Source organism: Emys orbicularis, chromosome 4 (genome assembly GCF_028017835.1).
Source record: "Emys orbicularis isolate rEmyOrb1 chromosome 4, rEmyOrb1.hap1, whole genome shotgun sequence".
NCBI lineage: Eukaryota > Metazoa > Chordata > Testudines > Emydidae > Emys > Emys orbicularis.
Window position 1 is genome coordinate 135,793,379 of NC_088686.1, and position 288,358 is coordinate 136,081,736.

The 288,358-nt window shown below is 45.4% G+C and overlaps 8 protein-coding genes across 8 annotated transcripts; 5 read left to right on the forward strand and 3 right to left on the reverse strand.

Annotated features, from left to right (window-relative positions):
* Nucleotides 1-2,631: 2,631 nt before the first annotated feature.
* ARMC12 (armadillo repeat containing 12) lies at nt 2,632-8,962 on the forward strand. The gene is made up of 6 exons (XM_065404338.1): nt 2,632-2,770; nt 5,056-5,204; nt 6,367-6,501; nt 6,774-6,947; nt 7,675-7,746; nt 8,624-8,962. Exons 1-6 carry the CDS (start codon nt 2,632-2,634, stop codon nt 8,960-8,962), a joined length of 1,008 nt encoding a protein of 335 aa, XP_065260410.1.
* Nucleotides 8,963-11,779: 2,817 nt separating this feature from the next.
* Nucleotides 11,780-14,664, reverse strand: CLPS (colipase). The gene is made up of 3 exons (XM_065404262.1): nt 14,485-14,664; nt 13,022-13,144; nt 11,780-11,911 (listed from the first exon to the last, which is right to left on the reverse strand). Exons 1-3 carry the CDS (start codon nt 14,662-14,664, stop codon nt 11,780-11,782), a joined length of 435 nt encoding a protein of 144 aa, XP_065260334.1.
* A 5,816-nt stretch (nt 14,665-20,480) lies between these two features.
* LHFPL5 (LHFPL tetraspan subfamily member 5) lies at nt 20,481-33,783 on the forward strand. Its single transcript, XM_065403409.1, has 2 exons — nt 20,481-20,892; nt 33,428-33,783. Exons 1-2 carry the CDS (start codon nt 20,481-20,483, stop codon nt 33,781-33,783), a joined length of 768 nt encoding a protein of 255 aa, XP_065259481.1.
* Nucleotides 33,784-36,508: 2,725 nt separating this feature from the next.
* On the reverse strand, nt 36,509-80,933 carry SRPK1 (SRSF protein kinase 1). Its single transcript, XM_065402343.1, has 16 exons — nt 80,600-80,933; nt 79,938-79,998; nt 61,801-61,919; nt 57,236-57,344; nt 56,710-56,797; nt 55,998-56,085; nt 54,206-54,312; nt 53,245-53,410; nt 51,932-51,957; nt 50,846-51,059; nt 49,492-49,929; nt 47,384-47,484; nt 46,109-46,216; nt 43,607-43,676; nt 40,174-40,266; nt 36,509-39,117 (listed from the first exon to the last, which is right to left on the reverse strand). The coding sequence occupies exons 1-16, from the start codon at nt 80,931-80,933 to the stop codon at nt 38,933-38,935; spliced, it is 2,307 nt and encodes a 768-aa protein (XP_065258415.1). The 3' UTR covers nt 36,509-38,932.
* Nucleotides 80,934-87,543: 6,610 nt separating this feature from the next.
* SLC26A8 (solute carrier family 26 member 8) lies at nt 87,544-126,348 on the reverse strand. The gene is made up of 20 exons (XM_065404143.1): nt 126,146-126,348; nt 124,622-124,870; nt 121,283-121,422; nt 119,994-120,110; nt 118,682-118,857; nt 117,433-117,597; nt 116,791-116,940; nt 115,469-115,551; nt 114,276-114,423; nt 113,508-113,621; nt 112,034-112,111; nt 109,578-109,673; nt 106,494-106,600; nt 104,659-104,728; nt 103,821-103,913; nt 103,596-103,730; nt 101,798-102,181; nt 100,268-100,322; nt 99,942-100,129; nt 87,544-87,765 (listed from the first exon to the last, which is right to left on the reverse strand). The coding sequence occupies exons 1-20, from the start codon at nt 126,346-126,348 to the stop codon at nt 87,544-87,546; spliced, it is 2,973 nt and encodes a 990-aa protein (XP_065260215.1).
* Nucleotides 126,349-127,423: 1,075 nt separating this feature from the next.
* On the forward strand, nt 127,424-180,804 carry MAPK14 (mitogen-activated protein kinase 14). Its single transcript, XM_065402299.1, has 12 exons — nt 127,424-127,539; nt 140,171-140,300; nt 153,938-153,996; nt 159,776-159,887; nt 160,424-160,453; nt 161,167-161,214; nt 161,708-161,822; nt 162,625-162,696; nt 170,467-170,546; nt 176,798-176,876; nt 177,713-177,886; nt 178,402-180,804. Exons 1-12 carry the CDS (start codon nt 127,424-127,426, stop codon nt 178,467-178,469), a joined length of 1,083 nt encoding a protein of 360 aa, XP_065258371.1. The 3' UTR covers nt 178,470-180,804.
* A 10,091-nt stretch (nt 180,805-190,895) lies between these two features.
* MAPK13 (mitogen-activated protein kinase 13) lies at nt 190,896-216,313 on the forward strand. Its single transcript, XM_065404524.1, has 12 exons — nt 190,896-191,014; nt 194,944-195,073; nt 196,769-196,827; nt 198,111-198,219; nt 200,081-200,110; nt 204,512-204,559; nt 205,482-205,596; nt 206,011-206,082; nt 206,630-206,709; nt 207,309-207,387; nt 215,441-215,617; nt 216,011-216,313. Exons 1-12 carry the CDS (start codon nt 190,896-190,898, stop codon nt 216,088-216,090), a joined length of 1,098 nt encoding a protein of 365 aa, XP_065260596.1. The 3' UTR covers nt 216,091-216,313.
* A 21,316-nt stretch (nt 216,314-237,629) lies between these two features.
* Nucleotides 237,630-282,887, forward strand: BRPF3 (bromodomain and PHD finger containing 3). Its single transcript, XM_065403871.1, has 13 exons — nt 237,630-237,690; nt 248,473-249,874; nt 251,900-252,056; nt 253,682-253,813; nt 256,200-256,328; nt 256,711-257,023; nt 258,877-259,146; nt 260,667-261,170; nt 264,668-264,764; nt 271,678-271,775; nt 275,776-275,873; nt 278,389-278,543; nt 280,456-282,887. The coding sequence occupies exons 2-13, from the start codon at nt 248,490-248,492 to the stop codon at nt 280,637-280,639; spliced, it is 3,522 nt and encodes a 1,173-aa protein (XP_065259943.1). The 5' UTR covers nt 237,630-237,690; nt 248,473-248,489; the 3' UTR covers nt 280,640-282,887.
* The last annotated feature ends 5,471 nt before the right edge of the window (nt 282,888-288,358 follow it).

Genomic DNA, 288,358 nt, shown 5'->3' on the forward strand with positions numbered 1-288,358 from the left:
CACTCAGGCCCCCTGCATGCTGGGTGTGACTCGCCTGGGTCCCCGCCCCAGCACCCCGCTCTGCCAGGCTCTGCCCTCCTTGATGCCTGTGTGCCTGCCCCGCCAGGGTGTCCCCCTGCTCTGAGAGCTCCCCAGCACCTCACTCGCCAGGGCCCCTTCCTGCATTTGTTAAGGCTCCCGGAGTCAGGCGACTGGTTTTCGGTTTAAACCAATATTTACCACAGCAGAAGCTGCCAAAATAAAGCTGCAGCCTCACCAGTAAATATAGGTCCGAGCTGTAAAATCCTGAATGTGTTTGGCGCTGGGACCAGATCTCTCAGCGCCCCCATTCCCACATGCTCCCCTGCCCCCCCATACACTCCTGCTGTGCAGGGCTGAGCCCCCAGCCACCGCAGAATCCCCACTAGAGTCTGCAGAACAGGGCCTGTGGCACACAGCTGAGCCGTTCACATTCCAGCCGGCAGCGGGGTGCCAGGGGACCGAGGGACAGCCCTAATATGCCAGCTCACGTCCCCCGCCGCTGAAATGCGGCCACCTCTGGAGTAGGACAGGACAGCCGTTTGACAGGGCACTACCACCTTCCCGAACAGTTTGAGACAGGAAGGGAAGAATCCTGCCCCCAGTTCTCGGGAGAACCTGGAGAGGCCGAGCATGACCCAAGCTGGGGTTTGCTCAGGGCACCGAGATTAACACCCACACCGCTGTTGTGGCACAGAGCAGCCAGGGGTCAAGACGTGGGTGTAACCTCTCACCTGAGGGACCATAGCACCCCCGGGCCACACTGGGGCAGGTGGAGTGGCCCAGCACCGATCCAGGCGGCACCTTCCTGTTTCTGGGAAGCTCCGGGGGTGAGATTGGGGGTAGGGGTGGGGAGAGTGTTTGGAAACACTTGGAGCATCTGCAGTAAGAGGCGGGTTTGGTGGGAGAGTTTGGGTGAGCCGCAGCCTTCTGTGCAGCAGGCAGGGAGCTCGGAGGGAGCACAAAAGGGTGTCTTCTTCCAGCCCACCCGCTTGGTCCAGCACGCTATGGAAATGGTGCCTTTGCCGGGGAGGATCCCTCGGAGGCTGGATGGTGGGGAGGCTGGTGGAAACCGTCTGGCCATCTCCAGGACTTTGCTGCCCTCCAATGGCGTATGCTGGATCTGCCTCAAGGGATCCAGCAGCAAGAGCCGGCTGGGGCCCTTGGGTTCAAGGAGCGCGTCCCAGACGCTCCCAATCCCGCACCCCCTTTAGAGAGATGGAGCTGGGGCAGTAGCAGAGTTACACTCTCATCACACAGGTGCTGGCTCCCAGTGACTGCACTAATACCTTGCTGCAATACGGTGCTTTTCATCTACAGATCTCAAAGCACTCTACAAAGGCGGGCAGTAGCACTATCCCATTTTACAACTGAGGAAACCGAGGCACGGCATGCTGCAATGGGCCAGCGACAGAGTCAGGAACAGAACCCAGCTTTCCTGAGTCCCAGTCCAGTACTCGACGCTCTAGGCAACACTGCCCCCCTTTCATAGATCACACGCACCTTGGCCCCCCAGGCTCTCCAGAAAGAACAGTCTAGAAGGCCTTGCTCTCCTCCCTCCAAGCACTTCTGGCATCCTGTCAGGGGTGCTAGACAGTCACACAGGGGCCAGAGCACCATGCTTTAAAAGACACTGGTGATTGACTCCCACCCCGAAGCAGCAACCCCCCACCCCCTCACTGGCAAACAAACAAACCCCTGCGGCTGCATCCCCAGCAAACAGTGCAAGGTTTCGATCGCACGGGCCGAGCGCTCCATCACCCCGCCCGTGACCGAGGTGGGAAGGGAGGGGGAATGGGAGAACAGTCCACCACTCAGCGACAAGCGTTCAGATCCACAGCTGGATCCAGGGGCCGGTTAGACTCACAACAGAGAAAGTTGATAGCTGCAGAATTTGGATCCTGACCCTGCTGCGGATCTGAACTTCACCAGAGCCTGCAGGTGTTTGGATCTGGGGTGGCTGAGGTGAGAGCCCCTTCCTGCTCCAAACAGTTGACGGGTTCATACATCAGGGAGAGGAGGGATAGTTTAATCCTGGTAAAGGGAGGTGTCTCTAGGAGCGAAGGGACCAACCGAGGCAAGGGACCATTGAGGCTGACATCAGAAAACCTCCTGATGGTGAGAACTGTGGAATAGTCTCCCAAAGGAAGAGATGGGAGCCCTATTGGTTGAGACATTTAAAACTAGACTTGGCCAATTCCTAGTCATTGTACCGTCCCGCGCTGGCCCTTTCCCAGCACTTGTCATGCGTGGATCTCAAAGCACTTTACCAGGGAAAGGGAGTATCATTGTCCCCATTTCACAGATGAGGGGAAGGGATTTGCCCAAGCTGACACCGTCTGAGCTAGGAACAGAACCCAGGAGTCCTTCCTCCCACCTCCTCCCCAAGCCAGTAGGAAACACACCCGGGGCAGATGTGCCACAGATGCCATGATGGAATCTAGTGACATCACAAACCATGTGATGAGCAGCTGAGTATTTCCAGCTGGGGGCCTATCTGAAGCCACTGTTCTGGGCCCCTGGGAGTTCCGGTTCTAGAGCACAGCCCCTTCCGCCCCCCCCAGTGGGTTCTTGGTGTTTCCCTCAGATGCCGGCAGGCAGCGAGGCAAGAAGATGGAGTATTTAGAGATGTGTACCCGTAAAAACATGCTCAGTGTGGCCACGGGAGCCGGGGCCATCTACCTGCTCTACAAGACCATCCGAGCAGGACTGAACAGCCCCCCCTTCAGCCTGGAGCCTGTCAGCATAGCCAGTGAGTAGTGGGAGCAGCCGCCTGCTTCCAGGAGATCTTGGTGCAGCGCCGTTCACAGGCGCCGTTCACAGCAGCTCGCCCCGGCGGGAGGGCTCGGCCCATTGGGCTAGCAGAAGGGATCAGGCCCTCAAGGAGAAGTTACTCTTGTCGCTGATACCCCGTGAGCCTCCTGTAGTGCTTGCTGGTGTGGCCTCGAGGGGAACTTGAGCAAACAGGCGCCCCTGTGTTCTAATCCCAGCTCTGCTGCTGGCCGACCTTGGGCAAGTCACTTCACCTCTCTGTGCCTCAGTTTCCCCATCTATTGGAGATGAGTCAAGCCAAAATCCTGGATTCAAACAACCTCTGGGGAGTTCGGATCCAGAGCTAACTTTGCAGCCCAGGCCCCTCTCTCGTAATGATACACCTCTGACCCGATATAACGCGACCCGATATAATACAAATTCGGATATAACGCGGTAAAGCAGCACTCCGGGGGGGCGGGACTGCGCCCTCCGGCAGATCAAAGCAAGTTCGATATAATGTGGTTTCACCTATAACGCAGTAAGATTTTTTGGTTCCCGAGGACAGCGTTATATAGGGGGAGAGGTGTACTTGCCCCCTCTCATCAGGGGAGCCTGAGGCCCTTAGCGTTAGCTTGCTAGCGAAAGGAGGGCGAATGGAAGTTTTAAAGGGTCAGCTAGCGTCACGATTATGTACAATCAACGTTTTTACTGAAGGCACGCGCCGTGGGAGTGTTGATTAGAACAGTCCGGGCTGCGGAACATTTGTTCTGTCACCTCTGTGTTGTTATTGTCATGATTCTAAATTGCACTGGGTTATTTTGCTTGTCTGGTTTGTTTATTGCCCTAATTTTGAGTGAGGCCTCGTTAAAGGTCAAAGCCCATCTCTCTCTCTCCCCTCCCTGAAAGTGTCATTCCCTCACTGCCAGCAGGGGGACCCCTCTCCCAGGTAACCTAGGTGGCTGGTACAGGATTGCCCGTCTACAGCAGCCTCGCTGGAGTTTTGCCAGTGTGATCCTATGGCCTGATGCCAACCTGCCGCTCTAGGCTATCTGACCAATCTGCAAAACCTGCAGCATGCGGCTATTCCCAAACTGCTGGCCCTCGGGGGTTTGTAGGAGGATCTTTGTGTCATCCCCTTGCAGAGGGCAGTGCCGGTACCGGTGCCAGCGCCGGCTCTCCAGGCTTCGCCGGCTGCTGTGTTAGGCTCTCCTCTCCCTGCCGTAATGCTAAACCTCTGCACTGGGCTGTGGTGAGCTATTGCTGTCCAACTCCCATCCACCGGTGCATGCTCCGACCCATCGCGGCAGGGGTACCCCTAGTGCCGCGACAGGTTAGAACAGCCCCACTCACGGAGAGGCGGTGGGCACAGTGTCTCAGTCTGGGGAGCTGGGATGGAGAACTGGATCAGGGCCCTGGGTCAAGCTCCCCAACAGGACACATGACTGAGTACTGTTCTGAATGGCTGGATTGTTTGCCTTGAACTCATGGTATAAACTCCCCTCACCCCTTCTACATGCCAGCCTGGTGCCCTGCACACGTGGCTCTCTCCTGGAATCCTTCCTTTCCCCGTTAGATGATCAAACTGCTCAGGGGCTTGGTGGAAAAGGGACAAAATCCCCGTTCCCATTGAAAGGGATGGGAGACAGGGATGGTCCAGGTGAACAGGGACGCCTGCTCGCCCTCTCCGCCCAGCTGGGCCCACAGCCTGTGGGACGCTTCAGTTTCAGTTAATTTGGGGTCAGCGAACCTTTGGTTTATTGGGTCTGGCTCGTGTGGTCTTTGCACCCCCAGAGCCAGCCTGAAAACTCAGAGCAAAACTCAGCCGGGAGCACAGCATATTGCAGAGTCTGGGAGAGATGCTAAATCCTGGGGAGCGAGGGGAGTTCATGAGGAACTCAGCTGAAGTTGCCTGAAAGGTCCATGAACCACGGCAAAGCTTCTGGCAAACCAGACCCCTTGGCCTTGTCTGGGTTTGGGCTTTGTCACACGTGGCCCCAGAGCTGAGCAAGGAAATGTCTCTGTCTGTCTCAGAATAATAACACCCTCCTCAGTAGATCTCACAGTGCTTTACAAAGGAGGACAGTATCGTTATCCCCATTTTACAGATGGGGAAACCGAGGCACGCTGCCTTATGTAATTAAAAGCCTCCCCTGGCTGCTCTCCTCTTGGAGCTCAGCTTGCAGGCTGGGTGGCATCACGCCAGCTGCCAGGGGGTGAACTCTGCTCCCTGTGCCGTGCCCTCCGCGCCGCGCTGGTGACTTATTGCCGGGTGATTGTTCCTAGGACTCGCCATAGAGCCTGGGAATTTTGGTGTGAAAGATTCCGGAGAGCTGCGGAGGCTCCTGGTTTCCCTGAACCAGAAGCAGGACGATTACGCCAAGAGCATGATATTACACAGCATCACCCGCTGCGTTTACCTGCTGGAGTCAGAGGTGAGAGCAAAGGCAGGCTGGTCCTTCCAATCAGAACTCCTTCCAAACCTGCTGGGTGCGGGGGGAAGAGAGATTCTGGGGCGGGGGGAAAGGTGGAAGGCAGAGAGAAGGACCGGGGTGCAACTCCCGAGCCAGGCTCTGACCTCAGCTGGCATCACAGGCTCAATGAGTTTTCAGGGGACTCTGCTTGCTGTTCCATGATGCCAAAGAATCTCGCCCTGATGGGGCCAAGCAGGTGAGACGCTGTTTAACGAGAGATGGGCCCAGGCTGTAAAGCCTGGCTCTGGACTGCATGAGTTTGAAGGGGCTGAGGATTTGGTTAGATCCCCGCTCTCATGTTTATTAACAGAGAGAGGCCGGTTTCTTATCACGTCGTTTCTCTAACTCTGGGAAGACCCTGTTGGAAACCAGCACCCCCCCGGTCTGTGCTCAGAATTCCCTCAGCTTCAACGACCTTGTGTCTGTGCATGTACCGAGCCTCCTAGCTATTCCCAGTGGCTGCACTGGCCCAGCTCAGAGAAAAGCCCGGGGCGCCTTCAGACACCTCACTCCCCACTGCAGGCCACAGACAGCAGGTTGAGGTGGAGCGGCTGAAGGGGTGGTGCAGGCCTCTTAATGTAACGCGAGCACCACAGCAGAGCAGAGGGAATGGGACAAGCTAGTGGGGCTGGGCGAAAACGGTTGCTAGATCTGTTGTACAAAATTAAATAGACCAAGTGCCCCAGGAGGGCGGTAGACATGGGACATCGCGCACTGCGGGGGCCTCTGGGTCCTTGCTGGTGTGGTTCAGTGGGAGAGATGGGATGGAACAGACACGGGGGCAGAGTTAATCCTATTCTTGTCCCTCACCCCTGTAAACGGTGGCCCTCACATGGCAGGGTTGGTCCCCTGGCTGGAACATGGCCGGCTTTAAGAGACAGCAACAGGGCTCCAGCCCTGGGCTTGGTGGGGCTCTGCCTGGGCTCAGCAGCTCACTGCCTAGTCACCCCATTGGCAAATTGATTGGAAAGGAAGCTCCGTTGGCTCCCCTCCCCCAGGTACTTATATGGCTCCTGGCCCCCCCAGTACCTACATTTAGGAGCACAAATAATGACTCAGAAGTGAGATGCCCCTGCATGTGTTCTAATTCAGCTCTACCCATGTCTGTATCTTACTTCTCCAGGCCTCAGCCTGTACCTATGAGGACATCAGACAGGTGGCCTCAGCCTTGGACGACAAAGATAAAGGCATCAAAATCCAGGCATTAAATGCCCTCAAGGCGTTTGCTGGTATCCGGAAGTTTAAAATTAAAATCCAGGTATTTGCTCCCCTCTCTGACTCTCACTCAATATGTCTGGACTCCTTTGGCTCCAATGTTACCCCTCAGCCCTTTGCCTCTGGGGTCGGCTGTATCGGTTCCCTGCCTGCCCTGATCTTTCTCTCTGAAGGGAAACGTGTGGGGGTCCTTCTTTCGAGTCACACAAAGTCCAGTAGCAGGCACCCTTGGAGGGCATGGCTAGGGGGCTGCACTTGCCCCAGGCCTTTGGAGTCGGGTGACCTGCCATGGGGCCGCTCTGTCTTTCCGTGCAGGAGTTTGTGCCCAAGATCCTGGAGCTGGTCATCACCATCTGGGACACGGAGCTGCACATTGCTGGCCTGAGGCTGCTGAACGGCTTGCCCTTGCCGGATCACACCCACCCGCTCCTGAGACGGATTATACCCTCCTTGATGGAGATCCTGCAGACGGGGAGCACTTTGACCCAGGTATAGAAATGGGGGCATTCCTTCTCCTTCCAGCCAGGAGCTCCTGCACCATGACGGATGGGGAATCCCTGTCCGGGACAGGAGGCCACGTGAGCTTCTTCCACACCCTGCCCTCGAGCTGTTCCCTAAGGGGGCTGCTGGGCGACTCTGCCACACTCCCAGTAGTACACAGGACTGGTCCTCCATGTGCTTTACAAGCACCAACTAATTAACTCCACTCGCCTCACCCCTCAGACCGGATTTACAGATGGGAAACTGGGACTTGTCTAAACCCACACCGTGTGTCCCTGTCCCAGCTCAGCTTGGACTGCAGGAGACATGGGCTCCCAATCCTGAGCTCAGACCACTAGGCTGGTCTTGTTCTCCTACAGCCAGCGCTCCTGCTCCATGCCCTACAGTGCCCTCTGCTGGGAGAGCTTGGGACTGGAGTAGCCAGGAGCACCCCATAGTCAGTGCTCCTACCCCATTCCCTACAGCGCCTCCTGCTGGGTGAGGCTGGGACTGGAGTAGCTGGGAGCTCCCCCACAGCCACTGATCTTAGGCCCATGCCCTACGGTGCCCCCTGCTGGGTGAGGCTGGGGCTGAAGTGAGCAGCTGTGAGTTCTCCCACCTCATTCCCTTCAGTGGCTTCTGCTGGACACTGACCTTTGCTTCAGCAGCGACGGGGCCTGGAGTGGCGTTCCCCTCCCTGAGTCATGTGCTCAGACACCCTGCCCTGTTTCCTTAGGTGCAGGTGCTCAAGCTCCTGAGCAACCTGGCCCAGAAAGAAGACCTTCTGTATGACATCATGAACTGCCAGGTAAGGGACAGCCTGCTAGCAGGGCTGGGAGTGTCTTGAAGAGCCGGGCCCGGGGCAGAGGAGAGCAGGGAGCACAGAGGAGACAAGGCCGGGGGCATCTGGAGTCCTATATTATAGGTGGCACAGGCTGTGCCTGGCATTTTCCCCTTATAAGACCCAGTTGCTTATGACTTTGCCAAACTTCAGCTGCCCAGGCTGACGTTTCCCCGCTGGGGCTGTGCGCCAGGCTGAATGCCCTTGGAAGTTCTGATTCAAATTGGCACTGGTTTGGATGCAGTTGCTGATTTGGACAAAAACCCAACCCACCGAAAGAAAACACGCTCTCCCTGGTTCCCTGCGCCTGGAAACGCTGAGCGTTAACGTGGGGCGGGGCAGCAAAGTGCTCTCCCCCTGCCCCCCCTTGCGTGCCTGCTCCCCCCCACTCTCTGCTCCAGGCCCTGGAACTGAACCGCTCCCGGTAGCTGAGGTTCATATACGCCTCCTTAACTTTCCTGCCCCATCCTTCTCCATCAAGAGGCTGGTGGGTCTGGGATCCCCCAAGAGGCTGATCTCGAAGCATTTCAGGCCCAGCAGGAGCAGAAAGCCAGCACCTGAGAACGCTCCACACTCATTGGGCAGGGTTCAGGGGTCTGGCTCAAGCGCAGAGAAACTGCTGTTGTTGCTCCTTCTTTCGAGGCTGGCAAGGATGAGCAGAAATCTACGGCCCTGGCTAGATCAGAATCCCCCCCAGATCCTCGGGACCCTGTGCATTGCCTTTGGGGAGGGATCGTCCACCCTCCCTCCCACATTCCCACCTGGCAGAGCCATGGGGGGGAAACATGTATGGGGGAGGCGGAGATGAACTCAGCCCATAGCAGTACCTTCTGTGGGCCCCCAGGTGCACCCCGACTTCCTGAACCTCTTCCACGCCTCGCTGCCCGGCAACCTGCTCTATGAGATGTTGGTGTTCGTGGAGAAGCTGAGCGAGGGGCGCCTGACCCCGCAGTACCAGTCGGTGCACTGGGAGTACAACGAGCTGTCCCTCCACGAGGCGCTGTTCGGAGAGGACTCCCACCTGGCCGACCGCCTGCTCTCCCTCATCATCCACCCGGAGGAGGAGGTGCAGATCCAGGCCTGCAAGGTCATCCTGAGCCTCCAGCTCTGCAAGGAGGAGGAGGCCAAATTCAGCAGGCAGCGCATCGACTGCTCCTACTTCGATGAGGACGACAACCCCTGAGCTGGCTCGCGGCGGGGATGGGGTAGAACCAGATCAGACCAGAAGAATCACCAGAGGCTAATAAAAGAGCTCAGGAGCGAGGGGCCGTTGCCGTCTGTCTCTGTCTTTCCCCAGGAAGAACCCAATGTCACTGGCTCCTGGCACAGCACCGCAGCCCCTGGGAAACATCCCCTGCACCCCTCCTTGGTAACTAAATTCAGGCCTTAGCTAAGCTGGGGATTTGCCCTGATTCCAGCCCTCACTGCAACCCCCCAGTACAGACAGGCAAAGCTGCTATTCGCACCGGGGGGGCTTCACCCCTGCTTGAAACCGGGGTAAGTGTAAACTGCGACAAGGTGACTGGAATCGGGGCAAACCCTCAGGGCAGACAAAGCCTCTATGTCCAGAGTGGTGGGATCTGAGCTTGGGGATATGATGTTTCCAAGTCCACACTTGAGCATCCACACTGCCTTGTAAAACCGGACAGGTCATTGTCCGATCCGGGTCTCGCAGCTTTGCCAACGCGGCCATACTGCACCACGCAGACCTTCTGACTCGGGTCTGTGGCTCGAGCTGTGTCCACGCTGCAGAAGGGGCTTGGGCCTGAGTCATGGTGAGACTTGGGCTCTGACCCATCCCCTAGCTGGGTCCTAGGCGCTGAGGCCTGCATGCTGGCTGACCCAAGTCAGACTGATTGGTGCATGGACGGAAGTGGGGCTTGGGCTCAAAGCGGAGTCACAGCCAGGGCTTAGTATGGGGCGAATGCTGAGCAAAGCAGACTGGGGAGAGGCTGTTATGCCCACATGCCATGCTGCCTGCCCCACAGCTCCTGTGGCAAATGCAAGGTGGTAGGCCCCACCAGCAAAGCTCTAATTGGCCTGGGGCCCAGCTGCCTCCTGGACCCCTTCTCCTATTCCCTGCCAAAGGAAGAGGCCTCAGGGGCGGAGGGTCTCCTGCAGAATTCGCTCCTCTTTCAAGTACACGGAGAGCCAGTCCTGGCTCTGGGCTGCACCCCTCTGTTCCGGTTGCTAGGCATGGACCCAGCTGGCCAATGACAAGTGTCACTGATGCGTCAGGAAGGGCAAAGATGGTCATATGCAGGGCTGTAACTGGCAGCCTAGGGGTGGACAAAACCCAGGAACTCTGCCCGCTATTGGCACCTTATCTATTAAGTATTTACACATAATTACAGATTATATACACATACATAGAGCTCTCTGGTAACACCACTTAGGAGGTGGTGTGAATAGAGCTGGTCAGAAAATGGGGGTTTTCCCTGCTGAAAAATTTGACTTTTGGAGAGAAATAAAAATCAAAGTCTGAAGTATTTTGGCTGAAAACCAAAATGGTTCAATTCTGAAAGGCTGCTGTGGTGCCTCATGGGAATTGTAGTTTGGGTGCCTCATGCTCCCATTCACCTCTGTAGACCAGGCTCCCTGACTGGACTCAGTCTTCCACAATGCACCATGATGTCCTCTTAGGGGGAGGAGAGGCAGTGCATTGTGGGAGTCGCGTGGCCACGGTGCATCCTGGGAGATGAGGTCTGGCTGGAGAGCAAAGAAAGCTGCTAGTTGAATGATTTCAGTGATGGACTCAATCTGAGGAAATTGCAATCTGCCCTGCGTAGTCCACAGGGAGAATGACTGGCTGAGTTAACCAGCTACAGTACTGATCGCAGTTATATGCCCAGCGCTAATACTGAGCAAGCATCAGTCTAGGAGATAAATTCACCCTGGACCAGGGCTTTTGTACCACCTGAAATACTCAATGCGCAGGGGTGGATTTCACCCAGAGAGAGGAAATCCTCTCCAACCTTGTTCTGCCCAAGGCATGAGCCTTCTTTGAGTTGGTCTGAAGTCCCATCTACCCTACCTCCCACCCAGCCTCTCCCTTCCCACCTGCTACAGACCCCTTGCTCCCTGTATCTTGGTCCCTGGAACAGGTCCCGGCCTTGCTACCTCTGCATTAACTGGAGGAGGTGGGGAACGATGCCTGATCTCATGTTACCCCAGGAGAAGAAAAGTTTTACTGGAAAGTCCAACAAGAACTCCTTCCTCCCCCCGCTCCTCCATCCCCAGCTGGATGCGGTTAGGGTGACATGGATGGGCACAGGAATTGCTGCAGCACCATGGAGAAGCCAGTCAGTTATTGCAGAAAGAGAGACAATGATGTAATCAGTGGGAAGTCAGGGCCAAGGCTGGGTGAGGACGGCACGGCTTATGAAGAATGGGATTCAGGAGGGGGCACCAGGAAGGGGACTGCAGCCCCTTTTGCAAATTGTCAGCTGAAGATACAGCACGCGATAGAGGCAGGTAGTTATTTTTGGGGGTTGGGGGAGAGACAATAATGGCTCTTGGAGGGTATTGAACTGATGCGTTCTTGTTTCACCCAGATACGGGAAGGGTGTTCTGAATTGTTAGACCCAGCACAGAGGGACACCCGATAATCAAATGTCATTCAGGATCCCTGTGCGTTACTCCAGCAGAACTGAGTGTAGGTGTGTATGTGTGTGGTGTGGATCGGAGTGGAGGGATGGGTGCAGGTGTTGGTGACAGCAGAAGGGATCAGTGTGTGGGTTGGATAGAAGCGGGTATGGGGATAAGTATGTAACAAGGCAGGTATCTGTATGTGGTGGAGTGAGAGGTGTGGGGAAAGGAGCATGGGAAGAGGTGCCTGGTGTATACAGTAGATATGGTGGAGAGGAGGGGCGCATGAGTGGGAACCGGTGACGGCTGTGGGGCACGTGCGTGGGAAGGGGTACGGCTGTGGGGCGCATGCGTGGGGGGGGGCAGCTGTGGGGCACGTGCATGGGAACATTTCCTATGCTGTTACTCCATTTTACTTGGACGAGCTCCCAGGATCCTGGCAGATGCCGTAGTTGGTGTTGGTGATGGATCCCACGATGCTCTTATCGGCCTCGCAGGTTAAGCCATTCTCACAGGGACACTTGAAGTAAACCCCATAGATGCTCTGCAGGGGACACAAAGGTCTGGGTAATAGTACGGCACATTGCAGCATGCCCAGCACCTCCTCTCGTCTACCAGCAAGGCCTCAGCAAACCAGTCTGCTTCTCCTACAACCAGCTCTCTGCTGTGGGACACCCTTCCTGAGCAGCTCCACAAAGCCCTCCCTGCATTCAAATCCCACCTCCGCCATGATGCCTGCAAACAACCAGCCAGCTCATAACGGCAAGGGGAGTGGCCAATGGGGTGAGACGGTGTCTAGTAACGCACCTCATGCAGTGTGGGTCTTTGTCACCCTCTACTGGCTGGTCCATACAAGAGTTCCAGGTAGGAAATGTGGTCCTTTAGCTCAAGCAGCCAAGTGTCGTGATTTTAGCTGTGAGGGTCCCACATTCTAAATCCGCTGTTGCCCAGCAGGCCCAGTTACACTGATACCTCCATGTATTGACCCGGAGGTGGTATTACCCTGTTCCGTACTCTTTGTCCGTCCAGCCTGAGCTCTCTGGGCAGGGATCGGGCCTTCCTGTGCAATCGTACAGCACAGTCTGGAAACAAATCATCAGACACATCTGGGGCTAGGACACCACTGCCGGAGGCAGTTAAATGGGAAGCCCTAGAGTTGCCCAGGCTTTGAGTGGGGCATTAGGAAGGCCCCGCAGAGGGGCTGCTGGGCGCCATGACCAGGTAAGCGCCTGCCAAGAGGGCAAGGGAGCCAGGCAGCCTTCCTTCAGAAAGCAGCTGTTACTAGAGGGGGAATGGGGGCTACCTTGGAGAAGAGGTGTCCCCAGAGTGGGAGGGACCTGCCTTGAAAATCCAGCCCTGGCTGCACGGAAGGTGTTGAGGGCACCCAAGAACTTTCGAGGGGGTGGCACAAGGAGAAAGAGCACTAGGGACTAGCGGCATGTCACAGAAAAGGGACCACAAAGGTGTTTGGACCGGGATCCTCGAGCTGCTGGAGCTTTGCCTCTTCCCATAGTTGTTACTCACAAACAATTTGCAAACGTGGGTCTCTATCAGCTGCCTGCACATCCGGATCTCAGCTGCTTTACCCGCTGCTTAAGGAGGAAGGACAAGGCACATCTGTGGGAGCATGAGCCAGAGCTAGCGGGCCACGTACCTTGGGGGAACACTCCTGATTCTCGGCTGCTCGGTTCGCACAACGAGCCAGGCTTAACACGCCAGTCTTGTGGCAACAGCTGCTCTTGCACTGAGCACTTTGCAGACACAGCTCCCCGTTGTCCTGGAAGGAACGCACAGTGAGAGCCGACGCATGGACCCCCAAGGATCCTAGAGCTAAGGTCCGTCTCCCTGTGCCTCTTCCTATCACAGACGGGGAGCCACACCTTGCAGCTGCCCTCTGTCACCTGCACGCCGGGCCCTGCCTCCAGCCAGCTCTGCTGTGGCGAGTCTCCGCTGGCAGAGAACATGAGTCCCACTTGGAATGAAATGACTGTGAAAAAAAATTGCTCTGGGTGGTTTCTTATGAGTATATCTCGGTGCGGAGTGTGTATTTATAGGCACGTACACACCAAGTGGACCTTGTCTGAGGTGGCCAGTCACCTATGGCGTGCATGGACACACACACACACACACACACACACACCCCTAAATGAAGTTTTATTTCATCCAATTCGCTGTAGGCCAAATCCTGAAGTTTTTCTTCAGTAAGACTGCCAGGGAGGTGTATAGGAGTTTGCCCTGAATAAATCATGAGTAAGAATAGCAGAATCCACCCCCAAAAGTGAGTCCATTGTGCACACTTCCACACACACGAAATCTGCCATTGCTGGGATGTGCCCAGAAGGCTGCGTGTCCCAGCCCCAGTGTCCTAGTCCGAGAATCTGACGTTCCCCCCTCTTCACCCTGAATCCCACGAAGGCCCTGGCTGTGGTTTCCAGGGCTTGGTTCGAGTTACACATTCTGACTGGCTCCATCACCTTTTATGTCACAATCCCAGTGAATTGGCTTGTGGTTAAGACAATGTGTGGCAACTGACATATGGCTAAAGCCCTGGACCGGGACACCAGAAACCTCCGTTCTGGCTCTGCCATAAGCTTCCTTTCTGGCCATGACACTTAGCAATGGTCTGATTTTCAGAGATGCTGAGCTCCTTCCCCTCCCCTTGGCTTCAATGGGCGATGGGATTGTTTGACACCACTGCAAAGCAGGCCGTTAATCGCTCTGTGCCTCGGTTTCCCCATCCATAAAATTGGGAGAATGATCATTCCCTGCCCCATGGGGAGTGAGGCAGTTAGAATTAATCCATCCGAGGTTGTAAATTATTCCCATACGAGCAGGGGGAGGGGCCACAGAAACGCCCATAAAGTCATTAGAATGAAGGAAATCAATTGAAATGAAGTACTAAGCTGCAACAGATGCCTTTGAAAACCTCTCTCCTCCAGCACAGGAAATTCCCAAGGAATCTGACTGAACACCAAAAGAAAGCAGCGGGATATTCTGAGCCACAGCCTGCAAATCTGCAGGGCAGCTAATTCCCCGCCGCTCAAAGAGATTTTCCCTCCCTGAAGCGCACGTGGGATCGGGCCCAGGCCAACTCTGCATTTCCCAGCCTCCTCTTACCAAATTGAAGATGAGGCCTCGCTGGTGAGAAAACGACCGGGCTGAGGCGAGGGAGAGCAGCAGCAGCAGGAGCAGGGCGCTCGCCATCTGGCCGTAGGGCAGCCAAAGAACCCGTCTGGGGCTTTCAGGGCAGGAACAGGTGCACAGCAGCGTACCAGGGCTATAAAGCAGATCTGCCATCACGTCACCAGCCCTCTCCCAATCACGTAAGCACACCTCTCTCTGTTGATAAGGCCAAACCAGCCCATGAATTCTCTCATGCTCTGAAATATTGAAGGTGGAAATAGAAGAGAAGAATCAAAAGTAACAAAGAAAGGCCCCAGTCCTGCAGTCCTTACACAGGCAATCTCAACCCAAATTTGCCTGTGTAGTTCACCGCCCCGACTTGGTAAAGCCTCCTTATACTGTACAAGGACTTAGAGCCTGTTACTGAAGTCCTTGTTTGGGCACAATACCCACTAAAGTGAATGGGAGTTTTGCCTGAGTGAGGAGTGCAGGATCAGAGCATTTCTCTGCTGTTATCTCCTCCTCGAGGTTCCTGTACCAGCTAAGAAGCACCCAGTTTGTTCTGGGGTCTTTCTGATCATTCTCAAAGGCTCTGGAGATTATTTAGTGCACCTGCATGTCCCTCACAGGCGATGTCAGCAAGCTCATGGAAAGCACAAAGCGGGGAATGATTTCACCCTGTTGGGTTCTGATGAGCCAGCCCTGCTGTCTGGGAGCTGCGAATGCAGAGAACCAATGAAAATCATGGCACTGAACCAGAACCATCAGTACAGACAGGGAGCTGCCCCATGAAAACACATTTTGGTCTATGAACAAAGGGAATTAAGAGAAAGAGTTTGCTAGGGAATTAAGTTGCCTTTTAGTTAAACTCACCATTGTAATTATTTTTGTTTGAATTTGAGCAAGGACCTTCCTCTCTAGCCATGATCCAAATATCAGACTATTTGAGGGAAATTTGGCAATTTTTTCCTATGACAAAGGGAAAATGTTTCATGAACAGAATCAGAAGCTGGTTCTATCTCCATCAAACAGATCTTTGTACAGCTGTTGTTTTTTTTTTTAACAGAGAGATCAAGAAATGAAATCTACTCCATGGAAATAGGAGATCAGATTTTCCAGGATTGGCACCCAAGATCTCCAAAGCCCAGGCTTTTGGGGGAGTCATGGCTTTGATCCAGCCCTTGATGGATATATGGAATTTGGACCCAGAGTTCAGATCAGGGCCCACCTCCATATATTTTCATCCTTTAGGTCATTCACAGGGAGCATTACATTTTCCAATCTTCCACTTTCATATTCACTGGCATGAGAAAGAAGCCAAGTGAGCTAAGCAAAATATACACATGAGCGATCAAGCCACGCTTGCTCCGCAGCCTGAAGAAACAGGCAAAGGGCCCACATGAGCTAATACAAATGGAACCCAAAGGTTTCACCAGAAAAGAGACAATTTCACATCACAGGCTACCATTGCTATCCAATGAGTCCTCCTCTGCAAGGTGGGAATGCTGTCTAGTGGTTATACCACTGGGAGTCATTGCTTGTGGGTTGTATTCCTGGACTCACTGAGTCACCTTGGGCCAGTTGCTTAGGCTTAATTAATATTCGTAAAGAGCTCTGAGACTTATGAGATGGTCTGAGCAGTTTTGCTGCATTGACTCTATTTTGCTCTGCAGTTATATCGCACCTCTCTTCCAAGGACCTTAGCGAGCTTTACCACAGTAGTGAATTCAGGCCAGGGAGTTAGGGAAGCACTGTCCCCCCATTTTACAACGGGGAATCCGAGTCACAAAGAGCTAACGTGACTTGTACAAGGTGACTTTTGTTGGCCAAGCCGGGAATAGAATCCAGAACTCCAGGCGCTCGGTCCCATGATCTAAGCACTGGACAATCCTCTCTCCCTTATTACCTCATTTTAAAGGGATACGATAATAAAATGAAAGTTGATTCTGCTGCTTTGCAAACCCGTATCAGTAAATCTAGTCCACTTAACCACTTCAGTGCCAAAAAATGTGCCACAAGGGGGCTAGGAAACTTATTTCACCAGTATAGCCAGATGGATCTAAAAGAGTCGGCGTTCCACTGAAATGAGCAAATAGTCTAATTAGCACTATTTAGTAGCATCTGAATATAAATTAGCCAGGGCACTGTGACAAAAACCTGTAAACATCCAGCCCACCTTCTCTCCTCAGCCAGTCCAGTTGTACCTTGCACTCCTGAAAAGTGTCTGCTAGAACTCCACAGCGTTACTGAAAAACACTTGGCAGCATTGAGCCTCGAGAAGGATCCGGCAAACAGCACCTGTTCTTGGATATATTTGCTTTAAAAAATATTTCAGTGACGCAGGTTGACTGGATGATAAAAGGAACCCAGCTCTGGGAGCGGGGCAGGTTTCACACCTGTTACACTCCGTCCACTTTTAACAATGATTAACTTGTTTGTACCCTTTCAGTTTGCAGCCTTTTTATTAGCCATCCTGAGCGATAACAGATGGTCAGGAGCAGGTGAGTTTCTCCAGCCCCTCTTTTTATTGTCCTGACCATTGAAACAGATCTTTAATGGCCCACAGCTGGGCAGATTGTACCAGTGAAAATTCAGATACAATTTGCTTAATGCACAGCAATTTATTTGAGAAAGAATCACACAAGCAGTAAAAGGTTATACAATATGTCTTCTTAATAAGCCTCAATTCCCCAAGCATAAACCCTCAGGCCCTACAACGCTGGCCCTACACAGTATCCTGATTGCAAACAAAGCAGGTATAGCTACCAGTCCTGGATGGAGACCTCTTCTCTTCTCTTCTCTTCTCTTCTCAAGTACTTGGTCTGTCAAATGTCCCCCAGAGCAAGGTTTTGGCTACCCTGAGGCCCTCTGGTCCAAAAGTCCCACAAAAATCCCTCATAGCAAGGTGTTGGCTACCCTGAGACCCCATCCTACAGGGTCACAGACTTCTTTAGATATTAATTGGGGAACTGCCACTGCACATATGATGTTATTAGTACGTATACCCCTCACTCTCAAAGGAGTTACATGCCCCTGAAATATGCCCTGTGGCCGGGCAGCCCCTGGGCCAGCAACAGCAGCAATTTGGGTGTGGGAGGGGGCTCAGAGCTGGGGCAGGGGTTTGGGGCAGCGCTTACCTTGGAGGCTGGGGCTCTACAGAAGTGGCCGGTATGTCCCTGCAGCTCCTAGGCAGAGGGACCGGGGGCTCTTCACACTGCCCCTGCCTGCAGGCACTGCCCCTGCAGCTCCCATTGGCTGTGGATCCCAGCCAATGAGAGCTGCGTAGCAGGCGTTTGTGGCGGGAGCAGCGTGTGGAGCCCCCCTGGCATTCCCTCCCACTAGGAGCTGCAGGGACATGTTGGTCAGAGCTGGCTAGGGAGCCTGCTAGCCTTGCCAACCCTCCCCCCCCCCATCATCATCAGGGGTCCCGGGCTGCGCGCTGCCATCGCCCCCCCGCCCTCCAGCACCAGCAGGGGTCCTGGGCTGTGCGCTGCTGCCCGCCTCCCCCCCAGCACCAACAGGGTTCCCGGGACACCCCCTCCAGCACCTGCAGGACCCCTGGACTGCATCCCCCAGAGCACCTGCGCCCCCCCCCCCCCCCGCCCAAGTTTTAGTTAGTGGTATATAGTACAAGTCATGGACAGGTCACGGGCCGTGAATTTTTGTTTACTGCCCGTGACCTGTCTGTGACTTTTACTAAAAATACCCATGACTAAAACGTAGCCTTAGCCATGATAAAAGCGTCACCTAAAATACCCACACACAGAGCCTCTGGTTAACCATTCATAATCCATAGTTATATCAGCATTCAAGTGCAATTTCAGCATACTATCTGATACTAAGAGAACCCTGCTCCCAGAATCCTTTAACAAATTCAGATGTACCAAGCCTCACTACATTCATATCAATCAGTCATTCATAATAATTCAGCACCATCCCAACATTTGCCTTGGCCATCCTGCTCCTGGTAGACGCAGCGCCCTTGGGAAACCAGAAAGGCGATCTCTGTGGGGTCAAATGCATTTCTGGTGTAACTCTCTTCCCCTGTCCTCTGAAAACTCTCCAGATCAGTGCAATCATCTCAGATAACAGTAAAAACAATGAGGAGTCCTTGTGGCACCTTAGAGACTAACACATTTATTTGGGCATAAGCTTTCGTGGGCTAAAACCCACTTCATCAGATGCATGGAGTGGAAAATCCAGTAAGTAGTATATATTACAGGACATGAAATGATCCCTTCTAAATGAGCTAGAATAATAATAAAGTTCTTCCTTTTAAAGGAGTTCAGATAATATTGAAAGCTAACACCGAGGTATCGATTAAATCCCTCCTCCCAGGAAAGCAACGACGTTGTTGGGAAATCTCGCTGTGTGTTGCACTGCACTTAGATTGTAGGTCCTTCGGGGCATGGACTGTCCTTTTGTTTTGGGTTTGTACAGCACCTGATGCAATGGCGTCCTGGTCTAGGACTACGGCTCCTATGTGTATGGCAATACAAATAAACAACAATGCTGCTCTGCCCCTGGAAGCAGCCACAGAGATGGGGCTAAGGTTGCTTTACCACTATGTCAGGGCAGGGTTAGATGCGACAGGCCTAATATCCTGCCTCCACCATTTGCTGTGGCCAGTGCTAGCACTATTGAGGCTAGAGCAATGGGGGAAGATTTCCCCCCAAATTGCCAGCAGAGATACAGCTACGTAAGGAGCAGCTAGGCTGAGTAAGAAGGAGAAAACACACTGGTGTTGTATCTGATCTGCGAATAAACAGGACTTCCCCGTCTGGGATGGTCAATCCAGCACTTTCATCAGCACTAAAACATAAAAACATAGGTGCTGGAACGAGGGGGGGCTGCCGCACACCCTGGCTTGAAGTGGTTTCCATCATATCCAGGGTTGACAGTTTGGTTCAATGGCTCTCAGCACCCCCACTACACAAATTGTTCCAGCTAAATGAACCATTAACTTCAGTGGAGCTGCAGTGATTTCCCCCCAGCTGAAGATCTGGCCCTATAACCATATTGTCCTTCCCCCCTACAAGCCCCGAGAGCCGCTTGGCTGGTTCCCCACCTCTCCTGTCCCTTGTTTTAGGCACAGCCCCCTGCCCCCATTCAGGGGCTAGTCCCTGGTTGGTTGCTTGGACAGGGGCGGGGCCCCCAGCTGGTGTGCAGTGGATGATGGACGGAGGAAGAGCGTGTCTGGGAGGTGGGGGCTTGGCGGGGGGGGGCGCAGGCACCTGGAGGTAGGAGGGGGGCAGGAATATGTGCCATGTCTCCTTGGCTTGTTCTCACTCTAGATCTCGCCATCCAGCCCCCCCACCCGCGGGCTCACAAGGGCGCGATCCCCCCAGGGCAGCCTTCCCCACTCTAGGGCGAGGATCCGCCGCCTCCGGCCCCTTTGCCCAGGCCGGGCCGGGCGGCTCCCCAGCGGGCGCTCTCCGCGGTGCTGAATCGCGCTCCCGGAGCCAGCCGGAGCGCAGCGCGCAGGGAGCTCCGGGCCAGGGGGCGCGCAGGGGCCCCGGGGAGGAGCAGGGGGCCGGGGCCGCTGCCAGAGGCTTGGCTGGGGAACCGAGGGAAGGGGCAGGCGGGGGCGGGCGCGGCGGACGCGGGGGAGGAGACACCGGCGCCGGGAGACACGGGGCTGGGAGGGGCCGGGGCGAAGCGGCTGGTCCCCCAGGAGCGCGGCTGGGAGCCGGGCACCGGAGCGCCTGAGCCGGGCAGCCCATCCCGGCCCGGACCCGGGCACGGGGGCTGGAACCGAGAATCTGGACCCGGAGCTTGATCTCCAGAGCTGGGCCCTGAACACGGGGCTTTGGGCTAGGTCCCAGAGCTGCCCCCTGGGTGGGCAGGGCACCCTCCCACCTCACTAACTTCCCTGGGAGCCCACAGCCTGAGCCCGGTGCTCACAAGGAGGCAGCCCCCCCAGCCAGGGAGCCCCTGGCCCCACATCTCCAGTCCTGGGCCAGCCCAGAAGCAGCCCACCCAGCCGTGCCATGGGGAAGATGCTGCCAGCCCAGGAAGCGGCCCGGATCTACCACACCAACTATGTGCGGAACGCCCGGGCCATGGGGGTGCTGTGGGCGCTCTTCACCCTCTGCTTTGCGGTCATCATGGTGGTGAGCTTCATTCAACCCTACTGGATCGGTGACAGCATCGACACTCCGCAGGCCGGCTACTTCGGCCTCTTCTCCTACTGCATTGGCAACGCCCTGACTGGCGAGCTCATCTGCAAGGGCAGCCCCCTGGACTTTGGCACCATCCCCTCCAGTGCCTTCAAAACGGCCATGTTCTTCGTGGGCATCTCCACCTTCCTCATCATCGGCTGCATCCTCTGCTTCAGCCTGTTCTTCTTCTGCAATTCAGCCACTGTCTACAAAATCTGTGCCTGGATGCAGCTGGCAGCAGGTGAGTAGCTCAGGGGCTCCAGGGGTCCAGCCCAACCCAGTCCCAGGAGCAAAAATGCATCCATGTCCTAGAGTCAACTCATTACTGTTCATGTTACCACAGGCCCTGCAGGGCCCATCTGAGATCAGGACATTCCCAGAGCTGGGGGAAGCAATATAAAGGGCTGGCAACTGCAGACTGAACAGAGAAACTTACTCTGTATTTTTTCCCTACAATTTGGGTCAATTTAATGCTTGTGAAAGGAGCCGGATGGACACAGTTAGAACCTGCTGTCCTCCCCAGCCATAAAACAGGCCCATTCAGGCATTTGAGATCCCCCCATTTACCCTACCTTTGTGCCTCATTTATGCCGTGGCAGGGTGACATCACAGAGGAAGAAGGTAGTTTATAGTCTTCCTGAGCCACACACTCATGGGGGTCTCTGCTGAGACTGCCAGTAATAATACCACCTAGCTCTTCCATGGCACTTTTCATCCATGGATCTCAAAGTGCTTCGCAAAGGAGGTTAGTAGCATCACCCCTATTTTACAGAGGGGGAAACTGGGGCACAGACCAGTGGTGTGACTTGCCCCAAGTCACCCAGCAAGCCAATGGCAGAGCCAGGTCTCCTGAGTCCAAGTTCAGTGCTCCATCTGCTAGGCCACATTACCAATAAAGGTGTCATTTAGGGCCAAGCGTGAGAGTGATTTTGCAACATGGACACCAGGTCCTAGAGAAGTGGGCTGAGACCTGTCAAACTCATTGCACATAGGTAAGCAATGCTCTTGCTGGTGCAGTAGCTGCACTTGCTGAAGCATGAAGGGGAGAACTGCTCAGAACCGTCTCCCATCTAAAGCTTTACTTTAGGCAGCTATAAAGGGCCACACTCTAATACATTACTCATCATGAAAAGCACCATCCTACATGAACTCTCCTATTGATTTCAGTGGGGCCCCTCCTGGAGTGGGCACTTTTCCACTAACCACTTCTGCCCAAAGTTTCATTCTGTAAGGTAGGAGCCAGCTCTGAGCTTGCGAAGCCAGGCCAATTCTGGACGGAAAGAGGCTGGGTGAAGCAAACATGCATGCATGCGGTTCTCCTGCGCTACTTAGAGCAGAAAGACAAAATCCTTTCCAGTTAAAGAAACAGGTGAGAAAGTCAGGAACGAATGTGGGCCTGAGGCACACCCACCTCTCTCTCTGCCTCCTCTGCCGTTGGAGGTGGGGTAGTTCCCTGCCTCTAAAACGCATGTCCTCAAGGGCGGCAGGTTTGTATAATTTTTGGTGGTGCCCAGAACGGGTCCAAGTCCTGCCCCCCCACACTTGCCTTGTAAGCTGATATATATATTTTAAAATAATGTAAAAATGTGAGGGCTTTTGTGGGGGGCTGGTGATGAGAGATTTGGGGTGTGGGGGGGCTCAGGCAGAAGGTTGGGGTGAGGGCTGTGGGGTGCGGCCAGGGATGAGGGGTTCACGATGTAGAAGAGGGCTCAGGACTGGGGCAGAGGGTTAGGGTGTGGGGGGATGAGGGCTCTGGTTGGGGATGAGGGGTTTGGGGTGCAGGCAGGCTGCCGCAGGGCTGGGGCCAGAGAGGAGGACTCCCCCCAGCTGGAAGCAGAAAGCCCCCTCTCCCTCCCAGTAGCACACTCACCTTGCACCACTGTCACTGCATGTGCTCCTAGGGCCCCTCTCAGGTCCAGGAACCCCCTTGCCTCCCCTGTGTTGGGTGCTGGGGGGGGTTGCCATCACATGTGTGCCTCCTCCCCTGCTGTGACCCCTCACTGTAGTCTCAGTGGGGGTGGGGCTGGGGCTGCCCCTTGCCCAGAGTGGGACTGGAGTGGTGACTGCAGGCGGGGGGCCCCCTGTGCTGGTGGAGGGTCCCGCTGGAAAAGGGAAGGGTCTGCGGTAGAAGGGCAGGGGCAGGGGCAGCCTGCCCTGGCACTAGAAGATGGAGGGCTCTAGGACCCAGCGGTGGCAGTTGATGTCGGGAGCCTGCAGAGCCAAGACAGCGGGGAGCTGCAGGGGGCAGCCACCGGCTTGAGGCAAGGATGCTCCCGGGCCGAGGGAAGGCGCGCAGGGGTGGCAGGTGGGGGCCAGCCAGGGGGACAGACCCAGCCCCGAACAGTGGTGGAGTTGGGCCCCTGGGCCCTGAATATTGCTGGAGCCTGGGCACCACGGGCCCATATAACTCGCCGCCCCTGCATGACCTGTAATTCTTTCCTGGCTTGCAGAGAACAAATGAGGAGCATGAGTTAAAATGGGACATGAGGTCGAGATTTGCCCTATTAGCTCAGACGGTTAGTCCACTAAGCCCCTCCCCTCACTGCAGCAGCCAATAGGTGATGCTTTAGAGGAATATGAAGCAAAGCCCTTAGCCACCCAACAAGAGGTGCAATTCTGTACATGGGGGGGGGGGGAGAAATTCCCTCCCAACTCCTATGGCAGTCACCTGATGCTCTGAGGTATGGGACTTGATTGGCTTGCAATAAGGCATTGAACATAAAATTATTCACCTAATGAACTCAGGTTGCAGCAACTACAGGCCAAGCAGATGCCAGGTCAGGGAGCAGATAAGCGTGAGCAGACTAATATGGCGAGGCAATTTACAGCCACTGCTGGCCAGTGCTCCTTTTGTTTACCCAGCACATCAGAAAGTAGAGCATGCATCTTGCCGTAACACTAGGGCCAGAAGGATAACAACTTTCCAGGCGATCCAACCCACTCAGCTTAGCCTGGGGTTTACTGGGTGGAATTACCATTAATTAAACCCTGCCAGCAGTACTAGTCCTCAGAGGCAAGGGGCATGGTGAAGGCCGTGTGCTTTCCCTGTCACAGCGAGAAGCTGCTGAAATCCAATCCCATCCAGCCTCCTGAAATATTGATGTCAAAGAGGAAGGCAGCATCCTGTTACAGTTCCTGCTTGGCTCAGCAGGCAGAGAGCCTTGCTGGTGGTGAAAATGCCACGGAGATAGAGAAAGTCGGGCCAGCTTCAGTGCTGGTGAAAAGCTCCTGCAGGCAATGGAATTGCAGCAGGGCTGACTTTAGCCCTTAAGGTATCAGCTAATTCCAACTGGTCTAAAGGAAACAATCTCAAAGATTAAGATAAGCAGCTTGGAAGCAGTTCAAAAGTCCAAGGAACCTGAACAACCAAAGGTTTGCTGCCCCAGAGGATTTGAGTAGCAATTTCTTATATATTTGCTTCTGCTATTAACATGACACATGGGGAAACAATGCAGCACCTGTGAAGGAGCTTGATTTTCTAAAGAAAGCAGCGAAGTCTTAGTCCCTTCTCACCATCTTTTCCCTTTGGAGGCAGACAGACCGGAGAGGGAAGGGTTAGGAGCTGTGCTGTGTTCAGGTGACACTTGGCTTTTAAACAGATTAATAATAGAGAGAAACATGGTGAGAGAGTTCAATCACCTTAATAAAATAAAGCATTTATCTGATTAGGGTAAAGGAGGGTTTGGGATATGACTGACAGCCAGCCACCTTCCTCTTACATACAATCAAAGATAAAATAGGGAGGCTAAAAGCTATTACCTTCCCATACCAGTTAACGTACAACAAGTAGACAGAGGACAGCCAGGCTGGGATGCCTTGGCTTTTAACTCCCCCCAAGAAGTGCTAGTGCATTAGTGTGCTGGAGCTGGGGGCACTGATGGATGATTTGGGTTTGGACATTGGAAATCCCATGGTGAAGAAAGGGTTTCAGGCTGCACCGGAGCTGGCTGCTAGCAAACGGACAATGCAACCTGCCCCAGAGAGGCAGCAGCCCTGCTGCCAGACCTGTGCTTTCCTAGGGAACACATGTTTCAAACACACCACCAGATTTCCTTCCGGCAGGGGGGCGGGTCTTTAGACAGATGCAACCAAACTCAGCCATGCCAAGGAAGCCATGATATGATCCAGTCCAACCCACACCACCCTCTCCCTGGCGGTGCTGAACTGTTCTTGAGAGTCGATGTTTAGGGCTTTGCCCAGTCTAGTTTTAAATATTGCAAACCATGCGGCTTCCACCAAGCCCCATGGTAGAGTGTTCCGAAGCCTCGTATATTCCTTGTACAAAAGTAGGTCACAGAGGCCCCAACCGCTGTGCAAGCAGACAGCGAGAGAATCCCGGTGCTGAAGAGATCACAACTGAAGTAGACCAGACAAAGGGAGCGTGACTACCCCCATTTTACAGATAGCAAACTGAGGCACACAGAGATTAAGGTCAAGATTTTCAAAAGTGATGAGTGGTTTTGGGTGCCCAACATGAGACACTTTTGGCTCTGCACTCACTGAAAACCAGGGTCTTTTTTAGATGTCTCAGGGTAGGCACCCAAATACACTGGGCAGTTATGAAAATCTTGGCCTAAGTGATTTGCCCAAGGCACATGGGCAATCTTTTGGCAGGATGGGAATTGAACCGAGATCGCCTGAGCGCTTTAACCACACAGACATCCTTCCATTCCTAACTGCTCACACGGTCTTCGTTTTCCTGAGATGTACGCCAGCCTCCAAGCCACCTCAGCCTTTCACCAGCCTCTGTTGTCCCTGCTGACTGAGTCACAATCTGGTTCTAGCAATCAAGTAGCCACCAGTCTAACCGGCAGTCCTAGCTCAGCTCTGGAGGCATTGCTGGATGGCCTCATGTCAGGGGCTCGCCATACCTCCAGCAGTTAGGCAGTTTGTGTTAGCACCATGGACAGAGCCCGTAGCTTCTCTCTGATTTCTCTATCACATCTCAAAGCTGGTGGGGGCATGGAAGGGACACCAGCTGAGATAAAAGGCTCCAGTGGCAACTGATGGGCTGAGAGGAAGGATTGTCTGGGGTTAAGGCTGAGACTCAGGTGATCCAGGTTCAATTCTGTGACTCTGCCACAGTGATTTGTTGTGACACTTTGGGGTTCAACCAGGCCAGTAAGGAGTTGTGTCACCCTTGCCCTGCAACTCTGGGTGCCTTAAATGGTATTCTGCTGTGGCTCACAGCCCTGAGACCATCAGCCAGCCTAGAAGCATGGTCACACCCTGGCTTTTCACAGAGTGACCCCAACATGCCCCCACTCCCAAATTTCCCCCAAACCCACTGCCCTGTAGCATCCAGTCCTCTAGACCTTAAGTTCACTGCTCCTTTAAAGAGACAGTAAACAGCAGCTCGTTAATCCAACTGGGGTTTGTCAAGGACTCGCTGCAGTCACATCTCTGTGTTGGTTATTATTAAAAGTAAAGCAAGTTCACTAATCCAAAAGGCAAACATTTAAGTGATGCCAAGTATAAGGAATAAAGAGAAAAAGGGTTATAAGCAAACAAAAGTAAAAATATGCTTCTAACACTAAAAACTTAATTTCAGCAAGTTACAATCTTCGCCTAAGCAGGTTTCTCACATACACTTGGTTCCCAGAGACTTCAACCCCGTGGTTGAAGTATCCAATGTTCTATGATTTCAAGAGCTCTGGACCCTTTAGTCCCCCAAGGGATGGATGCCAGAATGGCTTTTTCTCTCTCTCCTTATATCTTCCTAAAGTTCACTGACCCCACTTCAAGAGGCAGGAAGGTATCCCAGGGTGCAGTCTCCATCCCCCCAGTGAGACTGTTAAGTCATTATCTTTCCCCACTTGCTTTCCCAATGGCTTTGTTTACCTGGCATGTAAATGGGCTTTTCTTTGCCTTCCATCACACCTGGCTTAATTTACATCAGACACAAGTTCAAGGAGGCGGAACCACATGCCTCTGTCTGGAACAGGCATGGCTTAGGCACTGCTTGACAATCCATATTAAGAATGCATTTGCGGCCCAGCTCTACAAAGTCCTTTGCAGGTTTACCATACATACATCATGCAAGAATATTAATGATCAGAGAGTTCTGAGTTCCAGTGATATGTTACATGCCACCTTTTGGGTAAACATTATGACAACAATGAGTAGGAGTGCAGTGAGTACATTAGGGCTGACATGAGTTGCTGACAGGGTAGCGAACCGCCAATGGGCCACTCTGTCTCACGATCTTTCTGTGCCACCAGTCCCCTCACCTGTAAAAGCAAGGGTAATCTTTTCTCTCTTACCCTCCTAACTTTTTTTTCTTGCCTTGAATTCAGTGAGAAAGAGGGATAGGTTTGTGCCTTGGGCGTGGCTGCAACTTGCGGGAGGTCAGAGTTGATGGTCATGATGGTACCTTCTGGCCTTCAAGTCTATAAGATTTGGGGCCATTAGTCATATAAAAGCCTTTGATGTGAGAACAGCACACACAATAGCAGCTGAACACGGCTCTCTGCACCAATTCCATTAGATTCCATGGTGCCTTATTAACTTAACTTCCTTCCTTTGGCCTTTGTACTGTGCACAGCTGCTAGTCAAAGACGGCCGTAACAGCATAAAAGGCAAGTGGTTGAACCACAATTAGAGAGAGAACCCCTGAGAATATAACAAGATTTTAGGGTGGAATAAACTATTTCCAGTGAGTAAGTCAGAGCAATGAGTTGGTGGACTTGCCTGGTACCACATAAGGCCAGATTGTGGGGCCTCTATTCCCAGGGATGAGCAGTGTCATTGACTTTAATGCATAAGTCCACCAACTGTCCACCAACTTAATGCATAAGTCCACCAATAAGTCCAATGACTGATTGCATAAGTACTCAGAGTGTGAAAAAACTCCATAATGTGGCCCCTTGTGAGAAGCACACCAAACCTCGTGTGTGTGCATCGCTCTTTGAGATCAAGGATAGGTTCGTGTTTATGAGGAGTAAAACAAACTTCACTAATGTAGCAGCAGCTGTTCTTGTTTGAAAGAGATTGCTCTCTGCTACCCAGCCTGGCCGATGCATTAGAAAGGCAGATGGTTTCCTGCACCAGATTGCTTTGCAGAAGCTCAGACCTGAGCCATTCTTTTTAGGGGACAAATCTGAGGCACTGTGCCCAACTGAGGTGTCTGTTGATAGATGAACAAACAAACAATTTTGGAACAAATTGATAAAATTTAACAGTAATAATTGGACCAGAGGGTATTCACCCTAGAGTTCTGAAGGAACTCATGTATGAAATTGCAGAACTAACAACTGTGGTATGTAACCCATCACTTAAATCAGCCTCTGACCCACATGACTCGAGGATAGAATGTAATGCTGATTTTTTAAAAAAGGCTCCAGAGGCAATTCTGGCAATTACAGGCCAGTAAACCTAACTTCAGTACCAGGCTAATTGGTTGAAACTATGGTAAAGAACAGAATTATCAGACAAATAGATGAACACAATACACCTCTATCCTGATATAACGCTGTCCTCATAAGCCAAAAAATCTTACCGCGTTATAGGTAAAACCGCGTTATATCGAACTTGCTTTGATCCGCCGGAGTGCGCAGCCCCCCCGGAGCACTGTTTTACCGCGTTATATCCAAATCCGTGTTATATTGGGTCGCGTTATATCGGGGTAGAGGTGTATGTTGAGGAAGAACCAACAAAGCCTTTGTAGAGGGAAATCATGCCTCACCGATCTATTAGAATTCTTTGAGGGGGTCAACAAACTTGGTCAAGGATGATCCAGTGGATATAGCCCACTTGAACTTTCTGAGAGCCACACCAAAGGCTCTTAAGCAAAGTAAACTGTCATGGGATTAGAGGGATGGTCCTTTTGTGGATCAGTAACTGGTTAAAAGACAGGAAACAAAGGTTTAGAATAAATGGTCAGTTTCCACAGTGGAGAGAGGTAAATAGCAGGTCCCCCAGGGATCTGTACTGGGATCAGTGCTGTTCAACATATTCATAAATTATCTGGAAAAAGGGATAAGGATTGAGATGGCAAAAGTTGCAGATGATACTAAATTGCTTAAGACAGTTGAGTCCAAAGCTGACTGCAAAGAGTTACAAAGGGATCTCACAAAATTAGGTGACTGGGCAACAAAATGGCAGATGAAATTCAATGTTGATAAATGCAAGGTAATGCACATTGGAAAACATAAACCCTACTATACATACAGAACATTGGGGTCTAAATTAGCTGTTACCACTCAAGAAAGAGTTCTTGGAATCATTGTGGATAATTCTCTGAAAACATCTGCTCAATGTGCAGCAGCAGTCAAAAAAGCGGCCAGAATGTTAGAAGACATTAGGAAAGAGATTGATAATAAGACAGTAAATATCATAATGGCACTATATAAATCCACAGTACGGCCACACCTTGAATACTGCATGCAGTTCTGGTCACCCCATCTCAAAAAAGATATATTAGAATTGGAAAAGGTACAGAGCAGGGCAACAAAAATGATTAGGGGTATGGAATAGCTTCTGTATAAGGAGATATTAAAAAGACTGGGACTGTTCAGCTTGGAAAAGAGACAACGGAGGCTGGGGATATGATAGAGGTCTATAAAATCATGAATGGTGTGGAGAAACTAAATAAGGAAGTGTTATTTACCCATTCGCAGAACACAAGAACCAGGAGTTACCCAATGAAATTAATAGGCAACAGGTTTAAAACAAACATAAGGAAGTACTTCATAGAACGCACAATCAACCTGTGGAACTCATTGCCAGGGGACATTGTGACAACCAAAAGTATAATTGGGTTCAAAATAGAATTAGAGAAGTTTATGGAGGATAGGTCAATCAATGGCTATTAGCCAAGATGGTCAGGGATGCAACCTGATGCTCCGGGTGTCCCTAAGCCTCTGACTGACAGAAGCTAGGACTGAACAACGGGGGGTGGATCACTTGCTAATTGCCCTGTTCTGTTCAGGCCCTCTGAAGCATCTGGCATTGGCTGCTGTCAGAGACAGAATACTGGGCCAGATGGACAATTGGTCTGACCTAGTCTGGTCATTCTTATGTTCAGACTGAGCAGACACCAGAAGGCTAGTTATTTTAGGTGCAGGTGGAGCAGGGGCATAAAGGGTGGGGTGGAGCCTCTATTTTATTTGTATCAGGATCACATCTCAGTCCAAGATGTAGGTATTCCTTTAAAGCTTCCCCGCCCATCCCCCTCCTCCTCCATGTTGAGCTGCAGGGGAAGGTAATTAAGTGTACTGGAAGGCACAGCTTCTAAATGGAGAGATGGCTTATGGAAAGCCAGTAAGATGCACAATGCCCTTACTACTGTCCTCCCCGCAAGCCTTTGGAAAAAAAAAAAAACCCTGAGCAAACTGTTGCCAGGCAGCAGCTATTGACAGTCCTGAGAGCATTCTCTGGCCTACAGTGTTCTCAGTGACAGAGAGAAATGGTGGCTGCAGGGAAGGGTGCATGTGTGGGGGGGGCAACCACAGCATCTTTACACCACTGAATAGCAAGAGGGATGGATGGTGCTGCTGCTAACCTGCTGTAACCTGATGCAGCAGAATTTAAACAGCATATCAAAGTACAATAACCACGAGCGTGCAGCGACTTCAGGGAACCATTAGCCGCGTGTCACTGGAGAGAGGGCGTGTGCCACGGAAAGAAATAGTTTCTCATTCCAGAGCTCTCGGCCCAATAACGTTTCTGCAGCGTATGAGGGAAGTGCATATTTCTGGCAGAAGGCTGTGCATTGAAGTTATATAGGATGCGGATTTGCGACGGATATTACATTTGCACTATAGGCTGTCTGCCCCCTTGTGCTAGACACTGAACAAACATAACATTGGCCCCGACCCAGAGAGCTGGGGGTGGGAGGGTGAAGAGCAGTGAAATCTCTTTCAATTGGCTTAGGAAGTTGCTTTGTACAGCCTTTGTGGGGAGCCATAGGTGGACATTTTGAAGAATTCATTGCAGCGGTATTTGTATTAGGGTAGCTTAGGAGCTCCAAATCAATCATCATGCTAAGCACCGGGCACACACATCTGAAAAGAGAATCCCCGCTCGGAATCTGAAATGCTTACAATGCAGCACAGAGGAGGAGAAGCGGAAACAGTTGTATGAGATGGGGACATGGGGGACAGAAAGAGCCCCCAGCAGAGGGAATTGCAGGGAGCCCCTGAAATAAACACAGATAGGAGGGTGGCACACAAGGAGCTTGAGGAGAAGTATACAAGAAGTCCTTTGTGTGGGCACTGAGGTCAGCCTCCCCGCTGCCCTTTCATCTCAAAACATTCATCACTTGATGCCAGGAGCCCACGCACTGTGCTAGGCACCATACAAACATTAGTACAAAAAATTAAATGCTACAACTCCCCACATCTCCTCCCCCCCCCCCCCGACCACTTCTATACAATCAGCCAGAGGCAAACTGGGACTAGGACCCAGGCATCCTCCTCTGAGGGCTAGCACCCTAGCGTGACGCGTCGTGACTCTTCAGAGAGTATAAACAGTACTTAGCAGCCAAAGCACCTTTGTGACTTCGGAAGACAAGCTACCTGGCCGAAAAGGAAAAACTTGAAGCCACTGCTGCATTTGCTCGAATAGCAGTGGGAAAGGCGTTGCATGGGGCAGACATGGTACGTGAGTGAAAGCAGCTCAGGACCAGGAACGGCTCAGACAAGTGGGTTGTGTACACTCCCAGTGGTAGGATATCTAAATGTTTACAAAAGGAGTCAACCACGTGGGATTCCAACTGGAACCACTTCAAAATTAACCTGGGTGTCAATCCCTCGGGCTGCAATAAAATACACCTAGGTAGAGGTTAGCCCAACACTGGTTAAACAAATGGTAATACAAGTTCCTCCAGCTCAAACAAGTCCACTGAAAATCTGTTTTAAGCCATTAGGAGGAGACAGTTCCTAGGGACGGAGATGGTGCCTTTGACAGGATGCGGTTGCATATTCATGCAGAAATGGAAGAGCGTTGCCAAGGTGACCAAGTTAATGGGAGATTTTGCAGCAGCATTTCCCTTCTCAAAGAGTATTGTGCTCCTGGAGACACAGTTTCTCTCCACTACAGATAGTTAGACAGCACAGCCAGGGAGGTTACAACCCCCCTCCCAGCTCATTTATGGCAGTGATGGCAGCTGAAAGCAGCTAGGTGTGTACATGGATAATCAAAGGTTAAACAAGGATAGCAGGCCTATGCTAAGGCCATGCCTATACTAGGACCACTTTGCCAATATAGCTAGACTATCCCGGCAAAGCGCTCCAAGGATGGATGCGGCTCATGGTAACAAAGCCAAGCTTTTGGCACTCTAGCTTATTCCAGCCTCCATGAGTGAAACAAACCATCAGTTAAAGCACACTTTTGCCAGAATAACTAGCTAGCTAGGGGATTCTGCTGGCACAGCGCACCAACCCCCAGTACGCAGCAGCCCCCCCCCCCTCAGCATAGCCATGTTGGCAGTTTCCAGTGCAGACCTGGCCTCACAGTTTTGGTACGAGTATGACTGTGTTGGTGACAGGTGCAATTTTAACCAAAATAGTTACGCTGGTACAACCCCAACTGTGGGTAGTTATACTGCTAGAAGGGTAGCTTATTGGCCTCCCCCTGTGGCAATAAACAACACTGGTATAAGGCACCTTTATATTGCTATAACTTCATCCACACTGGGGTGTGGGGTGGATGTTGTACCACTTTAACTGTACTGTTCTAGAGTAGCAGCTGTGTTAGTCTGTATCCGCAAAAAGAACAGGAATACTTGTGGCACCTTAGAGACTAACAAATTTACCCACGAAAGCTTATGCTCATATAAATTTGTTAGTCTCTAAGGTGCCACAAGTACTCCTGTTCTTTTTGTACTGTTCCAGCTATACTTGAATAACTTTTCTGCTCATACCCGCCCTGGCTCCCATATAACTAGGCTCCAGGAAAGTGAGATCACATCAACACCGCACACTGGCTGCAAAACTACACTTGCTGGGTGTTAACCCAATTGCACCTCACTATGAATTTTAGTCCTAGAGCTCTTCCGACTGGAAGGATAAATACCCGACTGGAAGGATAAATACCCACCTGAGTGGAGCACTTTGAGATTTACAATAGAAAAGTGCACCATGATTATTATTGGAAGATGCTTTGGCGTGAGGAACTAATCAGATTGGTCGGTAAGAGTCTGAACTACCTATAGCTGCGTGAGTTGGAGACCAGAGCTAACCCATTTTAACAAACACATTATTTAGCACAACTCAGCCTTTGAGCGTGGTTCTGATGTTGATGCTCAGATGTAGAAACAGCTTTACAGAGGCAACTTTCCTCTCCATTTCACCAGCTGTGGAGAACTGAGGCACAGCAGTCGAAATGGATGTTCTGCTGTTTATTCATCACTCAGTGAGCTGTTCTGTGATTTTCATTTAGTCCACAGCTTGCTCTTTGAGATGGTGGTTCGTAGTCATGGGCACATAACGGAGACTGTGCTGGTTCTATTCCGAGCCTGATCCAGCACTGTCAACAGCAATAGCTCTGCTGTTAGCTTCCAGGAGCATAGCCTCAGGTGCTGCATGATGCTAACTGATAATAAGGTTCCAGGAGAAGATGCTCACAGAAAATCCACTTCAAGCTGTGAAAGGTTACACTCCAGTTTGCACAAGCACGTGCTGAACCTTTGTGGAAAGGGGAGTGGGCACAATGCCTTCACTAAAAAAGGATGAATTAGGATCTAGGAATCTTTTTGTGTGACGCTTTCCACCCAGCTCCAGTCAAGTGCACTACCACCGTGCAACCTGTGCCCACATGTTTTTTTCTCCCTGCAGCAGCTGGCCTAATGATAGGTTGCCTGATCTACCCGGATGGTTGGGATTCCAATGAAGTGAAGCGCATGTGCGGGGACAAAACTGACAAATACACACTAGGGGCATGCACCGTGCGCTGGGCCTTCATCCTCTGCATCATTGGGATCCTGGATGCCCTCATCCTCTCCTTCCTGGCCTTTGTTCTAGGGAACCGGCAAGATAATCTCCTCCCAGACGATTTCAAAGTAGAAAATAAAGGTAATGGCCCCACTTTGTTCTCTCTTCCTGTGACCCCCACTCACCTGTTAGAGGGTACATCAAAACCCACTGCCACCTATAAAGCCTGCAGCCATGCCCATTGGGCCCAGATACCATGATAGGTGTGAATTATAGTGACCTGGACAGTGCTAGGGATGGGAAATAAAGGGGGAAGGGATATTCGAGAACAAGGAGATCAGGTAGGTTCCTGCAGTACAGGCCTGGTCAGGCTTCTGCCCACTCATTGTGGCTACCTGGCTAATTGCTTTCTAGAAATTAGTACTTTCCCACCATTAACAGCCTCCAGGTCAATCAGGCAGGAGAAGGCAGACATTACCCAGGGAGCTACCCAGGGCAGATGTTACCCAGACATGGCAATCGACACCAGCAAAGAGACTAGACCAGGGATGGCAGAGAAAGTCAGTCCATTTTATCCAGGGAAGAAATTGGTTACAAGGATCCCAAGACTTGTATTTCATCTCAGTAGTGGTGAAATTGCTATCCCATTGCACGCACCAGGTGGCGTGTGTTAAAAGCACTTGGTAATGGATTAGTATCCAGCACTATCCATCCTGCAAACAGCATTTGTTTCTGAAGCACATGGACATTGTGTATTAATTATACAAATGTTAAAGCAAACCTCAGGCAGGGGCTAGTCCATTTCCACACCTATTACTGAGGCAGTCTCCCTGCGTTCATTTAAGTAGACACTGCATGAGGCTGATCCACGATCAGCATGCAGCAGGGCATGAGACACGGCCTTCTCACTCATCTGCCACCTCAATGAGGTCACCTTTTCCCTTAACACATGAAACTGATGCAACTTTTGAAGACAGTTGCTCCTGTTCTTTCCCTCTGTTACACGTCCACTCACCCTAGTATAAAGACAGGTCTTTGTTTTACAGAGGAGGGCCATGAATGAAGAAGCTGAACACCACAGTAAGTAATCCTATTTGAAATTACTTCTAAACTTGTTCCAAGTATATAATCTAAGTATATTTGGGGGGATTCCTGAAAGATCACTGGTAATGTTTGGATTTCAGTACCCTGTATTCCCATTGCTTTTAGTTATATAATCTTCGCTTTTACCTAATGGCACTAAAGGAGCAATAATTTACTGCACAGAATGGGATTAAAAAAAACACCTATTGATCTATTTTAAATTAGTTTTGTCACGTTCTAATCTTTTCCTTCTTTCCAGAGACATCTAGGGCCCCTCCAGGTAATGACCAGAAACTTGATGCTTTTCTTATGGGTCATTTTGAAGGAACTCTATTCTCCCTACAAACTTTTTTGAAAAGATTCCATGCAAGAGGCTGCTGGAGACTCGACCCCCTCATGGAGTTTATTTGGATGGAGGGACTCAATCTGTTATAGAGTGGGAAGGGTAGGGGGAAGAGGAGCCAGTATGTGCTTTAGCTACTTATAGTCACCTTTTGTACTGGCTTGTTGCAAGAAAAAATTGCTGAATAAAAGGCAAAGTTGCAGTGTTTTGATTCTGTGCTAGTGTCCTTGGAAAACTTACTTACCTGGCTTCTTCTCCTGTGATCTTGAGTATTGTTCTACAAGAGAAACCATTTAACACCCAAATGCCAACAAAGCTCAACGGGCTTTTCTATAAAGCTGCCCCTTGAAATTACCCATAAGAGGAGAGAGTGACCAAGCCACAGTCCAGTTGTGGAAATAATTCAGCAAGAAACCGGATTCATGTGCAGTGAAAAGTCAGCCTTAGGACTCAACTGGCTTCACAACCCCTCTCTCACCATACTGAGCAACATTAAAGGCAAAGCATGAAGAAGCTCTTTTCTGAGACAAATCTGCTGGGCTCCAGCATGACATAGCAGGCAATTCAGATCATATTCACTAGAGCAGATGGTGTCACTCAAAATCAGTTCGATTCACACTATTACTGCATTGTTGGAACCACCTGCATAACCTGATTTAGTTACCAGTTCATGTCACACCGTGAACACCCACCTGCAGCAGTCTTCTGCATATTCACATTCTACAGATTGCATGGGAGTGTGATCTCTTCTGATATGGGACTCTTAAAAGCCAGCACTGCCAGCTCTAAATCCAAAATTTACATAGCAAAGTAGAACTTAAGGTGTGTTTCCTTATGGCTGCTAGAAATCAGGTCAGTTCCAGCAAGGCTGCACCCTGATCTTCCAATTTCATGCTTCTTTTACAGCAGGGGTTCTCAAACAGTGGGTCACAACCCCATTTTAGACATGCTGGGGCACAGGACCAAAGCCTGAGCCCCACTGCCCAGGGCCAAAGCCCAACGGCTTCAGCTGTGGGTGGCAGGGCTCAGGTTACAGGCCCCCCTCCTAGGGCTGAAGCCCTTGGGCTTTAGGATACACCCACCCCTGGCGACGGGGCCCGGATTTCGGCCGCCCTAGCCCGGGCTTTGGTCCCCCCTCCTGGGGTCGTGTAGTAATTTTTATTGTCAAAAAGGGGGTCATGGTGCAATGAAGTTTGAGAACCTGTTTTACGGTAAGGAAATCTCTAGATGCCTCAGTCAAGACTCCCTATTAGGGACTGATAAAGGGACTATTAAATGGAAAACTGTGGCAAAGTTTGGCACATGGCTATTTAAAAGGAGACAACTATTATAGCAATGTCTTCATGTTTTCTATTTCAAAAGCTAGCAAAATAAAGATTTTGCAACTAATTTTGTGATTTTATCTACTTAGATCACACAACACTGCATGTGAATGGGGTCTCAAGACTAAACGTGTTAACCCTGGGCTCCCTACTCTAGCAGAATACAAAAATTAATGGACAGACAATGGCTCTGAATGAACAAGTTACCGAGGGAACATATCAGGAATAGAATAGATGTGGGTTATTAAATAATCTGTTTTATTGTACGGCATTTACAAAGAAAAGACAATGCACTCAAGTAGAAAGAATAAAAATGTATTTTCCTTCAGGTTTTAGACGAACACAGCAAGTACAAATCCTTTAGTGAGCACTTTATGGCAATTTGGAAGTTTAGTGAACCCCAAGTGAGCGAGCACAAGGGACAAGACTGAATCCTGACAGCTGCCTCTATGTGTCTTCAACCCACAAGCTGGCTCTTTTACTGAGATAGAGGAAAAAGTCCTCTTCTGGTGGTGATGGGGGAACGGATACCTCAGAACCCAATGTGCAGACCCCTCTATGAGTATCTCATTCCTTTAGGTCAGCCAGGTTGCAGAAGTGCACAGGGCGGAGTGAGCTCTAGTGATGCCACCAGAAGTTCCATTCACCCTGCCAAAAAGTCTTCACAGTATTAAAACAGAAGGTAAGTAATACACAGTCCAGTCCTGTCTGTAATCCCTTTGCAACAGAAAAAGAAGCGACTCTTGGAGCTGGGGGGAAGGAATTCCAGATTCCAGGAAAATCATTCAGCAGTTTTAAACTGTTTTGGTATATTTATTTCCTTTAATCTTAGATTATGCATAGAGAACCTGATTTAAGAACCCCTAAATGGACATGCAGCATGGATTTCATCAATGGCCCAGTCGGTGTTAGACTGGACAAGCAAGAAAATATAGGGCAAGATGGTTATACTTTTAAAGTGGATTAAATAAGGACACCAGCTTTTGTGGATGGAAGGTTGTTATAAACTGAGATTTCAAACACACACACACACGAGTGACATGTAACAGCCTCACTGGCAGCTTTGGTGTTACTGTCTCAAATAGTGCCTTCTTGGCCTTCTGGGAGTTCGAGTCCTGAGGCAGCTTCTGTCCTCTGAGAATTTCTTGATCCCAAAGGCCTGTTTGGTCCATGGTGAGGAAGGGCTGTTCAAGTCCCTACCCTGCCAAAACCTTGCTTTAGAGTAGGACGCAATGAATCTGTAATCACTTAGGAAAGCCTAGGAGAGATGCATCGTAAAACTAGCAAACACTACAATGCTTTAACTTTGAATTAAAATAACTGCCCCCAAAAACCTCTGTTACACCCAGCCCTCTCTGAGAAGTTTAAAAACTTTACATAATATTCTCCTGGGACAACCATATTTGGGGTGATTCTAGGAAACAGAAGCTGACCCTATGTCTACAGGAAAAAGCCAAACCATGTAGTTCACCTGTCCTTGTGTTAATCCCCAAGTACTCAATCGTCTCAGAAAATAAAAGGCAATCCCATTTGGGGAAGTTACTTCTAAAGGCCAGCACCTAAGGCAAGCTAACAGTAGAAATCTTTACACTAAGCTTTGGAAATGTGGTGTTTCGAAGTCAGGGAACAGTGTGGCTGTGACACACAGATACCACCAGCCCCTCTTCGCAACAGAATGATCAAAATAAGAGAAAGTACATCCCATCTTCCAGACTGAATACCAACTGCTTACTGATGCAATGACAACTTCAGGCAAGGCAAAGGAAGTGCCAGTATGGGGGTGGGGGGTGAGGAAATTGTACAGCTCACTCAAATGTCTAGGAAGAGTTGCCTGCAGCCCAACTACCATTCTGCCAGCAAAGCATGTACACATCTATTCTGAAGATTGTGCATTTAACCAGTTCCAGCTTTTGCTTTTTTATTTTCCATGTCACGTTTTAGTCCCAGGGTTCAGGCATTTGAGGGAGCGTAGCAGGTTTCACTGAATTCAGAAACTAATCTGAACACTGGGGAAAAATAATGGTATTAAAAATACTTTTTAAATACAGCTTTTCATAGGATTCAGTGGCTAAAACTAAAGAAATTATTTGACTGGAAAGAACGTGAGAAGTCACCCAAGAAACACAACAGACACCTAGGAATGGGTGGAGGATTTCAAGTTCTGTTCCACATGGAGTTATCACCCAGGTACCAATCTGCCATTTCTCATCCTCCTGCTAGCTACTGGATGTGCAGTGGAAAATTGACTCCCAGGAGTCAGAGAGCTAAGGATGGATTCACAGATCTTCATATCCCTTTCATGGGTGTAATTTAGTTAAGGGAGCACACACTAATGCAGATCAGCTCACGCCTACACTAACAGGTAAGAGACTCAGGGGCAACTTTGTATTCCAGTCAGTCAATTAATCTTTGGCAAAGCCCAATCAAGGCAAATTTCACAGGATGCCCACTGGCTGAGAAGAGTCTCCGCTTAATCAAATAAGCAAACTCAACTGAACAGGTTAAATTTATCTAAAATCTCGGAAGCCTTGAAGGAAGAGCTTCACACTGAAAAGGAACAAGAGGAAAAAAATGGATCTGGGGAGGGGCAGTTGGAACAGCTGGATGTTCGTATGCTATGCTGTAAACCAGAGTGTAGGGCTGTGGTGTTGGGTTGAAGACCTAGGAGTTAAGCCAGGGGTGCCTGAGACACTCAGCTGCTGTAGCCCGTTTCTCTGGAATCAGCTCCAACATAGGTAATAAGAAGTCTGTGAATGCAGCTGCCTCATCTTGGGACCACTCGTATTTCTCCACCAGAACTTCAAAAAGGCCCCAGGGCTTCAGTTTGGTGATGTGTTTCAGATCCCCTGAAAACAAAAACAGACACATCAACAGTACGTCACCAATGGTACCAGAGTGGCTTACCAAGTTACTCCAGGTATGTATCGGGACTCCAGTATTTCTTTGGTAAATGTTGTGTAGGGGCGTAAAGGGTTGAATTTTAACAACCCAAGTTTCCCTCTTTATAAAGCTGCCCTTGGAGGTCAGCCAGTTTTAGAAGAGGTACTTGCAAGAAGGTCCCATCTCCCTCCTCCTACTTCTGCCCCACGGTTTCCATACAACCTGATTAGTCACTATAACCGAAAAATACACACACTAAACACAAGGCCATTCACTACTTGTACTGACTTGCAGACACTCAGAACCCATCTGAGAGGAGAGGTTCTGCATATAGCAGACAGGCGTTTCCTGTTCAGACTGCTAAACGTGAAGGCTGCCTGACAGCACAGAGAACAAAACACTTCAGTCCTCACGCTCTGCCCAAAGGAGAGAAGACTGATGCATTTTAACCAGTAGATAGCTTTAAAAAGCCCTCATCATGCCAGAAAAGTATTACCCTCGTTAAGAGATTCTCGGCCTGGCTAATACAATTCTGCCAGTTTCCTATTGCTCAGCAGAGTATTGCTTCCTCAAATAGTGTTGTATCATTTCAGAAATCCATGGAGGAACAATCTTTGGGGTTTGAAACAGTACCTCTCAATATTCATGACCACAGGGTACTGCTGCTCTGGTAGAATTAGATTAGTAGGCCAGGAGCTGAGCAAAGCTGTCTAGACAAAGAAACTCAAAAGCACGTTAAAGCCATTAGTTGATATAAACTGACTGTAGGATGCCAAATCAGCCCACAAAGCTGACTACAGCAGTGCTCTCCAACCTGCTTATGGCTGAGATGAGGAGCATTGGTATGCACTCAGTAGCCAGATAAGAACACACATACAGAGCAGCACCTTGGTCCTGTGGGAATCTTTGGTGCAGCAGCCAGAAGATTTAAGATTAGGGCTTTGCTGTGATCTATAGTTACCTGGTAGTTCCAGCAACAGGCATTAGGGCACTCCTAGAAAAAACTTGCTGTTTCCTTTTACCTTTTTTGGTGAAAAACTCCTTGGAATATTTTCCTGCCACAATGAGCTTGCGAGGTATTTTCCCCAGAAGTTCTATGATCAATGCAATGTGATCTGCGTGTTCCAAAACATTTCAGAAAGAAGAGAGACATACATAACAGATATCAATACAAGGCACTCCATACAGAGCAACAGCTCTGGACACCGACAGAGAGCAGCATGCACACCTCCATTTGGAAAACTTGTCATTCTTGTTTTCTTCACTAACTGGGAGGGAACCGATGAAGTCCAGAGTTCGATTCCTCCACTAGGAGAATCCTTGGATTGTAGTTCCCAACACTCTAGGAACTCAGGGACCTGGGGAACCCTATTCTCCATTGATAGGTGGGCTGGTGTGGAACAAAAAACTGGTGTGGATGCTCCGTCTCCTGATTGTCTGCATCCCTGGTGCCTGGAGGAGGAAAGGGTAGGGGGAAAATACTACCTCTGTGATCGAAGAGCTCCTGTGAATATTTCCCACATAGGGCAAAGTGCCTTGGAATTCTGCCTAGCAGCTCTACAATATGCGCAATGTGGTCTAAAACAGAAGGGGAAGAAGAATAAAATAAAAGGGACAGAAAGATGGGAGAAAGGACAAGTGGCTGTAAAAGGCTTATTTCAACAACAATCTTGTGGGACAGAGGAGCTGTTTAGAGGTGATCTGCTGAAGGGGAAGGAATTTTAACTTTATGATGTATAAAGGGCAAGTGTTTTACACTTAGAAATATCAGGACTATCAAGTTTGGTCTCTCAGTTATGCTGGAGGATTCCTCAGAGTCCAAAGACTTACACTGGAGGCACTCACCCCTCAGCTGAAGAGACATGGGTGCCTGAAAGGTTGAGAGCTTTTCCTCAAAGTGTTTGAAATTTGAGTTAAAACCAATTTTAAACAGAAACTAAAACACTTTCAGTTCACACTACTCTGATTTCAGTCCTGTGATGGACAGCAGTGTGGGCTAGGATAAGGCACTAGGCGGAGACTGAGAATTAGGTTTGCTCTCAGTTCTGTCACTGAACTGCTTTGCTAATGTCAGAGTTTAAGGGCAGGAGAGATCTAGTCTGGCCTCCTGTACATCACAGGCTACCTACACCCACACACTAAACCCAACAACGTAATTTAGACCAAAGTATTACAGCCCACAGGAGACAAGACAATCATGTGCCACAGGCAAGTTACTTCACATCTCTTCGTTTCCTCTTCCATCCTTGTCTATTCAAGTTGTAAGTGCTTCAGGGACTCTCACCATGCATGCTACGTATATTACGTGGTAGCACAAAGAAGCTGGACCTTTTTTGGAGCCTCTACACTCTACTGTTAATACAACTAATGTAATCTCGCTAGCTTTCTATCTGCCTGAAAAGTCCTGCAGCAAACGAAAAACCCTAACCAACTCTAACCAGGGTAGACAAGACCTGATATTTATAATGTAAAACAAGCAGAATATTTCTAAACACCTTTGAGGCCTTTATACATGATAAAGAATAAAAGAGCAACATGTTTCCCTTTGCAGGTGACTTTTAAACAAGACTATATTCAGGGTGAAAAAAGGGAAAAACTAAGGAGCAGATATAAATTGCTCACTTTATAAACTGCAGTCATTGGATAACCAAAAAACCTGCAGTCCAGATAAAAAGCTTGTGATCTTTGGAGCGCTTATCAGAACCCCTAACTACTGAACTGGGCTCGAAATTTCATGAGAAGAGGCTTGCATGAAATTTCTCAACTTGATCCAAGCAAACTTTCCTCCCTGGAAAATTGTGCTCTGGAATGTTTGGAAGAGGTTCTGTCAATGAAGCAGATTTGGCATTTTTCCAATGCCTACTAAGACTACTCGGAGACTCCTAGATCAGGGGGATTTATATACATTACACACACCAGCTGTGTGATGTGATGGTGCTTTTCCACATACAGACTGCACCCATTAGAAGTATCAAGGGAATTTACTGGTGCAACTGGACCAATTCAGAGACATTCGGACCAACCCAAGAAATGCAGAAAAACAAATCCAACTTGCTACAAGAATGTGAAATGAAGTTTACTTGTTAAACTAAACATGGATTTTAAGAAATTACTACTCCTAGGGAGTCTTACTGATAGGTACTAAAGTGACAGAAATAGCAGCTGCACCATGAATTCTTGACAAGTACATTGAGAGAAAAAGTGACCAAGTTACACAACAACGTGAGTTATTTCTTCCGTGTATGCAGTACAGAGCAAATGGCTACAGAGAGTCGGAACCAAGTGGTAGAGGCACAAGAAATGTTTTTTATGTTTAAGCTACTGGGAAATGGAATGAAATATTAGCTAATTCCACTGCTCATGGAAGGTCTGTCTATTTAAAGTGTGAAACAAAGCCAATGGCTGTCAATGAAACTATCCATGATTAATGGTACAGGTGTGGTGCTGAGCATCTTACTAGACAAAGCTCCATTTTTTAATAAATTGTATTTCTTCTGAACAAAGTCTTATACTGTCTGCTCGAAATTCAGAGCTCTGAAATGGACACCGTACAGTTATAGCTCAGCAGCAAATCCATTACCTGTCTATTTGAAAATGGGCAAGAGAAAGTTACGGTAACACTAGGAAAGGCTACACTCTGATTAGCTATTAGCCAAAGTTCCCATTACACTGCATATTTATATGTAAAATTGTCACTTATTGCTATAGCACATTTCTAACATTTAGACATGGTCACTTGATTTACCTTTCTTTGAGACAACTTGGTCTAGTGGCAAGAGCACTCAGACAACTTGTGTTCTACTCCCTGCTCTACCCCTGGCCTGCTGTGCGCCATTGGGAAAGTCACTTTCCCTCTGTCTCAGTTTCCCCATCAGTGAGGATAAAGGGATTTACACATGAAGATCCACAGATTAAAAGCGCTAATCAAGAGGTATTTATATTATAAATAGTGCAGTGTCATGTGTGTTTGTGGAGGTACTACTAGGTCTTTAATCCATGTCTAATGCTGACTCAGAGGATCAATAGCTTAATTACGCACATTTGGAATACAGAATCTTAAATCAGAGATTATGTATATATTCTACAACAGACACGGTGCAGATCAGGAACAGAGGAAAATGATTAAAGCTGCTTAGATCATATTCACTTTGAGCAGGAAGGTACCCATCTTAAAACAGATGTGAACGAGGCAGCAGTAAAGACAAGGAAGTGTTTGTTAGGTATCAAGTAACAGAAACTAAACCTTTACTGTTTAGTGCCTGAAATTAAAGCCTCAAGTTCCCCTCCAGTACGATTAAGCAGGGGCTTCTTTACTCAAGCAAGTAGACATGTATCCAAGCAAGGAGCCTCGCTTCAGTGACTCATAACAGAAAGCTCTCTCCATCCAGGGGAGACCCAACAACCCCGTCGCTGGTATTCCGTTTTAAAAGGGTAGACACCTAGAGAGACACTCACCTTCATCCCGGGAATAGTCTTCTCCAGAGTGGGGCTCAAACAGGTAGTCTCCTGTGGCTAGTTCAAAGGCCTAAACAAGAAAAATTAATGTGTTGAATCATTTTCAAGTTGTCACTGTTAGACATACGTATGAGTACTGGAGAGTAGGTGTGGCAATTTGGATGCGAGAGGGAAATAATTCCTTGTAAAACCTAGAAAGACATTAAGATCTATTCTGAACTTTTGTGATGAAGGCACTGCACATTGCCAGACATTACGACAGATCCATTAGTGCATCTCATAAGATCATCTCACTAAGCAAATCTGGATCATGGCAAAATGAAGTGTCAATAAGATGAAGTTCAACTATTAAAATACTGTACATAACCAAGAATTCACCAGCTTGACTCCCAGATTAGACTTTGCTTTGGTAGTTAGCTATCAAAAGCACGTAGGATACTTGAGTTCAAAAGCGGTTTTCATGACGCTTCCTCCAAAAAGGCCATTTCCCCCAAGTTCAAGGATCTTTTCAACCACCTTCCAAGCACATTTTCTCCAATTCTCTACTTCTAGATTTGAAGACACAGAATTATGCAGCACTATAACTTTTAAATCTTCCCTATGCAGCCCACAACCTGAGCCAGGGCATGACAGTGTTTCTTGGCTGTCCTGATCACAAATTATATTTGTTTTACGCTGCCTCCAAACTTTAGATTTTTGATGTGCTGCAGATTTTTGCTGATTCAGAATGAAGCTGCATTTTCTACAGTGTTCATATCTTAAGAGCTTATTTAGGGTCTTTAGATAACTGTACTAAGGGCCCTCTATACTCTGATTATGGAACATGCTGCAGAATCCTCTCTTGCCACAGACTGTGCTCTGCCATCTTAGCTTTTATTTACAAATAAAATAAGCTTCTAGTTCTGATGGCTGTAAAGATGCCCAAAAGCGAACAAAGTGTAAACTGACCATTTTCTTCCTGAGCTGGCAGAAAGCCTGAAACAATAGGCTTACTGAACGAAAATTGGGTGTTAAATCTGGAATATGATAATTTAACACATCACCAACAACTGCTTTAAAAGGGGCATCCACATATAGTGAGCTCATCCCACAACCTCAAACTGCTTCAGATGTTCTCTCAATTGCAAAGACCCTAAAGTCCCCTTAGCAAACTGTCTCAGTCTCCAGCTTCTCTTCAACTGTGTGTGTGTCATGTATTATGCCTCAGTACAAGAATTTACAATACACTGAAAGTCTGAAATCTGAAGGCAGTGTAAAATAGAAACCAAAACAAACGAGACACCATACTGAACTGGCTCAGGTTGTGGGCTGTATAGGGAAAATTTAGAAGGGTACTTCTGCAAATTCTGAGGTTCCTGCCACATTTAGGTCTAATGTGCTGCACAGAACATGGGGACTTGGCTATAAACCTTTAGTTTTAAATAGCATGTTGAAAATACAATAGGGGAGTTCTCTCTAGAGATGTCACATCAGTCCCCCCATGAGGAATGAAATCAGATACCAACCAAAATCACATAGTGCCTGGTCAATGTAAGATAGGCAAATAAAAAAGTAGATACCGATGAAGAAGAGAAGAAAAAAATATTCTTTAAAGTGCCATTATAGCTAGAGACTATCAAGTTAGGAACTCTGAGTCACATCTGTGTTGTTTTATTGACCACAAGTACCGTACAGGGAACAAACACATTGCATTCTGTTCTGCCTCATTCATCAGAAGCACAGCTTGCTTTCCAGAAGCAGGGATGAGCTCATGAAATTGTATTTGCTAAGCTTACCAATCAAAACCAAGCTCTGAATAAAAATAAAATACCGAAGGAAGCGAAAAAGATCAAGGAGACATTTGTAGTCAGTAGCTAGACCTCACCAAAGTGGTGGGTTTTTTTTGTTTTTAAAAAAGACAAGTGCTATATTCAACATTCGCCAGTCATCATAAGAACAGACTTTTTGTCACCTCAACCTTACTCACAGAATGTGAGACATTTCATAACAAGACTTGGGATATCTGAGAGTCTCAAATATATAAAATATTGATTGTTAAAGTCAGATGCATTAGAGAAACTTGGAGGCTGAGAAAGGCAGCTGTAAAGCTAGTGTGGGGAGAGAAAACGCTAGGTTGTCTTCCAGAATTATGCATATATATTTGTATGTCATGCAGCATAATCACAAATTAGAGGCAGTATATGCAACACGCCTTTGTCTATCACAGCTACAGGATGCTGGCTTCCAAAGGGCAACAACTATGCTGTGCACAACATAAACAGAAGCAGAGTTGCATAAGCTGCACCACTCCGAGGTGGTTTAAGAAAGTTTGCCTGAGGTATGGGCACATGGGATTTACCAACCCTAGAAACTGGCTGGATGCTTTGCTTTAAGCCCTGGCTATTTTTGCTGGAGCCAGCAAAAATGATTCTGTGGTCCACAAAGTACACAGCATGCTGGAATTTCCAAGAATTCTCTTCAGCCACTGAATGTTGAGGGTCCACCCTGCATGACCAAACTCACCATACAGGCTGTGCTCCAAATATCAGCAGGGGTGTTATACCCAGATCCTATCAGCACCTCCAGGGACCGGTACTGCCTTGTCTGAATGTCCTCAGTGAAGTGCTTGTGCTAAATAAATAAATAAATAAAAGGGTGCTTTATTAACTGGTTGAAATCTCTAAAGGAAGAGATTCCTTCAACTAAGACCAGAGAGGTGCTATTTACAGAGATATCTTGCAGATGAAACATGACAGACTGGTTTTTACATCTCAATTAAACGGTTTCTTAAATTTCAACAAATGATTAAAATGCCCTAACCAGAGGCACTTTTCCTTAGACAAAATAGCCTGACAATTCAGATGACGGCAAACAGTAGCAGCAGCGGGGGAGAATGCCAGTTTTAAAGTTGAACTACAACAGTGTGATGAATGTTACCAAGTGACTTGTGACAGGTAACCTATTTTATGTCTCTCAGCCACCGACAGCTTCTGTCAGACATGAAGATGTGTAGCCTAAACATTAGGAACCATGTTTAAAAATGGGATGTATTGCACAGCTATCAGTTTGTGTGCTGATGCTAGTGGATGGAGGATTCAAGTTGACACTAAATCATGATAATGCGAAGTTAAGGTGAATGACAAAGCTTTTGTAAACAAAGCTAATAACCTACATTAATATACCCAGACAGATACATTTCTATTTTAATCACTACTGAGAAGCAGTTGTTAGTTACTTCAGAAGTCCAACCTTCTCCCTTACTAGAGGGTGTGTGGCAGCACCTACCTAAAGCAGAGCAGCAAAGCTCTTCTAGGATATTGCCTCATCCGCAGTTGCAATTCAAAACAGAGGATCCTGAACTTAGGACTTTTCAAGGGAGTAAAGACAGTTCCAAACTGTTTTGCTATTAAAAATAATTTAAATAGATGTTCTTTCCTGCTTGAGATTTCAAACAGATTTAGAAGTCCTACAGTACCGCCTTTAAAGGCCAAAACTATTTACAGTTTATCTTACATGCTCAGGAATCACAAATGAAATGGTTCCCTCAGGGAGTGTATGATATGACAGGCTGCAAAACTAGCTGCAACAAGGCACAGTAGAGGAACATCAGGAGGACTGTCTAAAAACTTAATACAAGGATTAAGTTATCCCTCATGACACTGCAGGTGAGCTGTAGACATTTTTCATCTTTTATTTTTAAGTAAATAATAGAGATTGTCTTCTTCAGCCTCCCACCCCCAGTCAACTGGAAACAGATTAGTAGCTTTGGTCACTCAACACTGAAAGGTTTACACTTACCACCCAGCAGGCATTTCCTAGGTCAGCTATCTTCACTTTGAGCTTATCTGCATTCCTGGGCTCAAGGGGATTAAGGAGAAAATTCCCAGCGGTGGATTTTCCTAAATGCAATGTGCACAACAGCTGATTAAATCCACATGGACAGGGCCACCATCTGCCACCCAAACCCCACAGGCATCATTCTACGCAGGAAGGATACAGGTCAATGATCAGAACTATCCCCCAGTCTAGCTACTAGCCATCAACTCTAGTCAACATCTGTTAACACCACAGGCACCCCCAGAAGGGCATTAAAATAGTAAATTGATCTAATTAATATATTCTGCCCAGTATACACATGTGCAAAAGCTCCTCCCCCTGTATTGCACAATAAAGACACTGAAATACTAGCGTAACAGAGCATGTGCAAGTGCAGGAAGATGGCTGTTTCTCTGAGCTCTGCTAGCTTGGCTTTTTTTTTTTTTTTTTTTTAAGTTTTTCATTAAGACTGGCTCTTTGACAATGCTGACACCAGCAGAATTTAGAATGCTTCCTGCAGCACTGGTAGGTTCCGATAGTATCTAAAAGAGCCTCAACCTAAGGAAGCCTTCTTTAAAGTTACAAGGGTTACATTCCAAGGATGGCAGCACTGCTTCCCATAGCAGCAATGCCAACGGCTGCAAAATTTAAAGTGTTCTAGCCGTACAAGCAAAGATGGATATACTGGAGAAATAAAATGAGAAAAAAAAAAGTCATTAAACTACATCTAGTAAGGATTCCTAAATGCACTGGGAAAGGCAGTTCTGAGAAATGATGCATGTCTAGTAATCCAGAGAGGCATCAATAGACTGAGTACAGGCTGAGTTCTTATACTTTGTTAAATTTCTTTTTTAGCTCTTACATTCACTTACATTTCCCTGGTAGCATTTTAGTGGGGTAATGCTACAAGATAATTTAGTAGAGAAGTACAAGGATTGTTCTCAATTTCCTATTTTGGGCTGAGATTTTTGACTTGACCCTGACTCAAAGGAGCAATGGTTTAATTGAGGGACCTATGTGATTTAAATTATACCAAGTCACACCTTTGGGTATAGGTTTCAGAGCGGTAACTGTGTTAGTCTGTATCAGCAAAAAGAACGAGGAGTACTTGTGGCACCTTAGAGACTAAAATTTATCTGGGCATAAGCTTTTGTGGGCTAAAACCCACTTCATCAGATGCATCTGATGAAGTGGGTTTTAGCCCACAAAACCTTTGGGTATGTCTCTAAAGAATTTTGTTTCTCCATTATATAGAATCTGCCAACAAACTAGTTTTATAGTATGTTATCTCTGTTGTTATAGCCCTATAACAGACAAAGTCTTTCCTCCTTACAAGTTTAGCAAAACTATCCCTCCCCACTTGCACTTTTGTTGAAATGCATTTATCGTTCTGGAAGGGAATATTACTTAAGGACCTTATGCTAGAAAAATAACACCAAGCTATTCTTTGCAAGGAAAGTTAATTTTGGGCCCTGTCACGGCAAAATCTGAGATGTCAATACAAGCTTTTCTACATACCCTATATTTTGTCAGTCCCCTTCTCTCACTCCAGTTCAGGTATCTGATGCAACTTTGGGTTGAACAGGCAGTGGTGCCTTTGCTGTCACGGATTCCAGAGTGTGTAAACTGTAACCCTGCACGCTTACTCAATTCTTTATGTACAATATGGTTTTATGTACAGATATTTAAAAACAAGAAAGATATCTGAACGAGAGTGAGGGAGCAGAGGGAATGTTCCCATTTAAGGCCTGACTATGATAAACAAACATACTTGGAAAAAAAGTCACTGGGTGCTTTTTAAAGCAGGGAAGGACAGAATGAATCCGATGAGTGTGCAGGGTAGCAGTTTACACACTCTGGAATCCATCATATCAAAAGGCATAACTGCCTGTCAACCCAAGGTTGCAACAGTGGAATCCCCAAAGGTAGATCAGAGTGGAGAGTGCTGTCAGGACAGGGCTCAAAGAGATGTCCTCAGGCAAAGTCAGGTCAGCCAATATAAAGCCCCCTATTAATGCCACATTACAGACTCCAAAGGACAGCTCTCCTAAAAGGGAGGGTTTCTCTCTTGCACAAGGGTCCTCTGGTACCTTTGTTCTCAGATGGGTCATTATTCTCATTCTCATCCTCTGAGGGTATCTCTGCACGTATACTCTCTTGCAACTGGCTGATCTCCTGCTCACTGAACGATTGCTCTTCACTTGAAGTTGGCTGATATACCATGGAATCTAGCACCTCAGAAATTAAGGGCACGCATGAGTCCGACATTACTTCTCGCGACCTGTTCTCTGAGTCTCCGTTACGCTGGCTGTAATTACAGCTATGGAAGCCGTCCTCTTCCTGTGCCAGAGGGTGCTCCTCACAGTCATTGGCATTATGAAGGTCCTCCTCAAGCCTCCCAGACCCTTGGTTGCTGGAGTCTGAGAAGGCAGTCATTTGTACCACGCCATTGCAGTTGATTTCTGGTATGCATTTTTCCATGCTGCCTTCCATTAGGATAGTTTGCTCTTGTACATGGGCAACTTCATCTAAGGAAAGGGAAAAGAAAAAGAATCAGAAGACTCTTAAGGGACAGGGAAACATAACACATGGACTGAGTAACAGCTATAGCAAGACCTTAAGTAAGCCCAAAAAATTAGCACATTCGCACAGAACAGCTGAATGCAATGCTTCTTTAATCCACTTTTACCAGCACAAGACTTCCTAGTCCCTGCTCAGACTCAGGCTTGGTCTACACTTAAGTTAGGTGAACATAGCCACGTCGGTCAGTGGTGTGGAAAAACAAAACAAAAAAACACCTAACTCCTGACTGACGTCGCTACGTCAACGGAAGTGTTCTTTGGCTGACATAGCTACAATATGGGTCAGGTCGGCATAGCGAACGTTGTTTGGGGAGGTGGTGTTTGTACACTGATGGAAAAACCCCTTCTGTCAGCATAGACTGTGTCTACGCTATGGAGTTATACTGGCATGGCTGCACTGACATAGTTATGGTGGAATTGCCTCCACCTGGTCTGCACCTAAAACCTTAGGTAAATCTAGCTACATCGCTCAGGGCTGTGCAAAATGTCATGCGCCATGAGGCGCAGTTAGCTTGACCTAACCCCCATTTTTGACACAGCTAGGTCAATGGAAGAATTCCTGTACTGATCTCGTTACAGTCTTGGGATGGGGTCGGGGGTGGATTTACTAGGAGACAGAAAAATGCCTTCCGTCATTGTAAGTGTCTACGCTACAGCACTTGCAATGTAGACTACTATCCATAGCATGGATACAGTGTTAGTGGAATGCGGTGGCAATTCAACTGCAGAGCAGTGGCCAGCATTCGAGGCCTGATCACCACATGCTGCAGAGATGTACACTGCAATTTTAACAGTGTGGTTGAAGGAACGTTACTGTGCTCTGTTTAAACACACACGCCCATGTGATATTCCGGATCCATACCCAGCTTTCCTGGTACCCCTTCATCAGGTGGGCTCTCTTTTAAGAGCATCTCAAGAGGGTTCCGAGCTTCTTCCTGCTCTTCAGGCTGTGTTTGTACAGGGCTTGCCTCCTTCTCCATCTCCTCTATCTCCTGCATTCGCTTCTCCAGTAGTTCCGCCTGCCGTTTCTGCTTTTTCTTCAATTTTTTTTTCTTATTCTTTGACATTTTGTCAGCCTGCAGGGAAATGGCAGACAACTCTCACACACATCTGGCTTGGTATTTATTCCAATAAAACCCCAAGCTACAGTCAGGTTTTAGTTTTTAGTGAATTCTTTCAGAGCTTGTGTGAAGTCTTCACCTGACAAACCTGGAGACTGAAAAGTCCTGTCTCACCCACAGAACAGATCCCACAGCTGGGAAGGCCTTCACCTACTGCCAAGCCAATGGGCTTCAGCCCTGATCTGAGAAATCCATCCTCATAGGAGGGAAAGGAGTTCAGTCTCCATAACCCATGCAATCCTGGGACCATCCACTGGGAATGCCATGACAGGGGTCAAGCCTGGTGGCATTTTTGAGATGTGTACTCTGATGATGCACTCTCTCTCTCACAGGCCAAATGCCCATTAGATAGCAACAGCTTTGTCACGGTACATGGATCAGATTCAAATCTGCAAAATAGCTGACATTACTGAAGATCACTGATTTTTAAAAGCTCCACCCCACTTGGGCCACTTTAATAGCACAGCGCCTCATTAACCATAGTTAATGATTGATGATGCTCTAAGAGCACTGAACTCTGGAAAATGCTAGTTATCTTGGGAAGCTGCTACTGCACAACTACTGTTATTGGACATCATTCTGTGACTAGCTGTACCTGTAACACAGGAATTTAAACCTTCAGTGTGTTGAGTAAACAGCCATACATTGAACTTGTTCACACTTCTACTTCTTCTATTTGGGTCTCAAAGTAGGATTCCCTACCACTTAGCGTATTATAGAACAAAAGCACAGAACTATTCTAAACAAGCTGTACACCTGAATGTATGTAGACAGCACACATTTACACTTGCTTATAAAGGAAGAAAAAAGTTAGTTACCATACTTACTGGTTTGGGCTGGGGTGCAGTACTCACTGGAAGAGAAAGAGAAATAAGTTAGCATGCTTGTATTACAGATTGCAATCACACTGCAGTAAAAATATCACATGAGCAAAAATAAAAAGGAATGATTGGAAGCCAGGAACATCTTCCATAGAGCCCACTTTGTTTCCCTGTTGATACCAGGTACTGTTGAAATGTAAAGCTGTACCGAAAAGAACAAACAGTGATTGCTTCCTTTTCTCCCTATGTATATAGGGAATACATCAGTGTCTTATTTCTATATGGACTAGTAACAAAACTCAAGTGCATCCTCCAATTCTGAAAGCCTCAATTCTCAAAAGAGGGATAGCAGCAGCCTGCCAGAAAGAATATACTGCAGAACATTTCTGTTAGCCGAGTCAAGCTTCAATTAACCAGACTGGACAGCAGACTCACTTAACTGGTGACAGAAAAAGGGGACTAAAGTATGTAACAGCATGATAGGATATTTGCTTCATGCGTTGTGCACCTTGCTTAAGCCAAGATGTCAACTGGGACCTTGGCAGTCAGAATACCAAAACTGTGAGGGAGCATATTCACCTAGCCAGCCCACGCTGTACTGTGTTGGCCTCAGTCAGAGGCTGCACTTTGCATATCGTAGAGACTGCCAGAGACCAACAGTTCCTGGGGACTGCGCACTGGCACATATCAAAATGCCAAGGAGGAGTGTTGAGAATGTATGTGGAGACTTCAAACAAGAATGAAGCCTGGCCTCTGCCATAAACTAAATATTGCATTCACACAACAGGGAAACCACTTCTATAGGTTTAATCTCCTTTCAGGCCTGCCCTGCAAGATGGTAAATGGGTAGTGCTCATGTCATTTCATCAAGAGAGTTTGCCAAAATACATCCACAGAATTGTATAAGGAAAGGAATTTTCCACTTTATAAAGCACTCAAGGAGGTAAGCTTTTATAGAACACATCCGAGCACTGACCTACCACATGCACTCAAAACAGCGCTTAAGAAAATAACACTTGACATTTATATAGTGCTTTCTGTAGGAGACTGAGAATGCTTTACAAATGACTATTTTACCACCTAATATATGTCAGACCAACATTAAAAGCAGATGTTAATGATCATGTACGCTGTTTTTACACTGGTAAGCTTCTTGTGGGAACACATGACTAGTACTGCAGTTTACGACTGGCTTTATAGAAATGATTTGCAATGCTGTTCCTTTGCTTCACAATGCTGAGACAAGAACTAGAGGATTTTCCCTTGTCAGATCAATTACAATCTCTTTGGACTCTGCAAGTTTTCCATAGAAAAGGCACCTGCAGAGCCAGAAGGAGGGGGCGCCCCAGATCTCTGCCATTCTGTTGCTTCCGCAGCCAGCCTGCGGATGTACTGGTCATTTACACACAGCAGAATGTTCTCGGGTTTAATATCTGTATGGATGATCCGACACTTTGTGTGCAAGTAATCCAGACCCTGCAGAACCTGCACATAGGAGAGAAGAAAATAGATATTCAAGAGATGCACACAATGAGCAACCCGGATGTGAAAGGGTGAGAAAATAATCAAAATTCTATAGTTATCTAGGTAACAAACAAACAGGAAGTTCTTTTAAGTTAAACCTCAGGGCTATTATCCTGGAGTATGGTTACTACGGAGTTAAAAGGAAGTTTGCATACAACTTTAACTAGGCAATTATCATAAAATGCTATCTTCGCCTCTATTCCTCAACCTACAGGTACTTAAGGAATAATTCCCTTGAATTTTAATACTCTAAGCCTTCTCCCTCCCATCTGACCCCCCAGAAACATTTCCCTCTTAGTTATTTACAAGGGTAAGGGGAAAAGTATATGGTCCTCCTCCTCCCCCATAAACAAGTGCTGCAGTCAGTGAAGAGTGAGCTTATAAAACTATAAAGGGAACTACTCATTGTGGAAAAGGGGAGGGGACTTACCTTCCCCCCAGGGGCAACAAGATTTGGAGGGGAAGAGGGGGTGAAAAGCCAAGCCAGCCAGTTTTGTGCTATTAAGTTTAAATGGTTATAGCTAGCATACAGAAATTTATGTTACGCACACTCACTGCTCAAAGCAGACCTCCTCAGCTAAACAGAATGCAGGTACTGACCACTGAAACCACTTATTTTAGTTATTTTATGAGAACATGTACCACTATGAATTTGTCTTCAAGTCTCATTCCCTGCATTTGATGGAAAAGCAATTATAGTCACAAAACAGTTCTCACTGGGGTCAGGGTATTAATTCAGTGAGAGCTGGAACGTGCCTGTTGGATGATTCTTTTGACACAGGGGAGTGGAAGGCCCTGGTAATTTGACTTGATGATCCACTTCAGGAGATGATGCCCTAAAACTTCAAACACCATACAGATATCTGCAGTAGAGTCAAGGAGAAAGAGGGACATCCTGACCCAAGGAGCCCCCAGGATTCTTAGACAGCGCTGAAAATAAATCTAACCCCAAGGAACCGCCTCTGCCACCTGATGTTGCAGCTCCTACCAACTTCCTTTCCTTCCCAGCACAGGTAGCTGTCTAGGTATTTGGAGCAGCAAATGTGAGAGAAAACAATGACCGGCACTGTTAGTGGCAACATAAAACTTAAAATAACTAAGAATGCAGCTCATTTGGAGCAATGGTGGTATAGCAGTAATACCAAATTCTGGGAAGAGGCCATCTGTACAATGGGCTATGTCTGAACTGCTGCTAGCATTTAAACACACTGCCTAGCTGAGCAAATTCCCAAATGATCTTGGCTCTCACCCCAGATCTCTTTATGAACTCTGACCAAAGAACTGAATTCTCAATCCATAGATCAAGCCACGTTATTTCTCTCCCAGCTTTTTTTCTAAAGCTACTTTCACTTTTCACAGGCCCGAACTTCAATACTGTTTGTGTTTCACAGGTAAAAATGGTGTAAACTGATGAGGCCACTTCTGAGACAGGTTCAATATTAAGAATTTGCTGTTCAAAAGCCTAGCTCTTAAAGTTCATGATATTATTTTTCTTCATCTCCTAGGTAGTGTGTATATGCATTCTTCTTGCCTGAATTTAAAGCAACATTGAAGGAGCTGCGTCAAGTCAAAATTAGACTAAGACTCTTCTTTTTACATAAGAAAAGATTAACAGGAATGTTTCCATCACTTTCTTTGCAGCAATGGACTGAGCTGCTCTGATTTTGTGCTCTCTAGAGAATATCCTTTCCCACTGCAGCTAAGCAGCAGAGTTGGACTTTATTCATAGCACTGTCCTGCGTTTTCCTTTAGGTATAAACATTAGAAAACTTACCGTCTAGGGTCAGATTCTCCCTCTGCAATATACTACTGACTCCCAGTGAAGTAAATGAGTCACTCATTCCGCAAAGGAGGGGTGTAGGCTACAAAGGAAAGTTCTGGGGCCAGAAGTCTAGAACACACTTTATGGAGAACCCCAGTAAAGTGTTTCATGTCACAAAGAACACTTGAGAGTCTGCCTTTGTTCTTGATATACAAACATACACAGGATCTTTGACAATCCAATATTAAGAGTTCCCAGTTCCCAAGCAGGTCATAAGGTTGCGTTTTAGAAACTATATTAGGCCTGTAAGGCTGCCAAAGCAGACCCTCTTAGTTAGAAGCTCACCTATGCTGCTAAATTATAAGCAATAATTATATAGTTTGCACTCAGCACCAGCAGATAAATCTCTGATATTGTGCAATGCTTTATTTTTTAGTCAGGGATTTTAATAAAAGGCTGCATGTGGCCTGGTCAAGGATGAAAGAAGAAAACTCCAAGATGCTGTGCCATTCAGCTCTAATCAAGCGCAGTCATGCTGTCTTGCATATTAAATCATGACTCAGCAACATTGTCCTTCACACCATACATGGTGATGGATTATTCTAGGCCTATCCTCTGCAGGGAGCTATAAGGCCCACTGGGAGAGGACTGTTTTATTGGAGATTTGCTTTGGACAGTAAAACGGCTGCATGGACATTGTTCACCTCCCACTGGCAAGAGAGCTGCACAGGAAACTCCCACACTCATTCAATTCTGTGCTCTGTCATTTGTTCTATAAAAGGATACGGGAGCCATTCACTCCTGAGATCTTGAAGTCATCTAATAACTGAACCACCATCTCTCTATTTGGATCATTGGGGTCAGTGTTGCGGACCTGCGTGGAGGAAGATAAGGAACAGGAGATAAATCATTTCATAAAATTATTGGGCTAGACATCACTGGGTGTGTAACATGTTTTCCCCTCTCCTCAGGGGCCCTCAGGAAAGGGGAAAAGTAGGAGCTGAGCTAAGCAGTGCTGGTAGATCCCAGAATGGTGCATACCCTCCTCCAACCTTCCCTACAATCCATTAAACAGCACATAACATTAATATTTTATCATCTGACCAATAAAACTTAAATGAAAAGCAAAGACACCAGCTCTGGGAGGTGCAAAGTGGAGATTATGAGGCACAGAGTTTCAATTATTGTATGACCATCAGGGACTACCATGAATATTGGTTATGACCAGGTCCCATGGAGGAGATAAAGTAGCACCACGTAAAAGAGGTTAAAACCTGGACTGTGTTCCTTAAATAAATCTGTCAGCTTTGCTTACTTTTACCCCTTTATGGATCAAACAAAAATAGGACCCACCAGATTTGTCTGTAACACAACCCTCCCATGTACTGTGGAACCAAGAGATGATCCCTGAGTACAGGATCCATTTTCCAAACTGAGTGGGGTATTAACTCTGAAAATGGACAAAGCTGAACAGAGCTTTCTGCCTTCAGGCACTCACCGATTTCAGCAGTTTGATTTCATCCAGTGCTGTTTCTGTGTAGTGCTCAGCACTCTTCACTACTTTCATCGCCACAAACCTTTTCCCTCTTAAACACAGACATAGCAAGTTAGTGATAAGTGGTCTCCTAAATTCTCTTAATTCACTTGCATGCAAGACCCGGTTATTATGGATTGTTTCTTTAATAACACAGGAAGATAAGCTCCAATTCACTCATGTGAAAACTGTCTGTAGGGCTCTTACAAAACCCAGTTAGTTTTCCTTGCCTTATACATTTAAGGCAAACTATACTTTGACTGGCCTGAAGTGCTGGAACAGAAACAGCTGAACACACAAGCATTCTTTCTACATACATGCATGCAATGTAAATGTTAATACCTGTGCACATGCTAACGCAATCATCTTTTCTGACATTGTAAGCACAGCACATGTAAGATCATAAGAGAAGTATGCTAGTCTTATCTGTGCAAAGATTATCTACTCTGGATTCTTGGCAGAAATGCCAGCAAAAGAACAAAAACCTTACTGAATGTCCCAAGATAGCCACACCGTGGAAAAGTGCCCCCATCCTAGTTTCCGGATCACATGGTATCGCCCATTGAATAGATCTCCTATTTTCACAAGATGATAACCACCTGGAAGAAGTAAATGGGAAGTTATCAGTTCAAACCATCATATGGATGTCAAAGAACAGACAGGTGGAGCACAAACCAAGGCTTAGGAAAAATTCACTCAACACATTTTGATAGGCTAGTTAAACATAATGGGCACATGCGTGTTTTCTCCATGTGAATGCTGCTAGAGTAGCCTCACTGTTTCCTCCTTGGCATTTTGTAAAAAACCCACTAAGTTTATATGAAAATAAATATGCTCTAATTAAAGTTGACCTAGAATGATTTAGTATGAAGGTGCTTTTATAGGCAAAGAAGGAGGTTATGCTGGTGTCAGGGATGAATCTTTTCCTACCCCAGTGGGGAAAAAAATCCCCAAATTAGACCAGACTATAAGCCTCTGAAAACTGTTTACAGATGCTGAGCAGAGATGTGTTAAGAGTTTGGCAGCTAATTTCCCTGAAGGTCTCAGATGCACTGAGCATGAGCCATCCCCACACAGCTCCTGTGTGGGCTGGACTGCACATGTACTATCCACACCAGCAAAATGAGCATGATTCATCCCAGGCTTGAGTAGAACTTTCCCAAAATTGCTCCTCTTGATTGCTAGAGGGAGCTGCGGCATCAGACACCAGAATGGAGAGCAGGGATATTGTCTCTCCTGTATTCCCAATGTCCCCCCTCCTGGTGTCTGGGCAGCATGGGAGAAGAAAGTAGCATCACTGAAATATGCAGAGGGATGAAAAGCCAGGGACAGGGAAACTAAAGGCGGCTGGAGGGGACAGGGGCAGAGGGGTCTCTGTAACCATTACAACACACAACCTTATAGAACTTGGAATTGAACCCTGGATTCCAGAGTCTAACATACCTGCCGATGACAAGTATCTGTGGAAACCCCCTGGAAAAGTGTACATTTCATCTCCCTCTAGTGGCTGATCCACAAAGATGGCAGCCTGCTACTGCTATCAGCTACTCCATTAGCTCAAGTGGCAGAAGTCTGTGCGGTGATCTAAAGGGTCAAACCATTCTCATGACCCATGTAGGAGTCCAGCTCCTTTTCAAAATGATGTTTTTATGCATTTTCCTGTGTTAAAAGAACATTAAATCAAGCACTAAGAATTTAGAAAATGCTATAATTAAGATTTCCTGTGCAACATTTCTTTGGTCCCCTTATGCGTATGCACTGAGAGTCTTTAGTAACATGATCACATAAAAGTGACAGAGTGTCCTGTGGCACCTTATAGACTAACAGACGTTTTGGAGCATAAGCTTTCCTGGGTGAATACTTACTTCATACTATTTTCCCCCCCACAAAATCTCTGCCTCATTCAATGCACAAAATGGATGTTGCTCAGGGATTAAATCACAACTGTGTAGTGAATGAGACTGCTGTCTATAGAATCCCTATCTCATTTTGCTGCAGAATTGGAGTAAGTGTTGTGAAGGAGGCAGGAGACTGCAGGAAGGGAAAGGATAGTTAAGGAATTTGAATGCCACTTTGGAGAAGTGAATTCTCTCTTTGCTTCTGCCATAAGGTTTCAATAATATACTGGGCAAGTCACTTAAAATGAGATCTCTCATAAGTGGCTATTAATTTGTTCTTCATTTTCTGAGTACACAATTAGAGATACCTGGGGCTTGAGCTGCAGAAGTGCTGAGCACACTCTGCTGCAACTGAAGGCAATGGAGATCTATTCTAAATAGATCAAGTGCTATAAACCCCCTAAGCACTCTGGGGAAAAAAAATCAAACCCTAGTGGTCTCAAATTAGGCACTCATATTAGCGGATACTTTTGGCTTAATCTCTGTGCCTCAGTTCCTCAGCCGTAATATGGGGATACCACCACCTTATCTCAAAGGCGCTGTGATGATAAATTATTTGGAAACACTCATTCTATGGTGATGAGTGTCATTAAAAAGCCCACAAGGAAATTAATAAATTCTGTATTCAGGACAGGGTCTGAAGGGTGTGCAGTAAATAAGATACAGACACTGCTGAATAGTAAGAAGACAAAATATTCAATAACTATCCATACAGTGAGCAACATCCAATCCCGTGTACTGAATGAGACATGGGCCTGTGAAAAAAAGTGTGATCATAATTCAAGACTGTCACAATACACATGCACAAGGGGGCTGAATTAATGTTGCATGGACAACCTTATTTCTGGCATTTCCTAACTTTTGAAAGCGTGACTTTTCAATCTTAACATTCCTTTTAAGACAGGTGTTTGTAACTAAGTCTATTTAATAACAGTTTGTCAATGTTTCTACTGTTATTTACCTGGCAAAACTCATCCAGGGCTCGCTCGCTCTTGCTACCGTTTGTGCCAACACCACCAAAAGCAACACACTTTCCTGCACGTACTGTTGATAAGTGCTCCACTGTAACTTGCACTACTGTGATGGACCCAGGGCAGTACACCTATCCCATGTATTTGTTTTAGGTGTATACAGTGTCTATACATAGCCCTCCCTGCTGGTGCTGTAGAACCTATGGATAATGTTTTCACCCCTCAGCTCATAGAGGGGCGAGATACTACACCCATTCCAAAATGTCAGGGACAGCCCCGTGGACAAAGTATATAATACCTACTGTCTACAGTGTAGACTTAACACTTGTTCCCTTTTTTGCTTTTCCCCCCACTGCCTGCATTGAATGGTTCTGACCTGCATGAAGAGCTGTGGGCCCAGAGATCCAGAATATGCTACAGGGAGGGAAGAAGTTTATTTTATTCCTTTCATTCATTTCTTTGATAGTTTTTTCCCCTTTCATTTTGTTTTTATTTTACTTTGTAGCTGAATAAAGTTTTTCATGTTTCTCCCTCAGGATCCAATGACAGGAATGCTCTGGGTCTCTCTGTGTAGGCCAGAGTTCTCCCCATTCCCTTAATTACGCCAGAGGAGCTCTGCAAGGAGAGCATGGTAGAGAAGTGGGTTTACTTGCACAAATATGGTGGGCATAACTGACTCCATTCTATTTTCAGAAATGTGCATGCATTTCCTCTTATCTTTTCAGGAGAATACCAAGGGAAGGGGACAGGGGAAAAAACAAAACAGAAGAGTTTTCAAAATGAGAAGCTGCTTTTTTGTTATATTTGTGTCTTGTTGATCTGGGCTGTTTTCATGTAGCCATCTTGACAGAAGACAGAGTCAGTGTATTGAGCTGTCAAAGACAAGTTATCACTGAAGAGTGGGCAGTAGCATTCAGGGATTGCACTGGGAGAACCAAATGCTGTGAATCAGTTGCTAGGTGAGTGTTTGCGATCTACATTAGCACTTCACCAGTGCAGATCATCACAAAAGCAGCGGGCACAGCCATCCTTAGAGCATGGTTTCGAAAGCCTGTGAACTGTTGCTACCAGTTGTGTGAGAATCTTTGGTATGTTACAGGCATGTTAGAGGGCTGCAGAGCCTAGAGGGGTTCTCAAAGGCAAAAATAGGAGGTAGGTGCCCAATTCCCATTGAAAGTCAAAGAGAGCTGGACACCTAAGTGTGCTGTCTTAGAAAATATACCCATAAATTTGTTTGTGTGAATAATCTGAGCACTGATGACATCCTTAAATGATGCATTAAAAACAGAACCCTCAGCTCAGATCTTGACAGGTAAAGAGCCTTTCAGATGACCTTTAAAAAAAAAAAAAAAAGGAGAATAGAATAGGTAGGTGCAGCTGCATGGCTTTACCATCTTAACGTGACTTCAAAAAATGCGGCCATAAGCAGAGATTAAAGTCTCAGAACCTTGACTCTTCTCCCTTCCACAGCTGACAAATGCACCTTCCAAGGAGAGCTCAGCTAATTCTTTCCTCTTCGAGGCAGATGGGTAATGGATTTGTCAAGTGTCCCAATGATCAGATTGCAAAGTATGCAAGTTAACACAGACAGAACAGTGAGGACCAAACTTATCCCCACATCTTAGAGGTAAAATTTCAAGCAGATCCTGGCTTGGTTTGATAGCCAAAAGGAACCTCTTCCCGAGTGATGGGAAACCTCACGAACAAGAGTAGAAAGGTTTAAGAATCTTATCAACCAACAATTCTAATATCCACATCACAGTAGTCACAAGTTAGCTTCCCATTCTGACAGACTCTCTTTATCCACCAAGGAAATACAGTCTCTCTCTCGCTGTGCATACCTCTTAGGAGACAAGGGACAGAGTCTACACTAACTGCATCAGCGCAGCTGTAGTGCTTAAGTGAAGATACGTCTCTGCCTACTGGAGGAGAGCTTCTCTCGTCCGTGTAGCTAATCCACTTCCACGGTAGTTATGTCAACGGGAGAAGCTCTCTCGCCGACATAGCACTGTTTACACCTGAGTTAGATCGGTATAATTATGTCACTCATGGGGTGTGGATTTTTCACACCCCTGAGCGACAGTTATACTGATATAAGTCTGTAATTGACCACAGTCTTAATGCCCACAGGGGAGAGAATGCCACCAAACTGTATTTAGCAAGAGTCTAAAGAGGCAACCTCTCACCTTTACAGTAATCATTTGGATCCTCCTGTTCATCATCATCTGATCCCAGGATTTCCTCCTCTTGTTCAGGGAGATCATTCTCTGAATGAGTAGCAGGGCCTCGATGTTGAGTTTCAGGCCTGAGAAGGTATGAACATAAAGGTGCAGACACATTAGGTTTCAATTCAACAGAAAGAATTGGAGAGGGGATAAGAGAACAGTAGTAAGTGGCCTTCAGAAAACCTACTCTCACATTTAAAGGCTTTTACTCCCAGGTTAGAAATGCCAGGTGGCATATAAACAGCAGCTCTTTCCTCTTCATATCTGAGAAACGCAACTGACTGTTCTCTAGAGGCATTTTTTATAGTCAGAACAAGAAGCGTGCACAATTTTTACAATGAGTTAAAACCCAGCTGATACCACTGAGATAAGTTACTGACCTCAGGAGTTCTTCCAGTCTCTTTTCACACTAAAGATTTCAAGTCGGTGAGGTTTTTTAGCAATTTATATTTTAAAGCACTATTTATATTGAATCTGAGGACCATAAATGAGTAAAAAAACGTTAATTAGTTTAAGACTGATGTCATGCCCATTACATGAAACCGTCCCCGATTAAGAGGATTCAGTGACATTGCTTGGATACTGCAGTCCCTTCTCAGTGAAGCAGACTTTCACCATCTGCTTTGAGGAGGGGTTGGTATAAACCAGTTAGACTTTAGGAGTCGAACAGATATCTTGCAAGGAAAGAGGAATTAAAAACTTGCTCTTTAAGAAAAGAATTAAGTGGCTGCCATTTTAAAACCTGTGCCTTTTGTACTCCAATACAGAAGATGAAAGAGATTTAAAAGATCCCTCTTTTCTCTTACTAACAACTGAGATGTCTATAGATGAAAATTTCAGAGCCTAGTTAGCTTTTCACCATACATGTAGTACTAGGTTGACTGCAGGAACAACAAAGTTAAGTTGGTCAGTGTCACTTTCTGGTTCTCGTGCATCAGCACAATATTTTGGTTTCCAATGCTGTAAGGGGATGTTTAAATCCCCAAAAACATTAAGTTAAAATTTGAGTGTATGACAGTTTCAAAGCCACATACTGAAACTAGCTGTTAATGTCCCTTTAAGGGATGATACCTTCTAAATCCAGAAACACTCAAAGGAACCATGGAAACTGGTCCAGAGTAACATTTTCTCCCCACTTCGCCATTAGTTGCTAGCTGTCAGTGTTCAGTTTATGCTTATTAACTGAGGGCTGCAGGAAGGTCATCATCCCATTGTAATAAAGTACTGGGAAATGCAGAGAATAGGTGCTTTATCAGTTGCATTAACTGTGCCATTAGTAACAGACAGTGAAAGTCCTGAAAAAAGGAAAGTCTTTCGTCTGTTTTAAAGCAAATAGAAAAATACATTTATTAAGACATAAAACCTTACAGAGCTAATCAATCCCCTTCACAGAGTTATCCTACCAATCTTCTATAATGCACGAGAAAGTATGCAGTCTCTATCAATCATGTTTATTATGGTAGTAACTAAGGGGCTAACCAAGAACGGCGCCCCGTTGTGCTGGGCACTGTACAAACACTGTAGATATATACCATCACTAAGACTGCATTTTTAGAAGTGAAGTATAAAAAAAACTAGTTGACAAAATATATCAACGCATCTTTTCTTTATAGCATGACATACTAAGACAAGATCCATTCATTTACATTGAATCTTCTAGTCAGTGTGAATTAAAGTTCTACTGTATTACAACTAGTGTTTTCATAAGTTAATAATTGATGCCTCCCATCCACCTTGCTTAAAATTCTATTACCACGTTGCTCAAAAAAACCCAATGATTACTGAGGGCATGTCTACACTAGAAATGTTAGGTCAACTTACAACCACCGCAGTGGTTCATGTCCACACTACCCTCTTTTTGCCAGAGGTGCGCGTCCTGACCAGGAGCGCTTCCACCAGCTTAAGAGGGGCGGCGTGGAGGGCTGAGAGCACACCTGGCTCCCCGCTCCAGGATGGAGCAGTGAAATTGACAAGAATGACACCCAACAGCTGATGTAAGTAACAGTTTCTACAGGACACTACCTTGCCCTAATTACGACATAAGCCTCTCCTGGAGGTGGAGTTTTATGTCGGTGTAGTAGGGCACTTACATCAGCAGGAGCAAGGCTGTAATATGTGCACTAACGTAATTATGTCGACGTAAGTTGCCTTACGTTGACCTAACTCTGGAGCGTAGACTAAGCCTGAGGCAAGTGCTGGTTACGTTAGTCAATACAGTATTAGATGTGGACTGCAGTCTTAGCTGTTCAGAACTGAACTATAAGAGTCACGTTAGTCACCTTAGGACAGCATGGAGCACACTATACAATTTACATTTGCACAAGTGATCGGTTTGGTTTTAATGGAAGGCCATGGGATGCGAAGGCAAGTTTCACTTAACCCTTTCCCATGCATATGCTGCACTACTCATGAGGATTTCAACCCTTTTTTATAAGCTGAACAAGGCAATTAGTCTTAGCAGCCTATTAAGACTTATGTAACTTATCAGTATTGCTGTTCTCCAGAGAATTTGACAGTTGGTCTTGTGTATTTTAGGGCATCATGAGGCCTTGTGCTTTAAGAATTCAGCACTTGACAAGTCATGTAGATCACTGGTCCTGAACTGTACCACATGAACATTTCCAGGAGATTACCACACTACAGTGATGCATGCATCTATCTGTATTCAAACAGCAATGATTTCCAATACTGTAGTTTGACCTAGTTCACGACTGTAAGCTAAAAATAAATGGAAAAAACCCAAGCAGTTCTCTGCACCCTGCACAGCTAGCTGAAGTCTGTCACTTTATTTGGTGAAAATTAGAGAGGGAACAAGTTCGTATGCTACCCCAAAACTAGGCCAGATAGTAAATACAAGAGGACAGAACCAAACTGCAAAGGAACATGGTGTGGCTAGGGCTGTGTTATTTGTATTATCATAGCACCTAGCAATACTCCCTATGGATCAGGAGCCCACCGGGCTAGGGGCTGTACAAGCATAGAACAAAAAGGTGGTCCTGCCCTAAGACAAGACACAGATGGATACAGACATATGGGGGAGTACAAGGAAACAATATTGGTCAGCATGATAGTCAGCTGTCTCAGCACACCAACAGACTACCTGTTGTCAATTTTTTTTGTAGCCATGGCAAAGTGGAGTTTTAAGGAGGGGTTTGAAGAACAACAATGAAGTGGCTTTAAGGATGTTGCTCCTTTCAAGGACCAGTTTGAAAACTTAGCAAGTGGATGATGGAGTGAATGATAAATGATGGGTCGGAAGGGGATAGGCCTTGAAGAGGTTTGAAAGTGAAGACAAGTTGCTTATATCTGATGTGCTAGAGAAGGGGGAGACAGTGGAGGGATACAAAGAGCGGTGAGATGGTCAAAGCAGCAGGCTAGGAAAATTGTCTCGGCAGCAGCATTCCAAATGGATCCGAGTGGGGCAAGACTGCACAGTCAAGGCCAGAGAAAAAAAGGTTTCAGTAATCCAGACGTGCTATGATGGATGAGAGCCTTGGGAGCTGCAGCAATGAGAAGGGTTTGGGTGCTAATACCCAGTTTACACCCAGGGGGAGGAAAAACAGCAGACAGAATAGGGAATTTAAATCCAGCAGCCACACCCACCACAGTCAGTCTCCTCAATACTGCCCTAAGATTTTTTTCCCTTCATGTAACTAAGTACTACATAGTTGCTTCAGGGAAGGTGTGGGACAGGAACAAGAAAGTGGGGCCACAAGAAGATTCATCTTAAGTGGTCCACAACGGAATGTTTGAAAACCACTGATGTACTTTGCAGTGCTCTTCCTGCATCAAGGAAGTTATCAGAAACCACCCAGGCCATTCTGCTGGAAATTTATAACCCCCCTTTGCCCCCCATCCTAAATGGAACCAACATGTCATGGCTATTGACCATCTGGTGTCTGATGCACCCTATAGTTTGCATCTCGCACTGTCCCACAGCTGAGATTCAGTCTTGCAAGACATGACAGTTCTACATTACAGTTAATTATTCCCCTATTATTAGCCATATGTAACAGATCTTCATAATAGCATTTAAAATTAAAAATTCTCTCCTCCAAATTATCTTTGCTCTACTACTCAAATTCATTAGAAGGCATCAGACTCCCCATAATAGCCTGACTTCTAAAATGCCAACTGCAGGGCCAGATCAAAAGGGGACACTAATATGGTCAAAGTAAGTAACAAGATTAAACTCTCTACTAAATAGAGAACAAGAATTCAGTCAAACCAAACCCCCAAATATTCTCACACAAAAACCTCATAACATCCACCCTGTCTGCATCTTTCACCCAGACAGCCTAGCCTACAAAGAGGCAGATAGGGCTGCTGGAGAGAGCAAGAGCCCCATTGCCTGTATTTAAAATGAGGGAGTAAGAAGCAGATAGCTGTCAATATGGCAAAAATGCTAAAAGAAGCCTCGAAAGAAACCACACTTGGGTGATATATAGCTACTCAGCAGAATTTAGAGACTATAATTTTTATAACTATCATGCTCAATGCTACACTAAAATGCACCCTGATTTGAATTTTTATATTTGTTCCCTCTACCTCCTAATTAATCTCAAGAGTTAACTAGATTTGCAGCTTGCCTCTGCAATCACATGATCAGATAATATTTTAAGGAAGAAGAAAAGATGACGTCGAGTTGCAGTATTCTAAGGCAAGCGTGAGAGCTTTCATGGAATCCACAAAAGTCTTCATCTAGGGACACAAAAGTCCTTTTTTCCCCTCTAAGGAAGCCCTTACGAAGAGCAGTAGTTCACACGAGACAAAAGAAAAGCCTACCTGCACGAAGCACGGACTCCCATTGATAGAGATACCCCTGAAGATGAACCAACAGTTTTCGAAAGAGCCATTAAAAAAGAATCAGCTAGCAGATTGTTCAGGCAGCAGAGGTGCACACACCACTGGAGGAGTGCTGGCTCTCCCTGAAAGCAGCAAAGCTTTGTGCGAGAGGGAGGGAGAGAAAGGATGTGTCTCCACCACCTAGCTGCAGATGCATAGCACTGCATTGCAGGTAAAGGGCCTTGCAGCAACACTGAGGGGGTTGCTCTCAGCTGAGCTTTCTGCAAATTTAGTCATACTCTGGGTTGAATATAAATAGATTCACCAGATTTCCTTGATGTTTACCTGGTTCTACAGTCTTCCCCTGAAGAAATGCTGAATTCAGTCCGATTCAGTTTTATCTTCCTGAACTGAAAAAGCCTCTCCTGATTTTATCTGCCTGTTCGACAGCCTTTTATGGGACCAACTTCTGTTGGAGAGAGAGACATGCTTTCGAGCTTACAGAGAGCTGAAGAAGAGCTCTGTGGAAGCTTAAAAGCTTGTCTCTCACTGACCGAAGTTGGTCCAATCAAAGATATCATCTCACCCGCCTTGTCTCTCTATCATCCTGGGAACAACATGGCTACAACAACACTGCATATTCAACAGTCCACTAGATTCACAGCTTCCAATGAGCATGAGTGTCATTAACTGCTGATAGTCCAACCCTTTTGATATAGAAACCCCAGGGCAATAAAGCAGGAAATGGAGGGTGTTCAAGGTAAGAAACATTTTCTTAAGTTATTCCAAACTCCAGCAGCTGTGGTTACAAAAAGAACTCCTCATTCTTTGTTAAATCACACAAAGATGTGAGAATGTTCTAAATCATTTAAAAATATTAACTGGACATAGCTTTCTAATGCCAGGTGTTCAGCATCTTTCTTGGATGCCATAAAGGTATTTCAGCACACATTTATCTTCGGCTTTGTGGAATTCACAAGGGGAACAGATCAGCAGAAGTATGACATTAATGTACAATTTCTGAGTTTGTTGGCAATTAAAAATGCTTTCTGATAGAAGTACTTAAAATTATACACTATGGATCTTACTCTGTAGTACTTACTGAGGCAAATCTCAATCAGTTTAAGATTTCCCCTCATGACAGTAGGATTGGGCTCTTATCAATATTCAACTTATAGTCAACATTGAAGAATACTTAACTCCCTCAGTAAATTCTCAGTAAATTACTCTTTAGTAAATTCAACACTGCCTTTTAATTTAATAAAAGCTGTCAGCCACTTGGCAACATCTACATATCAGAAAAGTCTTAGTTATATGCAGTATTTTTTACACAATAGCCACAAATTACTGTGTATTTACAGAATATAACACACAATTACTCCATCAACCTCTGCTGTTCGTTGCAAGAGTTCTGGCTCCTTAGCTTCTTGTGGGAATCTACTAGAAGGGCATTCAGGTTTGGCCATCTGGTGAGAGAAGGCTGAAAGGGATCCTTTTACTTGTTCCCCAACTGCTTAAACTAGCCCGAACAGAGAGGTACAGAGAAGGTAAAAGCTTTATCTATCAGACACCCTGCCTGCATGGAACCTTTTCTTATTCTCCCACTGCTGTTGCTCCATTGATGTTATCAACAGTAGCCAAGCACTAGAGTAGATTGGCCACTGGTACCACTGTGCCATCTACTTCTGTTCTAAGCTGGTCTATGTTAGTGCTCTCTATGCTGTTAGTAGCAGTAGAACTGCACCACAGCTAGTACAAAGGTGCAAGATTTCTAGACTTGTCAGCATACACAACCTGAGTTTACTGGGCTATGTTTGCATTTCATTATCACATCTAAGAATTTTATTTTCTGTACACCCACTAGTCAGGAGCTAGAAAGGCATTTAAACCTTCCCCCAGGTGACCAAGAATAAAGGAAGGACCGGTGCCTTTTTGTAGCAGTCTTGTATGAAAAATAAACTTGTAACAAAATATTCTCCCCCCTTGGAAACATCAAAAATGCTACATCTGCCTTCTCTATTGTGTGTACCTGTTAGCGGCTCAAATGTGAAAATGGCTCTCGTGCTAAATGGAGGGATACAGTGATGAAAGCCAACAGCTTTCCCCCCCCAAGTGTTGTTACACAAGTGCTAACTAAAAAGTCACACCACCCTTCCCTTACCCTCCTTGTCATGTACTCAGGTTTCACTTCCATAGTAGCTGCAATGGAACTGTGCAACAGAGTTTCACCGTAGATAAAGAACCCATCTTCCCCATTTTCCAGGTCACCTCTCAGAGGCCATCAGCCCCATCTATACAAAGGTGATGAAACCTTTGAGCCATTTGCTAGCCATGAGTTTAAGATTTATGTGAAAGGTTTTATCCCCATTAAGAGAGAGACTTCAGTTGAGCAATCTTCAGAGTGTAGTAATTAATCCAGCGTAAACTAAGGCCCGGCCTGCCCTTAAACTAGATTGACAATAGCCATGTTGGTCAGGGGTGTGGAAAAAAAAAATGCGCCAAATGCTGTAGTTTTGCTGACCTAACGCCTAGTGTGCACACAGCTAAGTTGACAAAAGACTGCTTCCATCAACTTAGCTACTATCCCTTGGGGAGGTGGTATTCCTACACTGATGGAAACAACTCTCCAGTCAGCAAAGACTGCGTCTTCATGATATTATGCTGGCACAGCTATGGCAATTTAGTTATGCCAGTCTAGTCTCCACAGCATAGTCATAACCTGAGTTACAAGGATAAGGTATTGCTACTGACACATTCTGGAGTTCTTCCAAAAGGTCAGAGTCAATTTCCACCTTACTCATCTTGCCCACGTTTTCCTCATGTCTGCATGCCCTTCGCAGCAAGATCTTGCTTCACAGGCAAGATGTTAAAAAGGTGTTTTTACTTTTTTCCTGGAGGAGACTAATGCCTTTGACTAGGCTCTTAAACCCTGAATACCCATCCCACCTTCGCTTTTGACATTAGTATATCAGGTCAAGTTCTCCCCAAGAGAACGACGTCTGCCTAATTGCTGTTTCTTAGAGCACCTGCAATGAGAGAGGCAAGGTCTTATTAATGCACATCCAGTCAAAGGAATGCCTGCTTCTGTTGCCAGCCTCCGCGCTTTTCTTATCCACAAGGTTTGCAGAGCAACAACATCGAGATCTCTGCATAAATTTGACACGTCATTATTGTTTGGACTCAGTCCTGTAGTACAAATTCAGGTACGGCATTTCAGAATGTGTTTCCAGGTTAGGTGGACATCGCTCGCTACCTTGAAACCTGCAAATGTACCTTTTCGTTACAACTTATGGCTAGTCCGTTTCACCTACATCCTTGAAACTTTTTAAATCTGAAGGAGCTGGGGGACCAAATATAATTCATACTTTATGAAGCAAAGTTACCATCCTGTAGTTCTTGTTCTTAAATATTTTGTAATTATAGGCGATCCACCCACTCTCCCATAAATTTGGCATAAGTTTTTATTCTCCCTCCCTTTTGTTCAAACACAGAATTAGTAGTTACAACCAACAAAGGCAGGCCTGTGACATCTGCTGACGTAGTTTAACAGTTTCAGAACTATAAAGCCATAGGAGTTCTATTGTCAGGAGAAGAACTCACAGGTGGGGAGATATTCTAATAATTCGTTTTTGAAAAGCTATGTTTCTCATAGCAGCCAACGCATACAAGCACTTTTGTTTAGTGGGAGTTCAATTTGAAGATTAGAACCACTGAATTCCACATTAAGATTGTGCTAATGTACACATAAGCGAAATGATTAAGTTTCTTGTTCCTCACTCCCACTCCCCCCACAAGCATTTAATAGTTCTACAAAACAGAACTGTCTGCCATATCAGCTGCACAAGCTGTGAAGAGCTTCCATGGAAACCAGCAGAGTTTAATTTATGTCTTGTCACGTGCAGTTTGATAACCACTTTTGTATTCGAATGAAAAAATCTTGTGGGCAAGTCACCAACTTTTGACATGTGTTCTGAATGCTTCTGGAAGGTTTTGCATTGGTATTAACTGCAGAGAGCAATAGGAAAAACCTAATCCAAAGCCCTAAGGGAGGGCAAAGCCTTCAAGGAAGAAACTGAGGACAAACTTGAGGAGGTCAGGACCAGAAGATATTCCAAGGGAAATAGAAAAGAGATGTTGAAGAGATGTAATATAGCAAAGTGAGAAGCCACCATAAATACCATTCTCTTGTACTCCTGATTTCAGTAAACTCCCTGCTTACCAGGGTGCGAAGGTGGGGAGAGAGAAGCTGACCGACTTGCATCTTGTGAGCCCTCAATTAAGTAGTGTTTGTTTTGGGGCAGAAAAGTGACTGATCAGACCCCAGTGCATCCCAAGAGCCTTACCTGCAGGACTATGGGTAATTGCCCACCACTATTTTAGATTAAATAAATGGGAGATTGTTTTGTATCACAAATGCTGTGTCTGTTTACGCTAGTTGAGATGTTTCCTCATCACTGTACTACCACCTCTGCATCTCCACTGGTGGTAGTAACGGTGGGAGTGCTAGGGTGGCAAGACACTGACACCTGTTTCTATCCCCAATCTGCTCCCACACATCTCCATTCCTGCCACTCAGAGCAGACATCCACACCTGGCTCCTGTCTACCCACTGACCCTCCCCGAGCAATCCCCTTTCTTACTTCTCTGAATCCCAATGTGGCTGCTTCCTCCATCTCCTCTAGCTGCCAGTGACTGGGTGGGGAGAGAGGGTTGGTGAAATTTGATGGCATTAGCTTATTTCAGTTAGTAATAACAGTCAGATTCTAGACTAATTTAAATGCATTTGTGGATGAAACAGCATGATAGCTGAAGTTTTACTTAGATAACAGATGCAGATCACAAAGTAATGGAATTTTCTCATTACAGAAATTGGCTCTCAACTGACAGAAGCCTCTAAAGCAGGGGTCGACAACCTTTCAGAAGTGGTGTGCCGAGTCTTCATTTATTTAGGTTTTGCGTGCCAGTAATACATTTTAACGTTTTTAGAAGGTCTCTTTCTATAAGTCTTTAATATACATACAACAATAGTTTAGTTATAAAGTAAATAAGGTTTTTAAAATGTTTAAGAAGCTTCATTTAAAATTAAATTAAAACGCAGAACCCCCCGGATAGGTGGCCAGGACCCGGGCAGTGTGAGTGCCACTGAAAATCAGCTCGTGTGCTGCCTTCGGCACACATGCCATAGGTTGCCTACCCCTGCTGTAAAGAGTCATTGGCTCAAGTGTGTGTGTGTGTGTGTGTCCACTGCAAAAGCCTTTAGAACACCTACAAAAGTGCTTGGGCATGCCAGGAAAGACTGAAAATATAGAAGAATATTTTGCATTGATAACATCTGTCAGAGGATCTCAATGGGCTTCACACAGAAAGTTCCCCCAATTTTACAGATGGGTGAACTGAGGCACAGAGATTAGTGATTTGTTTGAAGTCCATGTGAACCAGAAGAATCAGGAAGAGAACTCAGACTCAACTCCATTCCTGTTTTAGCCACTATAGTCATGTGGCCCCTGACATATCAAACAATAGTACACTCCAATCCAAGTACTGCATTTATGTTTAGTCCCTGTATTTTAGTGCTGTTTAGAGTAGGGACCATCCTTTATTCTGTTTGTACAGTGCCCACCACAATGGGGTTCTCCTGGTCCACCACTGCAGCTCTCAAGCACTACCCCAACCAAAGCTAAAATTTCACATATCAAGCAATTTTGGGTGCCCATCTTGACACCTTAAATGGCCTGCTTTCCAGCCAAGTGACAAGTGCCCATCCTCTGGAAGTCAGGTCCCTTTAAGGTATCTCACACGAAGCATTCAAAATTAGTCACTTTTGAAAATACAGGCTACAGTCAATATTAATGAAGTATAGAGAAGAGCAGATGACCTTCATAAAATGAGACTTCAAAATCTAGGATCATTTAGCCTGTAAGGGAAAAATAACTAGGTAGATGGAACTTGAGGTACACCTCTACCCCGATAGAACGCAATCCGATATAACACGAATTCGGATATAACACGGTAAAGCAGTGCTCCGGGGGGGCGGGGCTGCGCACTCAGGCGGATCAAAGCAAGTTCAATATAACGCGGTTTCACCTATAAAGCAGTAAGATTTTTTGGCTCCCGAGGACAGCGTTATATCGGGGTAGAGGTGTATTAAGCTATAAATGGTACAGTGAAAAAAGTCAACCCCTCATTCACCATGTCCCATGACAAAGGATCACTCAATTAACCAGTACATTCAGAAATCAAAAGAAAATACTGCAGAGGATAATCTACAAAAAGACAAGTCAAATACTATAGCTATATAGTCACTATTATTTGTAGTTATTCATGCCAATGGTAATAAAATTCCATGGTCACGCTGCCACCCTTTCACTCCCTGCATACACAACACTGAGTACTTTGCATTATAGTTCTCTACTTTTTCTGAAGCATCAGGTATAAACCACTGCAGGAAGCAGGATATCAGATTTGATGAACCAGTAATCTTATCTGGCATGGGAAAGCCAGTATGCTAGTCAGTATCTGGGACATACACCCGTATAGTCAGGTGCAGGTCTGTTCCAACAGTCTGACATGAAGAAAACTAGCAATCAGGTTAAAAAAATCTTGTCTGTTTATACTGTGCTGTGGGTCAAGGAATTCAAAATGGAACAAATAGTTCGTTCTACAATTGCTTTGAATTTGAGTGAATTTTTTAGTCTCATTTTTAACCTCGAGTTTTAACCTCAGCAGCATCGCACAACAGATCTTTCCTCACAGCAGATGGAAGAGAACAGTTCAATCTTCTGAATGTTTGCAATATAAACGGCACTGAATAAAAATATCAAAGTTCCCAAGCAATAGACTATCAGAAACCTCAAATATCTAGTTCTATTATAATTTACAGGAAGTACACTTAATGCTCAAGACTGCGCACACAGCATGACAATTACAGATGTAATCTACACTTCAGAGAATGTGCAAGCCCAGAAAATTTCAATTAAAATTGGCTCCCTGTTAAATTGACTTTACAACTGATGCACTTTTGACAGCTACAAAGTGACAATAGCCAATATGTGCTGGTGATATCACCTTGACACCCACCAATTCCAATTCTAAGTCACAGCACCGAATCTGACCCAGAACAATTAAAGTACCAGAACTCCTACAACAAAAGCAGGACATATTCCAATATAAACAATATGATAAAAGTCATATCAAATTAACCTTGTAACATGATCAAAGAATGCTATTGCCTTAGACATGTTCTTACTATAGATCACTGCTGTTATAGCTAAATTTAAGGATACTCACGATTAGCAGAGCTGAAATTACATTTTCCCATTGTATTTTGATTCATGGGAATTCAGGTCACACAGATATATGCTGATTTTGCAGTGTCTCCACTTAGCCTGCTCTGTTTCCCATGACCCAGCAGGCTAGTGACAAAACTGTTTCTTGCTGAAGCACAGAGTTTTTGCAAGTTTCAACACACTAAAGAATCACAAACACTAAGCTTAGCAGGTGTAATGTCACAACCTGAATGCCCTTGCTCCAAACAAAAGTTGGCATTCATATGCATTTTTATTACCAAGTGTTCTATTGATTATGGAAGAATACATATAGAATTTTACTGGAAATACATTGTATTTCCTCAACCTCAACCCATCATTACCAAGGATAGGGAAAAAAAAAAAAAAAAAAAGAGGACACTTTGTAAAACTGCTGTTGTACAGATGGTGCCTTGCAACAATGGAGGATAAACACTGAGGGAAAACACTGAGGGCCAGATTCTACTAATCAATTTCAGTGTGATTTCTCATGGAGTAAAGTACTCAGTGAAAATAAGGGGAATGGGGGAGGGAGGTGGCAGGCAGAATTTGACTGGGTGATAGTTTTTCAGTGGGTTTTTTTCCAGTGAATCCTAACAATCAAACAAATGCCAGAACTTCCTATAGTCAGCAGTTATGGAACTGACTGTGACTAAAGACACTATATACGGTCAAACATTCAGGACACCCTCAGATAAGTTAATGACTTTCCTGTTTGGTCAAGGGTTACTAAAAGACTCTTCTGTGTATTTGATTCCTTACTTCACTCTGTATCCATTCCTTCACCCTAAAGCAGGGGTCTCAAACACACGGCCCGTGGAGTTATTTCCTGTGGCCCGCCATAGGCGCCGACTCCACCGGTAGCCGAGCTCCCTCCCCTCCTCCCCCCGAATGCACCGCATCCCTGCTCCTCCGCCTACCTCCCAGTGCTTCCCACCGCCAAACAGCTGTTTGGCGGCACTTAAGACTTTCCAGGAGGGAGGGGGGAGGAGCAGGGACACGGCGCTCTCAGGGAAAGAGGCGGGGCCGGGGATTTGGGGAAGGGGGGTGGAGTTGGGGCAGGGACTTTGGGGAAGGGGTAGGAAGAGGCAAGGCAGGGGCGGGGCCTCATGGACTAGACAAGCAGTCTGAGGTATGAAGTTCAGCATGTATGATTCTTTGCTGTGAGTAGTTGGGAAGAATGTGTTAAAAGTGGCAACGTATTCTGTATGAATAGTTACTTTAAAAAGTTCCTGCCATTACAGCTATGTTGATAGACTGTTAGCGTAGATCATCAGTGTTACTGACCACATAAGGAATAGTTACAGGTGTTTATATTTTATTAAAACCCCTCTTCACATTACAGTTTTTAAAACGTTGATACATTGACTTTTAATAGCATACTATATTACTTATCATTTTTGACTGTACTTTTATATTGTTGTATGAAAAGGTTTCAGTGATGCGGCCCTCGGGCCAATGTACTAGTCCTCATGTGGCCCTCGTGGTGATTTGCGTTTGAGATCCCTGCCCTAAAGTATATATTATATGGTTAATGTGTCTAGCAGCCTTCTCAATTAAAGACCTTTCAACTGATGGCATCAGAAATTTAACGTCTACTTTGACAGCTTTCGTTTCAGTTTAACTAAGGGCTAGTTACTTGACTTTTTAGATGTAAAGAGCTCTCCCTACCCATCCTTTATATATCCTAGTTCAAAAAGTTAAAAAGCAAGTCCTGGAAAAAGGTAGTAAAAAGATTCACATTATTTGTAAAGCAAGAAGTGGTCACCTTCTGGACAATTACAATCTAAATGGCTCAAATAAGTTGCTGCCTGCTCCACCTTAACTGTGTGCAACACTACCACTGAATTGCACCCTCCCACGCCCCTTTGCCCCTCTTAAACACATAGGAAATACCATAAAGTGAAAATAGTTTCTATTGTGTAACTTGAAGCAACAGGTAAAAGTTAAAGAGAGGATATTGTGAATTCTATAACGTGACTTGTTGCAATATACGTCATTAATTGTTCCATTATGTACACCGCTACCCCGATATAATGCTGTCCTCGGGAGCCAAAAAAATCTTACCGCGTTATAGGTGAAACCGCGTTATATCAAACTTGCTTTGATCCGCCGGAGTGCGCAGCCCCGCCCTCCCCCAGAGCACTGCTTTATCGTGTTATATCCGAATTTGCGTTATATCGGGGTAGAGGTGTATAATCTCTGTTCCACCATTTGCGACATATATACCAACAAAGTGATTTAAATTTAAATTTTAAATTTAAATTATTGGAGATATCCTATCTCCTAGAACTGGAAGGGACCTTGAAAGGTCATCGAGTCCAGCCCCCTGCCTTCACTAGCAGGACCAAGTACTGATTTTGCCCCAGATCCCTACGTGGCCCCCTCAAGGATTGAACTCACAACCCTGGGTTTAGCAGGCCAATGCTCAAACCACTGAGCTATCCCTCCCCCCCAAATAGTATTTGCTGCTATTTCACTAACAGTTTATACCTAGTATATTTTAGAGAATTATTTGCTCTAAAGATTGGCAAAACATGAGTGACAAACTAATTCATTAACCACGTCAACCACTCTCTACTTAGGGACCGAATCCAACATGCATGGTGATCAACTGTAGTAGGGAAAATGCTTTTAGAATTAAAGCTGCTTAGCCAGATGTTCAAAAGCTTGCTAATCAGACAAGAGCCACAATCCTCCCAGAGTAAGGACAGGAATACACACACCACCAGGTTACAGTATTTTATGATGAATCTCAATTTGTTCCTCCACTCCAGCAAGTAGCTGTGTCTCCTCAGAAGTAAAAATATTTTTGTTCAACTGCCCTTTCATCTCTCCTCTTTATCAAAGATCTGACCCTATTGGATAGTCAAGGATAGAAAGCCAAGAACCAATTTAAGTAACGGCCACTATATTTACACAAGGCAGGCTAGTTAACATGGACACTGAACTGTTTTACAGCAAGTGATGCTACAGCCACTGAACTGTAACATTTAACCTCAGAACAGTGAGATCCTTTACTGTAGCAAGCCTCAGTTCTTCTTAGGGGATTAACAAGTTATCTACAAACTGGAAGCCATGGAGACAATATCCTAATCACCCCTCAAAGGCAATTTTTCCTTTCCACATATCCTCACTCTCCTAACTCACAAGGTATAGTAGGTAACAAGTTATGTCCATCATGTTCACTCCCATAGGAGCATCATCAATTATTACTTCATGCCAACTTATTGCAAATGTCCCACAGATATTATATGGTGTATTCTAGAGCATGTGTAGACAAGCATGCAATTAGTTCAATGTGTCTGCCTCAACACTACACTTTCTACCTTCTTAGCAGCAATATATTTTCTATCATTTCTATGTTCCCTTCATCCCGCAAGTGGGACAGGTCCAAGCAGAAAATCCTTTTCTGTGTGATGTCACGCCAAATAAAATACAGGCAGGGAGGGAAAAAAAGCTTTAGAGGGCCTCATACATTACTAGCGCCTCTTCAGACATTCTATTTAAATCAATACATCAGTTAAGAATGCTGAACTTTATACAACAGATCTGAAGACCATGCAACTAAATTCAGTAAACAAGCCATGTGCCACAGCAGAAGATTCACAATGTACGTGCATAAGACAACATTTTAGAATTCAGAGCAGTGAGCTTGCAGGAGACCTGGGTACTATTAATATAATTGCAGGAGACCTGGGTACTATCACTGACTCACTATATGACTTTTTAAAAGTAATACTTTGAATTTAATTTTTCACTTGGTTCTCACAGCACTTTATAAAAGTAGGTACTATTGTTACCACTTGCCCACTGTCTGATCAAGGCAGAGTCAGGACTAGAAATTGGGTTTAATGACTCAACCCTGAGAGCTCCTCCTTTTCTTGATCTATAAGAAACAGATACAACTTACTCGCCTTTGTAAAGTGCTTTGAAATCCTTGTATGAAAGGTGTGAAACAGCTACAGAGTATTATAACAGAAGAAATTCTGCTGGCACAAAAGCATGAGTTACTGAAAATCCCACCTCCTCCAAGAGAGGAATAAAAGTATATTTTTATTAGTGGGCTAAAAACCAAGTGGCTGACCCCCAGTACTCAGTTTCAAAACCATGACAAATTCAGGACTAAGCAGTGTCCTGATGGAGGCTTTTTGCATTTAAACCTTAAATTTCAATTTGCGTGTATACTGGTATGTATTTTAACTTTTAGATACAAGTTATCCTTAAAACCTTCACAACCTGTTAATGTATAATTTGCAGATCTGATTAAATGCTTGTAGAATTGAAGTCAATGATTGAGAGAAAGAAAATAATACTGCCCATAATGAAAGATGGTAACCCATGCAGCTTCCTGATTTTTTAACTCCCACATACAAATATTATATATGTCTAACATACCCTGCCTCAGCACAGGGGGCTAGATTTGACCTCTTGATTCCCCTTCCAGCCCTACATTTCTATGATATAATGTTTGCTTTGTAGTGCTGGGCTCCAGACGGTTTAGTAATCCTTTTAAACAAGCGAGCTCCTGTCTGCTCCATTTCTGACAACCAGACCCAAAAAATCCATCTAAAGATACCTCAATGAGCTCTGTCCAGTTGAAGAGATGTGGTCACGCCTTGAAATAAGTTTATGAAATACCATAGAAAGGAAGTTTATAAATGTTTACAAGTAAAAAGTTAGTACTTCGGTGGGCAGATTTTTCCAGTGAGTTAGATAATTGTTTTGCTTAATTTCTTTTCTCTATGAAATTTTGAAACGAAATGAAGGAAGGAAGGAAGGAAAGTGAGATGCAGACTCAAAAGCTCCGCAAACCAACTCCGCAGTATAATGAAAGTGATAGAGTTATTTTGTAGACACACAGCGATCACAATCTTTGTAGATACAATATACAAACCTCTACAGAAGCCACATTATATTCTGTCTAAAAGACGGATGTCTGAGTTATTACAGAATTAAAAGTAAGAACCTATAATGATTGATGGGGAATAGCTCAAAATCAGAGATGTCAATGAGATGTCAATCCCTTTTCTGTACCTTCCACAAAAAAAGCATTACTTTGATTTCCCCCCCAATTTGATATTAAAACTGTCAGATTATTATTTTCAGTCCCATCAATAACCCCTCCCCAAAGGCAGTTTATTATTCCAAGTACAAGACAATTACAGTTTAGAAGAGTTATAGTTTTTAAGTTAGATATTTTTTAATTGTATGAATTCACCTTACAGTAGCTGTTCTCAAAAATATATGTAACAATTATAGGAACTTCTTCCATATCCAAGTTAGCTGAATTCCTAGAGCTACTTAAAATGTAGCCTCTTGTATAAACAAACAGGATTTGTAGCTCCCACTCCCCAGAATCCACAGTGAGTTTATGGAATATATTTTGAACACTTCAAAAAGATTTATGGAGCTACTATGGATTTCTGTAGTGTAATAGAGGTTTCTTTTAATCTCGCTTACTAAAAGGAAGACTTTGCACAAAACCATCCACCTCTAAGAGATTAGTAAATTTAGTGACAAGCATTATTAAAATCATCTGCAAATCAATCAGGATACTCATTTGCATATGTCATTTTATAAGCTGATAGTTAAACAGATGCTTTTCTAGCCTAAATGATGCCTAGGAGACTGATCAAGAGAGGCAGATGTAGGTGTCATTTCAACCATTTTATGAAGAGTCAATGGACCCCTTTAAGGCTCATAGATATGGTCCAGTTCTTACATTAACAGAGAAGGGGTGCATAGGGGACTTTTAGGTAATAACCCTGTGGGGAACCTCAGACTTTACCCTCCAGGGATGCCCTGTAGACCCAAAGAGGGAGGAAATTCCTTGTCCTCAGAGCCAAAAGGAGATCCCTTCAGTTGCCCACATGGAGCCACCAGACCTTGCTCCTTCCCACTTAAGCTCAGGAAACCAGGGGCTGTGTGTATGGAAGAGAAGCCCAAGCCCAACATCCCCACACTGGACACCTGTTTCCAGCTGGATGGCTGTGGGGTTCGACTTACTTTTTCTGGGCCTTGTCCTTCTTGGCTTTGGTCCGTTTCTTCCGGGCCTGTAGCGCCAGAACTGGGGGAGAGAAATGCAGACTGATGAGACGGGGTAGGGTGAAAAAGGTGGGAGTGAAGCCTGCAGTGGGAGATGCATACTAGAGGAAAACAGAGGTTTGAGGGGGCAGGGAGCATGAGGTGGGGAAGAAGCAGAGAGACAGGAGAGGACAGGGGATGTAAGGCAGGCAGACAGACATGAGGGGGCACACCCACGGGGGTGGGGGGAAGGCAAGGCAGACAGACAGGAGGGGGCAGGGGGCACACCCGGGGGGGGGAAGGCAGACAAACGGGGGGGGCAGGGGGCGCGCCCGGGGGGGCAAGGCGGACAGACGGGGGGGCAGGGGGCGCGCCCGGGGGGGCAAGGCGGACAGACGGGGGGGCAGGGGGCTCGCCCGGGGGGGCAAGGCGGACAGACGGGGGGGCAGGGGGCGCGCCCGGGGGGGCAAGGGGCGCGCCCGGGGGGGCAAGACAGACAGACGGGGGGCCAGGGGGCGCGCCCGGGGGGGGCAAGGCAGACAGACAGGAGGTAGGGGACGGCCGGACGGCGCTGCCTGCGAGGGTGCACGTGTCGGGGGGAGGCGGCCCGCCAAGCCCGGCCCGGGAGAAGGCGCCGCGCTCACCTTTTCGCTCCATGGCGGCCAGAGCCGGTAGCCCCCACTGCGCTCCGCGCGTGCGCTCTAAAGCATTCGTCTGCTTCTGCGCCTGCGCCGGGCTAGGCCGCGCCGGGAGAAGCATGCGCACTTTCGGTATCTTCGCGCGCCGCTGCACGCGCCACCAGATGTCCTCGTCGCCCTCGCTGGTGCCGCTCGAGCTCGAGGCCGAGCTCGTGAAAAAGGCCCCGCCCCCTGGCTCTTCCGAGCGCGTCCGGCAACGCCCCCTCCGCCGGAGGGGGAGGAGCGGGGACCGCTGGGTAGGCTCCTCCCCCGAGCCCAGCCCCGCCTCCAACTGGTCCATGGTTCCGAGCGCATGCGCAACCCCCAGAGGGCGGAAGGGATCCGACTGACTGAAGGGGTGGAGGGCGGGGCGGCACAGGCAACGCGGAGCACGCGCCGGCCTGTGAGCGAAGCGCTGAGTGTGACGCAAAGCTGGCGTTGCACCGCCCCCTGACATCTCCCCGCAACGCACAATTTGAAATACAGCCCCCGGGGGTATTACCCCGTGCAGGAGTGACCAGGGCCCACAGTGTAGTGCAGACGCCTAATGCACGCGTTCCACAGTGCACAATTCCATGCACCCCACAGCACACAATACAATCAGTTTACCCCACTGCAGAGCCCACCCTCCCCCATACACACCGCAGTGCACGCTGCCCCCCACATTGCAGTACACACACTGGTGCACATAGTGTAACACCCTAATGCACACAATCCACAATTTGGGGGTTGGACTAGATGATCTCCTGAGGTCCCTTCCAACCCTGATATTCTATGAATACAAGAAGCAAAAGATACAGTACACCTCACACAGTGCAATACACACCACATACATGCTGCACACCACAGTGCACACAAGTCATAATATACATTACACATACAGGACAACGCACACATCACAATATAGAATGCAAAACACACATTGGTTGGTCCTTAGGCATTACCATAATAAACATGATTAGATGAATCCAATTACAATACAACCACATAATATATGAAATACACAGACGATACCTTACAGTATCTCATTCATCATGCACAAAAAGTCAGTGAATTATAACTTTGAGATGTGGCTTTTATTAATATGGTTTCTGTTGAGCAAATGTTTGTTTGCTTTTATGTCCATTTTTCTTTCCATTTCAAACACATTTGTGATTACGTCCTGTGACATCACAGAAATGCATGCAGGGATCACACATAACATTAAAGGGACAGGGCTAGTCTACACTACAAAGGAGTTGCTGGTATAACCCCATAATGGAGATGCAACTTATAGGGGGAAAAGTTATTTTGCTGGTGTAGTTAACCCACCTCCCCCAACGACAGAAGCTATAGCGTTGAATCTACACAGGGAGTTTTGCTGGCACAGCTATGTCAGACTGAGAAGTATGATTTTTTTTTTCACGCTCCTGCAATAGGTGTGGCACTAAATATTTGTAGTGTAGCCCTGGCCACCATCAAGTTGAAATCTTGCACAGTTTTTTTAAGGCATGGCCTACATTTGTACATTTTGCTGGTCTAGCTATGTCAATTAGGAGTATGAAAAAGTCATAACCCAGTCAATATAGTTAGGCCGGCAAAGGTCCTAATGAAAACTGCAAAAAAGTCCTTTTATTGGTATAACTCAGGGGTCGGCAACGTTTGGCACGCGGCTCGCCAGGGTAAGGACCCTAGCGGGCCGGGTCAGTTTATTTACCTGCTGACGCGGCAGGTTCGGCCAATCGCGGCCCCCACTGGCCACGGTTCGCCGTCCCAGGCCAATGGGGGCGGCGGGAAGCCGCGGCCAGCACATCCCTTGCCCGCGCCGCTTCCTGCCGCCCCCATTGGCCCGTGACGGCGAACCGCGGCGAGTGGGGGCCGCGATTGGCCGAACCTGCCGCGTCAGCAGGTAAATAAACTGGCCTGGCCCGCTAGGGTGCTTACCCTGGCGAGCTGCGTGCCAAATGTTGCCGACCCCTGGTATAACTTATTTCATTTAGGAAATTGGTATAAGCAAAAGAGGGCTTGCTAGTATCTTTCTACTGGTATAGTTATACTGACAAACCCGTTTTAGTGTAGACAAGGACTAAGTTAAAAGTAGTTTTGGGACCTAGACCTTTCCCCTGATTCACCCTACCAGTTTTTTTGGATTTATCACCACATCTTCCTATTTTTAAAAATGTGCCCTCCCACCCCATTACTTGAAATAACCACCCACAGCAGATTGTCTATACCAGAGAAAACAATGAAATTAACTATAAACCAATTGCTACCAAATGCACAAATATAAGTAAACTAAAAAATTTTTTTTTTACTTATTCTCGGTTATAATAATCTTATGTTTTGCTTATGACCGTAGTAGGTAAAGAAGTTTTCAGACAGAATTATGATTTTTAATTTGACAGTATCCCTTTAAATTAAAAAAACAGAATGCATAGAGGTCAATATGACTAAGATGGAGTCTTACAATTTCTGGGTTGCCAGTTATAGCAGCCAGGTGAGTTGTTGGCCATCTCCTACCAAATGAACTTAATGTAAATCCTTGTATTCTAGTACATAATTAATGTCCTGGTCAGAGTATCCAGTATTTGCCCTCCTAAAGAATTCACAATCTCTTCCTCACTTTTATAAATAAAGTTTTAGATCAAGGTAATTTATATATAATCTTCATGCCTGAACAGATTTGGGCACCTATTGGCACAGCTGTTAGATTCACACAGGACTAAATGTTAAATAAATGTTGGTGTTTATAATAGGAAATGGTAAACTTTGACTCCAGGGTATTTAATCAGACACTGAATATACAAGTTCAATGTAAATGTTAGTAATTTTGATATATTCAGTGTTGTTGTAGCCATGTCGGTCCCAGGATATTAGAAAGACAAGGTGGGTGAGATACTATCTTTTATTGGGCCAACTTCTGTTGATGAAAGAGACTTTCAAGCTTACACAGAACTTGATCTGGGTAACATATTCAGAGCGTCACAGCTAAATACAAGGTGGAACAGATTGTCTAGCCTAAGTATCAATCACATATTTTAAGGGACCATTCAAGGTAAAGTGGCCCATTAACATCCTTTCAGTCATAAGGGTTAGTGGGTTATAGATTGCTGTAATAAGCCATAAATCCAGTGTCTCTGTTCAGTCCATCATTTTTAGTGTCTAGCAAAGTTATGAATTTAAGGTCCCAGGCTTGTCTTTTGAAAGTTTTGTGCGGGTTTCCTTTGAGGATGAGGAATGATAGGTCAAATATGGAGTCATCACTTTGTGAAAAGGTTTACCCACAGGTGATATGTTTTGTCTTTTATTATTTTCCTGTGCGAGTTCATTCGAGAGCGTAGTGATTGTCTGGTTTCACCCACATAGTTGTTATTGGGACATTTAGTGCTCTGGATGAGGTACACCACAAGTTGTGATAGGCATGTGTAGGACACATGGATCTTGAAAGGTATGTTGTAAAGGGGTGCTGGACATTGTACCACTGGAGTTATGTCTACAAGTTTTGTATCTGTTGTTCTGGCGGGGTCTGGTGCCACTTTCAGTTGGTGTGTCTTGGGCTGTGAGGAGCTATGTTTTATTTTAATCCTATAAAAATCTTATAACCCTGTTTTAAAACTCTGATGTATTCTCAGCCTTAACTCTGGCATAATACAGATTGTAGTCTGGGATTTTCATCCTGTTTATACAATGATGCCATCATCACAGCTCCAGCAACAATGCTTGTTAGTTATCTTCAGCCATATAGGGCCAGCAGAGGGAGTTCAAAACATTGGATTGGTAAAATCTATATATGAGCAACATGTATTTTGTTTTTATTTCTAGGCAACAGAGTTTTAAAAACAACCCAAACCTAGAAGCCATTGTAGGAGCAGAGCATTAGATTAGATTATAAACATTTCCAAGGTAAGGCAAGTTTAGAGCCCAAGGTATGTCCATATGTAACTTTAAGACAACAGTTAAAGTATTTTTCACTGTTTAAAGTTGTTGTTTTGTTGTTGCTTATTACAAGCTCCTGGGATCCCAAATCTATTTCCTTACAAAAATTTAGCTTCTCATCTATTAAATAAATGTATGTACTGGTCTCTTTAATCTCTATAGCATACTGTACATACGATGGCACACTGAGGCCCTACTCCTGCAATGGGGTCTGCTGTTCCTGCATTTGTAACCAGTGACTGGGACGCTTGGTCTAAACAAGATGTGTGTTCACACACAACTTGATCAATAGTCTGTTAGTAACCATGGTAGCCACCTTTCTCTCATATTTCCAGCAGCTTAGGTGAAGATGTGGTTTTCTTCCTGCCACCAGTTTGGCACTGATTTTTTTAAACAGTGTAGATGGTCCTCTAGCTATGCCTGTGTGTAACTGGTTTGACTGGTCCTCCTTCCTCCCAGCTCCCTGTGCAGTATGACATACTAGAGTGCATTGCTGCATGAATTTCTGCTGCCAGTCTGTGTGCATGTCCCCTTAACACTGTGGGGCCTCTGTATTGCCTTTTCACTTGTGTAGTCATTTATTCAGTTTATTCTGCTCTGGTGGCATTTGACCCCCTCTTTGCATTGGACTAAGTTACTATATTGTACAAAGCAATGGAAATTCAGGACCTGAATCTCCTATTTAGGTGCCATGCCCAGACTTCCCCAGCACACAATGATACAAACAGTTAAACAGCATGGTAGCACATACATAGTTCATGGTGATGTGTGAAAAAAGTTGCAGTGTCAACAAAACACAACTGTGTTTGTTGTAACTGGGTCAGACGAGACTGTCACAACCTGGTTACAAGCATATGATTGTGTAGACAGACCTTTGGACCCTGACTTCCATTGCCCTGCCTTTTAAGTGGTATTGGTGCAAGGTACATGCTTTCTCACACAACAAAACTCTACCGGGTGATCTGTGCCTTGGTTAAACACAGGAACCTTGTGCACAGTTTTGGGATTAGTGTTAAGGCATTGCAATGACTAGAGAAGAAAAAGACCAGGAAATAAGAAAGTGCCTGGACTCCCACTAACTGAAAAGTACATGCCTTGCATAATTAATACACATATATTTTAGAACTGTTTTAAAATCATGTTGATGTTTGAAGTTAGCACATCAGTGCACCAGTTGTGGAGTGGAAAGGGCATAGTCACACCTTTGCTGCTGGTATTGTTTATTCTTTGCAAGGGTGGTTAACAGGCCAAGAGTACTCCTCCCACATTTGCAATGGGAAGGCTCTTTGCATTGCAAAGGGCTAGTAGCATCACTCATCTTGAGTCAAGGATGCCACAGTACAACCCATAGATTCTGAAAATTAAGGCCTTGCTTGTTGTAAATTTTGTATTGCTCTGTTTTGATTGGAGCTGCCACTCATGAAGGGACTTGACTTGAAGCCACTGTACAGAAACACCACAAGGGAAGCCTGTGTACTATGAGAGTTACTCAACACTGTTAGAAAGACAGGAAGAATTTAAAGCTCCATTCACAAGTATCAGAGCTGTGAGACTGAAAGCTTCTTCCACTGTAAGAACCTTTTACCGTTTCACCTTACACAGATACAGTACCATGTCCTTCCTCCAGAAACTCCCTGGAAGCCGTAAGAATTTAAATTTTAAAAGTCTGGATGATTTACTAATGCAAGTGACATTACAAATAATTAAATATCAACATTTCTATGCACCCACATATAGTTAAAACTTAACCGCCAGGAACAGCCCAGCAGTGGAGGAGTCCTATATAGTCTCCCTGCTACTGCTCCACATGGAGAAACCGCACCATGCACACAGCAGAGGCTGGAGATGCTCTCAAAGAGCGAAATTCATGCTGGAGCACAGGACCAGTACAGGGACTATGCATTGTTTAAATCTAATTTATGGTCTCACAAAGGGACTTAAATGGTACATGGACCTTGTGCTGATGAATTTCACCCTCAGTCCTTACTCTAGGTACTGAGGCCAGGGAAGAATTCCCTGCATGTGCACATGGTAGGGTCTTGAGATGTGCATCCCTGATATAGCAAGACTGCTCCTGTTCCAAATAAAACCCCAGCATGCGCCATTATGGTGATGTCACAGTTTCACCAGTCTATTGAGTATGAAGCTGGTACTCAGATAATACAACTGAGAAGTTTGTTTTTTTCCACTTGCCACCTATATCTTATTCTAAAGAAGCCATTTTTTTTCAGCTCTTAATAATGAAACTGAACTAAATGTCTCCATTTGTTGCTGTCTCAGTGAATGTCTACCAAAAAGAGAAGCAAATAACATAATTCACTGGCAGGAGGTATTAGCAGGACTGGAAAAAAAGTCAAAGTATTGAGTTTTTACTGAATACACTAGGCAACTTTAGCAAACTATCAGTGATGAAATGCTTTTTTCTAGAGCAGTGTTTCTCAATGACCAAATCCATGGACTGGCGCCGGTCCCTGAGATCTCCCTGACAGAGTTTAGGAAGGCAGCAAGTCCTGGTATCAAAAAGGTTGAGAAACACTGTTCAAGAGTGTCACCTAATTTTGCATGCATCTGAGGTTAATGAAATAGCATGTGTGCAATCTGCTGAAAACTGCAAACGAGATTTAGTCCCTAAAAAAAACAACATGCAAAAGATGTGCCGTGTTTGAGGATATTTAAAAAACTACAAAGAATTTCAGAAACATGTAAAAATTCATTTAATGGCTCCAAGTTTTATAGTTAATTCACTACAAAGGTTAAAATTGCTGCTAAATAATCCCTCTGTTTGAAAGCCCTGAAGGGTAACTTCATAAACTGTGCTAGTTTCCTTAAACCAGCAGAACCATTGGATGGACTGGCTAGTTGGCTACTTCAATAACTTTGAAAGAGACAAAGGCAAAAAACCCCACCAAAATGCAGGCAAGAACTACCTGAACTGTGCTATATCAGCACCTCTCCCCATTTACTGGACTAGGATTCCCTGTCAGCTCTTGTGCATCTCAGGGATCTCTGGCATATTTCCACTTCTGCTCCCACTCCTCATCTCTGTCACCTGGTTCAGGGGGTGGAGCATCATACTGTTGGAATACGTTCATCTCTGTTTCACTCTGGAGTGAATATGTGCGGAAGAGATCGGATATTGGCTCTTCATTTAAGAGTTCGCTCCTGGTAGTCTTTAAAGAGGAAATATCTTTGTTGTTACCGGAGTGCAGACTTCTCTCCTGAAACACACACAAACAATGCCTTCTAGTGAGCTGCACAATGCGCGAGATATTGGAATGAAAAGCCCCCCTGCTCCCTTGCATTTCCCTTGATAAGACTGAAGTGATCCAGCAATAATTTAGAAAAGAATAAAACTTCTGAATTGCCCTGACAGGGTCCTTGATCTAGCAGCCAAGAGGAGATGCACTAAAATTATGTCACCAACAAGACCATCTTCGCCATAACTCACATACTGGTTCACCCCCTGCCAACATACACAAAAAATGATGTATTTCACCCTAATAATAATATCGTCTTACACTTCCATTGTACTTTTCATCCAAAAGGATCCCAAGGTGGCAGCACAAAGTATACATACATAGCGGTCACTTTACCAACCAATGAAGTGCAGCAACCTCTTGTGGGGGGAAAGCAGGAGTGAGGGCAGGTCTACACTTAAATCACTGTCCGCTGTAGCGCTTTCATGAAGATGCGCTACACCGACAGGATAATCCACCTCCGCGAGAGGCAAGAGCTATGTTGGCGGAAGATCTCCCACCAACATAGTGCTGTCTACACCGGCACTCAGGTCAGTATAACTACATCGCTCCAGGGTAGGGATATTAATTATTTACACCCCTGAGTAGTTATACTGAAGTAATTCTGTAGTATAGGCCAGGGGTTAGTTGTTTAACAGCACACATCAATAGTATACAACAGTTTAGGAAGGGAAGTGGGAAAAAAAATGCTGCATCTAATTGAAATTGCAGGATAAGTGAAGGGAGGCTGAATTTATCTAAGTAGGCAAGGATGATGGGATTAGTTCCTTGATTTTTCAGAAGTGTCATGGTATCTTTCCTGAATACGAGTGGTCTTCATTGCAAGACAATAACGCATTGTACTGTTGTCAGTGAGATAAGCCAAAATTTCTGAAGGCTTTCAGCAGGCAAAACTTCCATTGACTTCAGTGGGAGTTTTGCCCAAATCAAAGACTTCAGGATTTGGCCTACAGCGAACAGAAAATTTTCCAAAATTCATCTTTGGTTTGAATTTAAGCAAGGTGAATGTAATGTCTAAAGGATTTTTTTTTCTGGGAAAATCAGAGGGTATGGAAAATAGGGACTGACTTCTAATATCCAAAATACCTCCCGTCACCCTTAGCCACTGTGAATATTTTTTAAGGACTATGAAACCTGTGCTGATGTGATCTTTAAAGAATAATACTTACCTAATTATCTACCAGGGAAAGTAGATAAGTCATTCCTGTGAGAATTAATTGGTTAATACTCAGCACTTGAGTACTACTTTACAAATATTATTATTTAAAACCTGGCAAGAATCCAAGTGGAATCCTCAGTTAGCCAGCTTCTTAGGCCTGGTCTACACTAGGAGTTTATGTCGAATTTAGCGCCGTTACATCGAATTAACCCTGCACCCGTCCACACCACGAAGCTATTTAGTTCGACATAGAGCTCTCTTAAATTCGACTTCTGTACTCCTCGAAAACGAGAGGAGTAGCGCTAAATTCGAAATGGCAATATCGAATTAGGCTAGGTGTGGATGGAAATCGACGGTAATAGCTCCGGGAGCTATCCCACAGTGCACCACTCTGTTGACGCTCTGGACAGCACTTCGAGCTCGGATGCTCTGACCAGCCACACAGGAAAAGCCCCGGGAAAATTTGAATTCCTTTTCCTGTCTGGGCAGTTTGAATCTCATTTTCTGTTTGGACAGCGTGGAGAGCTCAGCAGCACTGGCAACGATGCAGAGCTCTCCAGCAGAGATGGCCGTGCAATCTACTAGAAAGAGGGCCCCAGCATGGACTGATCGGGAAGTCTTGGATCTCATCGCTGTGTGGGGCGATGAGTCCGTGCTTTCAGAGCTGCGCTCCAAAAGAAGGAATGCAAAGATCTACGAGAAGATCTCTAAAGCCATGGCAGAGAGAGGATACAGCCGGGATGCAACGCAGTGCCGCGTGAAAATCAAGGAGCTGAGACAAGGCTACCAAAAAACCAAAGAGGCAAACCGACGCTCCGGATCCCAGCCCCACACATCACGTTTCTACGAGGCACTGCATTCCATCCTAGGTGCGGCCGCCACCACTACCCCACCAGTGACCGTGGACTCAGAGGATGGGATATTGTCCACGGCCGGTTCCTCGTCGGAAATGTTAGTGGACGGGGAAGATGAGGAAGGAGATGAGGAGGACGAGGCAGTCGACAGCGCTTGCACCGCTGATTTCCCCGACAGCCAGGAGCTCTTCATCACCCTTACCGAGATCCCCTACCAACCATCCACAGCCGTTACCCCGGACACCGAATCAGGGGAAGGATCAAGCAGTGAGTGCTTAAAACATCTAAACATTTAATTTTAACATAACTGGAATATTTATATTGTTAAGAATGGGCTTTTCATTCACTCATGTAAACATAGAAACTTTTATTTATAACAAAACAGGAATATTAACTCTATCAGCAATTGGGTGTTCATGATTTCTTTGGCTTATTCAACTATTTAGTCCCAACTATGTACAAAAAATCAAATAATGTCCGGATTTTCATGATTAGGCCACCACAGGACGCTCCACTCTGTAGTCCCTTCTACTGCAGTTAAACGAAAAGACGGTCAATATGCCCGGGAATTGACAGAGAGTCCTCCTGGGATAGCTCTGCATAGCTCTCCTGGAGGTACCGCTCAAGCATGCGCATCAGGTTCCGTGGCAGGGCGATCTTGTTCGGTCCACCGTGGTAACACACGTTCCCACGCCATGAGTCTATTAAGTAGTCCGGGATCATGGCACGGCACAGCATGGCGGCATACGGCCCTGGCCTCTGCATGCTCTCCCGAAGCATCCGTCCCCTCTCGCTCTCCGAGATCCTCATCAGAGTTATATCGCACATGACGCCCTGCTTTAAATTAGGGAGGGGAATGTTAGTATTGGGACTGCTTTACAGCCACGCGGTGGAGGCGGCAGAGGGGCAGCATACAGGGATCTTTCCCGGGGACAGCCGCAAGGTGGTGGGACAGGGGCAGAGCTCATGCTTCCCTGATTGCTGCCAGCAGAGAGTGGCCTTGCTTTCAGTGCGAAAGGAGCCCAGTGCTACTATTACATTTTTAAGCTGCCACAAGTCTACGGCTTACCATGTTTTCCTGCAACAAAAGTAGAGGTGTCCTGCAATGCTTCTCTGATCGCAACTGCAAGACCCCAGGCACTGAAGGCGAGGGCCGAAAATTCGACCTTGTCCTGAGTGCGCATGTGAAAGGTGCAGTGCATGGTGTTGTTCACAGAGAAAGACTATGTTCTTTGTTAGCAACTTCATTTATCTGTCTCAGGAATTCACTCCCTTTTCCCCATTCCCACAGACACATCTGCGACTGTCTCCCAACCCAGCCTGGCATCACACTCCCAGAGGCTAGCGCAGATTAGGAGAAGGAAGAAGAAGACGCGTGAGGACATGTTTTATGAACTTATGGACTGCTCACGAGAGCAGGCAGCCCAGACGACACAGTGGAGGGAGAACTTGTCACAAATGCACAGAGCAGTCATGGAACGGGAGGAGAGGTGGCGCCAGGAGGACCAGCAGGCTACTCAAACCCTGCTTGGACTAATGAGGGAGCAAACGGAGACGCTCCGGCGCCTAGTGGATGTTCTGCAAGACCGGAGGCAGGAGGACAGAGCCCTGCTGCTGTCTATCTCTAACCGCCCTCCCCCGCCACCAAGTCCCACACCCCCCTCACCAAAAGTCCAAAGAAGGAGGGGCGGCAAGGGCCGTTAAAACTTTCAGTCAGCCCCTGCACACTGCTGCAGCAATGTAAGGCTCTCGTTCCACAAAGTTTGAAAAGTCCTTTCCTACCCATATCACACAAGCCCCCGTCCAAGTTTCCTCCCCCCCCTTTTCATGTGCGGTTCATAATAAAACATCTGTTTCTGTTAAGTACTGTTTCCGAGAGTGTCTTTTAGAGGGGATTCTGTCTGAAGGGGGGGAAGGGGTTTGTTACTTGGACAGGACAGTCACCTTTAGCAGGCTACAGAGGCGGGTGCAGGTCCAGCATCAGGACGCATACATAGTGCAGTCACCAGTTACCCTGGTCAGTCTGGGAGGCGGTTTTCATGTTCTGGGGTGCGGGGGGGTTGATCTGTGACTTTGTGGCGGGGGAGGGCAGTTAGAGATCTTATGCCGCGGTCCTTATCCTGGATCACAGAGCCACGCAGCAGGGGGTCTGTAACCCTCCGCCCCCTGCCAGAAAGTCACTTGGCCGACACATACACGCAGTCCCGCCCAGGACTGCTGGCAGGCTCCGTTGAAACAACCAATCCAGCACTGCGGAGTCTGTCATTCCAGGAGTTTAGAAGCATCATTTGCATTAAAACAGTAAACCCGCTCCCCACCACAGTCTGCGTCCCCGGTTTAAAACATTCCCGCGAAAACAGTAAGAAAGAGAACCTTGTTCATTAACAAAACGGAACAGATTTTATTTGTTGGGAAGGTGGTGAAGGGGGTATGTAACTTGGAAGGATAGTGAACAGTAACTGGGTAAGGAAACGGGGGCAGGTTCAGCATCTGTGTCCACAAACTAAACAGTCACTGGAGACCCTGCTCAGTCAGGAACCTGGCTTTCAAAGCCTCCCTGATGCACAGCGCGTCCCGCTGGGATCTTCTAATTGCCCGGCTGTCTGGCTGGGCGTAATCAGAAGCCAGGCTATTTGCCTCAACCTCCCACCCCGCCATAAAGGTCTCCCCCTTGCTCTCACACAGATTGTGGAGCACACAGCAAGCAGCTATCACAATGGGGATATTGGTCTCGCTGAGATCACAGCGAGTGAGTAAGCTTCTCCATCTCCCCTTGAGACGGCCAAAAGCACACTCCACCACCATTCTGCACTTGCTGAGCCGGTAGTTGAAGAGTTCTTTCCCTGAGTCCAGTGCGCCAGTGTAGGGCTTCATGAGCCAGGGCATGAGCGGGTATGCAGGGTCCCCGAGGATCACTGTAGGCATCTCCACATCCCCAACAGTTACTTTGTGGTCCGGGAAGTAAAGACCTTCCTGCAGCCGTCTAAACAGACCAGAGTTCCTGAAAACCCGAGCGTCATGAACCTTGCCAGGCCATCCAACGTTGATATTAGTAAAACGTCCCCGATGGTCCACCAGTGCTTGCAGCACCATGGAAAAGTATCCCTTTCTGTTTATGTACTGGCTGGCCTGGTGGTCCGGTCCCAGGATAGGGATGTGAGTCCCATCTATAGCCCCACCGCAGTTTGGGAATCCCATCTCGGCAAAGCCATCTATGATGAGCTCCACGTTTCCCAGGGTCACTACCTTTGATAGCAGTAGCTTGACGATTGCCTTGGCTACTTGCATGACAGCAACCTCCACGGTAGTCTTGCCCACACCAAAGTGGTTCGTGACTGACCGGTAGCTGTCTGGCATTGCAAGCTTCCAGAGGGCTATGGCCACTCGCTTCTGGACAGTCAGGGCTGCCCGCATCCGGGTGTCGTTTCGCTTCAGGGCAGGGGACAGCAACTCACACAGTTCGAGGAAAGTTCCCTTCCGCATGCGAAAGTTGCGCAGCCACTGGGATTCATCCCAGACCTGCAGCACTATGCGGTCCCACCAGTCCGTGCTTGTTTCACGGGCCCAGAATCGCCGTTCCACAGTATCCACAAGACCCAGTGACACCGAGATGTCCTGGGCGCGGGGTCCCGTGCTTTGTGAGAGGTCGGAGCTAGTGTCCGACTTCATGCCGTCACGGTGGTGCCGTAGCCTCCTCTCCTGATTTATCTGCAGCTGCCTCTGGTAAAGGTGGATGAGAAGCTGCGAGGCGTTGAGAACTGCCACAACTGCAGCGATGGTCGCAGCGGGATCCATGCTCGCACTGCTGTGGCGTCCGCGCTGTCAGTAATCAGAAAAGTGCGCGAACTGATTTCCCGCCGGCGCTTTCAGGGAGGGAGGGAGGGCGGGAGTGACGGACGGATGACGACAGGCACCCAAAAGCACCCTCGACACATTTTTTTACCCAGAAGGCATTTGGGGCTCGACCCAGAATTCCAATGGGCAGCGGGGTCTGCGGGAACTGTGGGATAGCTGCCCACAGTGCACCGCTTCCAATATCGACGCTTGCCCCGTTAGTGTGGACTCACAAAGTCTCACAAAGTCGAATTACTGTCCTTAGTGTGGACACACACGTTCGACTTTGTAATATCGATTCCACATAGTCAAATTAACTAAAATCGAAGTACTCTCGTAGTGTAGACATACCCTTAGTTTCAACATCAGCAGTTGAGGGTGTAATGTGACAACACATGAAAATGTATAGTCCAGTTGATTTACCTTAATTCTGTAGATCAGAGTATAAAGATGAAAAGACTTTTCAGACTGAGTCCCTCTCTCTGTCACCCAACATAGCCCACAGTCAAGGCATGATTTTTCCTCAACAATATATTCTTTAGTGATATGCTGCTGACAGAACTGATCACTAGGAACTTTTTCTGGTATTCATTCTAAATTTATCTTTGCTTAGTTTCATGCCATTACTCCTATATGACCTAAACAATTTGGGTCCAATTCTCCTCACTAACACCACTTTTATACTAGTGTAAATCCATTGACTTTCATGCTCGTGATTTACACTAGTGTGAGAGAAGAATCAGGCCTTTCCTCTCACTCCTTGGGGTTTAATAATGCTTAGCATATACATATAGCCTGTTACAGGGTGGTACTGTTTTCCTGAAACCGCTACACTTTGCTAGCACGTTTTGATCCTGCTGGGAATGGATTAAGTGGTTTCTGATGACTCAATACTGCAAATGCTTCATTATCTCAACTGCATATCAGAGAGCTAGCAGAGGTTTTTTGGAGAGAGAGAGAATTTAGGTTGTGGGCTAAGCAGTCCCTGAGGTAGGAATCCTAAGAGCAGCCAAGCTTGGGAAAAGGTTTTAACAGAACTTTATCTTATTGTTAATTTCTTTGTTAAAGCCAATCCCCAGGAAGGGGATAAATTTGACTTTACACAGGGTATGTCTACACTACGAGAGTAGTTCGATTTTACTTAAATCGAATATGTGGAATCGATATTACAAAGTCGAACGTGTGTGTCCACACTAAGGACAGTAATTCGACTTTGTGAGTCCACACTAACGGGGCAAGCGTCGACATTGGAAGCGGTGCACTGTGGGCAGCTATCCCACAGTTCCCGCAGTCCCCGCTGCCCATTGGAATTCTGGGTCGAGCCCCCAATGCCTTCTGGGGAAAAAAATGTGTCGAGGGTGGTTTTGGGTAACTGTCGTCATCCAACCGTCACCACCGCCCTCCCTCCCTGAAAGCGCTGGCGGGAAATCAGTTCGCGCACTTTTCTGGTCAGTGACAGCCCGAACGCCACAGCACTGCGAGCATGGAGCCCGCTGCAACCATCGCTGCAGTTATGGCCATTGTCAACACCTCGCAGCTTATCATCCACCTTTCCCAGAGGCAGATGCTGAGAAATCGGGCGAGGAGGCTACGGCAGCGCGGTGAGGACCTGAAGTCTGAGAGTGGCACAGACCTGTCACAAAGCACGGGACCCCGCGCCGAGGACATCATGGTGGCAATGGGTCATGTTGATGTTGTGGAACGGCGATTCTGGGCCCGGGAAACAAGCACGGACTGGTGGGACCGCATAGTGCTGCAGGTCTGGGATGAATCACAGTGGCTGCGAAACTTTCGCATGCGTAAGGGAACTTCCCTTGAACTTTGTGAGTTGCTGTCCCCTGCCCTGAAGCGCAAGGACACCCGGATGCGAGCAGCCCTGACTGTCCAGAAGCGAGTGGCCATAGCCCTCTGGAAGCTTGCAACGCCGGACAGCTACCGGTCAGTCGCGAACCACTTTGGCGTGGGCAAATCTACCGTGGGGGTTGTTGTGATGCAAGTAGCCAACGCAATCGTTGAGCTACTGCTCTCAAAGGTAGTGACCCTGGGAAACGTGGAGGTCATCATAGATGGCTTCGCCGCGATGGGATTCCCAAACTGCGGTGGGGCTATAGATGGAACTCACATCCCTATCCTGGGACCGGACCACCAGGCCAGCCAGTACATTAACCGAAAGGGCTACTTTTCAATGGTGCTGCAAACACTGGTGGACCATAGGGGACGTTTTACAAACATCAACATCGGATGGCCGGGCAAGGTTCATGACGCTCATGTTTTCAGGAACTCAGGTCTGTTTAGACGGCTGCAGGAAGGTATTTACTTCCCGGACCACAAAATAACTCTTGGGGATGTGGAGATGCCTATAGTCATCCTCGGGGACCCAGCCTACCCGCTAATGCCCTGGCTCATGAAGCCCTATACAGGCGCCCTGGACACTGAAAAAGAACTCTTCAACTACCGGCTGAGCAAGTGCAGAATGGTGGTGGAGTGTGCTTTTGGACGTCTCAAGGGGAGATGGAGAACCTTACTGACTCGCTGTGATCTCAGCGAAACCAATATCCCCATTGTTATTGCAGCTTGCTGTGTGCTCCACAATCTCTGTGAGAGCAAGGGGGAGACCTTTATGGCGGGGTGGGAGGTTGAGGCAAATAGCCTGGCTGCTGATTACGCCCAGCCAGACAGCCGGGCGATTAGAAGAGCCCAGCAGGACGCGCTGTGCATCCGGGAGGCTTTGAAAGCTAGGTTCCTGAGTGAGCAGGGTAACCTGTGACTTAAGTTTGTTTACAGAGAAGCTGAACCTGCCCCCGTTTCTTTACCCAGTAAATGTTCACTATCCTGGTAAAGTTACATACCCCGTTCACCCCCTTCCAACACATGTTTAAAAATAAAATCACTTGAAATTTGTTAATGAACACCGTTTTCTTTATTACTGTTTTCGCGGGAAAGTGTTGAACCTGGGACGCAGACTGTGGTGGGGAGCGGGTGTAGTGTAGTGATGCAAAGGACGCTTCTAAACTCCAGGAATGACAGGCTCCGCACTGATGGACTGGTTGTTTCAACGGAGCCTGCCACCCCTCCTGTTCGGGACTCTGTGTGGGGGGGCTATGTGACTTTGTGGCAGGGGGAGGACGGTTACAGATCCCCTGCTGCGTGGCTCTGTGACCCAGGATAAGGACCGCTGCATAAGATCTCTAACCGCCCTCCCCCGCCACAAAGTCACATAGCGCGCCCCCCCCACCCCAGAACATGAAAACCACCTCCCAGACTGACCAGGGTAACTAGTGAATGCAATGTGTGTGTGCCCTGCTGCTGAACCTGCCCCCGCGTCTGTACCCTGGTAAAGGTGACTGTCCTGTCCAATTACCAACCCCCTTCCCCCCCTTCAAACAGACTCTCCTCTAAAAGAACATGATGGAAACAGTAATTAACAGAAACGTATTTTTTATTAGCAACTACACATGAAACTGGGGGATGAAACTGGGACGGGGGCTTGGGTGAGGCGGGAAGGAAAGGACTTATCAAATTTTGGGGAATGAGAGCCTTCTGGTACTTGAGCAGTCTGCAGGGGTGGAGTGAGAGTTTTCACGGACTCTGCCGCCCCTCCTTCTTGGGACTTTGGGTGAGGGGGGTATGGGACTTTGTGGCGGGGAGGGCGGTTAGAGATAGACTGCAGTGGGGCTCTGTCCTCCTGCCTCCGGTCCTGCAGAACATCCACAAGGCGCCGGAGCGTGTCCGTTTGCTCCCTCATTAGTCCAAGCAGCGTTTCAGTCGCCTGCTGGTCTTCCTGCCGCCACCTCTCCTCCCGTTCCATGTGTGATCGGTGCGTTTGGGACAAGTTCTCCCTCCACTGGGTCTGCTGGGCTGCCTGGGCTCGGGAGCAGCCCATAAGTTCCGAGAACATGTCCTCCCGTGTCCTCTTCTTCCTACGCCTAATCTGCGCTAGCCTCTGGGACTGTGATGCCAGGGTATTTCGGGAGACAGTCGCAGCTGTGGGATGGGAAAAAGGGAGTGAATTCCTCAGAAAGATAAATTTTTGGTTGAACAAAGAACATAGTCTTTCTCTGTGAACAAGACCATGCACAGCACCTATCACATGCGCACTCAGGACAAGGTCGAATTTTCAGCCTTCGCATTCAGTGCCTGGGGTCTTGCAGTGCAGATCAGACAAGCGGGACAGGACAGCGGAATTTGGGTAACAGGCTGACATGGTAAGCCGTAGACTTGTGGCTGCTTAAAACTTTAATAATAGCACTGGCCTCCTTTCACGTTCAAAGCAATGCCAGTCCTGCTGCCAGCAATCCGGCAAGCATGAACTCTGCCCCTGTCCCACCCCCTCGCGGCTGTCCCAGGGAAAGATCCCTGTATGCTGCTCCTCTCCCGCCTCCACCACGTGGCTCTAAACGGCCGGTTACAGTTCTGTAAAGGAACAGGCAAGCAGTCCCAATACTAAGATTCCCCTACCTAATTCAAAGCAGGTCACCATGAGCGACATCACTCTGATGAGGATTTCAGAGACGGAGAAAGAACGGATGCTTCGGGAAAGCCTGCAAAGACCAGGGCCGTATGCCGCCATGCTCTGCAAGGCTATGATCCCCGAGTACTTGCTTGTCTCCTGGCGCGGAAACGTTTCCTACCACGGAGGACCCAATAAGGCCGCTCTCCCCAGGAACCGGATGCAAAGGCTTTCCAACTACCTCCAGGAGAGCTTCGTGGAGATGTCCCAGGAGGATTTCTGCTCTATCCCCGGACATATAGACCGGATTTTACTGTAGCTGCACTGGCAGGGACTAAACAGTAGAGCACCTAGGGCAAAACAATCATGCTAAACCGGACATTGTTAGATTTTTTTTTCAGTAGTTGCACTGCCAAGGACTGAAACGTGAAGCGCCTAGGGCAAAGTAATCATGAAAAACCCATTGTTAATATTGTTAATATTCCTGTTCTGTTAAAAATAAATGTTTACATGTTTAAAACACTTACTGACTGATCCTTCCCCTGATTCTGTGTCCGGGTTAACGCCTGGGGACAGTTGGTAGGGGATCTCTGTAAGGGTGATGAAGAGATCCTGGCTGTCGGGGAAATCAGCGTTGTAAGCGCTATCGACTGCCTCGTCCTCCTCATCTCCTTCCTCATCTTCCCCGTCCGCTAACATGTCCGAGGAACTGGCCGTCGACAATATCCCATCCTCAGAGTCCACGGTCAGTGGTGGGGTAGTGGTGGCGGCCGCACCTAGGATGGAATGCAGTGCCTCGTAGAAACGGGATGTCTGGGGCTGGGATCCGGAGCGTCCGTTTGCCTCTTTGGTCTTCTGGTAGCCTTGTCTCAGCTCCTTGATTTTCACGCGGCACTGCGTTGCATCCCGGCTGTATCCTCTCTCTGTCATGGCTTTTGAGATCTTCTCGTAGATCTTTGCGTTCCGTCTTTTCGAGCGCAGCTCTGAAAGCACGGACTCATCGCCCCACACAGCGATGAGATCCAAGACTTCCCGATCAGTCCATGCTGGGGCCCTCTTTCTATTCTGAGATTGCATGGCCATCTCTGCTGGAGAGCTCTGCATCGTTGCCAGTGCTGCTGAGCTCGCCACGATGTCCAAACAGGAAATGAGATTCAAACTGCCCAGACAGGAAAAGGAATTCAAATTTTCCCGGGGCTTTTCCTGTGTGGCTGGTCAGAGCATCCGAGCTCGGACTGCTGTCCAGAGCGTCAACAGAGTGGTGCACTGTGGGATAGCTCCTGGAGCTATTACCGTCGATTTCCATCCACACCTAGCCTAATTCGACATGGCCATGTCGAATTTAGCGCTACTCCCCTCGTTGGGGAGGAGTACAGAAGTCGAATTTAAGAGACCTCTATGTCGAACTAAATAGCTTCGTGGTGTGGACGGGTGCAGAGTTAATTCGATGTAACGGTGCTAAATTCGACATAAACTCCTAGTGTAGACCAGGCCACAGTGTGTAGAATTTGTTTTAAATCAAACTGCAAAAGGCTCCTGGTCACAGCACTATACATCTTCAAAACTGCTCTACAAACATTAATTAATACAACAGGCTATAACATAGGGCAGTATTATTAGCCTCATTTTACAGGTGAGGAAACTGAGGGACAGACTGATTAAGTAACTTTCCCACGATCACAGAGGGAGTCAATGTAAGAGATGGGATTAGAACCCAGGAGTCCCTGGGCTACCATATGCCCATACTCATTCCCCTAGCTCAAACTGCCTTTCTATGTTTACACCTTCAAATCCTTGTAGGATCACTAGGCAGCATCTAGATTTAAACTGAGTACCACACCTTCTGTTCTTCTGTGAGCCCTTCATCTAACTCCTGTTCAGGCTCTCCAATGCTGAGTTCCACAGTCTCTGGCCTTTGATTCTGTTCTAAAGCAGCCAGCACAGCATCATGCAGCGTTAGAAAGAACCGTGCTTTGGTGACGCAGTCATCAAAGAAATCATTCTTCTCAAAGATTGCTATTACAGAGACTGTAAAACAAAAAAACCCACCACCAGTGCAGACAGGGTCACAAGAAGGAGCACAGTTAAAGCATTTCACCGAGGTTTAAAGCTTATCTTTTTCTTACAAAAAGTGGCTAAATACAGCATTACTAATACAATACTCACGGTGGCAGCTGGCTATCAGGACCGAAATGCCAATATTCTGAAACATGTGGAACATCTGTAGAAAGAATCCTGTATTAATATCAGTGCCACTCTCATGCTCTATGCAGGAATGGCCCTGGCACCAGAAGGCAGGACATACAAGGGGGAAAAAGCTTTTGCTTATAACTCTGCTTCTCTGAAGATACCATTCTTCTAGAAGACTTAGTCCGGGGTCTTAGGTCAGCGCAAGACCAGCAGAACTCTCACAGTTCAAAGAATTCTGACTCCAGAGATCCAGGTCCCATATTGGACATCATGTACCACAGTCTGCAGGATATAAATTCAGCCTTCCCAGTATTCCAATCAGTTGCTTTGGTTGTACAGCTCCCATATTAAGCCAATTGGAAATGATTCAACGCCCACACATGCGCGTGCACACACAAAATATGCCCCAGAGTAAACAATGGAAATAAGGATCTACATTTTCAAACAGAAGTAGTAATTTTGAGTGCCTCTGTTTTTGGGTGCCCATCTTGAGACACTTTAAATTTTAAAAGGGACCTGATTTTACAGGGCAGGTGCTCAGCATCACCCTTTAAGGTGCCTGAAGTTGGGCACCTCAAAATTGAGGCCCTTAAAATCATTAGTTGCTTTTGAAAATCCAGGTCAAGTGTAAGTAGAGAAACTCATTAAAAAATCATCTTTAATATTTGAGGAGAATCCCATTGACATGGTATCTTCAGAGAAGCACAGCTACAGGTAACTTATTTTCTCTAAAGATACTACCTGCCAGGATTTTCACTTGAAGCTAAAGAGATGTCCCAAAGAAAAAGTAGGTAAGGCTGCAATGAACAACAACAACAAACCAATGCCAACAGAAAGAACAGACATTTTTATATCTACTCTTTCTGTCTAGGACTAAGATAACTCTTAAATGTCCAGACAAACCAAAAATGCTCACGTGTGCTAGAGACAAAGACTTCATGTAAGAACATGCTAACTTACAATAAGGGATATCTCAACATTTTAAATAAAACATCTCATGGAATGAGAGAGTTGAGCCTCTCCTACTTTGGAAACAAGAATCAGCACTTTGAGTGTCCCAAACAGGATTTCCTCCTGGAAGCTGTAATGAAGTACAAAGCACTGAAGTTCCAAAACAACAGGCACCCAGCACTACCTAAATATGCCAAAGCTTCCAGTTTGCTGTGGGAAGGGAAAAAAACAAACAGCAGAAATGGGGAAAATTAAATGAGAGATTAAAAAAGTGATTTGAGTTGAAATAATCTCAGATATTATTAGTGACTCAGGTAAAGGCATTTTTGCATGTGTTTTTTTAGATCTACAGTGTACCTTTAAACACTAGCCAGGGAATATATGTGGATCTTCGAAATTACACATTTGTGAAAATACAAAGATCGGTCTTGCTCCCATTAAAGTCAACAGGAACAGGTACAGGTGCTTATATAATAGGTAACTTTAGGGTAATGGGAAGCATCTGATTGTGGGCAAACTTCAGTTTCTGCTTTTACATGCATTGAAGTGACTTGCCTGCCTCAGTAAGTCTGAAGCTTGCAAATCCACAAACTGCACCATGCTGAAGTCTAAAATAATAGTGTGGATTGGATATGTTGAAAACTCCGTGGACTGTAACTGTACTGGTTCCTGGCACAATAGAGTTGTGGAAGTATCTACTCCAAGGTCTGAAGAATGCCGTGTCTTCTTCCCTTCATCCTTCTTCTTTCCAGTCTCAGGTCTTGCTGCCCTGAGCCTGATGGCTGTGGACTGAGCATGCTGTGTTTGCGACATTCCTGTTGTGAGAGTCCCAGAACTGTGCTTGCTTTCAAACTTTGACCAACGTATCAAATTGAGGGAAGACGATGAAGACTCATTATCCCTATGAAGTCGCTTCACCAGTTTCTCAGTATAGGGTATCTAGAATGGTAAAGTGGAGAGTAAAGACAGTTAGGAGAATTGTGTCTAGAAGGTAGAATTTCTCTTGTTGCAGTTATGACAGCATGGTAAATCATTTGATATCTTTCCTCTCTCATGGTAGAAATACCTTTGAACTTACGCTAAATATAGCACTAAGCCACAACAGTACATAAATTAGTAGGAGATCGATGCAAGTTTTGGATGTGGTCAGCAGAGTACCTTCAACTACCTGCAAGTGCTCTGTTAGCCTAGTCCTGCACGTCTTGAAGTTGTTTATTACCATTGGAATGTGGGCGACTAATTTTATATTCCATTTTTTAAAACAGAAACAGTTTTATGAGGTTTTATGCACCATATTCTTCCCCTATGAAAAGCAGTTCCTAAGATAAAGTGATGAGCAAACAGAGAAGAGGTTATCATTTTTTTCCTTAATAGTTTGAATATATGCTTTTGTTATTTAATTTTTAAACCCAACCCTTTCTTGTGATGGTTCCTTGGTCTCTCCACCCCCTGCCCCTTCTAAGCCTAGCTGCCTTTTCAGCAGTAGTTTGTCACCCAGCCAATAATTTTAACTCAATTCCTTTTTTAAAAAGTTAAGTTTGAAATACTGAATAGCTCCAAGTTTGGCATTTACACTAGAAAAAGAGTTAAAAGCAGCTGAAAGGTTCACACACTGCAGCTTGGCACTTTGGAAGAAGATGGCAGTTCAAAGCGATCACAGACTTCCTTCAGAAGCTCAGTCCTGTCCATCCTTCCAAAACTGCTTCCCCACAAGGGGCTTTTGTTATCTTTTACAAAGTGCCTTGGATAATTTAGAGAATTAAGAATATTGTCCTGAAGCCTCTTCCATCCATTTGCTTATGATACTGTCAAATTCCGATTATGGGACATGCGACTGGCCGTACAGAAGGCACTCAACAGAGTTCGTAATAAGGAGAGGAGAAATCCTCTGATCACGGAGACTGTGACTGGTAGGATTTGACGTCTTTAGAGATCATGCATTTGTGGATATCTCACATTAGGAGTGGCTAGAATTCTTCAGGCAGCCAAAGACAGTCTTTGACTTGTGTGGGAAAAGGAAAGCAAACCCCTGTTGAGACATCTGACAAAGTTAGTTTTTTCAGCCCCAGAAAGGAAGGTAAACATGTTGGGTTTTCCCACTGTTGGTCAATTCAACCAACAAGCAAAATTTCAATTCATCTACCATGGAAGATATAAATAAATATAAGGTTTGAGAGCAAATATAAGGGTTGTACTTACTTATTTTTGGTTTGCAAATATATGCAAATGTATATGCAATTAGGTATGGCCTTCAGGCAAGCTAATGACATGGCCCTCAGTGTCACAATGTCTTGGTGCCCTGGCTAGATAATTATTTAAAAAAAAAAAAAAAAAAAAAAAAAAGGTAGCTGACCCTGGGTAATGGCTCAGGTGGATCACAAACACAGGCACACTTCAAATCTTTTCTCTCCAATCCAGTGCTAGACAGACTAACTGAGATTAAAGATCTCATTTCATTTTCATCCAGGGGCACTGCTTTCACATCCATCTGAAAAAGACAGACCGTGTATCAGAGAGGGTTGTGTGCTTCCAATGGAGGAGGTCAGAAGCTGATGGTGATTGGAAAAATGGTGTTTACCTTATGTAACAAGTAGCCTTTGAAATGTCTCATATTTGCAAAGGAGATGGAGGAACAACACTGGAAGATTTTCACACCTTCAATCTCCGCTGCCTGGAAGACAAAACCCGAGTCTCTGAGGTTTGTGCCTACGCTAGAAAAATGATCCACGGCTGACATTGACAATGGGTCTCCTCTGACCAGGACAAGCCATATTGTTTTCAAAACTCATTAGTGAAAATACCCTACACCTTGTCTACACCAAACTTTTTTTTAAGTTCTCCCACCTTTGCAGCTCCATGAGTTTAGCAATAAGGGGAGTACTAATGTAGACATTGCTGTTCACCACAGCATTATCCAGATCTGCATACAGTAGGGTCAATAACATTATGGTAAAAATACCAGTGCCCTGCTCTTGCTACCACTGCTGGGAGAATTTTTAAGAAACTCTAGTATAGATGTCACAATCCAATGGCGAATTGGTAACAAAAATCTGTCACACAGACACAGCCATTATTGACATCTGTTGTGAAAAATGGGTCATTTTCCTAGCGTAGGCAAAACCTGACTAAGGACAGCAGATCAGCAATAAATTCTGTATAGTTCCAGCAATGACAGGGAGCAAGCCTTTCATTACTGGTGGAGCCTGTATTGATAGAATGAGCTCCCAAAGTGACAAGTCAGACCCATCTCCCTATCTTTGGGCAATTTGTATCACTCTTCGCTGCCAATATTCAAAAATCCTTACAGATTTTCAAGGCTTGAAGTGAACGAACTGAGTCTGATGGATCACTCACAGGTGCCCAAGTGAAGAAACTGGATTACAGAGAGGGACTGAGTATTAGGTTTTTTCTCTTACTGCTTTGTAGTCAGATAAACTTCTGTATAGATCCGTGTTTGGAATCTGGCCCAGCATCACAATCTTCATTCTGAAACAAGGTGTTTATTAGATTTTCTTAGAGTAGAGAGAAAAACCAGCACCACCCAATATTTTGGTCCCTGTCCCTATCTTCTTTATTAACCAGCTGTGGCTTTAGGGGTGTGACACCCAAGCACCTGTGCCCTTCACATCAAACCTTGAACCCTCTAGAAAGCTCTGTTTCAAGCCAGGTAACACTCCAGGCAAGGGTATGTAAGAAGGCATGTAGTCCCTCCCTCCCCCAAATCCAATATATTCTTCAAAGAAGTGAGGAAGGAGGATCTAGAGCAGGGATCGGCAACGTTCGGCACGCGGCTAGCCAGGGTAAGCACCCTGGCGGGCCGGGCCAGTTTTATTTACCTGCTGACGCGGCAGGTTCGGCCGATCGCGGCCCCCACTGGCCGCGGTTCGCCGTCCCGGGCCAATGGGGGTGGCGAGAAGCCGCGGCCAGCACATCGCTCGCCCATGCCGCTTCTCGCCGCCCCCATTGGCCCGGGACGGCGAACCGCAGCCAGTGGGGGCCGCGATCGGCCGAACCTGCCGTGTCAGCAGGTAAATAAAACTGGCCCGGCCCGCTAGGGTGCTTACCCTGGCGAGCCGCGTGCCGAACGTTGCCGACCCCTGATCTAGAGCGTGGCTAGTGTCAGTGTGTAGTGACACTGTACTCAAAGAAATCCATTTCCTGGTAACTTTTCTCATGCTTTAGAGTATTGTCAGTACACATCCCCACTTTTGGGAAATTCACAAGCAGTAACAAACTGCCAACATGGTATGAATGGGGAGGATATTTAAATGAACAGTTATCCAGAACTACTCTCCCAAAGTGCTCATTAGATGTCAAGGCTAGGTCACGAAAATGATGCTGCACAGAAATATTTTCATAATTGTGACATTCTGAAGGAATGCCTTAGAAGTCACCTTGGATCAATTCAACTGAGGGCTGTAATACTTTGGTCTAATTCTGGTTGTTAGCCTGGTATGGGGGTGGCTGGATGGTATTTAGTGGCTTTGGATATACAGAAGGTCAAACTTGAGGATCTGGTGGTCCCTTTTGGCCTTAAACTCTATGACTCAATAAATGTGTTCTGATACTTTTAAGGACTGGGATACCTGCTAGCTCATAGCATGTCTCTGTACAGAATTTAATGTCCTTTGATAATCACTGGGAAGAAATAATCTGTCCCATAAGTCTATCAATGTAAACCTTAAATAACTGGGGGGGGAGGGGAGAGGGCACACGGGGAGATTTTACAGAAGAGTTTTGTTCTGTTACAGGAGTAGAGAAGGGTCGAACTTGAGTAAGCTGATCTCCCCTGGCAGTGAATGCATTTAGTGAGAAGAAAGATACATTGCTGGACCGAGTCAGGTGAATATCAATGACCACTTTAGGGATAATCTTGGAATGAGGACACAGTGTACCACCTTATTCTTATGGAAGACTGTGTATGAAGGGTAGGTGATTAAAGCAAGCAGTTCGCTGAATCTCCTGGTTGATGTTACTGTCACAATAAATGGTCTTCAGTCAGGTGACAGAGGCACCCTTTCCAGAGGCTCAAGTGGATAGTCCATCAGCTAGGCTAGGAGGTTAAATTCCCAAAAATGTACCAGTTCATGCACAGATGGGAAATCATTAGACCTGAGAAAAACATTAACCGAAGGGTTTACCCCACAAGCACAAAACCACTTCTGTACTGGACTGTGACATACTGCTATTCCCAAAATAACAACTTTAGGTAAACTTAGTTCCCTGCTCTGAGGGTAACAAGACCTGGTACCTGTGTGACCTAACAGTGATGATGAAGAAGGTGAATCCCATTGCGATGACCAAGCCGATATCGAGACCAAGACACAGAACGGCTGCAAAAGTCACAATCCAAATAACCTTTGAATAAGAGGCAGGGAGAACAATATTAGCTGCTGAAAAGCTCAAACAAGTAGAACACACAAACAGTGCCCCCATGTAACCTGCCATCAAAGACAGCAGCATTCACTCAGTCAAACCAATAATTCAGCTGCATCCTGTACTGATGAATGTACTTGGGATGGCTTCTCTTAGGCAGAGCTACTGTAAACCTCAGAAAGGCCCTAATGACTTTTCAGTTGAACTTTTCTGGGCAGCACCATCAAGCACTATCTTCACACAGCTCACAGTCAACTTGTGGAACTCCTTGCCTGAGAAGGTTGTGAAGGCTAGGACTATAACAGGGTCCCTAGCCTCTGTTTGTCAGAGGGTGGAGATGGACGGCAGGAGAGAGATCACTTGATCATTACCTGTTAGGTTCACTCCCTCTGGGGCACCTGCCATTGGCAGGGCCGGCTCCAGCATTTCTGCCACCCCAAGCAAAAAAAAAAAAAAGCCGCCATCGCGACCAGCAGCGGCAATTGGAAAAAAAAAAAAGCCGCGATCGGCGGCGGCAGTTCAGCAGCAGGTCCTTCGCTCCTAGAGGGAGTGAGGGACCTGCCGCCCCCGAATTGCCGCAGATGTCGCCCCTCTCCCTTGGCCGCCCCAAGCACCTGCTTGTTAAGCTGGTGCCTGGAGCCGGCCCTGGCCATTGGCCACTGTCAGAAGACAGGATACTGGGCTAGATGGACCTTTGGTCTGACCCAGTACGGTCATTCTTATGTTCTTAAGCTAGATTATTATTATATTAGTAGTAGTAGTATTACAACAGCATCTATGAGCCCCAGTCATGGCCCAGGAACACATGCTAGGCGCTACACAAACACAGCAGAATGAACTATGTGATGGCTGCAAACATCATGTTGGTTCTGCAACATTTTTGAGAGGGGAGATTTGGTGGGTTTACTTAGGAGGGGATCAGCTAAATGGAAAGAAAAGGGAGAGGAAAGAAGGAGAAGGGGACAGGGCAGGGGAAAAGGTGTGAAGGGAAGCTGAGGTGAAGATACTGTGAGAAGAGAGTGGAGGGCTGGAGCAAATAGCCAATCAGCATAGGGCAGAGAAAGTCAGAAAACATTCTATAGTTGTGATTGGACTGTCCAAAGGCCAGAAGGTCCCTGCTTTGGCTGCTGCTGGTCCTACCACATGGCATCTCTGGCTGGCTTTTCTCTGCAGCTCATTTGGTTGCTGTATGAAATTAGAGGTTAGAAATGATAGCAGGTGAAGTGTCTCAACTTCACTCCTGGAACATTTCTACCCTGGAAGTGGTGACAGACAGGGATCAAAGCACTGGGCTTCAGAACCTCAACCATAGAATCAAGCTACCAATGCTGATAGATTTACTCCCCCTACTCCACCAAATATACAAGCACCATACATTTGAGGATGCAGAATCCAAAGCCCATAATACACCAGTGGCAGTGTTATGTGCAACTACAAGGGGATCCAAGTTTGCATACATAATTGTGCCCTACACCAAGAGGACTAGAAGGATGAGAAGGCCTGGCTGAGACAGGGTGCTGAGAATTCCCAACACAGGTCTGGAGCGCCATCCCCAATGGCAGAAAAACTGTACTGAGTCCCTGGGTACCAAGACCCAGTCTCTCCCAGAAGGCGCTCATGTGCTAAATCCTGGAGTGGAGTAACAGGGGAAAGAACCCTGCTCTGGTCAACTGAAGAAAACACAACCACTCTCATTGGAAATGGAGGCACAAGTGACCCAGATGCTCCATCCTTTCCAGGGAGTATTGACAGAGGTTGACACCAAAGTCTCCACAATCTGACGAGGATGAAAAGTTGATGCTGAGTTGGAATCTCAAGCCTTCTTAACAGGGTTTCAGTGATGTGAAGGTATCAAATGGCAATTGGGATCATGCTCCTCTGAGCTCAGAATCCTGCATGAGGGGAGAGGGGATGTGTGTCCACACATGGTGGGAAGACAGCATGGCTCCAATGGACACTGCTTCCTATAGGTTCAGTAGTTCAGTCACCAAGAGCACACTTCCACCTACTGTGTGGATCTACTTGGCTAACACTTTTTAAAAGCAGATCCTGCATTTAAAGTGAGAGGTTGGCTATAGGTTACAGGCTGCTTTTACACCAGTATGTGTTTGAATAAATTACAGTTCAGCTAATATATTTTTGAAATGTTTTAATAAGCTGTTTTAGTTCAGCTGGAAATGATCTAGGTTCATAGAATTTTAGAAAATCTTGTTTCCAGCTATAAGCCTTGCCAAGGAGTAGGTTACTCAAGTTTTATAGTGTTTATATATAAACAGGCTACTACAGTTATGGGCCTCTCTTGTCCCAGCTACCAAAACCACAGCATTGGCCAAGAGTAGTGAAAACAGGATGTATGATCTGGAAGCAAACCTCCTCAGCTAAGTTTCCTTTCCTTAACACGCAGAATACTAAAGGAGGTATCACACCTAGTTTATCTATTTATCAGATAGGTATGTATACCATGCTCATCACTGTGGGATCTGAGCATTCAACATTTGTCTACTTCAAACATATGTGGAGATAATTTTGTTGATTTTTTCATTACATATATTTTATTTTGGGAGAAACTTTGTTCAATATATTTGTTCTTTTTTTAAAAAAAAGGATACAAAGTAATCTATAGGTGAAAGAGGACGTGGGCTGGCTTGGGTGCAGGTGAGAACTGTTTCCTTACAAACATCCAGCTCTACTAGCCTGAAGTCACCCACATGGTACCTGAACAGTTTGCCTCCCCTAACATTTTGAGGCCATAAGCAATTTGGCCTATATTGAAATAATTGCAAATTAATTTGTAAAACTATTTCACTGCATCAAACAGCCCCTTTCAGTAATTCAACCTCCTCTGTGCATCAGAGGACAATCTTTCCAAGAGCACCTGAATTGTTTGCTCTGCATCCTTCCCTGAAAGCACCTCCCCACTTCCCTGCCCCAAATCCCTGTGTGAGTCTTTCCCACTTACAAAATGATACTTATCCTGTCTCCACAGGGTGGGGATGTCCATAAATTTTTCAAGAAATGGGAACATGTTGACCATTACAATCGCAGCTAGTACAGCCTATGGGAGTCAGAGAAAAATAGCATTTATTCTCCTGTTAATTCGTTATGGGACTCTAAACATGCTATGAAATGGATACATAGACCACGGCTAGATGAACTGCTAAGTTAAGGTGTTAAAATATCTACATTTCAGTAATTACCGTGTATACATATATGTAGGGAGCCAGGGTGGCTGCCCTCCGAACCTGAGGGTAAAGGGCCGCTCTCTCAGCCTGAGTGGGCGGGGCCAGGCCAAGCTCGCTCCACCCCCCGGAAGGGGAGGGGTGGAACAGGAAGTATAAAGGGCGGGGCCCTTAGCTCAGTCAGGGCAGCACCAGGGAGGGAGGCAGACGCAGACGCAGACCGCTCCCTTCAGACCCTGCTGCCACGCCAGGGGAGGCCCTGGACCAGTGGAAACCTCACCTGGAGGACGGACTGGGGCTGCCAGGACTGCCCGCTGCCGAGTACCCAGAGGGACTGGAGGAGCTGGAGCTGCCAACAGCGGACTACCCCGACGCACTGGCGGGACCAGAGGGATTCGGACGAGCAATCGGGTAGGAAGTAGCCCAGGGACAGAGCTGCACAGTGGTGAGTCTATATAGCGGAAGGACCCCCGCTGACCCAGTGGCGGGACTCTCGTCCTGCCACTGTCAGGGCCCTGGGCTGGAACTCAGTGGTGTAGGGTGGGCCTGCGTTCCCCTACCCGGCCGACCCACGCCGGGACCTGTGCCGGCGCTCCCCTGCCTGAGGGGCGCGCTACTGACCTGTGCCGGCGCTCCCCTGCCTGAGGGGCGCGCTACTGACCTGTGCCGGCGCCCACCCCCGCCTGAGGGGCGCGCTACTGACCTGTGCCGGCGCTCCCCTGCCTGAGGGGCGCGCTACAGACACTGGCTGGCGTCCTTCCCGCCGCTAATTCCCCAGTGGCAGAGGCGTGACCCAGGCCGGCCAGTGACGTAGTAGCTCCCCACCGCCCCCTAGCGGGTAGGTGGACCGACACCGATCACAATATAACTAACAATTTTCTTCTGATCTGTAAACCCATATTAAATTTGTGTATAATCTCTTGTCTAATTTCACAGGAATGTCTGCAAATATTATTGCATTGTCTGTTGAAATATGTGTTAACTTCCACTGCAGTACTCTTCAATAAACCACAGCAAATATGCTTTTGCCTCCTGAAACACTAAGGGAGGGCCACATTGCCACCACAAAAATACTGCTTCTATAAGGAGTGCTTTCCACTAGCACGGACAACACATAGCCGTCTGACACCATTTGTCAAAAACACCCCTTTCTCCTAATGCAGACAAGAGAATTGGGGGTGGGTAACATCCAATTTGTCAGCTAGTTCTGGGAAAGGGCTTGGTCTTCCCATCTTAGGCCATGTCTATACTTACAAGCTTACAGCAACACAGCTGTATCAATACAGCTGTGCTGTTGTCAGTGCGCTCATGTAGCTGCGTCATGCAGACAGGAGAGAGCTCTCCTGTTGACACAATAAAACCAGCTCAACGAGTGGCGATAGCTATGTTGGTGGGAGAGCGTCTCCTGCCAACATAGCGCTGTGTATACGAGCGCTTATGCTGGCAACATTTATGTTGCTGAGGAGTGTGTTTTTTTCACACCTCTGAGCGACAAAAGTTTTGCTGACATAAATGCTAGTGCAGACATGGCCTTACAGAGAGGCCAGGGGACATTGGGAAATATGGCTCGGCCTCAGCAGTTCCCTAAGTAAAACTTTCAAAAGAATGGGAGAGCCAGAGGAAATATTAAAAGATAAATGGAAAAATGGGTGTCTGAAGAACAATATTTTATTATAGTCTCATATGGCAATGAAAGATCTGGGGGAGGCCGTTTAGGAGACCATTTGGTTTTGGAATAAATCTCAAAGTCCAAGCTGGTACCAGACATACTAAAACCAAATTCCAGTTGGAGGGTTTTGTGTCCTTTAGTGAAGTCTCTAAGACACCAATCCTACAAACACGTACACATTTATGTCTAAGAGTACTTCATGGAAGTGTATAACTCCGTTGAGTTCAATGGGACTACTCGGTGTAAGAGTTTGCAAGATAGGGGACTAAGATAATAAGTGAAACCTTTATTTTTAAATGATGGATTCTGGCTATGAAGTTTCATTTATGCTTCAGCCAGTGAGATCAAGCTCTTTCTAAACAACCAGAAATGGGCCTGAGATGCAAAATTTTCTATCTGGATTTTCAGCCCTATAAAGTTTAGGGGAGTTTGAATCTGTGACTTTGGTTTGGTCCCATCCCTTGAAACCGTTAACTGTAGTGTAATCCCTAATGCATTCTGGAAGACTTCTGTATGATGCTTAGTTATGGGAGCAGCCTACTTACATTCTATTTCAAATTCACTTACATTAGGCAGAGACTGGAAAAAGTGTCCTAGTTTCATCACTACCACTAGCATTATGGATGCTCCAATTAGTGCTGCAAACTGAACACAAATATTGTGTTAGAGATGCATTCCGGAGCTTACCACGTGTTGCTCCTCTGCTAAGCTCCTCAGATATCAAAGCTTGTACAGCCACCAGCAGCGCATCTTATTGAGGTAACAAAACTAATGAAGGATTTCATGGGACAATGGGAAATAGTACTTCAAAAGTACTATTGCTTTGTCAAACCCTCCACCTCCGAAGCATCAGCTTTCACTGGGCTGCTCATCCCATTGGCCTAATCCCGTTCAGAGAATTCTGAAAGAGCCTGGTGACATTGTATACCACTCAGATACACTCTTCTTTTCAGCTGAAGGACCATTTGCCCACAAACAATATAAGCAGGGGGATTTGAGACCTCCTTCAAGTAAGGAAAGGGGCAAAGGAAATTGTGTGCCTCTGATTGCAAGACCACCACTATTACGCCCTAGTACAGGAGCAGCAGCAAAAGTAGATGACCCATCGTGTTCTGCTATAGATACTGCAAAACTAGTAGTATGTGATCATGTAATTAAAGACTACATGTTAATGCAGAAGCATACGGGGACGGAATTAACTTTGCACAGGCATAATTGTGAAAAGTGGTGTTTACAGAAGTCTGTAAATTGCTTGGATGAAAACCAGGCCCTAGTGCAGAGGTGGGCAAACTACGGCCCGCAGGCCACATCTGGCCCACGGGACTGTCCTGCCCGGCCCCTGAGCTCCTGGCCGGGGAGGCTCGCCCCCGGCCTCTCCCCTGCTGTCTCCCTTCCCCCGCAGCCTCACCTCGCTGCGCCGCCAGCGCTCTGGCCCGCCGCTCCTGTCGGGCAGCAGGGCTGTGAGCTCCTGCTGCTCTGAGCTGCATGGTAAGGGGGCGGGGAGCAGGGGGGTTGGATAAGGGGCAGGAAGTCCCAGGGGGCGGTTGGATGGGGTGGAGGTTCTGGGGGCAGTCGGTCAGGGGACGGGGAACGGGGGGGGTTGGATAGGCGTGGGAGACCCGGGGGGCCTGTCAGGGGGCGGGGGTGTGGATAGGGGTTGGGGTAGTCAGGGGACTGGGAGCAGGGTGGGTTGGATAGGGGGTAGGGTGCCAGGGGGGCGGTTAGGGGCGGGGGGAGATGTCCCAGGAACAGGTGGTCAGGGGACAAGAAGCAGGGGGGGTTGGATGGGTCGGGGGTTCTGCGGGGGGCAGTCAGGGGGCAGGAAGTGGGAGGGGGTAGATAGGGGGCAGGGGCCAGGCTGTTTGGGGAGGCACAGCCTTCCCTACCCAGCCCTCCATACAGTTTTGCAACCCCGATGTGGCCCTCGGGCCAAAAAGTTTGCCCACCCCTGCCCTAGTGGAATTATATTGATCCTAGATGTGGGTCTGGAAGCTTGACCTCCTGATCAGGTGTTGCAGCTCATACAACCAACCCAACTCACCTGTGTTTTTCCGCCTGTCTTCTCCTGAATGACAGTCCCAGAAATAGCACAGCTGACAGCAAAGCTTTTGAAAAATGAGCTGAAGATATTGCATAGCCCCACAGTCATGAGCTCCTATAAAGCACAGCCAAAACAAAAACACACAACCCCAACACTTACTTATCATAGTAACTGTGTTTTTTTTCCAAGAGTGATATTACTGTCTGCTCTCACTTATGGGATGCCCGCCTGTGCTGCTAAGCTTTGGGAACCTTCTGAAAAGCAGTGCTTGCTACGGCGCTCCTTTTCATTGTACCACATGTTCATCCCTGAAGCACTGACCTCAACAACTTCAGTTCCTTCTTCTAGAAGAGTCCTTTGAGAGTGAACTCTAGCACCCTGCATGAATGACACCCAATTAACATGCACAGCACAATGTACCTATGCAAATGCTGGGTGCAAGTATTCCCCGAAGGCTACAAGAAGTCATGCTGACTTCCTACCTGCCTTAGTTCCATCCTCATAAAATCTCAATGCCTTCGTAAGAAGCTAAATATGAAATGGCGCAAGCTTGCTAGTTACTAACTATAGTACGCTGCTTCAGCTAATTATGATTCCAGTGCTCTTCCTCCCATTGGGAAGGTAGCTGAGTTGCTGTAAAGCCACTGGGCTGCATTTCTGCTCTGCCTCTGGGACTCCCACCACACTCCGAGCCAGTTAATGGCTTTGGTAAGTGACAAGTAAGTCCAGTTCGGCTGGTCTGGGAAGCACGTGAGGTTTTGCTCTCACCTGGTTGCTGGAGATGTTGTAGTTGTGAATACAAGCGTACCTCTTTCCCACAAAAATGAGAAGGAAGTAGCTTACAATAGCCAGGGAGAAGGCATGGGCTACAATCCTGCTCAAATTTGATAAGTCTGGCAGCGTAGGAGGCAGAAACCTGGAATAGCAGAGAATAAATTGTCTTAATCTTGTTCTGTGCCTTACGTACAGTCCCCTGTTCAGGACCTCAGCTGATGGCATTCAGTACTCTTCAGGAGATGCTCTGAATCTTGTTGGGGTGGTCACTGCTATCTCATGAGAATCCCTTAATGTATTTGCACAGTAAATGTAAGTCAGTAATTTGTGGAGAATACTGTTTAAAAGAGCAGCAGATGGAGGGTGGATCAAAGAGCATGCAGGTAGCCTCTTTCCAACCAGCATATCCACAGGAGCTGGGCAGGATGCCAAGCATTACCTTAAGCACTAGGCAGAAACCTGGCTAACACACAGAGGAGCATTTCATGGCCCTAAGGGAGGTGGGAGAGAGCTACTGGTTGGGGTGTGTCTAGGCTCCCCTATCTACATGTTGCCCTTGGCAGCACACAATGAAGGGGGCACAGACTGCACCTATTTTCAGCAGCAATAAGGATCATTGCTGAATGTGTTTCACCCAGCGCCCTCCTCTCAGAAATATCCTGCACTGCAATGCACTTTCCACTTGGCTTCAACTGCTCGTCTATAACCTCTTGGTGCCTGAATTTCAACTTCTGTAAAATAAGGATACTTAATATCTCGATTGCAGGGATAGTGTGAGGTTTAGTTCATTAATGTCTGTAAAATACTTTAAGTCCATTGCAAGGAAAGCCAAATGTAAAGAAAAATGACCGGGGAGAGGGGGGGTGGAAAGATTTGGAAAAACAAAAACAGAAACCACAAACAAGAACCTTTCTCTACAATTTAAAATAAAATTTAATCTAAAAATGTAAATAAATAAAATAAAATTTGTGGATGACACAAAGATTGGTGGAAGGTAAATAATGGTGAGGACAGAGCAGACATACAGAACAATTTGGATTACTTGGTAAGATGGGCCCATTCAAACCAAATGTTTTCAGAAAGCCAAATGCAAAGTCATACATCTCGGAACAAGGAATGCAGGCCATATCTCCTTCTCTCCCTCTCTAAAAAGAGTACATTTTCATTCATAACTGGAAATTACCAACCTGTGTGGAACCATTTTGGCCACAAGCATACTGGATTCGGCATGCAGATGCACATGGTTAGCAATAATGGTGATTGTAATAATCTGGGAAAGAAAACAGGACAATTATATTATAGATAGTAAATTCTTGGGGGCAGCGACTGTCTTTTCATACATGTTATACAATACTTCCTTAAGAAATATACCATAAGAAAAGCAGTTTCTAGTTTGTGATAGTGGAAGAGTAGGAGAAAGCTAAAGACTTGCTCACAAAATTCTATCATAACTTAACTATGGAATGTTCAAAATTCCACAGGAATAATTACAGCAGCTACCTACAGATTCTTTCTGCAAGTGGAAATATATGAGAATCTTGAAATAACCTGTAAAATGTTCTTTTCAATAAAATATATTACTACTGGCACGTCTGAGCTTCTTGCAGGTGACCATGATTGTGATGTGGCAGTATGGGAGGCATCCTATATAAGGAGATATTAAAATCAACTTTATTACTGACTTGACAATTTTTGAACACTAAAGCGTTAACGTTTTCTTTCTCCAGTTGTTAAATTAATAATAAAGCAGGATGGAAACCAGTTTACAATCTCTGATCCTAGATTCCGACATGACCATTGTCACAAATGGGCCCTATTCTACAAAATGCTGATGGCCTCAACTTCCACTAACATCAATCAGAGTTGGACTCTAAGTACCTTATTCCTGGGGGAAAGTACCTCTGACCCGCTGAACTTTCAGACTTCTGACCGAGCAAAATGGTCAGAGTTTTCCTTTCAGCCTGTTCTGAACTTATTTTTACATTTAATATTTTTGATCATTAAAAAAAAGAAAAAGACTCAGGAGAGGAAAAAGAAAAAGAGAAAAAGTAAACGAAAGATGACAACAAAATCTGAATCCACAGCTGGAACCTGTCTCTAAAATAGAATGAGTCTGAACATCCCCAACATCTGGGAAAGTTCAGATTCAGATCCGGATTTAGAAACCCCAATGAGTGCTTAGATGCAAGGTTCTAATTTTGCCCACAATAAATAAAGATAAGAAGTTTCAACTCTGATCCAGAGGATAGACATGGTGTTTTGGTTTGCGCCCATCTCTTTACAGACATTAGTTACTCCTCACAGCATCCTCAGGAGGCAGGGATGCAGAGATTTAGTAATTGTTCAAAGCCACTCTGCAAATCAGTGGCAGAGCAGACAATGGGACTCGGGAGTTCCTGGTTCACAGCCCCATGCTCTAACCACCAGACCAAGTTGCCTCTCACATAGTGAGACTTTGCTGGTTTCTGTTAATTTTAGTTATCATAGTGGATATATGGAGAAGACTTACCAGGAGAAGTTCCATAGGGAATGCAACAGGACTGTGCTTGTAAGTTATCTTGATACAATTGCTGACCCTCAGCATGAGTAGGCCAACCAAAAATAGCAATATACTGGTGGCATTAGCCTTTGGGAGAGCCATGCAATATTGAAACAGGTTCTGAAAGGGAAACATCACAGAGAGGATGAGAAGGGGGTATTACAGCTTTTTATATGAGCTGGCATTTCATACTCTCTAAAAGGATGACAAAGGATGCCCTTGTATTTCAACTGGTAGGCCCTTCTGTGACAAAAGCATCTTTAATGGGAAGAGGGAGACAGCTACTAAGAACACAGCAAGATTTTAAAAATATGTTTTCTATACAGAGCAATACAGAAAAAAACAGCACAAATGTGGCTTTGTACTTCTCATTGTATTTTCTAAAGTGAGTAGACAACCATATACTTTCTCCAGCCCCTCTCTCCTTCTAGCATCCAGAAAATCTGCATACACTGTATAGTACACCCACCTAGGAAAGGTGAATGCAGCTACGGTTGAGACTTGCCTAATTTCTACCCTAGCAATGTGCTTATACTGAAATTATCTTAATTTCTGAAGCTGTTCATCCCCTTCCCCTCCAAGGGGCAGGCACCAAGTGTTTGGTTTACTCACGTAGAAAATGGCCAGGGGGCCCATATGGAAGTTGATCACGATCCCGAAGATGAAGGAGAACTGGGATACGATGACATGCAGCGCTGCTGCAGTGAGGTAAGCGTCGATGAGGGTCTTTGGCAGATAGGTTGTGACAAATCCCAAGCAGAAGCAGCCTAAAAGCAACTGAAAGGAAGGCAAGAGAGGAATGAGAAGTGGTGACACAAAGGGGACTGAGCCTGACACTAAGTGATCAGCTACTTTGGAACCTAATCATTAACTCTCCAACCCCCTCCTTGTCCTTTATAAGCCAAAGGCTTGATTCTCCACTGCTTTACACCAAGTGAACTCATTTGTACCTGTTGCATCGACTTTGCACAATGAGTGTAAAACACTACCAGAGCAGCCTGACAGCATTTTTCATCCGCTTTGTACTGGTATAAATGACTACATAAAGGTGCAAGCAGTGGAGAATCAGGCTGCCAAATACAAAACATTTAACGCTAACTATACAGTATCACACAAGGAGATTCTCTGGCTTCCACTTTTGATCTGATGGATTAGGAATAATTCCAAGACAAAAAACAATGTTAAAGAAAAATTAAGAGTCAGTATAGAAATCAGTACAAGTAAGGATAAATCCTTACAAGAACATTGCAGTTAAGAAAAAAAAACTATTAGAAAAGGTAGGAAATTCAGATTTAAGTTAAAATTTACAAGAAACCCAAACTTTTGAAAGCATGGAAATCCACAGATAAATTACCAAAACTACCAGGCATCACTGGCAAGAGACAAGAGCAGACAAGTGGTCTGAGAGTCAGACCAAAAAAAAGTCTTAAAGGTGGAGTCAAAAAACTGAAATTGATGCAAAGAGATTCAATTGGTGTGTGTGCACAGGTGTTCTGGAGGGAATGAACAGAACAGGCAATCATTGAGTGATCCATCCCCCGTCGGCCACTCTCAGCTTCCAGCAGTTCTTGCTGTGTGGACAGAAAAAAATGCTGATTCAGGAAATATTATGGAGGAAGATGTGCCAGGATTTGGAAATGAATTGAATGTGTGGGTTAAGGGGTAGAGGCACCTTGACATATCTTGGTCGGAAATCATAAGAGGAAAAAGAACTAGAGCCCTGTGTACAATGCACTGCAAAAAATATATATTTCAAACATGTGCTGAGAAAGTTTAACCTCTTGGTAGTTCTAGTTCCCTGGTTTGTACAATGTCCATCAAGGCCACATCCATAGCGAGCTAAAAGGAATGCAACTTCTACCTGGATGATCCCAGTCAGAAATGTTGTTGATGCAGTAAGTGTCAAGGCTTCCATGTAACTCTTCATATAATTTGCATCTGAGAAATTGGCAAAGGTTCCATTAGCAGTCAATACAGGGCTGAAATTCAGCGTCTTCAGAACATCTGCCACCATTGCATTCAGAATGCTGAATGAACCTGTGACCAACAGAAGCAGAGAAGAAGGTTGTATGATTCCCTGCAACCACAAGTCCATCTTTCACCCCCACCCATGCACTAGAAGGTCTATTTTCTCTCTGTGTGTGTGTGTACATTCACACACATTTCTTAATAGCTATATAAAATCATGTCTCAGACGTATAAAATCAAGTCTCAAACACGGATACTCACTCACCTCCCTCCCAAGTATATGAAATTCCTGATACTGTATGTCATCCAAAAGCAGACTACATTTACAACCTCACAAACATGAACTATCAAGTCATTCAGATGCATGACCAAAGATTATTTCAATACAAACTCTAAACAAGCTTTTACCCCTGTCAAATAGACTGAAGAGTGAATGTGAAAGAAGTTAGCTGAAGAAGGAAGTGTAGCTCTGGCTCTAAGACTAGAGGGCACCCTATGCCCACTTACTGTGATACAGTGGACAACCTTTTCACCTGAAAGGAAGGGAAAACAAAGAAGGAGGTCTAGGATCAGAACCATCGCCAAAAAATAATTGCCAGGGCTCTGTTCACAGATTTATGTCTCCAATCCATTTGTTTGTTGATCTCCTTGTACAAATCTCTCTGTCTCATGTGTTTGTATGTTGTGTGAATATATAATTAGGAAGAGTGCAGAACCATTAAGGATGCGATAATGGCAAGCAGCTGTGTGACCCCGCAAGCAGACCAGAAGCCAAATTGTGACTCAGTCTGGTTCCCCACTTGCTCTCGGGGATGGTGGGGGAGAGAAGGAAGGAAGAGTATTCTGCGCAAGCCCTACTGTGTCTGGTGCTGATTACTCTTCCATGGAATTCTGGCTCTCTCCTCTGTGCTGGTATCTGTGATGTGGATAGTCTGTGCAAGGAAGTAAGTGGACACCTTACTCCCTTGTGCGGGCATACAAGTTAGTCCACAATTGAGTCCTAAGTGATTTGCTCAGGATCACACAAGTCAGAACCAAGCAGGTGACTGGGAGTCAGGATGCTCACTCCAAGACCATGCTACCAAGTAAGCTTAAATAGATGAGACAAAGATAGATATAGGCACTTCCCACACCCTCTAATGACAACTCTGCACATGACCCCATACATCCTGGGGACCCAATTCACAGAGCAGAGTAAAACTTACCAATGGAGATATGGCGCGAAGTCCCAAATACAACATATGTTAATGAGCAGCAGAATGCAGAATAGAAGCCATTGACAATTGGTAGTGGTAACCTCGTTAACAAAACTCCTGACAGTCCTGGAGGAGAAACATACATTTTTAAAAGCGAAGTGTACCTGGCAAGATTTTATCTTCTACTGTACTTTAATTGTCACAAAGAATACTAATAAAATACTGAATCTTAGAAGGTGTACGTGTGTATGCATATTTGTTTGAGAGCACATGTGTGCATCTCTGTGTATGTCAAATATTGTGAGTATGAGAGTATATGCTGAGCACAAGTACAAATATATGTATGCAGATGTGTACAGGCCTGTACATAGCAGGCTATAAATTCAGTTAAGGAAATTTGATGTCAACTTGAAGCCCATTGTACATTCCCCAATAAAAACTATGTTAAAGACTGGGGGTAAAGACTAAGTATTTATCAGTAATTTAGGGTAAAATACATTACAGGGATGTTACAATTATTCCAGAATCAAGCATTATAAATCCTGGAAATTCAGAGTTCACATTAAATTTAAAAAAAATACAAACATATTAAAAGGAATGGAAACAAACAGTCGGGGCATCCAAACAATCTTAATTCTGCCTGTAGTAAAACCATGCAATAACCATATGATTTTTATTAAGGCATTTTAGTGTTTGTGATCCCAAATTAGATTAAAGTAAGTTTTAGAAACAAATTAGTTTTTTTCCCCTCTCACAGCATCCGTTGTTTAAGAAATTTTATCTCAGCTCATTAATTGTAAATTCTCAGAAAATGTATTCTGTAATCAAAGAGTAAATGCTGTAACTTTGGGGAGAATACATTGTATTCTTCATTCATAACAAAGTGGTTGAATCCCTACTTTAAGCAAATAAACAAACAAACAAGTAAACTCAAACTTAACTATGGAACAATGAGCAGTGCTTCCATACTAGGGTAAGCATAGGCAAATGTACACAAGCATACACATGTGAGCTGAAAAACTACTTTAAAATTCATCCCCCAAAACTAATCCTGCAAGCGCACACATACACATGCATACCCGCATCAATGTGTGTATATATGCAAGATGCATACCTGAAAAAAAACCATGCACTTGCATGTACACAAAAGCATGCATATACAAACTCTATCCACTTTAGGACCCTACATGACTGGAGAATAAACTTCTGATCAGCCTAGGGAGAATGGAGGAAAAATGAGGTATGAATAAAAATAGGATGGAATGGGAAGACATGCAAGAATATTTTTCTTTGCCTACCTTGCGGAATCTGGACCATCCCCACACTTAGGCCTGCATGTATGTCATTCAGGAACCACTCTCTGACTCGATATGCACACAACCAGTTCAGGATAGGAAACATCTTGAGTATGATCTTCCTGAATCTTGCCCAGGAGAATCTGAAAGGAACCAGACAAGTTCTGTGTACACTGTTGTTCAGTATTTCCACCTCTGTAGCGCCTTACCAGGCCTTTGTCCTTTTTACGCCCAAAATGCATAGAGCTATGATTAACCACTTTCAGGCCCTGTGGACATATAATATGAATGCAATGTAGTGATCCCTATGTCTGGTTCCCTTGCATTCCATTCAAATCAAGAGCAAGCATTTTATGTGTCACTCATTTTATGTGTCACTCACATTACTCTTTGAATTAAGATCCCCAACTCTGGACATACCGATTTCTTATTTTTGGTACCACAGATAATCGGAAGACAGTGCTTTGATTCCTGCTATTCTGATGAAGGTGGAAAATTGAAAATGATAAAATCTTTGAAAACGAGGTGAAAAAGCCTTATAAGTCCCCTAGTCCATCTACCACAGGGAACAGTCAAATTAGTTTCCTGTACTATATTCTGTACTATGGGGATGTCAAACTAACGGCCTGCAGTCAGGATTAAGAACATAAGAACGGCCATACTGGGTCAGACTAATGGTCCATCTAACCCAATATCCTGTCTTCCAATAGCGGCCAGTGTCAGATGCTTCAGAGGGAGCAAACAGAATAGGGCAATTTATTGAGTAATCCATCCCGTCATTCAATCTCAGCTTCTAGCAGGCAGAGATTTAGGGACACCCAGAATATGGGGTTGGATCCCTGACCAACTTGGCTAATTGATATTGATGGACCTATCCTCCATGAACTTATCTAATTATTTTTTGAACCCAGTTATACTTTTGGCCTTTGCAGCATCCCCTGGTGATGAGTTCCACAGACTGACTGTGCATTGGGTCACATGATGCATTTATATGGTCCACGTCTTTATCAGAGTTTCTAATAACTAAGCTTTCATTTAAAAAAAAAGCAAGTTTCTAGTCATCATGGCTGCAATGATAATGCTCCAAAACGAACCAAGTGTAACCGATGCAGCATCTGCCCGAGTCTGCAGACAGCCTGATACAATTACTTTCAGGAGTAAACTTCCATCTTCCCTATTAATCTGATTGGACTGTCAACTTTAAAGTCCAGTTATGACACTCTGATGTCAACATTAACCATTTAATCACTGATCATTTTAGTGGATGGAATGGGAGCATGGGGAGTGAGTGAAGTTCAATGGTTTGGCAGCTAGGAATGAAACACAGAGAAGGAACAGAGGAGACTCACAAATATAGGGAAGTGGGCCAGAAACAGTGAAAGGAGGATGAGGAAGCAAGAGAAACAAAAGGCAGAAACAACAGGCCTATAGGGGGGCAGATTTTCTCAATTAATGAAATAATAAAGCACCGAACAAATAATGTTGAGCTACTACATAAAGGCCATATTCTTCTCTTGCTCTCTGTGCAAATCTCCTACTGACATCAGTGGGTAATACACAGACCTCAATGTAAGCTCCAGCTCACAGACCATAACTAAACAGAATTCGACCCTCTCCTCCAAATAACTTAGATAGCTTTGCTCTAGTACTTTGTCTGATCGCTATCTTTTATTTTATATCTATATAAATAATATAGATATTTTATATTTTATATGATGGAGCTTCCTACCCATGGCTACTTAATGGAGATCTCTGTGAACGATGTTTTTCTTTCTGATTATTCCTAAAGGTAAAGGAAGAGCTAGAAAAGGAGGCCAGAGATAAAATTGCACTCTCATTTACATCAATGCAAATCTAAAGTGCCTCCACTCACCTCAATGAAATTACTCCAGATTTACAACAGTGTAACTGAAAGCTGAATTTGACCCACAGACTTAGCTTTGAACCTCAAGTCATATCAGGGTCACAAAACAGCAGGTGAAGCTTCAGCAGTCACTTCAGTTCTAGTGAGCAGTTGAAACAGAACGCCGAGACTTGGAGTTTCAGGAGACTCGGTATCTACTTCTTTATAAGAACAGTGGTATGTAGGTGCTCCTATTAAGTGACTCAAGAATAAGGAATTTACCTAGTCCACTCATAGTGCTCTTTGTAGGCCAATCCACAGAACAATAACTGATATTTCAAAAGGAAGCCCCTGTCCTGATCTCCATGTGGGAGAAAGGAAAGGTGCCAACGAAGAAAACCTACCACACGCAACCCCCTGATGAACCCAAATAAATCCCAATGATTGACAGAATAAAGCCTGAGACAACATGGAGATGAACATAACCCAGGGGACAGTTCAGTCTGGGTGACAGAGTGATACAACAAAACTAAAGGGAATGTGACAAATTAGTTTCCAAACTTTGACTGGTTAATTTTTCCTTGGTGGAAGAACAGGACATCCTCTGATGCTGCTGAAAGAGGCTCCTTTGTGGTCAGCATCTCAGCGTAGAAGGGTATTTTGAGTCTTTGGGTATACACCCCAATCCCAAGAGTACTCTGGCAGGGCAAGTCCCTACTGGGAAGAACAGGCTGGGGTTACATTAACTAATACTGCATTTGCACACTCACTTCGCCCATCCTAGGAGGGAACCTTAGAGCGGCAGAATGAGGTACAGCAATTTCTGCCATACTCTTAGGAAACCTAGTCTCTTTCTACTCTAGGCGGGAACTGAAAGTGGTACTTGGGAGAATTTAAACAAAAATAGCAAACACAAATGCCAGGAAAACCAGATGTAACCTTGTGTCTGCCAGCTAGGGTGGAAGGAAGCACTGGAGGGGACTGAAACAATCAGCAGAATCCCTCCTCACTATGCATAGCTGCCTCATGCATTACCACAGCTGTGAAATAAACAGAGGCTTTTGTGGTCTGTAGGCAGAAACTCTCCCAGTGCTGTGGTAAGCTTGACTCACGTGCAGGGCTGGCCTTAGAGGTGAGTGATGCCATGTGCACCAACATTTGGGGGCACTAAATCTTTGCATTGAGAGGTCCCAAATCCCTGATTTTGTGTGTGTTTTTTCTCTCAACAGTTTTGCTTGATGGCTTTTGTTTTGCGCAGTCGTCTGGAAGGCACCAAAAACATTTTCCATCTTTGGTGGCAAAACACACACAGATGGCCCTGCTTACCTGTTCCAGGCATGGGACTCTACAGTTTGGTGCTTTGATTCAGCTTGTATCAGTCACCTCTTTATTGTAGTAGAGTTGGGGGCAGCAGGAGGGTCAGTAAGTGTTTTTACACTGGTACCTGAATTGGCTCCTCAGCTTCTTCATACCTGCCAAATTCCTGGTACATTACTCACCTGCACTGGACCCTTCCTTGGATTCTGAAGTCCCTGTTCCTTGGGGAGGGGGTGTTTCTTTCATAGTTTTTCTGGAACTGCTCTTCAGTGTATATGCCTCTCTTGATTCTGTACTTCCCTAGCTGCCTGGGAGCGCTGATAGTCTCAGCATCTGGCTCCATGCGGTCACACTGATAGTGGACAGTCAAAAAACGTGGGAACAGGGAAGGCGAGAGGGTGAAATCAAAGCCGTTGTCATTACCCGTGACACTGAAGGGAAGAAGGAGGTCACAGAACTGGAGTGTCTCATTGAAAGAGAATGTTTAACTGACTAAGCCAGGGGTGCTGAGAGCCATTGAACCAAACTGTAATCCGTGGATATGATGGAAAAAAAACACTTCAAGCCAGGGGGTGCAGCAGCACCCCCAGTTCCAGCACCTGTGCACCCAAGCCCCTGGGGTGGAGGCTGAGGTCCTCTGTCCACGGCGCAGTAGTGGCACAATGGCAGTGTTAGCACCCCCCACCCCCTCCCCTGCAGCACCCTCAAGAGTCACTTCACTGGGGTCACCGGGGGAAGAATGGGACCCTTGTTCCCAGATCCCTGTGGCTGGGGCAGCTCTTCAGAGGGGCTGGGGCCGAATGCCCCCGGCTCCCTCTCGGCCTCTCCCTCCCATCTCTCGACTCGCCCACGCCCCCTCCTCCTGACCCCAGTGCTGCCAGCCACCGCCGGGCCCGGCCCTTCCCCGGGCGGGGACACACCCCTCGCTTGCCGGGAACTGGGGGAGCCCAGGGCCCGCTCACCCGCAGCAACCTGAGCCGCCGCCGCCGCGGCCTCGAGACTCGCAGGGGCGGCCGGGCCTCGCCAACTGCCAACCCCTTGGTGGGGCGCGAGGTGCACGGGATACTGCCACAGCTCACCCGCGGGGGCCTGAGCCCCGCCTCCAACCCCAGGGGGTGCCCAGGTCTGAGCCCCTCCCTTCCCGCCTCCAACCCCATGGGGTAACCGGGTATGATCCTTTCCCCTCCCTTCTCCAACACCATGGGGGGGGGGGGGGCTGTGTCTGCGGATACTGCACAGATACTGAAGAAAAGTGCATGTACAACTCATAAAACTTCTCATCCGCTGCACGGTACATAGTGAAGCAAAAAGATCAGGCACCTTGACAGCCCCAGTATTTTAATGGCCTCTTCTAGCGCAGTTCTTTGGTTTTTGTTGCATCCACCTACTTTTTCAAACCCAATTTTATGTAACTGCAAAAGAACCAGCGCTTTATGTAGCTGCATGCATATGCCCCTCAGAAGCAGTTTAGTGACTCACGTCTGTCTTGAATAATAGCGCCTATAAAACGCGCCACCTCAAGAGGCAGACAGCATGGTCCAGCGGTTAAAGGGAGCCCCCCCCCCGAATTCAAATGCTGACCGCCATTTATTTGTTCTGTGACCTTGTGTCAGTCATTTCACTTCATTGATTATTTGGTGCTGCCACTAAGCTTGAGCTCCATTTCACAGGGCATTTCACTACATGCTTCATTTTGAAGCAAATGCCTAAATCTATTCCCAAAGAATTTCCTATTCTCAAACACGTGCTCGGAGTTAAGCATGTACACAGCTGCTTGCTTTGATGTTGATCCTTGGCGCTGTACACCGCCCAGCCACAAAAAGGCGGTTCCGCCAGTCGAGAAGACAGGGCCACAGTGAAGCGAGAACACGCTGGGGACTCCAGCTGGAGGTGATTTAGCAGCTTTCATCCGCCCCACTATTCCCTGGGCTCCTGCGTACAGGCGGCCCTAGGGCAGCGGGCTAGGACTGAGTTTGCAGAAGTCTGTCACGCTGGGGAAGTGAAATTAATCCCGAGACACTAGAACCACAGGAGCAGCTTCCCTCTGATGTATGAGAGCAAAATAGCCCCAATACCCAGAAATGACCAGGTCTGTGCCCTGCCTCTCCGCCCAGCCTGGCCCAGGTTCCCGATGCTCCCAGCAATAGCTCGGCGCCCTGTAGCCCTGCCCCAGCTCCCCCTTCCTCCGCGCCAGGCTCGCCGCCCACGCCCGCGAGCGCCGCACTCCGCTCGGCTTCCCCGCGCCCTGCTAGCTCCACCTCCCGCTCCAAGCCCAGCCAGGTCCCAGGCCGCCCGCGCGGCGCTCCGGCCCCTTGCCGCGGCTCGCTCTCGCGAGAGAGGAGGGCGGTTGGCGCTGGTTCCATATTGGGTCATCTCCGCTCTTTGCGCCTCAGCTCTCGCGAGGAACGGGGGGGGGGGGGGTGATCGATTGGTCTGGGTTCCGGGAGGAGGCGGACTCGCCTGGGCAGTGCCACTGGGCAAGGGAGGGGGAGGTCACTCCGGAGTCGCTTTCGCCGCCTGCCTTGTTCTGCCTGTGAGAGGAGTGTGTCCTCCTCCCTCCCGCCTGCATCAACATCTGGTTCCTTTTAGGACCCCCCTCCCCTCACACACGCGCTGTCCCGCCCCTTGGGGTGACAGTGCGGAGTACCCAGGGGGCGCGTGAGGAGAATCCTAACAGCCAGCGCGGGACAACCCCCGCACCCCACTCTTTGGGGGGGGGGGGCGGGCGCTGCACGAGACACCCCCGGCCCCTTCCCTCTGGGGGCAGCAGCGCGCGACAGGGGGTGCGCGGAGGCTGTCAACGGTCACTGGCCCGGTCGGTGGCGAGGGGGGTCGGAGGCGGCGCGAGGCCCCCCTGAGGGGAGGGAGGGGTGCAGACCTGCCCCTCTCTTTGCGGGGGGGGCGGGGGAGGAAGAGCCACTGCTGGGGCCGCTGGCAGAGTCCCCCCTCCCGCCTGGCCGGGCGGGGCGGGCTCCGGAGCCGAGATGTCTCAGGAGCGGCCCAAGTTCTACCGGCAGGAGCTGAACAAGACGGTCTGGGAGGTGCCCGAGCGCTACCAGAACCTGTCCCCGGTGGGCTCCGGGGCCTACGGCTCCGTCTGGTGAGTCCCGGGCGAGGGGGTGGGGGGCTGCTTGGATCGGAATCTGCCTGTCCTACTTGCACCCCTTGGGGGGAACTCGGGCACCCCGGGCCGGCTCCGCTCTCGGGGGTCGAGGGGAGGTGGGGAATCTGCCCCGGCTTCTCACCCACTTCTAAGTACCGTTGGTGTTGCACGTGCAGGGCGGCGACTGAGTTGAAGGGGGGCGGCGGGGGTTCCCTGGCCTCGGGGGGGGGGGTTCATCCCCCGGCTCCTCCTGCCCCCAATATGGTTGAATCGGCCTTGCCCACGGGTGACTTTTATCCCTAGATTAGTGGAGAAACTGCTGCAGGAACCAGTGTCTCCCTGGTGGGATGCACCAGTTTGCACCACATGGCAGGTGGGGGTCAAGTCAATTTCACAGGAGAAGATAGGCTTGTTCCACTCTTCCTCCAGGGTATTAATGTACACACTTTCCTCCCCATCCCCCCTTTAGTTACTGAGTGGTGGGGCATGCCAAGTCCGTGCAGTCTGCTTTTCAGAACAGGTGCCTGGTAGCTCTTGTTCCAGTTTCATCTGGGAGCTGCAGAGCAGGTTGCATTTTGGGTGATTTTAAAAGAGAGGTTTGTTGATACTGGGACAGTGATATGGTGGGAAAGGCTATGAGGCCATCTCTTCTGCCTTGCCCTATCTGCCAGGCTGCCAGGAGTGCTCTTACAGATACCATACCACTGGCCATGGGAGGTTAACATAGGGAAATTCGTGGTCTTTCCTGAGTGAGAAAATTAGGCGTAGATGCCTGTGGTAGCAACATCTTGCTGTCAGATCTGTGAAAGTGTGGACATAACTGGCAGGAAAACAACATTCTGGTCTTTAATCTTTACTTACACATCTTATCTGTATTAGTTTATCTGCAGAGCTTGACTTGCTTGTAGTTACAGCATCATGATTTAAAAGGTTGTACTCCCTTGTTGCATCAAGTATTTTTGCTCATTTTGTGATGCAACAGTGCTTATTGGTTTTGGTCTTCAAAATATAGAATAGGAAATGAGTTTCTCTACTTGACTATCCTCAATGTTGCAGTCAAATCACAGCGATGCATGAAAGCTTTTTTAGGTGGTTTTGCCCTTTTTTAAAAGAGAGAATATGTAAAACATTAATGTCTTAGGAACACGTAAAGTGTTTAAAGCTTTTCTGCACCCAGTATGTCAGACCCTGATGAAGATTTTGTAATAGTGTTTCCACACAGTGGTCTCCTCCAATGTGTGAAGTGAGCATGCGTTAATGAAGTTTTATGCAATATGTAAATTTATATCCACAGTGTAGGACTCACAGTAAACAATACTAATGAAGAAAAGTAATAGCCATGTATATATTGTAGCTTTTAAAAAAACCGAAACTGTCAGCTGTTTGTTTTTTAAACAAAGGGTGATTATATTATACTAAATTGTTTGCAAAGTTCCATTTAAATAACATCTATTAAAACTTATGTACTAAAGTATATGAGCATTTGTCCTTTATCCTTTGTATAAAGGTTAAACAAGTTCTAATAGTATGAATAATTGGTATGACAACTGAATGCATTCCCCCCAAATTTTTACTGTAGAAAGGCTGAGCTTAATTGAAGTAGTAAGATAAGTGCTTGACCTTGCTGGTTGATAAATATCTCCTGAGATGCTGAGTGTTCTGATTGCCCATTACAATCAATGGGAGTTGAGGGTGCTCAGTGCCTTGTGGCAGGGTCAACCCTAAAAATAAAATGAGCAAGGTCTCCTCCTACCCCCCCAACTCCTATTGTGCTTTCCAAAATGCTTGCATTACTTCCAAATATTTCTTTCCACTACCCATATAACATAAGGATTTGCATCATGAACTTCCTGTTTCACTGTGTCAGAACCTTTAAAGATTGTGCAATTGCATTAGTAGCAGAGGAAGTTGTATTTTCTGTTGGAAGCAGCTTCGGACATAGCTGATAGTTGCTGATTATCAAAGTTTATTATATTCACGCAAGGACTTGCTCTGGTCTGGCATATCTTTTCGTTCCTGATCTTAATGTAAAGTCACTATGTTGAATGAGGCATCAAATTAATTTTCATTGTACCAGATTGAGACTGCAAACACAGGATTATGATTTTAGTGTGATTAACATCCTCAAGGCAGAAAACTCCCCAGGCAGTGATGCAGATAAAATGTACTAGCATGCATCACTACTTGCACACCAAGGTGAGGGGGTTAAACAGGACGAATGTCTAAGCTGTGAGGGAGAAGACTCGAAGGGCTGGTCCACACTAAGCCCCCAGTTCGAACTAAGATACACAACTTCAGCTACGTGAATAACGTAGCTGACGTCGAAGTATCTTAGTTCGAACTTAAAGGTACTTAAAGGTCCACACGCGGCAGGCAGGCTCCCCCGTCGACTCCGCCTACTCCTCTCGCAGAGCAGGATTACCGGCGTCGACGGCGAGCACTTCCGGGATCGATTTATCGTGTCTAGACAAGACGCGATAAATCGATCCCAGAAGATCGATTGCTTGCCGCCGAACCAGCGGGTAAGTATAGACGTACCCTTACTCAAACATAAATAACAGAAACTAACAAGTCATGTAGATTAGTGTTTCCCAATTTATGGGATGCAGTAGTTGGGAGAGAAGGCACAGGCAGACCTCTCAGTTTGTTCTTAAGTCTCTTCTTTGATTTAAAAAGAATAGAAGGAAGATGTATACGTTAAAATGTGAAGATGCAAGGTGGGCAGCTCAGTTTTCAAAAGTCTGGGAAACACTGGTGTAGTCAGTGAAGTTGCCTACACTAACTTATGAAGCCATTGCAGTAACACCTATTGTGTGAAATGCTTATGCTGCTTGCTCTTACAACAGTTTAGCATCTTCATGCAACATAGCTGTTTTTGTTTGAATTCTTATTGTGCATTCACATGAAGTGCACTCTACAATCATGTTGGCATCAATGCATTCTGGGATTCCTGAAGCACCTATTTCAGAATGCCTCCACGTGGTTGTTAGGTACAGGAGATTTTGATTAATTTCCAAATGTAAGGTACTACATTGTAGAATGGAATTGGGACAAGTGACTGAATTGATGTTGATGCAACTCTTGTGGCTTCCTGGCCATACTGGGGAAAAATCATTGGTGACCGCATGGGGTCAGCTAGAGCCAAACTAAAGACTGTCCCAGATGTTTCAGACACTTTATGCAATTGGTACTTATAAAATGTGTTGACCATCTGTTGTGTGTAGATATAAGTGTTGCACAGGCATTGCAAGTTCAAGGTGTTCCAAGCAATGTGTTTTTACAACAGCTTTTTTGCCTAATGTATACAAGGCCTCAGTCCATAAATGCTCTATATTGCCTCTTTAAGGCCCTACTTAGTTTGGGGAGGAATGTTGTAAGTTATGTAGCTCTTCAAAAAGAGATATTCTTTATAAAGAACAGTAGACTGTAAAAATACACAGTACCGAGTTTATCAGTTGAGAGTCAAAAATCAAAGGATCAGACCCAGACTCTGAGTTTCTTGCATGTTATGCCACACAGCTAGTTCCCTTTAGCTTTAAAGAGGGGGGGGAAAACCTACTGCAAATTTAAGGAAGTTTAAATGTTAAATTTTTAAGGGGAAATTAAGTAAAAACCTCACGTCTCTTCAAATAGTTTGCAAAATCATTGCTACTTGAAAGTGTTTTTGGAATAGCATCTATCTTCACCCTCACCAATCCATCACCAAAGTATCTGAGCACCTTCCGAATTTAAAAAAATAAATAATAAAATAGAAATAATTCCTTTTGCCTTTCCAACCTGTAGGAGAAATAACTTGATTGGTTTATAGGGTGCTTTGATTTGTTTGTGAATGGTTGTAGTGTGTCTGTATATGAAGTATCCATATTGGGTGCATGGTACATTGTGAAAGACTAGCCAAAAGAAATGAGTTTATGGGAGGGACTTGGAAGAAAGCAGGGTTGCTTAATTCACTGGGGGGAGAAGGGTGTTCCAGGTATGGGGCGTGGCATGAAAGGAGCCATGGAGTTCACTGGGAGGAGCCTGAAAACAATTTAGTAAGGCAGGTGGCATTAGCAGAACATGCAAACAGGGGTGTAGCAGGAGACAAGTCATACACATGGGGAGGTGCTGGGCAGAGCCTTGAAAGTGAGGTCAAGGAGTTTGAATGTGTTATAGAACTTGAATTTTAAGAAGTGGAGGTATATTGTGAGTCATTTTCTATCCTGAACTACTTACTGTACAGTAAGTAAATACTCATGGATATCTGGTATTGTAGCTTTTTGCAAACTGGTGCTGACTTAATATGATCAAACACAGGACAGGAAGAGGTGCTGAAATAAATGCCTTTTTTATAGCTGTGTGCTGGATGTGTGTTAATTGGCATATACACCTCTACCTCGATATAACGCTGTCCTCGGGAGCCAAAAAATCTTACCGCGTTATAGGTGAAACCTGCATTATATTGAACTTGCTTTGATCCACCGGAGTGCACAGCCCCCCCCCCAGCACTGCTTTACCGCGTTATATCCGAATTCATGTTATATCGGGTTGCGTTATATCGAGGTAGAGGTGTATATAGGGACTGAACTTGTAAATGACTGTGGTTTTAGTAACATGTAAACAGGACTCGCACACATTTTGAAGGCCATAGATTTCCTGCTTACACAATGGGGTTGGTGGTCTCTAAAACAATCTTCGGGATAAAAAACAGGATACTGCTAAAGGGACTGGATGAGTAGAGTAGCATGTTTGCTTGCATAGCAGCTAGTGATAAGCAGAACAGCATTAGTGGTAACTAGATATGTAAGAGACTGATCATCAGTTATCCAGTTTCTAAACAAACTCTACTTGAAGAGTAGTTTTGCCAGTTCTTTAGTTTATCAGACCACTGAAAAAACATAATTTGTCTCGACATAGTAGTTCTCTGGATTTGTTCTGTAGTCATTCTTAGAGGGTTCGCTTTGCTTAAGTGACATACAATCACAACTCAAAGTGGTGTGTGTTTTGGTAAGTTAGGAGGTAATGAGGCAATTTCCTGAATTGCATCCATAATAGAGCCTAACTGGCTGTGAAACTTGGAAGCTGTGAGTTATGACAGAGGCATGTAAATCCTAAACTCATTCTTTATCATTCTTAAAAATGGGATTTATAATTTCTACTTGTCATGAGCTTCTCTTCCTCAACAGTCTTTTTCAGCTGAAATATAATGGATAGATTTAATGCAACTGTTTTAAGGTTGTAATAAATGCTGATTTAGGTAGTGTTTAAAAACACTTTCCAATGTGACGGCTGTTGTGTAGCTCTGTGTTCTTATTTGTAAAAGCATTAGGTAGTCATCTACGTCAGCCAAAAATTACTCAGCATGTTCAAAAATCTTTAGAGAAGCTCAGTTTCTAGGCCTCAGATATGACCTAACTTAAAACTGTTATAATTTGGGGGTAGAGAGTATCTCTGGAGTACAGACATCTAATGTTAATTGTTTTTATGCTGTGTGAAAAGTTATTGTACTGGATACATTGACATCTCCCTTGGGATTCCTTGCTTCCTCTTCTGGCTCTGCAGCAGAGATGACTAAAGTTGTACATTGTAGCCAGCCTTGTGTTTAATATTAAAGTACAGCCTGTTTAGATATCATGAGTCAAGTGGATATAGACTGTTTGTTTATGTTAATTTGGTGCCGCCCTAGGAGTCATGACAAGTTGAGCGAAGTTGTAGCTCCCTTGCTTTGCAGTAGCTTTTTACAAACATTGTTCCCAGAGAGCTTTACTGCTAATGACATCAATTGATGATGATGTTGTACCACAATGATTTTTTTTTTATGAGGGTCAGGGGGAGAACTGTTCTGTAAGGTAAAAATGTGAAGTGCAAAAATAAAAATATATTGTCAGTTCTCTTAAAAGATACATAGAAAAATATAAATTTGACAAGTAGAAAAGGGCAAAATTGGTAGGTATGTAAAAAACCTTCTCTCTTAACTTTTTTCCATATTCAGAACACTAAATATTATCTAATATAGGAGCATAAAAGAATAGGGTGCAAAGAAAACAAGTATTGAACTATTACAATAATTTTGTATTATGGTACCACCTAAAGGTTCTAAGTGAAGGTGGGGCCCTGTTGTCCCAGGCACTGAGAAACCCCTAAAACAGAGGAACAGAGGTCCCCAAACTGTGGGGTGTGCCCACCTGGGGGTGTGTGCAGAGAAACATTTGGGGGGCTTGACCTTAAAAAGTTTGGGGACCACTGCCATAATAAATGTAAGCTCTTCAGGGTGGAAACTGTCTATCTAGGGCTATGTCTACTCTACCACTTATGTCGGTATAACTTATGTCACTCAGGGGTGTGAATAAGCCATGCCCCTGAGCAACATAATTTAACCAACCTAAGTGACAGGGTGGATAGCGCTAAGTTAGTACAGTAGTAGAGCTTTTCCCGCAGACGTTGCTGCCGCTTGGTGGGAGTGAATTAATTAAGTCGATGGGAGATCTCTCTCCTGTTGGTTTAGAGTGGCTACACTAGAGAGCTCACAGCAGCACAGCTGCATTGTTGCATCTGTGCCACTGTAAGCTCTCTAGTACTGCCATAGCCTAAGTAGACAAAACAAAGTGTGGGTGAGGTATTGTTCTTTAAAGTTTTCTGGCTTATTGCTCTTCTCCATAAAGAAGGCTAACTGTAAAGAATAATGTAGAAATGTTTTTTTTTTTTTTTTAGGATATTGAAAGGAAATATGTGGAGTGTGTAGGGACCTTTAGTTTGGGTCAGGATCTTTACTTCTAGCACTGTTCAAGTACGAAGTAGGAAGACTCTTGTCATACTGAAGCCATAGGGGTTTTAACTGTCAAGTAGTTGTAGTGTGTTTTCATTTTAAACTTTCCTGGACACTGTTTCCTTCAGGTATCAGAGGGGTAGCCGTGTTAGTCTGAATCTGTAAAAAGTAACAGAGGGTCCTGTGGCACCTTTAAGACTAACAGAAGTATTGGGAGCATCTGAAGAAGTGAGGTTCTTACCCACGAAAGCTTATGCTCCCAATACTTCTGTTAGTCTTAAAGGTGCCACAGGACCCTCTGTTACTGTTTCCTTCAGGTTATTGCAGGCATCTGATCAATTTGTGTAAGTTCAAACTAGATGTAGCCTATTTGTGCTTGTTAGGAACAGAAAGGTTGCCTAGTGGAGGTAGGATTAGTCTTGAAATTGTATTTCCTCCCTCCCCATCACACATCACTCTTGGACCACTGTAACTCCATTTATTTAACTGAAGTTACTCCTTATTTTCTGTTGTAAATAAGGAAAACCTAACCAAGAATTCCAATCTCTTGCTTCCTTGGGCCTGGTCTACACTACGACTTTAATTCGGATTTAGCTGCTTTAATTCGAATTAACGCTTGACCCGTCCACACAACGAAGCCATTTAATTCGAATTAAAGAGCCCTTTAATTCGATTTCTGTACTCCTCCTCGACGAGAGGAGTAGCGTCAAAATTGGTATTGTTAATCCGAATTAAGGATAGTGTGGCCGCAATTCGATGTTATTGGCAATTCAATGTTATTGGCTACCCACAATGCAACGCTCTGGAAATCGATGCTACTACGGTAGCTTGGACGCACACCACCGAATTAATGGTGCCTAGTGTGGCCGAATACATTCGAATTTATAAAATCGGTTTCCTAAATTCGAATTATATAAATTCGGATTAATCCCGTAGTGTAGACATACCCTTGGTTGGCAGGGTTAGGGAAGCTCTGGAAGCAGTACATTGTGTTCTGGTAAGTGAGAAGTATGGTAATAGTGATTGCAGTTGTGAGGGTGGAATAAATATGCAGAGGATTCCCTTTTTTCCAAGGCAAGAGAGATTGTTAAACTGTATTGTATGCTACCTGTTGCAATTGAAAGAGATGGAGCCTGCTAAAGAGGATGACCAATTCACATCGGTCTAGTTTGCATTGTGATGACTAAGATTTTATTTTGGAGCTGTGAAGTATATCTGGAAAACACCTAATTAAAATGATACTGTTATGTGTAGACCCTGAATTCAGGTTTTGTGTGTAGTATTTAAAAAAAAAAAAAAAAAAAAAAAAGCTTGCATGAAACTTGAACAGAAAATGAAAATAGTATTTGAAATATTCCCCTGCAGGGTTTGCTACTTCAACATTGATGCGTTGTAATTGTGCATGAGAACTTGAGATGAAACAGCAATCAAAACAAAATAAAACCATTACCAGTTTATTTTGATTGTCCAATTTAGTGAAGTGTAGGAAGTAATACACATAAATTATGAAGAGCATAGTAGATTTCAAACACATTTTGATTAATCCAAAGCAATGTTAGTAATTCAACTACAGCAGTCTGAGGCTTCTGTGATCTCTGGGAGACTTTCCCAGCTTTATTTCCATATCTTTTCCTGTGAGCTGTTTCAATGGAATGTACTCTACTGCACAGAAGGGGCTACTGCAGGGGTCGGCAACGTTTGGCACGCGGCTCGCCAGGGTAAGCACCCTAGCAGGCCGGGCCAGTTTATTTACCTGCTGACGTGGCAGGTTCGGCCGATCACGGCCCCCACTGGCTGCGGTTCGCCGTCCCGGGCCAATGGGGGCAGCGGGAAGCCGCGGCCAGCACATCCCTCGCCTGCGCCGCTTCCCGCCGCCCCCATTGGCCCGGGACGGTGAACCGCGGCGAGTGGGGGCCGCGATTGGCCGAACCTGCCGCGTCAGCAGGTAAATAAACTGGCCCGGCCCGCTAGGGTACTTACCCTGGTGAGCCACGTGCCAAACGTTGCCGACCCCTGGGCTACTGCTATTCTACAAAAAAGGGTTGAAAGTACTCCTTTCATATCTCAATAGTACAAAATAGAGAACATATGGAAGACGATCGTTGCTAGCTGAAAAAAAATTAAGTGTTCGGCTACATAGTTGCCCAGTTTTTCATAAGCTTCATTTCAGCACTCTGAGTGGAGAGTGCACATGAATTTTAATAGGGATATTTTTCTTAAGTGAAACTTAGCAAGTCACACTAGTAAGTATTGTGACTTCATTTTATAGAAGATAAATAAACTATGGTTTGGAGCGGGTTTATATTTAGTTTCTATTTCTGACTTATATAAAGCTGTGGATTTAGTATGCATATGTTTTCCTGCTGTGACTTCTCTTCTGTGGGATGTGGTGATGGACTTTCCATTACTGGCCTTGCTTCCCACTGTGAACTTGTAAACATGAGCTTTCCCTTCCTTTTCATGATTATCAAAGGAAATGGTCTGTATAGATCAGGTGTCTCAAACTCAAATGATCACGAGGGCCACATGAGGGCTAGATCATTGGCCCGAGGGCCACATCACTGACACACACACCCCTTGCTGCCCCCGGCCCTGCCCCCACTCCACCCCTTCCCCGCCCCCATTCCAACCCCTTCCCCAAAGTCCCCACCCCAACTCCGCCCCCTCCCTGCCCCCAGAGGGTGCATGAGGGGTGTGGTGGGGGCTCAGGGCAGGGAGTTGAAGTGCAGCAGGGGGTTCGGGTGCAGGCAGGGGGCTCAGGGTGCAGAAGGGGTGTGGGATGCAGCAGGGGGCTCAGGACAGGGAGTTGGGGTGCAGGAGGGGTGTGGAATGTGGCAGGGGGCTCAGGGCAGGGGGTTGGGGTGCAGCAGGGGGTTGGGGTTCAGGCAGGAGGCTCAGGGCAGGGGATTGGGGTGCAGAAGGGGTGTGGGATGCAGCAGGGGGCTCAGGGCAGGGGGTTGGGGTGCAGGCAGGGGGCTCAGGGCAGGGGGTTGGGGTGCAGAAGGGGTGTGGGGTGCAGCAGGGGGCTTGGTGCAGGCAGGGGGCTCAGGGCAGGGAGTTGGGGGTGGGGTGCAGCAGGGAGCTCAGGGCAGGGAGTTGGGGGGTGGGGTGCAGGAGGGCTTCGGGCTCCGGGGTGGCAGCGGTGCACGCCGGGGCTGGGGCAGGCTGCCAGCCCCGGCCCTGCTCTGCTCCGGGAAGTAGCTGGAACCATGTCCCTGTGGCCCCTGGGGGAGGGGGACGCAGGGCTCCGCATGCTGCTTGCCGCTCCTCCAGGTACCTCCCCGAAGCTCCCATTGGCCGCGGTTCCCTGTTCCCGGCCAATGGGAACGTGCCTGGAAGCTAGGGCAAGACACGGACAGAGCCCTCTGCTTCCCCCTCCCCCTGCCCGCCCGCCCCCCCCCCCCCCCCCCCCCGGCTGCAGGGACGTGATGCCAGCCGGCGCGGGGCTCGAAGGGGGCAATCCCGCAGGTGTAGTTTGCCCACCCCTGGCCTGGAGGTAGGCCGGGGGGGGGCGGGCGCGGGCCGCTCGGCGGGCCGCAGGAAATAGCCCCGCGGGCCGCATGTTTGAGACCCCGGTATAGATCTTAGGTAGAATCGAGAGGCAGCGTGGTTTGAATAAAAGTTCTGTGAAATGGACAAATGATGTCCCAATTCTCCTGGCTTCTCTTCCATTCTCTCCACCCTTTCTCCATTATCTTACTATTAAGTGTAACTTCATCAATTTCACATCCTCTGCCTCTTCCTCTCTCTCCTTTTTGACAAACCAGAAGAAGCTAGATTTAGATAACATCCAAAGGGGGAAGAAAGCAGAAGTGGAATTCAGTTGTTCACAGCTAAATATCCATCTTTTGTTGGTGCTTGGAATCTAAAATTCTCAGCTACGACTCTGGAATATTGTGTGGGGATATATCTTAGGTGTAATAGAATAATGCTTTTCATCTATGTCAAAATCTCTTGTGATAACGTTCAGGATTGATTTAAATCAAAGCAATTTAAATTATCAGGCAGGAAACCTTGATTGTAAATAATCAGTTTTAATCATGTTTTGCATTTGTACTTTTTCCCCCTAAAGAGAAGTTGATTCTCATTAGTTGGTAACCGTTAAAATGTGTTGATTTACAACTAAGTATAGTCTTTACATACATTTGGTATTACTTTTTGCTAACCAGGAGGATACATTAAATCTGTACACATTTTTAAGCAATTATATAGCTTAACAGACACTTACCCAGACTCTTACGTTTTATTTGTTTTATTATGTTAGAAAATGGTGAATAATGCATTTTTTAATTTGTAGATTAACTTTTTATTCTTGATTCATGCAAAGCTCTATTTGGATGGAAACTGGAATTCATTTAAAATGCCCGAAACAGTTACGTTTTGATTAGTTAAATAAAACTACCTTAAATGTGCTGATACATAAGAAAAATGTATCAAAACATGGTTTCCATTTAAAATTGATTTTATTAAAGGTAGTAGCTTATGTAGTTAGTGAATTGAATTGATTTTGTCTGGTCACAATATTCTTCAAGATTTTTGAACTAGTATATCTAGGGTTACCATATTTCAGCAAGCAAAAAAGAGGACGGGAGGAGCCCCGCCTGAGCCCCGCCCCATCCTGCCCTAGCCCCGCCCCTCCCACTTCCCCCCCTCAGAACCCCCAACCCCCCTCCCGCTCCTTGTCCCCTGACTGCCCCCTCCTGGGACCCCTGCTCCTAACTGCCCTCCAGGACCCCACCCCCTACCTAAGCCTCCCTGTTCCTTGTCCCCTAACTGCCCCCTCCTAAGACCCGCCCCCAACTGCCGCCAGGACCCTACCCCCTACCTGTACCCTGACTGCCCAAAACCTTATCCACCCCCTCCCGAACTCCCGACCCCCCCCGTCTCTTGACTGCCCCCTCCAAAACCTCCCTGCCCCTTCTCCGACCCCCTGGCCCCCTTGTTGTTGGCCTTCGCCTAACGTCTCTGTGAACTTGCTCAGGAACGGCCTGAGCCGTTCGTCCCGGCAGGCTGGGCAGCAGGGGAGGAGGAGCGGGGGAGGAGCTCCAGACTGCCGGAGGCGATCTGTGAATGCAGGGAGGGAGGGAGTGATCTCTGCTGCAGGGGAGAGGAGGAGGGGCTCTCTCTGGCTGTCGGAGCCCCATGTAAGTGGCACCATCCGGCCGGCTGCCCTGTTAGCCGCGTGCGCTCTGCATGGGGGGGGGGGGGGGGAGAAAGTCTGGACATTTACAAATCCCCCCCGGACGCTATTTTTAGCTCAAAAAGCCGGACATGTCCGGGGGAATCCGGACGAATGGTAACCCTAAGTATATCTCATCCTTACGTTAGTATTTTATTCATAAATTGTAAGAGGGAAAACAAGCTTTTCTGCTTTTTCAATTCCCAATCTGTTTCTTAACTTTGAATGAACTAGTAATTGAACTGAACTAGTTGAATAAAGTGAAATGAAGTTTCGTAAGGGATTTCTCATTGAGCTGTGAAATGTTCAGGGAAGCTTGCAGGACACTTCCTTGTAAATTACTAGTTTTTGCAAGGCCAAGCTCTTCAGCATTTGTGTTTGCCGCATCTTAATTCCCAAGTAAATTAAAATGTTCTATACAAATGTTTTGAGGGTATGCATCAGACTGCTTTCTTAAAGTATGGTATACACACCTTTTCTGCAAAACCCCTTTCCTGTTCTCCCTCCCACTGATCCTGATGCAAAGAATTCATCTTGCTCTTTGCCACTTTTCCTTGGAAACCAAACATAGGTATGGAAAGGTGGCTTTTTAAAATGTGGCACAGGGACATTTCACTGGGGAAAATGGGTTATTTCAGTCTCAATCGCTAGTTACTTTTAAAGTATTTTTTACATTTGGTAACTTTATTTTTTTTAAATTGTAGCTCTGCCTTTGACAGAAAAACTGGGCTGCGAGTGGCTGTGAAGAAGCTGTCCAGACCATTTCAGTCCATCATCCACGCCAAAAGAACCTACAGAGAACTACGGCTACTTAAACATATGAAACATGAAAATGTAAGTTCTAGGAGATGCCCAGAGACATGCAATGTGTGGGAAATTGAATGTTCATAGCTGTGAAAAGCTCGATCAAATTCAGACAACCCAGTGATAGGTAAAACTGAACCTCCAGCATGACTTACATTAAAAGTCTTGTACTATAGGAATTTAGGTATCAATTAAAATGTTTTTTAGTACTTTGTGAAGGTGACAGAAGTGAGTCAGAAGAATGGGTATTTTTTTTAGCATAAAATTGGTTAAGGTTAGGGCTGTCAAGATTAAAAAAATTAATCGTGATTAATCGCGCTGTTAATAATAGAATACCATTTATTTAAATTTTTGGATGTTTTTACATTTTCAAATATATTGATTTCAATTACAACACAGAATACAAAGTGTAAAGTGCTCACTTTATATTTATTTTTTTATTACAAATATTTGCACTGTAAAAAACAAAAGAAATATTTTTCAATTCACCTAATACAAGTACTGTAGTGAAATCTCTTTATTATGAAAGTTGGACTTAGAAATGTAGAATTATGTACAAAAAATGACTGCATTCAAAAATAAAACAATGTAAAACTTTAGAGCCCACAAGTCCACTTAGTCCTACTTCTTTTTCAGCCAATCGCTCAGACAAACAAGTTTGATTACATTTGCAGAAGATAATGCTGCCCACTTCTTGTTTACAGTGTCACCTAAAAGTCAGAACAGGCATTTGCATGGCATTGTTGTAGCCGGCGTCGCAAGATATTTACGTGCTAGATGTGCTAAAGATTCAGATGTCCCTTCATGCTTCAACCACCATTCTAGAGGATATGCATCCATGCTGATGATACTGGGGTTCTGCTCAATAACGATCCAAAGCAGTGTGGACCGACATGTTCATTTTCATCCTCGGAGTCAGATGCCACCAGCAGAAGGTTGATTTTCTTTTTTGGTGGTTCGGGTTCTGTAATTTCCGCATTGGAGTATTGCTCTTTTAAGACGTCTGCAAGCATGCTCCACACCTCGTCCCTCTCAGATTTTGGAAGGCGCTTCAGATTCTTAAACCTTGGGTCTAGTGCTGTAGCTATCTTTAGAAATCTCACATTGGTACCTTCTTTGCATTTGTCAGATCTGCAGTGAAAGTGTTCTTTAAACAAATAACATGTGCTCGGTCGTCATCCGACATTGCTATAACATAAAATATATGGCAGAATGCAGGTAAAACAGAGCAGGAGACATACAATTCTCCCCCAAGGAGTTCAATCACAAATTTAATTAACGCATTATTTTTTTAATAAGCGTCATCAGCATGGAAGCATGTTCTCTGGAATGGTGGCTGAAGCATGAAGGGGCATAAGAATGTTTAGCATATCTTGCACATAAATACCTCGCAATGACTGCTACAAAAGTGCCATGCGAACACCTGTTCTCACTCTCAGGTGACATTGTAAATAAGAAGCAGGCAGCATTATCTCCCGTAAATGTAAACAAACTTGTTTGTCTTAGCGATTAGCTGAACAAGAAGTAGGACTGAGTGGACTTGCAGGCTCTAAAGTTTTACAATGTTTTGTTTTTGAGTGCAGTTATTTAACAAAAAAATCCAACATTTGTAAATTGCACTTTCACGATAGCGATTGCACTACAGTACTTGTATGAGGTGAATTTAAAAATACTTTTTTATCATTTTTATAGTGCAAATATTTGTAATCAAAATAATAATATAAAGTGAGCACTGTACACTCTGTATTCTGTGTTATTGAAATAAATATATTTGAAAATGTAGAAAACATCCAAAAATATGTAATAAATTTTCAGTTGGTATTTTGTTGCTTAACAGTGTGATTAAAACTGTGATTAATCACTATTAACTTTTTTAATTGCGATTAATTTTTTTGAGTTAATCATGTGAGTTTGCTGTGATTAATCAACACCCCTAGTTAAGGTCTGCTAGAAGTTCTTTTTTTTTTGCTGATTTGCAGGATGTTTTGTAGGTGTTGGGAAGGAGGACTGAGGGAAAAGGCAATGGGGTGTAAATGCTTTTGAAAGTGACCGAACCTCCTTAGACTAACCTGATTGAAAACATAAGATGGGAGAAGTACCTGATTATTAAACACATGACTGTTGCATACTTGTTTTTGTAGTTGATTTTGGGTGTTAAGTATATTTTACTGGGCTTATAGAAGATCCTTAATAGTAATAAATTGGTCTAGTTTCCTGTAACTCCATGAAAGTTTAACTGTTAAAAGGGTATTTTGAGAGAACTAGCCTTCAGTGATGAAGCAAGGCTTGCAATGTAACTATTTCATAGTAAAGCCTCAATTTGATTCGCAGTATGTTAAGGTAATATACACAGGTATTAAGATGAGCCTAACTGATTTAGTGCTCTGTCTGTTCCTCTTTGACATTTGTGCTTTTAACACGTTTTACGATATTCTGGGAGGTTTGGTTTCTTCCCTCCACTCTGAGGTCAGTCTTTGCATGTAAGGAAAGATAATGTCACTTGACTTTCCTCCTGCTGTGCCTATTCTAATCAGGGCTTCAGTAGTGCTGCTGAACCCCTCCCCCCCTGGTTCCAATCACTCATCTTGGCATTAGTTGCCACTGCCCTTGCAAAGATGGATGTGGGGAAAGTGTCTTGAGACACGATGACTTATCTTCCACGATGCTGGGACTCTCCAAGCATTAGGAGGAGGTTGTTGTCTCTTTTTTGTATTCCCGCTGGATGGGTTTTATTGTGAATTCTCTGCCTCTTCAGCAGTTGCATTCTTCACTGACATAGATTGTCCTTGGCCTGACTTTATTATTTGTATTACAGCAGGCCTCAATCAAGGATCACGGCCTCATTGTGCTAGGCGCTGTGGGAACCATACACTAACATTTTGTTCTTGTTCCAGGGAGCTTACATTCTAGGTTAGGGGAGGAAAGCCTAACCTTTGACTGTAGCATGGGGGGAAACTTTGTCCCCCCTTTTCTTACCTGGTACCTGGGCCACAAGACTGAGAGGTGGAATACAAACATTATCTTTCATACCCACTGCACTTCGTTCCCTTGCTCACATCTTCGAATCCCTTCACTGGTTTTCCATTGCCTCTGTATCAAGTTCAGGCTTCTCATCCTCACGTTTAAGGCTCTGCACAACTCCGCCCCATCTAATTTCTTCTGTAATCTCTTCCTACTCTGAATTCTTCCTCACTTCCTGGCCATATCTTCTGTCTTATTGCTTCCTCTATCTTTCTCCCACTTTCATCCCTGTGCCTCTTGTCACGCTGTCCCTTCTGCGGAGAATTTCTGTCTGTGCCAGACATCTACCCTTCTTTCGGATCCCTTCTTAGAACACAGTATGAATCATCCTAATAGTGCTGCGTGTATCGATTATAAAAAGAAAAATATTTGCACCAATATGTGATAAATTGATCTGTCCTGGTCATTGGTGTTTTGCTTTTTTTGTTTTGTTATGCTATGTATGTAGAATTGTGATTGTAAGTGCCTTTTGACAGAGACATTGTCTTAGGCCAGGTCTACATTACACACTTACTTTGGTATAACTACGTCACTCAGTGGTGTGAAAAAATCCACACCCCTGAGCGAGGTAGTTATACCAACCTTAACTCCCCCGTAGACCGTGCTGTGTCGGCATGAAAACTTCTCCTGCCGACATAGCTACTGCCTCTTGCAGAGGTGGAGTTACTAAGTGGTAACATTTTACTATGCTCAATGCATTGAGTTATTAAGCAGTAAAATGTACATTATTTTTGGAGTTATTAAACTGATGGGAGAGCTCTCTGCTGTCACTTTAGAGAGTCTTAATCAGAAGCACTACAGAGACACAGCCATGCCAATGCATTTTTCAAAGGATATTAGGGTTGTAAGAAACCTTTGATATTACCTGATCCACCCTCCCAGAGGACCAACTTTCAGGCTTCTTGCACAACACAAGAAATTGGAGAGGGTAGAAATACTGCTATTTAGTTTCTTTAAAAAGCCTGAAAGTTGGTCCTCTCTGAGGGTGGATCAGGTAATATCAGAGGTTTCTTGCAACCCTAATATTCTTTGAAAAATGCTCTCCAGTTTCTGTAATATAACTTCTGTGCACAGGATGCAGCGTTAGCAAGCAAGATAAGATTTTTCTGGGAAGGTTCAATGTAAACAATAATCCCAATCTGTGTTGAACTTCAAACGCTGCTTGTTTTAATACTTTCACTTGTGCAGTATCATGTATACCTTTGGGGATTATTTTCTTTTCTCATCAACTTATGCCATGAACTCCTCCAAAAAGTAAGAGAATGAATACAATTCTGACTTGTTCAGAATACATCCTTGGCATCCTGCGAGTGTGTGTGTGGTGTGGGTGGAACTTCTATATTGCCCTAGGACAAGGTCTGATTTTGGGTGAATAATTCTCATTCACTGCAGCGTAAAGGCACCAGCACATCAGTGCCATATGCTATTTTGAGGCAGCAAAATCACATGGCTGAACGTTCTCCAGCTCTTTGTACAGCTGTCAAAATGTTAAGAGGGAGACTTCTAACTTACATTTTATATGAGCTTTAGGTTGACATTAAGAAAATTCCTGAAATTTTGGCAGTGAGCTGATCCTAACCTGCTTCCAGTGTCTTTATCTAGTGAGGAAATAACATCCAAAAACAACTTAATTCATGGATTCTCTTGGGCATTTTGACTGGAATTTCTCATGTTATTTTTCATTCCAGTGTGTGTAGTTGGCTACCAGCAATGTCAGTCAGCTGCCAGTATTGCCAATGGCTCTGACACTTCAGCAGTCCTTCTTGACAGTGTTAGTGTTGCTAACTTAAGTGGAACTTTTAAAACACCTGCATATTATGAAGAATATTCCCCAACAACACCCGCTTCATGCCATGGTGAAGGTAGAGCTCTAGTGTTGATGGCATTTACCCTAATAGACACACCTACCAAGTTTCTCTTGAACCTTTTTGGGCTGCTTTTTTCTTCCCAAAATTGCTGTGGGCTGCTGTGGAAACCTTCCTTCAGGATAAACATTTTATTTAACTAGTTCTGGGCAGCAGTCGCACACTGGGCTGAGTTAGTAGGAGTAAGCAGTGGAAATTAGAGTAGAGATTTTATGGCTAATAATGTTTATCATCATGTACTGTTGCTTTTGCTCTTCCCAATTCTCTTGTTTCACTGCAGTCTTCATCTACTTTCTGAGTCTTTCTCATTCTAACCCCTGTGCCTGGAATAATCTCCCTGTTCTAATCCGGCAGGCACCTTCTTTCTCCTATAAATCTCTTAAAATACATTTCTTCAAGCAAATCCTCCTTCCTTATCAGTAATCACCATATCATTCTTTCTTTGAACTATTGTCCTGTCTTGTCTCAAGATTTTAAACTCTTTTGAGTAGGAAATAAATGCCTTATGTTGGTAAAGCACGTCAAATGTCTAATGCTATATAGATTTACTTGAATTCTCAGAAAATCCATTATGTACTCAGTAGTGCTATAATTTTGAGAATATGTTGCATGCCTCATACATAAAAGTGGTTGAAGTGTAAAACTGAACTCCGCTTTAACTGCTGAACCTGAAGTGGCATATCCATAATATTAAGTGTTCTAAAATGGAATTAGAAATCAATATTTTGGTAATTTTGTGTCTCATAGATTAATCTGTGAAATATTTTACAAAGTGAAATGCATTTGGGCACCATGATAGTACTTATATGCTCTGATTGGATTTTGGTTGTCTTTGAGGTTGTTTGTGAAGGGTTACATAATTGGAAGCAGGATTGTAGGATAATAATTGTATTTCTAAACAGCCAGTATGTGAGGGCACAGTCATTGACTTATATCCCTTATAGGAAAAGCTGCTTCCACTGAGCATCTCCTGCTACGAAATACCTCTGCTGCTACAAATAACAGGGTATATAATTGGGCATTAGAGCATCTTGGACTGTGCTTTGTTCTTTGACCAGTCTCTGTACAGACAGTCCACTGTCAGGCTGGGGCTCTGAATGTAGTGGTGATTAAATTTTCTCAGAATTGCGTTAATGATACACTGCATAAGGAGCGTATTTAAGTGTTGTAGATAATGGGTGGGTGTAACTTCTCTGATGAAAGATAAGGGTAGACTGTAACTTGTCACATTAAAATGTGCAGATTCAAAGTGATATGGTCAAAAGGAAAGTTGGAATGGAAAAGGCAAGTTCTGTCATCTTGTGCTAAACTGGGGGCTGATGCAGTGATTTGACAGACTAATTCATACCTAAGGTGGAAATACCCACTGAAGAAACCTTACAAGTGTGTGATGACTTTTGTAGTTCTTGCACTGTTCAGGGGATGAATTGGCTGTTCTTTTCCTGAAAATTAAATAACACAGTTAATGTGAACAGAGGATGGGAACAAGTCTATCTAATATATTTATTGCAGAGTGGAAGTTGAGTAATCTTTGGGATTCAGCATAGCGCAGAGCTGAGGAAATTCAGATTGTGATTTGTTCCATTTATTCTCTAAATACGTCCTTTCCAAAAGCATAATCTTGGCTCCTCAAAACTTGTGCCCTTGAAACCATCTACTTAAAGTTGACTTGGCCAAATTCTGCCTTTGTAAATGGAAGAACTAAATTCCACCTTTAGTCACACATGTACAATTAAACTTCATTGGAGTTGCAGGGGTGTGAATGTAGACAGAACTCAGCAAATCTCTGTGGGAGAAGAGAGAAACTGAACTAAAATTGGAGAAATACCTAGTGGAACACCTTCCCTTTATCAGATATGCTTTTAAAAAATCTGCTTGTTGAGAGGGGAAATATAAACAAACTGGCAAAAATTAGAGCAACCTTAAAAACCCATCAAATTAATTTACCTTCTAGTGCAGCGGTTCTCAAATTGTGGGTCGGGACCTCAGAGTGGGTCGCGACCCCCTTTGCAAGGGGTCCCCAGGGCTGACTTAAACTTGCTGGGGCCTGGGGCCGAAGCCAAAGCCGAAGGGCTTCAGGACTCAGGTTGCAGGCCCCCTGCCTGGGGCTGAAGCCCTTGAGCTTCAGCTTTGGACCCCCTCCCCGGAGCGGTGGGGCTTGGGCTTTGGCCCCCTACCCGGGGCAGTGGGGCTTGGTCGGGCTCAGGCTTCGGTCCCCCTCTTGGGGTCACGAAGTAATTTTTGTTTTCAGAAGGGGGTCATGGCGCAATGAAGTTTGAGAACCCCTGCTCTTGTGTATCTGAGAGCTGTTAGTCTTATGACCCTGTAAATAGATATTTTTTCCAGGAAGTAATGTAAGTGTACTTCTTCGCTCTGCATTTAGGGGAATGAGGATTTTTGATTCAAAGGTGAGGATGGAGGTTGCATAGGTAGGAAAGGTACAAGTGAGGGTATGAATCTGAGCTGTTCTTGCAAACTTGCTCCACTGTGAACGTACTAGAAAGTAAGTTCTTTTCAAGCCAAGTTAGACCTCGCAAAAGGAAATTAAAACAAATAGTAAAAAGTTCTTTAGCTGTATAAATGAAAAGAAAACAAGGAAAGAGGAAGTGGGGCTACTTTGCAGTGAAGATGGGGTCGAGATAAAAGATAATTTAGGTATGTCTCAAAACCTAAATGAATACTTTGCCTCAGTTTTCAACAGGGTGGATAAAAATCAATGATTTAAAAAAAATCAGATTTTTTTGTTAAAATGCTTTTTGAGGGAAAAAACCTATCTAAAGATAGTTTTAATTAAGATATCTCATCATGGAATAGGGATTATAAATTCTAATTCTATAGTATGAGACAATATATTCATGTAATGTTTAAGAAAAGTTTTGTAAATGAGTTCCAATAGTTCATGGATTAGGGACCCAATCTTATGGGGTTCCAGGGGCTTCTGTATAGATTATTTAGGTTAATCTTTCTATCTACCCAATGGGATTCAATGCTCAGTCTAGAAGATACCATCAGAAATGCTTAGTTTTGCAGTTCTGAAACTGTGGATTTGTGTCTCCACAGATAACATGCTTGTTAACAGCAAAAATGTTTTTAAATAAATAATATATAGAGGTGAGAAATAACAGACCTCAACCCTATTGTCCCTCTGCAAATTTGTGTACCTTACCTCTCTCTAAAAGTGCAAAGTTTCAAAAAGTTCAATGAATAGAAGATTGTTGGGGGTGGAATAGATCTGGACAAGAAGAAGTCTGGAGATAAATGTGAGAAGGGAGGGACAGGCGGTAGAAACAAAAGTGAAACCTGTTTGAGCAGCAAGTCTTGAGGTCTTTCTGAGTGTAGCCTTAATTGATTTGAGATCTACCATACCATTCTCTCACTAGATGGGAAAACCTATAATGGCAGCAGGTCCTAAAAGCGACCCAGCTTGGGAATAAGAACCATTCAAGAAATATATGTTTGCTGATGATGTTTTAAAAAAAGTCACACCCGTGAACTGGTGGAAATCACTTAAGCACTTGGATTCAGAGACTGTTGAAGTGATAATCTCACTTTTAACAGCAGTAGCTTCTTCTGCCAGTGTAGAAAGAATATTTTCTTCCTTTGGACTAATTCGTTCCAAATTGAGAAATCGTTTGGGACCTGAAAAAGCAGGAAAGCTTGTTTTTCTTTTCCAGATTATGAACAAACAGGAAAATGAAGGTGAAGACGACTGAGTTAGCTGCAGAAGCCAGGATTTTAAGTTTCTCACATTGACCTGGCTGACACAGTCGATTTAATTTTTGTTGTTGTTTAACTATTTTAGTTAAACAATTTTAACAAAAACAAACCTGATTTTAAAAAACTTGACTGTTTAACTACATTCAAAAATTCTTATGCTTGTTTTGTTAAAATATTATATGTTTGCTGTTGAAGAAAAAAATCCAAAATACATAACGTTGTTTTAGTTAAATAAAACAATTTAATGTCTGTCTTGTGATGTTCTCCTCCTAATACAGCCTGGCAACAAAATCCTCCAAATATTAATGATTAACCTGTTGAATTGGAGATAGTTCACCTCCGAATGACTTCATAAATATCTTATTCAATTACCTTTGGTAAATGAAATAACCAAACAATCATTCATTTTCTGATACAGTGGTAAAACTAATCTGAAAAGTTTTCAAAGTAAATCACTTAAAAAAATGTATCGTGTGTACCTTCTAAAAATGAAACCTATATCTATCTCTGAGTTGTGAAGAATATGTATTAAGGTTATAACAACCAGCAAGAATGCACTTTTATGTAGAAATCCATGATTAAATAGAGTCTTCCTGACTAGTGATTTAAATCATTATTTAAATCAAATTGATTTAAATCAAATCCACCCTGGTTTTCAATAAGGATGATGATGTAGAACATGGAGACAAAGGCAGGAAGGCAAATGGGACTGGGTGTATGATAATTAGAAATTACCACATCTAAGGTGGAAGCAAAACTCAGAGCTTAATATATTCAAGTCAGGGGAACCTGAGAATCTCCATCCCAGAATACAGAAAGAATAGGTACAATTACAAGTATTTTAAATAAATCTATCAAATTGGGTTTGGTACTATATGACTGGAGAATAGCAAATGCACAGTACTTCTATTTAAGAAAGTGGGTGGGAGGGAGTGAACTAAGCAACTACAGATCTGTTAGTCTGACCTCAATAATATGAAAGACTTTTTTGAACAAATTTTGAAGAAAAGAATATAGTGCCAGACTAAATTGACATCTTTCTTTGATGAGAACTGATTCTCTAAACAAGGGAAATGCGGTAAATCTAATCCAGAGGTGGGCAAACTGTGGCCTGGGGGCCACATCCGGCCCTTCAGACATTTTAATCTGGCCCTTGAGCTCCCGCCGGGGAGCGAGGTCCGGGGCTTGTCCCGCTCCAGCACTCCAGCCAGGGAGTGGGGTTGGGGGCCTGCCCCGCTCTGCGTGTGCCATGGCTCTGTGCGGCTCCTGGAAGCAGCTGCATGTCTTTCCTCCAGCTCCTACACGTAGTGGCAGCCAGGGGGCTCCGCATGCTGCCCCTGCCCCAAGTGCTGCCCCCGCAGCTCCCATTGGCTGGGAAACAAGGCCAATGGGAGCTGCAGGGATGGGGCAGCACGCAGAGCCACCTGGCCGCGCCTCCGCATAGGAGCCGGACGGGGGACATGCTACTGCTTCCAGGAGCTGCTTGAGGTAAGCGCCGCCTGAAGCCTGGACCCCAACCCCCTCCCGCGCCCCAACCCCCTGCCTCAATCCTGATCCCCCTCCCACCCTTTGAACCCCTCGGGCCCAGCCGGGGACCCTCCTGCACCCCCAAACCCTCATACCCAGTCCCACCCCAGAGCCCGCACCCTCAGCCCCACCCCTGCACACCACCCCACTTCCCCAGCCTGGAGCTCCCTTCTCACACCCTGAATTCCTAGTTTCTGGCCCCACCCCAGAGCCCGCACCCACAGCCAGAGCGCTCACCCCCTTCCAAACTCCAAACTCCAATTTCTTGAGCATTCATGGCCTGCCATACAATTTCCATACTCAGATGTGGCCCTCGGGTTAAAAAGTTTGCCCACCCCGATCTAATCTATCTGGACTCCAGTAAAGCGTTTGATACAGTGCCACATGGGAAATTAGCATCCATCAGCAAGGGCTGCCTGATTCCCTCATGGGATTACACAATGCCCTTCCCAAGCAATTGAATGGCTAAGACATTTAGATTTACACACTTGACTTGAACATCTATGTAAATGCAATCACAATAAACAAAAGGCATCTAGTTAAACTGGAGAATATGGGAATTAGTACAAGGATTGTAAGGTGAGTAAGGAACTGGCTCAAAGGGAGACAACAACAGGTTGTGCTGAAAGGGGAGCTGTTGGACTGGAGGGAGGTTATTAATGGAGTTCCTCAGGGACTGGTCTTGTTTAATATTTTTATTACTGATCTTGGCTCAGAAAGTAGGAGTGCGCTAATGAAATTTGCTGATGACCTAAAGTTAGGAGGCATTGTCAACACAGAGGAGGACTGGAATACGACAAGAACTGGATGACCTTGAGGCTATGGAGTAATAAAAATGGGAAAAAAGTGAATAGTACAAAGGGCAAATTCATGCTCTTTCAGACTAAGAAGAAGATTTCCATTATAAGCTGGGGGCACGTTGTTGGAAATGCCAGAGCAGGCTAAAGACCTGAGTCACAGAATGAATGAGCCACCAGTGTAGTGCAGCCCTGAAAAAGCAAATGAGATTCTGGGCTGCATTGGGAGAGGTATATCCAATAAAGGTAGGGAAGTATTAATACCATTGTAGAAAGCACTGGTAAGACCACCTCTATAATACTGGGTACAATTCTGGTCCTCATAGTACCAAACCTAATTTGATAGATTTATTAAAAATACTGGAATAGGTGCAGAGAAGGGCTACTGGGACAAACGGGGGAATAGAGAAGAGACTAAAACAGCTTGGTTGTTTAGACTCCTGGGGTGCGCGCAAGAGGATCTTTGGGGGTGCGCGGCAGGAGGAGCGGTTTTTTTGTTTTGTTTTGTTTTTGCTTCGTCAGGTGGGAGTCCGAGCGTTTTGTTTTTTTGTTTTTTGTTTTGCTTCGGTGAGGCGGGGGTGCGTGCTCAAAATTTTTTTTACTGATAGGGGTGCGCGATCAAAAAAGTTTGGAGACCACTGGTTTAGACTAGCAAAGTGAAGGGTCCCAGGGGATCTACTTGCACTCAATAAATACGCCAGGGAGGGAAAAGAGCTATTTAAGAAAAAGGACAATGTTGCCACAAAAACAAATGGGTATAAACTGACCATGAGTAAATCTAGGCTGGAAATTAGAAGAAGGTTTCTACCCATTGCAGAAGTGAGGTTCTGGAATAACCTCCCAAAAGGAGGATTGGGGGCAAGAAACCTGATTGGTTTCAAGATGGAGCTTGATACATTTATGAAAGGGATTATATGATGTGGTTGCCTGTGATAGCTGGGGACTAGAATCAATGTCCTGGAAGATTTCTTCCATTTGCATCTTAGGTTTGTTTTTGATTACAGAGCCCAGAATTTTGCTAGGCACCTTAATAATGCAAATAAAAAGGCATGAAATTTCTACTGCGAAGCTTACAGTCTAATCATATGTATGGCCAGGACTCTAACTTCCTATCTTGATGTGTATCTTTTTCTCATCCACCTTGTTTCATAGCCAAACTTTTTTGCTGGTCACTCAAGTAGTGTGTAGCTGCAGGGTTTCCTAAAACATATTCTGTCCTATACTGGATCTCACCACAAAACCTTTGGGATATTTCATTTTGTAACCTATCAAACTAGGGTTTACACCTGTGTCCTTCTGTGTTGATCAGTTGCACGGGTTTGTATTGCCTCTCAGGTCAGGATCTTCACTGGGAAAAGAGGTATTTAGACCTGTTAACTAAAACTCATTTTGATTTCCTTCTCTATTGACATCTAGAAAATGGGGAGTCATCGTGTTAAGGGTAAAAACTTCTGTATTAAAATCCTTGTGTACTCCATTGATCAGAATGAAGACTGGAATTGAAGAATATTTGAAAAATTCTCTGTGACTTGGATTATTTTATTTAACAAAAAACCTAACTAGACCCTGTTATACACATTTTCAAAATAGATAAAAATCCAAAAAAAAGGACCATTCTTTATTTATGTTATTTTCTATCTGAATGTAATCAGGCATTATAATAAAACATCATAGAGTTATAAAGCCAAGCATTAACAAATAGTTAACAAAGGATAATGAAAACACAGACAGGTATAGACTCTTACTATATTTGATGTACAGTTTTTCAACAATACCTTCTTGGTCTCTGGCATCTTAAAGGTGATCAATATAGTGTTAGAATTATTTCCACCAATAACTTAATTTAGTAGGAAAGAATTACTACTTCTCAATCCAATTAATTCTGATTTTAAAACCTCAACTGTATGCTTTCTCTACTGTGCTGTCTTTAAAAGCATTTTGTTTTGTAATTAGACTTTCAGTTATCCACTGCTTTCTTTTCCTCCTCCCTAATAGATTATCCAGTATTTCATGTAGCATTTTTAAACTTGCATAACACTTTCAAAAGATGAGTCTGGGAGCTTAAATTCATAACTTTGCCAGACACTAAAAATCATGGACTATATAGAGACACTGGATTTATGGCTTATTTCCCTTTCTCCTTTCCTCCCTGTGACTGGGGGTGGGGTGGGGTTTAATTGCCAATTTCACCTTGAATGGTCCCTTGCAGTATGCGTTGGCTACTTATGCTAAACAATCTGTTCCACCTTGTATTTAGCAGTGAGTACCTTTGCTAGACCTGAAGAAGAGCTCTGTGTAAGCTTGAAAGCTTGTCTCTCTCGCCAACAGAAGTTGGTCCAGTAAAAGATATTACCTCACCCACCTTGTCTCCTAATATCCTGGGACCAATGTGGCTACAACAACGCTGAATATAGCATTTGTGTCAAGTGATAATATATCAAGTTGCCTTACTTGATTTTTCACTTTCCCTATTTGATTCTTTGGATGGTTGGGGTAAAAATGGCAACCATATGGATTGAAACTGGAAATTTTTTCCCCGCAAGAACATAAGCTGTATTCAGGATCATGAAAACTAATTTCTTCCCTCCTCCCCTGGCCTCTTGATGTGTTTGGAAGAAAAAAGTGAGATGGAGTGAATCTTTTCTACTCTAGTACAGGAACTAACCACTTATGAAGTAGATCAGATTATATTACAAAATATATTTCAGTTTTCTCATTTTTTGCCTTTTTTTCTTTATAGGTGATTGGTCTGTTGGATGTGTTCACACCTGCTAAGTCACTGGAAGAATTCAATGATGTGTAGGTAACATCTTTGAAAACTGCAGCCCAAGCATATATGATATAGAAACGTAGTGCTGGAATGAACCTTGAGAAGTCTAATCCAGCCCCTCAACTGTGGCTAAACCATCACTGACAGGTGTTTGTCCAACCTGTTTTTTAAAACCTCCAATGATGGGGATTCCACAGCAAGCTTTTCCTAATATCTAACCTAAATCTCCCTTGCTTCAAATTAAGCCCATTACTACTTGTCGTACCTTCCGTGGACATAAAGAACAATTGATCACTGTTCTCTTTATAACAACCCTTAACATATTTGAAGACTGTTTACATCTTCCCCTGCTTCTCTTCTCTCTCTCTCTCCTGCTTTCCCCTCCTTCCCCCCCATAAGCACACAAACTACTATAGTAGTGCTAGCTACCCTTGGTACATGGTTGAAATTTGGAAGGATTATGAGGATTATAGTTAAATTTTGTTTTAGAATTACAGGTCTTTTCTAGCACTAATTTCTTATTAATCATCTCATCCTTCCTCCTGCCAGTGTAGGATTGTTCCTTATAGTGCTTTTGCTAGTACCTTGTCTAGTCTAGTTTCAAACCTCTGAACTGATGGGACTTCTACTACATCGCATGTGAGATTATTTCAAGGCCTAATCATTCTCCTTGTCCAGAAACTCTCACTTCTAATGATATCTCCTTGTTGTGCCATAAACAACTCCTTCCCTGTTTTATATTTATACCCTTCAAGTACTAGTAGATATCCTTTGTGGTCCTCCCATCACTGTTTACTCTTTGCTGAGCCAACCTATACATATTTAGGCTGGGATTTTCAAAGGCACCCAGTTTCCTTTAGCGCCTTTTGAAAATCCCCATTTTAGCTCCATTAGTCTCGTCGAAAGATGTAAAATAATCACCCTTTTTAAATGACAAAAAAGCAGGAAAGGGGCAGTGCATTCATGAGTTCTTTGAAGCCATAGTATATATAGTGGGGTGTCCTGGTCATCTCCCTTTGTGCTACTCAGGCAATGCAGTCGGTACCTGCCTTGGTGGGTAGGAGTGCTTTGGAAGAGATTGACTGGGTTGGGAAATTAGCATTTACCTTATCTGGAATAAGGCCACCTGTGCCAAGCTATTCATAAATATTTAAAAGATATAATCCAGTAGATATTTGTGTCTCATATTGGACTAAAGATGAAACCAATGAACTTTGAGAAACAGTGAAATTGACCTGGAAAGAGAGTATGAAAGCAGTCTTTTTTGGTTACTTTAGTGACTCCAAAACTGCTATAGTTTAAAACCAAATTCCAGCCCCTTATGGAACAGGTTTATATTTCTGGAATCGTGATGTGCCTGGGAATGGCTTGTAGCAGGATACAGCTGTGAGCTGCTGCAAGCAGTTGACAAGGCATTGTCATGAGCTGTATAAATACAGTCTTTGATCCTGACAGATGAAGGGTGAGACAGAGGGGAAGTGGATAAATGGATATCTAGATCCGTAAGTTGTTCTTGGATCCCACACAAGTGTGATTCTGCAGCACAAAGGACAAGAGAGCACATGTTCTGTTAATGCAAACCTAGGACATTACTCTGTTAACTGTTGTATGCCTAACGTGGAGTGCTCTTACAAGTCTGCTTTCAGCTAGTCCACTGGCATATGAAGGATGGTGGTCTCTGGGGACTGTGACCTCTTCGTTGGCTTGCAGATAGTAGCATTTGACAAATGGGATATTTGTATTTTCTTCAAAGGCATATCTTAAAGCAGATCTCTACTGTTGAGATCTGCTTTAAGATATGTGCTCCATTAACATGTATTGCAGGATTCTCCTAGGTAAAATCCATTACCAGACAATACTTGGTTGGCTCATTCCTGCTCCTGCTAAACAGGCCAGGATCTCTTGTTTCCAGCCATGAGTCCCTTGCATTACTATGCACTAGCTAAATGGAGCCACAATAGCTATTTTGTCTTTCAGTTACTACTTGTTTGTATCTCTCTTTTGGCTCAATAAAACTAAGCCTAGTGCCTTCAGCTTTCTTTAAATAAAATAGAATTCAATCGTTGTGCCTCTTTCTCAGTCATCTGGTCTTACCACTTTAGGTCGCCTGCCTCCATTTTGTTTTTCTTTGCCCCTCCCCCCACATCAAAAAAGAAGCAGCCCTTTGGCTCGCACGGTGGTCAATACACTGATTCAATGGCCAACAATATGGTTGCCATTTTCAATGTTTAGAGAAGAACCACAGCTGTCCTATCTGAATTCAGGTTTGTCTGCAAATAGTCAAGACTTGGGGTGAGCATTTAACACTTTCCTGGGCACCCGAGGCCAAGAACAAGGCTAAATCAGCTAGAAAGCTGAGAGGTAAAAAGTATCTTATAATGCCGTAGTTGAGCGAGCCAGCTGGGTGTTAATTGTGCACTTGGTTTCAACACAAGTTAGGCATGAAGTCCTAAGGTTGCACTTTGACCCCTTTGAAGTGTTCAGCTGTGTCATGCTTTAGGACATTGAGGTCACCTCATCTCATGCTCACCTCCATGCTTTGAGAATGATGCTTTAGATACAGCTTGAAACACATACTGAGTTGATGCTGAACTGCTGTAGTCATTCTGCAGCTGCTCTTGGTCAAGACTGTTCAAAGCCTCTGGAGATTCAGGCCAGGTCTACAGTACAAATCTGTATCGGTATAACTATGTCGCTCGGGGTGTGAAAAATCCACACCCTTGAGCGACGTAGTTATATCGACCTAGCTCCCCATGTAGACAGCACTATGTTGACAAGAAAGCTTCTCCCTCTGCCATAGCTATCTATCACCTCTCGGGGAGGTAGATTAACTACGCCAACGGCAGAGGCTCTCCCATCGGCATAGGAGCGTCTTCACTAAAGTGCTACAGCAGCGCAGCCCTCAGAGTCTAAACGTTTTGGTGCTGATGGGTCATATCCCCACACCAGGGGTACATGGGTACCTGTTTGTTATCTCCTTCACATCCTTTGTTCCATCATATTGCCATTGCTGCAATTCACGTGTATGGACTTTTTCCATCTGTAGAAGATGGTGGTGGTTTAACCACCTTTTTATAGAGCAATGTGATAGAAATGGATGAAAGCAATGTAAGAGCTAGGTGTAACTTGTGATTCAGGGTGCTGTGCTAATGCCAGTGTCCCAGGCCCTGATGCATTGACACAACATTCTTTGCTTGCCATATGGAATCAAGGGGATGTTTATGGTAACAAAAGAATTCCCTGTTATGTGGATGCTGCTTAATGAGCCTGAAGACTTTTCAGATACACTGCAGATCTCCATAGGAATTGAATTAAAAGCTACACATTACCATCCCAAAGAGTCCAAGATAGCTAAGGGATACTTCTTCAGCTAGACAATCAAGGATTTCCGAGTTAAGACCAGTGGAGTGCTTTGAACTTAGGCCACACAGAAGAAAGGTCGCAGCTGCCCATCCGCTCAAACCAGACTGAATGAGTGGCAGTATTCCTCATACAACACTAGCGTTTCTGATTTGGCAGGATACAAATGCATTGTGCAGAAGTGACTATGGCAACAAGAAAAACTGCCCATGGTTTGATGCCCATGATTTTAGATGCAGGTTTGCCTTCATTGGGGAAGGGTTTCCAATGTGAAGACCCTGGCTTGCATAAACAAGTACAAAACTGAGCTATAGAAGATTGAGCTCCAATTTTTAGATTCTCTCCACATAGATTTTTTTCCTGAGCAAGCCAATTTAAAGTTCTTGGGTAAAATTTACAAAAGTGACTAGGAACTTAGGAACTGAAATGCCAAAGACGCTTCTAAAGGTGGAATTTAAGTTCTCTTAAAAATGTTACTTCTGGTGTTTTTAAGGTGCTCTGCATTTATGCATCGCTGCTAATTGTCTGAGACTCATCCCCCTTGGGTTTCAGAGCCTGGGCTTTAGCCCGAAAAGGAATGTCTGCACTGCTATTTTTGGTCCCATAATTTGTCTTCAAGTACATTGACCTGGGCTCTGAGACTCTCTGCAGCAGGTTGTCGGGTGGTTTTATTTTTGCATTGTAGACATACCCATAGACTTCTGACGGGGAGAGATCTCCCTAAGTTTCATGTACTACTGTACAGTGAGAGTTTAACGTAATTGGCCCCTGCCATCCTTAGCACTGCAAACAAAATCTGCACCATTCAGAATTAAACGATTTAGATGACAAAACCCTTGCTTCTGAGCTTGGTAAAGGCCCTTTGCTACCAGAGGGAATAGGGGAGAATATACAGGGACTCCTCTGCTCATATACTGCTTCATAGCAAAACATTGTTATGTTCTTTATGGGTTTGTGGCAGCAATGTCTATTAGGAGAAGCACTACAGAATCAGCAGAGTCCAGAGTATCTTATTTGAAGTACTGTGGGAACCAGCAGAGAAGATTGCTTCCAAAAAATTTCAGCACGTTAGCTCGATTGATTTATTTATTTATTTATTTATTTATTTTAAACACTTAATTTTTTGAAAAATACCTAAACTTCTGAAGTTAGGTCATTTTGGGCTTCCTAATGTAAAACTATTACATTGCAAACGGTCTTTCACAATCTGCTCTTTCTCTTGGATGTACTGAATCATGTCTTTGGGTACATTTAGAAGGCCTAGAAATGGTACTTTTTCCAACACAATTCTGCCTGTTTGCACTAATAGAAAAAGAGGACCAACTCAGTATGAAAGTATAGTGAGAATGTGCGGGGGCACAGCTTCTAGTTTCGCTAGAATTTATCATTCTTTAATCTGGAACAATGCTAAAATAAAAACTGAATGTAAATTTCCTACTGAGAAGAACAAAAATAGAAAGTATTGGGGTTTTTTTGTGGATTTATATTTGGATGGATGGCCAGCTACCTATTGTATCTTTGGAATAAGGTGCATTTATCATTGAAAGTAACTAGCAATAATTAGAGTAAAATCCTTATACATAAAATTATCGTTGGTGTTTAAAATACAGTTTCTTGGCTTTTTAATTTCTCTTTGTAGTTGTTGTTAGAAGGTGGGAAAAAAGGCAGACTCTATAGACCCTGAACACCTTTATTGTTATGGTGTCATAACTGAGGAAATCCTTGTCCAATCATTTTACATTTGGTAGAACCACATCTGCATTAGTAAAGGTTTGCCAGAATAGCTATATCATCAGATCCTCCTAGTATAGACTCAGTGTAGCTTATTTTGCTCGCTGAACATATGGGATTGAAGTAATGTAGTCCAGAACTTTACAAACCAATATTTTTGCTTGTTTGTATGGATGGGTAGTTTGGAAAGCAGTGGACACTTCATATCCCAAAGAAAACTGGCATTCAATTTCATGCTTCAGGACATAAGCTGACATTGCCACTGGGGTCAAGGAGTTTCTTGCCCCACCCACTATTCCATCCCATAGAACATTGTTCAGCATGGGTATTCTGCTTTCCTGTGAAGCATTGGTATGACCACTCACCTGGACTTGCAAATGTCCCAGTATGTTCCCAATGCCATGCAAATGAAGAAAATTGCTCTGCTACTTCAGATATTTCTTAGTTGAGGAAAGGTTATGGAAAGAAAAGAGGAGTCTTAAATGGAGCTGCCTTTTAGTCATCTGTATTGAACAAGAAAACGCTTTGTTCAGGAGTGTATGAGGAACAGAAAGGATGTCTCCATAGTGGTCAGTTATTCTAATATCCTGTTCCGTATGAAGCAAAGCTTCATTTAAGCCCTGTGGGAGTGCTAGTTTGCTTAGTAATTGTCTTTCATGGGAGAAAAGGGTATTTCCTGGTGACTCACTCTGTCCTACCTTTCCTTTTGTTTTCTAGGTACCTGGTGACACACCTCATGGGGGCTGATCTGAACAATATTGTGAAATGTCAGAAGCTCACAGATGACCATGTACAGTTTCTTATATACCAAATTCTTCGGGGTCTGAAGGTACTTGCACCAGTCCTATCAAAATACTGGGGAGATGGAAATTCCTGAAGCGTACAATCCTACTTAAAGAGATTAACACGAATGGATTGTGGAGTTTATTCACTCTCTTAGTGAATGTAGGGTAACCTTCTGTTGGCCTTTCTCCTGTCCACTTAATGATTCAGTATTGTTGTAGTGCTCCACCAGAAACTCAGTGTGAATACATTCTCACATTGTGCATAGCAATGGGCTGAGTCTGGAAGGTTATGAATAAGAGCTGTTTTGTGCATAGTGGATCTTTTATCCCTGCAATTTATATAATTCTTCTAGTTTCATTGTTGATAACAGTGAATTCTTCAGTGTCTGGAAGGAGACAGACTAAGTATGAAACACCTTTGTGCATATGACCCATGGAAGGCCTATGCACCACTTAAGTCCGACTTCATTCCTACTGCAAATGAATTGGGGCGGGGGGCGGTTATATGCTGTAGTAGTAAGAACATGGGAGGATGTTTACTCATACTGATCTGTAAAATATCTGTTATCTTGTGTTACAGTACATCCATTCGGCTGACATAATACACAGAGTGAGTATTGGTACTAGGATAACTGTTTAAAATGTACTGAAATCAATATGTTTAAAAGAATCATAGAATATCAGGGTTGGAAGGGACCTCAGGAGGTCATCTAGTCCAACCTGCTGCTCAAGACAGGACCAATCCCCAGAATACTGTGGGTTTTTTTTTACCCCAGTTCCCTAAATGGCCTCCTCAAGGATTGAACTCACAACCCTGGGTTTAGCAGGCCAATGCTTAAACCACTGAGCTATCCCTCCCCCCCCCCCCCCAAAGGTGTGACATTGAATCTATTCATCACAGCACCTGTAGAATTGGGATGAAAGCTGCTGGGGAATATTGCAGGAAGTGGTCTTGTAGTGGGAAAATGATGTTAAGATTCCTGGGTTCTGTTCCCATCTCTGCTTTGACTTGCTGTGTCTTTGGGTAGATTGCATTACTCCTCTCTTAATTACCTTAATAGAGGTATTGAGGCTTAATTAGCCTTTTATGAGAGAATCTTGAAAAGACTAACTGCTGCTTATACAGAACGCCTATGAGAACAGGAGAAAACTCAGTAAAAATTGGCTCTAGAATGAGACTCCCCTTCCCCCCACTATAAAAAGTTGCATTCTTATTTAAATTGTTGTTAATGCCAAATGCAGACAATGCATAGCCTCTGCCATAGCTGCAGCTAATATGTTATTATGCAAGACTGATGCTAATATTGTTTCCTTCTTTTTTAGGACTTAAAACCTAGTAACCTAGCTGTAAATGAAGACTGTGAGCTGAAGGTAATCTGGCGATAGTATGCACTTAGTTTGACTTGTGGTTTGAGTAGTTATGGTGAACATTGAAGATGCAGAACTTACTTAAGCAAATCAGCTTCTTAATAGCTCAACTTAAAATGCCTGGAATACTTTAGTCCTCACCTGTTGTATGTTTTCAAGGGGCTGAAAGGAGGTTTGTGCTAAACTCCAATTTAACTTTTTACATGTTGTGTGAATTTAGTGCTCATGAGAGTAAAAGCTAACAACTCTGGCTTGGAATTGAGCACAGTACAGTTAGAGGCAAGTTATGCACACAACTCTGCCTCAGTGCTGATACTTGAGGCCTATTCTATTTTTGTCTAGTGCCTTAATTTGTGTTCCATAATCTACTCTTTGCATCGTTCCATCCAGTTCTTTCTCCACCCAGTCTCAAAACTGCCTGATTATTTGTTCTAAAGAGTTTGGGTTTCATTTTTCTATTGCAACAATGTGCGGCTTTCTGTTTTTTGTTCTGCAGATTCTGGATTTTGGTTTGGCCCGGCACACGGATGATGAGATGACTGGGTATGTGGCTACCAGGTGGTACAGGGCTCCTGAGATCATGCTGAACTGGATGCATTACAACCAGACAGGTACATTAGCAGCAGAGGAGTTCTCCCACATTTTTATAGTGTAGCTCTCATCTTGATAGGGATTGTTTTATGGACACACACACTCCTTCCATTTGTAAGTGTGCAACTGTGGCAACTATAGCAACTGTACTTGAGTAAAACTGAATGGGAGGAGGCAGCATCGTGTGGCCAGCCAGCTGTCCATGGACCACAGCATAAGTATCATTACATTAGCATTCACAGGATTTCATTTAAATAATTCACTTACAATTCTTGAGTGTATAATGAGCAAAATATCCGTCCTCATAGATATTCCTCTCATTTTGCCAGGTCATGACTTCCTATAGGGATAGATAGTATAAATGTGCTCCTTTGATTGCATACCTCTTTTTTCTTTTTCTGTTCTCCTGTCACCCTCTCCTCTTTACTTGTGTATACATCCCCCTGGATGGTTTTGTGGCCTTCCTTTTCCATCTGTTTCCATTTGGGTATGACGGGGTAAGACCAGGCCCTCTTGTAGCTGTGCAAATCCATCCCACAGACATCTGCCTGCCTTGAACAGGCTTTTCCCTCTTCCTCTGTGGACTTTGATGTCTGATGGGCATTATGCCCAGCTGGGGAAACTTTCATCTAATTTGGTATTAGGTTTGCTTCGTCAAGTGTCAGCTGAGGGTGACGGAACATTGTTGGCTGGCCTGGGACATGGTATAAGTTGTATTTAATGCCAAAGCATGGACTTATTTCTACTTATTGATAAAGGTAATTCTGTTGAGATTTTATTTTTCCTATACTACATTTATCTTTTTGTTTTTGTTTTGTTCAGTTGATATTTGGTCAGTGGGGTGCATTATGGCTGAGCTGTTGACTGGAAGAACATTGTTTCCTGGTACAGACCGTATCCTTTTAAAAACTTTATTTTCTCTTTTGGAATGTAAATTAGAGCTCTTCACTTTCACCCATTTCACAAGAAAATAAAATTTTCAGTGATGACTTCTTGTGCTCCAGACATAGCTAGGTGTATCCCACATGAGAAATCATTACTGTGCAAAAGGAGGCAGAACTCTTTCTCTTCACGGGTACCTGCCATTACTAGAACTATCTTGTTGTCAATTGCTGGGAGTTCCTCACCTTGTCAGTCTGACAAAATTATTGGGTTCTGGGTTTGGTCAGTGGCACAATATGCCCCATATCCCTATTGCATCCTGCTTGTGCTTATTGCAGATTCTTTACAAGTATAAAATATCCCTTATTTCTCAGTAAAGTGACCTTCCCTGTGTGTTTAAATGGGGTGCTATTAAAGCAGCGATTCTCCTGCTTCTTTAGGCCAGGGATCGCTTGCCAATTTGTTCCAAATATCCAGCTCCCTTGTCAGACACTTACTAATTTTAATCAGATGGGTTCAACTCCCCCTTTCAATGCTTCTGACGAAGTGGGTATTCACCGACGAAAGCTTATTCTCCAATACGTCTGTTAGTCTATAAGGTGCCACAGGACTCTCTGTCGCTTTTTACAGATCCAGACTAACACGGCTACCTCTCTGATACTTGACTACAAGAGAGGGTAATTTGTTAGGGGGAGAATAAATCCTTTGCAGGAACATCTAGGACAGTGGTCACCAACCGGTCATTGCGATCGACTGGTCGATCCTAGAAGATCTCCCAGTCGATTGCGGTCTTCAGCGGTGCAATGTGGCTACCGCTAAGGCAGTCTCCCTGCCTTCCCTGGCCCCACACCGCTCCTGGAAGCGGCCAGTGCAGCCTGGGGCAGGGGTCTCTCTTCGTGCGCCACTCCTGCCTGCAAGCACCGCCCCCACAGCTCACATTGGCCGGGAGAGCTGCGGGGGCGGTGCTTGCAGAGGGGCAGTATGCAGAGCCATGTGCCCGCCGCAGGGGCATGTTGGCCCCTTCCGGGAGTGGTTTGGGGCCGGGTTAGGCCCTTAGCCTCGCTGCACCTGCCACCAACCAGGAGCCTCCAGAGGTAAGTGCTGCCCGTCAGGAGGCCACACCCCAACCCTCATCCCTGAGCCCCCTCCTGGAGCCTGCATCCTGAACCCCAAGTCCCACCCTATACCCCCTCCTGCACCCCATCACTATGCCCCAGCCAGGAGCCCCCTCCCAGAGCCAGCACCTCATACCTCCTACTGCACCCAGACTCCCTCCCAGAGCCCTCACCCCCTCCTACACCCCAACCCCCTGCCCCAGGCTCAGCCCAGAGCCCCCTCCCACACTGCGAACCCCTCGTCCCAGCCCAGAGCCCGCACCCCTTCCTGAACGCCAACCCCCTGCCCCAGCCCGATGAAAGTGAGTGAGGGTGGGAGAGAGCAAGCGACAGAGGGCGGGGGGGATGGAGTGAGCGGGGCGGGGCATTGGGGAAGGGGCAGGGTAGATCCTGAGTTGCCCTTAGATTCAAAAAGTGATCTTGGGCATAAAAAGGTTGGAGACCACTGATCTAGGAATATCTTCCCCAGGGAATTAGAACAAAAAAACTACTATTTGGAACAAATTGGTGTGTTTCAAAGAAAAAAACAAAACTTTAGTACAGCCATTAAATTACTAGGGATAAACATCATCCATGGCAGAAGTGATTGAGTAACATCTAAATATAGGGATGAATTTTGACAGAGATTAACCACCTTTCACCAAAACTCCCCCCACACCACACACTCGATTGCAGTGTGTCTGCATAAGCACTAACATTTACATCTATTTACTGGAACATATTGTCATTCAGTTTTCTATTAATGTTACTATTTAAGATGTAATCTTGGAAAGCACTTTCCTAGGTCTTTAAAAAAAACAAAACCCAATTGCTTTTTTCCTTTCATTACACTTGTCATTTTCTGTTGCATGTTTTCCCTTCCTCCTTCAGTGTGTCTTACTATTCCATCCTTCTTCTTCTCCTTGCTTTGCATTATCTACTTCCTTTCCTTCCCTGCTAACTGTGATCTCACTCATCCCTCTAAATTTGCTAAATATGCTCTCATTTGACATCAGTCATCATCTCCTTTTCCTCTCCCCTCTTTTCAGTTGGGCTACTTGATCCCCAGTTCTGCTTCTCTCTCTCTCTCCCACCCTCCTCCTTGTCTGGGGTCTAGAAGAGAGAAATAGACAAAAACTACTGTCTCCCCATTTTGACTACCTAATTGCTGGCAACCAATTTATCAGGTGGTCTGGCTTGGACACTTGGCTTTTTGCTGCAGAAAAAGAAACCAGAATAGCAGTATCAGCAAAAATATCACTGCTGTTGACATTTGACCCTGGAAGCACTGGTACCCTGAATTCAGAATATAAACAGGAGAATACTGATTCAGAGTCTCTAACAAAGGTTGCTTATACTTCAGATGATGTCTCTTCTGCCAGATGTAACCCAAAAAGCTACAAAGACGTGTAATTAAAATGTCTCAAATAGGATTTGCAATATAAGAGAGGCAGTGTGGCCTAATGGATAGAACACTGGACTGGAACTCAGGGGAACTGGGGTTGCCATTGGCCTTCTGGGTAACCTTGGGCAAGTAACTTCAGCTCTCTGTGTCTCGTTTTCCCCCTCTGTAAACTGGGGATGTTACTTCCTTTATAAAGTGCTTTGAAATCTACTGGTGAAAAGTGCTGTATAAGAGTTAGATGTTTTGTTAAATGCCCGGAAATACGTCTCAGTGTGTACTTTACTGTACTGAGCAAAATAGATAAATCTCTCCTTCCAAGTCTGAGACTTTCCTCTGACTTTTTAAAATATGCATTATAGGTGTATAACTACTGTGCAAAATCAAGTTTGATTTTAGGAAATCCTGTCCTTTCCTGTGTCATGCTAAGGTGCTTTACTAGTTTATATATTTCCTGCAGATACTTGCAATTCTTTGTCTTGAACGCTTGCATTCTTTCACACATGTTGATAATTTGTCACATCATGATGCTTTTCTCCTTGAGGCCTTTCCCACACCACCTCCACAGATATAGAAAGCCTTTAGTAGTTCTTTGAGCATTGCCTGCATGGATCCCCACCTTAAGTGACATGCATATCCTATGCACGTGAGGTTAGCATGTTCTGGAAAACAGTATCTGTTGGGGGTTATGTGTGTACCTTACCTAAGCCTTTACACCCCATGCCAAAGATATAAAAGGGGGCTAACACCCAAACCTTGACTTGGTCCTGCATAGACAGCAACAAGGAACTAAAGGTAGTGACACACCCAGATCTTCTGCATTTGTTAAGATCAGTGCCCTGAGCTCCCAACGTGTTCAGCATTGGGGATTTATTATTCAAGAGATTAGCCATAGTTTCTATAATTATATGTACAGTGGGAACATTAAGTCTCTAAAGTGTTATCTTTGTCTTGGTTACCTCTGGGGTGAAACTCAGAGATCAAATGTGAGGTTCTAAAGTTAGTAAAATCTTTTTTGATGAGGGAAGAGTTGTAGGGAAATAATCAACAGATGCAGAAAATTTTGGGGTGATGGGAATAAGATCAAGGACTGTAATTGACTGAAAACCTTAATTTCTCACTGCCACACACAATCAGATTAATCATTCACTGTCCTCTTGAAATTCAGTCATCTTCAGAAAATGAATTAAGTGATTTCAGATATTTGTAATCTTCCCTTATGTTTAATACTAATATTTGTGCTTTTACAAGCATATTTTCCCATTGATTAAAAACATTTTTATCACCGCTATTTCAATGTGACTGGTCCACACAAATAAGAGAGGAATCTGATTTGCTGTTTTCTCTGTACAAAGTACTGTCATGTGCAAAAGGAAACAAACATTTCTTTCACTGTTGGGAATCTTGGACGTTCGTTATAACAATATAGACAAAATTATATTTCTCTGACTGTTAAATTAACTGTATCCCATTAAATTCTGTGATGAATATATATATAATTTTTTTGCTGTCCAATCACGTGCTGTTCTACAGAGGTTTCATGTTGAAAATGAACCATTTGGAAATTACATGGTCTCTTGGTACATTTTGCTCTGCTTGTCTAGCCTCTCAAGTATTCTTTGGACATGCTTTGCGTGGATAAGCTCCTGTAATCTTGCAGTGTCTGCTGCTGATGATGATGGAAGATTGATTGTTTTCTGCATTTCAGGATCATTGGGACTTGAGTCCTCGGAGAGCCTGTGGCGATCCCTTTTGAGGTTTGCATGCTCTGCTTTCCCTTTCCATACACTTTTCTTCTTGTGAGGTTTTTTTTGTTTTGTTTTTGTTTTCCTTTTGCTTTGTGTGTTTACTAACTTTGTTAGTTTGGTGTGTAACTGTTCAGAGTTCACTTCACTCTGGCACCACTTGCCCCATTAGTTAAGGATATGCTTGTAATTCAGTGGGATACAGATGGTAGGCCTAAACTAGATGGAATAGTTTATATGTTTGCATGCTGCAATGTCCACTCAGCACGTTAGTTTTGCTTTTGGGAGCTACCAAGGTACTTGAAGTGTAATACACTTTGGAAATTTCTAGTAACTTCTAATACCTTGCTGTCTCCTGAGAATAGGGTTGACACGGCAGACAGCACACTATGTGCAATAGCGTCATCTGCACACCTGTATTCACACACCAGATCAAAGCCAGCACTCTGGGTTTGTTGTGAATGGGTAATTCAGTTAAGGAGTTCAGACCCTAGCACTATTGCAGTTCTTTTTTGATCATCTTTTCTTTATCAGGTAAGATTTAAAAATAAGAGGATCTTAAAATTTAGACACAGTAGTAAATATTTTTCTTTATTTATAAAATTATATACTGGATCTATTTTTCATAAAATAGATCAAATCATCTTTGTAAGTGCCAAATAGTTATTGAGTTTTTAAAGTGTAACTACCAAAATAAAAAAATGCTTCTGACTCTCACTTTAGTTCAGTTCTTTCACACTTATAAATCAAGCCTTTTTTGCATCTTAAAATAACACTGGGCAAATTTAACATTAATACTTCACATTTCTTTCAAGATTTAGATGCCAAAATACTTGGGCTTATCTAGATTAGGGATATCTGTGCAGGTGTATCCACCCAGGTTCAAACACACTGATGTAGACTTCCCTAAATGGACATGTCCTGCATTTGTAAATTATACATGGGTATCTTCTCTTGCAACCACAAGATCACAGCAATGCTCTAGTAGTTTAGGACAAAAAGTGAAGATCTTGCTCAGCTAAAACTTCAGGGAATATTTAGATCTTTCAGAATACTTTTGACATTTTGAATTTACTCAAGACATCCAGGACATTACTGTTTCGCTTAATAAAAAGTCATGGAGTCTTTAATGATCACAAGTGGTCATGGCCTCTGTTTTGACTTTAGTGACTGACTATTATACAGGAGGGTCCTATGATCCTTTTAGGTCTTAAACTCAATGAATCTACATGCACAGCAACTATTCCCATATTTCTTAATGTGCATAAGCATACACACTTCATTCTGGCTCTATATTTCAATTTCAGTACCATAATGTCTCCTTTTGGGTAACGCATTTTAAATAGCGGCCCAAATCCATAATTCTGATAGTCTTAAGCTTGATTTTGAAACACACTTAAAAAGGAATTTAAATTTAAAAAATACAAATAAACCAAAGAATATCAAATCAAAATGAAGGCACGCAGGCAGTCCTTAGCTTGCACAAATGTTTTTCTTGCAAAAGAGCATGAGTGAAGGGTGTAATGGCTGTCTTAAATTGACTTTCATCAGGGCCATTTAAATATAGCTGATCGTATTAACTATAGCAGTCGTCTGCTAATTATATGACAGAAATCTCTGATTCCATTATAAGTTTTGATGCCTAAGAGTTTGCAGGTCAGTGATTACAGGTACATGTATGTGATCATTAGCTGTAATGTTTGAGTGCCTATTTTTATTCAAACTTGATAAACAATCAATTTAATCAAAGTTAACTTTTTGAAAGTAAATGAAACATCAACTCATCTGTTTGTCAAAGTATATTATAGCATAGATTTTTCTATCCATTTTAGATGCATTTATTGTAAACCAAGCTTTAGTCAAAGTGTATGGCTTTAACAAGTAGAATTGGACATGCAATGAGTCCCTAATATCAGCAGATGCATTTTGGGAATACAAGGGTCCTTTTAAAAATAGGTATTTGAAAAACAACCCCTGGGCATGGGCAAAATTTCATTTAAATGTTTCCACCACTTGAAGACTTTTGTAGTAAGAATTGTACTCTAATATGTGCAAAATGCAAGTTGTAAGAATACTTCGTAGTAATGTATGCTTTGTGGCATTTGAGTAAAGAGATGCCATGTAGTGAGATACAATTGCAACTGCATTTATGAGATCAGCATGGCATTGTTTCCCTTGTGGTGAACAATGCTGCCTAAAAAAAAGATTATCTTGTATTTAAAGAAAAACCCATAACTATGTTAATGCAATTTTAAGAGTATGATATTCCAGAAACAAACTTGAATGATGTAGTCTGAAATCACTAATGGGATTTGGACTGCAGCATACTAGAGCAATTTAGAGATGGAATAAGATTGCTCCCAATTTTTAAAAAAGTTGACGTCCAGTCTGGCTCTTTATTCTTGTGACTATCAGACCTGTAACAGTATTTTAACAAGCGACAGAGAGTCCTGAGAAGTGGGTATTCACCCACGAAAGCTTATGCTCCAATACTTCTGTTAGACTATAAGGTGCCACAGGACTCTTTGTCGCTTTTTACAGATCCAGACTAACATGGCTACCCCTCTGATAGTATTTTAACAGATTTCTCCATGTACATTTTTTCAGATTTCTTAAAGATTTATTTTCTGCCTTTTCAAAGAGAGCAGCTCAGTTGTCTAATGACTTGATGGTAGCTCTGTTTTGGACTGGGCATTGTGTCCATTCTAGATCAGCAGTCCCATTGGAAGCACAAAGCTTTTCATCATACAAATATACAGCTTTGGGGACTTTCAGGCCCTATTTTTGCAAAGCTTCTGCCTGCTAGTTTGTTTTTGTTTTATTTTGGCAGCAGTGTTGAAACAAGATGATGTAGTCCACTTCATATTTTCTAAAAGAAGCCAGTAGGAAGTAAGCACCCTCTGCTGGCTATGTTGGCCACTTTAACGTTCTGCAGTTTAGCGTGCAACATGGGAAGTGGGAGAAGGGTGCAGCAGATCAGTTTTTAGGTTGCTAGAACAACTCTAGACAGCAAGCAAGTTCCAGTCATTCTGTGACATCCGGAGTTTGTCACAAGTGGTCAGACTGTCTCAGCAGTCTATTGCAAATGGCCATGTATTGTTGCATACTAGCACCTACACTTGCCAGCCTTCTGCTTTACTGCATCTATTACTAACGTGCTTAATATTGCTAGCTACTAAAGCTCTGGGTGGATGTTAAAGGGTGGAGTGAGCATGTGAACTAAGCCTTGCCGGTGAGACAAAAGTTTTGTCTTCAATGTCTGCTGTGCATCATTCATGGCAGTCAAGTGTAAGTGATCAACTCTGCTCAATGCATGTGTGCACATTTGTGGTCCAGTTGTTTAATGTAAATGATTTAGACACAAGTGCATCGTGTGGGGATGTTTAACTTTATACAGAAGGAATGTATAAAGTTTGCTTTAAATGACTATTCAGATAAGGTCTTGTTAGACCTTAACTCTCCAGCTTCATTAGGCTGATACTCTGAACTTTTTTTTTCATTTTGATTTGTCCCAGCATTTTCCTTTATGGTTCACCATTAGATATTGATCAGTTGAAGCTCATTTTGAGACTCGTTGGAACCCCAGGGCCTGAGCTTTTGAAGAAAATCTCCTCAGAGTCTGTGAGTTTATACTTTGATTGTAATATCTGCCCTTTTGGGAGTCAGTGTGTTTTCTACCTCTGTTCTGCCCTCTCGTAGTCTGTCTGTACTTTGTGATCTTTTTTCTGGATTTTTGGTCTTTTCCTTTTTCCTTTTTCTCTCTTGGGGTGCCTGAGCTCTCTTCCTCCTGCCCTACCCATGGTGTGAACTCCTCTTTCCCAGCTCATTTTACGTTTTCCTGACTTCTTTTTGTGGGTCTGTACTTCACAAAGGATCACACGGGCAGACACTACTGGAGAAGCACCTCTTATGGTTGGGATCTTGGGACTTACACCAATCACTGTTTCTCCAGATTGCCTGTCCAAGGGACTCTCTATGGGCAAATGATCCCATCCAAAAATGAGCATGACATCTAAACATGTGCAATTTCTCTATGGGAGTTTGTGTGTTCTTCCCAAAGCAGTCTTTCATCTGACAGCAGAATGAGCTGCTGCTGCTGCCACCACTGAGACTTTTGTTTTCAGAGCATAAAATCCAAACTGCATTGCAGGTGCTAAATTAGGAAAGAGATGGCCACCATGGAAGAAGTGCACAGCCAGCCTAGCCACTTCAAACAGTCATGCTGTGCTAATGTATATGTTAATTTTCACCGTACGTTTGCCAGCATGTATCTATGACCACTGAAGCTTTATTTAGACAGACTCCTATTTAAATGATGATCAGTGTCTTCAGTCTTTCCTACCACCTTTGCCATGTACAAATGTTTGTTCCTGGATTATGAACCTCTTTGGGGAGGCAAAGTATAAAATAAATCACACTTAATTTTACCTGTTCACAAAATTAAAATACACAGAAGTTACACCAAGGGGATATGCCAATTTTTTTTTTTAAGAGAGTATATGGGGAAGGGGGGGAGTAGCAGAAGGTAATGGGTTGCTAATGCATAGTAAATACTGATGTAATGAACTGGCTTACAGGTTTCTAGTGGCAAGCTGCAGAAAAATGGTATTGAGGTACTTGTTAAAGAATCAGAGGATCCGTTTGGTGGGGGATGAGTAGACTATTTCATATATCATATATGTGGGAGCAGGAAAGGTTTGACCTCTATCAGACATGCGAGAAGTCAGATGAGGCCAGAACTGAGCAGGTCAGGTATAGGGAGAGCTAGAACTCGGTGGCCAAGAGATGTCCTGAAGATCGGGTGGGCTGAAGCATTGTGAATCAACAGAACTTTGGGTGTGGGCAAATTTGGGGGAGGACATAAAAGGACTTACAATAAGGCATGAAATCAGTGAGCAATTCACAGAATGAGTATCACTGTAGCTGTCATTTTGTTGAAGTTATAGTACTCAGACTTGCAGAGTTGCAAAGAAAATGTATCTTAGTGACTGCACTATTACAAATCTGAGAAGTGAACTCATGTTCAGAATTGAGATGAGCTAGATAGATGTAATTAATGGTATTCCCCTTGTCAAGTAAGAGGATAGCCATCTTTTATGGTGATTGAAGGAAGTTAAGCAAGAATTGAGTGATGTGTTCGAGCAGGTAGGCAGAGTATAAATTGAGAAAGGACACTTTGCTCAAGTTTTCACTGACCTCAACATAAAAATGGTACTAGAATGTTTATGAAATGCTGAACACTAGTAAGGGGTGGTAGATGGAGAGGAGAAGAGGGTTGAGAACAAAGCCTTGTTGGATCCTTCTATAGTGGTGTAGTATTGTCTCCTTTAAGTAAAGCAAAGCCTGGGGTGCAGATACACCAGAGGTAGTGTTCTAGGAGTATGGTATGGTCAGTAGTGTCAAACATTACATTATGGTCAAAGACTGAGGGGAGGGTGCAGTAACCAACTGGCATTCATGGATGCCTCACATGGTGAAGCTATTGAAGAGATGACATTTTTCTCCAATATTGTGCTGAGATAGCTAATAGCAATTTGATTTGGTGGGTTTCTTTGTGATGTGATAGCTGTGGTTTTTAGCATGACAGGGATAGTTATGCTTATGGGAGTCATGAAGAGATGTAGAGATATGGTCTCTAGAGTGGAAGTAGCTATTTTAGAGTGAGCAGTTTTGGTGGGGGAATATTGGCAATTTTAGCAGGAGCTGGGTGGAATTTAAAAACTACATCACAATTTAAATGAATATGTAGGGAAAACGGCATGAAAATGGCAATATATCTCCTTCAGAAAAAGCCTGAATAAATATGCCTTGCAGGATCTTGAGAAGATCAGTAAGTAAAAACACTGGCCTTGTCTAGACTAGAGAAATAGGTTGTTTTAAAACACATTAGGTAATATGGGTGTATTAACATGACTTTAAACACTGGTTTAGACAAGATTTAACACTTTTAAAGATGTGTTAGCTTGTCATGGTCAACCTTAATTTCTTTGTGTTTAAAAACATGTTAGATAAAGTAACACATTTTTAAACGCAAACTTTCTTCATAGTTTAGCCACGGCCACAGCAAAGAATTGAATTCCAGACTTGAGGGCCCGCCACTGTCACCAGCTCCTGATATCTCATTTACAGACTGTTAGCTCGACGATCTCTTCTCAGACATAGAGGTGAAGCCCATTTGAATACACTTGCATATTTGAATATATAGAAGCAGCCCAGGATCCAATAAGCATCCTAGGTCGCAAATCTGAGTTACAAAAGATGGGTGGACCGTCCCATTCAGCGGAAAGGGTACCTTCTCCATTTCCTTTGATAGTTTTCTTCAGACTACCATTATCACCTCAGACTAATTTGGAGTGGACTTCACCCTGTTAGCCATGTTTCTCAGACAGACACTGAAAAAGCAGTGTGATTGAACTGATGAACGATGTGGAGCTGAATTTCAAGGATGTAGTGTGTGGGTTGCAACCCATTGATATCTCACTAGCTTCCCCATCAGCCTCATGTAAATGTTGAATAAGAGAGATAATAGATTTTAGGATCCGGCTGAACTTCATGCAAGAGAGCCCTTGAGGTTAACTAACTATCCCCATACTCCCCTGTGGTAGGTCTACTTGAAGAGAAATAAAGTTAGGAGGATAGAGATGATTGTGATGTGATCCTGAATGGATGCTGTATACATGGAGGAAAGTATCAAACTCTTTGCAGTGTGTGGCAGGAAGGGTAGAGAAGGCAGATAAATGAAGGCATGCAATGAGAGCGTTTGAAGAGTTGAGTGAGGAGTTTCAATGACTTTAGAAATTGCAGAATGATTAAAATGTTACAGATTAGAGAGGGGTCTTGTAGGACTAAGTAGCCTTTCTAAGCCCTTTACTAAACTATGACTTTTTTTTGTTTGGTGCATCAATATTTCCCCTGTTGATGACCCCAAGTCCTGCAGGATTCAAGTTCAGTGTTATATTGGGACTTATGGGTAGGTGGACTACTGTGTGCCTAGATTGTCAAGGTAGCTGACACATATGCAAGCATGTTGTAGTGTTCTGAACTGCGGAAGTTTGGGAGAAGAAGAACCGAGGGATAGGACTGACCCAAAGGGCAGAAGGTATAGGGTACAGTACTTGAGGTGATAGCTATAATAGTGTGGAAAAGAGGGCAGTTTTGGTGAATTGGAGATTAAATTTAAATTATGCGTTGATGACTAAGCAGTTGATCCTGCAGGAGAAATTATTGATCTGGCCAAGAATGTGGTTGATTTTGTTTGGTGTCAGATTGGGAGAAACTAAAGGTGCTAAGGGAAGGAGAATATTTTGGCTGTCATTGAAACTACCACCTGTAGGCTGAGGAGAGGCTGGATGAGGTGAAGGAAGGAAGGGTTAGGTTAAACAGGTGAATAATTCAGGGTTTGTCTACACAAACAATTAGTCTGCAGCAAGATCAAATTTTAATCTGCCATGGACTATCTGTGTGGATACTGCTGATGAGGACTAGATCAGGGGTCATTAACCAACTGTTAATGGACCTCAGCAGGGTCTGCATGGACAGTTGTCAGTGGAAGGTTAAAGCATGATAGATTCACACACACCAGGTTACTGCAAACTAAATGTTCATGTGAACAAGCCCTGAATTTTAGATTTAGAGATAGCATTAGGAAAAAGCGACAGATATTGGGAAGTCCAGGTGGGTGAGGTAATCTTTCTTTTTCTTGGACCAATTCCAGTAAAAGATATTACCTCACCCACTTTGTCTCTTTAATATCCTGGGACCAACACAGCTACAACAACACTGCAAACCATATTTTGGGAAGGAAGAAAATGAAGTGGAGAGAGAATGTTTGAGGCATGATTTGAAGATGGTGATGCCACTCTCTGTGCCAGTGGTGTGAGAACAATGGGTGTGATAGAGACTGGGAAAGGTCAAGGGGGCTAGATTAGTTTGTATATCAGGAGGGATTTTTCAGAATATAGGCACTGAGTTGAGCAACATTGGTTTATTTCTATGAAGGAAAAGCAGAGTTCCTTTTATCTAAGTCCACACTAAGAATCTTTTGCATAAAATACAGGAAAGTATTGACACTGCTCTATTTTGTACTATATGAAGATAACCTCGAGCTAAATTGATGGGGATTTATGTGTGGGGCAGGGGTGATGTTCCTATAACAAGCTCTGGATTTGCTTTGTTCTTTGCATTTGTCCCCAGCAGGGTTTTCTGCCTCATTTTAGTTGCTGTTAAACTCTCTCCACTTTTGTTCAGTGACATCGGCTAATATTTTATTTTGTGCAATGCTAATGTCTTGCTAACCCTGCATTTGTTGTCTACCATCACCTCACCCACATATCACACTGTCTGCATAGCTGTTCAGAGGGAAGGTGCCAGTTGCTGAGCTAATATCACCAGCATCTAGGCCACAAGGGTCTTGACAGCTTCCTGTGCAGTAAGTCAGTAAAGCTATGCATTTAAAGCCAGTTCAGAGGATCAGTTTGTTCAGCGGCCACATGTGAATGCAATAGCCTGGGTAAACTGTTGAGAAGTTTCAAGGAGGCAAATCTGTAAATTAAGTTTGAGTTTGGCTGTTAAACTTGTGCCTGTTTGTGCTGACAGGCTATTAGCAATTGAGAATTAGGAATCACTTGCTTTAGCTGCTCACTAGTCCGCATCACTAAACCTCACAAGTATGTCTGACAGATTGAGTGGTTCTTGCCTGTTTGATCTGTGCCTTGTAGGGGGGCACAAGAAATAGTTTGTATGCAGCTGTGTTTCTATGTTTAAAATGATTTTTTGCACTGTTCTTAACAAAGCCCTTGACTAGGCACCTAAGATATTAACCAGCTTCAGCAGATCATGCGTCTGACGGGAACACCCCCTGCATATCTGATTAACAGGATGCCCAGCCATGAGGTGAGACCTGACAGGATGTACAGGGGTTTGCAATTCAGGTCACCGCTTCTTGGGTTCACTAAATGCTCGCATGAGGCATGGGATGGGCACTAAGATAACTGCCTGTTACAGCAAGACTTTAAAACAACCCTAAAGCAAATTTCAAACTAGAACAGTGCAGACTAAACTTGTCGGCCTCTGGGATGTAGGAGAACCTGAATGAGTTGTTCTTTTTAGAGTATCACTTAACAGTTGAATGATTTACCACTGGATACCATGAAGATGTATATGATATGCTTCTTATGTCTCTTAAGGTATGTCTACACTACAGGATTAATCCGAATTTATATAATTCGAATTTAGGAAACCGATTTTATAAATTCGAATGTATTCGGCCACACTAGGCACCATTAATTCGGTGGTGTGCGTCCAAGCTACCGTAGTAGCATCGATTTCCAGAGCGTTGCATTGTGGGTAGCCAATAACATCTAATTGCCAATAACATCGAATTGCGGCCACACTAACCTTAATTCGGATTAACAATACCGATTTTGACGCTACTCCTCTCGTCGAGGAGGAGTACAGAAATCGAATTAAAGGGCTCTTTAATTCGAATTAAATGGCTTCGTTGTGTGGACGGGTCAAGCGTTAATTCGAATTAAAGCAGCTAAATCCGAATTAAAGTCGTAGTGTAGACCAGGCCTTAGAGGAGGCAGTAAGCTTTTGCAATAGATCTCTGGACTGTACTTTGTTTCCACTTTTGCACAAACCATGGAGCAAGTCCTGATTGTCATTATCTCTAACCCCTTCCCCTCACCATGGATGGTTGGTAGGTGAGAGAGGGTAAAATTGATGTGCCTAATAAGAGTCACAGAGGTGAGAGCAGGAGAATCAAAGTAAGTAGGTAGTGTATACACAACAAAATACTTCTGACAAATTGAGGCGCACTCCATATCTTGGTGGCTGGGAGATGTTCTTTAACAAAACATTTATTTTCACAGGCAAGAAACTACATCCAGTCTTTGTCCTACATGCCAAAGATGAACTTTGAAAATGTGTTTATTGGTGCCAATCCACTGGGTAAGGCTTGCAGCACTTCTCCTGGAAGGGGATTTAGTGGCAGATATTGTTCGGTCTTGCTCATTGATTTGGAGACTTGGGATTTTCCCTTTGGATTAGTGTGAGGATGGATTTGTTTAGATGGGTTCGTGGTGGTGGAGAGGGGAAGTGAGTGAGTCAGCAGTTCCATCTACTTTCAAGAACACCATTCTAATAGACCATTAGGAACTTTTTTCCACAGCAAGGTGTATAAAATAAAGCTTGCAGCATGACTAATAATCCCTGGTATAAGTCGCTAGTTAAATATAAAATTTAAAGTCCTTGACACTTTTATTTGGGCCTCTAAAGTAGGAGATATTTACCAGTTAATGTTTCAGCTAGCTGCTTGGCACTGACTTCCAGGGAGCTGCTTCTGCATTTTTTAACACAGATCTTAATTATAATCCAGGGTATTTGCTGAGGAGAGGGAGAAACACTTGTTCTTGGCTTTGTCCCATACAACTAGCTGGTGGTGTCTATATTAAAAGTAGAATCCACTGCTGTATATTTTTTGACTAATTGCCATTTTAAAAGCTATCACTCCTGCTGGCTGTAAAATCTTGTAATGAGGAAGTGTGAAGCTGAATTTTAGCATATCTTGGAATACTGAGATTTGTTCACTCATGTTTGTTTTTGACTATGGAGTAGTTCAATATGGAGATGCCTCATATACCTTGAAAGGATGGGGGCGGGGTTTCATGAAAAACTACAAACTTCCTTAGGTGGTACTTATATAAACTTGAGCCTTAGAATAAAGTGTTTTGATGGCTCCCTGTGTGTAAAACGCCATTCTTTTCTCTGTCTCGGGGCTCTGATAGCTGTGGACTTGCTGGAGAAGATGCTGGTGCTGGACACAGACAAGCGAATTACTGCAGCTGAGGCACTGGCCCATGGCTACTTCTCTCAGTACCATGATCCAGATGATGAACCAGTGGCAGATCCCTATGACCAGTCCTTTGAAAGCAGAGAACTCGAGATTGAGGAATGGAAAAGTGAGTCCTGTGAAAGGTGGAATTACTGAGGCAAGCTGCATATCTTACAGCAGATGCCATGAGCTAACATCGAACTATAGCTTTTGTGGTTGGTTGGAGCAAACCTTTGGAGGTGGAGAGCATGAGAGGGAGCTGATAGAAACGTTGTGTGCGCTGACATAGGATCTCATTAGTTTTGTTGCCTCTTCATTCATTGGGAATACCTTGTACTGTTCTTGTGACATGCTGTGTATAGAATGAATACAGTCATCTGCTAGCTGGTAATACAAATATCAGTTCATGCAGACTATGCAGTTCAACCCTTTGGAGACTGCAAAAGTATATCGTGCTGGCATTCTGGAAGTAACATTCTGATGTAGACTGATTTGGCATATCAGCTCATTGGCTTTTTTTGCTCAGAATATCTAGAGCATGTTTTCTTTTTGAAATGTGGCTCTGAGGATTGGAATCCAACAGAAGCTGTGTTATAAAACTGCAATCTTGCTGTATTAAGTCTGTCACTCTTTCCCCTCCAGGTCTGACTTATGATGAAGTAGTCAGCTTTGTGCCACCGCCGCTTGACCAAGAGGAGATGGAGTCCTGAGAAACTGCCTCTCTTCTGTTTGTCCCACTTCACTGTGAGGGGAAGGCCTTTTCATAGGGACTCTCCAAATATCATTTAAGTGCCTCTTGACAGAAAGATATTCTCCTTGGTGGAGGGGTTTTGTGTGCGTGTTTGTGTGTGTGTATTGAATGGGGGGAGGGAGGAAGGAAGGCTGACTGTATGTAAACATGCTGCATGCTATCTTGTATTCTGTGTACAGCTTAGGACAAGCCTCTGAAGACCTATTTGTCACTCACTTTCTTTGTTTTTTTTTTTTTTAAGCCCTTCCAGAGTAAAAGACAGCAACCAATTTGCACTGCTGCTGGGGCAAAGCAGACATAATGCGGGGAAGCTCAGTTAATTCTCAGTCACATTTGTTGCCATTAAAATGGTTCTCCTCTGAGGAAGTGACTTTATAGATAATGGAAGGTAGCTGTATACTTGAACAGAGCCCCCTGCTTTCTGCAGCACCAGATTTGGGGTGATGTCTTTTTCTGTTTCATGCCAGAGGGCTAATCTACATCCAAAGCCTCTTTCCAGTATTGTGTACCAGCAGAAAGTATGAATATCTCGGTTTGATTCTTGAAACATGAGAAGGATTTGTTTGAAAATGTAAATATGTTTTGTGCCTTAAATGAATGGGAAAAGAGTGAAAGTGAGTTTGGAGTTAACATTCTTGAATGGAATTCTGAGCCCACAGCTTTCCATGGGCTGCGGGTCGCCAGGCATGAACACTATAACCAGGAAATATACTTTCCAAGGCAACAGACTGTGTGCCCTTGGATTGGGAATCACCATACTTCTTTCTTCCTTTTCTCTCATTCTGAGGCTTCCCAGCATTAGCGCCCAGTAGACACAGGCAGAGGCTGGAGATGATTCATGCTGTGTCTGTATGCTTGTGTACTTTATTCCTAACAAGATGGGGTGGGGTTTTTTTGCATGTTGTAGCTGTATGTGCATGTAGACCTACCTTTGTTGCATTATCTTTGAGGAGGGCACTGGGGCAGTAAGTCTGCCAATGAGTTCCTCTGCTGTAGGAAAATCACAGCATCCTCTCTCTTGTAGCACAACTCATTGTGAACATATCTGCCGTTCTGGGAGCTTTGATAAAATATATGGGACAGATAAACATGCACCTTTTTCTTTTCTCTGGTTTCAAAAGATTTGGATTTATAGGGTAAAGGATAAAACAAGTCCTTCAAAGGAGCAGATAAACATGAGACAATTTAATTGTCCAAACTTAGAAGTTATTTTGCCCCCCAAAAGAAGTTTCTTAGAAATGCTGGAGTCCAAAACAAAGAATGAGCATGCATGAAGTCAGAACCTCCCTTTCACTGTGTATCTGTGTGGATGTGTAATTAACACTTTAATAAGGTGATTTTATTTTACCCTCCTGGAAAAGAGCTTTTTGGCTATTTTAGTGGGTTGGTCTCTGCCTGAGGAAACAGGAAAAGGGAGTATGTTTAAAGACAAAGTTGGTTAGAATATTTTGTATTTTACAGGGATCCTGTGTGAATGAAATGGCCATGTTTAGGGACTGGGGAGAGGAAAGTGTCTTTCAGTATTTTGTATACTGCAGCTGTCCTGGGTGGCTCAGATTCCCCTATATCCTAAAAAAAGGGCAAAGGCATTTTCATTCGTTCATGTATTGCAGGCATCTCCTGTGTGGGAAGAGCAGGGCTTTTGCAGTATTTTGTATCCTGGTGGATCTTTGATATAGGAGTTGAGAGCGGCTGTTTTAGTGTATTTATTCCTATGCATAAAGAGGCAGCACAAAGGGGTGGGAGGTGGATGATAAAGCCATCAGTTTTTCCTAGAACACTTTCCAGTGATCTCTCTTTAGGTCAAACCCTCTTAGAGAAGCTTGGGATGGGGTGGAGAGAGCAATTCTTTCATGCCTTGGGTACAGAACTCTCCCCCTGACCAAATGAAATTGACAATAGAAAACCTCCTTCTCTGCTGGATCTGCAGTCCAGGTATTTAAATGGAAATCTGTAAACCTACAGCAAGACTATTTTTATCAGCCATGTTATGTGTAGACGCTACAGTGTGATTTCATGCAGAAATATTGCTCAAGATTTTTTTAAAATATAGACATTGCATGTATGAGTGGGAATGTTTCAAAGTCCAGACTCTAATGGGAGCTCCCGTGGCACGCACTCCCTGTTTTCAGAGTGGTGCTGTTCTGCTGCCTGAATTCTGAACAGAAGTACACACTTCAAAAAAGAAATTCTGCTATTTTGTTTGTATCCATGAACTTTGCTGTAATCGGTTCTGCCATATATGATGTCACACAATACCACTGGTTTAAAATAAAACTTATTTTTCAGATTTATTGGCTGCTGGTGCTTACAAACTTGTAATGTTAAATGTTTCATTTAAGTGAATTTGGCTCCTCCAAGAGATTGCATGTTTGGTTTCATACTGGATCCTAATTGATAGGGATGCATACCTTTCCTCCACTTACTCTGAAATCAGTGTCCACATTCCTTTGACCTGGCTTCTCCAACCAATACAGAGACAGTTTAGAGTTTGACCATGAATGTTGTCTGCCAATGAAAAGTGTGCTTGCTAGTTCCTAGGCAGCTCTGTTAGTGGAAACTTAAGAAGTGTTTGTCCAACATAATGGTCCAGGTTTTGCCTCTGTTTCAGTACTGACACTCTGCCCTCGGCCTGCCCCTCTTCTAAGTAATTCTGATTTTTGTTTTCTTTCATCTCTTGCTATTTACAAGTGAGTGTTCTCTGGTTCTTGTATTGTCACTTAGATGGTGCAATCATGGGAGCATAGTCTTGCCGCTCTCTGATTCTGTAGGATATAAGGTTCCCTAGTATACTACTCTTGCAGAGGTGAAATTATTTGTTGATCAAATCAAGCTGCATTTTTGGAAATCTCTAGTAAGAGCCTGACAATAGCTGGCTATTACCAAAGACAAAACTTTATGGGGAAATTTTATTACACAAATGTAAAGAGTGAACTCATTTAATAGATCACTATGCTAACAAACATATCCCAAAGTACTGGCCAATATTCTGTATGGTACAGTTCAGCTGTACAGGAACAGGTTAGGTGAACTGACAGATGGAGAGACCTACCTTCCGACCTTAGCTTTGCCAAATCAAAGGGAACAACAAGTTGGGGAGTTCGCTGTATTGGAAAAAGGATTAGCTTGGTCACCCTCAGAGGCTTCTACACTAGAAAACTTCATAGCTGAAGTTCCCCTTTTGGTGACAACAAACAAGGCAGTTGTAGTACAGACAGGGCGTAGGCATTTTTATTACAGTGTAATGTATCCCTGGAGTAGAAAAACACAGTGGTAAAAGCCTGAACCCTGTTTACACTACAGCTTCTACTGTTGCTGCACCATGGTGAGCTAGTCTGCATTACAGCATACAGTATTAAGTATTCTGAACACCATTTCTAGTGCTGTAGTTTCCTTAAAAATTAATCTGCTAAGTGGGTACATGTGCAATGCAGTGCTGCTAGGAGCTGCAAAACTCAACTAGACATAAAAGGGTTCTAAGCATTTCCAAAGAATTTTGAGATTCTCTGAAAGGCAAGTGGAAAGGATGACGGCTGCAAAGAATTTTCAAAGCCATCAACTATCTTTTGAAGTACATATTCTTCCTACCCTCAATGGACACTCCATTCTGGCCGGCTACAGTAGCAAATCTGTGTAACATTAGACCTCCCATTTTAGATATTTCTGTCATTTGTTGTCTTAGTTTCCATCTAAGAGGATGAAGAGGCTTTTATGCTGCTTAATCTAAAGAGGAGTTTGTGCATTTGTAAGCTAGACCAGCTTGGCTGTAAAGCTGCAGTGTCATCTCTAGGCAGTTACTTTATTAACAAGGTCAGCCAAAAAGACTTGCCTTTCAGGGATTAAGTATCTTTGGTTTCATACTTTTTTTTCCTTTCTGTGGACAGATCAGTTTAGTATGGACTATTGCCTTGACTGCAGCTACAGCTGTCACTGAAACCACTGCATGTGTATGTAGTGCAATAAGATGCAGTCTTCAGCAGATTCCAAGGGTAGCTCTTGCTGAAGCTTGCAAAAGCAATGACTAAAAATCCTGTTTGCTTCAGCATATAAGTATAAGGTCTCTAAGTATCCCTTTCCATTCCACTGCTACACAGACCTCATTCAGACTGGATCCTTGTCCTGTGGAGGCTTCCAGGAATGTCACTGTGAGTGGAGACCTCATATATCTAAAGGACAGTCTGTTCCTCATACCTCCATAACTTTGAGCAGATGTTCTTTTTAGCATACTGCAATATTAAAAATAAATTGTCTAATATATTTCAGGCGATTCCCTTGAAATACTATTCCTTCTCATTCACTGAGAACTGATTACACACCTGTAGGAAAATGGGTGGCATCTCCAGTGCCATAGCTCCCAGATGCTGAAAGGGCAGGGACAAACACTCCTATCATGACTAGCTGAAATCTGTGAGTAGGCATATCCGTTATGGAGAGGTAAATCTACTGACTAGAAAATAATTAGACAAATTAGGACCTATCCCTAGACCAGATAGTTCAACAACAACAAGATGCTGTAGCCATGAAACATCTTAGACATTTGTAATGTCCCAATCACTTATGTAGCGACCCATAACTGCACGTCATTGCTTGAGACTTGTGTAGCTTTGCTTACATACATGAGCTCCGGACTTGCACATGCATAAGCAATATTTTGTATTTCTTTTGCAATAACTTCTTTAGTTGTATAAATACACAGGTGAGTAATCTTCTGCATATTCTCCTCTCCCACCCTTATACCTATGCTGTGTACACTTGAACAAAATATAGTAATGGCCATACTGGGTCAGACCAATGGTCCATCTAGCCAAGTATCCTGTCTTCTGACAGTGGCCAACACCAGGTGCTTCAGAGAGAATGAACAGAACAGGCAATCATCAAGTGATCCATCCCCTGTTGTCCACTCCCAGCTTCTGGCAAGAAGAGGCTAGGGACACCCAGAGCATGGGGTTGCATCCCTGACCATCTTGGCTAATAACCATTGATGGACCTATCCTCTAGCTAATCTTTTTTGACCCCTGTTATAGTTTTGGCCTTCACAAGATCCTCTGGCAATGAGTTCCACAGGTTGACTGGGCGTTGTGTGAAGAAATACTTACTTCTGTTTGTGTTAAACCTACTGCCTATTAATTTCATTGGGTGACCCCTGGTTCTTGTGTTTATGAGAAGGGGTAAATAACACCTCCTTATTCCCTTTCTCCACATCATTAATGATTTTATATACCTTTATCCTATGCCCCCTTAGTCATCTCTTTTCCAAGCTGAAAAGTCCCAGACTTTTTAATCTCTCATATGGAAGCTGTTCCATACCCCTAATCGTTTTTGTTGCCCTTCTCTGAACTATTTCCAATTCATATATCTTTTTTGAGATGGGGCGACCAGAACTGCACACAGTATTCAAGGTGTGGGCATATCATGGATTTATATAATGGTATTATGATATTTTTCTGTCTTACTATCTATCACTTTCCTAATAGTTCTTAACATTCTGTTCGCTTTTTTTTGACTGCTGCTGCACAGTGAGCAGATATTTTCAGAGGACTATCCACAATGACTCCAAGATCTTCCATGAATGGTAACAGCTAATTTAGATCTCATCATTTTATATGTATAGTTGGGATTATGTTTTCCAATGTGCATTACTTTGCATTTATCAACATTGAATTTCAGCTGCAATTTTGTTGCCTAGTCCCACAGTTAATCAGAGCCCTTTGTAACTCTTTGCAGTCAGTTTTGGACTTAACTATCTTTAGTAATTTTGTATCGTCTGCAAATTTTGCCACCTCACTGTTTTACTCCTTTTTCCAGATTATTTATGAAGATGTTGAACAGCACAGGTCCCAGTACAGACCCCTGGGGGACACCACTATTTACCTCTCTCCATTCTGAAAACTGACCATTTATTCCTACCCTGTTGTTTCCTGTCTTTTTTAACCAGTTACAGATCCACAAGAGGACCTTCCCTCTTAACCCATGACTGCTTAGTTTGCTTAAGACCTTTGGTGAGAGACTTGTCAAAGGCTTTCTGAATGTCTAAGTACACTATATCCACTGGATTCCCCTTGTCCACGTGCTTGTTGACCCCCCTCAAAAATTCTAATAGATTGGTGAGGCATGATTTCCCTTTACAAAAACTGTGTTGACTCTTCCCCAACAAATCATGTTCATCTATATGTCTGATAATTGTGTTCTTTACCAGAGTTTCAATCAATTTGCCTGATACTGAAGTCAGGCTTACTGGCCTGTAATTGCCAGGATCGCCTCTGGAGCCTTTTTAAAAAATCGATGTCACATTAGCTATCCTCCAGTCATCTGGTACGGAAGCTGATTTAAATTATAGGTTACATGCCGAAGTTGTTAGCGCTGCAATTTCATATGAGTTCCTTCAGAACTCTTGGGTGAATCCCATCTGGTCCTTGTGACTTCTTATTGTTTAACTTACCAATTTGTTCCAAAACCTCTTCTACTGACACCTCCATCTGGGACAGTTCCTTAGATTTGTCACCTAAAAAGAATGGCTCAGGTGTGGGAATTTCGCTCACATCCTCTGGAGTGAAGACTGATGCAAAGAATTCATTTAGCTTGTGTACAATGGCCTTGTACGCCTTCCTTTAGCACCTTGATTGTCCAGTGGCCCCACTGATTGATTGGATTCCTGCTCCTGATGTACTTTTAAAAAAAATGTATATTTGTAAAACTTGTGTATTTATGTAAATGAGATATAAACATATAAGATCAAACTGAACACAATACTTTCCAACCCAGTAATGATTTTTATATAATAAAAATACCAAAGCCCTAGCCTGAAAACCACTGCTGTTTTTATGAACTTGAACACTAGTGAATGGATGTTGTTTCCTCACTCAGGAGCATAAGAGCAGAAAATTGAGGGCAAATAAGAACTGCTGATGGAAACCTATGCTTTACATTATACTTGTGAATTTGAACATTCAGGGGACCAAATGTGGAAAGTGTATGGGGAAAAGATCTCTCAAAAGGAGAATTCTAACTGGTGCCCAAGCATCCTTTTTTCCCCTAGCAAAAATCCATTTTCTATTGAATGGAACTAATTTGTATTACACTTGAGCTATTTCTTGATTCCTGTGCATGATCCTAGAGAACTTGGTCCCTCGTGATTGTCTTGCCTCTCTTTTCCTCCTAACTAAAAATCAGAGGGAAAATTTTAGACCTAATACATTTTGGGGGATTTTTTTAACTGTTCCCCTTGCTCCTTATCTGTGTACCTGTCTTGTCTGTCCTTAGAGTGAGCTCGATAGGACAGGGACCCTTGAATCACTGGAAAGCCCAAGCACACTGTAGTTGCTACCACAAACAGATAAATAACAAGCTGCTTCATTATTAATGTATTTATTTCCAGATGGCCTAAATGCCATGTAATCTCTCAAGGTGACTGAGTTATGGATTTTTGCAAAGGAGGATTGAATGTAACCAACAAGAGCTTTTTCTTAATTAAAAAAAAAAAAATTGTCTACCATAAAAGATGGTTGGGGAAGTAGGAATGAACTATCAGGTTTCACCATGGCAACAGGTTTTGTGCTAGGATTGGTAAATATATTAATGATCTGGACAAAGGAGGGAACAGTGAGGAGTCAGTTTGCAGATGACCATTATTTAGGATAGTCAAAACTAAGTAATTCTGAGAGACCTAAAAGAGCTAGCTGAATGGAAAGCACAGTGATGCATAAAACTCAGTGTTTAAAAACAAGGTAATGCACAGTCATAGAATCATAGAACTGGAAGGGACCTTGAGAGGTCATCTAGTCCAGTCCCCTGCACTCAAGGCAGGACTAAGTATTATCTAGACCATCGCTGACAGGTGTTTGTCCGACCTGCTCTTAAAAATCCCCAATGATGGAGATTCCACCACCTCCCTAGGCAATTTATTCCAGTGCTTAATCACTCTGACAATTAGGAAGTTTTTCCTAATGTCCAACCTAAACCTCCCTTGCTGCAATTTAAGCCCATTGCTTCTTGTCCTATCCTCCGAGGTTAAGAACAACATTTTTTCTCACTCCTCCTTGTAACAACCTTTTATGTACTTGAAAACTGTTATCATGTCCCCCCCTCAGTCTTCTCTTCTTCAGCCTAAACAAACCCAATTTTTATAATCTTCCCCCGTAGGTCATGTTTTCTAGACCTTTAATAATTTTGTTGTTCTTCTCTGGACTTTCTCCAGTTTGTCCATATGTTTCCTGAAATGTGGCGCCCAGAACTGGACACAATACTCCAGTTGAGGCCTAATCAGCGTGGAGTAGAGTGGAAGAATTACTTCTCGTGTCTTGCTTACAACACACCTACTAATACATCCCAAAATGATGTTCGCTTTTTCTGCAACAGTGTTACATTGTTGACTCATATTTAGCTTGTGATCCACTATGACCCCCAGATCCCTTTCCACAGTACTCCTCCCTAGGCAGTCATTTCCCATTTTGCATGTGTGTGCAACTGATTGTTCCTTCCTAAATGGAGTACTTTGCATTTGTCCTTATTGAATTTCATCCTATTTACATCAGACCATTTCTCCAGTTTGTCCTGATCATTTTGAATTTTAATCCTACCCTCCAAAGCACTTGCACCCCCTCCCAGCTTGGTATCATCCGCAAACTTTATACGTGTACTCTCTATGCCATTATCTAAATCATTGATGAAGATATTGAACAGAACCGGACCCAGAACTGATCCCTGTGGGACCCCACTCATTATGCCCTTCCAGCATGTCTGTGAACCACTGATGATTACTCTCTGGGAACGATTTTCCAACCAGTTATGATCTACACATTGCTGGGCTCTGAATTTTAACTGTCACAACTCACGTGGCACTCTAGGCAGTTAATAAAAATGTTCAGAATATAGCGATGATCAGAAAATAAACAATGTTGTAAAATGCATAAGAAATTGGATTAAAAATATTAATTATAACATTACACAGAGCAGGTAACTTGGGCGATATTTACCCTCTAATGCAGGAACAAAGGGACATGCAATGAAATTGAATGGTAAACTCAAAACTTATGAAAGGAAATTATGTATACATCTTGTAAAAAGTATCAGTCTGTGGAATTTATTGCAACTAGCTGTCATCAAGGCCCAAATAATAGGATTTAAAGAAGGGGTTGATATTTATATGAATGAGAATAGCCACAGTAACAAAATTTGTTTGGGATAAAACCTCTCATGCTTCAGGGACAAACCACTACTTGATGATGCTTTCCTTATGGGCAGGGGATTCCAGAATTGTCCATTCTGGTGTTCTTGGATCTTTGAATTACCTGGTGCAGAACTATAGGGACCATTGATTGGATCAACTTTCTGTGTTTCTATAACTATTTCTGGAGACCTTTTTAACTTGAGGACTCATTATTATCATTCAGTACTACTCTTTCCTTCTCCCTACCTTTGATAGTTGTGTGGATTGTTCTTTTCATCTGTGGCAATTTTCCAAAATCTTTAGAAGAAACGTTTTTTAAAAAAATCTGAGAATAGCTCATTGTCGATTAGCACTTTTGATCCCATGCTTTCAAGGAGAAGTCAAGTACAAAGCCCTTTAGCTTTACATTTTTGGTCTTTTCAGGTCCTTGGGCTGCCCTCCTGCTTTTCTAGGTAAGTTCCTTTCAAAAGTTAACGGCAACAGCTACCAAAAAAAAGTTTTTTTGTTTTTTTGTTTTGTTTTTTCAACACAGTAGTTACAGAATCCCTCCAAACAGGGAGGGATGAGAGCAGCTGAATGTATTTTGGCGGGTTGCCACCTTCAGAGAACAAGATTTCCAGGAAAGTATGTTTTTTCCAAAATTCCACAGACTCTCCCTGGATTCCCACTGTTTGAGATTTTAAAACTCAAGGAATGTGTCTGTAATGAAAATATAACATACTTTACAAGTACTCACACAAATGCTAACATGCCTTAAAAGTTTAAATACAGCATCTGTTTTTGTATATGTGAGGGGCAATATTCCTCAACAGTATGAAGAACAAATGAGGGGTAAGATAATGAGAATTCTAAAAGGAGGGGCACCATCAAGAAGAGAATCTAAGATTAAAACTCTAAACCGATTAAAATTCTAGGAACTGGAGAATTTGGCACTCCTAATGATCTTAAACTCTGTAGCATGCTAACCTGAACCTAGGTTCCTGTTTATGCAAGGGGCAGAGAAGGCCGTGTATAACAGCTTTACAGTCCCCTCAGGAGATGTAGCTGAGGCTGGCTGCTGAAGGCACTCCACTCCAAATACGGTGAGTCTAGCTATGACCTTCAAGTTGTAGGTCTGCCAGCTTGTAGCCATATTAGATGCAGTCAACTAGCTCTCATCACTTCTAGGTTTTTCTGAGGCACTTATTAACACGTTATCTAGATGTCAGGTATTCCTGATGAAAGTTAATTATTAGTGTCTAAGGGTACTAAAAGCTGGGTCAACTTTAAGGTTCCATTTAATAAGCCCCAATGCCCTTTTTACATCAAGCATCTAGCAAAGGCTCTGTCCCTTTTATGGGGGAAATGTAGGTAAGATGACTGACTTGTTAAGATAAACTCCTTGGTTCCCTTTGGAAGGTATTTTGGATGCACCCACAGCACCACCTTATCCTTAGGCGGCTCATCCAGTTGATTTTGAAGCTCATTCATTATATACTGAAGTCTCTCCTACCAGGAAAATGACTTACCGTGTAAGATATATGGGCTTACTGGTCTGTAGTGACTCAAATGGACTCAACCATGTAAACTTGCTTCCCTTGCTCTCTGTATGGTCGGAGAAGATGGGGATCTAGACTACAGGCACAAGGAACAAAGGTTGCGAAGTGTGGCTTTAGTCTCCTTAGCCTTTGTCTGGCCAAAGGAGAGCAAGTGTGCTGAAAGATATTTTAAATGGGGAGAATCTGACCTAGCATGGCAGTACAGGATACAGGCTGTAGGGAAGTGTTGTGAAGGCATCAAGGATTGCTGTGAGCTGGAATAAGCCAGGAAGCTGTAAATGGCCCCCATTGTGCTCCTTCACTGACTGTAGTCAGAACTAACTTTGGAGTGCAGGAAGGAGCCTAGTTGCCTGACTGAGGATGCATATCATGCCTCTAAGGCTGTTTTAAAACCAGAGGTGTTTTCATCTGCCCTCTGCTGAAGGCAAAGACCCAAGAACTCACCAGTGACATAATTACTGTTGCTTACTAGTCTATTGAGGGATGGTCCTGTTTCATCTCATTGTTATCTACAACCGTTTGTTCTGGAGAAGGTCCATGTACTGTAGAAAATGGTATTTCCTCTTCTCCCTGTGTCACCCAGCATAAGTGAGCAGATCATGTTCCCTCTTGCCTCTTTGGTGCTTCAGTAGGAAAATTAAAAGCAAACAGTTGGTGGGGAAAAATAATGGGGGAATTACTGGGTGTTTTTAGAGGGGGGAATCAGCTGCCCTATTATCTTCAATATTATTTGTTCAAAACTCTCCCTTCCCTACAGGTAGCCCCAGCATGAATGAGATCTGAACCTGCTCCCCTCCCTGCAGGAACTGGCATAGGGAAACTGGTCAGATTGCAATTAATGGAGGATGGGAGCTTAAATACCTTTGAGGAGCTGACCCTTAGTTCTTCACTATGGTGATCAAGAATTCGCAAATACAAATTGGCCTGGTGGAGGGGGACAGACAGGTTTAATATCAATACTGTATATAGTTCCTTCCATTTAAGGCTCACAAAGCACTTTACAAATAGAGTATGAGCCTCATTAGCACCCTGTGAGGTAGGTCAGTTTTATCCTCTTTATATACACGTGCACACCCAAGCAGGGAAACCAAAGGGAATAGAAGTGATTTGATCAAGGTCACTGAGAGTTAGTGCTAGAGCTGGGAATAGAATCTAGATTTCCTGACTCTCTCAAAACAATCCTGATCCACCAAGGTACAGCTCCTTGATTTTTACAAGACCCATTTAACTGCATTAAGGGATTTTTAAATGAAGAAAATATTTATTGGTGCACCAGGGTGGGTCCTGTATTCTCTCTTCCTAGAAAGCCATAGACTAGGATGTTCCCTAGTTTTAGCAGCAGTTTCCAGTTCTGCATTTTGCCCAGGTGAGTTTGCTGCTTGGCTACTTGGACAGAGGAGGACTGTATTCCCTCCTTCCGGTAGGGCCACCTCACAGGTACCTGTGTGATGTAGGGGTGTGTCTAGATTGAAACCTGATGCCTCATCCTTGGGCTGATGTGGGGGTGGAGGGAGGAGGGACATGTTCCTTCACGCACACAGCTAATGAAGACAGAGAAAGAAACTCCAGGACTTACTTTCTCAGCTGAAGACAGGAACAAGCGGAGTCTTTTCACCTCTTTCCCCCAGAAGTCTCACCCTAGACCTGTGCTCTGGAGGAGTCAGTCCAGAGCCAAAAGAAGATGAGCTTAACCTGGCGCAAAGGTTTTTACAGGCAGGAAGTAAACAAAATTGTGTGGGAGCTGCCCAGAAGATATACCTCCATCAATCCAGTGGGATCCGGGGCCTATGGCTCTGTCTGGTGAGTAGGTCTTGGCCTTTCTTCTTTCAAGGGCCCTGGCAGGAAGGAACGGGGTGGGGGTATTTAAAGCATGGCTCACGGGAAGAAAACAGGGGAGGTGCCTCTTAGCTGTCCTCCATTATGAAATAAATTTGCATGTTAGATGAAGGTTTATTTCCTGCCTGCCATACCTTAAGTCACTTTCAGCTTGAGCAGCTGTTCTGTGTGTGTGTTTACTGCCTGAAGAGCTGGGCCTCCCTAACCCTAAATTACTACATTTTGGGGAGAGGTGCTGCTGTACTGATCACGCTCCAGGTGATGGGGACTAGAGGCTCATTCCTTCTGTTTGATTTTATTTGTTCAGTCCCTTGGTTTCCTCACACTCTCTGATGAACAGGACAGCCAGCCCCTGCTATGCTCTGTCCCAGGGGTAGGAACTAGGCAGAGCTAGTAGTTGCAGGGGGAAAAAATCTGTTTCAAAGGTTGATGTTGCTTCCCCCCAAAAAAAGATTTTGGGGCCTCTTGTTCCCCAAAGGGAAGATGGGATTCTGCTGCTGGTCCTATACCAATATCCTGGTTTAAACTAATACAGCCTGTCTAGACTGGAACCTCTTGCCAGTTTAATGATTAATTCTGAGCCTAGGAAGGGACAAGACAGACAGAAAAACAATGCATAGTCATTCAATCCAATCAGCTGGGCAAAGGCAGCTAATACAAAAATGAATGTATCGGGTTAGATTCTGCTCAGTTGCATGTGTGTAAATCTAGAGTAACTCCACTGACCTTAATGAGTTACTCTCAGTTTATGAAATCAGAATCTAGTCCATACACCAATACACAAAGACAAGAGAGAGATTTATTCCCTGTACTAGGTATTCTGCAGGAAATATCCTGCCTGATTGTCATTACCAGGGTCACATAATATACCTAATTCATAGTCCTGGGACCATTGGACTTACACCCTGGTTAGCTGTTTTTTGATGCATAAACAGGGTCTGGAAGATTTGTTTTCTCTACTTGTTTTTCATATTAGACATATAAATTTTGTCTACTTTAAAAGACGACAGGTCCCTGGAGAAAGAGTAGAATTATGTCAGCACAAGAAGCAAAAGAGAGTCACAGAAAGAAAGGGTTTTTTTTCACTCCAATGGCTTGAAATTGTATTTTGGGTCATATCTATTTAACTTCACTAGCTAACATTCTTTCTCCAAAATGTTCGTCTTTATTAACGATTCGACATCTCTGCCCCTTCAATTGCTATGTGCATGCTCCTAATAGGCTTCTCCAGCAAAATCAGGGAAAACCAGACTTAATATTCTTGACATTTGTAAAGGTTAAAAAAAAAACAACACACACATTTTAAAGGAGGGGGAGAAATGATCCTTCCAGATCTTCTTTATGAAGCCTAAAGCAAAAAGAAAAACACAAACAAAAGAAATCCTTTACTGCTCCCTTAAATAAAACCGGTCTCTAGCTCAGCTGATGTGGAAACTCCCAAAAAACAGCAGCTTGTTTGCCCTATATGACACCCATTAGACTAAACCGGGTAGTGCCAGAACTCCATGGATGACGAATGCTTGCTGGTTTTGGTGCTGATTCCTGGATGAAGTACAAGTGGAAGCTTGTGGAATTAGGATTTGCTGTCCTCTGCTGGGAACCACTGGGATGTTTCTTTCTAGAATAGTCCATATATTTGGGTTTCTTTAAAGCTCTATATGCGATTACGGCTACTTAAATAGAAGCAAATAGAGCAAGTTACAAAAGCTTCCCCAATTCCCCTGAAAAACTAATTCCTTTGTTAAATTTCTTTGTTAAAATAAAATATTTGTTTAATAATTTCTATAGCAGATTTCACACGTCTGTATAGAGAGTTAGTTTTGATCAGGTTTGAGTAATTGAGTAATTCTGATGCGGCTGCATCCAGAGGTGGTCTGAGACAGACTGAATGAAAATGCTACTGACTAACTTAGCAGGGCAGCCAGGAGCTTGGAAAATTGCTTGTCTGAACCATTAGCTATCAATGCAACTATTGCAGATTAGAAACAGTTATTTTGCATAGTGGTTCCCTCCAACCACCCTTGGAAATCCTAGAGCCACTACTGGTCACCAGAGCAAGAACAGGGGCTGTAGCCCGTTAGTGTGTGGACGGGTGGTGGTAGGGAGCCCTGCTTTCCTTTCAAAGGTGATAAGAAGAGAAAAGGGACCATCTGGTTTCAAACAGGAAGTAGATATGGGATGAAGTGTGCAATGTGATAATGCTGAAATTCACATGGGTTTGGTCACGCTGCACCACTAGCAGTCACAGCAGGAAAGACATGTTGATTTACAGTTCTCCAGTTTAATGAGCTGAGAGAGAAGGAATTGCAAAGTGACGGGAAGTGCACAGCCCAACAAGGAGGCTTGGGCTAGAAAGCCCTGCCTTTCTCTCTCCCTTCAAGAGGCAGCAGCTAGAAGCTGTCAGCCGTAAAACACAGGCAATCTTTCACAGCCATCCAGGGTTGACTGGCTCAGCGAGGTGTGGTGCAGTTCATTATGGAGGTTCCTCTTCAAATGCTTTCACCCTGAAAAGATTCTGAAGAATCATAGCAGTCTCTGGATGACTGCTGCTGATGGCTTTTCTTTCCATCCCTTTGCTGATTATATCGAAGGCCTGCCTTCTCTGCAACTCTGCCACGGGACTTTGAGAGAAGGGGTGTCACTGAATTGCTTCATATGGAGAAATAAATAACAGATATGACTGGGGGACTCTCTTATACCCTCTTGACAGCATGGGGCTAGGAGCCAAGAACTCCAAAGTGTGGAGTTCACTCGACTCCAAATCTTGGTTTTGACACTGACTCCCTCTGTTGTCGTTTTTGCATCAATTTCATATCTATAGAATGGGGATAATACCTACCTTACCTTATAGCTTTGTTGTGAGCATGAATATAGTAATATTTATACATTTTTTGAACATGAAAAGCACTTTCAAGTGCTGAATACTATTAACTGTCTTTAAAAAAAATCCACCTGTATACACTGTTAATACCAAATGTGTAGCACAAAGTACTTTCATGTTCAGAACACTTTACAAACATTATCAAATTAATTCATAGATTTTTTTTTTAAGGCCCTGAGAGATTATTGTGACCATCTAATCTGACCTCCTGCATAACACAAGCCAGAGAATTCCACCTGGTAATTTCTGCATCAAGCCCATCAATTCTGTTTGGGCTAAAGCATATATTTTAGAAAGACATCCAAATTTTGATTCTGAGACTTCAAATGAGAGAGAATCCACCACATCCCGAAGTAAGTTGTCCCAAGGCTGACTCTCTCCCAAGCAATAACAGCATCCTGGACGATTCACAGAAAGTGAATCTGTATATCTCCCCTCTCACAAACACCTACCTCCCCATTCTCCTGTCCCCAAATTTCAGAAATCCTGAGCAGACAGGTGCAGGGCAAGGGCATAGGAGGAGAGAATCAGCTGGGTTCTCAAGAGCCAGTTAGCTCAGAAGAGAAGTGGCTCTCAAAGAATCAGTGGAAGGACACAGTATGTGGGTACAGGATTATGGTTAGCCCTGACTTCCAAGCATCTGTCTTCACATTACCCACCATTTCTCTAGCACCAGCCCATCTTCACTGGCTGGAGCAATGGGGCAGTGCTACTGTAACCAACCATGAGTGTTTAACCTCCCTCAGAGCAGATACAGCTGGTTAAAATATTGGTAGTAGCATCTTTATACCAGAGATGCAGTAGAAAAAATTGAAGTACAATGCTAGTGTCTATCAACTGCATTTCTTCCATGTGCATTGTGGAAAGATCAAGGAAAAATGGAACTTTTTCCTTGATCAGCTCCGGATTCCAGTATCCATCCCTTTCTCTTAGGCTACTTGTTGGATTAACATTGCATCGTCCATGAAAACTCATTGCTTAACTCAGAACTGGTTTTATCTGTTTGCCACAGTTCAGCCATAGATAAGAAGACGGGGGAGAAAGTGGCCATCAAGAAGCTGTGCCGACCATTCCAGTCGGTGATCTTTGCCAAGAGATCATACAGGGAGCTCATGCTGCTGAAGCACATGCAACATGAGAATGTGAGTCGCTGCCTCTCTCCATGCGGACACAAGAGAGAGGGCTACAGAGCTTCTCCTATTGAGTTACCGTAAGATCAAGTGATAGTGACTTTAGGGACAAAAGCCCTCATGTTTTTCCTGAAGCTGCTGCAAGGTGGGCTTCACCGTCAATCACTCCTGGGGGGGAATTCTGCGCCACTGCGCATGCTCAGAGTTTATGTCCTCTGCAGATTTCTTTGCTTCCCTGCAGAAAAATTACTTTCTGACGGGGAAGCAAAGAGAAGCCACAAAAGCAGTCATGCAACCCTCTCCAGCAGTATGTTTCGGGTGCTCAGGGCAGCCGGTAGAGAGGTAAATCACTGTGGGGTAGGGAGCGGGACTGGGGAAGAGCTGGCTGGTGTCTCCTACCTTGTGCCGGGCTCAGCTGCTAGTCCCGGCTGGGCTGGGGAGGATGGGACTTCCTCTTCCCCTGCACAGCATCTGGGGCTAAGTCAGATCCACCCCCAGATTTCTCCCCGAGCTGCAGGAAGCTCTGCAAACTCCCCCCTCCCCCTGTTTCCTGCACCCATTGTTCCTCAGCTGCAGGGGGAGGGATCAATGTGCAGGGAGCTGTTCCCCCAGCCGCCCAACCCCTGTATATTCAGACTCCCTTATACCCGGACCCTCCGCTAAGCCTCACCCCCCTGCACTCAGAACCCCCTCTGATGAGCCCCACTCCCCATGCACCTGGATCACCCCGACGAGCCCCCCACACCGAGATCCCCATCCCGACGAGCCCCAACCAGCTGCACCTGGGTCCCCACCCCACTGAGCCCCCAACACGGACACACCCCCCCGCCACTGAGCCCCAAGCACTTTCACTTGGACTCCCCTGCAGAGTTCCATTACCATTGCACCCAGAACCCACCAAGAAGTCCCTGTGCATCCAGATCCCCCTGGACCCTCACCTTGATCCCCCACTGAGTTGCCCGCACCCAGATTGCCCCACACAGACCCCTCTCAAATCACACTTGGATCCCCCCACCCTAAGCCCCTCCATACTTGGATCCTGCCTTGCTGAGCCTGCCTGCCCACACCTGGTGCACCTGGCATGGAGGGACCGGGCCCTGGGGTGTTTCTGGGGCAGGCCTGGTCCTTGCACTGTGTCAGGGTTGGGTACAGCCTCACCGCTGAGTCAGTGTCTTTGGGGGAGGGGGAGCTGCATAGTGATCTCCCACCTCTGTGCAGCCAGTGGCCTGTGCTCCCCAATGCCATGCTGGAGCCTCTACATTTATTTGACAAATAAAATCTGCAGAATTTTAAAATATTGTGCGCAGAATTTTCACTTTTTTAAGCACAGAATTTTTAATTGTTTTGGCACAGAATGCCCCCAGGAATAGCCAATGGACACCCAGCCTGATGTAGAGGGACCCCACCCTTTTTGGAGTTTAGAGAAAAATTCAGTTTCCATGTTCAGTTCCCATTTCCGTGGGTTCTTTGTCGCTGCCACCCTGCTATTGCTCCAAGAGTGAAGTTGGACTTGCAGCACAGACAAATGTTCAGTCTGTTTGTAAGAGAGGAAATAGCCTTAAAGCCCACTGATGAGAGTCTAAATCCCTCACATGGAATCCTAAAGTGTCACTGACCCGTGACTCTTGAGTTGCGAGCTGTTACAGAGAATACCGCTCTTCCAGTGTGTGTACTTTCCAGTCTTACATTTACCCACTTATCCCACAGGTCATTGGGTTGCTTGATGTCTTCACCTCAGCCACCTCCTTCAATGGATTCCAGGACTTGTAAGTTTTTTGTGGGTTTTTTTACCAAGTGGTTTGCATTCGCTATAGGTTCCGTCGTTGTCCAGGACAATGGCAGATTTAGCACTTGAAGAAGGAAGTTTGTCATGCTGAGAAGCAATCCCATGAGTTGATTTGAAAAGGGGCCAATCTAAAGCCAGAGATACCTGAATAAAATTATATTAGGAAGGTTAGAAGCACAGATCAGCTCCAGTTGGTAAAATATCTGAGAAAAATATAAGTAAGCAGCTCATACACCCCATATTCTGGGAGAATGGTTCAGACGTATGGGTTTATATCATGTAAATACCAGAAACTGGTACCTAGATATAATGGTAATGGGCACATTAGATATTCCTAAGATAGAACGATGTATGTTAGCGTAGTGATTTATATGTCATGCTGGTGTATTGAGGGCACAGGGACAATAACAAAATATTTGTCAGATCCTAGACTACTAAAACTGAAACAATTTTAAAAATCTATTTTTTTTTCACCTTTTATGTTGATCTGTTTTTCTTTTTTTGGTGCGGGGGGAGGCTGGGCATTGCCTTCAGCTTGGATGGTGAAGCTAGACCGGCCAGGGTTGAGGCACTGTGGGGATCAGTCTGGGACCTGAGACAGCAGTTTTGAAAAATTCTCTTTAAAAATCCATAAGCTATTTCACACACCTGATTTGCTTATCGCTGATGATGGAAGACTTTAAAGCTATGAACAGCGCTTTCTCTCTCGCTCTCATATTTGGTATCTTGCAATGGGCACAATGAGGACGACTGATTTTTTCCAAATTCAGGAGAGTAGAAATAACAATTTTCAGAGCAGGTAGCAACTTTAACTTCCTCACTGGTTGTCTTAGTCTGGGGCGGCTCCAGGCACCAGCGCAGCAAGCGCGTGCCTGGGGCAGCAAGCCCCGGGGGGCGGCGTGCCAGTCGCCGTGAGGGCAGCAGTCAGGCAGCCTTCGGCGGCATGCCTGTGGGAGGTCCGCCGGTGCCGCGACTTCGGCGGCAATTCGGCGATGGGTATGCCGAAGGCGTGGGACCGGCAGATCACCCGTAGAAACGCCGCCGAATCCACGTGACCAGCGGACCGCCCACAGGCATGCCGCCGAAGGCCGCCTGACTGCCGTGCTTGGGGCGGCAAAAAACATAGCGCCACCCCAGGTCTTAGTAACCCAGTGACACACTAAGGCTTGCTGCAACTGATCTGATCTTCATAGCGAGAACAAGGCTAGCATGGCTCCCTATGTTTTTCTCCTAGACTCAGGGACTTATCTTACTGCCTTTTAGCTACCTGGTGATGCCGTACATGCGGACAGATTTACAAAAGATCATGGGACATGAGTTCAGTGATGAAAAGATCCAGTACCTGGTCTATCAAATGCTGAAAGGTTTGAAGGTAGGTGGGTCTGGAATAGTCAAAAGCAAGAACTGGTTTCTGAGGGATTTACACATTGAATTACCAGGTCTGCCTTACGAGTAGACTTCGCTCTGTATTATCCCTGAGTGGACCCTTAAATCATGGACAGACTAACCTGTAGGATCATCCTTATAATACAATTCATGTCTCCATGCTTATCCATTGAAAAGTCATTTTTCCTGCTGAACTAATCTGGATCTAACACACATCAATCGGAAGTAGAATTGGGCAGGAAATGGTTATCCCATCCCATGAAACTTTGAGATTTCAAGTGTTTTCCTGGTCTGCAATGGGATGAAACTGAGACGTTTCAAAATTTTTGATGAAAAACTAGAGGCCTGGGCTACACTGGGGGGGCGTTCGAACTAAGATACGCAACTTCAGCGACACTATTCGCGTAGCTGAAGTCGAAGTATCTTAGTTTGACTTACCTGGCTGTCCTCACGGCGGCGACTGGACCGCCGCAACTCCCCCATCAACTCCGCTTACTCCTCCTGCCGAGGTGGAGTACAGGCGTCGATTCGGGGATCGATTTATTGTGTCTAGATGAGACGCGATAAATCGATCCCCGATACATCGAACACTACCTGCCGATCCGGACTAGCCAATAGCCCAGCATTAGGGCAGCCATAACCACTGGGCTGTTGGTTATTCTGGGATAGGTGTCTCTCTCTGGTTTCCCATCTTGAGAAACTTTTGCTGACAGAAGTTTCATTGCAACTGATACGCTCCCGCAGAAACATTTTGTTTTGACAAATTGTTATTTTCTGACCCCCAAAAAAAGCTAATTGAAAAATTCCTGACCTGCTTTCATTGAAAACTTATACTTCAGAGGTATCAGAGGTGGCTTTGGTTTTTCATATTGGTCATCAGGTGACTTAACCAATTCAATCCATCATAAGTCATGCAATTTCTTGCTAGGGAGGCAGTTGGCTTGTTCTGTTCAAGTCACCGCAGCCCAAGATTCCTTAGCAAAACTATTGATGGTGGCAAGAGGCTTTTAGCAAGTGGAGCGTCTGTTGGTTCCCTCATTCCATCTGCTTTTAGAGAAAACACATGGAACGCAATTTCCTCAGTTACTATGAGCCAAGAATGTCCGTTTTTAAACCAACAATGACGAAGTGGAATGGTAAAAGACAGCCCCTTATAACAATCTGAACACTGAACTGTGGAACTAATGATTAATAATACTTCACACTAGACTGCCCTCCAGCTACAATTCTCACAGTGCTTTCTTAACATTAGGGACTTAAACTCCACAACGCCTCTTTCCCCAGATCACTGTGAGACCCAGATGGAGGAAACCATTGCACAAAGAGGTTAAATGACTTGCCCAAAATCACTTAGTGAGCGTGGGGAGAGGTTAGAGTAGAACCAATATCTCAACTCCTAATCTTGTGCTTTAGCCGCTAGACTCTGTTTCCTTCCTATATGACTTGATAGGTAGAATAACCACAACTCATGCAATTTAGTGATTACATTCCTTCTTACAATGAGCCCTTACCTGCTCACTAGATAAGTTTGAGGCTTCTAAGATGATAGTTGATTTAAGTAACTTTCATGCCATACCAGCTATGCCTCTTCAAGAAGTGTTCTAATTCCAGCTATTGTAAAGAACGTAGTGTAGGGAATGGGTTTCACTTGGGTTTCTAGCAGGAGTTTCTTCTTCCTATTTGTGACCTGTGCTGTAGAGCCACAGAGTTGGGAGCGGGGATTTTGCAGAAGAAGAATGCAGGTTGCTTTGGTCTCAATAGACAGGCTCTGTTGCTATGTTTCTCCTATGGGGAAGTGAAAGATTTGCTTGCTGGTGATCACACTGTGGCTTCCCTTTTCATTGCAGTACATTCATTCTGCTGGAATCATTCACCGGGTAAGTTCATGTGCACTGTTACTCTGCTTTTATTTCTGTTCTCCGAGAGAAGCACAACTCAGCCAGAATGTTAACAGCTTCTCCCGTAGCCTTCAACATATTCTCACTAAGAGCCTTGGCCTTAAGTTCTCCCTAAACTAGTTCTCCCTCTTCCCTTTTGCTGCCTCATTCCCTTCCTACCTGTGTTGGCCTGGATTTGCTCTGTGGGCAATGCAGTATTTTGCAACAGGCTGTGGAGAATTTTGTGATGCCTTCCGATTAATGAAAGATGCGTCAGAAAAGAAAATAATCCTTGTAACTACTCTGGGATGTTGTCTCCACTGCTGTGGCAAGAGTGGATTCAGGATGCGATGATACAACAAACCAAAGACTTGATTTTAACAAATAGGGAGGAACTCGTTGAGAATTTGAAAGTAGAAGGCAGCTTGGGTGAAAGTGATCATGAAATCATAGAGTTTGCAATTCTAAGGAAGGGTAGAAGGGAGAACAGCAAAATAGAGACAATGGATTTCAGGAAGGCAGATTTTGGTAAGCTCAGAGAGCTGATAGGTAAGGTCCCATGGGAATCAAGACTGAGGGGAAAAACAACTGAGGAGAGTTGGCAGTTTTTCAAAGGGACACTATTAAGGGCCCAAAAGCAAGCTATTCCGCTGGTTAGGAAAGATAGAAAATGTGGCAAAAGACCACCTTGGCTTAACCACGAGATCTTGCATGATCTAAAAAATAAAAAGGAGTCATACAAAAAATGGAAACTAGGACAGATTACAAAGGATGAATATAGGCAAACAACACAGGAATGCAGGGGCAAGATTAGAAAGGCAAAGGCACAAAATGAGCTCAAACTAGCTACGGGAATAAAGGGGAACAAGAAGACTTTTTATCAATACATTAGAAGCAAGAGGAAGACCAAAGACAGGGTAGGCCCACTGCTTAGTGAAGAGGGAGAAACAGTATCAGGAAACTTGGAAATGGCAGAGATGCTTAATGACTTCTTTGTTTCGGTCTTCACCGAGAAGTCTGAAGGAATGCCTAACATAGTGAATGCTAATGGGAAGGGGGTAGGTTTCGCAGATAAAATAAAAAAAGAACAAGTTAAAAATCACTTAGAAAAGTTAGATGCCTGCAAGTCACCAGGGCCTGATGAAATGCATCCTAGAATACTCAAGGAGCTAATAGAGGAGGTATCTGAGCCTCTAGCTATTATCTTTGGAAAATCATGGGAGACGGGAGAGATTCCAGAAGACTGGAAAAGGGCAAATATAGTGCCCATCTATAAAAAGGGAAATAAAAACAACCCAGGAAACTACAGACCAGTTAGTTTAACTTCTGTGCCAGGGAAGATAATGGAGCAAGTAATTAAGGAAATCATCTGCAAACACTTGGAAGGTGGTAAGGTGATAGGGAACAGCCAGCATGGATTTGTAAAGAACAAATCATGTCAAACCAATCTGATAGCTTTCTTTGATAGGATAACAAGTCTTGTGGATAAGGGAGAAGCTGTGGATGTGGTATACCTAGACTTTAGTAAGGCATTTGATACGGTCTCGCATGATATTCTTATCGACAAACTAGGCAAATACAATTTAGATGGGGCTACTATAAGGTGGGTGCATAACTGGCTGGATAACCGTACTCAGAGAGTTGTTATTAATGGTTCCCAATCCTGCTGGAAAGGCATAACGAGTGGGGTTCCGCAGGGGTCTGTTTTGGGACCGGCTCTGTTCAATATCTTCATTAACGACTTAGATATTGGCATAGAAAGTACGCTTATTAAGTTTGCGGATGATACCAAACTGGGAGGGATTGCAACTGCTTTGGAGGACAGGGTCATAATTCAAAATGATCTGGACAAATTGGAGAAATGGTCTGAGTTAAACAGGATGAAGTTTAACAAAGACAAATGCAAAGTGCTCCACTTAGGAAGAAAAAATCAGTTTCACACATACAGAATGGGAAGAGACTGTCTAGGAAGGAGTACGGCAGAAAGGGATCTAGGGGTTATAGTGGACCACAAGCTAAATATGAGTCAACAGTGTGATGCTGTTGCAAAAAAAGCAAACATGATTCTGGGATGTATTAACAGGTGTGTTGTGAGCAAGACACGAGAAGTCATTCTTCTGCTCTACTCTGCTCTGGTTAGGCCTCAGCTGGAGTATTGTGTCCAGTTTTGGGCACCGCATTTCAAGAAAGATGTGGAGAAATTGGAAAGGGTCCAGAGAAGAGCAACAAGAATGATTAAAGGTCTTGAGAACATGACCTATGAAGGAAGACTGAAAGAATTGGGTTTGTTTAGTTTGGAAAAGAGAAGACTGAGAGGGGACATGATAGCAGTTTTCAGGTATCTAAAAGGGTGTCATAAGGAGGAGGGAGAAAACTTGTTCACCTTAGCCTCTAAGGATAGAACAAGAAGCAATGGGCCTCCCTTGCTGCAGTTTAAGCCCATTGCTTCTTGTTCTATCCTTAGAGGCTAAGGTGAACAAGTTTTCTCCCTCCTCCTTATGACACCCTTTTAGATACCTGAAAACTGCTATCATGTCCCCTCTCAGTCTTCTCTTTTCCAAACTAAACAAACCCAATTCTTTCAGTCTTCCTTCATAGGTCATGTTCTCAAGACCTTTAATCATTCTTGTTGCTCTTCTCTGGACCCTTTCCAATTTCTCCACATCTTTCTTGAAATGCGGTGCCCAAAACTGGACACAATACTCCAGCTGAGGCCTAACCAGAGCAGAGTAGAGCAGAAGAATGACTTCTCGTGTCTTGCTCACAACACACCTGTTAATACATCCCAGAATCATGTTTGCTTTTTTTGCAACAGCATCACACTGTTGACTCATATTTAGCTTGTGGTCCACTATAACCCCTAGATCCCTTTCTGCCGTACTCCTTCCTAGACAGTCTCTTCCCATTCTGTATGTGTGAAACTGATTTTTTCTTCCTAAGTGGAGCACTTTGCATTTGTCTTTGTTAAACTTCATCCTGTTTAACTCAGACCATTTCTCCAATTTGTCCAGATCATTTTGAATTATGACCCTGTCCTCCAAAGCAGTTGCAATCCCTCCCAGTTTGGTATCATCCGCAAACTTAATAAGCGTACTTTCTATGCCAATATCTAAGTCGTTAATGAAGATATTGAACAGAGCCGGTCCCAAAACAGACCCCTGCGGAACCCCACTCGTTATGCCTTTCCAGCAGGATTGGGAACCATTAATAACAACTCTCTGAGTACGGTTATCCAGCCAGTTATGCACCCACCTTATAGTAGCCCCATCTAAATTGTATTTGCCTAGTTTATCGATAAGAATATCATGCGAGACCGTATCAAATGCCTTACTAAAGTCTAGGTATACCACATCCACCGCTTCTCCCTTATCCACAAGACTTGTTATCCTATCAAAGAAAGCTATGATTTGTTCTTTACAAATCCATGCTGGCTGTTCCCTATCACCTTACCACCTTCCAAGTGTTTGCAGATAATTTCCTTAATTACTTGCTCCATTATCTTCCCTGGCACAGAAGTTAAACTAACTGGTCTGTAGTTTCCTGGGTTGTTTTTATTTCCCTTTTTATAGATGGGCACTATATTTGCCCTTTTCCAGTCTTCTGGAATCTCTCCCGTCTCCCACGATTTTCCAAAGATAATAGCTAGAGGCTCAGATACCTCCTCTATTAGCTCCTTGAGTATTCTAGGATGCATTTCATCAGGCCCTGGTGACTTGCAGGCATCTAACTTTTCTAAGTGATTTTTAACTTGTTCTTTTTTTATTTTATCTGCTAAACCTACCCCCTTCCCATTAGCATTCACTATGTTAGGCATTCCTTCAGACTTCTCGGTGACGACCGAAACAAAGAAGTCATTAAGCATCTCTGCCATTTCCAAGTTTCCTGTTACTGTTTCTCCCTCTTCACTAAGCAGTGGGCCTACCCTGTCTTTGGTCTTCCTCTTGCTTCTAATGTATTGATAAAAAGTCTTGATAGCAGTTTTCAGGTATCTAAAAGGGTGTCATAAGGAGGAGGGAGAAAACTTGTTCACCTTAGCCTCTGAGGATAGAACAAGAAGCAATGGGCTTAAACTGCAGCAAGGGAGGTCTAGGTTGGACATTAGGAAAAAGTTCCTAACTGTCAGGGTGGTTAAACACTGGAATAAATTGCCTAGGGAGGTTGTGAAATCTCCATCTCTGGAGATATTTAAGAGTAGGTTAGATAAATGTCTATCAGGGATGGTCTAGACAGTATTTGGTCCTGCCATGCGGGCAGGGGACTGGACTCGATGACCTCTCGAGGTCCCTTCCAGTCCTAGAATCTATGAATCTATGAAAGGCCAAGCTGAGACTTGGCTGAGATTTACATTGTTGAATTGCAATTTGCTTTGTGTCCTGATTGCTCTGCTCTCGTCTGCTGCAGGACCTGAAGCCAGGCAATCTGGCTGTGAACGAAGACTGTGAACTAAAGGTAGGAAAGAAGGTGCCACTTCATGGCTTGCGAAACATGCGGCGTGTTGGGTGGCTGGTGAACCGCTGAGTGCGTGAATCCTGTTGTTAACGCACCAGTGTGGTTCTTAATGTATCCTGTTCAGCAAGGTATTTAACACGGTGTCTGTTGAATCAATGGGACTATTCATGTGCTTGACGTTCGGACATGCTCCAGTACCTTGCTGAATCAGGGCCTGAGGCTGGAGTGAACATCCTGCACTGGGTGTAGTTCCTACTGCACTCTGACGTGCACAGCAATACCTTACAGAACTTCAATGCCCTAGGGCTACATCTATATTAGAAGAATAACCCAAGGATGATAACCAAGGGCAGCCACAGTTCCCCTGCGCTCCCATCGGCTAGAGCTGAAGACCTATTGTAGACAAAGCCATTTTCAACTCCTGGTAGAAAAGGCTTGTTAGAGTCCGGGTGGAAGGAAGGGCCTGCTTTGCTGGGAATTGCTAAAAGCGATTTGGCCCTGTCTACGCTAAAGGTCAGGCCAAAGCATTTCCAGCTCCCGCTGGAGGAACATAGGTAGCAACAGGACGTTTTCATAGGAGAGTTGTTATTTCATTGGAGAATGGCTTGGCTTACAGGACACAGAACAGTCCTGTGGAAAAATAAGGATCACCACCTTCCTAAAACACATGTTCTATTGGTCACACACACTACAGATTCCTTCTGTGGGGCTGCAGGCTACAACTGGTTTTGCAGCCTGGCTGTAATTCACAGTGCAATTAAGACAAACCTGTTAGAACCATTGGCTGGGGTGGCTCTGGTGTAGCAGTGAGGCTATAGCTCTCTGATGGGATCCACTTCATATCCTCATGGAAACAGGTTCTCTTTTGCCTGCAGGATCTCTTTTCCTTCCCTCACCATCTCCCTCCTCCATTGATCTGTAGATCTTGGACTTTGGCTTGGCGAGACACGCAGACGCTGAGATGACTGGCTACGTTGTGACGCGTTGGTACAGAGCACCAGAAGTCATTCTGAACTGGATGCATTACAACCAGACCGGTGAGTTAAATCCCTTCAGCCGTGGCTCTCTGGAGATCATTACTGCGACCCCCTCGGGAGGGTTAGTGTGGATCACACACAACCCTCCTCTATTGGCTGTTAAGTTGAGGAGGAACAAAAAGCACCTTATCTCCAGCAGTAGTTATGAGGCTCCCGGCTAATCAAGCATCAGGAGACAGCTCCACCCAAAGCTGTCACCATTGGGAAAGCTGAAACCCAAGGTTGTAGTAACCGAGAAGCTACAGCTGGTGGGAGAAGGGGGTTGAAAGTGGGAGCAAAACCATGCCAATGACTAAATAACTCAGCAGACATTACTGTAGTCCCCAAAGCAGGACAAAGCCCCTGAACTGTGTTTCTCCTCCCTCTCCCGGCCTTGTTCTTTTCTCATGCGCCTCTCGGTTTTTTCCTGCACAGTGGACATCTGGTCTGTTGGTTGTATCATGGCAGAAATGCTGACTGGGAAAACCCTGTTTAAAGGAAAAGATTGTATCCTTTCAAATTGGGGCAAACTCCTCGGGGGGGGCCCAGAAGCCCTCTAGCTGTGCCTGAAACGGACACTCTGGGTACTTGTGACTGGGCGTTTACACAGGCATGTGAGGGTGGGGATACTGGGGGAGGAGGGTGTCAACTTGGTACACTGAGGTAAATTCTGCCCTGTGTCCTCTTGCAAGCATACTGCCCTGGCCAGTCAGTGGCGTTCTGTGCTGTGGGGAGGAACTGAGGTTATCCATGCAGGGCCCCAAGCCCATTGCAGAACACAGCTCTGTGAGGGCTGCTTGCACACCATGGCAGAAGGGGGCTGGGAGCAGGCCCTGTGGATGCACAGATCCAGCCACCAGAGCCTGCCTAGGAAGGTCACAGCAGCTGGGAGCTATTGCAGCTCTGACTCTGCATTAGGCGTCCCGGAGCCATTTGGAGTAAAGATTCATTCTCCTTAATCCTCACAGACCTTCCTAGCCACACAGCCAGCATACTTGGGCTGTTGGCTAGGTCCAAGATTTGGCCCTAAATAACCCTTAACTCAGCCTGCCAGATCTAGATCAGCTGACCCAGATCTTGAAAGTAACCGGACTCCCAGGAGAGGAGTTTGTGCAGAAACTGGAGGACAAAGCGGTAAGGAAAACACTGTGCCTAGGGCTGTACTTCTGAATGCATTGCTGTGGAAACCACATGAAAATAAGTTATTTTTACATTGTCTTTGACATGTGCCTGCGTGTGGTTTTTAGTAACATAAATCATCCTAACTAAGGCAGTGGCCTTGGCATCGATCCCTGCAAGTGGCACCTCCAAAGCATTTGACTTTAAAAGAAAGTCCTATTTACCAATGAGTGAAAGTATTCCTTTAAAGGGGGTGAACAGAGAGTGTAGGAGTTGAGAGTCAGGACTCCTTGGTTCTGGGCCAGAGGCAGCTGGCGGACTCATTGTGTGACCTCGGCAGATCATTCCACCTCTCTGTAACCCAGTTGAGCCCTCTGTAAGCTTGGGATATTTTTGTACCTCACAGGGGTGTCGTAGGGCTCCCTTATTTGTAAAAAAAAAAAAAAAAAAAAACCAACCAGTTCCTCACATGAAAGAGGCCCACAGAAATGTGGAGTCTTGGATAATTTACTACTATCCTGCTCATCTAGGCACGGACCCGATGGACTTTTCTACAGTTTCCTTTGTCTGACTTCAGCATGTCTGTATGCTGTGCATTCCTCTCTCTCTTTCAGGCTAAGAAGTATATCCAGTCCCTTCCCAAGATTCCCAAAATGGATTTATCCCGGCTTTTCCCCAAAGCCAATCCTCTGGGTAAGTCATCTTCATGTAAGCGGGGGAATGGTCCCGCTATTGTGGGGAACTTTCCTGGCTTCTGCACTACCCCGGTGAAGTGGGCTAGCGAAAGGATCCGAGTCCTCGCTCCCACTTCCTTTACCCAGATGCCTCCCTGCCCTTGAGGACTCCCCTTCCACTCTCCTGTCTGGCAGAGTCCTCGTAAACCCCGACAAGGCTGGGCCCAGGATTCCTGGGAGGCTCGACCCCCAACCCTGCTGTGGTCACCCAGGACAGGGGCAAGGGTGTCCCCACTCCGGGGTACTCTCTCTGCACTGGGCACCTCCCTGACCCACTGATCATTTCATACGATTTAAAGCAAATACAAGTTGTTTAATTAACAATTAATTTTTAAAAATAATAAGGAAAAATGGGAAAGGTTAAAGGAAAACACATCACCCTGCTCTGTGGCAGGGAACATCACAAACAGTGTCTCTGGAACGTCAGGGCAGGTCAGTCTGTTCCTTGTAGGTCCCAGGCTCCTTCTCAGGCCCTGGATGTGCTGCAGAGACGCTGTGGGTTGGACACTTGCTCTGGCGGTGGCCACACGCTCTCAGGCTCTAGGTGGCAGGACACTTTTTCCCAGGGTCGCCCCCGCCCTGACAGGGTTACGATCCCCCTCCAAGTCTGGCCTGCAGAGCCTCTTGGCTGAGGCATCTCCCTGTGCTGGGCCCACTGCCCAGGGTCCCCCTCCTCTCCCCAGCTGCTCACCGCACCCAGCTCTGGACTGCTCCAGCTCCAGCTCCACACTGCCTCAGCACGGCTGCTGCTGCTGCTCTGCCTTCAGCTCCCTGGGCTGCTTCTCTGGCCTCTCTGGCTCTGGTTGCTACAGCTCTGCCCCCAGGACAGGTCTGTTCTGCAGGCTGCTTCTGTGACTCTGCTCCCAGCTCTGACCTGTTTCCTGGCTGCTTGTCTAGCCCTTCTGGCTCTGGTTGCTGCAGCTCTGCTTCCAGGGCAGGTCTGCTCTCTCTGGGCTGTGCTCTGGCTTTGGGGCTGCAGCTCTGCTTCCAGCCGCTTACCTTGGGTCCCTGCTCTCTCCTTAGCTCGGCCCCACTCTGTCTGACTCAGGCAATTCCAGTTCACACGGAGGACGGGACCGCCCGGCCTCCTGACTCTCTGCTTAGGCTGCCCGCCCTGTCAATCAGGCTGATCTGGAGCATTGGCCTCTCCCCATTGTTCCTGGGGACTGTCAGTCTCAGGCTCCTGATTTGCCATCGACCCTTCCCCTTTTAGTGCTGGGAGCTAGCCAACCAAAACACCCCCACTGAGTGTTAGTAAGGGGGCAACAGTCCCCTTACATTCAGTATTTCTCCCACGCCAGTTCCAGTCCATTATAAGGCAGATTGTCACAATGTTCGTGGACTCCAGGACTTTTCCTTTCTTTTAGACCTTATGACTTCTTGCTGCCTGTGTCCCCTACAGGGGCTAATGATGTTTCTCTTACTTATCAGCTCTTTCCACGGGGGCTGACAATACGTAAAATTAAGTGGCAAAACAATTATTATTGACATTAAAATAGCAGTTTTCTGCTGTTCTTTGCGCTCTCCCTTCCCCTGCCCTTAAAATAACAAGACCCAGGACTTTTGGCACTTTTCCCAAACTTGTGAATTTTTTCTCATGACTGTGAACCCAGCCTTAGGGTATGTCTACATTACGAGAGTAGTTCGATTTTAGTTAAATCGAATATGTGGAATCGATATTACAAAGTCGAACGTGTGTGTCCACACTAAGGACAGTAATTCGACTTTGTCAGTCCACACTAACGGGGCAAGCGTCGACATTGGAAGCGGTGCACTGTGGGCAGCTATCCCACAGTTCCCGCAGTCCCCGCTGCCCATTGGAATTCTGGGTCGAGCCGCCATTGCCTTCTGGGTAAAAAAATGTGTCGAGGGTGGTTTTGGGTAACTGTCGTCATCCAACCGTCACTCCCGCCCTCCCTCCCTGAAAGCGCCGGTGGGAAATCAGTTTGCGCACTTTTCTGGTCAGTGACAGCGCGGACGCCACAGCACTGCGAGCATGGATCCCGCTGCGACCATCGCTGCAGTTGTGGCCGTTGTCAACGCATCGCAGCTCATCATCGACCTTTCACTGAGGCAGATAGAGAGAAATCAGGCGAGGAGGCTACGGCACCGGGGTGAGGACCTGAACTCCGAGAGTAGCACACGCCTGTCTGAAACCACGACACCCAGTGCCGAGGACATCACGGTGGCAATGGGTCTTGTGGATACTGTGGAACGGCGATTCTGGGCCCGTGAAACAAGCACGGACTGGTGGGACCGCATAGTGCTTCAGGTCTGGGATGAATCCCAGTGGCTGCGAAACTTTCGCATGCGGAAGGGGACTTTCCTCGAACTTTGTGAGTTGCTGTCCCCTGCCCTGAAGCGCAAGGACACCCGGATGCGAGCAGCCCTGACTGTCCAGAAGCGAGTGGCCATAGCCCTCTGGAAGCTTGCAACGCCGGACAGCTACCGGTCAGTCGCGAACCACTTTGGCGTGGGCAAATCTACCGTTGGGGTTGTTGTCATGCAAGTAGCCAAGGCAATCGTGAAGGTACTGCTGTCAAAGGTAGTGACCCTGGGAAACGCGCAGGCCATCATAGATGGCTTCGCCGCGATGGGATTCCCAAACTGCGGTGGGGCTATAGATGGGACTCACATCCCTATCCTGGGACCGGACCACCAGGCCAGCCAGTACATCAACCGAAAGGGCTACTTTTCAATGGTGCTGCAAGCACTGGTGGACCATAAGGGACGTTTTACTAACATCAACGTTGGATGGCCGGGCAAGGTTCATGACGCTTACGTGTTCAGGAACTCTGGTCTGTTTAGACGGCTGCAGGAAGGTATTTACTTCCCGGACCACAAAATAACTCTTGGGGATGTGGAGATGCCTACAGTGATCCTCGGGGACCCAGCATACCCGCTAATGCCCTGGCTCATGAAGCCCTATACTGGCGCCCTGGACACAGAAAAAGAACTGTTCAACTACCGGCTCAGCAAGTGCAGAATGGTGGTGGAGTGTGCTTTTGGCCGTCTCAAGGGGAGATGGAGAAGCTTACTGACTCGCTGTGATCTCAGCGAAACCAATATCCCCATTGTTATTGCAGCTTGCTGTGTGCTCCACAATCTCTGTGAGAGCAAGGGGGAGACCTTTATGGCGGGGTGGGAGGTTGAGGCAAATTGCCTGGCTGCTGATTACTCCCAGCCAGACAGCCGGGAGATTAGAAGAGCCCAGCGGGACGCACTGTGCATCCGGGAGGCTTTGAAAGACAGTTTCCAGACTGAGCAGGGTCACCAGTGAATTTTAAGTTTGTGGACTCAGAACCTGAACTTGCCACCGTTTCTTTATCCAGTTACCGTTGACTATCCTCTCCAGTTACATACCCCCTTCACCCCCTTCCCAAAAAATAAAATCTGTTCTGTTTTGTTAATGAACACCGTTGTCTTTATTACTGTTTTCGCGGGAATGTTTTAAACCTGGGACGCAGACTGTGGCGGGGTGCGGGTTTAGTGTTGTGATGCAAATGATGCTTCTAAACTCCAGGAATGATGGGTTCCGCAGTGATGGACTGGTTGTTTCAACAGAGCCTGCCAGCCCTCCTGGGCGGGACAGCGTGTATGTGTCGGCTATGTGACTGTCTGACAGGGGGAGGAGGGTTACAGCTCCCCTGCTGCGGGGCTCTGTGATGCATTAGATCTGTAACTGCCCTCCCCCGCCACAAAGTCACAGAGCAAACCCCCCCCCCCCCCGAACATGAAAACCACCTCCCAGATTGAACAGGGTCACTAGTCACTGCACTGGGTATGTGTCCTGATCCTGGACCTGACCCCGCCTCTGTACCCTGGTAAAGGTGACTGTCCTGTCCAATTACCATGCCCCTTCCCCTCGTTCAGACAGACTCTCCTCCAAAATAAAATCATGGAAACAGTAATTAACAGAAACGAATATTTTATTATGAACCAGACATGAAACGTGGGGGTTGAAACTTGCACGGGGGCTTCTGTGAGGTGTGTAGGAAAGGACTTTTAAAATTTTGGGGAATGAGAGCCTTCTAGTGCTAGAGCAGTCTGCAGGGGTTGACTGAAAGTTTTAACGGCCCTTGCCGCCCCTCCTTCTTTGTACTTTGGGTGAGGGGGGTGTGGGACTTGGTGGCGGGGGAGGGTGGTTAGAGATAGACTGCAGCGGGGCTCTGTCCTCCTGCCTCCGGTCTTGCAGAACATCCACAAGGCGCCGGAGCGTGTCCGTTTGCTCCCTCAGAAGTCCAAGCAGCTTTTCAGTAGCCTGCTGGTCCTCCTGACGCCACCTCTCCTCCCGTTCCATGACTGCTCGGTGCATTTGGGACAAGTTCTCCCTCCACTGTGTCTGCTGGGCTGCCTGGGCTCGGGAGCAGCTCATTAGTTCTGAGAACATGTCCTCCCGCGTCTTCTTCTTCCTCCTCCTAATCTGCGCTAGCCTCTGGGAGTGTGCTGACAGGCTGGGTTGGGAGAAAGTCGCAGATGTGTCTGTGTGAATGGGAAAAATGGAGTGAATTCCTGAGACAGATAAATGAAGTTGTGTACAAAGAACCTAGTCTTTCTCTGTGAACAAGACCATGCACTGCACCTCTCACATGCGCACTCAGGACAAGGTCGAATTTTCGGCCCTCGCCTTCAGTGCCTGGGGTCCTGCAGTGGTCTTGCAGTTATCTGAGAAGCGTGGCAGGACACCTGAACTTCTGTAGCGTGCAATCATGGTAAGCCGTAGACTTCTGGCTGCTTAAAACTGTACTAGTAGCACTGGCCTCCTTTCACATTGAAAGCAATGCCAGTCTCTGCTGCCAGCAATCAGGACAGCATGAACTATGCCCCTGTCCCACCCCCTTGCGGCTGTTCCAGGGAAAGATCCCTGTATGCTGCCCCTCTCCCTCCACCGCGTGGCTGTAAAGCAGTCCCAATACTAACATTCCCCTCCCTAATTCAAAGCAGGGCGTAATGAGCGACATCACCCTGCTGAGGATCTCGGAGTCCCAGAGGGAAAGGATGTTTCGAGAAAGCCTTCAGAAACCAGGGCCGTTTGCCGCTATGCTCTGCAGGGCAATGATACCAGAGTATCTGATGGTGTCGTGGCGCGGTAACGTGTCCTACCACGGAGGGCCCAATAAGATCGCCCTACCCAGGAACCTGATGAACAGGCTGGAAATGTACCTTCATGAGACCTACGAGGAGTTCTCCTATGAGGATTTCGCCTCCATCCCCGGCCATATTGACCGGATTTTCGCGTAGGTGCACTGGGACTAAAGAGTGGAGCGTCTTGGGCAGCATAATCATGACTTAACGGACATTGTAAAAAAAATTTTAAATACTTGGGACTAAATTGTGAAGAGCCTAAGGCAGACAAATCATGAAAAACCCTTTGTTACTATTGTAAATATTCCAGTTTTTTTGCAGATAATTGTTTACATGTTTAAGCACTTTAAGAAACAGCCATTGTTAATATTATAAATATTTCAGTTCTTGTAAAAATAAATGTTTAGATATTTAAAGCACTTACTGCTTGATCCTTCCCCTGATTCTGTCTCCGGGGTAAGGGATGGGGACGGTTGGTAGGGGATCTCGGTAAGGGTGATGAAGAGCTCCTGGCTGTCGGGGAAATCAGCGGTGCCAGCGCTGTCGACTGCCTCGTCCTCCTCATCTCCTTCTTCATCTTCCCCGTCCGCTAACATGTCCGACGAGGAACCTGCCGCGGACAATATCCCATCCTCAGAGTCCACGGTCAGTGGTGGGGTAGTGGTGGCGGCCGCACCTAGAATGGAATGCAGTGCCTCGTAGAAACGGGATGTGTGGGGATGGGATCCGGAGCGTCCGTTTGCCTCTTTGGTTTTTTGGTAGCCTTGTCTCAGCTCCTTGATTTTCACGCGGCACTGCGTTGCATCCCGGCTGTATCCTCTCTCTGCCATGGCTTTAGAGATCTTCTCGTAGATCTTTGCATTCCGTCTTTTGGAGCGCAGCTCTGAAAGCACGGACTCATCGCCCCACACAGCGATGAGATCCAAGACTTCCCGATCAGTCCATGCTGGGGCCCTCCTTCTATTAGATTGCACGGCCATCTCTGCTGGAGAGCTCTGCATCGTTGCCAGTGCTGCTGAGCTCGCCACGCTGTCCAAACAGGGAATGAGATTCAAACTGCCCAGACAGGAAAAGGAATTCAAATTTTCCCGGGGCTTTTCCTGTGTGGCTGATCAGAGCATCCGAGCTCGGACTGCTGTCCAGAGCGTCAACAGAGTGGTGCACTGTGGGATAGCTCCCGGAGCTATTACCGTCGATTTCCATCCACACCTAGCCTAATTCGATATGGCCATTTCGAATTTAGCGCTACTCCTCTCGTTTTGGAGGAGTACAGAAGTCGAATTTAAGAGAGCTCTATGTCGAACTAAATAGCTTCGTGGTGTGGACGGGTGCAGGGTTAATTCGATGTAACGGCGCTAAATTCGACATAAAAGCCTAGTGTAGACCAGGCCTTAGTCATAAATATCTCTCAGCTCCGTAGTGCTGTGGTGGCGGGGAGAATGGGACTGACTTAAGTGCAGAATGTTAGTCCATCTGGAGACTTCTGTGGCGCCTCTTCCAAGCTCACTTTTTCCTACAGTCAAAGGAACCTAGTTCTATGAACAAATTTAGAAGGAAACTTCTGGTCTTACACACACTCGTGAGGACAGGATGGAGACACACCTGCGAAGGGAAGACAATCCTATACAACTCAGTTCGCTTTGGTTTCCAAGAATCCAGAGGTCATTAGATCATGGCTGGGGTCATTAGATTTAATGAACTGAAGGCCACATTTGCCTTAAGTCAGGAGCTTGAGGGTCACACCTAATTTGCTTAAAATAGAGCAGACAGCACCTGCACTCATAATTCATGTACAGCTCACAGCATGCGATGCTCCCTCGTAAGCCAAGCGGCATGGCTTCTTGTCCGAAGAGAGACCATTGTGTAATGGAACCTGGAGAATGCAGCTTCCCACACCTTCCTATGGAACGAGGCCAGTAGCTGATCACACTGTAGAACTCTCTGGGCCCCAGTTGGCCAATGGAATGTACTTTGGCCACAACTGAGCTCCAGGATCAAGTTGCCTAGAGCAAACCAGGCGGTATCCATGTTACCCCTCTTTCCTTTGTTCTTTTCCCAGACCCAAGGCAGCGCGATCTTTGGCAAGGGGCACAGAGAGTTGCATACACTGCTTCAGCCACCTTTTACTAGGGAAAGTATATGAATCACTTCCCAACTGCGTATCAGATATCGGGACATTTTTGATACAAAGTTGGTAACTGAAATTTGTTTACGCGTTCATGGTAAAAAGTAAGCCTCCTACAATGAACTGTTTCCCCTCATAGGTCATAGATGTGGGTAAGCAGAGCTCCACCAAACTCTGAAACTTTAAAGCAGTAAAACCAAGAAGGAAATCAGCCTGCCTTTGGCATTTCCTGCCTTCCTGTTTACCAAGCCTAGTATAGATTACTTTATAGATTACTTGGGTTGCTTATATTTGCTTTGTAAAATACTTTGCCCCCCCCCCCCCCCCCCACAACACAGATCGGAACTGAAAGAATTTTAAACTTGAAGTCACTTCTCACTGTTGATGTCCTTGAAGCTTGCTTGGTTTCAACAATGAAGCTAGATAGCTCTGTTTTACTTTTCCCTCCCTAATTTTCAATAACTCGCACGAGGTTATGTTTATGTTCGCAACGCTGCAGGGGAAAGCTTAAACAACAGAAAAAAAACCATTAAACTGTGAAACGTTTCTTCTCTTTGTGTTTTGTATCCCTTCCCCCTTTCCATTCTTTCAAACAAAATTTAAGTTTGGGATATAAACTAGCTGATATTTGGCCTGTTGATTTTACTGCCGCTGTACTGATGGGAACTTCTGCCCACTAGAAACGCATTATATTCTTGGATGCTAGGAGCATGAGCCCCAAGGTCCTCGCAGACTTTATATGCAGGACATCCTAAATATCATTGCTTCACTCACCTAGCCAAGTATTCCCATCCTTCTGCAGCGGTGGACCTGCTCGACAAGATGCTGCAGCTGGATGTGGAAAAGCGTCTCACAGCCACAGAAGCTCTGGCCCATGCGTATTTTGACCAATTCCGAGACATTGAGGAGGAGACGGAGGCCCAGCAGTCCTATGACGATTCCTTGGAGCATGAGAAGCTTTCCATAGATGAGTGGAGAAGTAAGATGTTGAACTTTTATGGGTTGCTGTCAGTACCTTGTGTGGAACTTCCTAGTCCCTCTCACTGTCCTGTACGTACCTGCTGAGTATGCCTGATGTCACCCCCACGCCCGTATGCGGCCCCCTACGCACATGCTGCTGCTGTAGTCTCATGCCAATCCTCTTCCCCTAGCCTCTAAGCACTCATTGAAGATACCTTTCGCCTACATCTTTCCAACACCCAGCTATATTTTATCCTTTCAGCCTCCATGTGATGTACCCCTACATCTGAAATCTGCCCCCAGCTCTTATGTGCCCTCATGCTCACGCTCTCTTTAACACCCTCTAGAATCATGTGACAGTATTATTTTATATACGCTATTGATACTCATTATCATGTTGTTCATTTTCAAGGGCATACATACAATGAGATTCAGTCCTTCAGTCCGATTGCCCGGAAGGACTCCAAGAGGCGGAGTGGTATGTCATTGTAGTGGCTGGGCCGGCCAAGGTTGGGGCTCAGTCCCCCTGCTGGGTCACAAAAGAGGATGCCTATCAGGATTTGGACCACCTCAGGGCCAGATATTTATCAATATGGGCGTGTGGAACTTCTGTGCATGTGTGGAACACAAGGATGTTGAATACACAAGAGTGTTGGGCTTTGTCCTGTGGGAGGAAACTGCACCAGAAACATCTTTCAGTGCCAAAGATGAATGTATTTCTCATTAAAACCCCAGATGGAAGAATTTTACCTGGTGTTTCTTTGTTTTCTTACTCATTTGCACCAGTTTTTAATTGGCTCTTAACTTGGTTTTCAAGAGTTCGGGTCATAGATGCCGAGTTTCTAATCTGCCGGGGGGTGCTCCGCCCAGGCCCCACCCCCACCCCACCCCACCCCTTCCTCCAAGGCCCCGACCCCGCTTTGCCCTGCCCAGTTCTGCCCCCTCCCCTGAGCATGCTGCTCCCTCGCTCCTTCCCCCTCCCCTCCAGCGCCTCCTGATGCTATGAAACAGCTAATCCGAGGGAGGCACTGGGAGGGAGGGGGAGCAGGCACTGAGCAGTGGGGCCCGCTGGCAGGCAGGAGGTGCTGGGGGGAGGTTCTGGTAGGGGAGCTGCCGGTGGGTGCTCCAGCCGCAGAGCACCCACGGAGTAGGCGCCTATGGTTTGGGTGTTTCAGGGGGTCCTTCTCACTGTTCCTTCAATGTGCTATTTGCTTCTTTATCAGTTCTTCTAGAAAAGCAATTAAGACTTGCAGGTGGCATCACAGTGACTCAGGCAGGAAAACAGAGTTTATTTGAGAAGCCAACCAGCAGGTTTACTAGTTAGAGAGAGGGACAGGAAGTCAGAACTGACAGGCTCTACCACAAACTCATTATGTGAAGGCTGGCAAGATTCTTAAGACTGAGTTTCCAAAAATGGCCTTTAATTTTGGGTCCCTCTGTTCTTCGGTTTCCAACTTCAGACACCTTAGCCAAATTGTTTGAACTTGGGTGTTTACATTTAGGCACCAAAATCCAAGTTGCCTAATATTCAGAAGTGCTCTGAGATCAGCTTCAAATGAAGAGTTCTGCATAAGTACAAAGAACTGTTTTGTCTCCCATTAATGGTTCTGTAACAGATATAAAAGTATGTTTTGTTCTTTAAAGTAATGTAATAGATAGGTATAGAGGCAAAAACTGACCAAACGCATTTATTGAATTATTATATATTTGAATCTTTTTACACAGAGTTAGAAAGAAATTCAAAATATGTTATTTTTTAAAAATTCATGCAGTTGGCAGCCTGGAGGTATCTTTGTAGCTAAGCCAGGCTTTTCAGTGTAGCATCAAAAAGTGCAGGGATTGGTTCTTGGCCCTATTCTATTTAACATTTTTTATCTATGACCTGGAAGATCACATAAAACCATAATTGATAAAATTTGCAGATCACACACACATTGGGGGAGTGGTAAATAATGAAGAGGACAGGTCACTGATTCAGAGTGATCTGGGTTGCTTTGTAAACTGGATGCAAGCAAACAATGTGCATTTTAATAAGGCTAAATGTAAATGTATACATCTAAAACCAAAGGATGTAGGCCATTCTTAAGGGATGGGGCTCTATCCTGGGAAGTGGTGACTCTGGAAAAAGATTTGGGGTCATGGTGGACAATCAGTTGAACATCAGGTCATCAGGTGATGCTACAGCCTAAAGAGCTAATGAAATCCTGGGATGCATAAACAGAGGAATCTCCAGTAGGAGTAGAGAGGTTATTTTTCCTCTGTATTTGGCCCTGGTGCTGGAATACTATGTCCAGCTCTGGTGCCCACAATTCAAGAAGGGTGTAGATAAACTGAAGGGGGTTCAGAGAAGAACCACAAAAATGGTTAAAGGATTAGAAAACATGCCTTGTAGTGTGAGACTCAAAGAGCTCAATTTGTTTAGCTTAACAAAGAGGTTAAGGGGTGACTTGATCGCAGTCTGTAAGAACCTACCTGGGGATCAAATATTTAATAATGGGCTCTTCAGTCTAGCAGAGAAAGGTCTAACTTCCAACGTCTGGAAGTTGAAGCTAAACCAAACTTGTAACCTCATTTAAAAAAAAATAAAAAATACCAAGTTAGTCTGACAGGATCTATTTCCCATAAACCCAAATTGATTTCCATTAATTACATTGCTGTCCTTTAATTTTATTAATCGAGTCCCATAGCAGCAGCTCCATTCTTGCCTGGGATTGATGTCAGGCTGACAGGCCTATAATTACCCAGGTCAACCCGTTTACCCTTCTTAAAAATTGGCACAAGATTAGCTGTCTTCTGGAACTTCCTCAGTATACCAAGGCTTATTGAAAATCAACATTAAAAATTTACTAGTGCAGTAATCATTTGCCATACAGAATATCAAGAAATAAATTAAATTATTTAGGGGGGGTACAACGGTGATATAGCCAGGAGTTAACTAAATTAAGTTAAGTGTAGCAGGGATTCACCTGATCTGGCTTTGGGCCCTTCCGCTGCTTCAGTTTCCCCTCTCAGGTGGGAGACCACCAGCTTCCATTGCAGTGAGTCACTGAGACAACTTTGTCCTCCAGCTAAGTCACAGGAGTCCATCCCTTCATAGAGTTAATCAAAGCTCTCCCCTTCCCCCTCCAAAAGAAACAAACAAAACCAAATCTTCTGGCTCGGACTTGCTGGGCTCAGCCCTTCCTCTCAGTGCCTGTTTTTCTCCATGACAATCTTTAGCCCTTCTCTTCAGCTCAGCTTCTAGCCCTCATGGGCTCCAATCAGTCTGTTCTTCCTCTTATTGAGGGGGTTACCATATTGCCTCACAAACTGGCAGCACAGGGGAAACCCACATTCACCCAATACTGTGGGATCCCAGCCCTGGAATCCTAAACAACTGGGCTGTCTATCCCCATTCACTCCATCCCTGGAGTCTCTCCCCTGCCAGACTACAGGCCAACCTTCTGTCCCAGCAGGACAGGCGCATAGACACATGCTCTTGTCACATGACCCTTGTATTCTCATTCTGTCCACCTGGCACAGGTGAGGGTGAGCCTCAATCCTCTTAAGGGGCCAGCTCATCCTGTGATGCTAAGGAAAATTTAAGCCAAATACTGTATCAGGAAACACTTCCTGATAGCCAGATGTGTCAAGACTGTGGAATTGACTCCCAAGGGAAGCAGTGAAAACTCCACCATTTGGGGATAAAGTTCTAGAAAATATATTGCACGAATAATCCAGTCTAAGCAGGGGAATGAAGTAAATGATCCTTGACCATCTTGTTTAAAGATTTTAGCTTCTTGGTATTAAATTAACTCTTATTCAGAATCTTTTTTTAAAATAGCATTAAAAATATTCCACATTAAAATAGTACAGTCCATGTTTGGGTTAAAACTTTTTAGACTCCCTTTTCTGCACTTTCCTGTAGGGTTTTGTGTTTCTCATTTGTATAAATAAATTCAAATACATTCAGTTTGCCAAATAACTCTTGGCAGCCACAATAAATTGCCTGCTTTATGAGTTACAAGGCTTGAATGGGATGAGAACAGAGTTCTCTTGGGAGCTCAGGTGGGGAAAGTGTGTTGGCAGACTGGATTTCAAGTGCTGTTTCAAAACAAACTCTAGGGTCTCTTGTTTGCAATTTTCAGTTCCCAGTACTCAGCCAGGGCTGCACAGTGCACACTGGCAGGGCAAGGGGTGGGGGTTGGGGTGATTACACACAATAGGACATGTCCGCACGGTCTGTAGGTTTCTGGTATTCTCAGGCCCACAATCTTCTCTGTTGTGGACTGGGTTTTTGGTTTGGGAACAAACAAACATTAAAATCTTTCTGTTCTTGGGTGGGAGGAAGAAGAGAAAATTCTAGGTACAGAACACCTGTCTGGATTTAAGTAATTTGTAAGAGACCCAGAGATATCATGGTGATGAGAACAGTATAAATACCTAAACATACACACATTGTTTTGTGAACAGCTAACTCTCCAACTATCCAAATCCACTTCCTGGAGGAAGCTTAGAATTCCCCACTTTGGACTTGCAGATACTTTCTGATTGGGCAGAAGCATCATGGGCTGTGAAGATGTGGTAATGTGTGATGTTATGGATGTGTCACTTTCTATATGACAGATTACAGACAAGTTTTTGTTTTGGATCAACACATCAAATCACAATATCTGGAGTAGTTAGTAGTATTTGTAACATACATCTATTTACAGATAGCTGGCAGAAAGAGAGAAAGTAAAATATTTACACAAATAAAAATAGTAAATAGCAGCTGAAAGTGAGTATAGTGCCTATCCAAGTTCTTACACTGGTGTCATTTACTGCCTACATTGAGATGTAATACAAGAATCTGTAGGCTTATGTTTCAGAAACCAGGATCTTTTATGATATTGTAGATGCTCGTCCTCATTAAGTCTCTTGAAGTACATCTCATATATGCTTACACAGTTTATGCTAAGATAACATAACTGTTCTGGTTAGACCACGTATTCAAGCTAATGTCAAGACACTCTCATGTGACTGAGGCTATTGTATGCCCAGATATAGACTAGAGTGTTTTTAGGAATTTTCCCTTTCCTTCTCCTTGCTTGGAAGTTCTCATTGTTAATATGCTGAATAGCTAATAGCCAGAGCTTCCTACATACATTAGGACCTTAGGGCTATTTATCCCTCTCTGAAATGCTGCAGAACAGATTTCCCTCTAACAGCCGTTTATTTCTGCCTGTTTGAAATATGAATGAATATATTTCACTCCTACACAAAATCACCAAATATGTATTAGGATCCCCTCAATATGTCACACACATCCTTCAAATTCAGCTGTGGATAATAACCACAATCTTGGAAATGCAAATTGTTAAGCCAAAGTTTACAGAGATAGCTGCAAAAAAGATGTTATCTGTAGGTTTTGCTCTTACTAGGCTACAAGTGCACAGTCATCCATAAAGAGTGTTTCTCTAATAAGACACCTTCGTATACCTTTGTTGATGAATGCAGATGATTAGAGTTTGCTTGAGTGGAATCTAATATTCCCATGACTAGATTACAAGCTTCTTTATATAACACTGATGCAAAGAAAAGCCCAAACTGAGATGACTCCTCCATGTTTAACACATTTCACAATGCCAAAAGGGCCTGCACAGATGTATCCCTTATCCACCTCACAAACCTAGTCCACTTGAGATAAGACCTTCTACTTGATTGTCTTCTAGAGTTAATCAATACATGCTGCACTTCTAAAGGGCAAGATTTTTCAAGGTCCATTAAAGATCTATAGCCCGTGCAAGCAGGTGTAGTGATAGAGAGTTCAGCTGATAAATTCTGCTGTCTTGTTGAGATAATGGTCCAGTAACACTGCAAGAAGTTTGTACACTCCCTTGGAGAAATGGAGGCTGTGTACCACTGTTGTGTTGGTCATGCTGGAGCAACTAGTGTTATCTTAGTTCCATTCTGTCTTATCTTCTTTTATCACTCTCTGGAAAGGAAAGTGGGGGTTGAGAGGGGGAGCATAGACTAGACTTCTCCCCCAGTTCAGAAGGAAAGTGTCCAATCTGGACAGACTGTCTCTCCCTGCTCTTGAGCAACAGCAGGAACACTTTGAATTCTGTCTGGTGGCAAAGAGATTTAGGTTAGGAACTCCCACAGGTTGAAGATGTCATCTATCACTTATTTCTTTAGTGAATATTTGTGTAGTTCCAATGCATCTGTGTGCAGCTGATCCGCTGGGCTGTTGTCCTTGTCTGCTAGGTGTAGAGCAATGGGATAAAACCTGTGCTAATTACACCTATCCTGTAACACAATTGCTTCCTTGAATAGTTGGGAAGAGTGAGCTTGCTTCCTTGCTTGTTCATGTAATACATTGCTGCTGTTGTTTTCTGTGACAACTTGCACCACCTTGTTTTGGATATGAAGTACAAAAGATCTGAGAATAAGAAGGATTGCTCACAATTCTAGGATGTTTATGATCTGTAGCTTATTTTCTTGAGAGCTCTAATGACCTTGAACTGTTAGTCTGAGATATGCTCCCCACCCTTTATTGGGGTCATCAGAGACGACTGTCATCGATGGACGTGGAAGGCTGAAAACATTTGTACACTGAGTCCACCATGTCAAGGAAAGCAGAATTTCTTCCAGGATGGTCAATCTTATGAACATCCTGTCTGTACCTGATCTGTAATTTAACAAGTTCTCATTCTGAGCCTAGCATCAGGTGTGACATATGGCTGAAGCCATGAGATCTAGAAAGTACACTACTTTTTGGGTAGGACTTTGATGGAGCACCCTTATCGTGGATTAAAGCTTAAGAAATATTTCTTCAGGCAGAAAAGCTCTGCCCTCATGAGAATCAAGACCTGCTCCTATGAAAGGATCTTCTGTGGAGGAAGCAGATGGAATTTTTCCATGTTTAACAAGAGTCTTAATCACTCAAAAAAGGAACATATATAGTGTATGTCCTTGAGATGGCCATCTTCTGGTGAGGCTCTGATGAGCCAATCATCTAAATAAGAGTAAATGAAAGTACCCTGCCTACCATCTAAAATAAGCTGCTATCGGAGATAGGCACTTCATAAAAACTCTGGAGTCAGTAGATAGGCCAAAGGGGAGGACCTTATATTGCAAATGATTCTGACCTGCTATGATGCAGCGATTCTTGGTGTGACTTGGTCTGATAAACATATAGAAAGATGCATCCTTTAGACTGAAAGCTGCAAACCAATCTAAAGTGGAAAGGTAAGGTATAATGGATGCTAGAGTTAACATACGGAAATGGAATCTTCAGATAAAGGCCTTGCGCTTCCTCAGATCCAAAACTGGACAAAGCCCTCTGTATTTTTTGGTACCAGAAAATATCTGGAAAAGAAGATCTGACCTCTGACTTCACTCAGAACTTCCTCTCTTGCTCCCACTTGTAGTGGGGACTCAATTTCTGATCTTAACATGCTTTCATAAGAGGGGTCCCTGAATAGGGAAGGGAGAGGGGTGTTGGGTGGAGGAAGGGCTTCGAACTGAACGATATATGCTTTTTCTGTTATTGCAGAATCTGTGATGGAATTCCATGTGTTGACATAATGAGAAAGTTGGTTTCCAAAGCATGGGGAGGGAGAGTTGGTGTAGATTGGTCTGAAGCTTCTGATCCTCATGTCTCATAGAGCAGCTTGGACACATTTTTTTCCCCTAATATCAGGGTTGGAAGGGACCTCAGGAGGTCATCTAGTCCAACCCCCTGCTCAAAGCAGGACCAATCCCCAGACAGACTTTTGCCCCAGATCCCTAAATGGCCCCCTCAAGGATTGAACTCACCACCCTGGGTTTAGCAGGCCAATGCTCAAACCACTGAGCTATCCCTGCCCCACTTGATGCCTGACATTTGGACCAGAAGTAAAGTTGAAGGTTGTTTCCCTTTCATTCATGGCTTAAGAAAGAGGTCAGCTTCTCTGGTGTGGCTGTGAGGAGGAAAGGGGTTTTTGCTGTTGAAAATGACATTGTTGGAAATAGTAAGATGGGGAATAAAACTGCCCATGGTACCTGAAGACAGGTCCAGAGGTCTTTCTCCCACTTGGTTGGAAGACACCCAAAGATCTTGCTGTAGATCTTGTGTCCTTCAACTTCTCCAGTATCTCATCAGTATTATTACTAAATAACCCATCCTCTTCAAAAGGAAGGTCTTCTGCTTTTGAGTTGATTTCTGGAGAAAGAGTAGAGGACCTCAGCCATTCATATCTGCAAAGTATACTAACATAAAAGGAGGCTCTAATTACATGTTTTGCCATTGTCTGACCTTCAGTTATTAAAGACGCTAGCCAACTTATGCTGTTCCTCAGGGAGTGCTTTTGCAAACACAGAAATCTGTTCCTATAAGTGATATTGAAACTGTGACATCACTGCCTGGGAATTTGCCATTTATACCAGTGAAGCAGAATGAGATAATCCTCTTCTATGTCTATGGTCCACTGCTGCCACTAGTAGAGAATTGGGATTAGGGTGCATGTGAAAGAAAGTAAACCTCTCATATAGTAGCTGATATAACTTGTCAGCCTTTTTTTGGAAAATGTTTAACAAGACAAAGGGGTAGACCAAACGGCTTACACTGGTTGCAATAATCCATCTAAAATTGGGAGAGAGAGTTTATTCTTTGACGGAGGATCTAGGATCTGAAGTTTTCCTCCAGTGTGACAGATGGCAGCTTCAAAGTTCTGGCCATTCAAGATCATGGAACTGCAAAGCATCCTCAGAAGGGAAAGGAAGCTGAAGCAACCCCACAATTTTCATCTGGTTAAAATTCAGCTTCCAGTTCTGCCTCTAACTGCTGGTATTCCATTTCTTCCTCTGATAAATTGTCAGGCACTGTGGTGGGAGAATGCTCCAGAAACCAGGAGACGTGACCAGATCTGGGAACCTCTGATTGATGGAGCGAGTCTCTTCCTGGTCCCTGGATGGAGAGGCATTCCTACAACTGTTGAACATCTCTGTAGTACCTAGGCAACAAACATTAGTGCTATCCAGCCTTGGGTGGGCCTTGTCAGTGTGCCAGTAACTAAACTCCAGCACCATATTGTATCTTGAAGGGTGACATGTATGCAACATATCTAGATGTATACTCTCTTTGGCAGAGGAATATCTGTAATCTTGGCACGATCCAATTTTTCCTCAGACTGTTTCCAGCCTTAGATATGACATAGATGCTATTGGTGAAGCTATGTGATCTGGCATGTGCAAAATGGAGAAGGGTGAAATAACTTTACTAGGGGTATGTCTACACTACGGGATTACTCCGAATTTACAGAATTCGATTTTTGGCAACAGATTGTATAAAGTCGAGTGCATGCGGCCACACTAAGCACATTAATTCGGCGGTGTGCGTCCATGTACCGGGGCTAGCGTCGACTTCCGGAGTGTTGCACTGTGGGTAGCTATCCCATAGCTACCCCATAGTTCCCCCAGTCTCCCCCGCCCATTGGAATTCTGGGTTAAGATCCTAATGCCTGATGGGCCAAAAAACATTGTTGCTGGTGGTTCTGGGTACAGCCTCACCCCTCCCTCCGTGAAAGCAATGGCAGACAACCGTTTCACGCCTTTTTTCCTGGGTGAACTGTGCAGATGCCATATCACGGCAAGCATTGAGCCCGCTCAGCTCAACGCAGCAGTCATAAACATTGTAAACACCTCGCGCATTATCGTGCAGTTTATGCTGAACCAGAACCTGAAAAACCAGGCGAGGAGGAGGCTGCGACGGCAGCGCGGTGACAAGAATGATATGGACATGGACGCAGAATTCTCTCAAACCGCGGGCCCCAGCGCTTTGGATATCATGCTGTTAATGGGGCAGGTTATAGCTGTAGAACGCTGATTCTGGGCCCGGGAAACAAGCACAGACTGGTGGGACCGCATGGTGTTGCAGGTGTGGGACGATTCCCAGTGGCTGCGAAATTTTTGCATGCGTAAGGGCACTTTCATGGAACTTTGTGACTCACTTTCCCCTGCCCTGAAGCACCAGAATACCAAGATGAGAGCAGCCCTCACAGTTGAGAAGCGAGTGGCGATAGCCCTGTGGAAGCTTGCAACGCCAGACAGCTACCGGTCAGTCGGGAATCAATTTGGAGTGGGCAAATCTACTGTGGGGGCTGCTGTGATGCAAGTAGCCAAAGCAATCACTGAGCTGCTGCTACCAAAGGTAGTGACTCTGGGAAATGTGCAGGTCATAGTGGATGGCTTTGCTGCAATGGGATTCCCTAACTGTGGTGGGGCGATAGATGGAACCCATATCCCTATCTTGGCACCGGAGCACTAGGGCAGCCAGTACATAAACCGCAAGGGGTACTTTTCAATGGTGCTGCACGCACTGGTGGATCACAAGGGACGTTTCACCAACATCAACGTGGGATGGCCGGGAAGGGTTCATGACGCTCCCGTCTGCAGGAACACTCATCTGTTTAAACGGCTGCAGCAAGGGATTTACTTCCCAGACCAGAAAATAACTGTTGGGGATGATGAAATGCCTATAGTTATCCTTGGGGACCCAGCCTACCCCTTAATGCCATGGCTCATGAAGTCATACACAGGCAGCCTGGACAGTAGTCAGGAGCTGTTCAACTGCAGGCTGAGCAAGTGCAGAATGGTGGTAGAATGTGCATTTGGACGTTTAAAGGGTCGCTGGCGCACTTTACTGACTCGTTCAGACTGCAGCCAAACCAGTATTCCCATTGTTATTGCAGCTTGCTGTGTGCTCCACAATCTCTGTGAGAGTAAGGGGGAGACCTTTATGGCAGGGTGGGAGGCTGAGGCAAATCACCTGGCTACTGATTACGCGCAGCCAGACACCAGGGCGATTAGAAGAGCACACCAGGAAGTGCTGCGCATCAGAGAAGCTTTGAAAACCAGTTTCATGACTGGCCAGGCTACGGTGTGAAAGTTGTTTGTTTCTCCTTGATGAAAACCCGCCCCCTTGATTGACTCATTCCCTGTAAGCAATCCACCCTCCCCCTTCGATCCCAGCTTGCTTTCAAAGGAAATAAAGTCACTATCATTTAAAAATCATGTATTATTTATTTGATTATAAAAAGAGGGAGAGAACTGACAAGGTAGCCCGGGTGGGGTTTGGGAGGAGGGAAGGAAAAGGCCACTTCAAAAGTTCAAAATAATGACAGCCTTTCGCTTGGGCTGTCCACTGGAGTGGAGTGGCAGGGTGCACCGAGCCTCTCCCTCCCCCCCCCCCCCGCGTTCTTATACTTCTGGGTGAGGAGGCTATGGAACTTGAGGAGGGGGGAGGGCGGTTATACAGGGGCTGCAGCAGCACTCTGTGATCCTGCTGCCGTTCCTGAAGCTCCACCAGATGCCGGAGCATGTCCGTTTGATCACGCAGCAGCCCCAGTGTTGCATCCCGCCACCTCTCATCTCGAGCGTCCCTCCTAGCCTCACGTTCGTCCCTCCTGGCCTCACGTTCACTGGCAGCTTTCCTGTACTGTGATACCGTGTCCTTCCACTCATTCAGATGAGCTCTTTCATTGTGGGTCGATTCCATGATTTCAGAGAACATTTCGTCTCGCGTACGTTTTTTTCGCCGCCTTATCTGAGATAGCCTTCGGGACGGAGAAGGGAGGCTTGAAAAATTTGCAGCTGCGGGAGGGAAAAAAGGGAGAGAAGTATTTAAAAAGATACATTTTACAGAACAATGCTTATACTCTTTCACGGTGAACAACACTATTCACATTACATAGCACATGTGATTTCGGTACAAGGTCGCATTTTGCATCTTAATATTGAGTGCCTGCGGCTTTGGTGTTAGAGATCACAGACGCAGGTCCGGGCAACAGAATTCGGCTTGCATGTGGCCATGGTAAGCCATTGTCTTTTGGCTTCTGCAACCTTCATAAAAGCAGCGTCCTCCTTTCCCACATACCAAGCAAAGCCTGTTGAGAGCTGCGGTTTTCCTGTTAACGTGCAGCAGCAGAAACCAAACTAAACCCCCTCCCCCATCCAATTCTCTGGGATGATCGCTTTATCCCTCCCCCCACCGCGTGGCTGGTATCAGGGAAGATCCCAGCTAGCCAAATGCGAAAAGCTCAGCACCAATGCCCCCCCGCCCCCGCTTGGCTAACTGCAGGGAAGGATTTCTTTTCAGCCACAGGCAAACAGCCCAGTAGGAACGGCCACCTCTGTCCCCTTAATTAAATTCCCATATTTCAACCAGATTACCATGAACGATATCACTCTCCTGAGGATAACACAGTAAGATAAAGAATGGATGTTGCTTGAATGCCAGCAAACACCGGGACCATACGCTGCCAGGCTTTGTCATGCAATGATACCAGATTACTTGCTACTAGCATGGCGTGGTAAAGTGTCCTACCATGGAGGACGGAATAAGGCTGCACTGCCCAGAAACCTTCTGCAAAGGCTTTTGGAGACCCTCCAGGAGAGCATCATGGAGATGTCCCTGGAGGATTTCCGCTCCATCCCCAGACACGTTAACGGACTTTTCCAGTAGCTGTACTGTCCACGAATACATCCCAAATCCTCAGGGCAAATTAATCATTAAAAAACGCTTGCTTTTAAACCATGTTTTATATTTACAAAGGTACACTCACCAGAGGTCCCTTCCATGGCTTCATGGTCTGGGATACCGCCTGGGAGGGTACTTCAATCAGGCTGAGAAAAAGATCCTGGGCTGTTGGGGAGCACGGAGTGCTGTGTGCTCTCCGCAAGCTCGTCCTCCTCCTCATCTTCCCCGTCTGCAGAATCCTCAGGCATAGCTGAGAGTACCCCCTTCTTGGAATCCACGGTCAGGGGTGGGGTAGTGGTGGTGGCCCCCCCTAGAATTGCATGCAGCTCAGCGTAGAAGCGGCATGTCTGCGGCTCTGCCCCGGACCTTCTGTTTGCTTCTTTGGTTTTCTGGTATGCTTGTCTGAGCTCCTCAACTTTCACGCAGCACTGATATGAGTCTGTATTGTGGCCTCTCTCCATCATGCCCTTGGAGATTTTTTTCAAATGTTTTGGCATTTCGTCTTTTGGAACGTAGTTTTGCTACCACGGAATCCTCTCCCCATATAGCGATCAGATCCAGTACCTCCCGTACGGTCCATGCTGGTGCTCTTTTTCGATTCTCGGACTGCATAGTTACCTGTGCTGATAAGTTCTGCGTGGTCACCTGTGCTCTCCACGCTGGGCAAACAGGAAATGAAATTCAAAAGTTCGTGGGGCTTTTCCTGTCTACCTGGCCAGTGCATCTGAGTTCAGATTGCTGTCCAGAGCAGTCACAATGGTGCACTGTGGGATAGCTCCCGGAGGTCAATACCGTTGAATTGCGGCCACACTAAACCTAATTCGAAATGGCAATGTCGATTTTCGGCACTACTCCCCTGGTCAGGGAGGAGTACAGAAATCAATTTTAAGAGCCCATTATGTCGAAGTAAATGGCTTCGTAGTGTGGACGGGTGCAGGGTTAATTCAATTTAACGCTGCTAAATTCGACCTAAACTCATAGTGTAGACCAGGCCTAGGAGAGGCTGAAGGTGTTTTAGGGGACAGAAGGGCAATGTCTGGGGAAATCTGAGATAAGTCATCCGTCCTCCTTTGTTTCTCAGGTGGGTTTGTGCAAGAAAGTAAAGTTGCAGGAAGTTACCTTTTCTCCCTTCTAGGTGAAGAGTCTTGTGGATCCAGCAAATGATCTGACTGCAGATTCATGTGATGCTGTTGTGCCACCACAGTGAGAGTAAGCTGAGTAAACTGGCGATGAAGCTACCACTGATTCCAGAATTTCTTTGGATCCACTGCAGTCCTCAGAACTGGGAAATGATCTTTACACAAAGATTTACCCTCATCTGAGATTCTAGTCTTTGGGCATGTCTATATGGAGTCTTTGTGCGCAGCAAAAAGGGGTGTAAATCTACAACACACCAGCCTGCTGAAAACTAAGTTGCGACGTAGACCCTGCTACCGCATGCTAGTGTGCCTTGATGTATTGCTGTTTTGGTTTAGAATTAGTTGTTCTTGGCTCTTCCTCTGACAGACCTGAGGAGTCTCATGAATGTGATTTAGCCTGCTTACAGGAGCCTTTTTGTCCTCTACAGACTTTTTCAGAACTGATATAGGTGGAACTGATGATTCATTTTGTGGTTTGGCTCTTATCTCAGAGCTGACACTGATCAAGTCTCTTAGTGCTTCAAAGTCAGATCTGATGAGTTAGGAACCGACTGCTCAGCAGTCTTGGAACTTGATTCTGAGACCAGAGTCTTTTGCATAGCGATCGTCTTCTTTGACCCAGAGGCATCCAGAGCCAATAACAGTCTTTGTGATCAGGTCTCTCAGAGGTGTCAGATCTAAGAGGATTCACGACCAGAGCTTCCTGAACCAATAAAGCTTGCAGCCTGTTCTGGTGCTTCTTGTGCACTCCCGGGGTAAATGTGCTGCAGACAGAGCATCTTGGAGGACAGTAGCCTTTGCCAAGGCATGCCAAACATCTAGTACAGGCGTCCAACTCCATGAAGACTGCTGGGCCAGAGGCACACCTTTTAAAGCCAGGTCTCTTTACCTTCAGATGTTCCATGAAACCAGTAGCCAGAAACTATAAACTAAACTAAGAATGAAACTTTTCCTTATCAAACTAACTAAACCTTATCCTATGATTAACACTAACAACAAAACAGTAAACTACACTAAATTAGGGCCCTATATTTTTCTTGAAAGAAGGATCTGGAGGATCCAAAATGATTCCCTTGCCTCTGTTGCGTCTGGACGGAACTGAAGTTGCCGAGCATGCCACCCCACCCCACCCTTTTTATAGCCTCACCCTCTGAATGCTCAGGGACACGGAAGGGGAGGAGGATGAGTGCTCAAATGGGCTCTGCTTATCAGGAGATTCTGCCGTCCGGGGCAGCACCCGCTGGTGCATCCCATGAATGGGAATATGCAGTGGACACTCGAAGAACTGATTTGTAGTGTGGATGCAATGTACCAGTGCAAGGACAAACAATGTGCTTTCATGCACTCAGATACAAAGATGATGGACACATTTGAAAAAATTAGATTCTCCCTGCAACAGTGCACTTGCCTACTACAAATGGACTCTTGATAACTGTGGTACTGTTTCTTGCTCCAAGATATTGAAAAGAAGTGAGATGTCTAATTACATCCATATTTATAGCTCTAGGCAGATATTTCATCAGGCCCAGGAGCTTAATTTTTCTTTAATGTTCAGATGGAGAAGACTTTATTCACATCGGTGAGCAGTTACTCACATGACTAGAGCCACTGACTTCAATGCATCAATTTGTATGAGTAAGTGCTCACCAATATGAGTAAAGAGTTCACAATCCGGCCATTTATGAGTATAGGATACTATAAAAGCTTTCCTTCATTAACTATTTCATATATGAAAGTGAAGTCTCCATGATAGTTGATTCACAATTCAGTAGGTCAGCAAAAGAGTTGCATCATTCTATAGGATACTTTGTTAGTAAGCAATTCACTTCCATCTGTCATACGCTAAGGAGCAGTTGATCCACTCTGCTGGGCCAAAGACTCTTCTAAACACTTAGTGAAATTTTTGTTTCTCGCCTTGACCTGTTTGTCTGTTCTTCATGTGCTGTCTTATACCACCTGATAATTTGCATATATCTGACTTCTTTTCACGCTTTTCATCACAGACTTTTGGTTTGCCTTTTTTCTGAAATTTTTTTGTCCTCTATGACAGCTTTATGCTGGCCTGCAGGGGTTTGCTGATGGCCAAATCATTTTCACTAAACCAATCTTGTTTTCAGTGTATCTTGAACGCAAATATCTGAACGACAACCAATTCCAGTTGTAAAAAAATATATAGTCAATTCTTCTTCACAATCTATTGAAGCATCTTTGTATTTGTGGAGCACTTGTTTTTGTTCCATGTCATATCCATCAGGACACAGATACAAACAACTTTCAATTTTTAAGATGAGAAAAAAATACTCTCTCTTATCCTATTGAGTCTTCAAAACCCTAGCCTAAATTCCTCTCTTCACCTTATCTTCCTGCTATAAAATATCACTTTTCAGTTGGACTAGGATGACACACTCTAATAGTTTAAAATTCTTTTACATTCATTGTCACTTCCTCTTCACTGATTATATGAGACACAATTTTGGTCTTCTGCACATTCAAGGTTTCGGAAGATCTTATCCAGAAAGCAGAGGAAGAATTTAGATGCAACAGTATCTCGTTTTGTAAATCCATGCCCTCTGCTCAATCTGCTTATTCTCCTTGTTTTGCTTAACTGGTGCCGCACTATTTATGTAGCTATTTCAGAACTCTTACCTTTGTATTTTTCTACTTCTTACTCTTCTGTTTACAAAACTAGTTTTACTTCCACCAACTTCGAAGGCCTCTCCTTATCTTCAGAAGTCACATGCAACCGTTTGTAGCCAACACTCTTTCCTCAAAACTTTCTTCACTCCCTGCAGGTGATTTATGATCCTGCTGTGCAGTCGCAAATAAGGAAAACTGGGTAATGCACACAGAAAACTCCCAACCGTGGCTCCTGAGTGCCATTTGCAATAATAAAAAGCTTTCTTGTGAACTGGGTAAGGTATTATTGGATTTCCTGGAAGTTTCACAGCTGCAGTTTAAGCTGTGTTATATCATTTTTTTTCTTAGTTTTCTCTAGCAGCAATGATGTGATATACATACATCTAAATGCAAAACTGGATGTTCCAAATTCCTTAATACTTTTTGTTGGTCTATTTTAAAAGTAAATAATGTTTAGAATAAATTAAAAGCTGTTCACAAAAGTTGTAGAGAGTCTCACACAGACCCCACACCCTACATCTGTACATCAGCCTTGAAGTCCTGAGAGATTGAGTGTGGACTTGTTGGGTTGTTGCTCCGGCATTTACTTTTAGGGCTAGAAAGCACTTTAAAAAAAAATTGAAAAGTGAAGCCTTTAAGTGATCTTTCTGCAGATATTTTCCTTACTGGAAATCAGGGACACAACCCCATGCTCCAGATGATCCTAAACCTCCAACTTGCCTGAAGCTGGAATTGGAAACCAGAGGATGGATCACTTGAAATTGCCCTGTTCTGTTCATTCCCTCTGAAACATCTGCCACTGGCCACTGTCAGAAGACTGGATACTGGGCTAGATGGACCTCTGGTCTGACCCACTATGCCTATTCTTATGTTCTAAATCAGATCTGTGAATAGTTACTTTGTTGTTCTGTTAGAAACATCAGTAGGAAAAGAAAAGGATGAAGGCAAATCTTTTCTTCTTTAAAAGGACCTGCTATGTTATGGGATTCTCTAACAGGGACTCAGCACTTCCAGGACTTTGGACACCAACTAGAAGGCATTTAATTTCCTTTTCATGTGGATCTTTGGAAAACACCTACAGTTGCCTGGAAAACAGGTGGTTTTATTTTGTCCCATAGGATAAAAAATAAAATCTGTTTTCCTATTTAAACTGTAAACATTCTAAGGAATAGTCTGGGCAGACAAGTCACTTTTAAGTGTTAAACTGATACTGTGGCCTGGTCCACACTAACCCCCCACTTCGGACTAAGGTACGCAAATTCAGCTACGTTAATAATGTAGCTGAATTCGAAGTACCTTAGTCCGAACTTACCGCGGGTCCAGACGCTGCAGGCAGGCTCCTCCGTCGATGCCGCGTACTCCTCTCGCCGAGCTGGAGTACCGGCGTCGACGGCGAGCACTTCCGGGATCGATTTATCGCGTCTAGACAAGACGCAATAAATCGATCCCAGAACATCGATTGCCTGCCGCCGGACCCCGAGGTAAGTGTAGACGTACCCTTCGATGTAGAAAAAACTGAAGGGAAGTGATAGGAATCTCTAAAGAAGTTTGTTCACATTAATGAGATAATGGAAGAATGATGATTTTGGGTTCTCATATTGCATTGGCTGACCCCTACCTAAACTAGTGATGTGAATGGTCTGTGGAGGTTTGACTAGTCACTGGATGCTGGCTCTCCTTGTTTCTACCCCAGAGAAACAAAACTGGTGGAAGGGGACGATTGAGGGGGAAAAAGCAAAACAGACAGTGAGAGTTCTTTCTCCCGCCCTCCCCCCCCTCCCCAAAGAAACACTTATTGCACTAGTGACAGGTAAAAATACACATACTTTCCTAATATTTTCCCATGTAATCAATACTTGCCATAGGGATGTCATGCAACAGCAAATGGCACACAAGATGGTGTCTTTGAGACCTCTCTGTTAAGATGCAGTCCACATTTGAGAACCCATGCACTGGCATAATCCAACAAATGAACTTATCCTAAGAAGGGGAAACGTTACTAGAGGTTATGTCTGTGCCATATACATAACATGTCTAAGCACACTTTATTTCGAAGGATTTGTCCATCAGCGTCATTTCAGGATAGGCGTTTCAGTATATGCAGGTGAGCATGGCACATGTATTGTAATATTTTACCAAAATCCTTATCCAAAGAGAGATTTTCTGAGCATGCCAAGTTTTTTGCACACTTCTAATACAGTGGCATAGCCAATGCTGCTTCACATTTAATTCCATCAACATTTCTGTTGATTGATGACTGCTTTTTTTGAAAGGTCATATTTCTGCTGCTTTAAATCATAATGCAAGCTTGGCATATTTGTCTTTAGCCCTATTGTAATTTTGATTTCATAAAAGTGACTTAAATCCTTCAAACCCTTTTTTTAAATAAAGAATTTAAAAAATGGAAACCACTCCAATTTCAATCATTGCCACCGGGGTTTCAGACTTTTTTGCAGATAAGTTCAAGCTCAAAACAAACAAATGGGTTTGTTTTAAAACAAACGTTTGCATATTAATGTCAAAAAGATTTATCCATGCCACGGATATATAAATGGATCAGTTAGGGCCCCAATCCTGTAAGCTGTTCCATGTGGGTGGATGCTGATGCATATGCAAAGCCCTGTTGAAACGAGTGGGACTCCAGATGGGCATGGGTTCTCAGGTATCACATGCAGGATCAGTGCCTTAGAATGCCATTTTAAAAGGGTAACTGAGCACTTGCAACTCCATCTGGAAATAAATGGGAGCTGAGAATGTACTAGAATGAAGCTGAAGAAATTTATGATTTGGAACTGAAGGCACACAGTTCTGTTTGAGCTTCATTTCCTGTCATTTTCCTTTGAAGGAGCAGCATTAATTTTGAACTTGCACCCTTTAAAAACGGGTAGAGAAAATAAATTGAATTAAGGTGTCCCTCTGAGACAAGTTTGAATGTTTTTTCAAATAACACCTTAGTTCCACAGATGTATTGTAAAATTAAATGATGGAGAACCTGTTATAATGCAAGGCCCTCAATCTTGCAAAGGTTTATGTGTGCTTAATTTTATGCCTATGAGTAGTCTTATTGAACTCAGTGGAATTATTCACAAACATGACATTAAACGTGTAAATCTTTACAAGACTGCGGTTTAATCTCGTAAAGATAGCAATTTCAGTGCAAGTCTAAGGCTAAATCTACACTGTGAGATAGGGGTGTGATTCTCATCTCCCATACACATACTTGTGCTAGCTCTCATCTGAGCTAGAACGTTAAAAATAGTGTAGCTGTGATAGCATGGGCAGTAGTGAGCAGCAGTACATGGTACCCTGTGCACAAACTTGCCTGCACCCCAGGGGTATGTACTTGGAGGAGCTAGCCCTGTGCTACCATGACCCATGATACCATGGCTACACTACTGTTTTTAGTGTGCTAGCTCACGTGAGAGCTAGTGCCTGAGCAAGCTGGAAATCATACCCCTAGCTCATGATGTAGAAGTAGCCTAAGGGGCTAAAGAGACCCAGAGATGAGGTCGAAGTAAAGCAATTGGTACAAGTTACATCACTATATATGCCAAACATATGTAAACACACACAAAAAACCTTTGTTTAAAATGAAAATGAAGTTCTAACATATGAACAAGGGAAATGAGTTAATTATTGAAATTATTCTTTTAATAGTAAGGAGAAGGGTCTCTTCCCCCTCCCAACACTCTTGCTTCAGATATTTGGAATATCTATTTTGTAAATAATATTATGCTTCATTAATAAGATGGGGCTACAGTAATTGTTAATTTGGGGCCAGTTACCACCCCACTAAAATTGATGAGAGTTTTGTAATAGTACCAGGTCTTGGCCCTTTGTTTCTAAAGCTCCCATTGATGCACTCATCAAGTGCAGCAGATAACCCAGTATGTGTTACTGAAGAGTTGTGAGTTCTGGCAATTGGGTGTTACCCTTTTTTTTAAAGAAAAGAATGCATTGACGCATGGTTTGGAAAAGAAAGGTGGCTTACATTTTGCAGCTGATATGGTGCTAAAACATGCATGTCCTTCTCTACAATATTCAGCACAAGTTTCCCAGTGTTATTAAACAGTTATTTCCCCCAAACTGGGATCCTTCGACCATGGGTGTGTTGCAAACCTGACTGTCAGATGCTGCTGGCTCATATTCCACTGCTAAGTTACATCAAAAGCTAAAACTCAGAATAGGTCAGTAAATGGGAGAAAAATCAGTACAATTTTCATTTCCATTTTTTTTTTTTTTTTTTGAGATTTAACCAGAATTTTCCACCCAATTCTATACAGGGATATTATGCATGATCATGACTGGGAGGTGGGATGTCCATGAGACCTTTTCATAGGGCATACCACATATAAAAAAATGGTTGGGAACCCTTGTTCTACCTCACTGACTTCCCAGCTCAAGACCTAGTTTCTTCCGTGCCCAAACCTTAATTACTCTTGCTGTTCTATTGTGTAACTCCCCAATACTTTAGGTGACTGTCTGTATGAATGCTACACTACAAAATAAATGTGGATTGTATTGTTCTGGCCATTTGTTTAATCTTGGTCATTCAGGTGAACAGCAATGCCTTTGAGGTGGGGTTGAAAAGGGGTGCAATGGGAGGCGGAGCAGTCAGTACACAGATTGCATTCAGTGTGAGAGGTGGCACTCAGGCTGACACTTCAGCATATTTTTGGGGGAGTGGGAAGGGAGAAAACCCCAGGTTGCTGGGTGTGTGTGGGAAGGATAACTCACCCGTCTTCTCAGACCACCGTAGGGGTGGGGACACCCTAAGGCTGCCCATCAGTATATTGGGGTGCACAGTGACCCAAGGGTAGGCCCCCCACATGGGTATGGGGGATACCCGATACCCTCAAACTACCCCCAGTCCAGCAAATGAGGGCGGGGGTCACCCCCAAGGCTGTGCCCCAACTTCAGCACACTGGAGGCAGGAGGACACCCCCTCAGCTTAATATATGAGGGTGGAGGTCACCCACCCAGGCTGCCCTTCACTTCAGCATACTGGAGGTGGGAGGAACACACCCCAGGCTGTTTCCCCTTTAGCACACTGGAGGCAGGGGAACACCCCACAGTTCAGCCCAGTGGGGGTACCCCCAGGCTGCCCTTCACTTCAGCACACTGAGAGTGTGGGGGGGGGCACACCGAAGCTGCCCCTTCAGCACCCTGGAGGCACAGGGACACCCCCCCAGTTTAACATATGGGGTGGAGGTCACCCCCCCGATTGCCCCCCCTTCAGCACACTAGAGGCAGGAGGGCCACCCCCCCAGTTCAGCCCAGCGGGGGTGGGGGCACTCAAGCCGGGCAGTCTCCGCTCCCCTCCCCCCCAGAGGCCGCTGCCCCCGGGCCTCCCGCTCTGTGGTGTCCGGGGAGGGGGGAGCGAGGGGGGGCGGTCCCTGCCTGTGGGGGGGAGCGAAGCTGCTGCTGCAGCCCCCTCCCCCGCCCGCTCTCTCGCTGCCGCCTTCCCTCTCCGCTCGGCCGGGCTGCGCTGCCGCCGCCGCCGCCTCCATCTTGTCCCCCCCTCCCTGCTTCCCCCCCGCAGCAGCAGCCGCCGGAGCCGCGGCGGCGGAGCGAGCGGGGCCCCGGGCGCGGCGCGGGGAGCAGCGGGGCCGGGCCGGCCGGGCTCGGAGCCGCCGCGGCGGGGGCATGCGGAGGCGGCACTGAGGCGACAGCAGCGGAGGCGGCGGAGCGGACCCGACCCAGCCGACATCTTGTCTCCCCCCCCCCGCGCCCCCCGGCCCTGTGAGCCCGTCCGCCCCGTTCGGGGAGGCGGCGCGGGAGAGCCGGAGCCGCCGCGGCTGAGGAGGGAGGAGCAGGCGGCGGCAGCGCGGCCAGGTAAAGCGGAGCCCGCGGGGCCGGTACCCCACCCCGGGGTCGCGGGAAGGTGACCCGGGGGAGCGGGCGGGGCGGCGGCCTTCCCCAGACCGGGCGCGTGCGGGGCTGGGGGGAGCGCGGCCGCCTCTGCGGCGCCGTATAGCGGGGGCAGCGGAAAGGGGTGGCGGCCGGGGGGGGGGAAGCTGGGGCAATAACCCCCCCGCCATCTTGTCCCCCCGAACGGGGTAGCCCCGCCCACCTTCTCCCACACCATTGGCCGAGGCGGGACCGAGACCCACCCCTCGTGCCCTGCCACAGGCCCTGTGCTATCATTGGTCTCCGTGGTCGGATGGACGGCGACAGCAGCCAATGGCAGCGGAGAGCTGGCTGCCCTTCCCCCCGCGCTCCCTCCGCCAGTGTAACCAGAGGAGGGATTTTCCCCGCTGAAGGTCTCGAGAATGCTGAAAAAGCGACCGACCACCCCACCCCTTCCGTCCCCTGCTGAGACCTGGCACAGCTCAGGTCATGCACCATCCCCCTGCCATGGGCTGACCCACCTCAGTCTTGGGGGGAGCGCCCTGCTGAGACCTGGCACAGCTCAGGGCATGCACCATCGCCCTGCCATGGGCTGACCCACCTCAGCCTTGGGGGGAGCGCCCTGCTGAGACCTGGCACAGCTCACTGCATGCATCAGACCTCTGAGAGGAGCTTTCTCCTAAGTCCTTACACATCTCATTGCATGCACCATCCCCTGAGAGAGGCTCCCTGCTGAGTCCTGGGAGCTTATTGCATGCATCATCTGTTGCCTGACAAAGTTCACTGCTTGCACCATCCTCCATAAGAGGATCTTTTCTGTTGAGACCTGACATGGCTCATTGGCGTACTCCATCCCCGGTGAGAGTTGCCTGCTCAGGCCTGATACAGCTTATTGCATGTACCGTTCTCCTGAGAGAGGCTCCTTGCTGAGGTCTGACAGCTTGTTGTATGCACCATCCAGTGCTGAGTCTTGAGACAGCTCATTGCCTGCATCATGTGTTGCCTGACAACGTTTACTGCTTGTATCATCCTCCCTAAGAAAGTCTCCTCTGCTGACAGCTGGCACAGCTCATTGCATGCAACATTCCCCCCTTAGTGGTGTCCTTACTGAGGTCTGACTCAGGTCACTGCCTACACTATCCCCACCATGGGAGCAGAGATTCTCCTGGTGAAGCCTGACATGACTCACTGCAAGCACACTATCCCTGGTTTGGGAGCCTAGAGGACCCCCATAGTGAGGTCTGCCACTCTTTTCTACATGCACCAAACCCATCCTGAGACCAAGGCTTTCCTACAGAGACCTGATACTACCCATGGCATGCTCCATTCTCACAATGGGCAGAGATCACCCCTGCTAACACCTGCTGCAGCTCATTGCACGTGCTTTCCAGTGGTTTGACCTAACATCCCGCTTGCACCATCTCCTGCTGAAAAGTGACAGAGATCAATGTAATCACTATCCTCACCATGATATTGTAACATCTTCACAATTACTGGCATAGATCTTAATCCCCCTGAGTTAAGGCCTGACTCAACTCTCTGCATGCACTGTCACTGGCATGGTGGTTACCTATGCTGGGCATCTGATGAGACTTGATAAAACTCACTGCATGCTCTGACACAAATGTAAGGCATGCAGTTGTATTGAGCCTCTGCTGAGCCCAAACACAATTCCTTGTATGTTTCAGTACAGGCATGAGGGCAGAAGAGTCCAAGCCATCTGCAAATATGATGTGTGTTTTGTCCCTGGGAAAGAGTGGGGCTTGCTGGACATGGGACTGGTAGGCATGTAAAAAGCCTGAGCACTGTGGAAGGAGTGTGAGTAGGTGGGCAGGGGCATGGCTGGTGTTAAGTCTGGTTGGCATGAGAAAATAATGCAGTATGGTGGCAAGATGAAGCATAAGTGAAGTGTGACTTGAAGACACTGAGGATTATTTCTTTGTGGCATTTATTGATTTATTGATAGGTGCCTGTCGAGTGCTCTGGAAAATTAAATTAAAAATCACAACATAGACAAACATAAAAAAGGTGCTTCCCATAACTGTATCTATGTTGGCCCATGTTTTTCTAAACTGTGTTAGAGAAGAGTGAAAAAAGATTGGCTTTTCAGTGTGCCCAGAAGGTTAACAAATCTGGGCCCTCGTGGACCAAGGTTGGGACTGAATTCTAAAACGGAGGACCTTTCACAGAGAATGCCCTGCCAGCTGCTTCTTTTTCTTTATATCAAAGTGAGCATACTGAGCAAACTGAGCATCTCTGCTGATCTCAGTTGCAACAGCATGTCATGGAGGGAGAGGCAGTCCCTCAGGTTACCAGGTCCCAAACCATTTAGGGGGTTGTAGGCAAAACCAACCCCTTGAATTCCACCTGGAGCTTATTGGAAGTCAATTCAGATCATCAAGGAGTCTGGTGGCACCTTAAAGACTAATGGATTTATTTGGGCATAAGCTTTCGTGGGTAAAAACCTCACTTCTTCAGATGCATAGAGTGAAAGTTACAGATGCAGGCATTAGATCATGGGGCACTGATCGGATGCGTTCCCATCATGTAACTCCATTTAATAAATGGGCTGCAGGATTTTGTACCAGCCTCAGCTTCTGAATGGTCCTAGCACTCAGCCCCATGAAGAGCACATTACAGCAATCTTATCTTCATGGCATGGAAAACTGTGGCAAACTCCATTTTGGAGAGAAAACGTTGCACTTGTCTTGCCAGGTGTAGATGGGAAAAAGTGCCCTCTTGGCCACATCTGCTGCCTGGACTATCCAGAGTAGCCCAGGATATAACAACAGCTTCAAGTGGTTCACCTGTTTTGCAAATGGCAGTTGCACTCTGTGAATGAGGGGTGCTAAAATAAGATCCCCAAACAATTCCAGCTGCTTTCTCCAGCCCACCTACATTATCTCAGCCCTGGTCTACACTGGGGGGGAGATCGATCTAAGTTACGCAACTTCAGCTATGTGAATAACGTAGCAGAAGTTGACGTACTTAGATCGACTTACTGTGGTGTCTTCACCGTGGTGAGTCGACTGCTGCCGCTCCCCCGTCTTCTCTGCCTGAGCTTCTCGTGGCGCTGGAGTACAGGAGTTGACAGGAGAGGGCTCGGGGGTTGATTTATCACGTCTAGACTAGACGCGATAAATAGATCCGCCCTGGATCGATCGCTGCCCACCGATGCGGCAGGTAATGTAGACATACCTTCAGTCTTGTCTGGATTGAGTTGTATCCAGCCAACTCTCATTCAAGTCCCAAGTTCATCTAGGCCCTCGATAATTTGTTTTGCTGCTCTCTCTGGGTCATACATGATGAAGATGTAGGGCTGGATGTCATCAGTGTACTGAATACAGTGCAGCCCATGTCACCTCCCTTACCCTCTTTGAGGAGTGTCTTATATACATTGAACAAAAGAGTTGACTCTGTTGACCCACGTGGTATCCTGCAAATGAGATCCATTGTGACATGGGACAGTTGCCCTCAACTGTCTTTTGAGTTCTCTCAGAAAGATGGGAATGGAGCTGCCCAGGAGTAGCTACATCCATCCCTGCTAATGTCTGCAAAAGAAACCAAAAAATTGTATGGTCAGCTGTATCAAAGGGTTCTGGTAGATCTAAAAGAATCAGTATGGACACTTTGTCCACTACTAGCAGGAGGCAGGAGATCAGCAGTTAACATAATCAATGCAGTTTCTACCCCATATCCAGGCCTATGTAGCAAGACTGGGTAGAATCTAAGGAATCAGACTGCCAGAGTTGCCTTGTCACTACCCTCCTAATTAACCTTCCCTGAAAATGGGAGATGGGACAGCAGTGGATAGATAGCCAGATTGTTGACATCAGGAATTGATTTCTTGAGTATGGGCCTCAACACTGGGGAAACACTGACAATCTTGATTAACAATGGATCCAGTTTTTCCACTGGTGTTCACCTGCCAGGAATGACAAGAGTCCAGATTTCAGGTTGTGACACGAAGCTGACCCAGCATGTCTATAATCTCAGCAAGCAATACTGGCTGAAACTCAGCAGAGAAGACAGTGTGTGTGTGTGTGTGTGTGTGTGTCCTCTCAAGATATAGTATAGCCCAGTGCAGACAAAATTGCTCATGTTTGGAACGTAACATGAAAACTTCACAAGAGAAACTTGACTTGGCAACTGAGGGGAGGCAGTGAGGATTCACCAAGCTGTCAGCTGTCACTTGGAACAGTTTTGCTGTGCGAGACGTTGCAGATGCTATGGTGGAAGTGAAGAAACCTTTCTTAGCACAGCCATGGCATACGATCTTAAGAGCTGTGTGGGCCACAAGCAGTCAGGCTCTGCTTTAGACTTCTGCTTCTAATGCTTTAGCAGTCTCCCCTTTTGCTTTGTCTGTCACAGTTCACCAACGTCATTTGTGAAGCCAAAGACAGCAGAGAGAGAGGGCCTTTAGGGGTCACTGTCTGTAGTGGAGGAAAAAAAGATTGTTATAAAGTCTTACTGAGCTATCAACAGAGTGGTCTGTTGGAAGAACAGCCTTCTCCCTCAAGACCTCCTGGAAACTCGCTGGTTCCATCAGCCTCTAGGGCATTGGTTCTCAACCTGTTTACCATTGAGGGCCGTATATGCAACTCTCTGTGTGTTATGTGGGCCACATCCACACAATATATACTACCTATATGGCCCTGAGGATGTCACGTGGGCCACAGCTGTGTGCTGATTGAGCCGCAGCCGGCCCACGGCTTGAGAACTGCTCTAGGGCAAACCATCAAAACATGTTCATCACCCCCGTGCGATGGGGGCATCCTGATCTCAGATTGAAGGAGCATGCGGTTGTCCCCTGACAGGAAATATCCATCATTCTAACCTCTTCCCCCTGACGCAAACATCAGATCTAGAGTATGTCCACCCTTACGAATGGAGCTTGCAAGTATGTGGGGCAGTTTCATGGTTGTTATGGCATGAAATTCTGGAATGATCCAGAAGAACCATCATCTACGGGGATATTGAAATCACAAAGCATTATCAGTGACTCTAGTGCCGCTGTGATGAGGAACCTGATCTTCCCACAGTGGGCCTCCGCACTCACCCCATTGGAGCCCCCTCCCAGAACTCACACACGGTGTACACACACAGACCTCGCTGTGTTAGGGGAGACAGCCTGCATTTGAGATCAGATGCAAAAAGCACAACACCTCCTCCTGGATACCTTTTTGTTTCATGCTGAACCAGACAACTGGAGTCAAACGTGCCAACAATGATCCTGTAGCACCATTCATATTTTGCATGCAAAGTCAGGGGCCTCATCCGTTATTAAGTCATGCATGGTACTAACTTCTTTAGCCACCGACCCTGTATTTGATAGCGTGGATCCTGCTCTGTTGCTTCTGTTCACCAATGCCTTGTTCTCCTGAGCATGATTATTTGGTGAAACCAAAGGAACCAGGATGTGATATCTTGGTCTTGATTTACACCTTTGCCTCAGTCAGTGCCTGGAGTTTTCTTTTTGCCTTAGCTGCCCCTGCTCACCACCACAAGAATCGAGGGGTCTAAGCTCTCGGAGTCCATGCCTGCCTGGAGTCCTCCATATCCTCAGCTGATGGCAGCATTGTTCAACCTTCTTGGCCAGCCTAAGACATTTATCAGAGGGGCCTGGTGTCCAGATTAGAATCTCTCCAAGGCAGGACCCAAATCTGTCATAAAACACAGCAACTCCCAGGGCAGCCTTCTGTTTTCCGTGGTGCTCCCACTCAGATGGCACCTTTACTCGCTGTGGGGAACCCTGGTACTCTCACCACCACTCCCTGAGGGACTCTCACTCCATGGCACCCGTTCTTAAGCCAACTTAATTCTCTCCACATCAACCGATCCAATAATATGGACAAAACACACACAATACTGTTTCATACATTTTAACCCCCTCGCCCCCAATCACCCCCCCCCGTACAAGTCTTAGTGGCTTCCTTCCAGTCCTGCTGGATGGAGGTGGTGGGGCTAATCTATAACCCCCTTTGGCAGCTCTGTTGGGCGAGGGAGGGAAAGAACCAGGCTGCAGGTAGAGAAAGGGGGTCAAATGGCTGGTGTGTAGGCTGATGGCAAGTATGTTGTGGCCTTGTTACTCTGGACATGGAGTGGAGGAAAGGTGAGACCTGCAACCAGCTAAGCAAGGATTGAAGCTTGGTGGCACTGGAAATGGATTAGCAAAGAGATACTGAGCTGCTGGTGCTGGGGAAGGAGGACTTTGTTGTCAGCACAGTAGAATGGCTCCAGAAGGACACCAGTAGAAAGTGAAGTGGTGTCACTGGGATGGGATTTAGGAATCCTTAAATTGTGTGGCATAACGGCATGGGAGGAGAAATATTTTATGGCATCAAGGAAGCAGAAGGGAAGGACGGCGTTACAGGAATGGAGTGGAATGGAATAGGAAGAGTGTACAATGAGCATGGAGGGTTGGTGAAGGAGGGTGTGTTGGCACTGGAAAATAGTGTTGAAATTCTGGAAGGGGTAAATCCAGTATTGCATGGATGTAAATCAGTATAGCACTTGGCCCCTCTGTCAGAGGCTTTGTTTGTGTAATTGAATTGCTGCAGGCCACTTTTACATTTGAGAATCAGACTGCTCCTGAATGAACTGGTGGGATAGAAACAAGTTAAGCACAAATGGTTCAGTGTGTGCATAACAGCCATGCTATTTGGTTCAGTTGTAGTGCTTTCTAGGTACCTCGCCACAGTTCCCAGAAGCAGTGCAATATGGGAGATTTTTGAAAAGCCACCTGTGTACCATGTGACAGTAAGAGGAGGACTGTTTGAACCTTTATGCTATTACCTTTGTTCATGTTGGGACTAAAACAGCACAGAGCACTACAATACTTAGCCCTGATGAAAGCAAGTATTTTGGCACACATGTACACCCTTTGGAGCAATTTTTTCGTGACCATGAGGTGTTTTACAAAGTGCTGGGAGGACTAAAGAATTAGAATGGCAAATTTCGCTAATGTAGACAAAACTGCAGCGTTTGGCTAGCTCTGTTTCAGATTCTTTCCTTGTTTTGGAGTCAGGTTTCAGAGATGGTTATGCTGACAGTCTGACAACTTTTTGGGTTCAGCTGCCCTCTCTGACCCAGCCACTCAGCTCTCATTGGCGGTAGTTTCAGTAACTTTTTAGATGCTTCTGCATAGTATTAAGTGATGGTATGTTTTATAACCTTGTTTTTGATGACAGCCAATTGTGATGAGAGAAACCCCACTTTTCTCAATAGGCCTAAGTAGGAGGTAAACGTTGTGATTGGTTTGGGTGCATGCATGTATTTGCAACAGAGTCTTGAGGACATGGAGACTGCATGCTCAGTTAGTGGCATGAGTAGTGGAATTTAATTCTGTTTACCAAACTTGGGGCCTATTTAAATTCTTTAGGCTCCAGTTTCACTTGTGTCTCTGAAATCCTTGTTTTCCATGTTTCAGTCCCTCCCTTGTGTGTTCTCCCGTTCACTCTTTATAAGCCTGGCTGATTTGCAGTGGGGAAGGGGGGCAGGAACATTTAAAGGAATGTGCAGTGGGTATTCTGTTCCCATTGGTTTACAGGTGACAAGTTGGGAAGGGAGTTGACTAAGGATAACTTGTCTCTGCTGCGTGGACATCCCTTTCTTCTTGATTGAGTTCATTTCTCCCTTAACTCCATTCCCCAAGTGGGTATCTTTTGCATAATTTCTTTACTTCCCCATCAGAAAGTCATTTTTCTGCGGGGAAGCAAAGAAATCTGTGGGGGACATAAATTTTGCGCATGTGCAGTGGCGCAAAATTCCCCCTGGAGAAAAATTGAGACAACCGGAAGCTCAGTCAGGACAAATGAAATTGGATTTTTTACTACCTGCTGATTAGTGCTTTAAGATCCATGGTTACATTTTATGATACTCCATTAGTCCTGGCTGCAACCTGGACTCCGCATGCTGTGGCATATTAATACTCCAGGGCTAGAAGCATCATTCCCAGAACTTGTTTACTCCTCACCAATAGAACTAACTGATTACTGTTGTAGGGCCTGATCCCTGCATGTCTTTACTCATTCTTGTCTCTTGTGAATATGCGTTTGCAGGGTCAGGCCTTTTATAGACCAAAAATCATGCAATGGGCTAAACACAAATTACGTTTTATAATGTTTTTTCATGGCTGCAAATTCTGTAAGCAGGGCTGAATTTATATATTTAAATAAAATATGGGTGAGGCAGCAGTTCAGAGCCTTCGTGTATCCTCATTGCAGCAAGAGATAAGCAGGAGCCCACTTATCTTTTCAGGAGGCTTTCACGTTCTGTTTTTCTTTCTCTCCTCTCTCTTTCTTTCTGGGTTTCTTCCTGTGATTTGGCCGCTTTCTTCCCACAGCTCTTTTTCATGTTGCTGGCGCGGCCGCTGTTCTCAAGTGATTTATCTGGCTCCCTATTAACGTTCCCATCCTGCCTCTTTCCCACCTCTCTCCTCCATAGCATTTCTGTTACTGCATTTTCTTTCCTCTCTCCAGCTGCCTCAATTCCCACTGAATCTTCTGGCACCAGCATACGGTCCTGTCTCCCTGTTAAAAAATCATCACCCTTAACGTGTTGTGCTTGCTGTTTGAAAAGTGTTTGAGAGGAAAAAAAAAATCTCCTTTCCCGTGTTGCTCTCTCATCCCCTATTCCATGTTGACCAGTCAGCGCTTGAGCCTGGGAATGAAACCTAATCTCTGTCACCCACTGTGTTTCCTTGAGAACCCCACCAAATCGCAGAAGGAATGGATGCTTCGTCCTTACATCTGGCCTGCTACATTGCTAAATTCTTCCTCTGGCTTTGCTCGGCCAGTTGGGCCCCGTTCTGCATGTTCCTATTGGGTTGCGGCCCGTTCTGCATGTTGGGAGGCAGACACAGGGCTAGTTACCTACACGCTCTCGAGAGTGCTCCAGAGGGAACAGCTGCCATTGTGGAGAGAGAGGCTGGAGACCAGTTTTCATTGCAGGCTCAGCTCAGTTGTGTTGGTCAGTCAGTGCACCCAGGTATTTTTAAGTTAAAGACAATCTATATCTCTAATCTATGTATAGTATTTATATTGCGCCAGCCATGATGGTATGTAAGTGCTGGAATAGCATCTTGTCCTTGACAACTGGCTATGCAGCGTACGTACACAAAACTTAAAAAATAACTACTAAAAATTAAGTCTTTTCCTGGCTGTAGTGAATAAGTGGCCTCCATGTTGCTCTCTCTCTCTCTCTCTCTCTTTCCCCAGCACATGCCTTGAACTCCTCTGTCTGTCCACTTTCCCCCCACCCTTTTCCCCATTTGGGCTAATGTTTCCAACAGGTCCAGGAAGTCTGTTTATTACAGATCCAGATTGATTTGCAAATTGTGAGCTGCATTTACCATTAAAAACTAGTGATATTCAGTATAAAGGGATCACTGAAGGGATGATTATGCACATGGGTGGAGGATGAGGTCCCTGGTTCTCGGTAATTCCTTTCATTGTTTTCAAGACACAAGACTAGTGCCATAATGAATGAACAGGCAACAGTCATCAGCTTCTGTATTGTATTTTAGCAGTAGATGTTACTCTCTTTGGCTGAGAGCTGTGTCTGGGATTATATACCCATTATTTATTAATTTATTTTATTTCTTTGACTGTTTAAAAGAAGCACCTGTTCTGACATGCTGCATCCATGTATGCTTATTTGCAATATAAAAAGCGAGGATAAATTGGATTCCTAGACTGCAGCAAGAATTGTGTTTACTGAAGGCCAGGTTACCTACCAATCTATTTCAGTGCTAGTCCCTTTTGGTAGATACCCTGGAAGTGCTCCAGAGCCATGAGACAATTTCAAACAGCACTTGGCCAGATTAATCTCTTCCAACCCTTTCCATATCCCATTGCACAACCACTGTCTTGCAGCACTGCCTAATGCAGCCCTCTGAGCCTGTGTGAGAATTTGCAAAATGAATATTTTTGTGGACTACTTTACAGAAGGGTTGAAAATAGGACCCAGATTCAAATGCTGGTTGCAACCTTAACCAAAGGAACTATGACTGGCTCCACTTAAAAAAGACTGGTTCCTGAAATGTAGCCTTATATCTGGAACTCAGATAATGTATTCTGTCAGCAGTGGGATATTACTTGCAGATATCGGCATATAACCCTCTTCTGTAGAATTCTCAACTGTTTTTTCACCAGACTTTGGAAGTATTGCTGCAGCTGTTGAGTAAAAACAGTACCATGGTCTACAGGGCAGGAACAGTGCCTGCTTTTAAGTTTGGAAAATATCTAGCACATTGTGTGTGCTACAGGAAATAAATAATAATAATAACAGACACAAGAACATAGAGGAAAATTCCATGTGCAGCATGAACTTATTAATATATGGACAATGCCATCAGATATAAAAAGTGTTATTCGATTTGGTGGGAGTTCTAACTGTGAGCTAGGCAAAGCACAACATTTAGCTCAGTACAAAATACCATCAAACTCATTCCAGCCTTTCTCAGCTGGTTGTACTGTGGTATGCCAATCCTCTGAAAAGATAACAGAGCAGGGGCCTGGAGGGGATTTGCAATGCAATGCTACAACATAATGGGAGAGATAGTAGACCCTATCAACTGGTGGATGTGTGCCCCCTTGGATCTAAAGAAGGAGGAAATGCTTTTGGTGCTTTAGTGAATCTGAAATTAGTTGAGCCTCTAGTGGACATGTTTCACTCCTATCGTGATGAGTAAGTTTTTGAATCTGTGCTGTTCACGTTTTCCTGTGCTGCTGGCTTAAATTGTACTCTGTCTGGGTTGTGTTACAGGGTTTCCAGGTGCAGCTATGAGGAAGCCTCGGAGGAGGTCCCGGCAGAACCCCGAGGGGAGACGTTCTCCCTCGCCTTACAGCCTGAAATGCTCGCCTACCCGGGAGACTCTGACGTATGCCCAGGCCCAGCGGATAGTGGAGGTTGATATTGATGGACGGCTCCATCGCATCAGCATCTACGACCCCCTAAAGATCATCACGGAGGATGAGCTGACTGCCCAGGATATCACAGAGTGCAACAGCAACAAGGAGAACAGTGAACAGCCCCTGTTCCCTTCCAAGTCCAAGAAAACTCCCTCAAAAGGCAAAAAGAAAGAGTCATGCTCCAAACATGCACCAGGGACATCTTTCCATTTACCCCAGCCCAGCTTCCGGGTGATGGACTCCTTCAGCCAGCCAGATGCCCCTCCTCTGCCTGCAGCATACTACCGGTACATCGAGAAGCCTCCTGAGGACCTCGATGCAGAGGTGGAGTATGACATGGATGAGGAGGATCTGGCTTGGCTGGACATGGTTAATGAGAAGCGGAAGGATGATGGCTACGGGACAGTTTCTGCTGACGCTTTTGAGCTGCTGGTGGATCGGTTGGAGAAGGAGTCGTACTTGGAGAGCCGCAACAACGGGGCCCAGCAGTCCCTGATTGATGAGGACGCTGTCTGCTGTGTCTGCATGGATGATGAGTGTCACAATAGCAACGTCATCCTGTTCTGTGACATCTGTAACTTGGCCGTGCACCAGGAGTGCTATGGCGTACCCTACATCCCCGAGGGCCAGTGGCTTTGCCGCTGCTGCCTGCAGTCCCCTTCTCGCCCGGTTGATTGTGTTCTGTGCCCAAACAAAGGTGGAGCCTTCAAGCAGACCAGTGATGGCCGCTGGGCCCATGTTGTTTGTGCCATCTGGATCCCCGAGGTCTGCTTTGCAAACACTGTGTTCTTGGAGCCCATCGAAGGGATAAACAACATCCCGCCCGCTCGCTGGAAGCTGACGTGCTACATCTGCAAGCAGAAGGGCATGGGAGCTGCTATCCAGTGCCATAAGGTGAACTGTTACACTGCCTTCCACGTCACCTGTGCCCAACGGGCTGGTCTCTTCATGAAGATAGAACCCATGAGGGAGACCAGCATCAACGGCACAACTTTCACGGTGCGCAAGACGGCTTACTGTGGGGCACATTCCCCACCCGGTACAATGAAAAAAGGGTCTACGACTGCTACTAGTGAAGGGGAGGAGGACATCGCAAAGGAGGAAGGAGAGGAGGAAGACAGCACCGGCACCCCCAAGGGATCCCTGAAGAAGAGCAAAGTGAAGCTGAAGCAGAAGATCAAAAAGGAAACCTGTGACCTGGCAGATGGGCGTTCATCTATGCCACTGGTGACAGTCACACAGATCCCCTCTTACAGGTGAGCGTTGGCACCGATGCTCTCTGGTGGATACCTGGGACTGGCCAGGTCTTTTGTATTAAGGACTGGGTTAGTCCAGCATCTGTCTTCCCTTTAATCTTTAAACTGCACCCCCTGTTGTCGGCACAGAGAGACAAGGCGGGTGAGGTAAGATCTTTCATTGGACCAGCTTCTGTTGTTATTTTTTCAGCAGTTATGCCCAAACTGTGCTATAAACTGTAGCTCATTCCCGGGGGATCTTTAACAAACACCAGACCTGGCAATTCAAAAAAAATATCATTATGGGTTGAACAAAATGTTTTCTTTTGATTTTTGGGCCTTTTTAGCCATTTAAAAATAAAATAAAAGCAAAGGGCGCTGCATTCCCAAGGGGACTTTGGGACTACTGGCATTCAAACAACTGAGGAGAATGTGCTGCCGCTTTCTCCTATATCCTACAGGTTAGAGGTTCAAATCCTTCTTACTGATGTGGAGGATAGACTTGAACCCAGGTCTTTCCCTCCCAGTTTTGCACCCTGACCGCTAGGCTATTGGCTATTCTAGGGTGGGTCTCTCTCAAGCTCTGTTAATATTCATTGGGCCAGAGAGTGAAAGAGTGACTTGATAGCTACATGGTTAGGACTCCCTCCTGGTGGCGGGGAGGGGATACTTGAATTTCAGTCCCTTTGAATTGAATATTTAATTATTTGTACAAAGTAGAACAGTTTCAACGGGAGAGACTGAGAGAGACTTACCCTCAAATGCCACAGAGTCCAGTGATGAGGGCACTCACCTGAGAGGGGGGACATCCAGGTTCCAGTCCCTGCGCCACATCAGGCAGAGGAGGGATTTGAACCAGGATTATCCTGGGTGAGTGCCGTAACCACTGGGTTATAGGTATAAGAGGAAGCAGCATCTCCACCTTGGGCCTTGTGAAAGCCAGTGGCGCCTCAGTCAGGAATCTAGTGCAAAACATTGAAATGGTGTGTTTCGGCAATCTCAACACCAAGCATTTTGACATTTCCAAATTATTTTTCCTGACCAAAATAGTTTGCTAAAACCGACACAAATTCACGAAATATTTCGATCGACCTGAATCTGTGTTTATTTGTGAGAAAAAGTTTAGTTTGAAAAATGTCACCCAGCTCTAATTATACCAAATTATAGCACACAAAAGTGTACACATAAACCATGTGGGGCTGTGACCAGGCTTTAAAATAGTTTCAGACTTGGTTGCAAGCCACTGGGTGAACAGGGCCTCAATGGAAAGTAGCTTCCTATTGATCTAAAGCCACTGTATTTTGACTCCTCACTTCATGGCTCCTAAGCATCCTGCTTAGTGAGCCGAATGCATCATTGTCATAGCAGCTGCGAATTTGGCCTAGTGTATTTCGGCCAGGACACCCTCACGGAGCAGGGATGGTGCTCTATTTTCTTTTAGCATCTTGGAAAGTGCAGCCAGATGCCCCGTATATTTTAATAGATGTTCTGTTGGAAACAGCTCAGATACCATGTATTGTTTATTATTTGTATTATCATAGCACCTCGGAGCCCTAGTCATGGGCCAGGACCCCAATGTGCTGGGTGCTGTACAAACACAGAAATGGTCTAATAATTATTACATGGTTAAAAATATTGTCCTGGGACTCCATTTGAGTTTGTTCCCTAGTGTGCCTCGCTTAATAATGTGAAACTTAAATGACTCTAGTAAGTTAACTGCTCCCTTGGAGCTGAATTGGTGATTGGATACTTCTCACCCTGCTATGACTATTGTTTGGTAAGAGCCTCCAGCCGAGCTGCTGTTAAAATAACAATACATTCCTGAAGGCAGAGATGGCTATCTTCACAGCTGAAAGACCCCAGATTGGCACAGACTGGCGTGGATTAGGTGTACGGTTCTTACGCATATTGACACAACATTGCAAAATTGTGCTCCACTGTTACTGCAGCAGGAGATCTTAACATGTGCCATCATGGTCCATAGAATTTGATGATTGCTTTGATGTGCAGGGTAGTCTGCTTGCTGATCTGGTTTGTTTCCTATAGGTTGAATAAAATTTGCAGTGGACTCTCTCTCCAGAGGAAGAACCAGTTTATGCAGCGGCTACACAACTACTGGCTGCTGAAGCGCCAGGCGAGGAACGGTGTCCCTCTGATCCGGCGCCTCCACTCTCACTTGCAGTCCCAAAGAAACGCAGAGCAGGTACCACCCCTCATTCCAGTACCACATGCTGTAGCAGCTGGGCAGAGAAGAGGAATGTGGGTGAGGAAATAAGTTTGGGGTAAACTGGAAAGGGGAGCAGGGTGGAGAAACTGGAAAAATGTAATTCAACTTTGAGCACTGGCAGAGGTGCAGTCAGGTGATGAGTTCTGGGTATTGAATCGGGGATTTGGGATGGGTATGAGCGGTAGAACTAGAGAAACACCCTGTTCTTTAAGGTAATTACAATGGAGAAGGAGTGCTCTTTCTTAATCTATGCTGCCTTCTGTTGGTATACTCAAGGAGTCAGGCCAGGTCAGTACTTGAATGGGAGATCCATTGTGCTGCAACAAATGGTGCTGGTGATTCAGTGGGTGGCACTCTTCCTCGTGAGTCAGAATGGAATCAGTGCCCTGGGATTGTGCTAGTGTGTGATGTACTGCTGGTGGGACCATCTTTCAGATGAATCATAAAACCACTGTTAAAGATCCCATTCACAAGACAAGAGGTGTTAGCTCCAGAATCCTGGCCGAATCCCAATTTGGGTAATTCCTCCTGCGGCTTCAATTTCAAATCCTCCAATGCACATTTATGGCCCTATTTAAATAATAATCAGATACAGCCTTTTTCGCTTCCTCTTCTGAACGGACGTGCAGTGTTAAACAGTGGCTGCGTTCCAGACCAGTGGTAGCTGATGAGGTAGTGAAGTCAAGTGATTCCTGTATGCTGTAAAACTTCTTTGTGGAGCATTGTGTATATTGTGCACATATATTTTTACCATATTTAGTGGAAATCACAGATTTGATTTGTGTGGTGACTTCTGACTGACTAATGCAAAATTTAATTTGAGTGCAAAATTTCCTTAATATGTTGATTTAGCAGTTTTCAGTAAGTAGTCATTGTAAATGAATGCTTCTGGGTGAAAGACACAAATGTAAATCATCAGTACTTCCTTTGTGATTGTCTTTTATTGGTTGTCTCAGGTGAGCATTTATACATCAGTATGTTCTTGTCATTAATTGAAAAGCAAAGAAAAGGACCTTAAGAGGGGAAGGCTGGCTGTGTAGTTGAGGAACTGGGTTGGAACTTGGGAGATCTGAGTTCAGCTCCCAGTTCTGGCTCTTCCTGTGTGACTTTGGGCAACTTGTTTATTCTCTCTGTGCCTCAGTTCCCCATCTGTAAAAAAGGAGATAATACTTCCTTTCTCCCATACACACAGACTAAACCCTGTCTGTCGAGGTTGTAAACTCTTTGGGGTAGAGACCATTCCTACTATGTACAGCACCTAACACAATGGGTCACCATGCTCAGTGGTAGTGTAAATAATAATGACTTATATAAAAGGAGTGAGAGTGCGAGTGAACATGGACTAGATCTTATTTCTGGAATGTGGTTATAACCTGGTTTAGACCTGTCCACACAGACAAGACCAAATGCCTGTTTTACCATGATCAGGTTGCTATTTAAGTATAGTGCTTAAACCCAGTCGATTTTGTAGTGTGGATGGGGTCTAGTAGAAATGGAAGTAGACAGGAGGAAGAGTATGGGAGCGGAGACACTTGGAAAAAGTAGACAACACAAGAAGTCTGTATGTGCATTTCATCTCATCCCACTGTTACCCCTGACAGAAGGAGCAGGATGAGAAGACCAGTGCAGTGAAGGAGGAACTGAAGTACTGGCAGAAACTGCGGCATGATTTGGAGAGAGCACGGTTGCTCATTGAGCTGATCCGTAAGAGGGAAAAACTCAAACGGGAACAGGTAGGTAGATCCTGGGCCTTTCCTGCAGCCTCATGCGCCTCTCCACTTGCAGCTGGAAGAGGAAATGAAACACAGCAGCTTCTCTTAAATCTTTTTTCTCTTTGCACAGGTTCTGACCTGCAGAGGTGCTGAGCACCCACAACTCCCATTGAGGTCTGAGGGAGATACAGGTGCTCAGTACCTCTGCAAATCAGACCCTTGCTGACTTGCAGTGCTAGGGAGAGGCTGACTGATGGCACTGTGCTGTTAAGTGCTGTGCAAGCTTCTTTATATAACTACCTGTGCATTTGAATCATGACCTGCAACATCCCTGCTATTTCTGTCCTGAGCATGCACCAGATGCTTGTGCAACAGAAACTAGATCATCTTTAATGTTTATTCCAGTATTTTGGTAACTGTCACACCAAGAATGATCCTAAACCCTCCTCCTCTCCATTTGGTAAGGCAAAGATTCCTATGTCTTACCTTGAGGTGTTTGTTTGTTTTTTGTGAGAGAGGCAGTTTTAAACTTAGACCACTTACTAACCTGGAAAGTTTTCTCTTTTGTCCTTGCAGTTTTTCAAGCTTATACCAGCTTGCATGGTCAGATTTCTTCCACACTCTCCATCCTGGTCTCAATATTATTTACTTTGCTTACGAGCTTGTCCAGTTGGGAATCCTTTCTAGTGACAGCTGACTGGACTCCATCCATTTTTTGACCGAGATCTTCTGATGGGGCCAGCACTGTTTCATCCTGTTTATGTTGTTCCTGACTTACAGGAGTGGGGTTATCTTGCTGTGAATGCTGACATCCTTTGGGTGGGAGGGTAAAAAATCATTCCTTTGTTTGTTTCCTTTTACTTTTGATATCTTGATATGTCTGTATCACAGGTAACTACATCCTAAACAGTTTAGTGAAATTCCAGTATAGTTTGGAAAGGAAAAGTTACCATGGAATCATAGAATCATAGAGTATCAGGGTTGGAAGGGACCTCAGGAGGTCATCTAGTCCAACCCCCTGCTCAAAGCAGGACCAATCCCCAACTAAATCATCCCAGCCAGGGCTTTGTCAAGCCGGGCCTTAAAAACCTCTAAGGATGGAGATTCCACCACCTCCCTAGGTAACCCATTCCAGTGCTTCACCACCCTCCTAGTGAAATAGTGTTTCCTAATATCCAACCTAGATCGCCCCCACTGCAACTTGAGACCATTACTCCTTGTTCTGTCATCTGGTACCACTGAGAACAGTCTAGATCCATCCTCTTTGGAACCCCCTTTCAAGTAGTTGAAAGCAGCTATGGAGAAACATATGTAGCTGGAACTGCTTCTCAGCACAGCTTTTAGATGTATATAATATACATTCTTGGCAGTCCTAGCTTTTGGTCTTCATACAGATTAATCTTTGATGTTGTGGAAAATATAGTATAATCATGCTGTCACTGTAAACCTCTTTCTGTGTTGTCACCCAGGCTCTTACTGTTGCTGTCTTATCATTTAACACACAAAATAAAGTTTGCCTCACATAAGTAGAAGTCCTTTCCCTAGACATTGGGTTGGTGATTTTAATGCCATACAGAAGGACTGTAATATCAGGGACCTTAAGAAATTAAAGGAGGAATATATTTTTTCATTCAGTTCCATCGTCCTTGAAGTAGAAACACAGCCAGATCAGATCAGATAAATGGTCCATCTAGTCCATTATCCTGTCTCTGAAATCAACCAGTATTAGATGCTTCAGAGGAAGGAGCAGGAAACCTTCTGATGGACAACTATTGAATAGCCTACCTCTAGAGTCTTTCTAGTTAGTGATTGGCTTACGCCCAGAAACATGAGAGTTTATATCCCTTATAATCTATTTATTTTGTCTAATGTAACCCTGGATGTTGCTATTCATAAAAAAATGCCTAAATCTTTTATCCTTTTTTAAAAAAACAATCCTGCTAATTGATCTTATATTTTGAGGCTGGGAATTCCATGGGTTACTTTGTGGGGTGTTAAAAGGTGTTCCCTGTTATCAATTTTACATGTGTTGCCTTTTAATTTCATTGGGTTTCCCCTTGTTCTAGTGTTATGAGATAGACTAACTAGGAGCACCCCAGTTTACAAGGTTTAGTTCCCTGATAGAGGATGTATCAGATATTAAACTTGGACTGTAATTATTTTTGTTAAGATGGTAAGAAGGCAACTTCTTTAACTATATGACTCAGTATACTGCCCAGTATTTTTGTTAATTTCTACATTACAAACAGAAGAAACAAGCACTTGATCAAATGTGCTTCAGAAACGAGTTTAAAAAGGTCTGAGGTTGCTGTCAGTGAATGGAATGGAATTTAACGGAAGTAAGGGAAATGCCACTTGCATTTTCCATTTTTGATAACTGCATGTGATTCCTTTTCGCCATTCCCAGGTCAAAGTTCAACAGGCTGCTATGGAGTTACAGCTGACTCCTTTCAATGTGCTGCTGCGCACAACTTTGGATCTGCTGCAGGAGAAGGATCCGGCTCAGATTTTTGCAGAGCCCGTTAACCTGAATGAGGCAAGTATCTTTCCTATAAGCTAAGGGCACTGCTTTGAAGGTGGGAGGAAGCTCACATGGTGTCATAGTTGGCAGGGGCAGGGCATTGTTTTGAGAGAGCTCAGACCATCTTTGTCCTCAGTTAGCATGAGCTAAGGAATTTCTAAAGGAGGCTCACACGGGATATCCTAGGCATTGTTTTCAGGAAGCTTACTACAGCATCTCAGTCAAGTAATTTCATTCTGCAGAGCCGGGGCACGTCTGGCTCAATTGGGTGGAGTATATGTGCATTGGTGACATTACCCCTTCTGCAGGTGGAAAGGACATTAAGAGTGCTTATGATGGATGCGCTCTGGTTGGCTAGTAAATGGTTTTTGTAATTGTACAGGTTTTATATGTTTAGGTTCCAGATTACCTGGAATTCATTTCCAATCCAATGGATTTTTCCACCATGAGGCGGAAGCTGGAGTCCCACCTGTACCGAACCTTGGATGAGTTTGAGGAAGACTTTAACCTTATAGTTACCAACTGCATGAGGTATAATGCTAAAGACACGATTTTCCACCGAGCAGCTGTCCGGCTGAGAGACCTTGGAGGAGCGATATTACGCCATGCGCGACGGCAGGCTGAAAACATCGGCTTTGACACTGATGTGGGGATTCACCTGCCCGAGTCACCCAAAACAGAAGACTTTTATCGCTTTTCTTGGGAGGATGGTGAGTTCCCCTGGGCTGTTTATTTTTAGGATTGGCAAACAGTCCAGTAAAAGCCAGACTCCTAGAGTCTGTGTGTAGGACCAGCCATCATTCTGACCATGTTACTTTGGCTGGGCTATAACTGTACCCACCATTTGAGGTGTAAGATTTGGGCACATCCATTTACCTATATAGGCACTTATATGGCTCCCATTATTGTAGCATCTAAGGGCCAGATTTCAGATGAGTTTAACACCCACTTCCAGGGACAGGTTTTCAATCTTAGCTCCTCTTCAGGGACTTAAATAAGTGGGCAGCTTCTCGAAAGAGCCCCGTAGTGTGCTGAGCTCGTCTGAAAGTCTGCCGTGCTGCAATGGGAGCTGCTGGCTGTTGAGCACTGTGGAAAAGCTGGCCCTGATTGGGGATGCCAGGCACTTGGAAATGTGGCCTGGAGCTATTTTGAAAATCCGGCTGTATGCATCTAACAATGACAAATTTATCCTCACAACACTCCCTGTGAGTCAGGGAAACATTTTTAATCCCCATTTTACAGATGGGAAGCTGAGGCATGGAAAGATTAAGTGATTTGCCCAAGGTCACAGAGGAAGGTTGGACTAGATGACCTCCTGAGGTCCCTTCCAACCCTGATATTCTATGAAGTTTGTGGTAGAGCCGGGTATTGAAGCCAGCTCCCCTTAGTCCCAGACCACAAGACCACGGGCTCACTATTTGCTGTGGAATCCACGTGCCATGGCTATAGTGCAAATTGGGTATTTTTAAAGAGCCTTGAAAAGATGAATTCATGCAGGTTTAGGCTGTCTTGTACTTTATATAATTGGCCCACCATTCCCCGACCTCTACCTAGGTTGGGAGGCTGGTTTACTGGAATTTAAAATGTATGGGAAAGGCATTCCAGTGCATCTCACAGAGAAATCAGTTACATGCTTGTAGGGCAGTTTATTGTAGGGACAATCCTGCCCTGGCCAGCAGCTGGAATGGGAGGGTGTCTTCCATTTCTAATTTCCATGATTATTTTGAGTCACAACTGCAGATAGCCCAGTCTAACCTCATTTCACCTTCTCCTTGCACTGGACATAATGACCACATGCCCTCTCTCGACAAGGTCAATCTGGGTAGCCAAAGAATTGGCATGTTCTGAAGGAGTTGAGGCAGGGGGATGGGAGGAATTCTTTGTGAAGGGGACTGCATAGGTATGGTGGGATTGTGACCCAGAATACCAAAAACACCGTAGCAACAGTCTTGTCACAGAGACCTTTATTCCTGGCATGGCCTGAACTTATGATTGCTTCAGTTGTAGAAACCACCATGAGACGAATCTGCATCTCTGTAGCATTTGTTCCCAACCCCATGCAGTACGAAATAACTTTGCTGAACTTAGTTCAGACTACTGCTTCCCATCCCTCCCATGGAGCTCGCTCTCTGTCTGTGATCTGCTTCCTAAAGGACGCATCCCTCTTGGAATGTGATCCTGAGAATTCTTCAGTCCTCCACCAGTGGCATAGCATTTGCAAATAGCATTGATGAGAAGAATCATAGAAATGTAGAGCTGGAAGAGAACTTGAGAGGTCATCTAGTCCAGTCCCCTGCACTGACGCAGGACCACGTAAACCTAGACCAGCCCTGATAGGTGTTTGTCCAACCGGTGCTTAAAAACCTCCAATGACAGGGATTCCACAAGCTGCCTTGAAAGGATATAATTATCCTTATAGTTAGATGCATGGCTGTGACGTGGAATGGTTGGTTTGGGTACAGTGGAATTTCCTCCTCCAAGGAACAGAGCGGCTTTCTTTCACTCTTTGAGTACACGAGGTGTCAGCAATCACTTCTTAACATTGCTTCTCTTCTTGGTGCAGTGGACAACATTCTCGTCCCCGAGAATCGGGCTCACCTTTCCCTGGAGGCGCAATTGAAGGAGTTGCTGGAGAAGCTGGACATGGTGAGCACCATGAGGTCCAGCGGTGCCCGGACCCGACGCATCCGGCTCTTGAGACGTGAGATCAACTCCCTCCGGCAAAAGCTGGCCCAGCAACAGAACAAGACCATGCCAAATGGAGAGCCTGCCTCACGGGAGGAGGGGCTGGACAAACCGCTAAGGGGAGAGCAGGACGAGGATGGGGAGAAAGGTGAGAGGTTTCAGCCGGTCTCCAAGGGAACTGGAGAGCACTGCAGCCTGGGCAGGAAGGGAAACCTGTTGGGGATTGCAGAGGACTGACTCGATGATTGTATCATTCATCTGTGCGCTGGGAAAGTGCGTTTATTGTATCAGAAAGAGATATGGGCCACAGGTACCGAATTTTGAAAACAATCTGGAGCAGGCTGTCCAAGGGATGTAGGGCATCAGAAACCTTCCTGATACTTCATGGCACTTTATCGATTGGAATAGGCCATAGATTTCTGCTGCCGGGATTGTATCGTTTGAGGGATTGGAATTGGGAATGGGGTTACAAGCCTTTCAGGAAAGGCTGGAAGAGTATGAGAGGAGAGGTTGGAGGAGTATGTCACAGGTTGGGTTTCACTGCACCTCTGCCCCCTCCCGTGGTCTGCTCAAGGGATGTTCCTTTAGGTCTCAGATCTCAGCCATCATTTCTGTATGGGTGGGGACCCCCGTCCCTCTCTCTTTGGGCTGGGGATTTAGGCTTGCAATCCCCCTGTTATTCTCTATGGCTATCCCAGCAGGTCTGATCGTAGTTCAGCACCTGTGGTTCGTGCTCTCCCAGGGACTCTGACAGCGTTACCATTGACTAGCTAGCTTTCACAAAGTGTAGTATATTTATTTTAAGACAAAAGCAATAGAGAGAAAACAGAACATAAAACAATACAGTCTACACTCATGCAACGCTTACCAGGTGTAGCCCATCTTCCAGATAGAGCCCTGGTAGGTTCCCAAAGTCCTTCAGACCTTTCCAGCGGAGTTTTACCCTTTTGGTTAGAGTTTCATGTCAGTTTGAGGTTCAAAATGAAGCGCTGTGGCTCAGTTCAGGCTCCTTCTTTATACCAAAAGCCCTTTTTTTGTCTGCTGGCCTCTCAAACCTGGCCTGAACCAGTCTATGCAATTCCTCCCAGGGGTGGTACTTCTCTGGAGTTACTTGTCACTGGATTTGCAGTAATTACCTCCCTCTGTTTGTTGTCCCTGGAGGAAGCTTGATAACCCTCCCCCCGTGGAGCTTAAATACAATCCCTCGCTCACAAAAATGCATATAACATTTATAGAAGCACAAGTTTATGAATAATCCCTGTGTCTACGGTGTATGGCATATCTCTAAATAATAGTCTTTAGAAGTTTCTACGCTTCCAGTGTCTCACATCTGTCACTTCCCTGCTTTGCTGTGTCTTACTATCTGAGGTTGTTCTTTCATACATTGGAAATAATATACCCAGATAGTGGCCGTAGAGATATGAGGCATGCAACCGACATGGCAGCTGGATCTAGTGTGGAAGAAGCTGGACTTGCTCTCCATCTGGGGGCACTCTAGTTCTGACCTGTATCTTTATTGGGGTGCCTTCCGTAAGGGAGAATGACAGGCGTCTGTTATCATTTGAGCCCATGGCTTTCCTGTCGCCATAGGAAAGGGGTAGAGTTGCTATCAGTATTTTTGGGAATAACACTTTCTAAAATGTTCAAGCAGGTTCTTTCTTTCTTTAGCAGATGACACCAAGCCCCCACATCCACCCACCCTGGAGCCCACGGGACCCGCACCCTCCCTGTCTGAGCTGGACTCTCTGCAGGACCCTCCAACGCTCAAACCCATCAGTGAAAGCAAGTCCTTGAACAGACTGCAGAAGCGGATGAAATCGGAGGGCGAGCTCTTTGATAAGAAGGCGCTACAGAGGGAGAGCCACGCTTTCCAACGCTTGCTCAGTGACAATGGGTTGAACGGACTGGCCCTTCAGGCCATGGACGCTCCTGCCAGCCCCCCGTTCAGTGGCGTGGGCAGGCGTACGTCTGTCCTTTTTAAAAAAGCTAAGAATGGGGTGAAGCTGCAGAGGGGCCTGGACTGCCCCCTGGAGAACGGAGAGGACCACAGCCAGAGCGGACAGCTTTCCCCCTCCAGTGCGGAGGGCGAACAACAAGCCCGGAAACGGCTGCGGAGTGGGAGCTGCAGCGCGAGTGATAGCGAGAAATCCCCCAGGCAGTCAGGAGAGACAGGTGATTCCGCTGGGCTTTTCTTCCTCTGATGTCTGGAGCTAGTCTGAGCAGGGCTGCCTGGTCACCACTCTCTTGGCCAGCTGGCACAGCTGCCTTTGTAAAGATGGTCTCCAAACTCCCATAGGTTCAGCTGCTTCCTTTAGTCATTGCAAAGGGGTAGTGGGCATTGTAGGACTCCAGTGCTAAATAAATAGGGGAAAACTATGGTTAGGTAGGAATCTATCCAGAGGAATTGCACTCCAGCAGCCAGCCAAGAAGTGGTGGTGGGAAAGTGGCTTGCAAGTGTGCGAGCTTCCCCTTTACTCAGCAAAGGCTGCATCTCTTCTTCCACCTCCCAATGAGCCTGGCACTAATATCTCAGCAGGTGATTTATTTATTTTTGAATGTAGGGCTTCTTAGAAGTGTCTGGTTGAGTAAAGTCCCCAGTAGTGGCTTAGAAATGCATGCTTTCCTGCACTCCCCTCTGCCTTAAAAGCTGAACGTGGACGGACCCCCTCTAGGAGTGAGAGTTCCCTACCACAGCGATGACTTGTTTAGGCCCTGGCATCTCTCCAAGGCCCTGACGGGGGAGCATAATGGGCTGGGGGGCCATAGAGGTTTAGGGGCCTCAGCTCTCCGTAGCATGGTATCTGGTGTTGGATGAGACATTACTATGTTAAACTTCATTTTAATTAAATTTACAGATGGTCCCAACTCACAAAAACTGGAGAGAAGAGAAAAATACAAAGGGCCCTTCTAGTGGTTCAAAATGTGGGTAGGAAATGCTAAATGAGATCAAATTTAGGATGCTGCCAAGTGTGGGGGAGCACCTGAGTGAAAACAATTCAAAGCAAAAATAATGACCGACGGGGGGGGGGGGGGGGGAACCTGGAAAGAGATCAGATGGCAAATAAAGTTAATGTGATTTTGGGCTGCATATTCAGAAGCATCACAGGGCAGGGAGATAAGAGTAACCTCTGTTTGTAAGACTTTAGTGAGCTTGCACCTGGAATATTGCAATCATTCAAGGACATCTCACAGCCAGAAAGATGTTAACAAATTGGAGAGAGTTTAGAGAAAAGTAATCAGAATGGTGGAATTGACTTACCGGAAAGATTAAAAGAAATGAGTTAAGTACAGTTTGTCTAAGCAGTGACTCCTAGTTGGGGGACACACAACAGATACTTAAAGGACAGAGAAGAATGATTTAAAGCTGTCCAAGGTGGGCTTAGGTTTAGCTAAGAGTAAGAGGATGAAATTAAGAAAGAAGAAAAAGTTAGGTAGGATATCAGGAAGTCCACTGCTGAACAGGTGTTTACTTCTTTTTCCTATGAGCTGAAATTTTGCTTTTTTGATCCAGTCCCTTCCCCAACTTCAAACCTGGCTGATTTATCTTAATGTTAGGAGTGTAAGTAGTATATAGGGTTTGCACTACCGCTGAAGCGTATAGGTCAGCATGACCTGTGTTACTAGAACCAGGTTACTCCCAGAAATATGTTTCTTGTGGCTCCTTGTTCCATATTTACTGGTTCAGAGATTGTAGTGACGTTGACACAGGCATACGGATGATCATCTCTGAAGTGTCACGTTTATTCCTGTTAGAATTCTGACAGCCTGGTTTGAAACTTGTGTGACCTGGTACCTAGAGCCAGATTCAGTCCAGGTGAAATCTATGGAGTTGCATCTGCTAACACCAGTTCTGAATTTTGCTTCTGGTGTCCATGGAATGCATCTCATATGATGGTGCTCAGCCTCCGAGGTGACCTGTAAACCCTCACTGGCTATTCACTGTAGGTGTGTCCCTGCCTGTTCTTTGGAGTTTGTGTCTCCTTATGGTTTCTTGTGTAAGCTGAAAGATGATCCTGCATTTGTATTTATTTATCAGAGAACACCACGTCCTTGCAATGTGGGTTATGTTTTGTTGAGTTGGTAAATTCTGCAATTGTATAGAATGAAAAACCGGGCAGCTTAGGGAGTGTTTCCAACTTTGGATATTATAGTTCAGAGGAATACGTTTAAATATTCCGTTTCATTGTTAAAGTGACATTTGAAATGGCCTGAGAGAAAGATGGTAGAGGGAGATTTGGTCTACCCGTGGACCGTTGCTTCCTTACTCTCTTAGCTTATTCAAGTGAACTATGCATTGGAAATCCAGAAATCCAAGGTAGAAGGTTTTATCTAAGGTGACATTTTCTAGATCTCGGATTTGGTTTCCTAGCAAAAAAAATACAATTATCCCTGTGGTTGTTAGTTGTAGCCAGAATGAGTTACCATTAGTGTTCCAGCAGATATGACACCAGACTGGGAGTCAGGATTCTGGAGTTCAGTTCCCAGCTCTGCCACTGACTTTCTGTGTGAATTTGAGCAAACTACGTTGCCTCTCTGTCCCTCAGTTTCCCCATCCTTAAAGTGGAGGTAATAATGCTCAATCACCTTTGTAAAGCAGTGGTCTCCAAAGTGGAGAGTTCGGGCGGACTATCCGAGCGGCTGGTTTTTTTTTTTTTTTTTTTTTGCTTTGGCAGTTCGGGTGGGAGTCCGAGCGGCTTTTTTTTTTTTTGCTTCGGCGTGGCGGGGGGGTGCATGCTCAAAAATATTTTTTACTGATAGGGATGTGCGATCAAAAAAGTTTGGAGACCACTGTTGTAAAGCACCTTGGAACTGATGGGCAAGCTGTTGATCTGAGCTTGAAAATCTGGGTGCATTGACTAATGGGCACATCTGACACAGCCTGATGCTAAAACTGGGCTCCTGCCTCGTTTTCTTTTCAGACAGCCCCAGAAGAAGCAGATGATTTGTTTGCTTTGGGTCTCCTCTGACTCTGCTTTGCTAGTTGTACCCCATACTGGTCTGCCATAGGGGGCTCCTTTTGTATGAAATGTGGGGGGACTGCTGCTTTCCAAGGGAACAGAGGCCAGAGGCCTGTTTTCATGTTTAGCCATGGGTAGACATAGCAGTCAATCAGTGCTCCCAAGATTTGTGTGTGTCATTCTTCAGCCTGTCCTGTGGACAGTAAATAAAGCACTTCATTTATCCAGAACAGATGTTTGGTTGTCCAGACAAGAGGCCTCGCCTCCAGTAATCCCAGTGAGTTACAGACCAGCAGATGCTGGGGAGAGGGAAGGTGAGCGAGAAGTGCCCTCTCATCAACAGTTAGAAACTGATTGGAGAAATGTACCAGTGACTGCAGTGACCACCACCCCTTGTTTGAAGCTAAACCATTGTTCCAAAGAGTTAAGGAAAAAGCTGTTTTACTAGATCCCTGCTGGCTGCTGCTGGGTCTGGGGAACTGAGTTTAGCATTCACTTTGCTGTTAAATAAGATCTTTTTTTAAAAGTGTGTGTGAGGGGGGAATAGTCTGGCTGTCGATATGATACCCTCCTTCTGAGATGCAGGGTCCAGAGCATTAGGGTGACAGTTCCTGAGCAGGTTGTGATGCCTCTGGGTCTCTCCCTTCAAGCATCCTTGGGTCGTGGAGAGGCAAACCAGGCCTTTAGGCTGATTCTTTTGTGTCTTCTTAGCAGGAGTGACCAACGGCTTTGGGAAACATACGGAAAGCGGGTCTGACTCGGAGTGCAGCTCCGGCCTTGGCAGTGGGCTGGCATTTGAAACCTGCAGGTAAGTCCCCTTCGCTGAGCCCTTCCCCAGAATATGTACTGTCTACACACGAACACGAAGCTGGGGTGTAAATCTACCCCACACTAGCTTGCTGTACACCGAATGTCTGCATGGACCCCACTGCTGCGCATAAAAGTTCCATAGGGTGCTTTGATCTATCCCGCTTAGAAATGGAACTGGATCAAAATGCTCTAGGGACTGACTGCACTGTCAGTGTGAAGCAGTAGGGTCCACCCGGACACTTAGTGCATGGTAGATTTGCACCCCAGCTTTTTGCGAACTAAGTGTAAGTGTAGGTAAGTCCTATATGTTCTCACTGGGTTTCCTTGCCCTTCTTTCTAAGGCAACTTCACCATGTAAAATCCTGTTCAAATTGTTTCTTAACTTCTGTATTAATGTTGGGGCTGAGAGCCAAAAGCCTCTTGCATCTGCACCCTTTACACTCCCGATATAGTTCTCAAGCCAGTTCATAGATCCCAAGACAGCGTTTGATGTTTTAGATGTACTGATGTATAGTAGACTCATGTCACCTGATATGGATGTACATGCTCTAGCCACTTTTACACAGGTATATCCATTACCAGAGAGCCAAAGTTGGGGAAACATAGGTCCTACCTGGTCAGCCCAACCCTCTTGAGGTGAAGATGAGCCCCCATCACTTACCAGCACTGCTGCTTTCATTCTCCAGCACATGAATTTCTTAGATGCTCTTGTAACTCACAAATAGTATTGTTTTTAAAGCCCAATTTTGCAGAAAGATAGTCCACAGTACTCACTAATCTTTTGAATTTCTTTGACAAATATTTTGGAAGGTCTGAGATAGCAGGCTGTAAAACAGTCTACAGCATGTGAGCAGAATGTATCCCTTCCCACCCACCCCACCCCACCCCACCCCACCCCTTATAGGGCTGGATTGTGCCCTATCCTCACACGGCTGCGTTGGAAGGAACACAAAGACACTTCCCTGCACACATACCATGTGTGGCAAGTAAGGGCTGGCCACAATTTCAGGGAGCTTAGGGATTGCTTCTGACTTCCGCCCCTGCAGGAGCAAAAGGACAGGGAGGGTAGAGGCTTAGCAAAGTAATGGGTCCATCCCCGAAGAAGGAGGTATACTACACCTATTACGGGGGTGTAGTGAGATCATAGAATTGTATCATAGGACTGAAAGAGACCTCGAGAGGTCTTCTAGTCCAGTCCCCTGCACTCATGGCAGCACTAAGTATTATCTAGACCATCCCTGATAGGTGTTTATCTAAACTGCTCTTAAAAAGCTCCAAAGACAGAGATTCCACAATCTCCTGAGGCAGTTTATTCCAGTGCTTAACCACTTTTACAGTTAGGATGTTTTTCCCAATGTCCAACCTAAACTGCCCTTGTTGCTATTTAAGCCATTGCTTCTTGTCCTATCCTCAGAGATTAACGAGGAAAATTTATCTTTCTCCTCCTTGTAAAAACCTTGTATGTACTTGAAAACTGTTATCATGTCCCCCCTCAGTCTTCTTTTCTTCTGACTAAACAAACCTTTTTTTCCCGTCATAGGTCATGTTTTCTAGACCTTTAATCATTTTTGTTTCTGTTCTCTGGACTTTCTCTAATTTGTCCACATCTTTCCTGAAATGTGGTGCCCGGAACTGGACACAATACTCCAGTTGAGGCCTAATCAGCATGGAGTAGAGCAGAAGAATTACTTCTTGTGTCTTGCTTACAACACTCCTGCTAATGCATCCCAGAATGACGTTTGCTTTTTTTGCAAGTGTTACACTGTTGACTCATATTTAGCGTGTGATCCACTATGATCCCAGATCCCTTTCCGCAGTACTCCTTCCTAGGCAGTCATTTCCCATTTTGTATGTGTGCAACTGATTGTTCTTTCCTTAGTGGACAACTTTGCATTTGTCCTTAGTGAATTTCATCCTATTTAATTCAGATAATTTCTATAGTTTGTCCAGATCATTTTGAATTTTAATCCTATCCTCCAAAGCACTTGCAACCCCTCCCCGCTCGGTATCATCCGCAAACTTATCTAAATCGTTGATGAAGATATTGAACAGAACCAGATCCAGAACTGATCTCTGCGGGACCCCACTTGATATGTCCTCCTATTGTCTGGGAACGGTTTTCCAACCAGTTATGCACCCACCTTATAGTAGCTCCATCTAGGTTGTAGTTCCCTAGTTTGTTTATGAGGTGGTCATGCGAGACAGTATCAGAAGCCTTACTAAAGTCAAGATAGACCACATCTACTGCTTCCCCCCATTCCACAAGGCTTGTTACCCTGTCAAAGAAAGCTATTAGGTTGGTTTGACACGATTCGTTCTCGACAAATCCATGCTATTACTTACCACCTTATTATCTTCTAAGTATTTGCAAATTCATTGCTTAATTATTTGCTCCATTATTTTTCCGGGTACTGAAGTTAAGCTGACTGGTCTGTAATTCCCCGGGTTGTCCTTATTTCCCTTTTTATAGATGGGCACTATATTTGCCCTTTTCCATTCCTCTGGAATCTCTCCTGTCTTCCATGACTTTTCGAAGATAATCACTAATGGCTCAGATATCTCCTCAGTCAGCTCCTTGAGTATTCTAGGATGTATTTCATCAGGCCCTGGTGATTTGAAGACATCTAACTTGTCTAAGTAATTTTTAACTTGTTCTTTTCCTATTTTAGCCTCTGATCCTACCTCACTTTCACTGTGTTAGATGTCCATTCGCTACTAAACTTTTTTGGAGAAAACTGAAACAAAAAAGTCATTCAGCACTTCTGCCATTTCCGCATTTTCTGTTATTGTTCCCCTCCCTCCCCTCCCCACCCGCCACTGAGTAACAGGCCTACCCTGTCTTTGGTCTTTCTCTTGCTTCTAGTGTATTTGTAGAATGTATTCTTGTTACCCTTTATGTCTCTAGCTAGTTTAATCTTGTTTTGTGCCTTGGCTTTTCTAATTTTGTCCATACATACTTGTGTTGTTTGTTTATATTTATCCTTTGTAATTTGACCTAGTTTCCACTTTTTATAGGACTCTTTTTTGAGTTTCACATCATTAAAGGGTAAGTCAGGGTGGTCTCTTGCCGTACTTCCTATCTTTCCTATGCAGTGGGATAGTTTGCTCTTGTGCCATTACTAATATCTCTTTGAAAAACTGTTGACTCTCTTGAACTGTTTCTCCCCTTAGGGCTGGTCCACACTAACCCCCCACTTCGAACTAAGATACGTTATTCACGTAGCTGAAGTCGAAGTATCTTAGTTCGAACTTACCGCGGGTCCACACGCGGCAGGCAGGCTCCCCCGTCGACTCCGCGTACTCCTCTCGCGGAGCAGGAGTACCGGCGTCGACAGCGAGCACTTCCGGGATCGATCCCAGAAGATCGATTGCTTACCGCTGGACCCGGAGGTAAGTATAGACGTACCCTTAGACTCGCTTACCATGGGATCTTACCTACCAACTCCCTGAGTTTACTAAAGTCAGCCTTCTTGAAATCCATTATCTTTATTGAGCTGTTTTCCCTCCTACCATTCCTTAGAATTATGAACTCTCTCATTTCATGATCACTTTCACCCAAGCTGCCTTCCACTTTCAGATTCTCAACCAGTTCCTCCCTATTTGTCAAAATCAAATCTAGAACAGCCTCTTCCCCTAGTAGCTTTCTCCACCTTCAGAAACAAAAAATTGTCTCCAATACATTCCAAGAACTTGTTGGATAATCTGTGCCTTGCTGTGATATTTTCCCAACAGATGTCTGGGTAGTTGAAGTTCCCCATCACCACCAAGTCCTGTGCTTTGGATGATTTTGTTAGTTGTTTAAAAAAGCCTCATCCAACTCTTCTTCCTGGGTAGGTGGTCTGTAGTAGACCCCTACCATGACATCACCCTTGCTTTTTACCCTTTTTATCCTTTCCCGGAGACTTTCCACAAGTCTGTCTCCTATTGCCATCTCACCCTCAATCCAAGTGTATAAGATAACATCTCCTCCCTTTTTTCCCTGCCTGTCCTTCCTGAGCAAGCTGTACCCTTCTATCCCAATATTCCAGTCATTTGTATTATCCCACCAAGTCTCTGTGATGCCAATTATGTCATAGTTGTGTTTATTCACTAGCATTTCTAATTCTTCCTGTTGTTTCCCCATACGTCTAGTTATTCCTGCTTATTCCCCATACTTCTCAGATGTTGATAGGGTTGCCAGGTGTCCGGTTTTTGACCAGAACGCTCAGTCGAAAAGGGCCTCCGCTGTCTCCAGTCAGCATCACTGACTGGGTCGTTAAAAGTCCGGTTGGCAGTGCAGCTGAGCTAAGGCAGGCTCCCTGCCTGCCATGGCTTTGCATGGCTCCCAGAAGCAGCGGCATGTCTCCCCTCCAACTCCTAGGCATAGGGGCAGCCAGGGGGCTCCGTGCGCTGCCCCCGTCCCAAGTGCCAGCTCCGCAACTCCCATTGGGGGGAGGGATAGCTCAGTGGTTTGAGCATTGGCCTGCTAAACCCAGGGTTGTGAGTTCAATCCTTGAGGAGGCCACTTAGGGATCTGGGGCAAAATCAGTACTTGGTCCTGCTAGTGAAGGCAGGGGGCTGGACTCGATGACCTTTCAAGGTCCCTTCCAGTTCTAGGAGATGGGATATCTCCATTTATTAAAAAATGGGGGGGAGGGATAGCTCAGTGGTTTGAGCATTGGCCTGCTAAACCCAGGGTTGTGAGTTCAATCCTTGAGGAGGCCACTTAGGGATCTGGGGCAAAATCAGTACTTGGTCCTGCTAGTGAAGGCAGGGGGCTGGACTTGATGACCTTTCAAGGTCCCTTCCAGTTCTAGGAGATAGGATATCTCCATTAATTTAAAAAAAAAAAATTGGCCGGGAACCGCGGCCAATGGGAGCTGTTGGGGTGGCACCTGCGGACAGGGCAGTGTGCAGAGCCACCTGGCCACCCCTCTGCATAGGAGCCGGAGGGGGGACATGCCGCTGCTTCTGGGAGTTGCCTGAGGTAAGCGCCGCCTTGAGTCTGCACCCCTGACACACACATACACACCCCCGCGCGCCCCAACCCCCTGCTCCAGCCCTGATCCCTCTCGTGCCTGAACCCCTCGGTCCCAGCCTGGAGCACCCTCCTGTATCCCAAACCCCCCAGCCCCACCCCAGAGCCTGCATTCCCAGATGGAGTCCTCACATCCCTCCACCCCGACCCCCTGCCCCAGCCTGGATTCCCCCTCACACCCTGAACCCCTCATTTCTGACTCTACACCAGAACCCGCACCCCCAGCCCAGAGCCCATACCCCCTTCCCCAACACCCTGCCTCAACCCAGAGCCCCCTCCCATACTCCAAACCCCTCGGCTCCATCCCCCAGCCCAGACCCCCCCCTTCTGCAACCCAAACCCCTCATTCCCGCCCCCCCCCGAGCCCGCCCTCACCCCCACACACACACTCCAACCCCCTGAGCCAGCCTGGTGAAAATAAGCAAGTGAGGGAGGGGGGATGGAGTGAGCAGGGGGCGGGGCCTCAGAGGGGAGGTGGAGTAGGGGGCGGGGTAAGGGTGTTTAGTTTTGTGCGAGTAGAAAGTTGGCAACCCTAGATGTTGAGCCTCTCTGAGGCATAGTGCCTCCAAGTGCTCTCCCTGAGCGGTGCACCTTTTCATCTACCCTTATAGTGGGCGTCCTGCTAATAATATGATCTAATCAGTTTTGCCACTCTTAGTTAGGTTGAGTAGACTCTTGTTCCATATGTCGTCTTGATGAAGCCAATGGGACATTGAAACCAATGGAACTACTCACAGAGTACAGTGCTACTTAGTATCAGAGGGGTACCCGTGTTAGTCTGTATCCACAAGAACAATGAGGAGTCTGGTGGCACTTAAAGACTAACAGATTTATTTGGGCATAAGCTCGGAGTGAAAATTACAGCTACAGGCATAAATATATTGGCACATGAAGAGAAGGGAGTTACCTTACTACTTAGTGTGAGCAAGAGTGGGAGAAATGGGCTCATAATTTGTTCTAATACTGATGAGGTAGATATTTCTGTATCCACTGGAAGTTCCTTAAAGGAGTAAGAATGGTCCAGTGGTCTAAGGACAGGACCAGTAGCCCGGAATTCAGTGTCACTTCACCTTGCCTGTTTCCGTACCTATAAAATGGGGGAAATGATACTTGGCTCACAAAGGAATTGTAAAGATTAGTTAATGTTTTGTAATACACTCTGAAGATGAAAAGTGCTATGTAAATGCTTATTATAATTACAAGCAATTCACATCTCAAAAATGACATTAGAGTTGTGGGATGCACACAAAAACAAGGAGTTGAAAACTAGCCTGATGCCTCATGGAAAACATATACAATTATTCTAAGTAGGGTCAGTTCTCTTTACTGTTTTAAAATAATTGGTTACTAGGAAATTGCTATAATGTTACAAATGAAAATTTTCAGCTAGGGAACAAAAATCAAGAGTTACAAAATTCTTCAGACGTAGGGATACTGTTTTCATAAATGTTCTTGGTAATAAAGAACAAGGAAAAAGAGATCCTGAAAATCTGATACTGGAGCCCTATTTATCCATTAGAATCTGTTTCAAAGATGTTGGCTATTCTTTTATCCTCCAATATCTAAACACAAACCAGGTAAACTTGTTGAGTTTAAGTGTTATAGATTTGACTCTTAATGTACACTTCTTTGATGGGTTTCTCCCTCAAGTTCAGCAGGTCTCCTTAACTGCACCCACAAAAATATATCAAAGCAGATATATTGGCAAATTTTACTGGAGCATTTAATGAGGCCTGCTGAATGTAGACCTTTAGTGTTCTTTTCATATTGAGATTGCATCAGTCCAATCATTTCCCAGCATTTTCCAAACAGCTGGGGAATCCTGTAACTCAGCTGTGTTTTGTAGTGAAATCTTGCTTTCCCTAACACTCTACTTTCTGTTCCTTTTTAACAGTGGTTTGACTCCTCCTAAACGTAGTCGAGGGAAGCCAGCCCTTTCTCGGGTCCCCTTCTTGGACGGTGTGAATGGAGACTCTGATTACAGCAGCTCGGGTGAGAATAATGTCTACAGAAGAAGCTCTTTGGGGCAGACAGTCTTTTTTTCTTTATGTTTGTACAGTGCCTGGCACTACAGGTCCTGGTTTGTGTTTGGGATTCTGAGGCGCTACCGCCATACAAATAATAAATAATACTAATAAAAGGATTGCCGTCTGTGAAGCTGACTTCATAGCTGTTCACTGTCCTATTGCTATCACTACTTTCCTTGTCAGTGTGTACCATACATCAGTGTCATTAAGCCACACTCTTCTAATATTACCCAAGGCAATTCTGTGGTTTTCTAGCACGCCAGTGATCAGATTCTGATCCTCAGGTACTGAGGCCAGTCAATGGAGTTATTGCAGATTTACACTGGTGCAGCTGAGATCAGAATCTTAACTCTCTACTATACATCTATCCCCTTCTTTATAGCCACTGTACTCTGTCTCCTATCTCAATGGAAACTGTTATTGTCAAGGACGTTGTACACCCAGCAAACTGCTGCTGAGATAAGCTTTACATAGTCGGCCCACTTCTGGGGAAGTTTGAATCTTTGGGAGAGCTCTGTGTATTTTAACCTCACATTGGGATAGCAAAAGAAAAAATACATCATATATTTCCCAACCTCACCCTCACTTAGCTCATCCTATGTATGTATTTTTCTGATTCATTCTGACTTCAGATGCAGTCTATAGTCTGCATTGTACAGTATAGTGACCGTTCACCTCGGGCAGAGACTCTCTCACCCTGGGAAATTCACATTAATTAAAACTCCTTCTCAGAGGCCGGCAGCTAGCAGATTAGTCATGTGTCCCCCACATGGAACTTTTGCAGCCCTTCTGGCTATGATAAAAATGGGAGCTAATCTTATTCTATCAGCCTGAGCTAGACATCCCCTGCAGGGATTAAGCAGCCAGATACGTGACAGCAGAATAGTCTGCGTGTTTGTACTCCATTGAAAAAAATCTCGCTGTCTGAACAGTGATGCGGATTCATCCCTAGTGTAACTTCACTAATTTCAGCAGAGATTCACTAGGGGTGGATTTGACCCGTTATAATTTTGTTCTGGGGCTTACTGGGCCAAATTAATCTCTGATGATTTGATTTTAGGGGAGTTGCACCCATTTACTCTAGAACTGAATCTGATCAGTGTTTCTATATTAAAGGTGTCTCTTGATTCAGGCATGTGGTTGGGGTTGCAATTTAGGCTATTAGAAGGGAGTTGTGGTGACCCTATCCCATGAATTAAGAGGCTCTGATCTTGCAAGCCTGACTATATGTATTACTATAGCATTAATAAGGCTGGGCTTTTGCCATGGGACCCATCGATTACGAAATCTTCCATGGGTGTTTTGTGGGGGCTGTTTTGTTTTAATGTTCACAAATTTTGATATTTTAGAGGTTTTTGTGGCTTAGGTGGTAAAATAGCTGAATAAACCTCACTGTGAGGTGCACAGTAAAACTGTGGGTTGCGTGATTGGCTGACAGAGGCTAGAAGCCCAGCCACAACACCGTGACAACACAAAGAAGTAGAGTATAAAACAACATCTTAAATGGAGGAGACTGTGTCTAGTTGGTAGAGCTGGTAACTGGTACGTAGAACCCCTGGATTCTCCTCCCAGCTCTGCCAGAGTTGCTGTGCCCTCTAGGGCAAGTCACTTCACCTCTCTGTGCCTGAGTTTCTGCAGTTTTATAATGGAGTTAATATTTCTGTAATGAAATCATCAGTGCAGGATTATCATTCCTGTGTCTTGTGCATCCAATATGAGTGCCGTGAGAAACTCCCCAGCTCTTAAGACTTTTGACCCTCTGAAGCACCTCTGCCATTGTTTGATGGCTCTGGACCATTGAGTATCCAACCTCAAGTATCTCAAATCATTTTGGCTGGTTCCTTTCAACAGCAGGAAGCAAGAGCTCCCCTAAACCCTGCATTGCATATAAAAACACAACTAAGGACTTAACTTGATGATTACCTGTTCTGTTCCCTCTGGGGCACCTGACACTGGCCACTGTCGGAAGACAGGACACTGGGCTAGATGGACCTTTGGTCTGACCCGGTATGGCCATTCTTACGTTCTCATCTATACAACCATTTATTTTACGGCAAGCTGGGGTGTGAATCTACCCTGCACTAGACTGCTGTGGACTAATTGTCCGCATGGACCCTGCTGATGTGCATTAACAGTTATTTGGTGTGCTTTGGTCTAGTCCCGTTTCAAAGATGACTAGATCAAAGTGCATTAATTAAACATTAATGTGCGTCAGCAGGGTGCGCACAGATAGTTGGTCTGTGGCAGGCTATTGCGGGGTAGATTCGTACCCCAGCTTGCTGCAAACCAATTGATCATGAAGACAAGCCTAAGATTCCTCTTTTTTTTCCTTTCAAAAAATTAAAAAGGGGTCAAACCGCATCTTTCCCCCAAGCACTTCTTGTTATGAATGGAATTCACCCCTGCACTAAAGTTACACTTAAACCCTATTTTGAAGGTTGAAGTGGTGTGAAATGCTTTGAGCCTGCTCTTTGCACAAGAGTGAATGTCACCCATTATTTGTACTGGTGTTTACAAAAGTATCTTCTGCTTTGGTGACTCTTCTGTTCAGAACTATTCCACCTGTCATCAAGCTACATGTACCACTGTTATCACCCTGTGACTCTTCTTAAAAAATTCAGTGACAAAATCTTAATCCTGCTTAGAAATCACATAGGGCCTGATTTTCCGAGGTGCTGAGTCCCCCACAACTGCAGGTCAGCTACAGGTCTTAGCACCACCTTTTTATTAACAGGTTTCTTAGATGTGTGTGTTTCTAAATCACCGTATTGAGTTTTTAATAAAACTTTAACTGAAGCACCACTGTTGAAAATGTTGTATTGGGAAATGAGATCAGGAGGATGAGCACTTACCACCTTCTCAGCTGTTCTTTGCTCACCTTCCCCTGATGTTGTGAGAGCTGTACAGGGGACCCTGCTGAGCCAAGTCAGAGTGTTTCAGAATTTGGAGGAGCTGGAGCACAGATTTACTATTAGGGAAGTAATGATTTATAAAGTATTGTTGGTCCGGGGCCAAGCAGGGCTGCACTGGCTGCACTGGCATCCCAGAGGCAAAGCCATGTGCATTTTGCATCAGAAGAGAGCAAGGTTGGCATGGGACTAGTGAGACCCACCTCGTGTCAGGTTGGAGATGGCTGGGGAAATTCCAGGCAGTGGGACCATCTTTTTGTTCTGTGTTTGTACAGCCCCTAGCACAGTGGGGTCCTGGTCCATGACTCGGGCTCCTAGCACTACGGTAATACAAATAATAATAATATAATAATAGTAATCTCCACACAACTGACCTTATAGTCACAGGTGGACAGATCCCAGTCTCCAACTTCCAAGACCTGAGTCATGAAGCCAGATTGTCCAGCACAGTAATTAAAATAGATTAGCCCGAGAGGGGGGGCTCTCATTGCACCATCCCAAGAGGAGGGGGAACTGTGTGGGATTGCTTCTTACCCAAGGCATGGAGAGGTGGTGGAGACTCCCCTCCTGCTTACTTTACCCCCTGCTCTGCATGAGGATGTGAAGCAGCTCTGTTTCTGGTGTTGCACAACAACATAGAGCCTCGGAGCAGGGACATGGAGTGGCAGCAGAAGGCAAAAACAAGTGACTTTTCATTTTGCGTCAGCCCTCCATCAGGAAAATGGTGTTGATTATAAAATGATGTAGACGCCCACGTCCTAGTGGTGACGTATCTATTTGTGGGGTAAAAGGTGGGGCGGATGTAGGTTTATTTTGAACACAGTGAAATTTCAGCTGTGCACTTACCACATAGCAAGTAGGTTTAAAAAAGCAAGCCAGAAATTCTGCTCGTGTATTTTAGCCACAACAGCAGTCTCATCTGCGTTAGCTGGTTGCTTTGGAGAACGTGTAGGCTGCTGTGTCTGAGTTCGTAGACAGAGATTGTTTCTTCTGTTCCCTACTTCTCTATACTAATGCTCAGGCACTTCTAAGTCGTGTTTCTTTGTGACCCCTTAGGCAGAAACCTCCTGATGCCCTTTGAGAGCCACGCTGAACTGGAACCTTTGGAGTTGGTGTGGGCAAAGTGTCGAGGCTATCCATCCTACCCTGCCTTGGTAAGTACGCCTGTTGCACAGGATCCTCCCTTACTGCAGCAACAATTTTAGCAACGCAGAGTCCAGTGCAGGGGGTGCAGCATAGCCAGTTAGAAAAGAGAAACTTCCTCCAGGTCACGTAATGCCTGGTTCTTTCCGTTGCACTGTCAACTGCCATTTTGCTCATTGTTTCAGACCACTGGGAAAATGTTGCACAACATAAATCTGTTGGTGCCCAGCAATGAGCGCTTTCTTCTCCTATCTTGCTCACTGTTCTGGCGTATTGCGTGAGCTATCTATGCTGTTGGCCACATGAAACATGCATGTGCAATTACACACTTTGCTTGTATAGTTACTGCAGTCACACGTGTATATTCCTAACTGGCCATTTGCATGTGCAGATACCCAATGAATGTGTACAATTACAGTAATTGCATGTGCAAATATGCTGTTGCATGCACATTTTTGCGCCAAGCCTTAGGCACCTGGCCTTTTGAACAACAGTCCTTAGTATCTTTCGAGATTGGTGCATGGGCTGTTGCTAAGAAATCCATAGACTGGCATCAGGGGTTTAAAGGAAACGTGCTAGAGTTCATGGTCTAAGGCAAAGAACACAGCTAGTGCTAAAAAGTGTAGTTAGCACTGTGTTTTACAAGCATTATTTAAATAACCAATAAAGAGAGAATTCTGACATAAGTTTGAACAGGAGCCAGATAAGCAGTAAGTGTGATTCTACTCTTCACAGTTTCTGCTGCATATAACAAAGACATCTCTCAAGAAGCTGATCTTTTTGTTCCCTGTGTCTGTGTAATTTCCCCGTGTGGCTACCACTCGTGCATCTGCATTGTTGGGAGTGCTAGGATAGACAAAAAGCTGATGGTCGCTGGTTACCCTTTGACGGAAAATTGTAGGAAATAAAAGCTATTGTAGACAAAGGGGTGGAAAGTACAAAGGCGTCATCTACACTGGTGTAACAGTAGAGTTTTCACACCATGCTTGAGCTTAACCAGGGTTTATACTTGATTGTGGCCAAGCAGAATTCCATCACTGTTTGGCCAGTCACTGTAGACAGGACCAAACTATGCTAGAATGGTGTTCATAATCCATGTTCCTAGCCCAGGTAGGAGCCCAAGGTAGAGAACAATTGTTCTGTGCTGTCCCATATTGGCCAACTAAGGCATTTTAGATCCTCGTTTGGCCACAAGCAGAGTTTAGACTGTGTCAAAGCTTGGTTTTTAAACAGTTACATCAATATAGACAGAGTCTTATGTCATAGTTGAAACTGAACACAATCTGCTGTGCTTATGAAGAGTGTTGTTATCAAATTCGTCCAGCTGGCCAGTGTCAGCGCCCAACAGGTCATCTAAGCCAGTAGGCTGCATTTCTGCGCCCAGGTCAGAAAGCACAGAAGACTGGACCTGGTTTCATATCTGGTTTCTGCAGTTTCATCTTCCTCGTCTGACCTAATGTAAATGTTGGGCACATTGGCATTTCTGCTTTATACAGAGAGAATTGATACGTTTGATTTTACATCTGCATTTTTGGCCAGAGTACCCCTGGATCTGGCACTGCCTGTCAACACTTCTGAAATACTAGACCGGATTCTCATTTAGTACCAGTGTAAATTCAGAAGTAACTCCACTGAAGTCCATGGAGTTGCAGCCGGGTAAAACTGGCATGAGTGAGAGCAACATATGCCTATTGGATGCAATAATCTTGTTACATTTACTGTGTGAATTTAAATAATAAAATACTGGGTTTATACTAAGTTATTGACTACCAAAAAAGTATATATTAAAATACAATATTGTGACAGTGCCTCACTCAACGCTGTATGTTCAAGTCCTTTCCCTTTCAAAATTAGCCTCTGGGCTGGAGACCTTATGGGTCTCCCACAATACTGCATATGCCCTAGAGACAAACCCTCTTCTACGAAGACTGTGCAGGGAGTTACTCAAATGGAGCAGGAGGGTGCCTCTTGCTTATATGTCATAGGTTACTTTAACCATCTAGCTTGGACATACTGAAAGAGAGAGAGTATAGATACGCTATGTTTTCTCTGCTTTTCTTCAGGGCTTCATGCTTAGCATAATGGGACCTTGATCCTGACCAGAGCCTCTGATTGTTACTGTAGTACAAATATTAAATTATAATCATAATGACTATCTAACTATCTTAGGTGCTTATATGGCTCCCATTGCCCGTTTCTGTCCTGACTGATATCCCATGTAAACCCCTTGGTTTCAGACTGCATTTAGCTTGGCTATGAAGGTGTTTAATCTCTGGTGCTGAGCAGGTCGAGAGCCCTCCCATTAGCACAAATGTATTTTGCATTGGGAAATCCCATGTCTGCTATCAAAAGTCTGAACTCTTTTGCATCCTCTTCCTCCCCCCTGTTCCCTGCAGGTTCCCTCCCCCCGGTGCCTTTTTGCTCAGGCAGCACAGAGCAGGGCTGTGCTCTTAGGCTGAACTTGCAGGAGGCTCCTGTGGTGGGGCTTTCAAAATACTGATCCGTGCGCCTCATCTGTCTCTCCAGATAATTGATCCCAAGATGCCACGCGAGGGCCTCCTTCACAACGGAGTCCCCATCCCCGTCCCTCCCCTGGATGTGTTGAAGTTGGGGGAGCAGAAACAGACAGAGGCAGGAGAAAAGCTCTTCCTTGTCCTGTTCTTTGACAACAAGAGAACCTGGTGAGTGAACAGACATGGGCTGCCCAGAAGGAAGATTTAACAGAATCTCAGGACAAGGGGGCCTAAAAGACTTGTCATTATTAAGGCAGATTTAAGGTGGAGCATTTTTAAAGACACAGAAGTCACAAAAATCTCATTGAAGGGGTTTGCACACCTCTCCCTTGCCCGAATGCATGACAGTGGGCTTGCCTGCTTACATGATCAGCAGGTGGAAGAGGCATTTGCACTATGGCCTTACCCCAGGATCACAGGATGCTTTTACAACAAAAATACTGAATTGTATCGAGAACTAATTTTACAGTCAAAATCAGCAGCCAATAAAAAGTGCCTTTTGTTCTGAAAGCTGAGGCAGACCGTGCAGCCAGTTCTACCGTTGTAGAGAAATTTTGCTAAAATTTCTAGGTCAGCATTTTCAAAACATTAGATTTATTCCACATTTAGACACCTAAACAAGCAGCCTCATTTTTCAGAGGTGCTGAGTGCCTACAGTTTCCAGATCAGGCTATTTGTTTAAGTTCCATAATATGGATTTTAGGCACCTATCGTAAGGCATCCAAGTGAAAATTTTGTGCCTAGCTCTCAAGGACTTTATCATTCTATCTCAGACAGACTAAATACTCTGCTGATCTTGGCCTCAGTGGATGACCAGGTTTATATGGTAGCAAAAGACCGATCAGATATAATAAGCCCCCAAGCCAATGAAGTGCTTTGAAAATAAGCAATAAAGCCTTGAAATCCATATGTGAAGCAATGTAAAGATTGTAAAATTGGAGCGATATACTGGGAGAGAGACAAGGGGGATGAACTAATATCTTTTAGTGGACCAGGTTCTGTTAGTGAAAGAGACACGCTATCGAGGTACACAGAGCTCTTCGTCAGGTCTCTGGAGAAGTTAGTCCACCAAAAGATATTACGTAACCCACCTTGTCTTTCTTATATCTTGGAACTGATACGGCTACAACAACACTGCAGACAACCTGGGAGAGAGGTGAGTCCCTATAATGATGCTGATAGCCACATCCTCAAGGAGCTGCATTAGTGAATCAGGAGCTCCCACAAGGAAAGAGGGACTGACTGTGCAAGTAAAAGTCACATGGTAGGTAATAGCCATGTGCACTTCAGATCGCTGCTTCAAAGAGCTTACACTCTGAACAAAGTAGACACAGAGTAGACAGATACACTAGGAAACCCAGAAGAGATAATGAATAGGATTTTTCTTTCTTCTTCTTTTATTATTAACTCTCCGCTTGGCATTGCAAAATGGAATGATGCTAGGATTTTCAAAGGAGCCCAAGGGAATTAGGCATCCACATCCCATTTCAGTGAGCTCCTAACTCCCTTAGGCATGGTCTGCAATACACAGGTCGACGTAAGGCACCTCATGTTGGCCTAATTATGTCAATGTCTACACTACAGCCTTGCCCTGCCGATGTAAGTGCCATACTTCACCGACGTCATGACTCCATCTCCACAAGAGGCCTAGCACGGGGTTCTCAAGCTTCATTGCACTGTATGACTATAGCTTTCTGCAAAGCTAGAGAGATTTTAGCCCTTAGCCTTGAAAGTGCTGGAAGTCTTGGTGGCCCTGGGCCATCGGCCATTCTTTCCCATCTGCCCTCTCTCCATTCAGGGCCGGCACCAGCGTAGCAAGCAGGTGCCTGGGGTGGCCAACGAAGAGGGGCGGCACGTCCGGCTCTTCGGCGGCAATTCGGCGGCGGGCCCCTCGCTCCCTCTCGGAGTGAAGGACCTGCCGCCAAATTGCTGCCGTAGAATGAAGCGGCGGTAGAGCTGCCACTGAATTGCCACCGATCGCGGCTTTTTTTTTTTTTTTTGCTGCTTGGGGCAGCAAAAACGCTAGAGCCTGTCCATTTCTCTCGGTGACAGGGGTTTTGGTATTCTGCTTGGATTGCAGGCAATGGCTTCCGCGGGACAAAGTTCTTCCCCTTGGGGTGGACGACACAGTGGACAAGCTAAAGATGATGGAGGGCCGAAAAACCAGCATCCGCAAGTCCGTCCAGGTGGCGTACGACCGAGCAATGATCCACATGAGCCGCGTCCGGGGAGACCACCCCTTTGTCACATCAAATTATCTGTAGGGAGTCGGAAATGCCCACTCTGCCCCATTCTTTCAGACCCAGTGCTTGCACCTGTTGGCACAGTGGACCTTGCCATGCACAGAATGGTAGGGGCTTCCTCCCTGCCTGGAGGAGTGTGATGGGGCGTCTGCTGTGTTCTTTTCCGTTCCTGTGAGAGCTGCATTATGCCTAACAGTGTGAGCAGCTCCTATAAAGTACCTTGATTCGTGCCAAAAAGCCTGTCCGGATTCTTTCTGAATGTGTCTCATTGAAGAGCCGGCAGGAGAGGAAGTGATGTATTAGGCTGGACCACAAGAAAGAAGGCAGGAAGAGCTGCAGTGTGACAGCTGTGCCTTGGCAGAAGTCACGGTCAGCTGGTGAAGTGCGGGGGGAGCTGCAGTCTGATGGTTGGACCTCACGCCCCACACCTCTTGGGTTTTTAGTCTGCAGCCAGCCCTGAGTAATTCTCTGGAATCCATCACCATTGTAAATAAACCAGTACCCTTTAGTGGAACTCCAACTGGACTGTCTTGTGCCAAATTTACAATAACCATCACTGGACTTTTTTAATTTCATTTTTTAAATGACATTGGTTGCCCCATGGCGTTAACAAATTTGCAGCCTACTGTTATTGTTATGACTCTCATGCCTATGTATATATAATATGTTTTCATAGTAGGTTTTCACCACAATTAGAAAAGATTGAGATCATATTTTGATAACTCCCCTTTTCCTTACGCACACATGCACAGATGCACAGAGCTTTAAATATAAAAAACAAGTTCCCTAATTTTATTTTTTATTTTTATGTGTGTGTGATCTAGACCTTTATAGTCAATAGTTTTCATGTGTAAATTTCAATTTCAGTGACCGTGTGACAATTCCAAGAACATGTACTTCATATTGCATCTTAACAGAGTATTGAGTCTGGGCAAGAAAATGTCTTTTATGTTTTTTTAACCTAATTTTGGAAGCGTCTAATCAGCTGGAGCAGCTTTACGGACACTAACGTTGATCAGGGAGGGAGGAAGACACACCCTGTGGTGTCGTTTTATGCACATTCAGTTTAAAATAACTAGTTGGAATGTCAGACCCCAATTCCTCTCTGCCCTTATTTTTTCACTGACTGTCTTTTTAAAGTTTTCCTCCAGCTTGGTTTGGACTGAATTAAAGCTGTGACTGGATTCCTGCTAGCTGGAGCACATAACCATTTCACCCGTTCACTTTTTCTCACACAAACACATCTCTTCCCTGCTCTGTGGGTCTCTAGCATTTGCGATCCATTCAAAACAAAAAAACAAAACCCCAGCTCTGCAGAGAATCCTGTTTTATTGCTTTTGTATTGCAAAAACAGGGACAGCTAATGTTTGAAAGCTGATGACAAAACTTTTCTTTTCTATTAGCCAAGGATACATCATTTCTCTTATCTGTTCTGTTGTGGTTTTTTTTTCTTTTAAATTTTAAGAACCAAAGGTGCAGATCAAGATTGTAGACAGAATATCATCCTTTCGCTTTTTAACTCAATATTTTTTTATTATTTTAACTTTTTCATACTAAAGAGAATGTGGGGAGAAAATAATAATAAATGGGGGGGGGGGGGAATCACTGCCATTTCTACTTGGTCTACTTTTTTAAAGTACCACTTCTTATACATTGGGACATGGAACCACACTTTAAGGAAAATACCTGTAACATATAAAGACGGGGTATAGGATTTTGTAAAAAAAATAATCCCTAAAGAGTGTGGATAGGGAAGGAAGTTGTGTACATAGTTGTAAAATATTGTTCTAAATTATTCAGGCCTATTGTCACCATTCTTGAAAGTCCTCAGTTGTGTTGCTGGGTCTTTTTGTATGCACACAGTATAATTTATTTAAAGGAACATACACTTTTTCCAGATAGTAGCTCAGCTGTGGACTTGTGACCTGTGTATAACTGTTTTAAGATCTTGGGGGCGGTGTGGGGGATTTGTTTTTGTTTTGTTTCCTTTTTTTTTTTTTAATGACATTTTAGAAGTTTAATTGGCTAATATCCTGCTGTTGCTACGGGACCTAAACGTTACTGTCAGTCTGCTGTAAAGCACAGATTGCTCTATTTATTGTAGAAAGTGAGTTTATTTGCTTTCTAGAATTGTTTATATCAGATGGTATAAGAGAGGTAATAAGAAAATCTATGCTTGTAAAGAAAAAAAAATGCTAATTTTACCTACTATAATCTGACTGTCTGAAACTATATTTTCTCTCTGAGAAATAAATGTTCTAATGTAAAATCTGTGGTCGTGTTGTCCTGGCGTGTTCAGACTTTTGAAGACTGCTTTCCCACCCTCCGCCAGCCCACCGGGATGAGAAACATGCAAGAAACCTAATGAGGATCACATCTTGAAGAACTGTCCTCTTCTGCAGAGTGCTTTTTGGCAAGCAGAGTAGGGTCTCTCTGATATCTGAGGAGCAGCTCCTTGGTTCCTCCAGGTCCCTTGCTAATTACCCGCTGCTATGGTTTGTTTCCCTTTATCCTCCATATTGCCATAGAATGAATGGCTCCATGTGGGATGTATTGCAGTAAACAATGAAAATAGTCCTGCAGAGGATGTGAAATTCACCCCTGGGCAGAGGACCAACGCAAGGCCTATGTGCCACTGAAGTCTCACTTAAACCCTGAGCCTGGATCCTGCTGTCCCTCATTGATTTCAGAGGGACCGAGCACGGGTGCAGACGGTCTTCCTGTTCGTATCTCATTGCAGGATCAGGGCCTAACAGCTTAAATGGGACTTAAATGGTCCACATCGTGTTGGCACTCCGCGCATGGATGAATTTAACCCCTTGGTCTGAGGTGTCTGCTTCCTGGGCCGGCTTGAAGTCGTCTCGGTTCATCTGCTTTTCTTATTCCTAAGACTCACTGTAGCGCTGGTCTGGCCTTGCAGCCGGAGTGCTCTTGAGAAAGAATAACTACTCTGAGGCTTGTGACAAGCACCTGCTTTTTATTTGCTCACGTTACCGATGAAATCTCCCCTGTTGCTAGCTTGTAAAGCCTCATTCTCATCTCACTTCCCCCAGTACACATCAGGAGTGATTCCACTGTAGTCGATGGATTGATATTTGGCATAGAGCTGTTGCAAATGAGAGGAGAATTGAGCCCTTATTTTCCTGTCTCCTGAAATGCCAGGCAGCAAGTAATATGACCTCCCGCTCCTACCGGCAGATGGAGACAAGAACAAATAAACCATGCCATCAGTCCACTCGAATGGGAAACCATAGGTACCAGCTATGCAGACCTGCTGGATCAGTTCTTTCCTGGCTCCCAGCAGGTGGAGGTTTTCTGACCAACTCAGCTAGGGTTTAAAGTTCTTTTTTCAGTTGGCTCTTCAGCACATTCTTTCCTAGTCCTTTTAAGCCATGTGGCTTCTTTGCTTTTAAACCCGGTTGGGCTTTCATCTCAAATTCCTTTTTATATTCCTAACCCGGGTTTAAGATCTGGGCCTGCAGACATGGCAGGGCTTCACAGCCATCAGGTACGCCACGCAACGTAGCAGTGTGGGATAGACCTCAGAGCCTTTGCCTCCAGAAGCACCCCGGACGCTTACAGTGGTCCATTCAAACACTGCTGCTGAGATCAACTTGGCTTGTCACTCTTGTGGGAAGGCACTGGAGTGACACCAGTATTCTCACAGCACCAGTGAAAGCAGAGCTCAGGCTCTAACACCTCCCCCACCCACCCCCTGGCAGGCTAGCTAGCCTGGGTTGAAAGCACCACTTAACTTGGGTGAGGGAGGGGTTTGCGTTTGGATGGGAGGGGGACTAGGGGCAACCCCTGAGTGAGAACCTAGGCCAACTCTGCAATGAAGACACACATCCTCCGTGTGGGGGCTATATGGGTATCAGATAAAATGATCATAGAATATCAGGGTTGGAAGGGACCTCAGGAGATCATCTAGTCCAACCCCCTGCTCAAAGCAGGACCAATCCCCAATTAAATCATCCAACAAATTTTTGCCCCATATCCCTAAATGGCCCCCTCAAGGATTGAACTCACAACCCTAGGTTTAGCAGGCCAATGCTCAACCCACTGAGCTATCCCTCCCCCCCCGCTTAGCTCCGCTATAGAGCTGTCCAGGGTTGGGTCCCCGTCGTGCTAAACCACACAGGGTGGGGCCCCTCCCCAGAGAGTCACAGTCTGATCCTAACACAGAATGTCGCGCCGCCTTCATCCTTTGGGTAACTCCAGGGCAGTCAGCAGAGCGCTGATTTACTACACGCCCAGATGTTGCTTCCCTAGCTGCTGCATCTGCTTCCTCCCTCGTGGGCCTGGATTCGGCCCTGGCGCCCGTTGTAACACCAATCCAAATCCGGCCTTCGTTGTGAGAATCACCCCCAAGGAACACCAGGTGGGTGCAAGTTACACTGCTTTACCCTTCCACCCGTTGGGCCGTTCAGATCATTGTTCACAGCCTCACTGAACTTGGCACTTGACCGCCATGGAAAGTGAAGGATCGGCACGGCCTTGTCTTTGAGACTTAGCAAACACACAGTAGGGAAAGGTGTTGCATTGGCCAAGTGGATGGACTGGCTACAAAACTGATTCTCATCCATGTGAGATCTCTGTCCTGGCCCTCTGTCCTGGTTGGGATTTCTATCCTGGCCGTCTCTCCTTGATGCCCAGGCATTACTGTGGATGAGTGGTTCTGCAGATGCTGCCTGGCACAGGGCACAGCCTCGCTGGATTTTTCTCTGATTTCCCTCTACATCCCTCTAGGTGGCAACCAGGCCGTTTAAGAGAATCTTCTCCCACTCTTCCATGCTCTGAATCCCTGGGGGAGGGCGGGGGGGGAGAGGAGGGGAGGAGACCTCACTGTCTCGTTACTGCTCCGGGATCCATCACTTCTCTAGCTAGGGGCAGGGAGGGAGTGCTGCCTTATCCCAAATGCTGCTTTGCCTTTTCCATCCAGCCACGTCTTAAATGGTTAGTTTTACTGCAGCCAATGCAACTGGCAGTCAGGTTATGCGGAAACCCACACACATGCTGGAGTCCCACGCGTGCGCCAGTCCGTCCGTCCCTCCAGGGTGTCGTCCTGCACAGTGTGGGATTGTTTTCTCTCCCTCCGAAGCACTGCTGGGCTCAGGCTAGCAGAGCGCTCAGAACCCGGGGCTGGCCCAAAGTGGGAAGCAGCTGCTGAGAAACTGGACAGGAGAAAGGGCCGGGGGAAAGGAGAATGAAAAGAAAACGCCTGCAGTGTGCAGACCCCGAGGGGACCAGCTAGCTCACGAGCCTAGGAGGGGAAGGCAGAGCTTCTCCCAGGTTGCCAGCTCAGGCTGGTAGTGCCCAAGACGTGTTACCATCTGGTGGCTGTGTGGGGGCCTGTGGGAAACGAGCTGATGCTCCCTATAACAGGGTGGTTTGCCCTTTGTGGGCCAGCCCTGCTCAATCAACCTCAGCTGTGCCATAATTAGCTGCCCCCCAGCCTAGGGACTGGACTAACTGGGGTCAGGTGACAGCCTAATAAACACCTGGGCCTCAGCAAAGCAGAGCGCTCACTTGGAAGGAGGAACTGCAGGGAGCAAGCTGGGCTCTGGGGAAGGCCCCCGAGGAGGGGCTGGAAGGACTCCAGGGAAGCGGCCTGGGAGCTGGGGCTCCAACCCAGAGTGGACAGACTTAAAGGTATCCTGGAAGGGCTGGGAACTGAGGGGAGGCTGGCTGAAAAGGGGCCCAAGCAGGGAGGAAGAACCGTTTGTTTGTTTGGACTGGTGTTAGCCTGGAAGGGGACGGAACTCTGAGAGTGACCTAGCTGGAGGGCTGAGCCCTGTGAATCGCGGGGGGGGAGCAGAAAAGGGGGGTAAAGGGAAACTGAGGCAAGGAGCACATGCAGTGATGTGTTTGGCCAGCAGGAGGGGTGTGCTACAGCAGAACTGCTTACTCTCCCAGTCCAATTCCTAGTGTGTGTGTTGCAAAGCCATCCAGCCCAGAACTGGGCAAGCGCAGCAGAGAGGCCAAGGGCTGGATGAGCCCTGGAGACCGAACTGCCCTCGTGTGTCTGAGGTGGGTCGCTCCAGGCACAGATGGAGGAAGCTTTGTTGGCTCTGACTGTACTGCTGACAGAAAACACCAGCCTCCCGGTCCATCCGTCTTTCCCCTCTCGCCAGCCCTAGGCTAGAAGGAGCGACCCTTCTCCGTCCCCATCTAGTGGCTGGGCCACAGATGCACACACCAGGCCCAATATATGGGGTGGCGGGGAGGGTATTTAAAGCCCCTCCCACACATGGTTATTCCCTTCCACCCAGCTCTTAGTCAAGGGGCAAGGAGAGGCCTGATCGGATGTGCTGCCCTGCCGCCCAGAGGAGCCGTCCTGCTGAGAAGCCTGCGGGATTCCTTCTGCACCGTGAGCAGAGGACCCGTGCGCTGCCTCTTCTGTGGAAGGATTCAGGGCTTGCTCCAAAAACTCCCCAGAGTCAAGAGGAGTCTTTCCACTGATCACAATGGGCTTGGGGTCAGCCCCTTATGCTCCAGCTCTGTCAAGCCAGGACTAAATCGATGTAAAATGCATTTGCCTCCAGCTAACGTAAAGGGTGAAGACAACGAATGCAGAAAGGCATGGGGGGGGGGGGGGAGGAACTAGCTCCTGGCTCCTCAGCTTGTGCTCAGGAGAGACCTAGAATTTGCACCCCTTGCTTTGAAGCATCGTCCTCGATCCCTGCTTTCTCCCCAGCTCTCTGGACCTACCTTGCTGCAATATTCCTGGCCTCTTCGGCTCGGGTGACTTGGCAGCCTGAAAAGCCCTGGTTTCTGGTAATCTCCCATCCCCGGTGGCCCGTCCGCTATCACAGACAGCTTGTAAACTCCCCAGTAATTAAATTCCTGGTTTCCCCCTAATAGATTTGGCCTTTCAGCTGCTGCTGCCTGCCTGTTCCTTACAGCTGAGCTGTAGGTTTCAAGGGGCAGCTACAGGGATCAATTCCACTTTCCTTTGTGCAAACTCTGTAAGAATTAAGAAAAAAAAGCATATGGATCCCCTAGCTCCTTCGTGTCACCCTTAGCAAAGGAGGAACGCGAGGCTGTGTTGCTGGGGCTTAGTCTAGAGACTGATTAATGCCCAGGCCAGAACACCTGTTCAGCGTCCGGCATGGGAAATCGTCTCTCTCTGAGCACGGTCTGCTCCCGGCTCGGAGCTGCTGTATCACCAGAATAACAGCCGATGTAAACAGGCCAGTGCTTTAATAATTCACTTTCCCTCCCATGCCCAGGGTGTGGCTGGTCTCTGAATGTGACAGGGCATCGCAGGCAAAGAGAGTGGGGAGAGGATGCTTTGCAGCCTACCTCTTTGCGGCCACGCTGCTTTGAGCCTTGTTTCTGTTAAGTGCTCTGCTCCTGGGAGGGCTCCTCATTTTGGATGGTGTCTCTGGCTTGGCAAGATGCCCGCAGGGCCGCCTGCTCCGCCGGGGTTAGCGTGGTGCCGTTTGGAGACAGCCTGTGTTGGAGATTCTGTCTGGAGAGTCGTCCTCCGAACACAGGGCCTACAGTGGGCCCAGCAGCAAAGGCACTGCAAGCTTGCTGGGCTGGGGAACTGTTTCCTTCAGCTCCCGGCCTGACCTGAGCACCTTCCCCGTATGTCCATGAGGATGGGCTGGAAGATGGCACTGGACCATCGGTGGGCTCCCCACTCCCAGGCACTGAAGGGGAATGCTGCGTGCTGCAGGGATTGCCAGGTGTATGGGTGAATGGGTGGCTGTTAGAGAGGGCTGGCAAGATCCC

Bases quoted from the DNA above. Each gene is read 5' to 3' on its own strand.
- MAPK14 (XM_065402299.1), top strand. From the start codon at position 127,424: ATGTCTCAGGAGCGGCCCAAGTTCTACCGGCAGGAGCTGAACAAGACG. The intron at 153,997-159,775 runs GTAGGTAACATC...TTTGTTTTCTAG, and splicing joins CTGGAAGAATTCAATGATGT to GTACCTGGTGACACACCTCA. The intron at 170,547-176,797 runs GTGAGTTTATAC...TTATTTTCACAG, and splicing joins AGAAAATCTCCTCAGAGTCT to GCAAGAAACTACATCCAGTC.
- CLPS (XM_065404262.1), bottom strand. From the start codon at position 14,664: ATGGCAGATCTGCTTTATAGCCCTGGTACGCTGCTGTGCACCTGTTCC. The intron at 13,145-14,484 runs GTAAGAGGAGGC...CGTTCCTTCCAG, and splicing joins GAGGCCTCATCTTCAATTTG to GACAACGGGGAGCTGTGTCT. The intron at 11,912-13,021 runs GTACGTGGCCCG...TGTCCCCTGCAG, and splicing joins ATCAGGAGTGTTCCCCCAAG to AGCATCTATGGGGTTTACTT.
- SLC26A8 (XM_065404143.1), bottom strand. From the start codon at position 126,348: ATGAAAGCTGCTAAATCACCTCCAGCTGGAGTCCCCAGCGTGTTCTCG. The intron at 117,598-118,681 runs GTAGAAGTTGCA...CCTTCCTTTCAG, and splicing joins TTCTGACTGGGATCATCCAG to TTGCTTTTAGGCTGCTTCTG. The intron at 100,323-101,797 runs GCAAGTCACTTC...TTCTTTCTACAG, and splicing joins CTTCAGACTTACTGAGGCAG to ATGTTCCACATGTTTCAGAA.
- BRPF3 (XM_065403871.1), top strand. From the start codon at position 248,490: ATGAGGAAGCCTCGGAGGAGGTCCCGGCAGAACCCCGAGGGGAGACGT. The intron at 249,875-251,899 runs GTGAGCGTTGGC...TGTTTCCTATAG, and splicing joins ACACAGATCCCCTCTTACAG to GTTGAATAAAATTTGCAGTG. The intron at 264,765-271,677 runs GTAAGTCCCCTT...CCTTTTTAACAG, and splicing joins CTGGCATTTGAAACCTGCAG to TGGTTTGACTCCTCCTAAAC.
- LHFPL5 (XM_065403409.1), top strand. From the start codon at position 20,481: ATGGGGAAGATGCTGCCAGCCCAGGAAGCGGCCCGGATCTACCACACC. The intron at 20,893-33,427 runs GTGAGTAGCTCA...TTCTCCCTGCAG, and splicing joins CTGGATGCAGCTGGCAGCAG to CAGCTGGCCTAATGATAGGT.
- SRPK1 (XM_065402343.1), bottom strand. From the start codon at position 80,933: ATGGACCAGTTGGAGGCGGGGCTGGGCTCGGGGGAGGAGCCTACCCAG. The intron at 56,798-57,235 runs GTAAGGTTTTTG...TCTGTGTTTAAG, and splicing joins TGGCTATCTTGGGACATTCA to AGGGAAAAGGTTTGTGGCGA. The intron at 40,267-43,606 runs GTGAGTGTCTCT...TGGAACACGCAG, and splicing joins AGACTATTCCCGGGATGAAG to ATCACATTGCATTGATCATA.
- ARMC12 (XM_065404338.1), top strand. From the start codon at position 2,632: ATGGAGTATTTAGAGATGTGTACCCGTAAAAACATGCTCAGTGTGGCC. The intron at 2,771-5,055 runs GTGAGTAGTGGG...GATTGTTCCTAG, and splicing joins GGAGCCTGTCAGCATAGCCA to GACTCGCCATAGAGCCTGGG. The intron at 6,948-7,674 runs GTATAGAAATGG...CTGTTTCCTTAG, and splicing joins CGGGGAGCACTTTGACCCAG to GTGCAGGTGCTCAAGCTCCT.
- MAPK13 (XM_065404524.1), top strand. From the start codon at position 190,896: ATGAGCTTAACCTGGCGCAAAGGTTTTTACAGGCAGGAAGTAAACAAA. The intron at 196,828-198,110 runs GTAAGTTTTTTG...ACTGCCTTTTAG, and splicing joins TTCAATGGATTCCAGGACTT to CTACCTGGTGATGCCGTACA. The intron at 215,618-216,010 runs GTAAGATGTTGA...TTCATTTTCAAG, and splicing joins TTCCATAGATGAGTGGAGAA to GGCATACATACAATGAGATT.